At 38.7% G+C, this 288,358-nt stretch overlaps 3 protein-coding genes across 12 annotated transcripts; 1 reads left to right on the forward strand and 2 right to left on the reverse strand.

The window, feature by feature from the left end:
- The first annotated feature begins 26,233 nt into the window (after positions 1–26,233).
- Positions 26,234–160,360, forward strand: LRCH1 (leucine rich repeats and calponin homology domain containing 1). 7 transcript variants are annotated; one of them, XM_074912873.1, is made up of 21 exons: positions 26,234–26,624; positions 92,394–92,538; positions 95,580–95,706; positions 101,862–101,967; positions 102,463–102,599; positions 103,601–103,728; positions 105,746–105,830; positions 110,353–110,458; positions 111,926–112,035; positions 115,752–115,819; positions 116,861–116,947; positions 119,808–119,844; positions 120,544–120,657; positions 122,669–122,716; positions 123,444–123,516; positions 129,270–129,377; positions 134,830–134,939; positions 138,466–138,603; positions 139,779–139,856; positions 147,640–147,897; positions 157,656–157,762. In XM_074912873.1, exons 1-20 carry the CDS (start codon positions 26,381–26,383, stop codon positions 147,844–147,846), a joined length of 2,256 nt encoding a protein of 751 aa, XP_074768974.1. In that variant the 5' UTR covers positions 26,234–26,380; the 3' UTR covers positions 147,847–147,897; positions 157,656–157,762. The 7 variants fall into 7 exon arrangements, with proteins under 7 accessions (XP_074768974.1, XP_074768994.1, XP_074768983.1 ...); XM_074912893.1 differs by having other exon boundaries at positions 120,544–120,615; XM_074912882.1 differs by having other exon boundaries at positions 119,811–119,844.
- Positions 160,361–163,571: 3,211 nt separating this feature from the next.
- ESD (esterase D) lies at positions 163,572–176,262 on the reverse strand. Of its 3 annotated transcripts, none has more exons than XM_074931563.1 (9): positions 176,170–176,262; positions 175,097–175,172; positions 174,052–174,140; positions 172,174–172,272; positions 169,418–169,542; positions 168,308–168,427; positions 166,541–166,639; positions 164,895–165,062; positions 163,572–163,798 (listed from the first exon to the last, which is right to left on the reverse strand). In XM_074931563.1, the coding sequence occupies exons 2-9, from the start codon at positions 175,162–175,164 to the stop codon at positions 163,718–163,720; spliced, it is 849 nt and encodes a 282-aa protein (XP_074787664.1). In that variant the 5' UTR covers positions 175,165–175,172; positions 176,170–176,262; the 3' UTR covers positions 163,572–163,717. The 3 variants fall into 3 exon arrangements, with proteins under 3 accessions (XP_074787664.1, XP_074787681.1, XP_074787672.1); XM_074931580.1 differs by lacking the exon at positions 176,170–176,262 and adding an exon at positions 175,958–176,065; XM_074931571.1 differs by lacking the exon at positions 176,170–176,262 and adding an exon at positions 175,727–175,943.
- An 11,719-nt stretch (positions 176,263–187,981) lies between these two features.
- HTR2A (5-hydroxytryptamine receptor 2A) lies at positions 187,982–214,802 on the reverse strand. Of its 2 annotated transcripts, XM_074931592.1 has the most exons (3): positions 213,938–214,802; positions 208,981–209,181; positions 187,982–189,233 (listed from the first exon to the last, which is right to left on the reverse strand). In XM_074931592.1, the coding sequence occupies exons 1-3, from the start codon at positions 214,350–214,352 to the stop codon at positions 188,434–188,436; spliced, it is 1,416 nt and encodes a 471-aa protein (XP_074787693.1). In that variant the 5' UTR covers positions 214,353–214,802; the 3' UTR covers positions 187,982–188,433. The 2 variants fall into 2 exon arrangements, with proteins under 2 accessions (XP_074787693.1, XP_074787703.1); XM_074931602.1 differs by lacking the exon at positions 208,981–209,181.
- Positions 214,803–288,358: the final 73,556 nt, after the last annotated feature.

Genomic DNA, 288,358 nt, shown 5'->3' on the forward strand with positions numbered 1-288,358 from the left:
GCTGTGAGTGGGAGCAGGCATGAAAAGCCCCAAATTACTTCCTGAAATGAGGTTTGAGGACAAAACCAGATCTGACTACTCCTTATGGTGGAGCTGGCTTCTTAGTACAAGATTTCCACCACGAAGCATAAGCCAAATATGCTTTGTAAGGCCAAGGTGAAAGATAGTCTTAAGGCAATACTGCTTAAAAGCACATCCCCACTGCTCCAGACAAAGTCCAGTTCAATTAAATTGCATTAACACAGCAGTCAGCAGTAAGAGAGGTTGGAAATGCGTGTTCATCTTCTATTAGGATAGAAGTCCACTGCTATTTCCATTTCAGCACTTGAAAAACATCTGAATTACTCCCTAGTATAGGGACACCGGAGGTCTAAAAAAAGACATTTGATAAATGCTTCCGTGATCATTGACCATAATGGCAAAAAGCATTTTATTTTCTCTACAGAACTCTACCTGAGATGAACTGTTGTACTCTGCTCCTGTGCCCTCAAGTTAGTCCCCCACTCTCACTCTGCTCGGGAGTGCTGGCTCTGAGCAATCCTACCTGTTTCATCCAGACATGGAAGATATTCTATAATATATTTGGGTAAGACTCTAGCTCAGCTGTATTGCATTAAGTTTTCTTTCCAGTGTCCTTTCCTGAAAGGCAGGTTGTTGTTTAGCTACTGATCACTGCACCAGGAGGAGCCTCACTTCAGTGGTGGGAAGTTTTCTGCCTGGCTGTTGAGCAGAGTACTTTGAAATCTCTGGAAGTTAAAGGCACCAACCAACTACAGTGTTATTTTCTAACTAAAATGCATGAAAGGAACTAAAATATCATCCCTCTCTGCACTGCAGATCTATTTAATATTCCTCCCTTATCTGAAAGCAGAACTTCTACTGACATTAATTGGAGCTTTATATGCAAAATACAGTAAATATCAGAGTCTTCAATGCAAGCAGAAGAAAGAAACAAAGAAATACCAAACACAAGAGGGAAAACTTGTATGGTAGACACCCAAGATCAGGGGTCATCACTGAAAACTTTGGATGCGATCTTTCTATGCATTGTTTTCTTTCTGTGACTAGGGTTTGCAGTACCATATGGATAAATTAATTTAAATTAATTTGAATGTCTGGTTCATCCAGATATAATAGAGTTTCATATAATGGCTTGTGATACTTATCCTAATAGAAGGTCCCAATAGATGGGAGTTTTGGATGCACACCTAACACTCAGAAGAGTATCCCATGTGATTTTGCTTGCATTGACTCATGCTCTAGTCAAGTATGCACATATATGGGGAAAGATATCAGGTCATGATAATGTGCATCATGCACCCTGCCACACAACCGGAATGACTGTTGTGTGTAAAAATAGCAGGAAAACATGAATCTGCTTGTGAGCAAGTGAAGCAGGAGCTGTGTGCGAGGGGGGCAGGGAAGTGGCCGTGCTGGCGTGCCATGTAGGGACTGCTCTGGGGACCCCTGAGCTGCACTGGAGGAGGGCCTTCAAATCACCGATGAGTTCCTGGAGGCAACTCTGCAATCACCAGCTGTTGAATACCTCTGACGTATCGAAGCAAACTCCTCTGCATGAAATGCAAATATGCTCTATGTCTGTCTTAGAAAAAGATGATAAGAGGTGTTCTGGTAGGTGCATTAGCAGGGAGCACCAAAGACCCTCCCTTAAATGGCAGTCCTGGCCTCCTCTCCTGTCCTGAGCTGGAAAGAGCAAAGTTGTTACTCCTGAGCCCTAGGCAGTGTGTGTGCTGGGTAGGGGGAGGAGAAATTAATGTTTATTCTTGTAGCAGGTTACCACAGGGTCATTTTCCCTCTCTGTGCATCACCAACACTCACTTTGCCCTTGAAATCTAGCAGCCCTTCCTGGTGAGCCCCTGCCTGTCAACTGTATGGTGAGCCGCTATGAGGGTGGGCATCTTCTGTCCTTATTGCCCCATCTCTCCCACATGGTGGTTTCTGCCAGGCACCTGTGAAGGGGAAGATGGGCTCCAGTTGGGCTAACAGGCTGAACCATGGCAGGTCTGCAGGCTACACCATGGAGAACTGCCACCCCATGGTTCAGATGCAGCCTTGATATACTGGAGCTATTTTTGAGATGTAATGTCGTTCCCTGAAATGAAGGAGTCATAGTAGTGCAGCTACAGACATTTTCAATGCATGTTTTGCTCTGGTTGTTTAAGTAGCCCATTTTACTGTCAACCCTTTTCGTGGAGGACCTACACCATGACTGCTGTGGGATGACACCTGCAGAGCTGATCCTTTCTGACAAATGAGCAGTGCCACAGTCACGGTGGCCTATTTCCAAGAAAACTGCCTGGAAGCTTTCCAGTATCTCCTAATCCTGCCCTCCATCCCAGCAGCCAGCACAGTCTTAATATGATCAGAGCAGCAGGTTCTGCAACTATGGGTCAGAGAGAAAATGCTTGGAGTGCTTGTGTTCTTGTCCAAGAAACCCCATGACTGCTAATGAGTCCATCTTTCTTTATTTTGGAAAACAAAACAAAAAACAACCCACCAAAAGAGAGAGAGAGAAAGACAACTTTTTTTTTTTTTTTTTTTTTTTTTCTGTTAGTTTCATAAGAAGGTAGGCAGGAACGTTCTTTAGATGGAATAATTCAGGAGGATGTTGGGGTTGGACTAAATGACCTATAAAGATCCCTTCTGACACAAAACACTCAATGATTCAGTCAGGATTTCCCTAAGCAGACCATTCTTGTTCAGCCTGGGCTAGATAAATGTTTGCTTTGAAATGGGTTGGAAAGCTATGGAAAAATCCCACTTTCTACAGGGAAAACTGTCATTGGCTTCAGATGGAATTTTGCTTAAATGCAAGCACAAGGATATGGTCCAAAGAAGATGAAAACTGCAGGCAAATGAATTGTGTAGCAGCCATGAGACCCAGAGAGGCTTTCTCCTACCCTGTGACAGACACAGTAGCTGCCCAGCAGGACTTGAAGACCCACAGTTTGCTGACCTATGCGACAGATCATGCTAAAACGCCTGCTGCGATTATTGTACTTCTAATGGGAATGTGAAAAAACTGGAAGATCCAGATCAAAATCTGCCAGCACCAGGGAGCTGTGAGTCTCTGGGATCGTACAGCACAGGGAGAAGCAGCTTGGAAGGAAATGTAGCGCTGATGAAGGATAAAGGCAGAGGGAGTGAAAAAGTGCCCGGATTTCAGTGCCTACTCTGAGGGCAAACCTGGCCCCTGTGATGCTCAACATGCCAGCTCCAAGCTGCATGAGCTCAGGACAGATGTGTAGAGCTGTTTGTTGTGACAAAGGACTGGTGGGGTGCTCTAGCCTTTGGCATCACCCCACTGAAGTCAGTACCCTTACAGTACAGGATGGGGCATTGCTGAAGGGCTGGCTCTGAAAGGTCTCTGGGAAGTGCCACACCCCTCCACCCCTTGCCATAGAGCATCTGTGGTGTCCAAGTACATACAAGCCCCACACCACGGGCTCAGTGAAGACCACAGCTCTTCCCATTGATTCACAGTCATTTCTGTAAAGGCACCTTTTCTACTTGATTCAAGACCACATGGTGCCAGTGCTCAATGGAGGGGAAGATGAAATCTTTAAATAGCTCTGAGGATCACTTAGTGACAAACACATTTTTGGCCCTGTTGGAGGAAAGACCCTTCCCACAGCTTTCCACCACCATACTCTCCTCCTGGGGTCTCTGTGGTGGGGAGTGAGCATTGACCCCCAAGCGGTGTCATGGGGAGGGAGAGCAGAGACCCACCAGAAACCCAAAGCAATCTTCCTCCCTGTCCTGTCACAGGTGGTCCTCACTACTCCCCTTCTCATTTACCACCTCATTTGGGAACTGAGAACGCCTCTTAGATGCTTTCTTCATCTTAGAAGGGGGAGCTGCTGGCTGTGACACTGTGATTGCCCTCTTCTCCCTTCACCAACCCTGGGGTGGAGTGTGCAGAGCCCCAGGAGCCTTGAAGATGAGCTGGGTGATGCAGGCTCAACAAGATGTAGAGTTCATGTTGGGTCAAAAACATTGCATGGAGTTTCTGGCTGTGTGGAAGTCACAGCAGGGGCTGGGGTTTATGAAGTGGATGCACAGCACAGGGTGATGGGAGGGCAGATTTGGGAGGGTTCAGAGTGCAGGCCAGATATTGGGGCAAGCGTATTAGGTGATGGGGAAAACAGGCTGCTTTTGGGCTTTGTGTCAATTCCTTACTTGGGTCTTAAAATTAATTACACAGTGGGAGAGTGAGCCAATGTAGGGACAGCAGCATGCCAAGTCCTTCATACATGTGCACACATGCATTTTTTCCAGGCCACTTTAGGAACAGCCTGGCAGTACCTTGGTCTTCAGAGAGCACCAAACCCCCCTCATCTCTCAATTCTCATTTACAAGTGACCCTCAATAGATATGATGGGCTTAACAGGTAAAGGCAAGAGCTTTTCTTGCAATTTCATTCAATACACTGCTGAAGGTAGCAATATAAATGTAAGGTGGGGATGGATAATCTGGGAAGGGAGTGACAAAAAGACACCCTCACAAGTTGAAAACCAGGTTGTCAGCAACTGCTCAAAACACAACTGGCTCTCACTAAATATTGACAGCTGCAGAAGGGCCAAATCCAGCAAGATAAAAAAAAACTTCAAAGGGTGAAGGGATGTAGGATGACAAGAATGATTAGGTGGGATAGGTGACATTTGAAACCATCAATAAACACTTGGACCTTTCTAATGGGCAGCGGGTATAAGAAGGTTGTTTCAGGATGTATTTCATGTTCTTACCATGATCAATATTGGGCACAATATGCAAGCAGGAAAACCTTGGAGCTCTTGCTACCCTGCTAGGCAGAGCTAAAGGGATGGTGATAGAGAATTGGGATGAAGCAGATGGCAGCATATAAAATTAGATCATCTGTGTCTTAGAAGTGCGTTATTTTCTCCTTTGCTTATAGAGATGCCACTTCAGATACAGACATCTCTCCATAAATATGTCAAGTCAGATGCCATTGATTTGTCCCCAGTCTCTCACACACTCCCAGACACAGAGGTAGATGTGGCCCTGCTCTTGCAACAAGACCCATCAAAAGCCTCTGCCTTGCTTTTGGCATAGACAGAGACTTCTGGCTGCTGCTGTGTCCCTGCCATGTCCCTGCTATTGCTGGACAGATGGTTTGGTTGCTTGTGCATTCACTCCCAATCACCTTTCAGGTGAAGTGTGTCAGGCTTTAACAGGAAAAGCCTGTTTATGATATTTGTTAAGCTAAAGCAGCTAATTTTGGCTGAATTATGTTAGGGAAAAATCTCATGGGCAGTTCATCCATCTGGCATATGCACCAGGCAGAGAAAGTGGGGAGCAAATGCAATGAGGAGAGTGGTCACTTGGCATCCAGTTCAGTAAAGGACCTGAAATACTTGGCCAGGTTTTAAAGAAATCAGTATCTCCATTAAGTTTAGCATGGAAGGCCACTCCACAAGCTCATACCAGCAACAGTGCAAGGAGGACTTCCAGCCCTAGCTGCTCACAAGACCTGGGGGAAGTCCCTGCTCCAGGGTGGAGGTGTTCTCCAGCTCGTGTTTGGCATGGCCAAAATGCACTGTTGCTTCTCACATATAGATGTAACACTTCAGTCAGCCAAGGAAGTTTTGAAATTGTGGATAGCCTCTATAGGCTGGGATTCTCCCCAGATGAGTGGGAACCGGCCAGTTATTTCCAGTATTGCTGCTCTGGGTTTGGGTGGCAAAAGCCAGTTTTAGACATCTGTGTCTCCTCTGGATCTGTCATTTGGTGGATACCTATGATGCAAAATGAGGGACCCCAACCTTTATATTCTCCTCCTATTCTCCAGCAATGGCCCAGTTTTCCCTTTCTGTGTGATTGCCAAGTAGATGAGAATATGTTTCTGAAGTAGCTTGCAAAATTTAGGGGTTTTCAAGAAGCAAATCTTAATTTGTACTGAGCTAAGATTAGATAAGATTAGATCTGTACTGGTTTGCCACTTAAGAAATGTAAATAAAGACCCAGATTCTTGAGCTTTAACCCCTAAGTAGCTAACAGTAGGAAAAAAGGGGAGTTCTTGAGTCAACTTCAGGAATATTTTAGTACAAAATAAGCCAGTCTCTAAGTAAAACAGCCAAAATCACTATGATTTAAAAGAAGGGGTTGGACAATAAATAGTTTTATCCTTTATGTTCTAGCATTTCTTTATATCATTTTTCACTGTATCTCATAGACTGAAGTGTGTTTTCAGTGGCCTCTGAACTTGTATGCCTCAGTGGTGGAACTTCTGAGGGTGAAGAAACAATGATGAGAAATGTAGGCTATCAGAAAGGTGGCTTTCAGTGGATTAGCTGGGACATGACCTGTTGTAACCAATAGACCCCTCTGCTAAGATGATTATAGATCCAGCTTAATTTATATCTATAGTAGTGTAAATTCGTGGAGTTCAGTGGAGTTTGGTTAGTGGAAGCGAAGGAAGAACTGAGCCCTTTAAGTATCCTACATTTAGACAGTCCTTTTATCTGGCAGAGGCATAATAATATCATGGCACATTCTCACTTTTTATGTGTTTGTTGAGCAGATGATAATACGTTCCCATAGCAGCCTGCAAAATTTAGGTATGAAGCCTTGATTCATCTTCAACTGCGACTGAAGTTGTTTCGACATGGGCATATAATGATTTAATAAGCTGATCGCTACATCTCAGCTTGTTGAATTAACTTGTGGTTAGCTTTAGAGAGGCGGGACAAAGGGCAAGGAAAAGGCAAAATTATCTGTTATACCACATCATTCTTCACTGAACCACTGCTTTGAACCAATATCTAGATATGAGTTTTTAGTCCTGGTTTCAGTTCTGGTTCAGAAAAGACAATAAATAAAGAATAAATCAGATTCAAATGCAGCTTGAGAAAAGCTCAAGCCATTTGTTTTGATCAACCTACAGCTCAAGTTTCTCAGTTCTGAGATTTTATTGCTATGCACTATATAAATTATATATATAAAATACTATAATATAGAAATTTATATTTATGTATGCCAAACACACAGTGCAAGAAGTATCCTCATTTTTGCAGTGCCAACACATCACAAGGAACCATCTCTGATTTCCCAGAAAACTCATTGCCTACAAGGGACAACTTGCTGGTGGAAGTGGTCTTGGTGCTTGGAGCTGGAAACATCCTGGAGCCTGGCAAGAAATCTTCTGGTGAAAGATCCCAGGGATTGAAGTATAGCCCAGCCTTCATGCATCACTGCTCACCCCCTCCAGCCCCACTAAGCGCTGTGTCATGAGGCCCTGGGGTAAAGCTAGAGCTGCCGGCTGGCAGTAGCTCCCACATTGTAAACCTCCCAGAGTTCAGAAATGTTTCAATAAAACAAAGCAACTGGTTCTCTTTTGTTACTTTCTGCATGTTTTTTAAAAAAACACAAAGGGTGAACAAGGCTCAGAAAGCCTTTCATGTCTGTTCTGGGCATCCTTACTGCAGGGGAGGTGATGCTTCCTCCTGTCTGCTAGCAAATATCTACAGGGCAGTGTTCAGCCAGAGGCAGACCTTAGCCAAAATTCAGCCATCTGAAGCTATTCTAAACAGAGTCATTTTAATTTGAGCATAAAAGCTGAAAATTGCTTGGAAAACTGAAGCCAAGCAGAAAACTAAGAACTAGGTATATTTGAGGCGATGATCAGGAATAAAAATGGGTACCAAGGGTTAAAATGAAACACAGAAATAAGTTCCTTATGGCACAAGTGTACACAGCAAACCAAGAAAATTCAGAGTAAAGAATCAATTTACCAGAAAACAATCTAAACAAAACATGGTACTGTATGGAAATTTAACAGTTAAGGCACCTAATCAATCTTACCTCCGTCCTCGTAGTGGGACTTGGCACTCCCTGTGCTTATGAATTATAAATGCAGCAATGTTTACTACAGAACAATGCCTTTGGTCCAAGAAACATTAGACTAGCTGTTAATCAAAACAGACTGTTCCTCTCTTTCTTTGTGTCCTGTATATATAAATGCTAAGCCAAGGCAGTTTTAAGTACTCATTTGGAGATTTTAATGTGTTATAAAAACCCAGATTTAAAAAAATCCTGAATTCTGCTGATAAACTGCATCTGTTATGGTGGGCTACAAAGTATTCCAGCCAGCAATATTGGTCTCTTGCATGGCATCGGTGCATGTAGAGGTGCTAAAGTTTTCTCACCCAGCCTGCTAGCTCTTTGTTCTTTCCTAAACGATTTTCTCTATCTTCTCCAGTCCAAACATCCAGCCTGAGTTCCTCACTTCAAAAATGAAAGGAGAAAAAAAAAAAAAAAAAAGGATTACTGTAAATTTCAATCCATTTCTTTGTGTGGCTTACTGGATGGCTGCACAGATAACTCTGGGGGGAAGGCAGAATAAATGGGACTGAGTAAGCTGTCACTGATACTGGAAGGAGCTGCTCTTCAAGTCACTCTGTCACTGTAATAGTTCTTTTCAGCGCTGCAGCTAAGAGCAACCATTACAGGCTTTAAAGCTGGAAAGTAACTGGAATTCTCCTGTCCCTTGGTGATGCTTGCTGTGCCTTGCATCAAATGCAGATCACACTGCATGGCTGCAGCCTTGCTGTATGTCTACCTGAGGGTTGAACTTTGCTGCTCTTCCTCAGATGAGCTATCAGATGAGCCTTGAGAGACTGTGGGTGAATAGTATCTGGGGGAATGATTTGGGAAAACATAATTTAAACTTCAGCCACCCCTAATACTGCTAGAGCCCTACAATAGTTGTTCTAAAGCTGAGGATGGACAGGACCCTTCCTCACAAGAACATCTTATTTGCTTCTCAGTCCTACAGCTCCTGCCTTGACAGCTGCCCTGAGGACTCTAATTCCCAGAAGTTAAGAGATACACCATGGCTCAGGCTCAGCTCCATGGAGGGCAAAGTGTCCTGCTTTTCTTACAGCTGACTTGCATTACAACATGCAAAAGGTAATAAAACACCAATGTGTTGCCACACAGCGGAGTCATGCAAGGTTGGCATATGGTACCGGTGTAAGAAAGATAAACAGTTAGAGAACTGCATGCAACAGCAAGATGTAGGGAGGCAGAAAGACCTGAAGCTGCTCTGCTCCTTTCTGACAGTGCTTGATTCATGTGGTGTGTGGCAAATTTTCCACAGATGCATTGTATTGTAGTGGAATCTCACCAAAATCTCTACTTCATGACTAAGCCCTTTAGTTCTCTTTAAATTTATAATTTCTTTCCTTAAAGTTCTTTACTGCTTGCATCTGATCCTAGTGGGGAGGTATTTTATGTGCCTTACATATTTGCTACACTTAAGGTTTTGAAGATCCATGAACTACTGAAACTATTTCTTCCGGAATGCCTTTAGGTTAAATTTCAAGCTAATCTTTTTGTGCAATATGGAGCTCATCACAAAAAGCAAGTTTATGGCTGTCTTGGACCTTAAAAAATGTACAATATTTGTACTTGAACAATAATAAAAATAACCCTTCAATGGCCTTCTCCCATCCTACAAGCTGCTGCACAAAAAAATAAAGGAATTACATTCTTTATTAGTGAGGGTTATTGAACCACTGTTATATTTTGTATAGACAGGAATATGGAAATTATGTTCTAGGTCTCACAGCTGTTGGTTCTGGTCAACAAAAGCATCAGTGTTATTTTCTCTGTCTACTTCTTGCTTGTGTCTACACCACATTCCCACTGGAGGCAAAGAAAAATTGGATATTTTTCTCAAAGCAACTGACAGCTAGTACTTTAAGGAAATTTTTATCAGTAGTAATGTGTAAAGAAGAGCCTAATTAGTTACACCTCATAACTTTGCAATCACAACGCTAATCAAAAATATATTGATCCAAGCATCCAAAGGATGATAGAAATGATGGCTTTTAAATTGCCAAATTTATGCCATAATTTCCAAATTCTAATGCATTCAGCTATAACCAAGCATGTTCATAATCCATTTTTTATAAACTGCTGAGCATTGGAACATCTATTTCTATTACATCTTTTAAACTGCTTCATCGGAAACAAATGGGTTCTGAGTCATTTTCATTGAGGAATTAAATGCTACGCTGCTGTCTCTGTTAAAAATTAACAAGAGATTATCAGTATCCAGGCTCACATTTCTATTGTTCTGAATCTAGTCTGTATGCATAATCTACATTACTGATAAAAGGCCCAGATATTGGGATTAAATATTATGGAAATACAAATGTTAAACATTGTTTCCATGTGTTTTGGCAGTAATGAGTCAGATCTAAACTGCTGTCTCTGGACGTCTCCCTGCTTGTGTGCTGTCCCTGCAGTTCTGCTATGTTAAAAGTCCTGCTCTCCAACCTCTCTCTTCTGCAGAAGGTGTTCAGCTCATGGACATCCACACCACTGGGACAGGCAGGACGTCACCTGCCTCGGGACCTCCAGGGGCAGAAATGTAATGAGAAGGGAGTTGTAACTGCAAGGAAGGATGCTACAGACTATCACATCCTTGTGTTGCTGGGATAGCCAAGTAGTGAAAGAGCACCACCTGATACCAGGGGTTCTCTTGCAGTCCTGGTAAGCAGCAGCTCTGCAAGTGTGTTGTAGAGACATATTTGGTAAAACAAGGTATTGCTACAGACTTGTCCCCAGTTTTTTGTTTTTTTTTTTTTTTTTCAAACTAGACACTTGCTCTTTGTTAATAGCTGCAGATTGGATGTTTTCCTAAAGTTTTATCTAAAAATCATTGCTCTGGGACTACATAAAGCACAAATCTCTTTGAACTACTATTGCACAGTCTTTGCTATTATACTTGAATTCCTCCTATTTCTGCTTAAAACCTCTCATTTTAAGTGTCAAAGTGCACTGAGACTCTTAGTGCAACAGATTAGATCTTGAGCATAATTGCTATATTATTTAGCTTTCATCATCTTGCTGTGACCCACCTTTGGAGCATATGCCTACACTGCATTCAGAGCCATAAGTGCAATGCAGATGCACCAAACTGACCTTGAATAGAAGTGCTGAAAGTGCTAAGAATAGCTTAGGTGCCTGCAATCACCCAGCTACAGCAGCAGCAAGCCTAAACCAAATGACTTTGATCCTTGAGAGGGATTTGCTGATCCTGCTGAGTGGTGGCAGTAGAGTTGGGCAGGGAAGAGCTTTCTTCTTCCATGAAGGAGAGAATTTACTTTCTAACATATCTACATCAATGTAAGATATCAACACAGGGCATCTTCTCACTGGTGGTGTGAGAGATAGGGCTCAGTCTTTTGCTTCTGACTCAAGCACAGCAGAGTCTTGACTGTTGTTCTAAGATTACTTATTCAACCACTTTGATCCAGCTATTCTGAAGCAGTCTGAATTGCAAATTTCTTTCTTGCTGCACTCTTTTTTTTTTTTTTTTTATTTCCTGAGGAAAAGATTTTGGTTTTGACAAATCAACACTCTTTCACAAGAAGTTTCTTCCCAAACATTCCCGAAGCTGAGCACTCTCAAACACAGTCAGTCCACACAGAAATGCAGTGTCAGGATGCCGCCAACTGCATATGCTTTAAGGGAAGCTGGTCACTACAACATTAGGGTGGGACATCCCAGAGCTGGGTTCTGCCACTTAGTCTGTGTCTTTGGGCAAGTCATTCCAGGACAGAGGGAACCAAATACAGAAATGATTGCCTAATTCCTGCTTAAGGTCTCCTACTGCAGTATACTGGTCTTGTTCTTCCAGATTCCTGTCTATAAAATGAGACTTCCCATCCTCACTGGTTTGCTATCAAGAACTGAAATATTATGGTGTGGGGTGAAAGAAAGAAAGGTAGCTGAATTCATAAGGTAGGTAAATATAGTAAGTAAAATTAGGACAGAAGTAACCTGGTAAGCATTCTTGAGATTCTGGCTGCCAGAGAAGATGCTTCAACTCTAGCCTTGGATTTGTATTTCATTTAGGAAGTAATTTTACAAGGGAAGCACAATAACATGCACAGAATCTGAGACTTTTGAATAGCCAGTCTATGTTCAGACTATGGGAAGAAACACAAAGACCCGTTGGGTACGGTGTGAGAAAACAACAACAACCCCAAACAGTGGAAGAAACCTTTACACCAATCCCCCATAAAACATAGTGGAAATACTACTGAGCACACTGGCAGATATCTCTGTAACCTTTACAATTCCTTGCTTAGGAGACCAGGGTGCTTTGGACATGCAACAACAAGTCTGAATCAGGGGGCTCACTGTTTGCTGCTGATATCTGATGAGCAGAGAGACCCTTGCTGCAAGGTTGTTGTTTAGTGATAGATTCTTAATGTCCAGATCTTATCAGAACATAAGACTGACTTTACTAGATAAGACCTCAGGTCCATCTAGGTCACTGTCCCATCTCCACCAGTGTCTACCAGTAGGTGCCTGGGAGAGAATGTAAGAATATTTTTTGTCAATAATCTTCTGGCTATTTCCAACTCAGAGACTTCCTGAAAGGTTTTATACATTACAAACACATTTACCTTTTAAAAATAAATATGTATATCCTAACTATTGGTGGATTTCTATTCCACAAGTTTATCCAGCCATTTTTAAACAAAAATACAAAAGAGAGCTTGATAAATAGCCTACTTTCAGATTTTCATACTGGAAGAACTTTCTAAAAGTACCTCTGCTCTTCTGGAAGAGTAACTGAGCTTCTAAGAGGAAAAATGTTTAAAAAGATGCAAAAAGTGTTTCCAAAGAGACAGACAGAAGAATCAGTGACATTGTGTAAATTTTTTTACTGCTGTTTTTTAGGATTTGGGAAAGAGGAGATCTGCAACTGAAAGAAAAAAAAAAAAAAAAAGCCACTTGCACAAAATGGCGCCAGGGCTGCACTTGGCCATGACTGGTACAATTCTCAGTTGGCTGAAGAAGCCCAACTCCGATGCACTTGAGCACATAAGAGAACTGTATTGGTGCACATCTGCTCCGACTTAATGCTCTTATTATTTAGTGATTACTGGAACATAGAAAATGAACTTCCCATCCTTTTTTACTTCTCACTGCTGGATTTCTGTCCATCTGTGTAATTACTTTAGGGTACAATGCTTTGTCCCAGGTTGATAGTTTCTACAACTTTCTCTTATTTCTATTCCCTGGTTACTCTTTTTGTTCATAACTTTATAGTATTCTCATTTTTAATAATTTTCTTATATGCATTAAAAATAGATTCTTGGTTACCATAGTGGGGTGTGATATATAAACTCAACTAAAAGGTATTGAGGTTTCACTTCCCTCAGCTTTCTGGTGCATTTTATCTTTAAGTACTTTTTAATCAGTAAGTGTCATTTCATAACATCCTATCTGTTATTATAAAGCTGCCTCCAAAAGCTCCTCAGCTTGTATTCATCTTGATAGTTGGTTTGCACTTCATTGGTACTATTAACTCTCATAGATTCCCCAGAGCTTTCAGTCAAATGTCCATGTAAATGCAGTGGAAAGTAGAAGTAAACAAATCCTTTGCATACTTAATAACTATTTTATAGGAAATCTAAAAATAAAAGGATTTGTATTAATAGTGGCACTGTCTATTGTTGTTTGTCCGATGCTTTCCATGATGAGCTCCTGTTCCCTGTTGCTTATAACTTTGCCAAATGGTAACAATTGGGAATGAAAATTTCCCTGCTGGGCATCTGCTCATTTAGCTGAAATTTAAGTGCATAAATAATACAATTCAGTCATTTCCAAGAATGTGGCTAGAAAATATGTATTGTTTTGAAGATGTTAATTTCTGTCTTTCATTTGGGAACTGTAGCTGGCCCCCATGCTTTATAGGAGGGACATGAAACTAACTGTAGATGACTTTTGTATATTTTTTATCTCCAGAAAAATGGACCCAAATATGGCCAAGTTATAGACCTTTTAGGGAAAAAAAATGCAGTTAGCACATACTTTGTAAATCTCTGCTGCAGCTGCGAGCTAAATACCTTGGAGAATCTGTCTGAGCTGGACACCATTCCTTCTGGACAGTGTAATTGCAACTCTGGGCTACCATGGCCTTGGGTTCTGTTTTTCCTGGCCTCACAATGTCCCTTTTTTTTCTGGCAGGTGGTAGTGAGGAGAAAGACGTTGTTTGGTTTAAATTTACGAAAGATCAGAGCCACAGTTTGAAGACGTGTGAGCAATTTTAGAAGAATAGAGGAGGGGAAGAATGGGGAAATGAGGGGCGATTTGGGTTGGGCAAGAAAATGTAGGAGGCTGGGACTGGACAAGGAGCCAAGAATGGGAAGAGATGAGGCTGTGAGGGAGAGGAGCAGAAGAGGTCAAACTTGAGAAGGGTTTTGGAGGAAAATGTGTGGCTGCTCACATGCAGTTGGCTGCAAAGCCCAGGGGAAATCCATGACAGGGGCCACAGACTTCATATAGTCCATGGTAGTTCTGACTCTCACCTGTCCTCTCTAGGACAGGGCCACTGAGAAAACAACCACCTGTCAAACACTCTGCAGTGTCCTACAGACCTCTGCCACTTGGTGAGCTAGTCATCCAGCTCCAGTCAGCTCCAGATTCCTGGTGAAGGCATAATCAGGGGGCAGGGAATCTCTATTTTCAGGGTTTTTTAGAAAAGGAAAAATAGAGAAACAATTTCTCTGCTCTCCTACCTCTTCCCCTAAGCATTATTTTAGAAGAACATGGTTTTTGTTGCAAAATCATATATTCAAAAAGTAGGAACTTCTGGAGTTAATATAATCTCTGTGACTTTAATTTAGCTGTTGGCTCTGGCTTAATGTTACGGTCTCTGATCATAAAAAAGAATTAATGGCTACACTGGAAAGCTTCAGTTGCCTCAGGGCCAATGATCATGATCTGATTACATTCAATATAGGCAAGCATTGCACACTGACTACCAATAGTGTATGTGTATTGGTTATCCTGAAAATCAAATTTCTGAAGCAGGGGTAAATTATGAGAAAAGTGTATGGGAGGCAAAATATACGTAGAAAATGAAAACAAATATTGGAATTTATTTCAGAGAAGTTTATTTAGATGGAAAAATGTCAGATTTCCCCCTTTGTCGAGGAGGGACTAAACATCAGTCACGATTCAGTAGTAGAAGGAAATCATCTGTTGAAAAAACTTAATTTCTATAGTGAACAAAAAAGAACAATCCATCTAAGTAAGAAATTTTTAAGTGTTGAAAACAAGTAAAGATTTCAGAAAAATATCAGCAAATGGCAGCCAAGGATAATATGAAAGCATTCAATTATTAGGAACAATTACAATATTTTAGGCCCATCACTAGAAGTAGCAGACAAAACTGATATCAGTGATGCAGAACAGGCAGAAATATTTAAAAAAAATATTCAGAACAGAGCAGGATTTGTTCTTGCATCCTAGCAGAATCATACACAACTTTCAACACATCAGCAATTAAAGATGTTCTGAAAACACCTTGGAATCAGAAATAAATTTCAGGTGACTGGGAAAATACTGAGTCTGCACCAGAATTCAGAGGGTGTGATGAGCCATTAATTATAGGCTTGTCAGCCTGACATCAGTTGTAGGCAAAATGACAGAAAAATGACATGGACTTTCAAAGGAACTGACATCTACAAATTTAATTATTAACCAACAATATAGATTAATGAAAATGACTTATTGTAAAGCAAGTCTGATTCCACACTTGAGGAATTTATATAGTTGGCTGATATAAGTTGGCTGATATATTTAGATTTATTAAGACTTTTGACATAATACTGGATGGTGTTCTGTTAAAAACATGAGTGCTAGCTAATTTTCAGAGTTTTTATTGCAGATATGTTGCAAATGTGAGATGCACCTGGTAATTAGCCTTTAAATATATGTCTGTCTTGAAGTCAGTCTTCTTCACTTACCTGGTTAAATATCCATGGCCTGACCAAAGTCAGTATTTATGTGAGGCACTAGGTAATTTGGAGATGGTGTGAGTGAAAGATGCAGTGTTGCAGTGAATAAGTGTTTAGCATATGTGGATAAGTACCTCCAACAGAGCTTGGGAAAGGCATTTTATAAATTTTTTGTATATTTTTTCCCCTCTCTGAAACCCAGTTTTAACAAAATGTGGTGACTGAAATCAGGGACATTTGGTATAATCATCCACACAAAGACAGTCTGAGGAGGTCCTACAGGCAGGTAGAAGTTTGCCCTATATACAAGCCAAACCCATGTGAGGGCTAGACCAAAAGCTCCTCATGCTCTAGCATTGATGAGCAGTGCTTGCTGAGAGAGATGTGGAGCTATGTGGCTTGTCACATGGGAGATGCTGCTGCACTAGGACTTATTGGTCTGAGGCACAACTAAGTGGCCATAGATGGAAGGTGTGAGGAGCTTGTTGCTGGTTTTTGTGAGCTTGAGCTGTGCTGTATATACACAGAGAAAGGTGATTTATGGCTTCAGAACAAAAATTCTGAAATGGTTTATGAAACACGCCTCAGTGATGTGGACTGTAATTAGAGAGGGTAATCTCATCAGGCAGAAGGTATTTGCATTACCGTTGCAATCATCCTAACAATTTCCCAGCTTAATATGTTGGAAAAATCAATTGCTTCTTTGCAAGCACAGAGAATGTTTTGGGGAAAAAATATCAGTAAGGTCCTGGTCACAATCTCTAATTTCTATTTCCACTTTTTTTTTTAAGAAATAATCTCCTATCCCCTGCCTATCTGTCATGCAAGGGTTTGAATGCTTTCCCTGATCAGCACTTTCCTTCTTACTTTTTTCTTTTTTTCTTAAGAGTACTAAGAATGTATTTTTCACTTTGTTTGCTAGCTTTTTTTATCCTTTCTAAACATCTCTCTAGGCTCCCATGAAACAGATAAAAGATGTACCCTTGCCATCTATATGCCCAAATGAATTCAGGAGAAGGTAGCAACATCCCTGAAAGGTTTTTTTTTTTTCAGAGACTTCTGCTGTTTCTCTTTCATTTATTAGAACCACGGAGGGCTAGTAATCTGCATCATTGCTTGGGTGTTTCAGTAATAGCGTTTTCAGTGCTATAGGCAACACATGGAAAAAACATCCCTATTCTAACTGCTACATGCTAGGCTCTACAGGCTGCTCTGTGTTTTACATATTAACAGAGATGTACAGATCACAGATGGGGGGATGGGTGGAAAATTGCTTTTCCTTCCCCTTCTCTCCACGTATGCTTCACTTGGCTCTGCCATTTCAGTGTTCTGCTCCTATTGTTAAAAATAGAGTACGAGGCATTAATTCTAAGACAGCACTTGAAGGAATGGGGTGAGGGAGATGGCACAAACAAGACTGGTGGGGGAACAGAAAAGGACATTCAGGTAGGTGCCCTTAAATGGATGCACATTGAGAATATAAGGGGGTGTGCCCTCACTGAGGGATTCTGTGTAAAGGTGAGCACCCTCCACTCCCACCAGCTTCTGCAGCAAGGGAGGAGCTCCAGGCATCTCCCAGGAGCCAAACTGCTGTGACAAATTGGTTAGAGGACCACTCATCTCTGGGCACCTTCCTGGCTTACACTAGATACAGGTTATGAAACCCTGCAGTTAAGTGGATCACCTTTAGTTTGCCATGCCTAAGACCAGGCTGTAACCTCACCTGCCAGCAGGAAGGAAAGCTAGCCTGCTGGGTGTGCATTGCCCAGTCTGACAGTGTTTATCTGAAGGAAAATGAGGAGATAAAGAGAGGAGTCCTGCCAGCCCAGCACTGCAAGAACCTGGACTTACCCCACGTCAACAATTTTTGAGCTGTCTTTTGCAGTCAGTCTTACTAGGAACACTGCATACTGTTTCTTTTCAAAAGGAATCTATTCTTTCCAGTGTGCTCCTTGATATTATGCATCTTACTTCACTGTATGCACTCAGTCACCAAACATAAACCTGTGTGTATGAAATATGATTTGATACATATAATGCAAGGGATTCTGGCCAGTAGCTGCCTTCTTGCACAGTGTAGGGCAATGCGGGCTTCATTTGATGGGGATTTCCATCATTTTTTGCTTTAACAAAAATAAGAGGAACTTACCCTAAACAACAATCAGTTACTTTGGTTTTTATAATTATCTTCTTCAGCAAAGACAGAGATGCTCTCATATAATGGTGTGGTTTGGAAAGGGACAGGGACAAGGGACAAGTTGCATTATGGTGTTTGGGGAGAGGCTGCTGTGTGAGAATCCTGTTCACCTCCCTGTCGACAGATAAAGCCCGGGTATCAAGAATAACACCAATATGGTTTGCCAGCTTGATCCAATTTTATTAAATACAGAGCATCTTATATACTATTAAGGCGTGATTGCGTACAGCTAAACAAGCTGTGATTGATTCTAAGCCACTGTCCACACAATATAACTCATATTTCATTGGTACAAAGCGAGAAGCACACGCAAGAAGCACGAGCCTATGGACCTCCTACTCAATGTTTCAACTTCACTCCATATCTCTAGTTAAGGAATTTGCTAAACAATAGCTCTCTATGCAGTGGCAAGCCAGAGAAGAACATTGAACAGTGAGTTCTTTACACAGAGGCAGCTAGCAGAGAGTTACTCATGTCGGTATCAAGGACCAGGTGGCCGTTAGCTTCCAAAAACTTCTCCACAACTCCCCCTTTTTCTTTCTGAACAATCAGGACTTGGCTTGTCACCTTAGTGATGAATCGCTTGATACACGAAACGCTAATACCTATTATAAACATTGCAATCATAAAGGCAAAATCGAATCAATTCCTGCAACAAGCTACCTAACCAAAGGGGAAAATTCAATTTTCCGAAAAGAGTCTGAAGCCAACTATCAAATCCGGAGCGATGTTGCTGAATGTACTGTATATTCTGTTTCATCAGGCTAAGTGCCTTGTGAATGGATTCCGAATTATCAGACAGATTCATACAACACATTCCATCAAAATCTTCACAACCATGTCCTTGTGCCAACAGTAAGAGATCAATTCCTCCCAGATGCTACAAGCCTGTGATGCACTGCTGGGAAGTGCTTTCTGTGCAAGTGGAGTAGCACAGCCATACCTGGAGCACCAGTTCTCATCTCCTCTTCTCAGGTCCCTCTCTCAGCATACTCTCTGCACCCCAGCCCACACCGTGCTGGTCTCCAATGATCCATTTCACAAGCTGGGAACTAATGTTAAGCGACTGTTCACAAGATGGAGGCTTTATTAGGTACTGGAAGAAGATGACAGCTCTAAAACAAGTGATGTATTCTGTAGCTAACTGGGAGTAAAATGACTCTAAAATATTGCTCATAAGCTTAATTAGTATAGAGTTATTATAGTTAATGTAGATGTGTTAGTGGCTTATGGTGAAACATGCTGAGTCTTTGTTTTTCTCTCAAATAAACCAGCAAGTGTTATGTTTCTTGGTAGTTATGTCAAAATTATTGTTGTTGGAATGTTTAATATGAATTGTTGAATGCCTTGAAGTTTATGAAAGGGGTGAGGACACTTAAATCGTAAACTTTGATCTTGACTTCTTGCTGCTCTTTTCAAGAGCTGTCCCATAGTACTTGAAGCATAGCAAAGAACAAGTGTGGATTTAAGTCAATTTTGAGCACCCCAGGACCTGAAAGACTCTATCAGCTGGTCTAGCATCATGATGAAATAGAAAAGAATTGAAGGCTCCTCTTAGACATTCATTGCACACTCAAGTGCACACTCATTGCTCCTCTTAGGCATTCATCTGCACACTCAAGTGAAGCAGCCCATATTTCTTGACATAGAGGGTATACTGGGCATCCCCTTCCTAGTCCAGCACTTCCCTGCGCTGTGTATCAAGGCAACATTCCCCCATGGGCCAAAACTTGTGTCTCTGTAACACATACAGTCTGACCACCATGAAAAGGGTTTGAAACAAGGTGATTAATACTGAGGGTCCATGTGACTTTCTCTTCAACAAAATGTGGTATATTGGCATCCTTGCTGATTTTTGGGGGCTGTTAGGACTTCCAAGGAGAAGGTTACTCTTTGCTAGTGAAAGCCTTATTCTGCTGATGCTGTTATTGCAAATAACACTTGCTTCGGTGGGCCTGGATGCCTGGTGAAAAGCAAAGATATCCCTTAGGGGTGAAATACCTTCTCTGTGAAGAAGTGCTGGTGGTTGCAGGGATCCATATTTGTGTGTGTTATATCTGGCTGTTTTCATGTTCTTGGATACAACTCCCCATTCAGGAATCTCCTGCATGCTTTTTCTTCCAGTGGCAGGCATCTGAATATCTTCTTTGCAATTTTACCTTCACACTTATTGCTGCCAGCCAATTGGTATCAGCAACATGGTCAGACTGAGTGGAGAAGAGGCATAAACACAGCACTGGTCAACTAAAATTAGTTACCTGACTCAAGTCAGGTGAGTGGTTTGAAGCCACCAGGCTGGTGCTGGTTCATGGCTCTTATTCAGTTCCCATGTGTCTCAAGAACTTGTTTATACCAGAGAGTTGGTTTGTGTGGTTTGCAGAGAAAATATTTGAGCTTGCATACAGGTAAAGCTGTTCTTCCTTTTGCACTGAAGCTTTTGGGTTTTAGGCCTTCACTTTCTCTGTATATATCACAAATGCTTACCAGGCAGTATTCTTTTTGGTCCCAGTGTTTTTGCTGTTCATAACAGGGATATGAGCATTTTACCTTCTGTCTTTCCCATAATCATGAACATGGGTCTTTTACAAAACCTTTGCCTTGTGTGCTCCACCTAGAAACTGGAGTTCAACTGCTTGGCTGACGTCTTCTATCTTCTTGCCTTTTCTGGATTTTGCAATAGACCAAGGACTCAGTATTTCTGTTTCAGTATTTCTGTTTCAGTTCCATGTCTCCGTGCTAATAGTCTGCTGCAGGTAGGAAATCAGGTTTGCATAGTTTTTGTGCAAGTGGCATATAAACTGTAGTATTTCAAGTGCACACACTGGAGGCATTGTAGGACTGCCAACAGAGTCTGTAAATGCTGTCTCATTGCTAGTGACAATAACTGATTGTCTTCTCTATTTTTATTAGAAGACGGGTTATTTCTTCCTCTACTAGATGCTGTTTCAAATGTTCACAAAGGCAAACTCCTGAAAGACATTCCTTCCCTAACTTAGGTATGTCTTTGTTCTATTGACCTGTGCTGCAAAAACATACCGTCTTCCCGTTTCAAGCACAAGGCTCTCACCCCAGTTACAGTCCCCTGAAAGTCCACTGAATCTCTGTTGAAGTAGTATTTCAACAGTAGACTCAAGGTAAGCCTGGGTGTAGTTGCCAGTCTATCACTTCAAATGTTTCAAAGAAACTCTGCCAGTTTACAACTGCTAATAGACTTTGACCTAAATTAGTATTTCAGGTATGGACATGTTACTATGTTGCCTTTAAATGCTTAGTCAGGTCAAGTGTTTCAGGGATACTAAGATTCATTTTGGTTTTAGTTTACCCTTAGGCCTATTTTCATGACCTCTAAACTGAGAGCTGAGCTTTTGGTCATGATCTCTCACAGCTTCTCTCCTGTTGCATCTGTGTCTATACAGCAGCATTGCTACCACGACAATGAACCTTGCCAACACATCTAGTGTATGTGGTGCCGTTTGGGATTGATCTTGCAGCAGTTGACCCCTGCCAACTATCACTCTCTGTGTTTTGAGCCTGCCCACCCACTGGGTCTCAGGACACAGCAAGGGAGGTGTTTTCCTGAGCTCCCAGTGCTTGCCATGATCAGTCACTGGGACCAAGAAGTGCTTCTTTGTCTGTAGCAACTAAATAATTTTGCCCCCTTATGTAGTAAACTTGCTTGGATCTATGTGAGGATGAACCTTGTCTGTCTTCTGAGCAATGACCGTGCTGCTTACCTACCTTCTGAGCTCCTGCTTTATACATACGCTTCCCCTCATCTCCTGCCTCCTATCAATTAATTGCTCTTTTCTTTTTCCCCTTTTTTATTCCTGAGTGTTCTGGGAAGCAGGTGCTGTATAGATAGATTTTTATGAGCTATTTCCTGATATAGCTTCCCCGCCCTTCAAACTTTCCTCACTAGCTTTGCTGCAAAGGAAGCTGCAGTGTATTGCCTGCTCCGCGTAGGCTACTCATTCTACTAGTGTGTCTGGCAGGAACCTCTTGTCTTTTAGGCATGCTGTGAGCAGGTTCAGGAGTCTGTGATTTAACTGAAAGGAGCATCTTTTGATCTGTGCCACCTGAAGCTTCAGTCTGCATGCTTTTTCTCTCAGAATTCGTCTAATAATTTTCCTTATCCCGGTGCTGTTACGGTCATGCTACCATGTATAGGATGCATAATGTGGCCTGAGTTGACTGCTGTTTTGTGTAGCACTGTACAGAGGTAGCCTTGCAAGTTGATGCCCACATTCTGTTTGGCATTTGACTGTTTTGTGTTGCTTCTGCTCCATACCAGACAGCTTGTTCACCTGGGATATTCATGTGAAGAAAGCCTTGGTGTACCCTAACTGTGTATGAGCTACTCCATGTTATTGCTTCTTCAGGATTGTTTTAAAGCACATGGAACATGAGGTAAATGTCTGTATGTTGAAGTAAAGTGAGGGTCTCCCACTCCATGCTGTGTAAGTCCCATGTTTAATACAGGACAGGTACTCACACTGAGGTCATGTGCTACCCTGTGAGGCACCAGTTCCTTGCACCTAATCCCTCACCCAACTCTGATCTTCACAAGCCATGTGTGCCTTGTTATTTGCCTCTCTTTTTTTTCCAATTTAGAGTAATAGAAATTCACTCTGGGACTCGAAGGCTCATGGTCTCCCTCAGCTATGATACTTTCCAAACATCTCTGATAGGATTTTTCTTGTCACAGCCATTATGTGTGACCCATTTTGCAGAATAGTCACCTTTGCAATCTTTTCCTTCTGCTACACCCATAAGTCTTCCTTCTGAATTCCCTCTCTCCCCTGCTACACTGAAGAGCATGCACTGTTTTCTTTTCCTTCTAGAGTTAATTTTTAAGCTGCTCTAGGTCTCACTGAAGAGTCAGACAAATGCAAATACCATCCCATAGGAACTGGGGAGATCACATAGCTGAGGGCAAGGAATGGAAAGGGCTGTTTGCAGTGACAGCTTGCCACTAGCCCAGCTTAGCTGCTGTGCTAGGCTGTACCCCCTCTGTGATCTGACCCAAGTCAATATATTGAGCATGACATTCTCTATACATATGCATAGATAAGAAACCGATGCAGCTGTGACTGATCTTTTCTTTTTCTGTAGTGTTTCCAATTTTTAATCCTTTGTATCTATAGGAACAGAGTTAGATCTGGCACAGCACTCAGGCAGAGACGAGAGAAAGTCAAGGCAACACAGCTTCAGTGGTATATTTTATTTTTCCTTCACAATCTTGATAATGTTAGCAACCTTCAAAGTGCTTCTTCCAGGAGTTTCGACACAGTATCTGATAAGCAGAGATCATGCCCTCATTGCACCTCAGCTGCTCAGATCAAAAAGCAGTTTAAAACAAAGTTGCTCCCTGATTATTGGTGTGTGCCCTCCCGTTGCTATAAGGAGGGACCTACATCTTTAACCCCTGCTAGACCATGTACTAGGATAGTCCTAGCCTCTCTGCATTGTAGCTGTCCTGATGTTGGGTGTCTTAAGGAGGAACATTGTCCTGACTTGTCTGCCTCTGCTAGCCAACAGGCCCTTCATGCAAGCCCGGTGGGGCAGCCAAGGTGGACATACTGTGCCTGCCTGTGAGCAGGGGAGCCTGATGGCTCCTTGGCACCTTGGGTGCCTCCTGCAAAGGAGGATGAGTTGTCCTTCAAATGAAGCTGAGAAAGGTATTGCTGCTAGTCCTCCTTCTGTGAAATGCTGTGAATCCAATCCCAGAACTAGTGGTACAGTATGAAGACAATGAAGAGCAAAAGAGCCTTCTTGTTTTTACCAAAATCAGCACTAGAAATCATTTTGTCTTACCGGAAGCAGGGGAAGAAGGAACATGCTGTCCCACTGGTGAGAAAACTTACCAAACCTCACTAAAAACAGGCCTGATACTGACTTAAAGAGCTGATGCTGGAAGATGAATTCTGCAGATATGCTGTCTGAATGTTTAGTTCTATATTACTAGTTTCAAAATAAAGTTCCATGATGTTGGGCAATTTAATACACAGATAATCTCCTGTGCAAAGTAATTTACTGAGTTATAAAACCTATGGTACTTCAGACTTCTCTAAGTGTAAATGAATATAGTATCTAGTTCACTGAACTTGCATTAAAAAAATTTCATTATAGGGGAAGCCTAGCGGTTGCTCTTATTCACAGTTTACTCAACTTGAACTATTGTTCATCGTCACTTTTCTTTAAATCACTGAGAAGATGTAGCTATTCATCCGTTTCTTTATGTTTTCCAGGAGTAATGCAAAGATTGCATGCAAACTGGAATTAAGCCTTTTAGCAAATTTAAAACATGCTGTGACTAGCAGAAATTTGTGGGAAAAACTATCTTAAAAACTCACCAACAAGCTTTGTCAAAAAATGTGGTATCTGGGCACAACTGTTGATGTGGTAACTGCTGATTTCCTCTTTGGCTAGGGGCAGTTCCAAGGAATGGTGTCAAGAATTGCTCTCTGGTGCACCCAAAATTTTCTTAGACTGATAGGACACTGAATTTGTCATGCTGAAACCCAAGATCTCCTCATCCGACATGAAGAACTGGCAGTTGTAGGTGTGAAGGGAGTTTGGACTGGAGTTTAAGCTCAGGACCTATATTTTAGGTGCAGCATAAATGTACTTACAGTAAAATAATCCCCCTCTTACCCATCTAATATTACAACTCTTTCCTTAATGTAAGGCAGCCTCTTCAAAAATGCTGCTGTGCTGCCTGCAACACTTCTGCAGTGATGCAATATATATAAAACTACCATGAAAAATGCTGGTACTGAGAGCGTAATTGTAAAGAACAGGTTTTTAATGAATATTATGATGTTGTCATGTAAAAGATCTAACACCCTTTCTCCATTTTGACCAGTGTCGTTACCTGTTGTGACTGCTAAACTTGCTATAATCTCTCCTGCTTTTCAGAAACTGAGAGTTGTTTCCTTGCGACAATTCGGTCTTTTTTGTCTCTGTAGCGCTCAGTGGTTGAACTTTCTGGAACCAGGAAAGCTTTGCTTCAATGTCAGCCATTGATCACAACACACAGGGTAATGGAGTGAAACGGAATGGCCTGTAAAATACAGGTCATGGGTGATGATGTACAAGTCCTTTTTTAGCTTTGGACTCTGTAAACCCTGTAGAAACCTGAAACCTCACTCCTCTCCCACTCCCGGCCTCAGCTTTGCAAGGCTGCAGAAGGGGAGGGGGAAATAAACCAAAACCAACACCCTCACCCTCTCAGAAAGGTTATTCCACCAAAACCCAAACTGATCATGGTTCCCGTGCATGGTTTGTCACTCCAAATCACACCTTCAAGGGTCTCTCTTCATCAGACTGTCCCCGAGGGCCATGCAAGTCACAGAAAAGCCTTCTGCAGGGCAGATGCTCCCCAGGGCCAAATTCAGCAGCACCAGCCACTGCAGCTTTTAATTTTCAAATGAGGCCTGCCGCCTGAGCACATGCATGCTTGCCTGCATGCGTGCGTGGTGGTTTCACGCCACCCGGCCACAAATTGCTGCACATCCAGCCCCTGAGCCTGCCAGCACGGTTAGCATGGTGAGCAGCTTCGGTGGATGCTGGGAGAAGGGGCCAAAGTAGGTGCTTTGCCAACCTTGCAGGCTAGCCTTTTCAAGGGAAGGCGGTGGGGAATGTTGTGACAAAGGCACAGGAGGCTGAGGGGAGACCTCATCGCCCTCTACAACTCCCTGAAAGGAGGGTGCAGAGAGCTGGGGATGAGTCTCTTTAACCAAGTAACAAGCGACAGGACAAGAGGGAATGGCCTTAAGTTGCACCAGGGAAGGTTTAGGCAGGATATTAGGAAGCATTTCTTTACAGAACGGGTTGTTAGGTGTTGGAATGTGCTGCCCAGGGAGGTGGTGGAGTCTCCATCCCTGGCGGTGTGTAAGAGTCGGGCTGACATAGCGCTGAGGGATATGGTGTAGTTGGGAACGGCCAGTGTGAGGTTAATGGTTGGACTGGATGATCTTCAAGGTCTTTTCCAAGCTCGATGATCCGCGGCGCTGCGGCTGCGCCCTCCCTCCGCGCTCCCTCCGCGCTCCCTCCGCGCAGGGGCAGCTGCCGGCGGCAGGAGCCGCTCCGGGCCCGGGACGCGCCGCCGCTAGGGGGCGCCGCAGTGCCCCCCCCGCGCCGCCCGAGGGCGCGGTGTCGGGGGGAGCGGCGGTGGGCCGCGCATGCGCAGTGGGTCGCGCCTCGCCCGCTTCGCTCGCCTCCGCCTCCTGCCTGCGCTGCCGCTCCCCCTCCCCCTCACGGCGGCGGCGCCGCCACCACAGCGAGCGGGAGGAGGAGGAGGAGAAGGGTGTGAGGGAGGCAGGTCCGGCGGCCCTCTCGGCTACCCCCAGCGGCGAGGCGGGCGAGGGGAAAGATGGCGACGCTGGGAGGCGAGTCGCAGCCCTTCCCCGCCGCGGCTCTGGCGGCGGCAACGGCCGGGGTGGGCGGCGGCGGCGGCGGGTCGCTGGGTTTGCAGGCGCCGCTGAACCGCGGGCTGGAGCGGGCGTTGGAGGAGGCGGCGCACTCCGGGGGGCTCAACCTGAGCGGCAGAAAGCTGAAGGAGTTCCCGCGCAGCGCCGCCGCCCTCAGCCACGACCTCTCCGATACGGTGCGGGCAGGTGAGGCCAAGCGAGGAGCCGGGGGCGCGGAGGGAGGGGGCGGTCGGCGCCGGTATCCGCCTGACGGGGCGGGGAGGGGGAAGGAAGGTGGGTCCCCCGGCGATTTAGTTGCGATATAATGGCTGGGAGACCTCCCTTCCATCTCTCTCTCCGCATCCTAGTGTCTCCCAACCTCCTTGCGAGGAGGACACCCACTCCCTACCTTTTCACTCAACCTCCGTGGCATAAGGCATTCACCCTCCCCTGGGCCTGTCCCCCCACGGAAACCGAGCCTGCTCCCAGCTCTCCGTGGACCCTGTGCTTTCTCCATTGCCCCCTGCCTTGGTGTAGGAGGTAGGTGTTTGCTCCCATATGGCTGGATCGCTGCACACCCGCCTCCCCCCCGCCCCGCCCGAGTTTGGTGAGGCAGAGCTGCCTCTCCCGTGGCACACTGGGGGAGTGTGTGTGTGTGTATTCTTGTGCGCACCTGTCTTCTTCCCCCTCTGGGGACTGTGTATCTCTTTGCCACCTGACCGCAGGGTTTTGAGGTGGCGACCAGCCCACCCTTGAATCGGTTTCGTGAGGAATGCATACACTTGCCAGGTTGGAATACCTGCTGCTTCCATCCTGCTGCATGTAGGTGGACCCACCTAGCATGGATAGGATGCATGTCCACATTAGAACACTCATGTGCCTCTGAACATCTCACTTATCTGCACGCCACAGATGGCGACATGTCCGTATGAACACTCTTGGTCTGTGGCTACCCAGAGAGCATGCAGCCTTACACAAATGCCTCTTATCTGACACTGGAGTTGACATCCACCCTTGTATCCTTACAGTCATGTAGCCATGGTTCTAGCTCTGTGTGCAATGCAGCCTTCCAAGCCATGTGGAGAGAAATCCCTGTTTTCACAGGCACTGTGCATATTTTACAGTGGGGGGGGGGAATACCATCATTACATAAATCTGCAGAGGGGCAGGCCTGACAACCCTGCAGGCAGGAGGGGTGAGGGAGGTGTGTCTAGTCTGCTTTTACTTTGCCCTCTACTACCTAAGGAGGCTGACCCCCACAAGGGTCATGTCCATTTAGCTGCGGCTGTTTGTGCCTACAGAGCATCACTAGGTAGAACAGTGCAAACCCTCACTAGAAGAAGATATTAGTGTATTCTGAAGATGATCTTTAGTGTACTGCCTCCACAGGCACTTTTGTGTCCCCATTTGCCTGCTGAAGATAGTTGTGTTGTAACAGCAGAGGAACAGACAAGTAGACGCTTGTTCTTGTCCCACAAAACAGCAGGTGCTATACTTTCATGCAAACATGTGATAACACGAACCTAAATCCTCTACTACTCCTGCACATGAGGGTATTTATGCCTTCCTGTATGTGGAAACATACGTGCTGACTGCATACTTTTATCTGCCCCAGCTGTAAGGAACAGAGTAATGTCTGAGATGTGTGGTAGACATCATATGTAATTGTTATTTAGCTCTGTCACTTGTTTGCTGTTGCTGAATGGACTTCACAGCAGTCTGTATGAACACCTGTATCATCATATCAATAAAAGAGAAATATGAAGGAAACTTGATGAATGAAGCTGCTGTGAATTGGTAGCATGAATTGCCATGCTAACCATTATCTGACCTGGTGACAGATGTGATAGTGAAAGGGCTAAGGCATGATAGCAGAACTGTATACAGTGAGAAGAATGACTGAGCTCATCTCCACAAGAAAAATATTTTCTCTTTTCTAAAGTTGTACTCTAACAAAGACATGCTGTGATAGAAGTAGTCTGGAAGTCCAGAAAATTAGCTTGTTTGGTTTGACATCATGATCTAAACTGTTGGAAAACAAAATTTTGTACTGGAAAAAAATTGATTGGCCATGGTTAAACGTTAGTATTTGTATATTATGTAAATATGTTCTGTACAAGCATGAGTTTTGTGTTGTATGTATGGATAGTACATGCTTGTTACATGCTTACTTGTTCTAATAAATTTTCTATTCAGAGAATACATCAGGAGAAAAGTAGTCTTTACCTTCAAGTGTTAGTGTTCATTTGTCAGAGTCTACCTAGAAGACGGTCAATATGAAATTAAATGTAGAATGGGATTTTCATTCTCTTTTTGTTTGGTGTAAACAGAAGTGTAGAGCAGCCCATGTCTCAATCTTGCAACAACACCAGCCCTTTTTTCTTTTTTTTGGTCTCCTTTTAGGAGAACGATGTATTAATCTATAGTTACTTTATATTTTTTGTTTGTAACAGCATGTTGTAACTGTTTAATGGGAATTGTTTGCCTTATGAGTTAAGTCCTATGTTGTTGTATTTCAGAAAAATATGTGTTCCTTTTCACTTGTTACATTACATAAGTAGAATATATAAACAGAAGAGACACTTGGCTTAAGCCCAGATTTATGAAGCTCTTGGGGCAAACTCTTGATGGGAATTTTCTCTCTCGCTTCCTCTCCATAAATGTGCATAGTATAAAAACAGTACTTTGTACAACTTGGAATATGTTCTTGCAATGAGTGACTTTTACTTTTGGATTTGATGTGCAGACATGTATCTGAAGGCCTGAAACTTTGGTATTTGGGGTAGGGCTAGCCTTTCACTGTTAAAGCTTTTTTGCTAAAGAGGGCTAATCTCACTAAAAAACGCAGACAGTCCTTGGTTTAGAGAAGACTAGTCTGGGGATTTGAGTTGAGATCTGAGGAGCAGGGGCTTTCCAGAAAACCGAACTGTGTCTGCATCTTAACAGCATTTTAGCATTAGATACTGACAGTATTTTTGGATTCAGAAAATGATGGTCTGCAGCTACTTTCAAATAAAATATTGTCAAGGCTGTTTTCTAGAAAAGTTCTTAGTGCTTTAGGTAGGTCTGAGGAAGGCAGAAGTGTTAAACTTTAAATTCTCTGTTCACACATTTATTTTTTTCCTGTAGTTAGAAGTCGTATTTTATATAGCAATTCATACACTTATGAAAGGGATGTAGCTTGATTGCTTTTAATAGCTGAGACTGAATGGTTTGACTTTTCTCGTTCTTACTGCAGTTACATTCCATAGTAACTGTAGAGGCTTAACTATACTTGTCACTTTCTATTTGTGCAGCTTCTTGGTATGCTTTTTCTTCTGTGACTTTTGACTGTACTGAATACATCTTGCTTATAGAGAGATGTTAGCACATTTCTTCCTCAGTCTTTGAAAGTTTTGCTTAGGAGCTGAGTGACCTGATCAGATGAACTTTCAGACACAGAAGGGAATTTGCATGGGGTGTAGTACTGTTAGAAGAAAATAAAACCTCAATGTAAAGTATCTTGAGTTTAGTCAGATGTTTTAAACCACATCAGTGTGGATGCATTGCGAAAAATGTTTCAAAAATAATAAATGCTATTCTTATCACTTTTATTACAGGCTGGGTTATACAGAAGACAGTCGCACAGTAATCACAGTTCTTAAGTAATAGTATGCAATTATATTCCTCAAAACCACTGGGAATGCTGCAAGCATGTTAGTTTATAAAAGAGGAATAAAAAGCCCCAAAGCTGTTACTTAAATCTGTAACCATGGCTGCCTGTATCACTTCAACCTCTTTCTGTAGCTTTGGCTGTATTTCTGAAGACAGATCCTCTGAACCTTTTCTGGTGAATACCTTTTTCATCCATTTCTGTTGCGTGAGCTAGGCACATGAGGAAGGATTACTTGCTTGCTGCTTGTGTTGACGTGGGAGAGAAGCAAGGTTTTTTTTTTTTTAATCAGGTATTAGATTGCTTCAATTTGTATTTCTTTTCAAACATTTGATTGCTGGTTTGGATGGTATGAAATTCTGGAAGGAATATGTATTTATTTTTTAGAATGCTTGCTAGACAGAAGAACTCCTACCTGCTGTTTTTTAAAATGTTTACAAATGGACAGTGCTTGCCAGACAATGCTGTGTTGAAGATACCTTAGCCTGGCAGCATCTTTGAAATAGTTGTTTGGACTGTAAAATTACAGATTTGTTTTCAAGATGATCCAAAAATCACACTGTCACCTGAACAACTATCTGAGAACCTGTAGAGTTTTATTTTTAGCTTTTGGGGCAGCTTAGCTTGAGTTTTGACATCTAAGTGCTTCCTGTGGGATCATGTAAAGGAACAAAAAATTGATGAAGTTACAACTTGTTTTCCATCACAGTTAAGTCCAGGAATGCATTTGTTTGTACCCAACAGTTGGAAGTTCTTTCTACTTATCTTTCTGAAAAAATAATTTCTTGTTTTGGGGACTGGTACTGGTTCAAGTAAAATTTGTTTGTTTCAGTCCTCTTTGCTAATGATAATAATAATAATAATAATAATTAAAAAGCCTTATTTCCCTTTAAAAAAAAATAATTAAACAACTACGTGGATGGGGCTCTGAGCAATGTGATCTAGTTGAAGATGTCCCTGCTTATTGCAGGGGAATTGGTCTAGACGACCTTTAAAAGGTCCCTTCTAACCAAGGTATTCTATGTCTATTAGATTGCCGTAATTTATTCTCACTGATTTTCTCCAGCTCCTTTATTAATTTAATTCACTTCTGAGAATTCTCCTAATTATAGCAGTAGATGTGCATTTGGTTCCACTTATTATAAATGCAGATTGTACTGGGAAGGCCATCACAGATACAGAATACTTTGTGCTACTGTACACTTCCATGAACCAAAAATGACTGCCAAACAGACTTTTGTTTAGAATTTGCTTATTATTTGGTCACTAGGGAAAAAAGAGATTTGATATGCCCCTCTCCTTTTAAGAATTTTCTCTGATAATTGCTGCTTTGAATCATTCATCATCTTGAGTTCACATTTTGATTGCATTGTGGGTTTTTTGGATGAGGCTTCTTGAGAACCTTTCATTTTGCTCATTTTATCCAAACCCAAATCAATAAAAATAACTTCTTTAATTATAAAGCTAAAAAAAAGAATAAAACTCTGTTTCTTCTTTATGTTCAATAGTCAGTCCCTTCCTACAACCTTCCTGTGTTTATTTGAAGGTTTCTAACCTTACTTATTCTTTCTCTTACACAAGTAATATTCTAAGTGTATCAGGACAGGGAGAGATGAGGAAATATGTTTATTCTCACAAATGAACTGAATATTACCCTGCAGCCAAAACTCTTTTGTTTTGGGATGTAACTCTTTTTTGTGATTACTATATAAGATGTCTTTATATCAAGGCTAAAAAAAGAAGATAAATCCATCATTATTATTTATCCAGCAGTATAAGTAACATTGTTATGTATCCAAGAGTGTCCAACACCACTTCATAATGTGTTCTGTTTGAATATCTCTGTGTTAACTTACTCTGGTTTCTTTATTTTTTTTTTCTGATAAGCAATGCTTCATGAAAGAGCTTTATCAAGCTAAATGAATTTTTTAGAAGCATAGACATGTTTAGCAACTTATAACTGCAGAATACCCTTTAAACCCCTTTGGTCCATTTTTTCTTTTTCTTTCCGGAGTCTGAGTATGTCATTGCTTGTACATCATATAAACATTAAGACTATTGACTCCTGTTGAAAAGAGTCTATTAGTTGCTTTGCTACGTAAGAGTCTAGTCAGTTGTGCTTTTGAAAGTTACCTCTTTTGTCTGGAGATTTATGCCCCCTTAGCTGAAATGCAGTCAGTGACCTTGCAGGTGCTGTTAGGCTCTTCTGAGCACAAATAAAGTGAATTGGCTCAGAGTGCCTTTTGTTACATGAAACAAATTAGGAGTACTCAATTGCCTGGCTACTGCCTCAGAATGTGGCTTGAGCAGATTAATGACTTTCTACCATGGACTCTGTGTATATGAGTATGCATGTGTGTCCATCTCCTTCCCCAGTGTGGGTTTAGTTTATTTGTTTCTTTTTTGGCTGGCTTGCTTTGTTTGTAAAGAAACCTCAGAACTAGTGCAAGGGCTAAGAGGTAGGAGAAATGACAGCTTAGAAATCACATGATAGGAGGGAGGGTGAAACCTTCCCATTTCAGCAGGAGTAAGTGCAGCTGTTCATTGAACCTTTACCCTTAAAGTTAACTTCCAATTTAGGGTGGCTGTTTAAAAAACAGCTCTATCTAGAATTGCCAAAACCATGTTTGGCCATGTTGTGCATGTAAATGGTTGAAAACCAATTGCTTTTGTACAAATGTTGTCACTTTGTTTGCCCTTGGCCCATCTACCTTGGTGTATTGGGTGTGTGTGGCAAGGTTTTGATAGTGGGAGCTCTACAGAGGTGACTTCTGTGAGGAGCTGCTGGAGACTTCCCCCATGTCCGATAGAGCCAATGCCAGATGGCTACAAGATGGACCCACTGCTGGCCAAGGCCGAGCCCATCAGTGGTGGTGGTAGTGCCTCTGGGATAATGTATTTAAGAAGGGGGAAAAAAAACACATGCACAATAGAAACTGCAGCTGAGAGAGAGGAGTGAGAACATGTGAGAGCAATAACTCTGTAGACACCAAGGTCAGTGAAGAAGGAGGGACAGAGGTGCTCCAAGCACTGGAGCAGATTCCCCTGCAGCCCACGGCGAGGCAGCTGTGCCCCTGCAGCCCACGGCGGGTAACGGGGGAGCAGATCTCCACCTGCAGCCTGGGGAGGAGCCCACGCAGGAGCAGGTGGATGCAGCTGAAGAAGGCTGTGACCCTGTGGGAAGCCCACACGCTGGAGCAGCTCCTGGCAGGAGCTCTGGCCCCGTGAAGAGAGGAGCCCACGATGGAGCAGGTTTGCTGGCAGGACTTGTGACCCCGTGGGGGACTCATGCTGGAGCAGCCTGTTCCTGAAGGACTGAACCCTGTGGGGGACCCACGCTGGAGCGAGCAGTTCATGAGGAACTGCAGCCCGTGGGAAGGACTCATGTTGGAGAAGTTCATGGAGGACTGTCTCCTGTGAGAAGGACCCCATGCTGGGGCAGGGCAAGAGTGTGAGAAGTCCTCCCCCTGAGGAGGAAGGAGCGGAAGAGACAACCTGTGATAAACTGACTGGAACTCCCATTCCCTATCCCCCTGCACTGCTTGGGAGGGTGAGGTAGAGAAAATCAGGAGTAAAGTTGAGCTTGGGAAGAAGGAAAGGATGGGGGAAGGTGTTTTTAAGATTTGGTTTTATTTCCCATTATTCTTCTCTGATTTGATTGGCAGTAGATTAAATTAATTTCCTCAGGTCAAGTCTGTTTTGTCCATGCCAGTAATTAGTGAATGATCTCTCCCTGTCCTTATCTCAACCCATGAGCCTTTTGTTATATTTTTGCCCCTTGTCCAGCTGAGGAGGAGAGTGATAGAGTGGGCATCTGGTGTCCAGCCAGGGTCAACCCACCATGGTTGGAAAAGACTGAAGCTCCAGAAGTGCTTTTATAGTAGTAGAGGTGCTACAGGTTCCTTTTCAAATGCTTCTAGTTGAACAACGTTGTTTTTGAAGATCCACTCACATGTGATCACAGGACTTATGGGGAGGTAGAAGCCAAATATCCCTGCGTGGTTTGTGAGCCTCCTTTTCTTCCTTCCCCTGGTCTGTTTCTTTTGTGTCTTTGTCACAAAAGTTATCTTTGCTTAGACATCTGTAAATCAAGAGAGACAGTGTGAATCTTAATACAGTTACTATACGTAGAGTTTTATAAGGGGAAGAGACCAGGGTAGAATCTGCTATGACAAAGTAGAATGACTGTTTGCCCAGTAGAACCATGACTTAGAAGAGGGAAGGGGCAAATGCCAGTGTAATGTAGGTTTGAATAAGAAAATGGATAGAAAGAAGATAGTATTGAAAGGCAGAAGTGTCATACGGAGTGAGTGAAAATTTATGAAGTACTGAGTGAAAATATGTGAAGTGGTGGAAGAACAGAAAGGATTATAAGCAGGGGGGTGAGTTCTGTGTTCTTGGTTGAGTGTAATGGCTTGGGATGCTTTTCTGATACTTGTAAAACCGAGAAAAAATGGTTTTCTCGAGCAGTTGCATTTTAATGATGATGATTTGAATTTTTGTGAACAGAGAATGATAAACATGGAGAAAATTTTTTGACTCTAATATGACATTGACAGCCTTTATGCTACAAATAGTAGTTTAAAATTCATACTTTAAAAGATCGACTCTTGAATGTAAGTTTGGGAAGCTTAGCAACCATTTGCCTGCAGAAGGAAAAGCCAGTGACATTTTTGCTGCTTACAGAGTTGCAAGAGCAACGAAGACAGAGGGACTGATGTTTTGCATATCAGAATGAGCATTCAAGGAAGGATGAGTAACTTTCCCAGTCCAGTGACTGTTCATTCTGTCTGCCCTGTTCTTGCTGGCTCTGTTAGTAAACATCTACTAGATTTGTGAGCGTTCCCATGCTGGTTAGATCCCTAACTCACAATTAAAATCAATATTATTTTAATGGCACTTCTGAAACCAGAGAGTTATCCTTAATGTGTTCTATTGAGAACAGAATTACGAAAATAGTATACCCATTTATTGTTCTCCTATGTGTAACACTGAAAGATCCAGTAATGTTATCACCATATTCTGTGTGCAGATCTCTGTCAAAAATGGAAATAGATGTTATGTCTTCTGACTGCTCTCTGCTGACCATATTTTGCAAGGCATAATATACACATCAGAGTAGTTATTTGGAAAGGTGCTGAGGAGTTAAGCTTCTGGAGGAATAATTACTTTCTGCTAAATTTGTGGGTAGATGCATCCTCATGAGAAGAGTTCAGCTCTAAAATTCTAACACTTCTCCCCAGGCTATTTTCCCTAAGGGTGTCTTGCTGGCCAGCTTGCCTTTTTATCCGTTTCTTTCCTTGTATGGTGCAGAACACCATAATATCTGTAAACCTCCTAACCATTTAAAAATAGAAATAACAATAACAGTCTTACATCCTTCTATCCCAGTCCGTAGGAGAAATATTTTTGAAGAAAAAAATAAGTCAAAACTTGAGACGATCTTTGCAAAGCCAAATGAGAGTTAGTTTTGCATTTAATTTGGAGCCTGAGGTTAGCACTTACTTTTCAAGCTGCATGAAATGTTTCATGTTCAGCTGAGCTTGTGGGAAATCTGACTTCTTTAGTTAAAAGCTAGCTGATAATTTTATGAAGCCAGTGTGAGGTAGCTCTTCTAGGTATGGTTAGAGAAGTTACTGGAAATAGCTAGAAGTTTTGAATATCAGAATAGAGTTCTTGAAGTGATCTTTATGAGAAGCAGAACAAGAGCAAAACAGCTGAGCACCATGTTAACAATGACCTGTGCTGCTGAATGGATAAAGCTTTTATGTTGGTTTTCTGTAGCTGTGTGATTTTATTCCTTGGGGTGAGTTGCAGTAATTGTAATACTGAGTCTGGAGGATGTGAATTTGTACAGGTGGCTTGCTTTCTTTTTCTTGGTTTGGAAATACTGTTTGTGGAATGGAGAGAATTACTTGTACTGAAAAAATAGGAGACTATGTCAGAAGATATTTGTTACCTTTTCAGTTTTGCAATAGATTAATTTGATGAAATACACCAAATGCTTTCATGTATAAATTGCAGATGTTGTAAAGATTATATGTGTTTTGTGTCTCTACAATTGTTTCTACACTCTTCTTGATAATCCTTCCTTTTTGAAGTGGATGTTGCCAATATCAGTGTAGACTTGAAACACCTGCTTTAAAACCAGAACTTTATTTCTTTCTAAAACTGCAGTGCTGTGAAGTGCAAGATTGGTAACAGATTGAATTTCTCATTTTTGGATTTAACTGTATATAGTAGTTAGGTGGTTTTTACTAATGCAGCCCTATAGATACTACTTTCTGGTAGAAGGAGACATTGCTGGGACAGCTGACATTAACATGTAGGTGGAGGATTTAAGGTAAATTATTTTTTGAATTAAAGAAACTAAATTCAGCAAAAAACCATCTTGGAAATATATTTAAAGATGGCATCTGCCTTTATACTGTAGATTATAAAGTAGTATGTTTCAAAAGTAGCAAAGTAAATACAAATGACAATTTCACTTTGAATTATTGTGTGTATACAGATGTCAGGGTTTCTTAACATCTGAAGTCTGCATCTTTGGTTGCATTATTTGCAGAGACATCACTCCTTTGTAGCACTAGACAGTCAAAATGTAAAAATCAAAAATCAAATGAGAAATAAAAAAGCCTCCACACTTAAATGTGAAGACAAAAGCATGAATGACAAGTTGGATCTATTGTTTGGTGAACAGAAGGAAACAGGTTCATAAAATGGGTAGAGAGATAAATAGGTCATCACTGAAACTGATACAGAAGTTTTGGAAAATGGGCAAGAAATAGGGTGGGAAAAGAAAATTGAATCGGAGATTAATCAGAGGAAAGATGTGGAGCAGATTACACACTTGGATGAGTCTTACAGGAAGTAAGGCACGATACCAAAAATACAAATACAGCAGTTCATGTATAGTAAGAACCTCGTGTCAGAAATTAAAGATAGTGAAATAGCTATCATGGTAAGTGAATTTATTATTAAAATGGCTTTTTTTTTACTGTGTTAGCTTTTAACTGTTTATAAATTTAGTGAGAGGAGAAATAGGTGGTAAATCTATTGATTACTTGATAGGCTGTACCATTGCCATTGTTATATTACTATATTTTGAGACTAGTGAGGCCTAGTGGAATTTATTCAATTCAGTCTTTTTAAGACATGGCAAGTGTAGTAACAACAAAACTGTCTGTTTATTCAATAAGGAAAGAGGAAGAACTAGTGTCTTTCATATGTTATATAATTAAAAAACACAGACAGTGATGAAGATTCCTGGTCAAAGATGAAAGGAGCCTTCTCAGCAGTCAGGAGCAGAGGGAAGATGCTCTGCTTATTAAACAGCAGCTGTGATCAGTTAAGGGGAGAAATTTAAACCCAGGTTTCCCGTGCTTGTTGTATGTTGTGTTGCTAGGGTTTATTTTTTAGTATTTTTTTGAGTTCATCTCAGTTCAAGAAAACTGTCTTCCACTATGTACAATGTCATTTCCCTACTCGGTAAGTTTTGCCTGTGATCCCTGTTCCAAGATTTGAATTTCAGTCTGGCTGAATGCCTGTTCTTTGCCTGTGTTTCATTTACCAGCCAGTTCAGATTGATTTGTGTTAGTGACTTGTTTTTTCTCCTCACTCATACATGTCCCATCACTTGCAAGTTTTACCAGACATGGTATTTTCCCCTGCTTAATAGTGTTTTTGAAGGAAGATATATGACCAAGAATTTGTTTGTGGGGTCCATCTAAAATATTTTATGTTTCCATACTTCAGTACAGGTACCTAGTTTGTATACAACATCAATGTACTTTGTCGTTGTGTGTAGTTTATTATTATGTTTTCAATCTCTCATGAGCAGATGATGTAGTTTCTTAGTCAAGATGTGCAGAAACTAATAGAGTGCTTTACCAAATTATTGCTGTATTATAATGGATGTTTCCATTAATTATCTGAACTCCCAAATTTGATGGAAAACTATCCTATTAGTTTGACAAGATGTAGTTTCATCCCTTATTTTTCTGAGGTATTTTGGGGGGGATAAAGGAGACTTGCTTTTCTTTAAAAAAACACCACATTTCTTCCCTGTCTTTGTAACTGCCCTCTTTTTTTCCATGTGCTTGCTCAAATTCAGCATGAAAAATGAAGATGATCTATGGCACATTCTTCAATGAAAATCTTGGATGGAAGTGGTATGGATCTTATGATTTGAATGAAAATATGAGCCAATATAAAATATTCTGTAACTTCAATTTGCTAATATTTTTGTCAGGAAATTTAGAGATAAGACAGCCACTCTGGAATCATGGAATCTTTGTATCATGGTATTGCAGCTATTACTGTTATATTAAAGTGTGCTGTGTAATCAGGAACTTCTAAGGGTAGAGAAAGTAGTCTTTTGAATTCCTTGGGTTTTGATTAATTTTAAAAGCCTTTTATGTAATTATGTGGAGTGTTATATAACGACTTGAAGAGCGGATTTCTAGTTTTAGTTGTAGCTGGTCCTATCGTATATGTTGTTCTATGTTTCCGATAAAAATTATCTTGCAAACTTTGCTCTTCTCAGTGAGTTATCTCATTGTTTTGTAATCATGCAGGTTATCCCTGGTTTTACAGATTGGGAAAACTGAGGAACAAAAATTTAGAATGATTTAATCCAGATCTGAGATCAGATCAAGGACAAAACTGTGAAAGGAATCCACCTTTGGTTCTCTGGCTTTTATTTTTACATCACAATCAAGACAGTGTAAGGTATCTTGAAGAATGAATGTTGAGGCATTTGAATCGAAGCTTTGTTCTGGAAGATCATGGGATAGTAGTAAAGATGTAAACTTTGAAGTTTTCATTATGGTTTTAAGTCCTGGGAGTGATTTAAAATATACTAACACAATGCAGAAACGAACAACTCCCTTCATAGTATCATCTTACACAGAAGCATGATAGTATGATTCAGAAGTATTCAGTCTCTCAAAAAATATCACTGTAGATTTGCAATCGGTTAAGAATCAGGTAATATGAAAGAGTATTAACGTTACCAAAAAAAAAAAAAACCAAAACCCCAACAAAAAACCCCAGTATTTTAGCAAGAAGTACTATATTCTTTCTGTCAGTTTTCATATCTTTATACATTTGGCTTCCTGAAGGACTGAAAAGGTTATTTTTGGTCTAGTGCCCAAGGCTAAAAATGGCTTCTGGAATCTTATAGCTCAGTTTGGTGTTGAACAGTTCTGTGTGGTAGTAGCATAACTGCAGTAATTGGTAGTCTCACTGAAGCATTTTAGTTATGCACTTAAATGTTAAGCTGTGGGAGATGGGGCCATGTGATCCTTCCAACATCTAGTTTATCAGAAAAATTTAAGCCATGTTTATCTATGAAGCAATCGTAGCCTTAAAAAAAAAAAAAGAGGCTTTTCTACAAGTACTTGTTAAAGGGGAGTAAGAATGAATGTAGATTTGGACTCTACAGGGAAGGGCTCTAAAATGAATAAATAAATCATGGTATTGCTATGAGAACAGTGAGGCATGAGCACTGCGGTTAAGATTGGGGAATGGAACAAGTCTGTGAAGTCTTATGTTTCTATCCAGTATAGTATGATTTACCTTTAAAAGTGGAAAAAAAACCCCAAAACCCAAACACTACCTCTCCACCAAGTACACATTACTGTATATGAATGTATGCTTATAATAAATGTAGGCTTCTTCAGAATAATTTCTGAATAGTTTGGAGTAGTCAGGAGAATCACGAGAGGCTAACTATTTAAATCTGAAAAATCTTACACCAGTAAAAGGGTCTGAAAAGGAGAAGGCATGAAAAGGCTGGGTATTTCTTCCCCTTACATCCTTCCCAAATCTGTTAGCTTTTTCCCCAAATTTTGGAACAAGTGGGAATAATGCACAGTGCTGCAGGAAAAGTAAAGCTTTCCTGACTAGAATTTGTATAAAAATACATATATTCATTTTTTTGTGGGTGAAGTCAGCATGGACAAATTCGGCATGAAAATCAGTCTTGCTCTAGACATAGCTCATAAACATCCATAAAACCCGCATTCTGAAATCTTCTGAGAAATCAGTATTGATTTTTTTGTGTTCTAAATTTGCGGTGTAAGGCTTTGCTAACACAGCAGTCTAGAAATATGGCCAAAATGAGTTCTGATCAGCTTTGTGATCACACAAATTTGAGATGGCCACACTAGTGAATGACTCTGCAAAGACTGTTAATTCTGTCAGTGCTAATGTTTGAGAGTTACAAATACCTTTGTTCTCAAACATTTATGTAAAAGAATTATTCCAGATCAGCTTCTGTAAGATACCTGTGTGCAGCTTGCAGAGAGGTTAAATTTTGTTTTCCTGGACTAATCAGAAACCTTGTCAGTTGTCTGGAATACAGCTGTTCCTCTAAAACAGAATCTTTTGTTTCATGTTTTGATGGCTAAATAGTCTAAGCTGTTCACATTTCTTGCTTACAATCTCTAGACGAATAGTTTTATAGAATGTTTGCTATTTTTTAAAATTATTTTTGATATGGTACTTACTGAAGATAAATCACCTTCTCAGTTAATAGTATTTGAAGGAATTAGACTCCAAAAATTTTCCTTCCTTGTCTCTTAACAAAATAATCTTATTTTTCGATGTTGTTGTCACAGAAGAATAAAAATATTTGCAGTTAGAAGGTATTCTTTTGCTTATAATTGATTCAGCTTGAAAATCGAAATATCTTTTGTTCTCAGTCTTTGTGCATTTACATTATGTCTTTGTGTATTAAATGTATTAGATGCATTATATAATTTAAAAAAAGTTTCACCTGCTCTACTTTATGCATGCTACAGTTCTACTTTTTCAGATGTTTCTAAATCCTTCCCTGATGCATGAAATGGGTGTAGCCTGATGCTAGGCCAGTCAAGATGTGTGAAAGAAGTCGGGATGTAGTGAGAAATATATTACTTTATTGATAATTACTATGATTACATTATTAAGGTTATATTAGCATAACTATTATATGTCTTTCCTGTGGAACAGTATAATTAAATCCATGGGAAGCAGTGTTACAGAAAAGATAGTAGAGAGCAATAAACTGTTAAGGTTTTTTGCTTTATTAAGAGAAGCTGCTTGCTTTTCGAGTAATTTCTCTAAATCAAGAACATTTAGTCACTTCTGTCGTTTTTTACCAGATGTATCTCTTACTTCATGCTGCTGTTTTCATTCTGTGACTAGTGGACTATACTTGCCGAAACGTGGAATTATTGATATCTCTTAATACTAAGAGAGACTTCTATGTTGATACAGCTTGACCCTCTGCCTTATACTGGCCATAAATATCCCTGAGTCTTTGTATCTAGACCAGAAATTTATGGCTCATATGTACTGTCTCGAATTTAAAGTATGCCAGTGATAATAGTATGATTAATTAGTTATTTCCTTTGGAAATAAATAAAAGAAATTACAGACATTATTTTGTATTTTAGCTTTAACTTCTGGTCATTTGTTCTTTTTTCTAACTAGTAGATCAGCTGATTCACTATATCGGATGTTCACTCTTCTGCAGTTGTTTATAAATTAGTTTTTACTTTTGTCCTTAATAAACTAGGAGCTTTGATTAATGAGGCGTAATTCCTATTAATCTAATTTAAGATGCTACTGCGGTTGTCCATCTAGCTTCCTGCTGAAAGGTACTGCCCATTGAATTAGGGTGACAAGACTAAATGGTGATGAAGGATTTAAACTAACAGGACAGGCTCTGAATTGTGATACTGAGGAGTTGGCACATGATTCCACTTGGTGCCCCTGTTCTAGGGAAAGTAAGTGCCAACAGAGGGGTAAAGGGCAGAGTTGAGGCTGCTAATACCTTACATTGCTTTAGTGAATGTTGCAAGGGCTTGTGAATCAGCCCTAAACAGACAAACCTTTGGTGTTCTGCCATTAAATGATTTCAGATCCCAAATCTTGTGATTTCAGGAAACCTTGTAGGTTTTTGGGTGCTTTAATCTTTTTATTGCCTTTTACTTAATTATTAACTGAACAATTGGACACAGCAGTTTGTGAGGTGCTTTGCAAAGACTGTCAGTGGGGTAATGTGTGTTCAGCTTATTTATCAGTAGTTGCTGTTAATGCACCTAACTTTCATGATAGTCATTTGCACCTTAGAGTTGGCAGGAGCTTGTGATTGTCATCACTCCAAGCTTATGCTGTCACTTCCCAAGACTATGGTTGCATTCTTCCATGTTGTATTTTTAAGTTTTCATATGACAGGGTTAAGTATGAGTGTGATTGTGTCTAACCTACCATGTGCTCCAGGCCCTCATGCATCTGTAACTTGGCCTTGCTGTTATTTTTAACACCATTAACATCAATCACTTGCAGATTTTATCAGCAATGGCTTTGTATTCTAGGGGGGAAAGTCAAAAATATTGACTAATGTTGGGTTTTGGAGAAATACATATAAAAATTTTTCCATATGAGCTGCTTAATGACTTCCTTGAGGATATTGTTCAGTTTCTCTGAGTAGATGTTGGATTAACACTTTACACCAAATCAAAATTACTGATGTTCTGGTATGAACAAATCAAAGAGGCTCTTCTGGTAGACGGTGTGTTCATATGAGATTATAGAATATGATTTGTTTCAGTAGTGTACAAGTTCTAGTTTCTGATGGTGTTTTTTTAAGATATCAAAGTAATTTTGTTTCCTTGCAATAATTTTACACTTGTGTCTCCTTAGATGTTTTGCTATATGAATTAGGGATATAAAAATGAAGGTTATTTCTAATGGTGAAGAAAGTTTTAAATACAGGAAAACTTGCTTTTTAATTAAGAATGGCTCTGTGAGCATCCATTCTAGAGTGAATTGCTTGACGATTCTGTTTATAGAAACAGGATGTTTTGGTTTTATGAAATGTGGATTTCTTTGGAACTCATTTTGAGAAAGTGTTTGTGTGCCTCCACCCTGGGTGGAATGCAGATGACATAAGGTTTTTTTTATGTACTGGTGCTTCAGTCTGTACATAAAGGCCAGCTTTAGAAGTGTCAGTGACATAAAAGGGATTGCATGTTAAGCAGCCTTACTATTTAAGATGAATTGGTAGTATTGATGTCCAGGTGATCATATCTAAGGCAATAAAAATAGAGTAGTAGGTGGTTTGGCATTTTTTCTATACCATTTAAAATATTCTAAATGATTGCCGTATAGGTTCCACCTTAAATAATTTTGTGATCTTTCTAAAGCATACCCCTTCAGTTGTCTTTCTTGGATGGCAAAGCTGTGTTGTTCACTTCTTTTGGATCTCTTATCTGTGGTTTTCTTTCACTTGTGATAATTTTGGTCCAACTGACATTTGATTTTAGTGGTAACTTTTCCCTTTGGAAACTTTTGGTTAAGATTTAATTACAACTTCACAAAAACCGCTTCTTTAAACAGAATATTTGTTTGTAAATAAAAAGGCAAGTATCAGGTAAAATATGCAGTTAATAAAAGCTTTATTCTTACTTTGTATCTAAATTTTACAGGATCGTAGGATAATTCAGAGTGGAAGGAACCCCTGAAGGGCATCTGGTCCAACCATCTGTGCGAAGTTGGGTCAAGTATGAACCTGTTCAGTCTGTTCTTGCCTGAGCTGAGGTGTATTTCATTTAGCTGAGCGTATTTCATTTAGCAGAGGCATTCCCAAGTATCTTGAATTCCCAGTTATTCCCCCTGTTGTGAATTCCCAACATTTTCTTGGTGAAAGAAGACCCAAGGTGATTAAATTTGTGTACAACCTTGCTTTGCATCTATGCAAAATATACTACCCAGACACCTTTTGTCTGCTGACATGTTTACCCATAAACCTACTTGTAGAGTTTTGCTCCAGTTGTGTATTGACATAAATTCTGACATGCTTTGCATCTATTACTGAACGCAGACTCTCACTGTTCGTCTGTCTAGGGAATACTGAGGACAGGACTTAGGTTACCACATTTTGGAATTGCTTTTACAACATTTTAAAAGAGAACAGGGTGGTCTTCGTTATCATTTTAAACCCTATTCTGGGTACATTGGTGTTTCTTCATTTGGAAGATGTTCATGAGGAACGTGTAGCACTCGAGACTGAAATGCTTAAGGAGACATGGATTTGTTTAAGTTGAGATAGTGGCTTGGGGTTTGTTGTAGGTTGTTTGTTTGTTTGGGTTTTTTTTTAAGTTCTGGTGGCAACTGTGGAATGCCTGTGTTTAAAATTACTGAACTGTTTAAGTGGTATGGTGGTAAATTTTACTTATTTGTTCTGGGTTAACCCCAGGAGGCAGCTAAGCCCAACACAGCTACTCACCCACTCCTCCCCAGTGAGATGGAGAAGAGAATTGGAAGGCTAAAAGTGAGAAAACTTGTGGATTGAGATAAAGACTGTTTAATAGATAAAGAAAAAGGTGCATGTGCAAACAAAGCAAAAGAAGTTGTGGTGTGGGGTTGGGGGTTTTTTTGACAATTTGGTGTGCAAATACAGGTAGGGTGAAAGCTAGACATAATTGAAGTTATTGTCAAAATCCCTTCTGACTGTTGTATGTGGGATTTTCCCTGTTCTGAATTTCTAAAATAAATTATAGGACTAGGTTATAGCACCATAAAGTAGCTTACCGTCTTTTGTCTGCCTAAACCTCAGCACAGGTTTATTCAACCTATTTTCTTGTCAAGATCTTCTGTCATGCTGCTAGTTGTATCCTGCTGTCAGCATCTGAGTTTAGTTAGTTCCGAAGGAGTTTCAGTATGTCTGTGTTACTGACTACAGTAGTGTAGATGTCTGTATACAGTGTGACTTTGCAGTTATAGCTGTTGAAAGTTACTTTTGCTCACTAGCTAGTATGTATGCTCTGGCATGTTATGCCTTGGTTTTAGTTCTTACTTTCAGACTGTCTTGGGGAAACTGTAGCACTGTATCAGCAGTAATGTAAATAATAAAATATTAGGATAATTTGTTCTTATATTCCAGTATCAATGTTAGAAAATTATCTTCTGATATTTATATTAACTGCAATATATTTTCATTGTATACAGTGTCACTACTATATAACTTCATTAAATATGGTTTTAAAATGTGAAAGTTCTCCTCACTTCCTCCCCAGTAAGAGGAACAGAGTATATGATAGAGGACAAATACTCGTTTTCTTTACGTTTCTTCTCTTTGTTTTCTTCTCTTTAGATTCTTTAGCAAAACACCAAAACCTGCAGCTGTTAAAAGCAAGACAGTTAAAACCTGTTTTCTGAATTTAATCAGATTAAAATATGCAGGAGAACTCATCTGTGACAAGATGATACCAGACTACTTTTATGATTCAGCCATATATTAGTATAAAATGGTTTAGGTAATGAAATGCACTGGAGGCCGTTCTATTCAGCATCTCTATTGTTCAGTGGGATTTTGTTGGGTTTTTTTGTATGATATTATTAGCTTGAGGAGCAGTAACATATTTAATCAAATGATGTCTTAGAATAGAATTTAATTATCACAAAACTCTTCCATTAATTGAATTTTCCATTCTCATATGTGGTTACCAATATCATAATACCTCATAAAATATTAATGCAACATTTAATATTTCTAATTTTTAAATTTATTTCCATAATACCTATCAAGAGCTATAAACTTTCTGAATGGTAAATTTCAACTAGTAAGAACCTTCACGTTAAAACTGGAGAAGTTAATGAGGAATGGAACAGGTAGCAGGTATGTTGGGAGGTGACAAATTTCTAAATAATGTTTAAATAATATTAGCCCTCCAAATGCAAATTTTTCGTGCATTCTGTTAGCCTTTATGGTTAAGAGATTAGAAAGAAGGAATAACTATGGTATGTTAGGCCACTGGCAAAATAGTAACAAACAGAGTTATGGTTTTGATATCTTAGCTTCATTGAGTAGTTTTGAACATGGGTATGATTAAATCTCCTTTAACTGTGTCTTGTAGTGTCCTTATAAATATAGTAAGTTGTAATTTTTAAAGAAAAAGGAAGTACAGTGAGGATAGTAATTCAGTTTATATCCTACTATACTGCATTTTTATATAGTTTGGTAATGTGTTTTCTTGGGGCATTGCTCTATGTTCCTTGATTTTCATTTAAAATGTTTGTAAGCGTACCTGGCACTAATTAACTAGTGGAAGTTGGTGTTTAAATATCACTTGACTGTATCATCTGTAATGGTTTCAGGGACTTTCCATTGGATTTCCACTGTGGTAATAGGTAGTTTTTTAGACAGCTTTTTTTTTTTAAAAAAAGGAACTTTGGCTCTTGGTCTCTCATAAAACTACTATGTAAACACTGAACTGCAGATACAACTTTAGCCATTTTTACTGCATTTTACTAATTTGGAGCAAAATTTATAAGTTACATAGTATGAATCTATTGTTTTGCAGTGTTGTAGTAGTTAGCTTGGAATTGCACAATGAATACATCTGTATGGTACTTAAGAGTAAGATGGCAAGGCGTATACATTTTAGGATACCTGTTGGAAGTTTGTTCCTCCCCTCTTTTGCTTTGATAACCTCAGTTTTACAGTAACAAAACTAGTTAATTCACAGAAGAGTTGAGTCTTGGGGCAAATACTGGCCTCCCTCTGGCACTGAGGAAAAAAGAAGGGAATGGAGATTGAGTCTACCTTCTTTTTTTGTAGAAAAACAAATTTTGAGGTATAATCCCTTGAAAAGGGGGTTCTCTGAGAACTTTGCTTTCTTTAGTTGTGCAAAAAAAGTGAATCTGTAATTCAAAATGGTTATTTAATAAAGGAAAGTTTATGAAAATGAGTGTATGATTACCTTGTTTTCATCAATTTTTTTTTGATGGCCTATGTTACTTTGAAGTGAAACTTGAAAAAACAGTTTTTAATACCAAACAGTAACTTTCAGCTCCTAATAGAAGGATGTTGACCTGCACACTTAAATACCTTCTTACTTGTGACTGAATCTATTAATTTATGGAAAAATCTTTTGCTATTTTTATGTACCTTTTTTCTATGGAGAGAGCCAAATGATCTGTAATGGCCTACCTAGTATCTTGCTTCAAGTGAATGAGATAAATATGAAAATTGAAAATGAACTAATTCAAGTTAAATAAATACAAATAGGCTTACATGGGATACCATAGCCCCAATATCGCTCTGACCAATAATTTACAATATTATGTACTTTTAGCAAATGGCAGAAGTAATTGTCTAATCGTATTTCCCAGAATGCTGATTTTCATTTCAGAATAAATTAATTGTCCTGTTTGTGCTTGGGTGTTTTTTTTGGTTTGTTTTTTTTGTTTTTTTTTTTTTATATTGAAAGTTTACTTTGTGAGGGCTAGTTGAGTCAGATTTTCTGAAGGTTGCCAGATCAGTATTCCTTGTTTTGGTGAGATTATCCACCCAATATATATGTTTCATATTTGCTTGTGAGTCTTGAAGGAAAATTTTATTTATAGATCAGTGTTACTTTTTATCCTTGTTTGTGTGTGTGTATATATATCTCTATATCTCAAAGTTAGGTCTCTCTAAGCCTTTGTAGGGGAGGTAGGGTACTTACTTGCCAGATTATCCCCAGATAAAGCCACAGTTAAGCCATGAGAATGTATTTCCTTAAGACTATTCCTGGGGTAACTATTCACATAAAACCACATTTGTTTTTAGGTTCATAATTATATGCAGGCAAAATATTTCAGATTATACTGACTATTGAAATTACTGCTTACCGGAGTTTTGTATAAAGCAGTTTCTCAAACAAGGATGTACTTGAACAAAGAACTGCTTCAGTCATTGTTCATTGTATTCTTTCATTTGCAGGGGTGTGCAAGCGCATGTGCATAGACATGTGAGAGAACTATATATGCACATACACACACTTCAGATATATGGTCTTAAAATTTGGATTTTCTTGTAGCTAGGAGAAAAAAAGGCACGTTTTCATGTCCATGATTTGAAAATTAAAGGTTGTTCTAGTGTTGTTATGGGAGCTTTTCAAGATCAGTTTTAAGAACAAAGTTTGTGATTTACACAGAATTTATTTAAAGAAGTTGTGTATATTTTTCATTCTGAACTTGGTTGCTACTCAGAGTACATACTTACGGAATTATGTTATTTTTACAGTAATTTCTGCATGGTCACACTTTTATTTGCTTAGGTAGAAATGTAGCATTAGCTATTTTGTTATCTACTTATGTATGTTATATAGTAATCTTATGTAAAGTATGCAGCTGACTACTGATTTAAAATTCCTATTCTGTTACAGAAAAAGTGAATACCAGCAGAGTATGAGTACCTCAAAATTCGAACCTAATTTTTTAAAATTTTGTTTGCATCCTTGTGCAATTATTTTTCTAAATATGTCTGGCCACAGTCTAGCAAAAAAAAAAAAAGTTTTGCTTTTCACTCATGGCTTTGATCTCTGTAGATACTTCCATGTAAGTTTTAATGTGGTCTGTATCATTACTTCCAAGCTTGCTTAGGGTCTGAGAGGAGTGACCCATCTTAAACATATGGGCTAAGATATTTATGGCTGTCTTGTTATTTGCTTTCTGATTTCTTTTTGATATTAATATAATATTCTGCCTTCCTTAGGCAAAGGAAATGTCTTTGTATTTCAGATACTTGATTGCATTCTGTTCCTCTGTGTGATGAGGAATAATAAAAGACAGCATTTTAAGTGGATTTAATACAGATGAGTGTTTTTAACACATATAAACACTAATGAAAAAAGTTTTGTGCCTTCTCTGGGCCATTTTTATATCATAACTGTATTCCTTAAAAATCAGTCTGCAGCTACTAATTCTTCCTCTTAGATGTCAGCGGATTAGTGTCACTATGTTACTTGAAGCAAGATGTGTTAAACCCTTATTCAAGGGTTAGATCTATGAATCCTATAGAAAAACTGCTTAGAAGATGAAGCAAGTTTTGTCATCTGTTAATTTCAGGTCTACAGAGGAAGTTTTTACTGTGGGATTTTTTTGGTGGATTTTCTTGGGTTTTTTAAGCATTAAACCCTGAGGGCAGGTGTAATGGATGAAATTACTGGTGAAAGTTGTGTTAGTTATGCAGTTACTGATTTTTCATTTGAATAGAACTGTATCAGTCAAAAGAGATTTGTCTATGTATACACTGGCAATCAGCAGAATTTGCAAGAGTGGATCTTGAAAGCAAAATAGTTGTTACTGGGGCCTCAGTCACCCAACTGTAACAAATTTAAAGGGATTTTATTTTTGACTTGTTCTGATCTCATATACTGACTGTCCTTTTTGGAGTGTATTTTCAAGTTTTGTTGCCTCTACAAGTTGATGTGCTCTCTCCTGTGCATTATAGAATGGTAAATGGTGATGGCAAGGAGATGATCTTTGAAAGATGCTATGTTCAAAGTATCATGTCAAGCATACCAAAAAAAATATCACTTACTATTCTGCTGAAACAAGAAATTATCTCTGTCATTGCTTTGAAGGACAGAAGTCCTAGAATAATTCTGATCATATATTGTGATTTGAAAGATGACTGGATCTAATGATTTCAGAGTTGCACTTCAGTGGCTTACATTTGGCCATTGTCCAAATTTTGTTTTAATAACTGGTACTGTTTGGCATGACTTTCTCTCCTTATATGTGATTTCATAAAGAGGTAATAAAATCAGGTTTTTCTAGTTTTGAAGACTTTAAATAAGACTGACCTTGTTTTGAAAGTTAAGTTGACAGGGTAAGATAAATTAACATTTGATTATTTAATATGATTCCCTAAATAGTACATTAGATACATCAGTGACTTAGATTTTTAAAAAATATTTGTTAATAAATTGGGCATAGGCAAAAAGCTAATTTACATTAGCAAAATTATAATGCAAAATTAATCTATAATAGTCACCTTTTTAAAGGTAATATTTGGAGCATAGCTGTTGCTTTTAAAAGATAAATATAATTCCTGTAATTTTGGAGGGTTGAATTTTTGGTCTGATGCTATGTAGTAATCTGTGTTACGAGTTAGTTGATATGTTGCAAGGACATTTTAATTGCCATCTCCTTTTAGCATAGCTGTGCCTCCTTCCCCAGCTACTACAGGGTTATCCAGGAGCCATCAGCCCATCAGAGGCTCATCTCCACAAGCCCAGAGGAGCACAGAGGCACACAGGCAGGCAAGGAACACAGATGAAATATTTGGAGGAAGAGATACTCTCCCAGTAAGCCTCAGCCATAGGATGAATGAAGGCTGGAACACCTTTTAGACTGAGAGGGGTTCTGCCTTGGAGTATGGGGTGCACTGGGGGCTGCAGGAGAAGAGCATTTTTGGATTGCACAGGATTTCACAGAATTATCTAGGTTGTAAAAGACCTTGCAGATCATCTAGTCCAACCATTAACCTAATGCTGGCCATTCCCAACTACACCATATTCCTCAGCGCTATGTCAGCCCGACTCCTAAACACCTCCCGGGATGGGGACTCCACCACCTCCCTGGGCAGCACATTCCAACGCCTAACAACCCGTTCTGTAAAGAAATACTTCCTGACATCTAGTCTAAACCTCCCCTGGTGCAACTTGAGGCCCTTACCCCTTATCCTGTCGCTTGTTACTTCATTAAAGAGACTCATCCCATCTCTCTGCAACCTCCATATTATGGCATGCTTTGGAGATGAGCCAAAACTTGGGAAAGTGATTTAAGTGATTGGGGATGAACATGTATTGGAAAATAGGGGTATTTAGGGGATAAAAGAGGCCAGTCACTTGTAAATAATTTTCTGGTCAGTATGCTTGTCTGATCATGCCTTGCCCCTCAGCAGTCCAGTCTGTTTTATCTTATTAAATTCCTTCTTAACTCATTTCCTGGGGGAGGGACTCCTTATTCTGTGCACGTGTGTGTGTGTGGACCTGAGTGCCAGCAACTGGAGTTGGACCTTGAGTTGGAAGGTCTTTCTGTCTGTGGTGTGAGCAAAGAGAGAGAATGGACTGCCAGCAAGCGGAGTGGGATTGCAGGTTACAGGGTCTACAGTGCCAGTGACTGGAGAGACGAGTGATTGAAATGAAATGCTGGTCACTGGAGCGGGACCAGGGTTCAGAGGCCTGTGTGTCTGTTCTGCCAGTGCCTGGAGAGAGTGTGGGGTGTGCAGGTGTATGAGTGCTGGCAAAGATCAACCCAGACTAGCCAGTGAGTAGGTGAAGTGGTGAGGGAGCCGGGGAAGTAGGTGTGCATGTCTCTGAAGGGCAAGTCCGTGGGAGTAGCTGGCCGTTGAAGGATCAGGAAAGTCCTGGCCAGCTGCTGAAGAGACTGTAGGGTGTGAGTGTCTTTAGGGGTGAGACCTGTGTGTGTGTGCGCCTCTCTGAGGGTGTCTGAGAGTGAGACCACAGCGAGGTTGGCTGTTGGGGGACCAGGGGAGTCCTGGCCAGCTCTGTGTGTGTGTGCATGCATGCAGCCTCAGGGCCTCTTACGTCCAAATGTCAGCAACTGAGGAGAATGTGTGTCTGAACTCTGCTGCTGGAGGGATCCACATCATGCATATCTCTGTGTGTGTATATATATTATATATTCTCACTAGCAGCTTTCCATCCTGTTTAGTCAAAATGGGAGCAGGACAAGGCTGTTAGTTCTGCCTGTGGTTCTGTGAGTGCTCTGTGTGTATGTCATCACTATCTCCATGGCCAGTTGTGTATATATGCATATATCATGCATATATCTGCATCTGCCTACTGGGAGTACATCCTGGCTACTGGTTGGACCTGGGGGCATGGGGCTGCAGTAGCTTGTTTTTCCCCAGGTTGTCTGATCTGACCTCATAGTTTCCCCTAATATGGTGTACTAGTTTTGATATTTCAGTATCCACGTTTTTTAAGGTATTTAAATATGGAAATTGGAGAATATTTGTCATTACAGATACAAAGTATTAGATGGATCCACTTCTATATTAACATTTATTTAAATAAGGAAGTCTTCTGCAGGAATTGAGTGTAAACAGTGTCTTGCATAGATACCCAACACTTGTAATATAAAAGTTCAGGTATAGGTGAATGTCTTGACATGGGAAATTACCCACTGCGAAGAGACTGATTTTTCTAACTCTGTTACCTGTTCACTTTGAAGTGATTCATTTTATTAAAAAATCATGACAGTCTTCAGTAGTACAGTGCTGTTTTCATTTCAGTAAGCAAGAAGCATGAGCCTGAATTCATGGTTGTGTTTTAAAGCAGGAGAAAATATCACTTGAGTATGTGACATGCTTTTCACCATCACTACAGTGTTTTAAAACTGGATCATATATTTGGGACAGGATATATCAGAAAAATTCTGCCTTTCTGGTGCTGTCCCTTAGCTGTGTAACTTTCAATTTCTGTTTTTTAAATATCTTTTAAGGAAGTATAACAATGGTTACTGAAAATCAGGGTAACATAAAGCTGATACAGGTGTGTGTCTCACTATGGTGGCTGTATATGCTTAAAGTCTTTTTAGATGGTCCTGACATTTTGGAGCTGCGGGGATGGGGACCACTGCAATAGCCAGGGTATCCCCATGGCTTTGTAAAATCAAGATGTATGTAGGCTATGCAATTTGAAATGGAAGCCTTTGGTGTAGATTAAAGTAGGCAAAACATTAAACAGTCTTACTGGATATGTAGCATTCAAGTGTGTGGAAAAGTTCCCCCGGGTATTCCTTATAAATTCTTACTGAAACAAAGGCATGTAAAACCTTTCTCTCTGAACTTGTGTTGCTGAACCTTCCGAGTCAGACTTTTTGTAAGTCTTTTGTATCTGTTGGAATCGGAGGTGGAAGAGATCTTGCATGAGTTTTTTGCTTTGGACAGTTTCTCTATAAGAGCAGCTTCCAATGTAAAAAAATACTAATTACATAACGCTATTCCAATCAAACTGTTTACAGATCCTTGACATGAAACCTGAGGATTTCCTGAAAGAACATCCTTTTGTTTATGACTACTAAAAATACAAGCAATAACCAGAAACAAAACCAAACTGAGTGCTAAGCAGTTTTCCAAAGGAGAACTAGACTGCCTAATCCAGAGATTCTAGAATGAAATTTTTAAAGAAAATAATTTTTCATGTTTCTCAGTCTTGCAGAGTTGTAGAAGAATGAAGTTTTTATGAAAGTTACATGAACAAATAGAAGATGTCAACTTTTGGTTTTTAAAGAAGAGTTAGACTTGATAAGAGCTCTGCAGACCACTACTTAAAATGTAAACTTTGTTCAGAAAATTTGTGCTCTCTTTAGAGGGGCTGAAAAACTTTGAGCACCTTGACTGTATATACCTTTATTTCCTGTATTTGCTTTAAAGCAGCTGAGTAGGAGTGCTTCTCTGTACTCATCTAGAATTGTAGTTTTCCCTTCTTACTGTACAAGGGCAATTATTTTTGTAGGGTTTTGCAAAGCTTGCTTCTTGCAAATTGCAGCTGAACATGCAGTGAGATAAGCTTGTGGAAAGCATGTGCAGGAGAAAGGTAGTAAGCAAGCAAATAATTTCTAGAAGTGAGAGACATCTGTCAATTTAAAGGTGAGAGGTGGTGATTTGGGTTCACTGCGGTCCATGGATGAGCAACAAAACACAGCTAACTATTTTTCATAACTGATGAAAGAAGTCTCTCTCACAAAAAGAGAATTCCTCTGAAAGATTGGTTCTGAGAACGATTGTCTCTGCAGTGGTGTTTTGCCAATTATCAGGCCTAGCATAAAGGACACAGCCAGCATAAAGATGAACCAATAACCAAATTGTATTTGATACAAAAGGGTCAGTACATGGGTGAGCACTGGGCGTACAAACAAGTCAGTCAGATTATACATAATCAACATCAATCCCACTGACCCCAACAATGACACCACACGACCAACAATGGGTGGAATAAATGGTGAAATGCAGTCTCCCATAGAAGGGACAGGAGACAACAGAGTCAACAAGCCAAACACATAAGACCAAGGAAGCCACATACTGAATCTCTACACAGCCTGTGTTTACAAAGGCCAGACCTGACTGGAGCCCAGTCCCAGGGAGGCAGGAGGCCCTTCCCCAACAGGGAACTCTGCACAGGGCATCCATCTCACAGACAGACACTGCCCCTGCCTGCAAGTGGTCCCAGCTTTTATCCCCAAGTGTGACACCTGACCTTGGGTTACTTAATGCAGACACCTGGGGCTCCTTTACCCAATGGCTCTGTCTGCAAGGCCAGACCCACCCTGGAGGGAAGCTTAAAGGGAAACTCACCCCCCCTTTGTGAAGGGCTGTGGGAATCGCCCATATGTCAACCTTAATTTGGGGCTTGGGGTTGAAACCCCAGCATTTCAAGTGGAGGTTGTCTCAAGCCCCTGGTAGTGTCAGCTTTAAAAAAAATCTGAAACTTTCTTGCTGCAGTGACCATTTTTGCAGTCTGTTACTCTACCAATAACTGAATGTAATTCATACATAAATGATGAAGTTACATGAATTTTATCTGGAATACTAGTGTTAGTGTTTGTCCCTGCTAGAATGTTATTGCTTTCTTTAAGTTCCTAATTAATAGCTAAGAATCAGTAAATATATTTGACTTCTGTATATGTTGAGAATTCAAAAATTACAGTTGTATCTTAGCTGGACTTGAGAGTTAAGAGAACTTTTCATTAACCTTAAAACTCATGTCACTTGTTTATATTATTATTCGTAATAACAGGAGATGATAATTTCAGCAGTAATTTTCTCAGAATTGTTTATATAGCAGTAAGCAAGCTTGAGGGAGGCACATGGCTTTTGTGAGAAAAGCAGGAGGAATTGAGGCATAAGGTAACCAGATTAATTTAATCAAGGATGGTTTTTTTTTAATAGGGGTAAATACATTATGTTTTCAAAGTGGAGTTAAGTGAATGAAACAGATTGGTCTGACTCTTCTGTGTTAGAAGATACTTAAGAAACTTGCTATCCAGGACTGTTAGAAGGATTACTGAGTTTTGGCTAGCACTGGAAGCAGTTTCCTCTTACACTGTAAAGCACTATTGTTTCTTAAGAAAAGAGCAACATGTTTTTCTTTGGTGATTCTGAGTATTTTCTTTTCGCAGCTCATAAGCATTTTTATTAGTGTGATTAAATGTTATATGTTTGGGGATTTTTTTGTGTCATGGAGTCTTGTCTGCTCAAATTATCTGCACATGTGTAAAAGCAACCAGTTGTTATAAATCTTACACTGTTTAAATGTGTCTTCAGATCATTAATTTCAGTTTGTTTTATCGCTTTGGACAAAACTCAGAATATTTGTTGAGGTGTTTGTCTGGAGTAATATCCTACAGGATCCTCTCACGGTTAAACAAAATGGTAAGCCATTTTACTGTTAGTTTGACTTTCTGTGATATAATCATATTAAAATATCCCTGGCATGTCCTCAGTTAATTTAAGTTTTGAAGTGGTTTTAAAAATCCATTCATCCTGTTGTCACCAGGGAATTTGTCATTAATGTTCCATAAATTTAGTAGTGAACAGTGGTATTTTTTAAAATACCTTTATTTTTGAGGTGGCAAAGCTTAGATGAATATGCTTGATTTCAAAACTGTACAAGACATTTTATGGCTGGTGATAATAACTGAAGCATATTGAGCAGAGTAGATGTTCACCTGAAAGGTTTAGTTAGTTTCTGTACTAGAGATCTTTCATTTATAGTGAAAATTATTTGACTGTAGAAAGAAAGGAGTGTCATGGTACCACTTTGTTGTTAATGTAACAGCTTTATGTGGGTAATTTTTTTACTCTTTATATAAATATTCTAGACTCTCAAAAAAGATACTTGGTTAAAATATTTGCTTTATATTAAAGTTCAGAATTACTGTTAATTTAGAGATAGAGTATGTTTTTACAGTACATTTTTTTTTTTGATTGTGAGTTATCAGGACTTCTTCTGTGCCTTGATAGTTAAAATACTTACTTTGCAAGGTTTTCAAGAAAAGAAACGTAAGAAAGAAGGAAGGTTCTTAAGGTTATGCTGAGGTCCCTGACTGGCAGTGCTTGTGGTTTCCTTGTGGATTTTTCTGAAATTAATGTGAATGAAGATGGGACCACTGGGGAAAGAAAAAAGTAAATAAAAGATGTACATTAAAAAAGACAATGAAACCTTCAAATAACATAGCAAATTAGTATCCTGTGGCTGGCCATAATGAATAGACTAACCACAGTATAGAAACTGTTTCTGGATGATGTTGGTAGCCAAGGCTAAAATAAACCCCTTTTTTGGATATGTGATTATTTTGTGTGATATCTAAATTCTCAGGAGAAATGAGACTTTTTTTTATTTATTATTGAATATAGTTGCTATTTAAGAGCACCCCAGAAAAGCAGAGAAAAAAGCATTTTCAGTAAATTGATATCTAGCATTTGCTTATATATATAAAGCAATGCAAATCCCTTTTTAATTCTGAAAGGAATAGCTAATAAAATATAATTGCCTTAACTTTTTGGCTTTATTTAAAAATTGGATGAAAATTCTCTGTTGAAACTAATAGTGAAAGCTAAGCAATATAGTGCTGTTTATTCCCTAACTTTGTATATGGTTAGACATAGCAAAAGTATCTATATTGGCACTAGTTTATGGTCTACACTGTTATTGTTATTAATCCACCTGCCCTAGTACAAATCAGGAATCTGAATTTTGCCAATGAAGGCATATTTTCTGAATCTTAAAGTTTATATTTATTAAATGCTGGGCAATGTAACTCTTCAGCCTGCTGTAACAACAAAAGTAAACTTAAAATGTCTTGGATTCTTCAGGCAAAAACTGGCTTCCTAGCCTGGTGTTTAAAAAAGTGTGTGTGGTAAAGACAGGGAGATTCTCTTGTCCTTTTTCACCCCATCCCTGCCACTTTCAGCAGTATTACTCTGTGCTTCTTTCCTCCTCTGAATCCTTTTACAGCCTCTCTGCCTGATAATTTTCCCTGAGGAAAATGTCATCTTAGAACATATATCTGGGGGAAGACAGGCAGATCTAGCTTTCCCCATTAGTCTGGCTTTGCTAGCTTGTGTTATTTATTAAATATGAATAATACAATTCCCCTTGTACTTGAAGCAAATAATGTGTTGCATCTTTGAAAAACTAATTTCAAGACAGTTTGCTGTGTCTGCAATCTCTGTCTTGTAAAGTAGATGTAACAGTCATTTCTGCCTGGTAGAGGCATGGTAAGAACAAGTGTGATAAAGGAGGATAGACTGGTATCTCAGGACTCATGAAAATGCGTTGGCAAGGTGCAAGAATAAGTGCTGGAATGAATAGGGAAAGATGGAAGAAAGGTTGAAACTAAGAGTGGGGGAAAGATGGGTTGTATTATAGTAGGAAAGCATTTTTGAGCATGGAGTTGAGCACTGCCCATCACCACCAGCTGTTTTAACAGTTTGATATAATTTGCAGCTACATTAAGCTGCCATTAAAGTTTTTCTTTGCAACTCGATTGTTATTTTTTAATTACTACAGTATACTGAGAGTGTATCTATTTAATCATGATTAAGTGCTTTTAAATAAAAAATATAACTAAATAATACAATAAAAATGCTGAAATATTGGTGTAATAACAACTAAGCCATCTCAAAAGCTTGTTGCTTTTAGAGATCATATGTGTAAGGATATCTGGCTAATGACTATTCAGAAAGGCAGATAATGACCAGAGGAATAGTGACAGCATGGAGACCTGAGCCAACTTAATCTGATTTGTATGCTCCTAAACCAGCAAAGGTGACTGATGAAGATATTATCCCTGTTGCAAAACCTGCTGATGTGATTCACTGGAAGAAACTCTCTGGGATGCCAGGCAAACTGAGGAGGGGGAGCTGTTGACTCATAGGAATGCTGAAGGGGTGGATTTGGGGTCTGAACAAAAGAATTTTGGGGCTGTACAAATCTGTTATGGCATGTTTAAGGCAAGGACTAGAGGTGGAGAAGGATCGAAGTGAAATGGGGAGGAACAAGTATGGGGAAAAAGGAGGGAAGGAAGGGATAAAAGGGTCCAGTTGCATTCAAGAAGGCAGCTGGTTAGTATATTTGCCTGGCGAAGCCCTGTTTGATCACCACAGCTTAGCCTATCCTAGTGAACACTTATTTTTTTTACAGACTCCTGTGACTGTCTTTGTAGGCTGTGTGTGTGATCTGCTAGCAGACTTCAAAGCTGGACTAGCCAGCAAGCAGGATGAGGTCTGAGATAGACAGCAGAGGGACTGAAGTTCTGGGAGGTAGCTATTAGAGGCAGTAGTGACGACTTCTTTATCTGAGCATTGATCCTTAGGAACAGGATAGACCTATCCGTGCTGTCTGTGTTTGTGTGGGTGTTCAATGCACTACTGTCCCCTTTTATTCATATCTGTGTTTGTGATGAGCCGTAAATGTGTGTTTCTGTCCCTTTGGAACTACTGCTCCACCTTGCTACTTGGAAAGGTGTTAGGGAGCAGCAGCTCTTATTGACCAGGGTAGAAGAGAAGGGAATCCATGAGTCCCTCAGTGTACTGTATTTGGCCACCTCTAAGAAGTAAGCTTTTTGCAGAAGTAAACTTTCTGCAGTTGTTAGTTATCTGTGAGGGATACTTTGCAGTGTTTGCTGCACTCAAGGCTAGTTTCTGTATCAGGATTGTACCCAACAGCACAGAACAAAATTTTCCATGTTGGAGGCCTGGTATTCAAAAAAATAGTTAACAATTTGATATGCCCTTTGGGTGATTATCACTTCTGAACGTTAGAGTGCTTTCACTTTTGGATTTTAATGCTGCAGAGCCCTGACAACTTTCTTTACACAAGCATGAATAAACACTGTTACTGATTTAAATGTACACTGTATCTTTTAGCACAACAGGAAGTATTCCAAGTTGGTGTGTGGGTTTTTTTTATTAGTCCTCTGTTACTGCCATAAAATGACTTAATAGAAACAAATAGAAAGTGATAATGAGGAAGAGAGAGGTTGAGTGTTTTTTAGGCATGAGCATATGAGAAACTACTGAGAAACTGCTGTAAAACACACACTGGTAAATATGTAAGTATAAGTAGGTAAGTGGTTTTTAGGGTTACTCCCCTTTCTAGGCCTTATTTCCAAACTGATTCCAGCAGTGCTGTTAATCTAAAATTTGTTTTCAGATGAAAACCACGGAAAGCAAGTTTTCTGTCAGGTATGTGTATCCTTGCAATCCCAGTTCAGTTGTCCCTTTACCATAAGGAGGCCAGCTGATGAACTCAGCCATCCAAAGGGACTAACCTGCTGTGCAGAGGATTTATGAAGCACCATGTATGTCGGGGAAAGAAAATCTGCAAGATGTAATTGGATATGAAGTTTTTTTATGGTTTTCATGGTTTTATGGTTGGATTCTTCAGGGGCAACTCTGAAAATCAGTTTTGTCTGAAAAGGAAACAATCGTGATCACTTCATATTCATATATTTATTCCATCGTGAGTTCTGAAAACAGGAGGAATTCTTCATGTGAGAAAAGCCTGCCTCCAAACTACTGGATGTGATTATAAGTAGTGTAGTATGAATTTCATAAGGCATTGCTGCTTGTTATGTTCTGGTTTTATTTTAACAAAAGATATATGGTCATGATTCGTTTTATTAATAAACACAATGACTGAAGTAGAGAGCTTCTATAACATGATTTTTATCTCATAAGTTTGGACAGTTTGTTTTCTACCAGCTTTCTGCAAACCAGTATTCTTAGAAAGCTGGTTCTGAATTCTTAGAATCACTTAGTTCTTAGTCATCTGCTCCTTCTCTAGCTGAAAATGTAGTGTTCTTCTGCACCATTTTACTATTTACTTTCTCTTTGTTGACTGAGTGTTGGGTTATCATGCAATAATGAAGAGAGGTTAACTCAATTGTCATCTCCAGATTCATTAAGTAATATTTTTATTGTATACTGTGACTGGATATGGCACCAGGTTGCTTCCTCTGGTTTTAGATGCTCCTTAACAAAGTGATGCAACTTTGCCAAATACTATTGCAAGACACGAGTTTTACCAGCTCTAAGTTTTAAGACATAAAACATCATTTGTTATGGATTTGACAGAGAGAGTAAACATGATCTATAAACATTGTTGATATATCTGACTGCCAAGATACATCACCTCTTTCTTGCACCTTGCTGATATAAGACAAGTCCTTCTAACAGGGATGACGTATTTTACAGTGGTTTGCCACTTGCAGCTTGAACAAAGATTTTCAAAGGACTTGTTTGGAACTGCTCTTGATGGATTTTAAGAGATTTGTGAAAATAAGAAAAGGCAGTAAAAATCTGTGTTAGAATCAAGTTGGTTGAAATTATAAGTGTTCCTACAGTTCTGTATGAGATGTAGCTTCATTATTTGGGTACATTTTACTAACAATAACCATGATCATTTACTTAGACTTGTATCGCATACTGTCCTGATTCCTGCATGCTGAAGGAAAGGATGCATTGCTCAGTTCTAGTAATGATTTTGAAAGACTGTGTGTGACTGCAGATTAAAAAAAAAAAAAGCTGTGGGGATCGTGTAGCCTACTATTTCTACAGTTGTTAAAATATTTCTGTTATGTGACAGCTGCACCACTTGAAGTTGAGAAGTTCAATCACTTTCTTTTAACTTGCTTTATAAAGAGTGTGAAAATTTACTAGATACAAAATCTTTGGTCTTAAAAAGACCATTTTATAAGCCATAGGATCAGCAATAAAGCAGTAGATGCAGCAGTTTTTATAGGGATGTTAAACATAATCCTTATGTTAGGAAACAGATGATGGAAGACAAACTGTGGTGGTTCAGTTATCCTGGAAGTGACTGCTATCCGGGCAGCTGGCTGAAAAAAAAAAAAGAGGGCCCAAAAGACAATGAGGAAAAAAGAAAATTTAAGTCAAGCTGACACTTGTTGCTTTATTTAGTTAAAACCTCTTAACAAAAATGAACTTGACTTTTGACGGGGTTTTCACACAGCTGTGTTATTTGTTGGCACTGTCAGCAATGGACTGATTCTAGCTGATCCTTTTCTCTTCCTGAAGGATGCACTCATCCAAGCATGCTTTTACCTGAAACTGCAGTTTAGCCTTCCTGTAGTTCATGCGGTTACACTGCACTTTGTGAACTTCACTTCATGAGCATGTGCTTCATGAATTTCAGCCTTGCCTTAGGTTTTTCCCTCTGGAATTTCTCATCTTCTAGCAGGTACATAAGCCCAAAGTTTGATCTCATTTCTGACTAGTACTAGCTACCCTTTTTGAAGTATTTCCTAGGTACAAAGTAGCTCTTAGTCTTCATTCTGTAACAGTAAAATGCAGCTGGTTTATTCAAAAGACAGTGTTTTCAGTTCAGCCAGATGAGATGAATCCTTATCAGATGAAGGAATGTATTTCTGGGACTCCTTTCCTCTTCTTGATAAGTTTAAAATACAAATTTTGTTTACGAAAATTAGAAAAAGATAAGCAGATCCTCTTCTAGTTTTTACTGCACATGTGTGCTGTTTGGACAAGTGTGTAAACATTTTATGGATTGATGGGTCTTTTGTTTAGCCAAGAACAGTAAAGGTCACATAGTATTCAATCTTTAGTAGTTACTTTCTTGATAATGTCAAAGGACAAGCTTTTAGAAGGGTTGAAATAGTGACTGTGCTGTTGTAGCTGTATCTAAGCTATTTTTGATAAAAAGAATTGGAGATTCATAGAAGGGAAATCATATGGGAACATAAATCCAACCCTTGATTTGTGATAATTGCACCTACCTGAACTGTCTTGAATATGGTGTGCTTTGAATGAAGTGGCTGTTATTGAAGTATTAAACTATTTTATTAACAACAGAACTATTATTAATAAACAACTGTAAAAAAGTTAAATGTTAAGCATACTGCACAAACTTGTATTTGATCATTTGCTTTAAACCGTTATTTACTATAGGGCTGTTACATCTCTAATAATATTTCTTATCAAAGAAGCCTAAATATAGCTTTTGGATGGATGCTTTGAGTAGATAGTATTTAATGGGCAAACCAGATCACTAAATCTGTGGCCTATGAAAACACGTGTGGTAACTAGCTGTTTTAAATCTATATTAATTTTTTTTTGATCCTGGACTTTTTAGAGGCAAGGGTTTTACTTTCCAGTCTGATCAACAGATTGTCTCTCTTAATACCATAATCTCCTGCAAGAGCACTGGAAGGGTCTTTTCTGAATCCAGTTCAAAGACCACTATTATTTCCATTGTGGATGTTGTTGTGCTGTGTTTCTGTTCTTAGCTTCTCCCTATGGTATCCCAGTTTTTCTGAGCTGTAGTTGTGGGGCATTTGTAGATTTAGTGTAAACAAGGAAATGTACAAAATATTCCACCCCTTAGCTTGAAAATGAGTTGAGACTCCAATTTATGAATTTGTTTAAAGGAAATGAATTATAGTAGCTCATAATAAAATTACTTTTTCATAATACTTTTACATGTTCTGCATGTTCTTTGGTGGTTTCAGAACAGTAGATCTTAAGCCTAAGGTGTTTCTTTGGTTATACTTTTCCAGATATTGGGTAATCTTGATTTTCAGTCATTTGTTGGAATTGCAGCCAACAAAAATAAAATAATGTAGGCACATCAGAAGCATGACATGTGCTGTTGCTTCAAAGAAAGACACTGTTTTTATTCATTATGTTATGCCACTTAAAACGCAAAAGCTGGAAGTTTTCCAAAACTTAAGTTTCCTACCATCAATGCCCTATTTTGAGATGGAGAAAGAAATGCTACCATCATGTACTATGGGTAAATAGGGAAACTCAAATTATGTTTGTGTGTTCATAAGCAAACATGTTTGAGAATAATAGGTTATTTTTTAAATGTGCTGTCAGGTTTTATTTGAATTTTTTGGAAATCCACATTATTGCAATACCAGCATTGCCTTAAAGCCCTGTCAAATATTCTGAAGTTTTTCATAATTGTAAAACAGAAGAAAAAAGTGCACCTGTTTCTAAAGTGTACTCTGAAGTTCTATCAGATGGAAGAAATTTAGGGGTCCATAGAAAGTGAACATGGGATATAAAATTTGTGTATCCTCTGAGTTAAGTACGTTACTTGTATTATAAGATTACTGAACAGCTTAATGCAACTCAATTATGGATGTAGTGAGTATGAACTAGTATAGAGAAGCAAGCCTGTTAGTGTAACTCAGGGAGTGTGATTGATGGGTTTACTTACCTGAGTGACTTAATATTATGTTTGCAGAGATACTTGCAAAATATAAAAAATTAGGGAATTCTTTTCCCACTGGTATTCCCATGGGTATGTTGCATATATTGCATTTTATTGCCTACATTATATATTTAATGTCTTAAACATATTTTCGTTACTGAATTGTTATCGAAGATGATCAGTAATAGAAGTGTCCCTACTGACATCTTAAAAATTGATTTTGTGAAAGTATTCTAGCTTGTTCAGTTGTACTCTAAAAATACTTAAAATCCTGATGAATGACTCTGGTTTTGCTGCCACAGTGATCCTTTGTGTCATATTTCCCATGTTTTTGGAAGAGTCATATTATCTTTTTTACTTAGCAGAATTTCATAGTCAGAATTTACTGGCATAAAAATCTAAATTTTATTTTGCTAGAATATAGTTTATTTTACTTTTGTATGTCCCAGAATTTTAGGAGTATACTTTAATTTGATCAAATCAAAGGCATAACCACTTTTTCGTTAGAAATAAAGAAAAAAACCCACCATCCACAGCCCACAGGGCACCTAGAAACTACATGCTTCATCATTTTGTGCTATGTAAATAGTACATTTCTATGGCATGCCAGATTCTTTGTGTTTTTTCTCTCTAATGGGGAGATTAAACATATAATTTCTAAATAATTGCAAAAAATGGTTTTCAGAGTAATCTACAGATCATCTCAGATTTTTATGAAACTAATTTTAAAGAAGTTTGTTCATAATAAAAGTCTAAAAGTCTCAGTCTGCGGGACTTTTGCAATGTATAATGATTGTTTAAGAGCTCCTTGTACAGTAAATCTTAGGGTTTTTGTTTCTGCTTTTCAGTGTTTACTTTTTCCCTATGGAAGCTCCAGGATACTGTATCTTCTGCAACTGGCAAGAGCAATTTGTCTCTAACCTCGGGGACTGAAAAGGGAAGTCACTACTGAATTTGATTTCTATTTAGTATTTGGTATGCAGCTATTTTTAACGTAGTTTCAAAAATGCTTGTGAATCTTTGCAGTACTATAAATTTTTTTAAAAAGAATATATTTAGTTTTGTTTATAGTTCTGTTAACTCTAGCCATTCTGTTGTGGTCTAAGAATTCCACAACTTAATTACATTCCTCAGGAAATGAGAATCTTATACTTGCAATGAGGTCAAACAAAAAGAACTAAATCATCACATTCATCAACAACTTCTTTTACCTCACACAAATCATAGAATTCCAAAACCTGAAGTAAGTTTGTTGTACAACTACATTTGAGCTTGAAGGAATGGTTTTAGTTTGGTTGAGTTTTTTTAAATAGCACTGACAGAGGCTGTTTGGTTTAAGTTCAGACAAAGTTTGTAGGGAGCTGGTGACAGCAGTTGGAAAGAGTTGAAGGAAAAAGTCATGATTGTTAGATGTGCAAGTCATACCCCAACTGTAAAACATAAAATACTGCATATATATTTTAATGGATTATACACCTACACTTTATGTGGTTCTTAGAGGTTTGGAAAGTGGTTATATGTTGTCAGCTACTTTCTGTGTTTCTCTCAACTAATTGCTCACTCTAGTAATTATTTCAAAATCCACATTTGTAAACTGCTAATAGCTTACAGTGGCTGCTCACTTTCTGTTTCTTTAGTTTAACCAATCTAATGTAAAACTTGGAAATACCTCCTTACTTTTGCCTTGAATGATTTCATCCCACTGCCCTTCAGTCTTCACATTAGAAATTCGGGTATAGCCTTTTCTGAAAGGATTTTGAAACAGCTGAGCTTGTAGGATTCTAGTATTAGAAGTACTAAGAGGGAATTCTCATGCATTTAAAATTCTTGCATCAGGGAAATTACTAGAGAGCTTCTTGTTAATGGTGTATGGATTTTGACTCTGAAATTAGAAAAAGTTGTATGTATTGAAGAAACTGCCTTGATGGGATATGAGGTGAGGTTGAGCATTGTACTTGAACCAAAAGATACAAAGCCAGTAATAAACCTGGGCTTATTTATTCTTCTGCTGCTTTAGTTTTGTTTGCAAGATGGACCACACAGTACAAAGTGCAGAGAGTATGGATGACTTCTTGTAGTAACATGGCTACCTACCAACTCCTTCTTTAGATGGGGATTTGTTCCTGTGTGTGAGTCATGATGGCTTTTTTGCATATACTTTTGGTATTATTTTGAATTCTGTGTTCCTGCCAGATGCTTCTGGGGCAGGTGACTGTGAGAAACAAAACCCTGTGTGATCTGGGAGGTGTGGATTGTGCAACAGTCTGCCTTGCTTGCATCGTGAAGTTTCCATTTATGAAGGTGATAGTTGGGTAAAGGTGATGTTAAGGATCATATATCACTTTTTTCTACATAATTGAAATTTTTTCATGCTTAATTCTCTTCTGATATTATGTGTGTAATGAAGTAATTCTTCAGAGGAGAGACATTTTGATTTAGGAGACCTGAAGGCATCTGGTCAGACTGAGGCTTTATTTTCACAATTAAAAGAGAAAAATAGTAGTGGGAGTGGCATGGGTTTGGATTTTTTTAACCATGGTAACTGCGTGGGTAGCGCTGGCAAAACAGTGAAGACAAGGTATTTTTGTTTTGCGCTGAGGTAAACTTGCTGAGGCAAGACCCGGATCTCTGAGGCTGACCTTGTGTTTAGTTTCCCTAGAGGTAAAAATTTTTCTACCTTACTCAGCAGTGACAAACAAACTTGGAAACTTGAGGCTGTAAAACCAGCTTGGAACTAATCTAAAATACAATATTATTAACCTTGCCTGTGTCTTCATTTCTGTTTATGAGCTGTTATTTTGCAGTGTGAAACAAAGTTACATGGGTGTTGTCTAGTAATTTTTAATCTATTTTTGCCTTTCTTTTAGATCTGTTTTTAATTAAAGTGCATACATGTGGGATTTTTGATTATGCTGGATATAATGTCATCTCTGAAAGCAGGCTAGCATAAGATTTTACAAGACTTAACTGATGGAGAGGCCTGCTTTGAATTTGACTTTGATCAGAGGTGAAGGAATTTGGAGAGTTCATAAAGGTACTGAATGCGTCTTTCGTATTCCTCAGTCTAAGTCTTGTTAACATATGGGGTTTCCTTGAGTTAAATGGACGCAGCTGAATAATCAGTCTTCTCCAAGGAAATGTTTTTGTTTGTTTTTTTTTCCCCTACAAAAAAGCATGTTTGCTCTGTAATATCTCTGCATAGCTGCTAAGGAACATTAGAAATGAATGTAAAGATCGATATATTCAAAGACTCATATTGTTGAGTATCAGGGAAGAACTACCCAGATTGTGTCATGTAAAAATGCACAAAAAGCAATTTATTGATTTATTAATGTGAAGTAATTGGCAATCAGGGAACTGTATGCTTAGGGCTGATATCAGGAATAGAACAGATTAACCAGAATATTGGACCATTAAGAAGTGTACGAAACATCTACAAATAGCTAAATATTTTTCACAACTAATCATGAAAAGTTCCAATCCTCCTCTTCCCTCACACAGTTATTGGCACACAAGCTCCATGGACAGTGTGGGTTACAAGCAATGCTTGCTCTTCCACGACTGTGAGTTCACCTAACTGCACACACCTCTTCCTGGAAATATGGATGTTCCAGTTTTTATACCTGCTCCCTACATGCTCCAAATCTGCAGGCTAGGGGTAAAGTTCCCCCCCGCTAAGTCGCATAGCCTACCTGAGCCATGGATCCCCTCCCAACTGTCACTGTGCTGGTTGAAGTGGGGCTGCCTCTGTCTTCGCTGGGGAGGCTGCTTCTCAAGGCATGGAGGAGGTGGTGATGCTGGTGGGGTGATTTCTCCATTGTTCAGTCAGGCTTTGGTGATTGCTCTGGTTGCCATGATGAGGTTCCTTCCTCCATTATAAATGGAGCATGAATGTTTGTCTTTCTATTCAAGCTGACTCTTCCTTTGTTTCAAAAGACTCTTTGTAATTTCCCAGTTATTGTTCAATCATTTTCAGAGTTGTCTTTTTAGCATTACCACTTTTTTGACAGAATACTCTCTCACTTTTGGGTGTTCCAGTTGCATGCTGTTTTACCCTTATGTTTCTGGTTTTTCAAGTGTTGTCATCCAGGCCATTTGCTAAGGATGGCCATATGGGTACCCTCCCATTGATATTAACCTTAACATAGTTTTATCTGTGTGGAACATTAAGTTATTATATTATCAATTTATAAGATAATTAGTATTGCATCTTATTTAGCTTTCTGTGCTTAAGTGATTATTTTGTTTTAAATAGTACATTTTTGGTGCATGCTTAGTAGTTCCTTGTGTACATCTAACAATTTAACTCTGTCGAAAGCGTTATGTACAGGGGAAAAAGGCTATTTTGTAATTTTACCTGTCTGAAGCCAGTTATAGCTGTGGTAATTGAACCACACTCAGTTTTCTAGCTGCAGTTAGGAGTAACATCTTCATTTGCAGTTCTGTTGTGAGACCTTATTTTTTAGCATGTTAAGTATGTTGTCCTCTGAGGTACAGTATTTCAGGTTGTTAGTGGATAGCGAGGGTCTCTCTTCCTGCGGTTATTTTATACCCAGTTTTTTCAATGATGTAAAATATGGGGCATGGCTCTGGCTCTTTTAAAATGTTTTAGTCCACTTTACATCTCCATAAATGCTTTTATAGCAGACTGATTTGAGAACCTCTTAATTAACCACACAGCTTTTGTGTCCTCCTTTTGACGTTGTAGTTTGGGAATGAATTACCAAAGTAATCCACTGGGGTTTTTCTTCCCCTATGCTTTAATATGCAAAGTGTTCATACACGCTGAGTTAAAGACAGATTGCTGTGATTTGAAAGCCTCTTGGACAGCAATTTATATTGTAATTGCTTATACCTGTAGGCAGACTTTTTTTCAAAGCACCATATATCCTTTTTTAGTGATCTTAAGCTTTGAAATCACTGAAAGTAGAGTTTGGTCTGCTAAACTACCTAGGCCCAGATCTTCAACTGTTTTGGCATTGATTAAAATCAGTAACCTAAGTGCCTATCTGTTTAATAAATTTTCAGGACTTAACAAATTTTCACAAACTTTTGAATCTGCTTTGTTGTCATGATAATTGAATAAATAAAACTTAAAAAAAGTAAAAAAAAATTATATCTTTAATAGATTTTTTTCTATCCTTCAGAGACAGTGTGTTTGTAGCCTGTTAGTTTGCTTGGGTTTGACCACTGTATATATTGTTTTGTGCTGTTGTGCCCAGAGATGAGGGTATTTTGCGTTGGTTGAGGAAAGTGTTTGTATTTGGCACCTAGGTTGCTTCTTGACTACTGTGTTGATTTATGATTAGTGTAAGAGAAATACTGCTGGACTCTTGAGGGCTAGTAGCTTAAGTCCATTATGTATGAGGAGAAGGTGGGAGAGCACGTTTTCTACAGGCTTCACAAGGGAAGGCTGTGGTGTGGGATCTTACTGCTGTCCACATCTACTTAAAGGTGGGAAACAGAGACAGGCACTCTCTTCTCAGAGGTTTACAGTGAGGGGTCAAGAGGCGCATGAACACAAGTTGTAAGGAGAAATTCCGGTGGCTGTGAGGGTAGTCAGTCATTGGAGCAGGTAGCCCAGCAATGCTACAATACCTGTGTCCTTGGAGATGCTCATAATGCTTTAGCTCAGGACCCTGTACAATATGATGTAGTTGGCCTTACTTTAACCTGGAGGTTGGACCAGGTGACTCAAGAGGTTCTTTACAATCTAAATCAGTCACTGATTTTATGCAACATATGTATGTGATAGATATGAAATCCTGTCTTTGTTTAATGTTATGAAATGTTTGTAAGTGGGTTTGAAACAGTTGCATTTCACCTAAATGCATAATTTATTTCTATAAAACATTTTATTCATACTGTCTTTATATGTGATATACTTTCTTTTTACGTCTCTTAGGCAACACTAAATGTTTTGTGAGTAAAAAGACAATTGACATCTGGTTTGGAGTTATTTTTTCCAGATTGATCAAGTTGCATGCCAGATAGGCTTAGTTTTACTTTGTTAAGCATTTTCCTCTGCTGATCTGCAATAAAGTCATTATGTATAAAAATAAGTATTTTAGATACATGCTAGGTAGCGTTTTACCTGAAAATAGATTTGGCAACAATTGAATTTAAATTATTTCAGACCTTGTTAGCATATGACCTTTTGAAAATTGTTCCTGATTTTAATGCTTTAGATTTTTACCAACCATTTCTCTTGAAAAGCTTTACAAAAATTCATCATCCTTCGTAGGGCTGTTGTGAGGTTTACATTTTTGTCACTTGTTGCTGAAAAAATTTCTGCAGAGGATTGATTGACTTTGCCCAGAATTACCAGGCAAGTAGTCTTCTGTCAAACCAATTTCCTCTATCTAGGTTATGATTCCCTCGGAGAGAAGAGCATCGTATGACTAAATTATCATAACGTTTGAGCCAAAGGAGGAAGAAAATGGCAATAGTTATGCTTGAGTGCTCTCGTGTTTGCAGAATGGTGAATATATGTACTAATGTGGTCGCAGTGAAATACAGTCAGTGAGAGTCAAAGCTCAGATGTAGTGAAATCAAAGCACCTTTACTTCTTCGTGGGAGCTCAGATTTCATCTGTTAAATTCTCTACCAGCATTGTGCTTGAAAACCATTGGCCCCTTAAGTTAGAGCCAGGTTCATCATCTTCATAGATGCAGTTGGTGGATTAATTGAATAAAATGTGTTTTGCTTTATCACATGTAATTTAAGGAGAATTTTGGAGAAAGCACCTCAACAGCTCAACTAGAGATTCAAGCGATATAAGTGCTTTTTTTTGGCTCAACTGCAGTCCTGTGCTGGAATCCCACAAATCTGGGAATTTTAGCATATGACTTCATGTATTGTCAGATGTTTTGAAAAGACATCCTGTCAGGAAGGTGTCTTATTTAGTACTTTCTGTAACCTGCCCTTCATTATCTGGTGGAAACAATAATTCTAACTGGGATCTGCCAGCTTTGTGAAGAAAGGCAGGTGGGTCACATTTTGTTCTTTTGGTATGGTTTTAGTTGTCTGCTTGTAAATCCAGTACTGTGTAACTTCATGACATTCTGAATGAAACACTGGATGATGATGATGATGATTATTACTGTAGAACATCGTTCATGTAGAATTTAGTAAGGTGTACTAGAGAACTGTGCCTGTGAACTTCTGTATGTTACACATCTGCTCTGTGTAGTGGTCTACCTTTAGATTTAAGAACTTTTCAGAGAAGAGCTAATTTGGTCTGTGTAACATGTTAGTTATTCATATAAAGTTAACAATTCTTCTGTATGTGGATGTATTTTTTTTAAAATACTGATGTGCCCCTAAAACAATACTGTTTATTATCTTATTAAATGAGTATATTGCAGGGATATGAAGAAACTGGTTTTCCAATCTATTTTAGGAGGCTGCATATATGTTACCTTCAAACCAAAAGCTATTGTTATATTGACAGCTTGGCTGTAGCCATTTTCCATTAGAAGTCCTATCTCTTTCCATTTATCTGTCATCTTAAAATATCAAGCTGTCACACATATAAAACTTACTGTGTTAAAAGTCTTGAAGTATATTAAGGCATATTAAATGTCTACTTTAGCCTTAAAATAATTTTGACATTGAATTTTAGAATTCTGTATACCAGGTTTGCTGTGCAGATGGCATGGTGAAATGGCAAAAATATGATTTGTGCACTGAAATGGCAGGTAGTAGCTTTTTGCTTTCTGTTGTTGTGTGACTAAGGGACTATGGTAAATCAGTGAACTTTAGTCAGTAATCATAATGTATTACTGTCAATTGACAGTTTTAACAAAGCCATTGCCCTGAATTTTTGCAGACTTTAACTTCATATGAGCTTTTTATATCACGATGAAGGAGAAGAGCTTGTAGCAGTAGCTGTTGCTTAGCCCAGTAACCTGTCTCAGTAGCCCACAGTATGTGCTTAGGGAAGAGTACCACCTAGTCTAATGTGTGTTCTTACTTCCCCAGAACACATGGCCCGTTTTCAAAATTTTGCACCTGAGGGACTTCATGAGGCAGAAGTGTTTACTTTGTTTTTAAATCCTCAGTGGATATTTCTTTCAGAAAGCTTGTGTAGTTCCTTTTTGAATCCCAGTGAAGAGATCCATATTTTGTTTTGTTTTTAATTTGTATTAGAGACAGTTGAATTATCATTCTCAACTGCCTATACTTGTTCCAGCCCTGATTTTGGCTCTCATATCCCTTCCACTAGGTTATCTCCAGCCTGAAGAATCTGAAACAATTCAATCTTGCTCTTTATGAAAATTGTTCCAAAGCTTTTATTATTATTTCTTACTCTTCTTTGGCTTTCTTAGTTCTGGCCATATTCTTTCGGTAAAGGGGCTGACAGAACCACATGCAGTCTTCAAAATGGAACGTTCTATGGATTTACATGGTGGCATAGTTGTTTTCTATTTAATCTGTTCATGCTTCCTTTCTTGCTTGCTTTTCTGAATGTTTCAATTACTTTTACAATTGATACTGAGCACTGTGCTGTGTGCTGCTCCTTCATAAACTTCTTATAGCTCAAACCCTCTATACTCTGAAGGAACATACAGTTCAGAAAAAGGAGGGGAAAGTGTCATCCAACTTTTCTTACTGAATGCCTCTTTAGTGTATGGAAAAACGTTAAGCATACTGCAAACAGTGCAAATGTTGTAACAGTACTTTCCATTTTTCTGGAACCTTTATATTCCACTCTTATTCTGCATTGTTGGATGAAGATTTTATATTCCCATGCCTTAAAACCCATTATTTGATATGTTAAATTAGATACCCGCCATATGCATTATTTTAATACTTCATTCATCTTCCTGTGTAGTACTGGCTGTGCAGTGTCACAATGTCATTTGACAACACTTAATTTGGCCTTTGTCTTTATAGCTATGAGAAGTATTATCAACTGTGTAGTTGTAATGCTTAACTAGGTCATGAGCTAGCAGGCCACTATTTGACTTAAAGAATGCAAACAGAATTACTGACTTACCAAGAATATACATATATATATATACTGTTGAACAGCTGTTCTTCAGTTCTCCCTTTGATCAGGACAGAATTACTTTACAGCTTGCAAAACAAACATAAATAGCTGAGCTCATTTAGAAAGATAAAAGCTTCGAAAACCTCTTAGATCTGACCCCGATAACTTTATCATACCACCTTCTTATTCAACTAATGCCCTTTTTTCATCTTGTAGTTCTGGAGGAATAAAGTTGAAGGCCTAGGGATCTCCTCTTTTACTGAATTGCGTGCGCACACAAAATCCCCTTATTGATTTGAATGATTTCAAATAAGGGGAATGTTGAGGCAGTCCTAACTTTTCTCTGCTCTGGAACTAAATTTATGGAGGATAAACAAATTCTTTTTCATCTGGTGGTAAAAGACATTGCTGAAAACAATGTAGGTGGAAACTTTTCAATTGTAAGATTAGACTGAGCTGGAATGACAAGAAAAATCGCTATTATGTGCAGTTTCTTCTCATAAAGTTTTTAAAGTTTATTTCTTAATTTAGATTCCTAAACTTGTGTAGAACAATTTGTATTGGATTTCTGTGATAGTATTTTTAATTTAAGTACTGTATAAGTAAAGTTTCAGTTTTACGTAGACAATAGAGTAACTCAAACATTCTATTTGGGACTCCCAAGTTAAAGCACCTTAGATGTTTGGGCACATTTGATGCCAATATAGTTTGAATTTATTCTGCTGCATTCAATTGTAATAGGTACTTTGTCTAAACAACTTCACACCTCCTGCAGCAACGGTAGGGACACTAAAGTTTGTTTTCTATAGGGACTAAATGGTACATTACAGGTTTTATTTATGAAGCTCCTTGTTTGGTGGAGAGTAAAAAGCAGTATGTTTTGGATATACATAGTACACTTCAATAGATGAACTTTTAGTACTGTGGAAATAAAGCTAAACTTCTGTTGCATATTATTAAGTTCCAGATGTCTTTTTTTGTTGTTGTTGTTATTACTTTGCTTGTACTGAATTTAAGCAGTATCAGGAACTTCTATCTTCTTTACTTGAATTGTTGGTTTGCCTTAAGTGTTTGCTATAGAATATATGCTTAAGCATTGAAAGCAACAGCTGAGACAGTTCAATTGTCTGTGAATAAATGTATTTACAGTATTACTAATAATAGCACAGTTAACATTTTTCCCATATAAACTCAGTCTTTGAATAGACTTGCACAAGAAGTTCAAAAGTTTTAGAGTTGGAAACTATGTATCTTAACAGTCTTGTTTTCATTCTTGTATATCAGATACTGATTGTAATCTGAAGGCATTTAAAAGAGGCTGAAATAAATTTTTAATTTTATTTTTTAATTTTAGGCAACTTCCCTGGTTTTCAGACTTAGGTTAGTTTGCAGTGTTCTAGGAAAATATTAATGGACTATGCTGCTCTATTGAAAATGTTTGGGTAATTGGTGGTGAGTTAAAAAACTGTCCTGAAGAGGAATCAGTCATTACAGTGCTGGTATGAAGTAAAAAACAAGAGTGCTGTGATATGTAGTTATGTATATATCAAAATGCAGCTTTTTTTAGACCAAGAGTGGAATGAAAATCTCTTGACCTCTTGCCCTGGTATGTATGTCCTTGAATGATATATCAGAGTTCCAGACCAAATTACAAACTAAGTATGAAAAGTAAATTCTGTAAGCCCCACACATTGGGGCTTTACATCTTTACAATTCCTTGGCCTTTCCAAACTACTTCAGTTATTTGCATTTTTTTGTTGTTTTTTAGTTAATGTACCTGTATAAAAGCCCTGCTAAGAAATTGAAAAATGGATAATTATTCTAACTCTTCAATAAAACAAAACTTAAAAATATTATATTCATTACTGGTAAGATGAATAATTCTCTCTTGGTAGAAAATAAACCAAAAGTTGACCAGGAATTCACATTGAGTTAATTAATTGTATTAGTAACAGTTCAGGTGGCTGGTAGGAAAACGTGGAGAACCAAAGTCTCTGGCTTGACATATTTGGGAAGTTGCTATGGTGTGGATAATACTAGGTGTCACATAAACTTGGTCAGGAGGGTGCAGCCAAGGAATCTAGCCAAAGCAAACTGGAGAGGATTTGTGTAGAAATTTGGGTAAGCAGATGCTGTGGATAGTATAAGTGAATTAGAGAAGAAACATTTTTAATTCTGAAAGACAGTGTGAAGTCACAGAACTTTCTTTGACTTGTGAAAAGTATTCTAGATTCTTAATTAGAATTTTTTTTACCTCATCCGTGTCTTGGAAAGAGGATAACCACTACTTTATCCATATCATGCAAACAGGGTGGTAATTTAGAGCCCAGTCTAAAATCAGGAGTATTTTTCCCTTGTTTCATGAGGTTTTTTTACTGAACTCTTAATCTGAGTATAGTATGGATTACTTGTCAATCTGTGTTATCCTTTTCATGTTCATATTACCCAGAGAGTGATTTGGTTAACTTGTTAGTGAACTTTACAGTTCACTGAGCATTGCAGTGGAGTTAGGGAAATTTATAGTTCACTGAATTTAGGACAATGAAAATTGTTATTATGATTTATAATCAGTATATCAGTTCCTTGAACACTATTTTCACAATTCAGTGCAAGATTAGTCGTGTTGTAAGGTCAATACTGGAAACCCATGTGAAAGCAAAGGGTATAGTTCCTTATTCAGCTGGATTTTCTTGGAAGTACTTAAGACCAGAAAGCTTCTAAAACACCTAAAAAGTTTATATTAAAGTCTGGAAATACATTTTGAAGTGATCTGCTGAACTTTTGCCAGCTGCCTTGGTAGTGCAGAGTCTTATGCATAGAAACTGTAGGCATTGGAGTTCATTTATCTTTTACAAGTTTTTGTTTATAATACTTTTTAAAATTAATATATGACTTGCTTAAATATTTGAAGGACTTGAAGAAATCCTGAAAGGCACTTTAAAGTGCTGCTTAATTATTTTTAAGTGAATTTAAAGACTTAAAATATTTCTAGTCTGTCAGAATTAGGCTGTGAAAGCTGCTGAAGAACAATGAATGAAAGCTACTGAATTGTTTGCTTTGTTGGCTGTCAAAGAAAGGCTATATTTCTTATCTGTTATACCTTTTAATAATCATGAGAGAGATTTTGTGGGGTTAGTTGTGAGTTTGGAAGATACTGTTGCTTAGTGACCAAGTTTCAATAAGCTGTACTGGAAGTTGTATGCTGGTGCAGAACAGTAAGGACTAAAGAGCAGCTGGAAATGACAAGAGTTTACCACATGCAAGTAATTTGACAATCTGTATACAAAGAATGCAGAAACGATTTAAAAAATGTAGACTGCTCCTGATGGTAATAAATTCCCTTGTCTACAACTAGAAGCAGCTTGCGGCAATTCAATGATATGCTTTTTATCAGTTGCTTTATGTTCATATGTCAAAGGAAAAGAAATAAAGTATATATTAACAGAGATTTCAAGAAAGTATTTCTGTGCTTGAGGAGATGTTTTTCTGCATTCACTTACATATATTATATCTGTAATAATGATACTTAGAATATTATAGTATAAAGAGTTAATATGTTCGTGAGACTGGTGCTTTTGAGAGTGGGTTTTTTTAACCCATGTTTGTTTTTAAGTGTAGCATATGCGAGGATGGAGATTTCCTCCCCCTTATTTTCTTCTTCCAGTCAGTGAAGAACTGTTGTAACAGTTATTTAATCTGAATTGAAATTAATTTTCTTTTAAAGAAAACCAAAGCAGTTTGGGTGCATTTACACTATGGTAATATTTACTGAAGCAAAAGTATAATACTTAAAATGACTAAAAAAAGTCCCACCTTCAACCAGCCTTTTAATAGCTACTTAAAATAATGCAGTCTTATTTGTAGAAGGAGTTCTGTTTCTTCTAAAACATACCTGTATGTTGTAATCTTTATTTGTTCAGGTTTCCCCTGAAACAGATGCAGTTAACACTGAGTTCTAGGCCACCATATTACTAATCCAGGAGAAGATGATAATACTTTCAGCTTTAAGACATTGTCTTCTAGCATTCAAAACCTGAAAAATGGATGGTGGTGACTTTGCGTTTTTTCCCTTTACTGTCAGTAGCATGGAATAATATAGGAGGATAAACTCTTAAAAAAACCTACTGAAATGGAAAAAAGTTATCTGTATGCATTACAGATCTGAAGTAGAACTGAATTCAGTGGACAAAACGCTCCTGTTCTGTTACTGTCTCTGAGGCTTTTTGTAATTTTTTTCAAATGAAAAAGTTAAACTGTTTTTATGTCCTTGGAAAAATAAAGATTTGTGAGTTGGTGAGTACTGGCTGCATTGAACGTTCTCCTTCTGAAGGAAAAGCAGCAGAACCCTGACTCTGCCTTCCCTTCCTGTCAAAGGCAGTGATCTCACAGATCTTATAACAACTCCAATTGAGTAATTTCTTGATCCATGGCCCTGAAATCTTTTTAAGTGTTGTGTCTTACATGCTGCTGAAGATCATTTTTTCACTGAAGCTAAGCAAATAGAGGTTTTTACACCTCTGAGTGCTGTTATTCCCTCTTCCTACTTTGTGTCTTTAACATATGCAAATGTGGATTACAGCAGGACTTCACTGTATTTTTTGCTATAATGTGCAGTGTTCTGCAAGAAGTTCTGCAGTTGCATGATGAAGGGGATGCTAGTCCAGGTCTGTGTCAATCTCTTTCTCCTCTTACCAATGTCCTCTTTGATAGCCAGTATGTTCAGTGAATTGATAGCGTGCCCATGTTACCTAGTTTCTGTGCCGCAGTCTCTAAAGAGGCTACACTCCTCATGTCTGAAGGAGTTCCCTCCTTCCTCTGTGCATGCTAGAATTTGTTCCCCTTTTTAAAAAAATATTTACATATAAATCCAGTCTATATAGGTAATTAATAAATAATGTTCTTGGAACTTGACTACAATGTTTAGACTCATAACTTACTTTGCCTCTTTGCAGTGTTTTTTCTTGTTTTTTCAGTAAGAAATTAGTAGTGAGATAACAAATTAGTCTGACGGAAGTTGTTGAGGTTGTTTGTGTGGGTTCTATTGCATTGGGAAAGATGCAACATGAAATGGGACGGCTAGTGCATACCTCTGAGTCACTGGCATTGACTGGGAGTTGTTGACAAATGACTGATATAATTTCACGTCAGATTATCCCACAAGTGTAGTGCCCACATTCTTTAATAAAGTAAGTTTAATCAAGCCATACTTGGTTCAAGAATTTTTATGGTGTCAAAGTTTAAATAAACCTCTTTCTAGAGGTTTAAACCTTAAAATAAGCCTTAATAACTTTTTTTTTATTTTTAAAAGAGGTTTATTTAACCTCTAAAAAGAGCTTTGCTAGTGGAAAATGTAAAGAACTGTATTTTGTGTTCATGACTAAGGTATGACTGATGTATTAGTGGGAAGGAAGGATGTGGGCAAGATTGTCTTCCGATGCTTGACAAAAGCAGACCTAGGAAAACTTGGTAACAGATGGTAGTAAGCATATGTTTCCAAATAATTCATTGGTAAAGGTGGCCTGGTTATTGTCTTAATTTACTTAAGTGTCATAACTTTTATCTTTGGAATTACAATTGAGAGTTGTAATGACAGATATGCTTAAGCTTGCGTAACACTTTTCTGTTACAAACCTGTTATAGAAATTGATGTTGCTTACAGTTTTCTTGTGAGCAAAAACTTATTCGGGTTTTTTTTGGTGGTTGTTGTTTCTCTGATTTCTTCTTTAATTTCAACGGAGGTAAGTAACTTATTTCTGAGACAGGAAATTTTCTTATAGAAACAGTATTTTCTAGTGTCAGGGTTGTTTGTTTTCTCAGTGTCATGTTTTTAAGCACTCTTTATTTCTTTGAGGTGAGAACGTGGACTTGTGACAGCACTCAGGGTATATTTAGTGTTGGAAACATTTATTGATCTGTGAAGAATGGTCCAAAAGAAAGGCAGATGAATATTTACAGAGTAAGTGAAGTGTCTGCTCTAAGTTACGAGTTCATCACTTGTAATTAGTAAAGGGAGAAAACTTGCCTGTGACACGTAAAGATGGTCACAAGATGACAGTATGACAAATCTTAAACATCTGATTTTGTCCTGAGGCTGTATCAGAAGATGTATTTAAACAGGGACTAGAAATTCTTAATGATGCTATGCATGGCAATGGTGTAACATAATCCTTTTAGGAGTGTTATGTCCCATTCATGTTCAAGGGAGATGACTTGAGACTGAAACAGGTGCAGAAAAGGTCTCCTTGAATGGTCAGGAAAACTGTAACAGAAGGAAACTAGAAGAATCTGTCTTGTTTATTAGTCTTGCAGAAGAATGACTGTGAGAAGATATTGTTCTCATGAATATATCACATGAAAAAATGGGGGAGGACAATCTTTGTCCTTAGCCTTACATATTCATGTGGATGGTTATACAAGTGGGCTGTAGAATAAGAAAAAAGCCTCCTGCATGTAAGTTATTGGAGAGATCTATGGGAGAATTTGTTATCTACAAATATTTCTGGGAAAAGACTTCAGATAATAAAGCAGACCTTGACAGAATATATCTTAAGCTTGCTGGTATTTAAAAATCTTGAGATGCTTGATTTAAAAGCATAAACTAACGTTTTAGCAAAGGTTTAATAAATAAGCTTTTAACATTTTCCATTTGCTAGAAGAGGATAGTATATAATAGATACGTCTGTTCTTGGCCAACTGTTAAAAATAACTTTTTGTGAAATCAAATACTGTTGTATATAGAAATCAGATCAACAGATACTTTATAGCACAACAGTTTAGTATATCTTGCACAGTGTATATAACTTTGTGATAATGTAGTCTTTTGAGTAACACCTTCAGTATATCTGCAGGTGTGCTGGCAGAGGGCTCAGCAAGAGCCACATTAGAAGCTTTTTTGTTAGGGTTGATTTTCTGTTATCTGTGTCAATCTTGAATAAACAAACTTCAGAGATGAGACTTTCATTAAGTAAGCATAGGAAACACATGGGGGTATGTGGTAATGCTATCTCCAGAGAAGGAATTGCTTGCTGAAATGATTCATCATTTCTGGATAATCAGAGCCTTTTTTTTTTCATTCTTCCCCTAGAAGTAGAATATATTTATAATTGTATATTTGCTAGTGAATCTCTTTAGAGTTCTTAAAAGAATGAGTTGCCTATCCAAATTTCTGAAGAGCTGGGGGAGAGAGAAAAGGGATGAGAGCTGAGAAGTATATGCATTAGTCACAAAGAGTTTTGGAAGAAGTCCAACTGAAAATTTTAGAGGTTCTTGTGAACTCCTGTGCATTTTTTTTTTTTTTTTTTTGAGTAAAGAGACTGAATTGGGAGTGAGTCATATAAAAATGCAAGACTGTTGCTTTTCTTATGCAGAAAAAACCCCATGTAACTTGATCAGAATACCATGCAATTTTCTGATTAAAACCACAGTTCTCTCATTAAGTATAACCTCTTCTTACTGGGCGCAACTAAAGTACTTGATAGTCAGATACTGAATCATGAACATGAACTTGGTAAGAGTCAAAGACCTGATAGAATTAGTTTTAATATTGTCTGAAAGTTGACAAAATTGGCTAAATCACCAGTGGATCACTTTAACTATCTGTATATTAATGAACTTGTTGAGGGTACAATTAAAAAATATCAGTCAGGATGTTTTGGGAATATAGTTAAAAGTATCCATTATTGAATCAGTTTTGCAGTGCATTAATGACTTCAAAATGGTATTAAATCAAAATTGCTGATTTAGAGTTCATGGTACCAGCGGAAGTTTAGCCACTGAGTAGTAGCAGTGGTAGTATAAGGTTAGCAGGTTCAGCATCCCCACTGGTGGAAAACTGTTGAAAATGAACAGTTCATTTTATAGTAAAGATTTTTAAATGTTTACACTAGATAAACAAACCAAGCCAAGAAGTACTTCATAAAAATCTTATGCACTTTCTACTGCTACAGTTGGAAGTGTACTCCCGTAATCTCCGAGTTCTAGTCCCGAGGCTTTTACTTTGATTCCTCCTTCCACAAAACCTGATCTGTATTTCAGCAGCATGTGTATCGAACTGTTATTTGTCACTGATCTGAGCAGGTTCATAGTTTGTACAGCAAAGACTTTTTTTCTTCTGACAAAGGTAATTTAACCCCAACTAACTCATTAAGGCATTGTTGAATTTTATCAGCCTGAAGAAAGCTGATTGAGTAAACTTTTTTTTTTTTTTTTTTCCAAATACCAGTAGCATACACTGCAGTTACTGGACTTCTTAAATCTAAGATCTAATAGGTCTGGTTTACACTTTCCTTCTACTCATCAGGCTACGATAACTAAAGGGAAATAATGCTGTCTGCTCTTCACAGGACTCCTTATTACTACCTGTTAAGGGTCTCACTTGGGCCTGAGTAAACTAGACATTGAAGCCTCTTCAGGATTAGACCTCAGAGTAGGTAGTTCTTTACATTTTGTTCTAATTATTGATGGGGAGGGCATAGTGAATTAACACTTCCCTGTCCCTTTCCCACTTTATATGCAACCTGTTCTGTGTCTGTGCTAACCCATTGTTGCCACATTGAGAACACATTAGCCATCAAGCAAAAAGGAAGATGCAAGGTAAGATACACATAAAAGCAGAACAGAATTCCTTCAGAATGAAAACTCAGTCCAAAGTGATTCTTACAGAAAAGTATCACTGTAATACTTAACATGTAAGATGGAAATTAGTCCTCCTGAAAGGTAGTTTGAAAAGAATATTAATAAGGAAGTAGAAATGAATCTGCACTAGAACCAAGAATTGTAGGCTGGGCTTTGTAGGCTGTATAGATGACCATTAGTCATTTTGTGCATTTCAGAAGACTGAAGCATGTGTTGTCATTGTGCCCCGTCTGTCCCATGTCATGTGTGTCATCTGTTCCCCACCCCCCCTGTAAAACAAAATGACCAAAATTAAACCAGAAGGAAGCATTCCTTTTTCCCTTCAAAATGCACATTGCTACGCAGTTGTTGCATACCAACAGCACTGATGTTTACCTGTGGCTGCAGACTGACCCACAAGTGCCATTGATTCCTGTTGGCTTATTCCCACCTGTGTTCCCCAGCAAGTATTATGGCCAGTGTAAGGTAGTTTCTGCCTGCCCAGTCACAGGCACTGGATTGTTTATAAGTAGAGGGTGTGTGCGTGTTTTACTTCTCCCCACATTCTTTTTTGCAATCTCGGTATCTGATATCTCTCATCTTAGATGTTAGATTAAAATCCTGATGTAAACCATGACTTGTTAAAACAAGTGAAAAAACACAAAGTTGCATGTGTTATCCATCAAACCCAGCCCCTCCCTTGACTGAAAAGCATCATACTGGATGAGATATCTGTTTTGGTTTTGTTTTCCCCAAAGATGGCAAGTTTCTTTGATTCTGAGGGAAAGAAAAATGTGAAGGTTGAGAAACATTATTTACACTTAAGAAAAAGTCATGGGAACAGTTACATAGGAGAGGGATTTACAGGTCTATAGTTGCATCTAGGTGGTTTTTAGTTTGTTTGGGGTTTTTAGTGTTAGAGACACTAGGTACTGTGCTTATTTTTCTTTCAGTTCAAGGAAGTTCTATTTATTTATTTATTCACATACACCACCACCACCATCCCCTCCCTACCCCTTAACTCCCATCTAGGAATAGCCATCCAATTTTTGGTTATTTACTACAATTTCATTCGTTTATTCCAGGATTTTCTTTCTTGGCACCTCAGTCTCTGGTAATGTTTTCAGAGACTCATGTTTTGTTTAGAAGTTTGAAGTGGTTTTTAGCCCTTTCTTTCAAATGTTGTACCTCCTGTGTAATAACCATATAATTAGTTCATTGTTTAAGGATGTGCTCAATAGTTTAAGTCAGCTTTTATGGTACAAAACAGATTTGTGTTGATAAACTGTCACAATTATGTTGTGCTAACTTCAAGAACTATTACTGGATAAGTACATGAATAATGTAAATAAGGTAGATTAACCCTGGCATCTGTGGGAGATGGGCAGACAGAAAGGGAAGTCATTAGATGAGTAATACTCTGCTTTCTGTGTCACTGTAAATTAGCATCAGGTAGCTTTTTCGTGTCTTTGCCCACATGCCTTTGCTATATCCAAAGATCAAATAACTTCCGTTCTTAGCAAATTTTTCTACAGAATGTGAGACAGTTCATGTATAAAAATGAATTAAAGATAAACAGATCTAGGATTTTAGTCTGTCAGGTGTGAAAAATACTCATCTTCAGAGTGCAGGCAAGTGAGCTACTTCACAGAAACTGCTTTATGTGCTACTTCTACCAGATGGTAAATGTGAGGTAACTCCTCTTTGAGCAGGTCACTGAGGCAAATAATATATAGCATAAATAGTGTCCTCTCTTTACAGCCTGAAGAATATTAATAATAATAGCCATTAAAATAGAGAAAGAAGTGAAAAACAAACTTTGAGATTGCATTCAGTTTTTTCCTTCTAGTAGTTATGTCTGTGGGCTGGAAAAGGTTGTAGACCACTAGATTACATCCTGCTGGTGTTGAGTGCATCATGTGGAATTCCTCCATGGAAGCAGAAGCTATTATTTCCAAAGTAGACAGCTTTAAGAAATGAGATCTCTGTGGCTGAAGCAAGAGATTTGTAATAGAAGACTCTAGAGTATGTCAGTGTAGGGATCCCCCAGCATCTTTGGGATAGAATGTAATTCATGTTTTTGTTTCACATCTTTCCATGTTCTCCAATAGGTGGAACTAAGTTGCTTGACTGAAATAAAGTTGTGTGCCTGTGTGTTTATATACACACATATGCAGTTTACACCTTTTTGAACTATTGTTTTGAATTTGGTAAAAGATGTGGTCACTATTCTTTCACAAAAGAATTTCATAATCCAAGTCTTAGTCCTGTGAGAAGTCTCTAATACACCTGTCCCTTTATAGCCCACAGTTTACCTGATCTCACAGCATTCCATGCTAATAATTAAAGCATATCTGGCTGAAGCTAATCTTGAGGACTTTTCAGTATCAAGCTATACTTCTAGGTTTTGTTTCCACAGAGGAGCCAGGGAAGGTCCTGCTTTCATATGAGTGGGTGTTCACTGTTTTCTTTCATGTGCCAGTATGAACAGCTTTAAGCAGACAAAGTGAAATATAGTTTGATACAGTAAAGGTGTTCAGCTGGATAGTGTATGATGTGAACACTACAGGTTTTGTTCCTCTATCAATCTATTATAAAGGCAGAAAATGATGAACAGTTTTTAAAGTTTTTATTTGGGTGAACTTTTCTTCTTACTGCTACTGTGTCTGAGAAAACACCTGAAATACTTAAATCCTGCTGAGGCTGACTAGTACAATACTGAAATGATACAATCCGTTGATCCTTCTTAGGGCTGGTTGTTTATTAAGGAGTGAAAATTAATGACTTGTATCCTTCCTCTTGTGCGGAAGGCATAGGAGAAGGAGGAATGCTTCATGGCCCATGAACTGGGTTTCATACCACATGTTATTAAAGGTCATGCTCTTGATTTTGCTGTCTGATATTCTTTTCCATCTCATGACACAAGTGTTTGGGTGCCTGTATTGAGTTTATGTGGCAGGATTTTGGTAGCAGGGGGGCTGTGGGTGTGGCTTCTGTGAGAAGACACCAGAAGCTGCCTCCATGTCAGAGCCAGTTACAGCTGGCTCTGAGATGGACCCACTGCTGGTCAAAGCTGAGCCCATCAGCAATGCTGGTCATGCCTCTGTGCTAACTGTTAAGCAAAGGTAAAAAATGCTTTCTCACATGACAGTTGTGTGAGAAAGGAGTGTGAAAAATGTGAAACAGTCCTGTAGACACAAGGGTTGGTGAAGGACGAGAGAGGGAGGAGGTGCTGAAGCAGAGATTCCCTGCAACCCGTGGAGAAGACCATGGTGAAGCAGGCTGTCCCTCTGCAGCCCGTGGAGGACCCCACAATACAGCAGGTGGACATGCACAGAAGGAGGCTGCAGCCCCTGGAGAGCCCACACTACAGACCAGCCTCCTGGCAGGAGCTGTGGCCTGTGGAGAAGAGCCCACATTGGATCGGTCTGCTTCTGCAGGACTGTACCCTGTGGAGAGGACCCATGCTGGAGCCAGGGAAGAGGAAGAAGTGGCAGAGACAAAGTGTTTATGGACTCTCCACAACTTCCATTCACTGTTCTGAGCCACTGGGGGAGGTGCGGATCAGGGGAGGAAGTAGGAGAGCAATAAGTGAAGTTGAGTCTTGTAAAAGGGGTGTGGAGGAAAGGTAGTTTTAGTTTTGTTATTATTTCTCACTGTCCTGGTCTGTTATAAATTGGCATTAAATCAGTTTCCCTGAGTCTGTGTTGCTTGTGACAGGAATTGGTGAGTGATCTCCCTGCCCTTACCTTGACCCATGAGCTTTTACATTGTTTTCTCCCCCTGTCCTGCTGAGGAGGGGGAGTGATAGAGCAGCTGGCTGAGCACGTGGTGGCCAGCCAAGATCAACCTACCACAGTTCCAAATGTGTTTGGACCTACATGGAGATGGGCGGGAAGAACCCATTTGTTTTATAGTATGCTTTCAGCGAGTCTCATGCACTTCCACACCAGGTTCATCTTCATGTAAACAGACCCCCCCCTCAGGAACCATTTTTTCTGCCAATCTTAACCCTGAAATGTTACTGTCCTAAAATGGAAGAAATAGAAGATAAGGGAGAAATTTAAATGAGGCAGACTGCTCTATTAACCTTCTGTTTATTCTTCCAGAGTTATGATACTTTTTCCAGCATGTTTCTTGCAGAGAAATTTCCTTTTGTGGTCTTGGTATTGGAATGTGCCATGGAGCTAATCATGAGAATATGTTATGCTTTTGCTCCCTTCTTTCCCCACTGTATTTCACACAGAGGAAGCAGAAGACCCTGAAGTGACATTTGCTCAAAGTTTTGGTGTCTGGGAGAGCTAGCTTATGCTGTTTGATTGCTTCAGGCTAGTTGGTATACTACCTGAGAAATGTAGGATGCACATTTCTTACACCTGGCTGTGCTTTATTGGGAGGTTACTGTGGTGGGGGCCCCAGAGCTGGACACAGTACTCCAGGTGGGGTCTTATGAGGGTGGAGTAGAGGGGGAGAATCACCTCCCTCAACCTGCTGGCCACACTAATCTTGATGAAGTACAGGACCTAACTTTTAATTCTACTTTTGCTGTACTACAGACAGCTCAAGGATACCTCACATTCTTACATCATCTGAAGGAAGACTGGGGAAAAATACTTCAATGTGACTATTTTAGAATAGACTTTTTTTATTATTGTAAGGGATTGACCCCATTAGAAACCAATGTATATATTCCTGCAGTAATGGTTGCAACTGAGTAGCCTCACTTGTCATATTTGAAAACTGTGGGCAATAGGTTCATAAGAGCGCCAGGTAGATTATAAAGTGTACCTTCCTATTTCTGTCCTTTCCACACGCTGTGGATGGTCTCTAAAAGAAGGAAACCGTTACAGAAACACCATTACAGGGTGTTGACCAAGTCTGTGAGATCAGGCCCCCCTCTAGTGGTAACACCTCTGCCAGATTCTACAAGATGCTGTTCTCAGCCTGTTGATTTCCTTCAGTTCTGTGTTATTATTTGTCTCCCTCTAAACTCCACATTTAGGTCCCCTCTGATAACTGTGGTGAATATGTATGATAACTATTACAAGTGTTACTTTGACAAGTAATAAATTGGATTCATTCTGACCATCAGTGATCCTGAGAAGACAGTGTTGTGTTGTATATCACTACTGTTAGCTCTTTAACTTGCCCGTGTGTTATAATGCTCTGTCAATACATGGAACAGGGAAGAATCAGAGAATTTACATACAAAGTGGTAAAGGAGAAACTATTAATATGTTAAATCATAGTAATGATAAGAAAAGTGGATACTAAAGTACATGTATGATCACTTTGAAATTTGCTACACCTGTAGTGTAATCTTAGTTTGTGACTCTGAGGTGAAGATTTTTAATGTTAATGTTAAATTAACAATGGAAGACAGATGGAAAGGGAGAATATGCTGACTGCTTCAAAAAGTAGTGCTTAGCAAGTGTGTGAAACAGCAGAGTTGCTTCGTAGTATGTTCAAATATTTTTCTTGCAACGTCTCTACATTTTTATGTCCAGCTGTCTGGGATAGATGCACTTTCTACATGTTTTGAGTCAGCAGTTGTACATCTAGACTGGATAGTGTTGATCAGTGTCTAAATGTTGTAATTGAATCCGTAATGATGACTTTCTTGGGATTCGGCATTGTAGCTACTTTTTTCTCAATCTGTTACAAGTTGTAGTTTCAGATTGAAAAATCTTGAGTCCATGCACTACTGTGTTACATGTTTTCTTATATGGAAGCAGAATTGTTTTTATTTTATTTTGTGTTCTTTGTCTTCTGTTACTTGTTCTTCTGTCTGCTAAATAGCTTAAATAGAAATGTCTCTTAGTGAAGAAATGCCGTGCATTCCTGTGGCATAATTGTCATGAACAAACCAGAATGCATTTGATGCCAGAATTAGTAGAGGTCTTTGCTGCCTCTTTTTTTGTTCGTGTAGTATCACTGTCAGTAGAAGTTGCTGGGTACAGTAAAAGCTGGCTGTACATCCATGACATCATTTGTTGATATTGGCAGATAGAGAGGGCAGGTAGTTGAGACCAAGTATGCCACTGTAAGAGATATTGACAAGGGGTAGGGCATGTCTTAAGAGTATATAGCACTTTATAATTGCATTACAGTGTTTTAATGACTAGTATATAGTCTACAGAATGATGCATTTTACTACCGTTTAGGGGGAAAAATTAGGTAAAGGCTAGAATGAAGTAATTGCTTCCTTAGAGAGCACTGTCTATTTGATTCTGATAAGTGGGATTACATTGATAATAGATCACTTGCCCTCTTTGCCAAGGCAAGTATGGGTGGGATACAGTGTTGCCAAACGTCTGAAGTGCACTTAAGTAGATATTTCAAAATTTGTCCGAGATAGTGCCATCAATTTGTTGTTTCAATTATTAAGATGTACCTAGGTAATGTGGAAATACAGGTTTCCTAAAAGCCTAATAAAAATATGGGTAGCTTATAGTAAAAAAGTTAAAGCTCCATACAGTTGTGTCATGTCACATATAGACTTTTTATGTATTTCCTACCATTCTTATTTGCATAATTAGTGTTGAACTTGCTATTTTGGGGGGCTTTTACAGTGAATTGCTTTAATTCTTTGTCAAATCCAATTCAGACATCTAATTTAAATACATTGAATGGTATCTTAGTACAAATGCAGAGAGCTTCTTCAAAATAATTCCTGTCTTTTATTCAGTAAGTGCTGAAGGCTACAAAAATAGGAACTTGGTGGGCTGGAGTAAGGTTGTTTGGGTGACTTTTTTACCTTGCAATTTCCTGTTTTCAGAACTCCATATCAAATACAGATATTTCTTTTATATATATATATAAAAAATTCCCTGCTTAATGGTGGATAGATGCTTACTTGCATAATTCCAACTTTTGTCTATTGTAGGTTTGTATGTTAGAAGTATAAATTTATAGTGAATTTTTCTATAATGTGAAAATTGTAAATCACTGCTTTTTAATGAACTGTTTTATTAAAGGATTTGTGATGTACTAGTGCATATGCATATTTTTTAATGATTTACTTTCTGATTTAAAGGCTTAAATTGTTTAGCTCTTCTGTGAATAGTCTGCAATTTTTAATGTGTTAATAACTGGTATTTAATAATGTATTAATAACTGTAAGGTAGGAAAGTTGGAGCACTTTGGTAACTTTACAGTAAGAAATGTAACTTATATGACTTCTAGTGTTATTGTGATTAACTTGACAATGCTATTTTGGTTTCTGCAGTGGCAGTGTTTTATACTGTATCTATGTGTAGTGGTAGTTAGTATTCTGCCTGCAAAACATGTTAGAAAGGTCCTAGTCAGTGGTGGTACTTCATTGTGGTAGACACATTTAGAGCTGTAGGAATTGAAAGGTTTTGCCCTGAGGATGGGGTCAGTTACCACTGGTGTGATGGCAGCGTGGACCCTGACCGTGCAGTGTGCCAGTCACCAAACAAGGCTTGGAGTCTTCTGTTAAATGCTTATTTACCAGTCTGAACCTTTTGCTTTTTATTGTTTGCTCTCAGCTAAGGAAGTGCTTATTTTATGTAGTTCCTGTCTAGCTTCCAACATAGTAACTTTTCTCATACAAATCCATATCTTTGTGACAGAACTGTGCTGATTCTTTTAAAGATCAAGATTCCATCTAATATTTTTCTAAACAGTCTTGCTTATTTTTTTTGTGTTCTATTACTTTATTTTTGAGTTTTAACAAACTTGTTCTTGGCAGGAAAAGGTGAAGTGAAGCCAGATGTAGTTTGAAAGTGTCTTGATGTCACAAATACTGAATGGTTTATTTCATTGAAAACAAAAAGCTCATTCCAGTGCATGGCCTTCCCCCTTCCACCCCATATTTGTTGATATTTGTGTCGCCTCTTTCATAACAGAAGTTACAGAAAATAGTCACCTGAGGTGAAATCTGCCTGTACGGTCTTGGCAACCATGAAATGTACTTCAACTATCAGAGAGATGCATTAATTTGTTAGATCTCATTTGTGTTAGATAGTATCCTAGCAAATTAATCAAAATTCCTTTAAACACCAGCAAATTCCATCCCTCTGATTTCCATTTCTATAGCAAATCTGTACCATAACTTCATTAGTAATACCCTGAAGTGTTATTCTTCAAATTAATGAAGCAAGGGGAGATGTGTAGCTTAGTGATTTGGGAAGTTGGTAGTTAAAAATTACAGTAAGGAAGTAAAGATTTGATTTATATCTGTATTTTAAAAATATTTTCAGAATTAGTTTAAAATTTTAGTTTCTGTATTCTTCTTTTTCCCTAAATAATGAACCCAAGAAAGCCTTTACAAAATATTTTTCAGAAAGTTTATGACTTGTGACAGTAACAAGATACATGTCTGCTGTTTTTTTCAGTACATTCAAAAGGTTCTGCAGTTTTGTTAAGGCTTATCCCTTGTATTTTATTCTAGAACTATCAGAGTAAACCTGTAATACATACAGACTAATTGCAAGATACAGTAATTTGAGGCAGAAGTACCTTCATATAAAGTAATATCAAAACAGTTATGTAATCTTTAGAGGTTCTGTACATGTTTATATATGCTTTTAAGGTACAGTATAAAATTGTTATGCAGGCTGTTTTCATTTCTGAAGACGTGCTTTTCTGTATGGAACTTTCAGAGACATCTGAAAGCTGCTAGGCTTTCTTTGCAGCTGCATCATGTTCAGAAGCTCGCATTCATTCTGGGATTGAGTAAAAACAATCTCTTGTTGTAGACCAGGACACTCTTCTCTTCTTTTGCTCTCATTTGATCAGAGAAGTCTGTTTTTTGGCAAAAATTATTGCCATTAGTTAAAAAATGTGGTGAGCATTCTGTATGTCAGATTCTATTCCAATACTGTTTCTGAAAGACATTCAGATTTGGTATTAATGAAACCCCTTATCAGTAAGTTATAGTACCAAACTTCTGCTTTTTCTATTAAGTTATGTTACGATGGTATTAAATAAAATGTACAGTTTTTATTACTCTGCCTTATGTTGTGAAACTTCTTTATTATTTAGGAAGCAACAATAGATTCAGGTGTTGAAACAATCTTAAACTGTGATAACTAGACAGTAACAAATAATTTACTTCCTTTGTTGTAAATGAATTCTTGAATTCAACTGTTGTGTACGTAGCATGTCCTGTAACCCACGGTCCTGAGAATGACAGGAAGGAATTTATCTGTTATCATCTGGAGGTTTTTGCTTTCTCCATCAGATTAACAGAGTTAGGCCCTTGAGAACAAAGGATAGTAATAACATTTTAAAAAGCATTTTACTGTCATAGTAATGTCTGTTATAGGAGCAGGGTCAATCTAGTTGCTGTTCCACTTTTTTGAGGCACTAGAATTTTTCAAGGGCGAGTCAAATTTTGTGGCAAAAGTCCCTTTTATTCAATGTGAAGGTAAATGAAACAGTCATGAAGATGAGAGTTAAGGTGGCAGGCTGCAGTTCTAGTAGCTTGAGAAGAAGTAACATTTTTGTATTTTCAGTTTTTGATCTGTGTATCACTTGAGAAAGCTCAGATGAGGAATGAGGCGTCACTCTCCGTGTACCATCCAGTGCCATGGAGGTCATCTTCAGCCTAGGCCTAAAGTTCAGTTTGCTTTTCTGGATCTTGCTGCTCCTTTCCTTTTAAAGAAGGAAACGAGCAGTATGTGTATGGCAATGCCACTGCAGAAAAGTGCAGTTTAAAAAAAGGGAAGATTTGCTTTGCAATCAAATTGTAAAATATGACGATGCATGATTCAAAAAGTGACATCATGGCAGTCCTCTGTTAATATCTGATAATAAGCATAGCTAGGAAGGCATCAGGCTGGGGAACCGGTGGTAATTTTTTTGAAATACCACATTGGTAAACAAGTGCTCTCATAATAAATAGAACACAGTGGAGGATTAAAGCACTAAAACAGGGTAACATTGAAGACCTTTCTCCCCCTTTGAAACACTAATAACATTCATTCAGACAGGGAATGCTTTAATTTGATGGTAGAAGTGAAGGAAAGGAGAAGCTGAGGTAATGCTGCATCTAACTGCCATCAAAGTCTGGTAAGAGAAAGCAGAGCAGTAAGCATGGCTGTTGTATAGTAAATTGAAAGTGAATAATTTTGGTTGAGGTGCTCAGTTCAACTGTATTGCCATTTGGGTCAGCACGGCTGCTGTTACTGCACTCATAGGCCATTGCTGTTCTCTTGGTAGAGGATGCAATAATGAAACCAACTTTTTGTTGGAAGCAATGAGGTGAAGCAAAGTGGAAGCTGGCAAGGGAAATAGAGTGCACGTAATTTCAGCATGCATTACAGGAGATAGGAACAAAAATTAAAATGGTAAGACCTTCCTCCTGACAATAGGTTTGAACACAAGCTGTACCTGTGTGCAGCAAACTGACAAGTCTGGAACTGCAAAGGAAGTTAAAAAGATTTTCAGACTTCTGCCTGTTTGTTCACAAAAGCAAAAAATTGCTTTATGGCTCTAAAGAGAGGAGTCAGATCATTGGCACTCTGAAAATGTATCTGCTATACTTTGGCTGCTTTTTTCTTTATGTAGTTTAAGAAAGTATGCTTTGAAATAAGCTTTGAAGGATCATGGAGTAGACTTAGACTTCACAGCAGTGAAGAAGTGAGAAGATCACTAACTTCCATTTCTTCCTTGTATCCTTCCCATTAGACATCTCACTTTTTGCCCAGATACATTCCTCTTCCTTCCACACCAAACAGGTGACCATTCTTCAGGTCAGGTTATCCATCTGGTGGTATGAGTAGGTGGCATTTGTGTGATTTCTGATGATGAGATGTCTGTTTTGCAACCCTGTTTAAACATTTCTTTGAACCCAGTTAATTCAGTTGAACACTGGCAGGCATTATTATTTTATGACTTGAGCTCACATCAGTATTACGATACTTCGTTTTTTGTAATGTGATAGTTAAGGAACAAAACTCAGTAACACTTCATCCTACTGATTTTCCTTTGTGTCTGTGTGCTTAAAATGAGAAAATAAGAATTAATAACTGGTCAGAAATCAAAAGTTTTTGTTCTGTTGGTACAAGCACTCACTTGGGGAATTGGAATCCATCATTATCAACAATATATGTACCAGAATTGTACATACATATCCAACATTGTATGTACTTATATCAAATCCCATCCTGAAGGTCTTTACCATTTTTATAGGTAACATTCTTTTATGAGTGACTGAGATCTAGAAAATACAGGTCAGTTTGAAGAGTTACCCGAAGAACTTTTTTTTTTTTTTTTTTAATTTAAAGAAATCAAAGATATAATCCTTGTTGTTTGTTTTCTCTAAATGCTGTCATTATTTGCAGATGTCTAGCTGTGCATCAGCTAGATCTCTGGGTATATTGAATGAGCTTTGGAATCTATACTTGGTTCTGTTTGCAAGTATTTCCTCAGCATATTGAGTTCTGCAAATGATTACTTTTTATTAGACCAAATAAATATTAACTTGAATGTTTGCTCTTTTATATGCAGTCTGTTCCATTTCAAGATTGTAAAGGTTAGCACTAGTTTTATTATGCATACTCAAAACACTGGCGGAATTTGCTGTCTCACTGTAGGGTTACATTTATTCATTTATTTTAATAAAGTAGTGTAGCTTTTCAAAGTATATCTTTCTCATGGTTGAAAAAAATGTACTTCTCTCTTTCTCTTCTCAGATTTATCCAAGAATAGATTAACTGAGGTTCCTACGGAGTTGTGCCATTTTGTGTCACTGGAAACACTAAATCTATACCACAATTGTATTAAAATTATACCAGATGCCATAGTAAACTTGCAAATGCTAACTTACTTAAATTTGAGGTAAGTTTAATTTTGTCACATTTTTTGTTTATTTGCAAATGTGTAAAGCTTTTTTCTGTCTGCACTTCATGTGTTTCTGGAACAACTGACTTCATTTTTCATTTTATTGGAAGCGGTAATGCAAAACCTCATTGGCTGTAGATGCAGGTCTGTATAAAGGAATTGTAAAGGCCAAAATGTAAAACTAATTATTTAAAGAAAGACCAAGTAATATTTATCCCTTTATTTCCCTTATTCTTCTAGCAAATTTAAAATGCTAATCACATCAGCACAGCTGGATTCTTTTAATTCCCTTCTGATTTTAAATTTTGTGAAACTTGACACACTTTTTGTAGTTAAAAAGATAGAGGGACAGAGACAGGATTAATGTTTTTTTCCATGAGGAATGTAGAGAAAAAGCATGATATTGTATTGTATCCTCTTATTATGCAAGGAGTTACAGCCTTTTTTAGGAGGAAGGGGCAAAGAATTAGGCACCTTTGTCTCTTTTTAATGATAAGTATACGTGAATACTTTTTGGTATAGAGAATTGCTACTGGTTAAAGTGCAGGTGAATAGATCTTTGCTTTTGAGAGAGGGCATGTCAGCACCTTTTCAATTGGGACAAGTTGTGGATGTTTCTTTGCAGTTGTGTATGTAAAAACTGTAATAGTGAAGATACAATAATCTGGTCTTTGCGAGAATGAGGTTTGAGCCGAGGCAAAGTGGCTCTTGGGCTTCTAAATTCAAGATATGAAGGCGTGATCATCAATTTTGTAAATGCTGAGGATGTTTCTCAAGCCTTCCTGTGTTGTTACTGTACTGCAGTTTTGTCCAGTGTGGAACACTAATTTTGCCTCTAAAAATTGAAACAGAGTGTGTCCTGAATATCTGCACACATATAAGGAATAGGACTTAAAATTTTGAAGTAGTGTTTGTTAGATATATGTAAAATAATTAAGACTGGATTAAATTGTTTGCATAAAACATCTTAGTAAATTTAGGAATTAAAGTGAACTCAATTAGAACTCAGTGTAGTGAACTAGTGAATTAGTATTCAATGCAGTGATGGAATGTGTGACTTGTCACAAACCCAGAATTGTTATAGAGCTAATAACCACATATCACAGTATATTAGACAAAATGAAAGGAAGCGTTTCAAGTTTTACTAAGTAAGGTCACTTCCCTCAGTTTAAAATCTCTAGATGTGCCCTTCCCCCATGTTAGCTAAACACAGTAAGTCTGTAGAAGAAGAAAGAACATCCTTGGCAAGAAAAATACCATAGATTTAAAATGCATATTTTTCTGCCTGGTACCAGCAGAGCCTGTATGTTAAATAGCTTTAGAATGTGATGCCAAGAGATATACATAGTCTTTGGGCCTTGGTGGATACTCTTCATGTTTTATTTGAAGAAATGCCTTTTAAACTAATATGATTTATTACTCGCTTGCCTGGGTTATGGGCTTTTCATTACCTCTTAGTGGGTTGCTTCTGTGTTCTGTAAAACTTAAAAATTATTTTTACCTATTTGGGTTTTTTTTTTGTTTGTCTGTGTTTGATCTGCTGCATAGGGTAACTCTTAGATTCTAGACTTCCTCAATTTAAGTTATTTGGAACTTAAGAAAATATTTCTACTTATTCTAAAAAATAAGTTGTGTCTTGGTCTTCTGTAAAGACACCAGAATTGAGAATCCTGACTCCACAATAAGCATTGATTGTTTTCTTCAGCTACTGCTGGTTAGTAGTTCGATTTTTAAATATCCTTGGGTTTGTTATTTGATACCTGTCTGTCTCTGAGCCTGTGCAAGAGATACGATGATAATTTGCTTTGTAAAACATTTTGAGACTGTTTTGTGGAACATGAATACACATCTTTATATGGAGCTTTGGATTGGCAGTTAAGAAATGTTTTGAGACTTGTGGAATTTTGATTTTTGTTTCCCTTTATTTCAATTCAATGTTGCAACTCTTACTGAAATTACACAGAACAATTTTTGCCGTCTGTTTTCAGAGTTCAGTCATGCATATTTGTTCTTTGGAGCCTTAAGAGCTATGCAAATGATAACTAAAATGATTCTTACTGGGGTGCTGCTTTAAGTTACTGTTCGTTGTTTTTCTACAGGTTAATACCCATAAAAAAGACAAAGTTTTATTTTAAGAAAACCTTCAAATATTCCGTTAAAGATAGTAGTTAGTATGATATTCTGTTGAACTTAAATTTTCTTCTGAGAACTGATCCATAAATAACAAGAAATTAATCTTTTTAATCATCTGGAGATCACAAAGGGTCATGGCATTTGTCATCTTCAGGTTCTAGCTTGTTGACTAATTGTTACTAGAACAAGAGCCTAAATCTCTTGAAAGTTTTCTACCAAATTTTGCCTTTCCTTGCAACTCCTCTTCATGAAGATCTTTTTTTTTTTTTTCCCCCCAGAAATGTGGTATGAAGAATAAAATGGCACATGTCAGTCACTTAAAAAAATTGTTTTAGCAATTTTAGGAAAAAGTAATATAGAGACATAAAATGGCTCAATATGGGTCTTAAAGACATGTATTTTTGATGGCTCTAGAATTTTTTGCTGTATTTACAAGCACCAAGTAATCTTCAACTGTAAGTGTGCTTTAAAGGAATTGAGAAGATAATTTTATCTCTAATTTATTTATTTGTCTTTCAGTTGAAGCAAAAGACATCCACTATACTGCCACATAAACTATGGGAATATTTAAATACCTGCAAAATACTCTCTCAGTTGACTTTCCTGTATTCATTAGAAAGGGAAACAGTTGTTCTAGATGACAGCCAGGCTTGTTACAATATTGTGAAACTGATACAATGCATTTTTTCCAGATGGGTAAATTCCACAATACTGTTTAATCAGTAACACAGATATTTTTGATATGCAAGTGTTTTCTTAGTGATTGCCATTTGAAAATTTAAAATTTGCCTGCATAAGATCTGACCCATGAAAACGAAGAAATTTTGCAACTCTGTCTTTTATGTGAGTATTCAGTAGAACGTCACTGGTGGTTTTAATGGTTGTCCTTTCTTGTTTTGTTGCAGTCGAAATCAGCTTTCTTCTTTGCCAGCTTGCCTGTGTGGTCTTCCTCTAAAAGTCTTAATTGCAAGTAACAATAAGCTAGGTTCCCTTCCAGAAGAGATAGGTCAGCTAAAACAGTTAATGGAACTGGTATGTTACTGATCTTTTTTTAACTTTGACTTTATTTGTATTTAACTAGAAAGAGTAAAATTCACTTTGCAAATGTAACTGTAATGCTATAATGCAGGTTAAAAAATTAACTTTTGAACATCTCAACTGTGTTGGGTAGTAACACAATAATAGTTTCCTTTGTGTTCTTCAAGACCCTTCTAAACAACATCACTGCCCTTGGTTCATTCAGAACTCAGCTTTGAGGTTCATCGTCTTTACCAGTTTTACTCACTACCTGCACTGGCTCTCTGTCTTGCTGTATCGGATTCATAGTTCTGGCATCAGGCTCTGCAAAGGTGTATTCCCCTCTGTAGCTCCTTCCCCTTCTGTTTCCTTTCTCTCTGTTATTACTATCTGCTTACCACATGGCATTCCACTAGTGATAGTGATCTTATCATGGTTTATTTTCATTTTATTTCGCTGTTTCTGTCATGCAACCTTCCTTGCCTGAACACCAATCTGATTTACAGAATTATTATATTCCTCTAGTCTTTAAAGCTGTCCATGCAACTACTGTTTCTGCAAGCAGTAGATAATCTATAATAAATTGCCTAGTAAATGAGAATTTGAAAAGGCAAAAATTATTTGGTACCTTAAAATTAATTTAATTGTACATGTGTTTTTAAAGTTTGTATGTGGAAAATGTATATAAGAGAATGCTTCCCTTTTATCCTTTTATCTTCCTCTTTTGTATATTGTAGGTTGAGACTGAATTCTCTGCGGTGTAGGCATGATATCTTCAGGTTATTTCTTTTCACCTTGATCTCTTAAGATACAAATTGACAAACTACATTTTGACACTGCTAATTTATTCATAGTAAAACAATGATATTTGAACTTTCTTCCAGCTGCTGATATCTCCATTGACAGCAGTTATCTTGCACGTTTTCAGTATCTGAAAGTGCCTGCTTATCATGTTATTATTTTTATGACAGTAGTTTCTCTATTAAATTATGTTACAGGAATTGAGCTGACCTTGCTTTACACCCCAGTCCTGCTACTGATTCTTCATATGTGGAATGAAGTGGCAACTGTGGGGCTTTTTTCCTTCTAGTATTCTTTTTGTACAGTATCCTGTGTTGTCAGGCTTCTATTATTTATTACAACTGATCTGGTTGTTGATGAGTATTGGGCGGGGGGGGGGGGGGGGGGGGGGGGGTAGTTACCTTTTCCTTTCTGGTTTATGCCTGAGCTAAAGACTACCAAGTTTGGATTGTTTTGGTGAGCATTATTAATTTATCTTATCAAATATTTTTTGTATGTGTGTATTTTGTGTGTATGATGGGTTTAATAAGGTTACTGAAATGGTTTTGATTTAATTAACCTTCAGAAAACCACATTAGGCTGTAGCATTGTTTCCAGTGTGCTTAAAATATGATTCAGTAAAAGATTATGGTTCCAGTTTTGTATATAATTGAAGTTGAACAGTATTAAATACATCCTAATTTCAGGGATAGGAAGACTGAATAGATAATAAACAACAATTGGAACCCTGTTAGGTCTTGATTGCTTCTAGTTTAAATGTAGCCTAGCCTAGTGGCAGCAGGCTCGTGAAATAATTGAAAGACTTAGCTTGATTCTGCCTAGTCAAAATAATCCGTTTTATTTCTATTAACCGAGGTCTGTGACAATATTTTCAGTAAAGACTTGCTGAAGTTTTTTCATATCTAATTAACCCTCTCAGTGAGGTGAACTAGCATTGCTGATGCTGGAAGTGTTTCATTTGTTGGTAAGAGTTTGTATATAGCTTAAGAGTAGCCCTTATCCTTATTTTAGAATTTTGAAAAGTTAAAAACTAAAAGCTTGAAAAACAATACAGATTATAGGGTTTGTTTGGGGTTTTTTTTTAAACAAATCATGTGTTTAAATTAACTTTGGTATACTGGATTTTCATATTGCTTTCCAGTTACAGTATAATTTCAGTGTTACTCTGTCATGAAGAACACAACAATTCCCGCTCTAAAAATATTTCAAATGAGAGGCTGTAGCAACACGTCCCTTTGGTAGCCTAGAATAATTACAAAAGCTCAAGGTCTGATGCTAGTTCTTTGTGATTAGAAGGGGGTGGTGGGAGGGAAGTTTTTGTTAAATTGGGGATGGTTCATGGTTCTGTTCAGAAGATCTGACTTAGTTTGATGCCACCATGAGAGTTTGGTACGTTTCCAGTGAAATGAGTTGCATTATTTAGCTGGAAATTACTGAACTGTGAAGTACTGAGAGAAGCAAATAGTGGTAGGATTGAAAGCCAGGATCTGTGCTGGCATATATAATACAATGCAGTTTAGATAATAAGTGATTATTGTTCTGAAATGAGTAAAAAGAGGAAAAAAAAAAAAGATTAAGTCATACTGCAGTTGTTGCACAAAACATTCAGCTGTGTGAGAGCAATGCCAGCCTGAATAGCTTGTGGCCTCCAAGCAATGCAATCAGCCAGGCCCCTGGCAGGGCGTGCTGTTGTTTTGGTACACATGCAGTGCTGGGGCTGAGCTGGCCCAGGGAATTGATCCTGAGAGGTGACGGACACCTCCTGGCTGCATGCAGTTTTTGTATTACTAGGACTTTGCCAAGCACTCTCAGGTTCCCAAAATGTTTCACAAGCTGCATCCAGTAAAATCTGTGTGTACATAGCAAATGGATTTTTTTTTTTTGTTATTTAACTTCTTGAAACAAATTTTACCTCTGTAGTTACTCTAGCATGATATAAGTATAGTTTGCTGCAAATGAGATCAGATCTTTCCAACTAACTCTGCTTTTTTCTTCTCTCTTCCAAAATGGGCTAGGCAGTTTTTACATGTATATATTTGAATAAATTTCATACTTGGGGCATAGCATGACATATATTGCATACAATAAATTTTCAGGTATTCTTTTAAATTTTAGGATTCTGGGTTATATAGATCTAACAGCTATCTTACAAACATCAGAATAACATATAAATTATTCTCCCTTCAGGATATGTATTTGCAAAATTTGGTTGGGAAACTTACTTTTATTTGCAGCTGTGTAACTCAGTCATCCTCTACTATCAACCAGGAGGATGAGTGCAAAACTGATGTGAAGATAATCTGAAATTTATTTTCCGTCAGAGAAATATAGTTGGGTAGAGATGACTCAGTAATTGTACCCAAAACTCATCAGATGTACAGTAAAATTCCATTCTCCATCCTATCAGGCAGTATTGCACTTCTACCTTCTTCAGGTAACAGCTGCTTTCATCACTGGGATGCTCCTGTTTCACATTGGAAGCGTTTAAATCTCTCAGCTGGGTTTTAGGTCCTTCACCTCATTCATCTAATCTGGGCCAGCAGCCTGACCAAGTGGAACCTGCTGCCTTCTGTTGCCTAAAAAGGTCCATGTGCTAACACACCGTGTGACTTTCATTTACCATACTGTATGGCTATTATATCAAGCTCTGACAGAATCCACACTTTTTGGGAATAACAGCTCAGTCAGGAGTCCCAAGTTTTAAGATGGATGTAATGAGGAGGTTTACCTCAATTTCAGTGTTTTGGATAAATTTTTCTGTGTGTGTGAATAAACACGTTAATATGGAGCCAGAGTACCATATTTGTTTTTCTGTTTGTATTATGCTGATTTTTATTGGTTTAAGACCATTTAAACTTTACCATAAGCAAGAGAAAAATGTTGATTATTTTGATTTGTTTTCATGCCATTGAGCTTCATGCCACAGAAATGAATGTTCAATTTAAATATTCCTTACATTTCTCTAATATTGAGAAATTGTGTTGTCATGGCAAGACTTGGCATAACTGATGAGAACAAAATAGAATTAATGCAGAAGTCTGATCTCCAGCTAACACACCTTTGGAACTTGTGTAGGTGTTTGCGCTTTGGTTGGTTGCAGATGTCCATGAAGTAAAGTTCCAAACTGCTGATTGCGTAGTTCCTTTAAAAAATTATTAGCTTGAAAACCATAGACGTTTGACTTTGATAGTGTTGCTTCCATTAGTGCCAAAGTAATGGGAAAGATAAGCACTGTCTCTGTCACATACACACTCATGAAGTCTGATAATAGAGCATAAGTATAACAAGAAGTAATGTTCTAAGTCTTTGTTTTCCACAGCTATTCAAACAAAGGAATAAAAGAAGTTGGACAGCAGTGTTTAGTAGCATAAAGGATACTCTGTCTATAGAGATCTTGCGAATGCTGACATGCTGTCATAACAAATCAGTCTTACTGAGGATGTTCTAAAAGTTTATAAGTGGACTTTGGTTTTGAGGCAACACACTGCTAGGCTTTTTCAGGGTGGTTTGTGGGTTTTTTCCACTTCCTTTAAAATTCTCTATCTCTTTCCCTGACTTATTCTGATGTGTGTGTGCATAAGTGCATTGGTCTAGAGTTTCTCTGCCACAAGGTGACTTTAAATTTTAATTCTGTGCCCTAAAAATTGAGTATCTAATTATGAAGTTGTTTAAAGTCTGTAAAGTGAAAATAGGACAGTAAAGCTTTAAAAATAAATTATCTGGGAACAGTGCAATTAACCATACTTTGTGACAACTTGGGCAAAAGATTCACACATTAACTGGGATTTTTAATTTCCTTGTCTAAAAGCTAAAATAATTTCCTGACTCTGTTTTGACAAGGGAAGGAAACTTTGGCAACAGATTCTGTTACAAGAGGAAACTTGTCTGATGCAGCAAGCAGCACTGCCAGATCACATTTTGGTTTTGCTATCATTATTTGTTAACTAGATTTTAGGCTTGAGGGTAACAAGTTAATATAACATTTCTGACTAGTATTAAAGCAACTGTCTTCAAAGACAGGACTTGGAAATCTGACCGATTTACAGAAATTTGTAATCTAGGAGCTCCCAGATACTGTATAAATACATTTGAAAAAGTCAAGAGGGTAGGAGTGAATGTCCTAAAAGTATTCCAGCGGCTGTTCAGGAAAATTTGGCATTACCTCACTTTGGTCTCATACTGTGAAATACTGTTTCCTTTTTTTTTAATGAAGAAATGGAAGCGTGATTGGGACATTACTCAAATTTACAGGTTGCATGGCATGTAAGCAGAGGTTTCGATGTCCTTTTGATTTCACATTGAGTGTAGACTGTTTGGCAGCAAAAATGATAGCTAGTATCTGAAAACTGTCTTGTTTTAGACTGATTTAATCCAAGAAGTTGATCTTCAGTACACATTCATAGTGGTTTCTTGTTAGCAATAGTGTTAAAGTATAATATTTATTACAGTAATACTGCTGTATATAAACTTGCTTGAAATTCGTAGAATCATAGAATGGTTTGAGTTGGAAGGGACCCTAAAGATCACAGATCACCCAGTTCCAATCTCCCTGTCATGGGCAGGGACACCTTCCACTAGTCCAGGTTGCTCAGAGCAATTGTGCTCACTATAACCAGACCCCATACTTTCAACTTTACGGCAGTTAGTCCTTTAGGAATGCTGAAATGAGGATGGGTTCCAGTTTCATCCGGGTCATTAAACAGGTTGTTATCCTAGTCATCAAAATCAGACCTACTTAGAACTTGTGTAGGCAGTTAAGCACCTTTTACAATAGGATGTTGAATATCTGTATAATGCTGAACAAAATCTGTCCTATTTTATTACAGCCTGTGTGATGTGATAATCAAATATATGCTTTTCCTGAGCATCATTACAGAGTGCTATTGCTGTTTTCTCTCGTGTGTGTGTGGCTTTGTTGTTTTTTGTTTTTTAATTGTGCTTAAATATTCCCTCCAGAAGAACAAGAATCTTTCAAAAAAATCAGATGCACACACTGGCAGTTTTATATTTCATCCGAACATATTTGGTTATATAATCATGGTACGGAGTTCTTCATATGGATAAAACTTGAGAAAACAAAGGTGGAACTTCTTAAGCAAATGGTTTTGAATGTTTCTATAGAAATTAAATTAACTTTCAAAATTAACTTGCTCCCCAAATAAGAATTCACTATGGGTTTTAAGTAATGTGTAAACATTTTCTCATTTATCTAGTTTTGCATTGTGAAGACAGGACATAGAGGGTTGCATGTTTTCAGGTTAATAAAATGTTGAAACAGTAATACCAAATTAGCTACAATTTCACATCAGTATTATTTAACAGTTAGGAGCCAAAAGTTCATTGTTTCTATTATTACTATTTTGCTGTAGGATGTCAGCTGTAATGAAATCACAGCTTTGCCACAGCAGATAGGCCAGCTGAAATCTTTAAAAGAACTGAATGTCAGAAGAAATTACCTCGAAGTTTTACCCCAAGGTAAAAACAAACAAAAATCCCAATAACTTTATGGTAGCTCTTTTTAGTAGCATATTGAAAGTATTTTTCAGTCATGCAAGTAAATATGATTAAAAAGTAGTAATTACTTTGTATTCAAATTTACTACGTTTGAGTTTGCAGAATACAAATTTCAGTGGTACTCACTAACTGTGTCAGGCTTTCTTCATTGAATTATTTTGCGATTCTAGGCATCTTTTAAGTTGCACAAGTGCTTAGTTGTGAATGTAGTATGGGAGCTGTCAGCTGAGCTTCAGGGAAAAAAAATATTTCAAAGTATTTATTTTAAAATTTGTCACTTGTATAACAATAACACTCTTTTCATTTCCCAGTATAGAATTGAGTAAATGTTGACCATATCCCTGCTCGAGTTAGTATTTTTCCTGAATGCACAAGATTTATTCAGAAATATTTTATGATTTTATGGTGAAAATAAATACAGCTATAACATCACCTCTCTTTTTTTGTTACTTTTAGAACTAGTACAGCTTCCCTTGGTAAAGTTCGACTTTTCCTGCAATAAAGTGCTTGTGATTCCAATTTGTTTTAGAAAGATGGTGCAGTTACAAGTATTACTACTTGAGAATAATCCTTTGCAGTCTCCCCCAGCACAAGTAAGTAACATCTGCAATTCACATTGTGCCTTAATATTGGGTGAACGATAACAAATTATAGTCTATAAATATCACCTTCTGCAACTGCAGGCTTCTGAACTTCAGCCATCACAGACGTTAGTTGTTGGTATGTAAATAAGACATAGAAAATATCCTATGTTCTATGTATGGATCTGTGTACCACTTGAAGCAACATGAGTATAGATGATTTCCATTCCATTAGCTGCCTGTTTTTTTGTCATTCCTATCTGCATATGAAAATGTTGGAATATATATATAGTTTTGAAAAAGAAGCGAGAAACTTCCTGGATAAATCTTTTCTCTCTTAATAAGTTCTAGAAGGTTCTACTGCAGTGTTTTAACTTAAAAAATATGCAGACTGTAATGTAATCGATGTAAAATTTATTTTACTTTATAATGTAAGTTTATAGATTGTAATACACGACAAAATCAGACTCCTGTTCTGAACTGTACGCCATGCTGAGAAATGATGATAAATGAATGCAACCTGTGCTTGCTGCTTAAGGACAACATTGTTGTTGACTTACTGGGCAGTAGATTCAAACTATATCGCTGAGAACTACAATTGTTCTAGATCAACAGCTGTTGAAATACTTGATAGTTTTTATGGCATTGGAGAAATACTTTTCATAACCAATGGTGATGCTGCTCCTAAACTCCAAAAATACAGAGCAAGTTTCACGAAGTACTTGAGCTACAAGTGTGCAGTTAAAGAAAATAAAATGCAGGTAAAATGCAGGTGAAATGCATCATAAAGATGCTTGGACATTATTAAAAAAAAAAAAGGCTTAAAAAAATGGCTAAGAGTATAAAGGACATGCTGATTAATTAAATGTCATTATTAACTAATTTTGGAAAATAATTTTTCAATTTACAGTTAGTAGCAGGCCATACCATCTATTTTATCATAACTCTTTTTGAGTGAAAAGCTCATTCTTTCATTCTATTTATAAACCTACTTTTCTTTCTTGTCTTAACAGATTTGTACAAAGGGTAAGGTGCATATATTCAAATATCTGACTGTACAAGCCTGTCAGATTAAAACAGCAGACTCGCTGTATCTTAATGCCATAGAACAACAGCATTTGCCGCAACCTGTGGAAGAGAGGTATGTATGAAAATCTCACTTACTTTTTTCATGTAACCCTTACAAACAAAGTGAAATAAATGTATTTATATCTTTAGCTAACAGTTTCATCTGTTCAGATGCTGTTTAGAGGGTACTTTTTTGAACAGACATTTATTTTGCTTTAATATATTGTATTGTAGTGAAATGCCTGTAAGAGTTTAGAAAAAATATTTTTAACAATTAGTTCTGATTAAAGTTAGCAGCACATTAAGAAATAATTTCGACGTGAGTCTTACTTTACATCTAATCTCTTACTAGTAGACTACTGAAATATGTTGAAAATAATTCAGGTGGTAGTGTCATTAAGTGTTGGAACTTTCTTGTAAAGCTATTAAATAGTTCTTATTTCTTGTATTGTTTTGTGATTTATATGTTGTTATACATTTGTCACATAGTTGTTTCAAGCTTTTTTATTCATTCGGAGGCTTATCCATCCAGCAAAGCAAACTGCATGGATTCTGAGATCTTTTTAAAGTGAAACGTGCTTATTTGTTAGCAAAATGAAGGAAAAAATCTTTAATGTCTTGCATCAAAGATCTAGGTAATGTCATCTTGTATTGTGGTTTAAGGACAGGAACGAGATACAAAGCAACTCCTTTCTCTAAGAATCTCCGTAGCTAATTGGAAACCAGTTTTTAGCTAGCTCTTTCTTTGATAATATGGGAAGTATGATATAACCAATCAGAGAAAGTAGGATGATACCTTGTTTTTTGAGAGAAGTACTCATTAAAAACAAAGTGCTGATGTAAATAAAAATAAAGATGTTGCTGCTAACACCCTGAAAAAACCACCCCTGTTATGGAATCTCCCTTTCAGTCATGTAGATAAGGTTTCAAACAAATTGTTTACCTCCATGTATGTTTGGAGACACCTTTGTGAATTTCTGTCAGATAAATGCCAAAGGTGGGAAGAATTCTGGATGAAGAGTAAGTTTTCCATTTGGGAAACACCTACAGATTTTTTGGTTTTTTTTTTTTCTTTTAGCATATAAGAAGATTGATAGGAATGTCATGTCCTGTATGACATTTTGGTCATATAGGAGCATACATGTTAGGGTAAGGGGATAGTACAGGGTAGGTGCCAATTGGTAACTAACAGCCTAATACTCTATCACATCATAATTACCAAATTTTTATTTTAGAGAATAATTTCACACTTCTAAAGAAAAAACATAACCTGGTTAGGATTTCCATAGGCAGTTCCTACACAAAATCCTTAAATGTTTACTGATAAGAGATAATTTAAGATTAGGATTAATCAGGTACTTTATTCATGTGAAGACTGATTAAATTATTTCTTAAATTGCTGTGTCAATCTGAACTCAAGATTACAGCTTTCAGGATTGCGTATGAGGGGATAGTAAAGCATATTTACAAAAAGAAGTTAAGTGATGATAGTATTGCATCTAACAGTGTGCTTTAAAATGAGCAGAAGTCATATTAGGTAATGAAACCAGAAGAGAGAGCAGTGGCCATTACTATAGTAATTTTCTTAAAAACCTAAATTTCATAGTCTATTTTAAAGCACTAAAAGGAGGTTTCTGTGTTAATAATTACTTCAAGCCACAGGGAGCTAAAAGCTCACTTTTAATGCATCAATGTTTACAGTTAAATCCGTTGACTCCAGTTTGAGTTCAACTAATTTAGTTGCTTATCCCATGGCTAGATGACTTCAGTCAGACTCCTGTGTTCTACTTAGCGAGTAAATAAATATTTTTACTTAGTGTATAGACAAAAGTAAGCATTATAGAAGATTATTTCTGTTCGTTTCGTTAATCCTTAGGCTAACCAGCCATTCCATCTGATCTATTTCACTATCGCCAGACTGCAAATTTGTAGTTCTTAACCGTACTAGGCTATTTCACCCTCTACCATTAAGACTGGTTGGAATTTGCTTTAATTTAAGCAAAACTAAGACAGAATTCTAATGGTAAATGCTATGATAGCTTTTTATTGAATTTTTTTTTTTTTTTTTTTTTTTTTAAATTCACATCTAGCATTGATGACATCTACCCAAGTAAAAAGGACTCAGATTCCGGTGTTGGTAGTGATAATGGTGATAAACGTTTGTCAGCAACAGAGGTAAGTTGCCTGAATTTTGTGTCCAGCTCCCCTTCCTGCACCTGTATTTTTACTATGTTTTAAGTTTGTTAACAATGTGAATACATTTTTAGCCATCAAAAGTGTGCAACCACATTCTTGGCCTGAATTTCTTGCTAAGAAATGGTTAAACAAAGGTAAAAGGAGACTGGGGGTTTTCTTTTTTTTTTTTTTTCTTGTCTGTACAATTTCTGAATAGGGCAGTGAGATACTTGCTTACAAATGGTCAACGACCTACCAATATTGAAAATTAACTGCAGCAGTTTACATAAACGAAGACGAAATCAGAATCCATGTCTGCTGTTTTCAACAAAATAAATGTCCTAACAGGTTACATGCCTGGCTACTTCTCACCTGTTTTCTCTGACTGATGAGTCTCCTGTTGGGAATTAACAGGAGTTCAGTGTGCTGAGTCTCGGTATGTTCTGTGACGTTCTGGTTATGGCAGTTCACTGTAGTGTAGGAACTTCAGAAACTTTGCAGATCTTAATGCGTTTACATGTTCTGGCAATTACCTAGTGCTGGAAATCAGCCTTCAGAAATTTTATGAACTATGTTGTCTGACTGTGTAAAGAGAAAGGATGGTTTTCTGAGACTGGTGTTATCCTAAGCAGTTAGAACTCACTTCCCTAGACCTTTATTCTGAGGCACTGTTCAGCTGAATAGGGCACGAAGTCTATTTGGAGTTGAACTGAATAAATAATGATAAATAAGTAAATAATTTGCAATATAATTCAGTGATGATCTTTCAGAAATATGCAAATAACGGGATTTCTAGTCTGACCTAATAGGAAATATACAGGTCACAATAAAAGAATGAGCTTCTTGCTACTTCAAATTATTTTACACTGATTCTTTAGTGTTTCTTTCCTCCTTTGAGGAAAAAAGATTCTGTTGCTTTTGAAAAAAATATATAAACAATCAAGTGTAGGTGCTGAATTTGTAGTTACTAAAAAGCAGATTGAAAATCAATCCACTTAGACACTGATTGGTCTTTTAAATACAAAACCACTTGGAAATCCCTGTGGGGCTTTTTTTTAAGTATTTGGGCAAGTTTCTTGCTAGATAGAAATGAAGCAGAGTTACGGACATTTCTAGCCAGACTTCTAATGGTTTCTTCTAGTTGTAAGAGCATGCAGGCTATAAGACACTTATGAACTGTTTTGCCATTCTTACACTTCCTGAAGCTGAGTTAGCATGTTAATGAAACTATTACTCCAGAATTTCCTCTTTAGCTACAAGTAACACCTTTAGAAAATAGATCATCTTTCCTGTAATCAAAACATAGCCATTGAAATGCTGCAAAAAATATTTTAAAGACCATCAACAGTGAACCAATATATTTTTATTAACACAGAGGCTTCTTATATGTGATCTGATTTACTCATTCCATCCCCACCTGACTACTGCTCTACTATTAAGGAGAAAATAGATGCCGAGATCACTAGTCCCAAATGTATTTGGTAGTAAATTCACCACTCACTTTTCCTTCTGATGCAACCTTTAATACCTGTATTACAGTTGAGAGTTGTACAAGAAATATTAGCATGCTGCAAATACAGATTCACATATGTTGTTAATTACAATCAGAAATGTACATATCAAATATTAGATAAACATTAAATGATCAGTCATAAAGTGATCATTAAAACACATTTTTAGAGGGTTTTTATAAATACATCAGCCGTAAAAACAAACTGCATTTTTTAGTCTGAAGGCTAGTAGCTTTTGAGTTTCATCTCTTTTACAGAAAATACTACCATGTCATTTCTGTAACTTGAAAATGGTACCTTAATGATACCTTAAATTAATGACTTGTTTGAATACTAATGTATTTTTTAGGAAGCTTGCTAATTAGTTTTGGATCCATACACACAGGAGAGATTACTTATTGAAATGAATGATTTACGTATTTCTGTCTGATTTGTTGGTAGGGTCATTTCAGGGTCAATTCTTCAGAGGTATAGTAATCTTGAGCATTTCAAGTGAAAGATATCTTGTAGTGTTGCTGTAAAATTGATCACAGCAGCTTGAAGACAAATTCCGCTTTAAGGTAGTGCACTCATGTACCTCATCGTTTAGGAACAGTGCAGCATTTTGATCCATTTTCCACCTCCCTTTAGCCTTATTTTTTCCTTAGTTAAACTTCATTAGGACAAAAGGGTACTTGTTAAGATCCAGATGTTGTCCCTGCTTTATTACCCATAAGAGTGATGCATTAGTACCAGCAAGAATGTATATGAAGAGTCTTTCAAAATGCATCATCTGAACTCAGTGTTGGCATAGCATTAGGTATTTTTAATTGTTCCATGTCTATTGTCTTCTGTTGCTAGTTGAATAAAAATAAAACTCTGGATGAAGGAAGTGAGATGCAGTATTTCACCTGTGAAGGAGCAATACTTTTGTATTATTGCAGGCTGCAGGATAGTTTCTATTTCATGCTATACTGGCAGGAAACACCTGGAAAACAAATTGCAGAATTCTGTAGGCCCTGAAAGTGAGACATAGCCTGTTAAAGGAATGATTTTCTGTTTCTGGATTGAATGGCCCATGGCTTTTTTGACACCAACACTCCAAAATATTTTCTTAAAAGCAGTATGTGTGACTCTGCTGAGAAAAAATCATGCCTGTTTTAGTATTCAGAACTTGTAATAAGTGTATAAGAATATTTTAATGTAATATTTTCAAATGATAGTTGTGAAATTAACAAAACATGAATCTTTGATTTAGAATAACTAAATTTAATGCTTAAATGTCACATGAGATATAAACTGAAAGAAAGAGAAGGAACTTCACTGTAACCTTGGTTGTCTGAATGAATTTATAGTGTGCACATCTTTTTTTTTTTTTTAAAGCTGTTGGGTTGTCATTGCTTCAGGTCTAAAAAAAACAGTGACTTTTTTGCTTAGAATACTTGGAGTGTGGTTTGTTTATTTTCTGTTTGAGATACTATATTGTTTAATTTTAAAATAAAATTTATTTTAAAATTTGTTTTAAAACTTGACAAATAGGAGCAGTACCGCAATGCTAGTTCACTTCATTACAAAGCTTCATCATTATGAAAAGGCTTTATCAAGTCCCTGAACATCCTTTTGAATTTTTTTCTCTTTAGGCAGAACAATACAGCCAGTGAAATGATAGAGTTAATAATATGCAGTTTATTCATAGAAAACATTTGTGGTGGTCCACTTTTACAAAATGCATTAAGTCCAGGGTATTCTTGGCAAATGGGAATAACCACATGTAAGTTTGATACGCTTTTTTAGGAGCAAGGTAAATTTGCTCCATCCCTTACCACAAACATTACCTTCAGGATTTAAAAAAATATTTTCTGCATAGAATAGGAACATATAAAGGTTGCAAGAATGGCATAACTCTACTAGAAGCTAGTGACTGTGAAACTGGGTAACTGATTGTATGTGACAACATCCCATTCCATTGCAGATCTTGTGTTACAGTGGGCTGAACTGATAAACAGGGAAATACCATTTCCTTAAACATATATATTCTTAAAGGATATGGAACAAACTGCTATATATGTGTTATAGCAGTTACAATTACAAAGCACTTGTCTAGAATATGTATGTACAGAGTAGCAAGTTACAGAAACAGAGCATCCAAAGAATGAGCAATGCCAGTGGTTTTGTTGGGAAATACATTTGCAAAATTCTCAAAGACTGTTGTAGTGGTAAGCTCTCTATCTCAGGAAAGCAAGGATAAAAACTTGGCCTCTTCTGCAAACTGTGTTTTTGCCATAGTTCACCTCGGGAGAATGTGAACAGGTCCCACTGTGAGCAGGTCAGTGCTGGTCCTGTAGAACAGCAGAGCCCTGGTGGCATGGGACAGAAGTGAAGGCTAGTGTGTCAGTGCTTCTTTGTGTAGCCACTGTCTATAAAGTTATAGACAGGATAAGCTTGTAGATAGAAGTAATGTGTTTTAGTGTACCAGCTAATACAGCTGAAAAACATGGATGAGGTTTTAAGTCATTGAAGAGAAGCCAGTGTACTTGAGTGTTTATGCTTTTTTTTCAGGTCTACCAGTTAATCTAATAACTGTCTCAGCCTACAAAGTTCATCTTGCTTGCTTTAGATATTTAATTAATAAGCTACATGGTAAACCAGGGGGGAAAAATCTTGAAGGGAAAGAAAAAAGGACTGGGATACAAGACTTAGACTTCAGTGGCTACAAGGAGCCTGTATTTTCAGCTATCCCAGGAAAGTGCACAGAGAGCAGCACAGTGCAGTGGTGTCACTGCAAGGAGAGGACTAGTTGCAGTGAGGAAGATAAGAAAAGAGGACATATGAATTGTTCTGCTTGGCAAATGTCCTGTGAGGATGTATTCAGCATGACTACAGCTTCCTTCAACAGGACTTGGTTATGTTAGATGCTCTGGTATCCTCTCTCTTACTAGTTTGCCCCTCTTTAGTGAGCACTCTTCTTAATATGTCCACTTTTATCACTCTTGGTTTGAGCTGAAACCAGTGTTTATCTTATTTCTCCTTAGCCATCTGATGAAGATACTATCAGTTTTAATGTTCCAATGTCAGACATTGTGGAAGAAGATCAGGTTGTAAAGGAAGATTCAGGTCACCATGCTAACTCAAGAAAAGGTTGGAATATAAAAAAAGTGGGAATTAAATACAGGGAAATTCTGTCAATAATTCCATGTATAAAACTGTAAATAAATAACAGCTCAACAAGCATCAATCTTTCAGGAGTCTAAGAATATCATCTTTAAATGAGATCTGTTTTATTAACTGCTATTTTGTCTTGGAATTTTCAGTGTTTAATTTCGCACTGGATCAATGCCTTATTAATTTGAATTTTTCTTGCTGATATTCTAGTTGAACAACATGCATTTTGGGGTTTTTTTGTAATAAAAGTCTACCTACCCAGAAGGCTTTGGGCATGCATATGAAGTCACGTAAAAAAGGAAAAAGTATGTTACTTAGAATGTTTTTAACTGAGCTGAATTGAGGTCCTTATATTCATTTTCTGTAGCAATTCCAATGAACTTGTTGCACCTTGCCTCAAGAGTTAATAAGTTCTGGTTCTGACTTGGGGAAGAAAAGTAAGAGTTGGCTTAAACCATGCTTCCCAACCAGTAATATCAATGTGTAATAACTTATCAAAACTCTACAAAAACAGAGTCCATTTCTGTAGTTGGACTTAATGTGTATATAAAGCTTTATTAATCAAAGTCAGCATTACCTCTGGAAACAAGCAAATCTCTTCAGATTTTGTGAGAACGTATCACTTTATCTAAATATGACTGAAATAACTTTAATTTTTTAAATTATATCTACATACTGATAAACAATGCTTCTTCAAGGTCTGCACATACAGGATGAAGTCAGTGAGTTGCATATGGAAACCACATAGGTAGTGTTACATACCAGATTAAATGAGCTTCAGTAGAGGTACTCATCAGAATTTAGTAAAATACTAAATATTAGTAAGAACATTACATCCTACAGTGAGATAGTAAGAGCATTACAGCCTGCAGTGTTTATTAGCAAACTGGAGAGGGTAAGTTACAGGATCAGACCACTTCAAACAGAGGAGAAAATTATTACTGCCTCATATCCCTGGAAATAATATATGTAAGCAAGAGATTGGCATAGGCTCTGAAGGCTCTGAATCATTTTGTTTGAGTTGTGTTAAGAGTTTGAGTGTTTGTTACAGCATAATAACTCTGAAGTTGCATTAAACTGCAAGTCACTGGCTGAGGCATCCGAATGCCTTAAAATACTCTGCAGCTGTCCAGCTGTCGTCTTGTTATTGGTACCAGCAAGACATACTTAGTGTAGTTGAAAACTGACTCCATCGATGCCTGTTGTGGTGCATCTGATATACAACTTTATGAGCTCATGGTATTGATTTATTACAACTTTAAAATGAATTGACATCACTTGTTAAAATGCAAAGGTCTTAAACTGCTTGCAGTTTTTAATATGCTCCAAATTTAAACTTTGTTTCATTTTGAGCTCTGTAATTTAATACACTTAACTTATGTTGAGTAACAAATGTTGAGCTGAACCAGAAATAATTTTTTTTTTTTAAATTGTTGTTATTAGTGGAATTCCATCAAGGTTCTTCTTGCTTGATTGTCAATAAGTCAAGAGAAACAGGAAGCCAGTTTGATGAATCGGATACTCTTACTACTGAATTTATGAGTTACATTAAGGTAAGTTTGTGATAATTTTAAGTGTGGGGAAATATCTTCAGAGAAAACAGGAATTATAAACTGAAGACATTTTAATGAATAATAAACCACAACTGATACTCAGTTTTATAAAAGATACAGAAGGCAAAAATAAGCAGGTAGGTTTAAAGTGACTATAATTAATCTAGGAGATCAATTTACCCATAACTCTCTTCCTAGTATATCTGAGAGTTATCCTTTAACTATGTTTAAGGCTTAAAGAAAAAGTGACAGGTATATTCTGTACTATTTGATTTGTATTTTGAATATAGCAATCTTAGCATTTACTTGCATTAGTAAAATGCAAGAAGACTTTCAGTGTTAGCTGTGGTGGCTGAAGTTATGAAATAATGTTATGGTATTAAAATACATTTTCTTAAATGTTTTAAAATTGTAGAAATTGAGAGACGTATAAAGACAAATTATATCAAATCTAAAATAAAATCTGTTATTCTAGGAACCTACCTCTTACAAGATTTGGCAACTTCCTTTCTTGATGGCTTTAGGGAGAAAACACTGATTCTGTTATGAACCTTGTAGATGCTATAGGTGATAGGAAAGTGCCTTTGAATAATCATGTGTATGTTTGTGTGCATAACAAAACATATATGTGCATGTGTACTTAATAATGTCTGTAAAAAACCACAAGTTATCCACAATAAGAAACTTTGAGTTTATACCTCTCAGTCTTTTTTGTATGTAAAGGTGTGGGTGCCACTTCAGTTTCCTTAAGATGTTCATAACTGAACACTGTGCTCTGGATTGCTTGTAAACAAGTCATAGATAGTTGCTTAATCCTTTTGAAATTATTAACTCTTGTCTTTCTGTCATGGTTAATAAGTACTTACTTATCAGTCATGTGGCATCTCCCTGGCATATCGCTTCTTGTCAGGGAACTATCAGATGTGGTTTCTTTTTGAACTGTTTTTCAAAACGAATGACTTTTTAGAAAGTGTTCTGTTATGCCTTTTTGCCTATTTTAAGTTATATTTTCTCCATTCATATTGTCATTTACTTGTTTTTTTTCTATTTGTGGCATTAGGTTTAGTGTAATATGTCTAGAATACATGTCTGAGAAGGCCGTAATAGAATCCATAGAAATGTACTACAAATCATTATTGAAAGCTGTTGTGTGGTAACTCATGAAAGTCACTTGCATTATTATATAGCAAGAACTGCCTGATGAGTGTATAAATTAAATGTAGTTAGGTAGACTGAGGAGTTTTTGAAAGATTCTAGAGAAAAGTAAGTGGGTTTTTTTTCTGTGAAAATTTATTTGCTGGATAGTTTTGGAAGATCCTTTGTAATGCAGAGATATTTGTAGCATTCCTCTGGATGGGGTGTCTCCTCTTGTTTTATATGTAGGCCCTAAGGGATTATCTAGTATGGATATTGAAAAACTTATTTTCTCCTTCTGTAGAGATCTTTAAGGGTTGCAAAGAGGCATTGTATCACTTCTGTCTTCAATTCCTTATAGGAAAAAACATGCTAGAAAGTAACAGTGGCAAGAGAAAGGATGTGGCCTTTCAGCTCCGTGGAAACTGAGATTTGTGGTTCTGCAAAAGATCTTTCTATTTGAGCGGTCTTTTGTTTTTTTTCTAGCAACAAAACTCTTGCAGATCTTCAGTTAGTTGCAGAGTCTCTGAGGTGGCAGCCACAGAGGACTAGCATTTAAAAACAAAGGGAAAAAACCCAACAAATTTTTTTCCCTGTCATAGTTACTGAATACGTGTAGTTATCAGAAAACTTTATTTACATAGCAAATACGTGTTGCTTATTACTTTTTGTTATTTACAGATAAAAATGTGAATTCAATAGTGTTAATTATTAGGAAGAGTTATTATTGCTGGATGTTTAGGACACTACACTTTATATTGGCTTGTTCTTTCGTGACTTTTATACTAAAAAAAGTTTGAGGTTTTTTTTTTTTTAGATAGTTGAAATGTTATTATTAGTAGTATTTTTGATGGTCAAAATGTTAATGAATGTTTGTAAGTTTCCTGCATACAAATTTTCAGCAAGTGTGCACATTTGAGGTGAATGAACTGGGTACTTTCCTCCGAAGCTGACTGTACATTATATTATGTATATACTTTGTATTTCCTTTCCTTGTTCTTCTCACTTCATCCTCTTGATTTTTAGTAGTATGCCATTTGAAGACTATTCCCTTGGGTCCTCTGTCACAATAAGATAATATCCAAAATAATGTGTTGCAGACACTGATTCAGTAAACTACTACGTTACTGTATTGAATTTCAGTATAAGGATATTGCCAGAGTGATCAGTTTATTTTAATTTTGATATCATCTTGACGTTATGGCAGTTCACATCAGCAGTTGGTGACTTGAACAGGTAGTAAATCCATTTCATTCAGAAGATTTTGAACTCAGGGCATTTTCTGCCTTGTATGGATTTCTGAGTATTGTGTTCTTTGGTTTATATCGTCATGTAATAAAATGCCTTTTGGGACAGCAGGGGTCTTCTAAAATTGAAATTCTGTTTAACCAAACCGTACATGAAATCCGTACAGCTTGCAGTGCAAAAGAGGAGTTTAGGCTTGGAGGATTCTGTAATTTTTCAAATGTTAGCCCTAATTTCTATGGCTTTATTTATCTTACCTATATAGTTATGTACAGAGGTTGAGGATTACCTTCTAGAAGTAGTACTTCATTTTTGTCATCTAAGGATATGTGCCCTTCTTACGGGAAAAATCATGTTCTTTATTCCTGTAAGGAGACGAAAAAGAAAAAAGAATGGGCTTAATCATTCTACTGGGGATTGTTATTTGGAAATGGGCCATCTGGAGAATGTTGGAGAAGCTGGTACACTCCCCAGTGACACATCTGGCAGAGTTGGATAGCATTTATTGGTACAGGGTGATGCAACTGATGTGCCAAACACATGACACAAGAGGATAAGCCTCTCTGTTTTCTGCTGTTCATTATCTACTAGTACAAATGTATATCCATTCAGAGAGCTGCTATCTTTACTGGTTGCTGAACTACTTCAGTGTTCCTGCCTATCTGAGATGAGAGAGAAAAGAAAATTGCAAACCACTATATGGAACCGTACAAGAAAGGGTCAAGTTTTCTAACAAGTAGCACTTCATTGTTAGAGGTAGGACAGTGGGAGCTCTAATTTATGCCTAGATTGAACCCAAAATATAACTGGCTGACTGATATGAATTCTTACGCTCAGTTTTTGCTCTGATTTGTTTTAAAATGTATTCATGGCTGTTAAAATTGTCAAGTAGGGATCATGTTAATAATTATGAAGTACATAATTGCTACTGTTTTCAGATTTGGAATTTCCTTTCTCTGTAAACAAATCTGGCTGTGATAGGAGATCAAGTAAGAGGAGAATTAGGGTCGTGCTTAATTGAAGCATTCTTTGCATATACCAGCAAGGGACAAATGAAATCTGGGTCACAGAATAAAGAATTCTCATGCTGCTTGACTTTCTTTTTACCGTTAAAGGAAGGTAAGGGCTGTTGACCTCAATAAAGTCTGAATGGTGGCTAGAAGATCTTGTAATCAGTATCTTAAAAGGGGGTAGAGTGAGGAGTGGAGCAGAACTGTTAGTTTGCTCCAAGTAGCCCCCCTAAATGTTACATAAATTAGGTTAGTGCTGAGTCTGAAGCAGACTTTATTTGCCTACTTAATTGCAAAGTTCAGTTCTCAATATCACTTTGCTTACAGAGCAGAGCAGCAGAGTGTGATGAATTACTGAGAATAGAAGAGGACACACAATGGCAAACAGACGAAATGTAAGTATTTTTTATGTATCTATAAGCAATTAGCTGTGTCATTTCATTAGATTGACGAGAACTAGCATTTCCTTATCAGTTAATTTTGTAGACTTGAAGGCACGACAGAAGCACAGCCTTGTACTTTGTGTGTGCTCAATGTTTTACACATTATTGCTGAACAGAGTGGATGATGTATTACAACTAATTAATATGTATGCACCGATAACATTGAAATAATTTTTACCTATGTAGAATACAAGCATTTAATTAGGTATTTTGATATTTAGTCTGTAACTGACATTGATAAAAAAGGATTTTTTCAAAACTTGTAAAATCTAGATTTAATGTATGTTTAAAATATTTAATTTAATTGGAAAAAATCCCACAATTTTTCTTATTTTTGTCATAATTTTAACCCTAAAGCAATCATTAATTCATAGACATTAATTCAAGAGCAGAGCAAGTGACCCATCAGTTGAGGCAAATGCATAAGAAAAGGAGATTTAATATGACAGTGTGCTGTAATGTTGTCACTCATCAGAACATTGGAGTCCTGTATGATTTAAAAACAAAAACTGAAGGAAGGGAAGAATAAGTACTTTCTGAAAGAGCCTTATTGGCAGGATATAGTGTTTCTAAACCTTGAAAACAATTACAAATGTTGAAAAGAAAGCATGGTGGTCCATTAAAAGAATTGTTGTATTTAGTACTTATGTTAAAATACTTGTGATGACTGTGGTTAAGGAACCAAATATTGGTAAATAAATCTTCAATTTTAGAAGTCAGTCTGTTTAATTGAATTCTAGAAGTTTTAGTTCATCACACTTGTTTCTGGTATGCATGTATTAGGTTTTGGAGCTTTAAGGACAAGGTGCTGGAGAATTTTTTCAGAATAAACTGTTTCTATGAATTCAGCATATACTAGTGTGCACAGAAGCTGTTTTTTCCTCTCTATTGTTAGCATGCCAGTTGAAAAACACAGCTCAAATTGAAATTCAGACTACCCTTGTTGATTGCTGTTATACGTCTTTTTTTGAATGTTTTTGTTTTCTGTTATAGAATAAATTTATCAGAAGAACAAGCTATTGATATAGCGATGATAGAACAACTAAGAGAAGCAGTAGATTTATTACAGGATCCCAACAGGTATGCTTACAATAGCTGATGTGATAATGTATTTAAAATTTTTGTGAATGACTTTAGAGGGTTTTTTTAACTGATAATTGAATGTTCTCTGGAGTTATGAAATTCTTTGTTAGCATACTGATGTTTTTCAGGTGACAGATAGTTAAGAAGGAAACTTGCATTCTCTCTCTGAGTATCTAGCCAAGATTCCCAGTAAATTAAGAAGGATGTCAGGTATAAAAGAAACCTAAAGCTAGAGGTGAACATACCCCTTAACCATTCATCTTGTGTACACTACTGTGATTTTCTGAAGTTTTGTCTAGGATTGTCACATTTCTTGTAGGGACTATGAACTCTCCTCCACTTATTCATGCTTGGTGTATTTTGTGGGAAAGGAGAAGTTTTTCTGGTCTGGCTTCATCCCAACTCAGTGGAGCTCATAAAGGAGGTGCCTGAATTATGGAGTTTCTGTAGTCTCCCTCTGAAATCAAAAGGAGAAAGTTATTTGGATTTACCCTGACTACAGAAGGCAAGATTTTACAATTTAGCTGCTTATTTTAAGCGGTGAAGTCAGGTGGAATGACTCTGGATCTGTGAATAAAAAAAAGGAATAAGAAAATGGATGCTTATCCTGCTGAAAAGGACTGATAAGTGGTGTAGGTCATTCTGTCCATATGCTTGCTATTGCTTTTTGTTGCGTAATCACCTTCAGAAATTGATTTCAAAACTAGGTAACTCATTTTTCTTCATTACTTCTCTGAGGTAGCAAGTTTACAGCTTCATTTCTCTGAAGACTAGAAACATTCTTGTCACTTCCAGCTTTAAGTATCCTTGTTTCTCCTTCCTCCCTTGGCCAGTTTACTGTAGCCATTTGTTGTTGCAACTACACTGTTCTTTTAAATAGTTTAAATGTGGTTTTTGACACTGATTTTTCACGTAGTGGACCTTTGTATTGGACAGAAATTCACTTCTAGAGACAATTATCTGTCTTTATTTAGAATCATATAAAGAATACTGGAATTCTTGAATCATATACTAAATACCTCAGTCGCTAGTATTTTTGCTTAATAAAAAGTCATGTAAATTAGGAAAGCTTTTTAGCTTCTGTGGTTTCTGTGAAATAGTATACCATTGCTTCTGCACCTCATGTGAGGTCTGTGGGATGAGAAGTGTTGTAATTAAAAAAGGAGAGAGTCTGGTCTGAAAAAAGTGACATAAAAAGAAGTATAGTTGTCAGCCTTATAAATTTTGTAATTTTATTTTTTGTCAAATATTGCCCCAATATTTCCTACATATTTATTTTTTCTTATTAAATTAAAAAGGGCAATAAAATACAGAGAATTAATCTGTTTCTACATGCACGTGCTTTAATTGGTAACACTGGTGTTACTAATGTACTAGTTACTAATGAAATGTGTCTTAAAAATGGCTAATCATGTCATGCCTGTCTATTTTTCTTCTTGCTTTTTGCAGTGTTTTGTGTGTGTCTGTGCTTCCTTTTTCTAACCTTAAAATACAAATATTTTTAATTTACTGAGCACTATGTAGGCTTTTCAGTGTACATCTCCTGTATGTTAACATCCAGACTCATCCAGGAAGATATACCCGGGTGTGTAACACTTGCTAAATGATGCTGTAGACTTTCAGTTCTATGAGCCATGGGTTCTTCGTAATTACTTTTGTAATTACTGGATTACATGGCAGTTTGTTATATACTTGCATTACATAAAGCGTGTGAGGAGAATTTTGCTTTTCATACTGAATAGTCTTTGAATCTTTATCCAGATCCACAAAGTAATTTAAATGCTTCCATTGCTCCTTAGTTTAAGGTGCACAAAAGCTTTCTTAAACCTAGAGCATGTAAAAAATTATAACTTTCCCCAAAGAGGTTTCCTTTATGCATCAGTATAACTCTAATCACCTAGTCATGATAATCTAGTTGAAATAACTTAACTTTAGCCAGAATTATCCTTATCACACACTGAGGGCCATTTAAGAGTTAAAACCATTGGGGGGGCTGAAACAATAGGTGATGCTGAGACACCTAATGTGCACTGACTAGAGTTTAGTGTAGACCATATCAATTGGAGCACATATCAGATATGACTATTAAACTTGTAAAATGCTTGTTTAGATACTGTTGTCTTAGTGTTCTGCAGCATTTCAAATCTGCATGTCCTATGTGCACATAAGAAGTTTTTTCAGTATCTTCAGATGTTTGCTTCAGATTCCCATATTCCCTTTCCTACATTCACTGCTTTCTTTCAGATCATTGACTGTTGTGAATTTATCGTTGCACAGCTTTATTTTCATCTACTGTAAATTAAATTGAATATCTAACCAGGGCTGTGGCTTCTATTTGAACACAGGATGCTAGAGGTTGGATATAGAAATCTACAGACTTCTAGATAATGTCATGGTTTTTGGTAGTAAACAGGTTCTTCCGCTTTGATACAACCTATTGCTCAGGGTGACATTTTGCAGATAAAAGCATTAAGATGCTTCTACCAAACTGATGACAGTGAAACAACAGGAGGCATTTCAAAAAGTTAAAAGATAACACTGAGCAGGTTAAAACCATGACTATAAAAGTATTTTGTATATCCATCTGTTTGAAATTAAATACAGAATGGTTACGAAAGCTATACCCCAGTGCAATGTTTTTATTTCAAACCTTGCAGATTAAGCATGGATATTTCAGAAAGCAATGGTGTTAACCTGTATGCCATGGAACCAGCAAGAGCTTTAGAATTTCAGGAGTCTACAGTAAAGTGTGTTTATCTACCTTTTTTAGAAAAAAATAATGCATTTGTTAGATTCATCATATTCACATTTCTACACAATGAATCACATATTTGCATTTGTTTATCTTTATACATAGCAGTCAAATGCAGATGGAGATGTCTTCCCTTGGTCAGGTATGTTAATGAGTGTATTATTATAAAAATATTGGGGGGGGGGGGGGGGGGGAAGACAGGAAATGAGACAACAATTTCATCAATTATTAATCTACCAAGTAGGGCAGGGAAAAATTTAGTAGACTGGAGGACAAAACTAATTCTTCTTTTACGTTTTTATGAAACATTTTATATGTATATATACAAAATTCTGGGTTTATCAGTTACTTTTTCATCTTAGATATTTTTCCCCACGTGCACCTTTCATGTATGCCAGTTCATATATCAGCTATACATACTTGTCTACCATCCCACCCCACTATGTCCTTGTTCTGGTGTAGGAAAACAGTATGTGCCTTCATTAATGATAACCCCAAAATTGTTTGTAAACTAAAATCAGTGTTTTCCTAGAGCACTGTCACTGTAGTTACAGAGAGTATATAAAGTGTGACTTGGAGTTTTATAGTATGATACATGCTGCTTATTAGTCGATCTGTATCCTGAGTGGTCAACTGGTATTCTTTATGAAGTACTTTGTTAGGTTTACATTATCTACCTCTTAGCACTGGAACTGCAAGTATATAGTATCTGCTTACCTCTTTGTTCACATTTCATCACAGTATTTGTAAGAAATACTTCTGAGGTCATGTTATGCAAAAAAAGATACTTCTATTCATTATTTCCAGTGATACACAGTCTAAAGAGTTATTTATCTTACAGAGGGAACGTGCTGAAGAGGAACTGGAGTTTCAGAGAAGGAGGGAGTTGATTATGGAGAAATCAAAGCCTGAAGTAAGAACTTGTGAACAGGGTGAAAAATGGTCATTGAGTCAGGTATGGAGATGTCTAGATGCAGTAAATGTGGAAACACTTGGGATGGATCATTTCATTCTGTCAATTTGTGTGTGGAGATTATAGTGGCTTTAGGCCCCATTGAGGTTGGTTTTTTTTTTGCCTTAGCATGAATCTCTGTAAATGGGAAGCTGATTAAGACCTATCTCTCAGGGAAAAAATGATGTAATGAAGTTTAATAAAAGTCTTTTTTTCCCAATAAAAACTATAGTAGTTTCAGTGATTGCATTCCATGGCAAAAAATGTCACCTCAAAGTTCGATCTTCAATAAAATGAAACACCTGATTCCTCTTTCCACTCACCCCAAACACTCCTGTAGTTATATAAGCTGCTGTGTTTAACAGCAGTATTTTTAATATGATTAATATTGCAAACAGAGTGTATATAGGTTGAGATGCTAGTTTTAAAGTTTAAAATATGTTTTATGTAGATTGTAATGATCCAGAAATAACTATGAAAAAAAATCTAATTTAAATATTTGACGCCTTTGTTCTTACTTCAGAACTTGTTTCTGTAGGGATTTTTGTGACTCTTGCAAGAAGATTCTGAGAACAAAATTATATAATGTTTGGTCTGGTAGTACCTTCCTATGGTCTATCTTATCCAGGCATAGATTGAATCTGGTTTATCTTGATGCTTTTCAAATATTCTTATGTATAACCATCCTTACCGTCAAATATTCCTATGATATCCTTGTGACTTTGTGAGTCTATTTTTGTCTTTGTTTTTTCTTTAAAATATCAAATTCAAAAAAACTGAGTTGCTCCATCTCTTTTGTTACATTGTTGTACATTGGAGTTACCACACTTCATTTGGAACAGTTCCTATTGTATTGCCGAGATTAACAGATAAGGCTAATTCAGTGTCAAAATGCGTGTTCTTTGTGTTTTGATGAACTGTTTAACAAGAACACTGCTGATTCACTTTTAAGAACCTTTTAAAAATAAGAAATAAATCTTCCTAAACACTTATGGAGGGCCTGATCTGGATGCAGGTGAAAGCACTAGGCTACAGTGCTACTACTTGTGTTACTATATTAATTCAATTTAGCATAAATACAAAATTCTGACCAGTGACTTGCATGCTGTGAGGAAGATTAGACCTGTAACGTAGGCATAACTGGGAGGCCTGTCACAAGAACATAGTCTGAGCACAGGAGTGCTCAAGCGTGCAAGTCCCCAGGTAGAGGTGGCTGGATCAGATGAGTAAGATTTCTTTCTGTTTATTCTAGGTAATATAGTGGTTGAGGTAATATTATGAAAGATGTCTAAAGCTGAAGAATTTTTTCAAGCTTGAAAAGTAGCCAAGAAAGGTCGTGAAGCAAAATGGGTGTGTAATCTTCCTTCCCATCTTGCTAACTTTTGGAAAGCTCTGTGACCAAGTGTTCCAAGTGCTGTCTTTTATTTTTGTTGTCATTTTTTTCCTGATTAAAAAAAGAAAAAATTGGCCCTAAGGAAATTATTTTGAATTGAATTATAATTCATTTTTACTTATGCCAGCTGTATTTCTGCTGATCAAGTATAATTGATGCAAAATTAATGATTGTGTTTCATATTTATTAACATGATTTACATGTTTCCAATTTAGCAGAACTGGTAACAAAAGGTATGTTATATTGCAATTATAAAATGAATTGGTTGCGGAATATTTCTCCCTTCAAATCTGTATTAAAAATCTGTATATTAAACTCTTGGTGATAGTTTAATTACAAAATCTGTGAAACAAAATTGGATCCTGCATTTGAGCCAACAAACATTAAAATCTTATGCCGTTGTAATCACTTAGGATTGTAACTAAAAAATGAATGACAAATCTGTTGGAATAATTTCCACAAGGTTTTTAAAAATGCTGTTCAACTAGCAATAAAAGTATTATTATTTATGAAAATTAATTGATCCAGTGAAAAGTATCATGAGTACAATATCCTATTGTCATGTATCACTAATACAGTTGCTGAAATAGTTTTGTTTTTTTTTCTTTTCCAAACACACAGAATGATCTAATTGTTTGGAATACAAGTGGTCAGACCTCTCACGGTGAGGTAAGATGGTAGTGCCGTTTGTTTGTCTCTTATATGTTTTATATGAATAGTTCATATAGTAAGTGAAACATATAATTGAATATCACAGAAAATATGACAGCTCGTCAGTAGTGGACGTGTAGTTTATTTGGCCTGTGGTTTATTCGTCCTGTAGTTTATTCTTGTCACATGAAGGATTTACTAGGGTATAAAAGTGTACTTTCTGACAAGTAGTTTCTGAGTTATGTAGTTTAGTATAAAACATTTATTTTTTTACATTTTGTTTGTTCTGCCATTTTCTTTTTCTTGACTCTTCCTTGCTTCACAAGAGCTTCTGTTGATTTCAGTGCCATTTCTTTTTGCACAGTTGTGTCATGTCCTTGACAAGTTTTCAGAGAGGAATCTGATTTTATTGATCCTATTGCTTTCACAGTGTGAATCTCAGCAGAGGTCAAAAGGGAAACTGTAGGGAGCACCTTACAGAGATTTTTCCCTTCGTATTTTCTATGGGAGAAAACTGAGAAATAATTGAGCTTACGCTAGGGGGAGTATCTTGCAGTCTTTGGTTAGAAACTCATCTTTTCAAGCAAAAGAATAGATGCAATAAAAAAAGGAGATAATAGGTTTGAGGCTATATTGTAGTGGAATAGTTGTAGCATATAGTTGACTATTACAGTTTATATAGCCAGTTGGACTGAGATATTCTGGATGTCACTCTTACTTAGATTTATGTTCTTGAATTACACAGAACAAGGATAAAATTCCAACAATGTCTCCTACTACAAACACCACAATTCCTTTTGGCCTGAAGCCACGATCAGGTAACGTGGGAAACAAACTTCACCAATTTGTGTGTACTTTTTATTTGGTTTTAGTCTGCGTTATTAATAAATATCTTTTTTTTCCACTTAAAAAAGCAGTGATGAAACATTTTCTGTTCAACAGTTGAAAATTAGAACATTTAGGTTACAGGTTTGAATCAAGATTGAATTTGTAACAAGTATGTATTTGGCACATTATATATGGATCAATTTTCATCCCTTACTAATAAAGTAAGTGCTTCATAAAATCATATGTATGTATGTTCAAAAAATGTGTGTATGTATATAAATATACATATTTTATACATGTATACATATGTCATCTGTGCTGATACACTAATGGAAATACAATTTTTGCTTAATTGGTACGTAGTAACATAGTTTAGATTTTGTTGAATAATATATGTGAATAACTAGGCTTGTTTGGAAAATGCTTATGCATTGCTCTGAAAATTGCTCATTGCAATGCATCTTTCAGTAATTATGCTTGTGTAAGGATCAAGCATTATAGGAAGATTAGATGTTTGCTTCAGCCAGCAGCTGAGTTTAATGTATTTGCAATGCACTAAATCTGCATAACCATCAATCTTTTAACAAGCAGCAGTTTATTTATTAAAAAATCACAACCTCCGCCAAAAAAAACCCTGTTAATGTATTTGAGGCCTTCCTTTAAAAATAGGATTAGCTACAGGATTAAACTCAGTTTTTATATTCTCCATGCTGAGGTAGTCAGTATTGTTAAGTCATATCATATCACCTCTAAAGAATAACCATAGGTTTTTCGGTATGTTTCAGAGTCCTAAGACTAATTCTGGTTTCTTGCATTCACCACAAATGCTTTAATCTTACATTCAGCCTAAATGCTGGTAAACCACTACAAGTTTGTACTTTCCATACCAAAGTATCTTGGCAATAATGGCAGCAATTTCACCTTTGAATGTTTAAGAAATTGTACCCATAGATTTCTGTTTGTTTTTTTTTAAAAAAAAGATGTAAAAACCCGAGAAAATTATGTTGAACCAACCTTGTTTCTTGTAGAGGATATTTTAAATTTCTCATGTAGTTATGAGATACAGTTTGACAGATCTGTTCAGTTGCATTTCTTGGTTTGTTGGACTATTAAACTCTGGCTCTATTCCTGACGCTCTAGAGACTGTTATATACTTTATATACTTGAAATATATAGAGTTATATATTTAAATGATGAGCAAAGGGGTCCTTTCAAGATTTGGAAAATATAAAGCATTGAATAATGCCACAGTTCAGCGGCACCATTATGATAACACTGTTAGGAGAAAGATGTGTGAAGGCAAATGGGCCTGTGCTGTGTTGCTGCTTTCAAGGGATGTAGCCTGTGTTCTGGTGAACTGCCAGTGAAATACGCAGCCAGGGACTACAAGTAGTTATGGGAGAGAATGCCAGACAGTGACTCCTTATTCAAGTGTTAGCTTAACATGCCCTTCTGAATCTTGGTATATCAGTGCACCAAGATGTCCTGTACTTGATGACTGTAATAGGTTGGGGCTAAGTAGAAAGGTGAATCTTTTTTTAGAGGATTTCTAGGAAGACAGGGCAGTTCTTCCCCGATTATATTGCACCTATGTATAACCTCATTAAATACCAAATTCAGTTGGTTATAATCTGTTGATTTTTCTGTACTGTACCAATTCAAATTCACATATTTGAATCTCTGTGTATGCTAATACTGTAGTGTTGTTTGGTCACAGCTGTGGGTTGCAGAAACCTTGATAATCTGAATTTATTTTCCTTCCCATATTGTACACTACAGAGTTTACCAAGCCAGAGCCATTACTGCACAATTTTTCACCTCATCACATTCAGTTTCAGTTGTATTACTTTAAATTTTTACCATGGTAAGACAGAGGAATTTGGCAATAGTAAAACTGAAGGTCCAACTTCAGATAAAAAGGCAGCATATTAGCTGTGTAGCATAATGTAACAAAATGAAACCTTACAAAGGAGTAGTGAAGCTGCATATTGTTTCTTCTCCTGCTCTCACTCTAGAATTACTCTAAAAGTAGTATTATAGTTTGTTTTGCTAACAGAAGAATAATTTACAGATAGTACGTGACTGAAAACACTGCCGTGTTTGTGAATCCTGCATGTTTTTCCCATTAAAGCTGGTTAGGTTGCCATGTCTCTAGTTTCTTCACTGTATTTGCTTCAAAAATTTGTGCAAATTCTGTGTGAGTTTGAACCATCCTGTCACTGTTTGAATTTGTACCTGTTAATTATAGACTGCTTTATTGCCCTAGAGCTCAGGTAGTCTAGGGATCCAGCAATTCTGTGATCCAGGAAAGTTTTCTCAGTTCTGTTTGTAGTTTCTTTTAATAGCTTTTTTCATTTAAGTTGTTCATGGCCCTTGGGGGAAACCTTAAAACTCAGTGGAAATTATTTTAGCTATTCAGCTATTTAAGACCATTAGATCTTCCGTTTGAATTGCTTGCTTCTATAAATCTTTTAAATTTAAGTGCAATATTAAAAGAACATTAAAGTATTCTAAATAAAATGTATATGTCATGCTCTGTGGAAAAAATAGTGGCAAACTTACAATGAAAATATATGCAACCATACTTTTCAGAAAAGTATGAGAGTTTATTTGCAGTGTGTTTATTTACATCTACTTTAAATGAATGTTGCTTTCTATTTGACTCACGCACGCCCACCCACCACCCATCGTTTCATGGTGATTTATGTCTCTTGGAAAGGTGAAAGTAAACTGTTCTAGACTTCTGGTAAGGACTCCAGGTTTTTCTGAAGTATGCGCACAAATGGAAGTGCTTCCAGAGGATAAACCACAGTGACTTACACTTCTGTGTTACTACATACCGATATGTGTTCAGGACTGAAGGTCCTTTTATTCTTTCATTTTAAAATGAGGCAAAACACTGGGAAAATTTATTTCTGATGGCTGACATCATACCCAAAGAAAATGTTTTAAAGTTTTGAAGTGTAATTAATGTGTTTTGCCTTCTTGACAGATTCTTTGCAAGGGTCAGGTGTTTACATAGAAAGTAAAGAGATGGGATTTTTTTAATTTTTCAGAATATTTCCTCCTGTATTTTAAATATTTTCATAGAGTTCTAAAATTCACACTGATTTTGAAAACCTTGAAAAATTACTATTGAAAAGAACCAGTAATTACAAGTTTTCTTAGTACCATGGTTTTGCTTTTGGGAAGTGCTTTTGCTCTCTGAAAAGGAATCACTCAAAATACTTAATAAATTTAAACTGTTTGTGTTTATTCATGAGTTGATTAAAACATTCAGAGGTGTGCTAATTGCCAAAACTGAGTGTTGCAAAGTTCTTGCCACAGTATCTGTACTATGCCATACCTTGAAGCCTGAACATGTACTAATACATCTTGCAGTGCTCAAGAATGTTTTTTACTTTTGCTACGTGCAATTTTGATGTCACTGTGTTTCATAGTTTCTGCTGAACAAGGTGACAGCAACACAAACCAAAAAATTTTAGCTTCAGAGGCTAAAAGAAGCACTGAAAAAATCACAAATTAGTTTGCGAATCTAGTGTCTTTATTTTTGATAACTTGTAGAAGATTTGTAGCACAACATTAGTATTTGTGGGCATGCTTGCCTCACTGTCTTTCAAGTTTGTTGGAACACAAACAAAAATCATTAGAACTTGGCAATATTTTTCCCTCTTTTGAGTGCACGTTACTGTTTTTCTGGATATTTGTTCCTTCCATTTGTTTTGTTCCCTAACTGTGTTATCTGTGTACTTTGGACAATAATGAGAATCCTAATTGCCAGCACCATTAAAGACTGTTTTTTACTATTTGCCATAAATCTGTATTCTGTTACCCAGTGTTGACTCTGCTCAAGAGTTTAAGTTGTGCTGACTCTCAGATTCAGCTGATCTGGTGTCCCAATATCCAAAAAGCAGTGAACTGCCTTTGGAAAAAGGCATGGCTAAAGAGAGAGAGCTCTTGAACAGTTGAGTGAAGAAGTTTAAGGTGAAGTTTTATACAACACTGTCTGAATTGTCATCATGTTAATACAGATTCTAGAATTGTGGGAAGGAGAAAGTATGTGATTAAGTTTCTTATGATTATTAACTTGGTATGCTATAAAATAGGCACTTTCAGTGCTTACTGAAACTTTACTTTGGACTTTCTTCTAATATTATATGGTTTTAGCTGCTTTTTGATCTACACAGTAATCTTAAATTGATTTAGGGTTATGATTTAGCATTTAGAGTAGAGGTAGTTTATAATCTCCAGTTTAGTTTGAGGAGCGTGAATATTGTTTCTGTGTGGGATTCAGTAGGTAAAACATGGAAATATATGTAGGAAACCAATATATGAGTGAGTTTATAATATTGTGGCAGAAATGATAAGGTATATTGTGATCGGATACAGGAAAAGCTCATTAAAGAGTGATATTTTTGTGAAAGACAGAGAATGAGAGACTTAAATTCTCGGAAAATAGGAAACCAGTGGTAAGCTTTGAAAGGATGGATGATGTGCTGAAGATAAGCAGGGATGAGGTATTTTAAGGATGTCAGTGTCCGGCTGTGAAACACTGTAAAATGGAAGTTTGGGTGGAAATCCTTGCCACAATCAAGACAGGAGACAGAAGTGCAGAGTAGATGTGGTGGGGAAGGAATAAAAATGCCTGCTGAAGGATTTGAGGAACAAATAAGAGGTGTTGTCAGGACTAGATGAAGGAAAGAAGGCAGAATGGATGGAAAATAGGGACTGTATTGCTGTGCAAGTTTAGCTCCATAATGAATTGATGGGTGGTCATGAACTGTGGTCATGACATGCTTTTTATAGTCATCTGGTGAATATTCTTAAGATTCTGTTTTAGCGTCTGTGGAAATGTGTAATTTTTCATACTTTATGGTGTCCAATTGGATCATTACCAAATTTGTGTTTGCTACTTCGACAAGTGTGGGTTTGCCAAGGCTTGTGGTGCAAAGTCAGGATCACCACTTGGAGGTACTGCATGTCTGTTCTTGTCCCTGCAAAGTCTGTAAAAGGTGCAGAGGACCAGAACTTTCCTAGGGTGGTGGGCCCACTGTAGGTTTGCACTTACTGCTGGGGGAGTCACCAAGAAATAAAAGTAGTACTGCATGTACTACTAAGTGTATTAAAACAAAAGGAAAACCCCTGTAGTATATTGTTTATAGAACATATTTCAACAGAATGAGAATCCAAAGGATAATATAGTTGCTACTTGTCAAAATCAGCTACGAAGTTGTAATGTAGTAATATTTTCATATGGATGTGTAAATTGTCTTTGGGGGAGGAAGTGTTCTTATTACATAGTTACAGAAAATTGCCAAAACTCTTATTCTTTGAACTTTTCGTTGCTGAAACTTCACAGCTGGTGTATTTACCCTCTGATTCACAGAGTGAAGGCTTTTATTAGGCTATAATGTAAAATCTATGGGTACTTTTTCTTAAAACTTGGTTTTAAACAAGTTGTGTGAAGTGCTACGGTTAACAATGATCTTGCTAAGCTTGACAGCCTTAACTGCACATATAATGTATGATTTGCAAGTACTAACATGTAACTTTTCATTCTTTTTATTCTACACCATCTTTCATTCTTCTCTCAAAAATTATGCATTTTTTATTAATCACCTTTGAATTACATCTTTGTCATTGCCATACAATCTTAATGCCATATATGAAATGCTGTGCCCCCTTTTATTCCCCCTCTGGTCCTTATACCACCATGGTTGGACTGGCTGTCACTCCCCTCCAGCAGACCCATCCCTCAGTCTTCCTCCTATCTCCTTCAACACACTTACACAGGCACAAACATGGGACAACTTTAGCTACAGTATCCCATCTGAAGGAGACAGTGACAATGGTAGGTGTATATAATTTACTTAATTTTGTGTTTTCAGAAACCTGAATATATGGCAAATGCCCCATGTGGCTAAAGATGAAAGACAGTACTCTTGAGGGGTGTTTATAAGACTAAACACCTCAGACCATGCACATTAATTTACTGTGGAATATGTAATATCAACAGTAAATGAGTGTCACTGTTTTCAAGTCTGGCAAAACAATTTTTTCCATGATATCCAATCCAAGAACTATTTCCAGTATAGATTTATTTACTTGCTTTACTTTCAAGGGTTTACAGAAGTTGCACTCAAACAGCAATTAATTTTGCTACCGTCTTTTCTGCTTTGTTTATTTATTTTGGATAGATACTGACTGTTAATGAAAATATCCTGCTTCCATCTGCAGTTATTGATGCAGGTGCATAACTAGCTTAATTAGAAGAAGAATCCTTGAAGAAGCAAAGCTGAAACAATCAGCTAAGCAAATACAGTGATTTCTGTCCAACAGAAACTGTTAGCAAGCTGTCAAACTTTTCTGTGCGTAATGAAGGCCAGGTACCTTAGTGGACTTTGTTACTGCTGCTTTTGTTTTGTTTTTTTTACAGGGTGTTATTGTCATAGTAGATTGAGTTATGGCACTAATATGCGAAGTTGGCCATGTTTGGGCTATCAGGGTCTTATACTGCAGTAATAGTTAAATGTCAGATGGAAGAAACAGAACCTAGACAATTAAAATGTTTATAAATATTTGATAAGCAGATGTACTTTTTAAAAGTAGGACTGTTCTTCCAGTTGTCCTAAATTAAAAGGATGGTTAGGTATTATAATGCCATGAAACCGTGAAAAGCATCAGATTGAAATCAGGACCGCAAATATTGAATGATAAATACTTTTAGTTTAGAATGCCTACATTCTTTGTTCAGTTCATTACTTGATAAAATTGCCACTGTGTTCTTGATTATAAAGCTAAAAGACAGCATATGTAAGGAATCAGCTCCATAAAGGAAATGAATATGGAATATAAGAATTGTGATAATGGTAAGTTGAAAAACTGAATTTAGTTCATGATGGTATGAAACTAACTGACATATCGCTGATGAATATTCTAACAGAGAAAGCTAGAGGTACTTCTATCAGTGCAAAATTTGATTTATGTTAATCTAGATTTGTTACTGTCTCATTCTTCTAAATGAAACAAGCAGTACAGACTAGCGAGTGCTTGCGCATTTGGAACAGCCATTCAAACCTCAAGTCAAATGCAAATATTAGTGTTTATTAGGTTCTTACAACAGAAAACTGCTTTAATACCTCTTTTTGTGTGTGTGTGTGTGTTTTGGTTTTGTTTTGTTTGTTTGTAGGGTTTGTTTTTGTTTTGGTTTGGTTTGGTTTTTTTAATCAGGACTGTTGCCTTTCTGTTTTATCTGGGGCTAAGTTTGTTATCTAAGGTGTATCTTCCTATGGTAGGAGGTAAAATGGACCAGAGACCATTCTCTGGCATTGAAATTAGTTGGCACAGCACATTTCAAATCCATACCTAAGCACTCTTATTTTCCAGAACAGGATGGCTGCATGTAAGCTGCCTTTGGGGAATGTCTGTTGCCTGTGCTATTGCTTGAGCTATACGTAGACATTATGTAGAAGAGAGGTGGATTTGCACCAGCCAAAACTGTACCAAGAAGCATAACCTTAACAGTATCAATGTGTGCAGTCCAGTGCTGAGGATCCATGCACCAGTCCTGTGTAGCTTGCTAGTATAGGCGTAGCCTTTGGTATAGAAATACTGTGCATCAGTGTAGCATCTTAATGCTTCGTATCATCTTTAATGTAACTGTCTGTCAACAGCTCTGTAATAGAGGAGGCTAAGTCCAGAGTTTCCTGGAGGTTATAAGGCTTGGAACAGACATGTGTCCCTAGAACTATGTCCATAACATTGTGGAGACTTTGGTTTAGCAAATGACTCTGTATAACTTCATTGTTACTTAACTTTGGACTGAATAAATGGATCAAAGAGAAATCTAACTTTAAACATCTAGCCTGACTTAATCTCTGCCTTTCATTAGTCCAACCTTCATTTTGTCTATTATTTTTAGAGTCAGGTTAAATAATTTTGTTGTTTAGTTGACAGATAATAAGTACTCAGGACACTAAATTCCTTGATGTGTTATAAATAGCGCACCTTTGTGCATTGTAATTCAATACAAAAATTAAAAATTTCACAAGAAAGTTTGTCCTTGACTGTGGTATGTCAAATACATAGTGTGTTATTAACTATTACCCATTTAACATATTGAGACTTGTACAAAATACTTTTCTAAAAAGTTATTGCCATGGGCATTATATAACCTTGTTTGACCATGGGTTCAGAAAGCAGAAACTTGCTCTTGGAAAGAGTAAAAAATAGACTTTCAGGTGTGTGTGAGATACGGGCTCTTCTTGCTGGAAAAGGTGCATAATGCAGGGAAGCATTTGTAAAGGCCTAAACAAAGATAGCTGTGGCCAAATGGAATCAAGTCCATGATAATACTGTGCCAAAATTGAACATAAATACGAACTAATGCTTTTGAAGGGAATATTTTGAAATGTTGCTGCTGCTAATAAAGTTGCAGTGGCATCTAAATACCACTTAAATATGGTATTACTCTTCAGACATATTTTTATCTGGGTATTTCATCTATGAGATGCAGCAAATTCAGTTATTAGAATTGTACAATGAACTATTTCTAAGAAGAAAATCTTAGAAATTGCAATACAGTTTTTAATAAATGTGCTAAGAGGTTTTTATTTCACCTCTTAAAAATTTAGGAGCAGTCTCCAATAAATTGTTACAGAGTTATTAATGCAGAAATTTTGGTTCAGTAAAATTCTGGAATTCAATAGAAGTCTTCGGTAAGAGTTTCTACACTTTGAAAACTTGGAGTTGATTTTTTCTCTGTGTGTTGTAGCTATCTTAAACCATATGCTTTCTTAAATAACATTTTAGAAATTTCTGATTGTTTAGTTTTTACCATATATAAGTGCTTTCATCAGAAATTTACCACTGTAAAATTTACCAATTAATAGAATTTAAAGTTATCTAAATTGATAGGTAATGCTTCTGAAATGGCTTAGTTAAATCAGGTATATGAATTATGGATATACTTCATAACAACAGTAGTTACAGCCATTAACAGCCTTTATATGTTTGAGTATGTGCATATGTAGAAGTCACAGTTATACATATGCCTCTCTACACTATGTTAAGAAGCACATACCTGCTGATATGCTGTGCTTTGGAAATTAGTGTTCTATTCCCAGCTTGCCTTCTACAAAGGCAAAAACTAAAGTCAATGCAACTCTGGACCTATTGTATCTGAAGGCATGGCTCTGCTACTCTCCTGTTATGTGTGGGAGGTCATCTTAATGAAGGTTTTTATGATGTGTGCACCTGGGTGTAGATCCTTCTGAATGGTGACACTGATGGAGCTATCCACCTGGAGAAGGGAATTAAGCTGCAGTCTGTATCTGTAGTTCTCAGTTCTGCACATTCTCTACAGAACACTCTCCCGCTCTGCCAGTGGGATTTCTGATGACATTAAAAAGGCTAGAATTTACTAACATAAACTGTAATATTTAGATGTTCTGTTAAAAATTAGTTTTGTTTAGAGAATAGGCTTTAATATGCCATCTCCTGAAATTACAGATTAACAGCTGTGTGGCAAATTTCAGTTGCCTGGGAAAAGTTAAAACTATGACTGTGTTAAGTAGTGGAAGGAAGCAAGTCTGGTAACTGGCCATAGTTTTTTCTATCTTGATACCTCAGATAAGTAGCCTAAGGATATGTAAGGAGTTTGTTGCCTTAAACTCCTCTTAGTAAATAAGGGAAAGAACTATTGCATGTTGCTGAACTGCCATAGGTGGTGTCTGCCTGCTCCTTTGGTTAGAGAAGTATCTTAGATTATTAATTTTGTTACATAACCAACCTGTGTACAGTTAGATGAGATTCCTGGTGACTAGACTTGTCGGAGATTTTGAAGTATTTCTGATGCGGAAATTTTGACTCGTTTCTCTGACATCTAGGGCTTAGATAGTACAGTTTTCTATGTTGACCCTGAACTGATTTAGGGGTTTCATTAACAGTTTACTTTTGGTTAGAATATAGATTAAATTTCCCTCTACCAAGGGTTCAATGTTTTGGTTTTTTAGATATTTTGAGGATTCATCTTTAAAATTCAGCCTATTACCCAAATCGTAGCCTAAACCAAATGACTGACATGGCACAATTTTTAATGCCACGTCAGAATTACTGTGATTACACCCATGTGTACCTTTCTTACAGATAAGAGAATATTATTATGAATATCTTATTTTTTTACTCCTCTAGTAGGTGGGTAGGTGCTATTGTCAAGTCATACACTTCCAATTTTCTCGTGTGCCTTTTAGGAAACAAAAGGCTTCTCTCTTCTGTCCTGTTACTTATTGACCCAGAAATTATTATCTATTTAATGACTTTAAATTACCAAAATTGAGACTTGAGCAGTAGCTCTATGTGAAAACATCGGTTTCTAGGCTTTGTACATTCCACTGCATTAATCCCTACTTAGGGTTTCATGTTGCATTCAGGAGAGAGGCGGGGAAAGTAATAATACAAAACGCTTAGTTCTTTTAAGCAATATAATTTTCCACAAAAATCAAGTTGGCCTATAATTTGAGTGCAAACAGGTGAGGGTTCCGTTTAGTGAAACAGTGGTAAACAAAGTAGCAAAGAGGTGACAGTTGCATTTTGAGCGTACTGTTCTTCCTAACCATTCAAAACAGTCATTGATCACAAAAATACGGAAGTGTAGAGTTGCATATATGCAGAGATTTCATGTAATTATTTCAGTGAACTATACGTGGGCAAAATGATACAGTTGACAGGATTGGTGGGAGGGAGTACTGCGAAGAGTTTGTGCAATGCTATGTTTGCAATACAACTTTTTAATGTAGGCAGACTTACTGAATGGCTGTCTGCCTGCATCAGTCCTTGGTGGGTGGGCTTTTTTTTAGTATAACCTTATCTAGTAAGCAGTTTGTCCTGTGTAGGAAGATGCTTGTCACAGCTTGTTACACAATTCAGCATCTTTCAAGTAGAACCCTCTCCTACAAGAATAAGAGGTTTTTCCTGCCATATTAGATAACAGTTTTGTAGAGATCAGAATCTCTGAGGGGCAGTGCTGGTGTTTAATCATTTGACAAAATTTGCCTGTTGAGATTAGGATTTGATTGAAAAATTAGCCACTCCAGTGATGGCACAGGATGCTGTTCAGAGTCATATGCAAAAAAATATACATTGATGATTGTAATCCAAGACCAGATTTTTCTGTCCTTCTGAGGACAGAGAAATTTTCTAACAGTTTTTGCTGAAGGCAGTGCTTAAGGATTTTACTTCATTTAGAAATTAATAAATCAAGGTGTGTGTTTTTAATCTGAAATCTGTCTTTTTTAAAATCATAGTATTCTTAAGACCACAAAGAAATTTGGAATCAATAGACCCACAATTTACAATTCGAAGGAAAATGGAGCAGATGAGAGAAGAGAGAGAGCTTGTGGAACAGCTACGTGAGGTATGTGAGTGCTCGTAGAATTAATTTGTGCTAATGGATTGTATTTTTTCATTTTATTTTTGGGAAAGTTGTCCAAGTAGGATAATATTAAAAAGGTTAAATGAGGCAATATTACTTCTGCAAATCACATTGATGAGACTGTTCCTGAAGTGCTTTATCACGATCAGATGTCTGTACTTCAGGAAAGGTTTTGTAAAAATTGGAATAATAATGGGAGTTACCTGAATGACATACAGTAAAATAGCATGCCTTGCACTGGTGGAATTAACAATTTATTTAATTTCATCAAGAAGGATGAAGTGATCACTTAAGAGATACTCTAGAAACTATTTCCTAACAGCTGGAGAAGTCTCTGTCTAGCAGGTAAAAACCATAATGTTAAAGCTGAAGTTATAAACTGTTTTTTAAAGTAGATCTCTAATGCTTCACACAGCTTTCTTAGAAATGAATTTAGTATTTCATCACTTGAAGGTCTGAATATACAAGATCATTTCCTGTTATAATGTCTTGAATACAGAAGCTAGAGCCTGATGCAAAAATTGCTGCTTGTGGTTGGATAGGGTCTGTGTTACACAGCTAGTACCTAGGTAGCACTGATTGTATGACACCTATTTGTATAAAAAAAAAAAAAAAAGGCAGCCTTTGGTGCAAGGCATGTTGTGAACCTAAACCTGTCAAGGTTTCCAGTTGTCATGTTACTGACAAAAGAAATGGCATCATTTTACTCCTAAACCCAGTAATAAACTGGACTAGGATGTAGTTCTTGTGAGCATAGTCTAGACAGCAGCATCAGCGCAGCTTTGTACATTTCTTTTAAGAGTTACCACAAGTATGCAGCAAGTCCTCAAATAATTGTTCCTAAAAATAATGTCCTCAAGGTTCTTGCTTTGTGCATTGGTTCAGGTAATCCTCACAGTGAAAAGTAGAACAAGGTTATTCATCATATCATGGAGACTTAATAAGGATCTCTCTACACTGTATTAGATATTACTGGTAATACTGATTTAATCTGTTGTTAACCTTCAGCAATACGCACTATTGTTCTTTGCACTTACCCTGGAGCATTGTGTCCCAAAACAAAAGTTCTGTTGTCTCTTGTGAGAAGTTTGATTACAAGTCAAGGAGTGGTGACAGAAACTAGAAGATTGGCCCTGCTTGGAAGCACATAGTGAGATTTTTCAAATTAATAAAGTTTATTACTGGTATACTGGGTCCTTTAGTGAGAGAAGTAACCTCCAGACCATCTCATTATGTACTGTACAAGAAAATAACCCAGAACATCTTAGTCATTAAGTTTATACTTATTCAATAAACATATCTGATAGTATATTTTGATTTTGAATGGTTTTGTGGTACATTAGAATTTAGTGAGATTCCACAGAACCTCCAGCCTAAGCCATGTTGGGCACTAAACAAGAAAGAACAACTATTACATTACTCAAGTTCCTTATTTAGAAATCTAAATGCACAGTTACCTTTAGCTCAACCGCTTCACCTGAGCTGCATATTGTGAGAACACTGGTGTTTCTTCCATACATTCCTCTCTTTTCTTTGAAATGGTGTGCTTTTACAGAAATTGTTCCATTTCATAAAATTTTTTGCTTCGGAGATGTACTTATTTTTCTGCTTTGATTTTGTATATGTCCATGGTCACTTCAGACAGGTGTCAACTCAAGAGTGATTTGCTGGTTACACTTGAGCAATAAAGTCTAGCAAGAAATACTGGTTGATTTTTGTCACGCAAAAGGGTAAACATTCAATAGTTTTGACACGCTAAGTGGAACAAACTGTCTACTCCTGCAGTGTGGAAGATTTTTGAAAAAGAGAGCAGTTCTTTGGTGGTGACTAAGATCCACTTCTGGAGACCTTCAATTTTAATTAAATCTAGTCTCAAACCATGAACTCCAACAGGAAATACCATTGTACTAGTGTTGTAGGTGAGCTGTGTTCATAAAAAAAAATTCACCCTGATCTATACTGAATTTGTCTCCCAACAGGTAAATCAGCATTTTAACAGAAGTATTTCTAATTCATTAATTTATATAAACCTGTTTGTAACAGATTTGGAAAAAAGTCTCCAAATATATTCTTTCTGTACATATCTCATATACCAAAAATATTTTCTAATTTATGAATTAATCCAAGGTGAAAACAAAACATATTAGTGCATGTTATGCACTCCCCCATTTGGCAGTTGTGAGTGCTTGAGGAGTATGTCTAACAAAAGAAAAACTGCACAAATTTAATGAACCTTTAGAGACTTCAGTGGGGACTGCTTCATGGTGAGGGTGCCCAAACAAAGGATGTGTGATGAAGGGCGAAGAGCTGGATTTCTTCAGCTTGGAGAAGAGGGTGCTGAAAATACCGTACAACTGTCCTCAACTGCCTGAAGGGTAGTAATAGAGAACATAAAGCCAGGCTTTTCAGAGATGCCTAGGGAAAGAATGACAGGCATTGGCCCAAATTGCAGAGAAAGAAATTTCAGGTAGCTATAAGGAGAAGATTCTTTACAATAAGGGTGGTGAAACAGTAAACAAGGTTGCCTGAAGATGTGGTGAGATCTCCTTCCTTGCAGATATCCTGAACTTAACTAACCAAGGCTCTGATCTCACTTCAGTTTTGTTAGTCCTGGTGACCTTCAGAAATTCCTTCCACCTTACACTCTCCTTTGATTCTAAAGAGAATAATCTGTTTTCATCTAAAATACCCAGCATAGATTGAGGTAATGTATTAATAGACAGTAATGACATTAAGGAGGTTCACCTAGGAATAAGTAGTACCTATTTTAAGATAGAAGTAATCATCTCTGACAGTTAATCTAAGAGTTATCTCTAAGTATAGTGTTAGAATGTTTTCAGGATCAGAGCACAATCTAGGAAACTTATCATATATAACAGTGTTATTGTAGGGGTTTTTGTGGAAAATTCTAAAATGTTTTCAAAGTATTTTATTTCACAATATCAAATTCTTTTCAGTGAGACTTCAGTTTTACTTAACAAGTATCCAGAAGTTCTCTTTTAAACCTGAATGTTTTTCCTTGCTTTACCTGTCTTGCTGGTCACTCTGCTTCCAAAGCAATTTTTTAGGTTACTAGGGAAATATTGCCTGTTATTCTCTGCTTTTACTGTGATTAACACAATGTAGTTCTCATTCAAAGTGCAGATGATAAAGAAAATTTGAGATAGATAAGTTGGGGGAATGGTGAAAGGAAGGAGCCACATGTACTGCAGTCACATAGCTAATTGCATGCATATGTTTTTATATGTGTATATAAATAAGTGTATATTATGATAGCAACATTTGAAGTGTTGAGGTTTTTTAAATAAGTTCATATAATTCAGTGACCAACATAAGGTAGAGGAGGTTGGGTTTTAATTTTTAAAGAATTATTTGTATAAAGGAAGTGTATTTCTTGGTAAACCAAAAATGGCTATGTGTCTATAGCATAGAAGATGAGGATATATATACCTTTTTATCCCTTTCATCCATTTCTGTATTAAAGTGTGCATGTGTTCTTCATTTGCAGAACATTGAAACAAGACTAAAGATTTGTTTACCTGAAGACTTAGGGTCTGCTCTGATGGATGGTGTAGTTCTCTGCCATTTAGTAAATCATGTTCGTCCTCGATCTGTAGGAAGTATTCATGTACCTTCACCAGCTGTAGTAAGTTGGATGTTTCTTGTTGCATTGCAGTGGGGAGGGAGGAATATTTAAAAAATTACTTTTATTGCCAAATGATATCTGGCAATATATTGCTGTTCAATGAATGTTCTTTGCAATTAGGGCCATTTACATTATTACAAATTCAAATATTCATTAATTTTGATATATCTAACATATATAGTGTGTGTGTATATATAAACAAACATCTATAAGTGAATAAAATTATGCTGTCTTTGATCTAGCAACAGATAAGATTTTTTTCATAATGGCCTTTTTGATCAGCACAGTATGAAATTCTCTGATTACAGGATTTTATTCTAGGAGACCGCTTTTAAAAGAAAATTAGCCCCTTGTTTGTTGATTGAAAAAATATGAAGTTAACTTTAGCAATGTCTGGCTTAGCAGATGTCAAGTTACTAAAGCACTTACAGCACTTCTTAACATATTTTTCCTGTTGGGTTAAATATAGAACTTACTCCTTTTACCTGAAGACAGAATGGAACAGAAACATGTGCTGTAGTGATTTAATATTGGCTTGCCAAACCTAAGGACCTGAAGATTTCAGGACATGATGCAATCTGTGTGTGTGCATTTCCTGAAACTTAATTTTCTTAGTGTTTTCTCTGTTTATTGATGCCCACATTTCTGATACCAGTCTGGTTCTGAAGATGTTTTTAGACTATCTCACTTTTTTTGAATGTACTTGTTGGTAAAAGTTTGGCTTGTGAAGCCTGATACTCAATTCTGAGAACAGCATGTGGATTTCAGAGGCAGTTTATAAGAATTTCCAAGAAGACAAATATTAAGAAAAAGACATTTTCTCAGATAGTCTAGTGGAATTTCTTTTGCTGTTGCTTGATTTTAAATTATGTCTGTCTTTGGTAAAAATATGACATTGCCAAAATATGTAAACTTGAATTTCTGGAGCAAAATCTTAAGTTTTAATGCAGTTTTTTTTTTTTTTTTAATTAAGATAAAAGTCTTGTAGTGTTCTCTATAACAAAATGCAAGTATTTTAAATCTGTTTTCATTTTGTTTCAATTTCATATTGATGATGTTATTTTGCTTGAAACAGCCCTCAAAACTACTTTAGCAATATCAGCGCAATAGGTGAATCGACTGAATTAATGTTTTTGACTTCTTTTGCCATGAGCTATTTTTTCTTGTTTTTACAGCCTAAACTTAGCATGGCCAAATGCAGGAGAAACGTGGAAAACTTTCTGGATGCATGTAGAAAACTAGGGATACCAGAGGTAATTTAATTAAGTCTGTTATTTCTAGATGATCAAAAATGCAAAACACATTAATTACTACTTTAAAGCTGAAGGATAACTTTTTCAGCAATAAAGTTATATACTTTAAAAAAAATTGATCTAAATTATGTGATTTAATACTACTTTAGTGCATTTAAATGGCTTATGTCATAGCACTTAAAAATTGCAACTTTTGTCTTAAATTAGTAATTCAGTATTATCCCCAATACCTCCTTATCTTTGCCATGGAAAATAAATAAGGACTATGATAATTAGATGATATGCAATATGTAATTAGGCAAAAGTTTGTTAACTTTTTGTATTTTATAACGTAACTGCATTTTTACCTAGTGCTTTCAGAATATGGACTTAATTATTTTTAATTATTGATTTTCCCTTTTTTACAATATTAAATACTCTTTTGTATACATTGTAAAAGTGACTTGTACTGAAACACCTCTGCAGTGATGTGAAGAAAACAGTTGTCTGTGTGTTAGTATGGAAAGTGCGTATGAGTGAGGTTCTATAATGTAGATAAGTGTTTCAGAAGGTGGAGATAAGGAGATTGCAGTGCTTGATGTTTTGCCTTTCATTTAACAACAGCAGCATTCATCATGTAATTTATTGACAAATCAATAAGGAAAAATATCTTTGTAACTAATGTAATGAATTCTGAAGTTGCACTGGGAATATTTCAAATACTCCCTTGTGGTCTAAAAGTACCTATTAAGAAAAAGTTAATTTCAATTAAGTGACCATCAAAAAAAGGTAAAAGTGGTTATACAAGGTCTTTTTAATCTGAATACATGAAAACTGCATGATGTATTTTCACTGTTGCCTACATATGACAGTATAATGAAGACTGAGTTCTTTTTAGTCTGTGTCTCAAGAATGATGAAACAAGAGGATATTTTGTGTGTATCTCCCCCACCACCCCCTTGAGGAGCAGATGGTAATGCAAAGATTTCACATTGGAAAGAATTCCAGTTTGAATGCTTTATATTTTATCTATATTTTAGCACTTGGTTTAGAGGACAACAAAATAACAGATCATTTTTGCTCTTTGTAGGAATTTTGAGGGGGAGACTTTGTCTTACAACTCTAATGAATGGTTCATCATAAATTTAATTTGAGAATTCAGTGTAATGGGATGGGTCTCTAGGTTGTAATAGTTGATTTAAGTGTTGTAATTATGTAATTTATTATGTTAGAATGATTTCATAGTAGAGGTAAAATTTCACTTCAAAGATGATCAAAATCTCAATGCTGTGGGCTTGTAGACATGGAGTATGTGTTAAGATGCCCCAAAATTTATTGTCTTCTGATGCATCATAAATTATTTGGTGAATTAGAATGCAAGTAAGGTTTTTCTGGATATAGCCTATTAGGAAAGAAAAGGCCAAGACCCATTTTCATTGTCATCAAGAGAACTTTCAGAAATGGAGATAGAACAGAAATATTTACAAAGATCCTTGTAGTGCCATATTACAGATGGGTAAGCTAAGCCTTTACTCAGAGGCTTTTTTTATTTTGGATTTCTATAAGTAAGCTTTCTGGAAAAATACCTTTATGTTTTCTGTAATATTTTATATATTTATTATCCCTCCTTTTTAATGCTTCCATTTAAATTAGTGTAGAATTTTTAACATTATTACAGTACATTTGTTGCAGTTGCATAGAGCCTTAAGCACAAGGCAAGATCTTACCAATCTGATTCATAAACTAACTGTCCTTATGAATCTAAATAAACATTCTCTTGAGGGGAGAAACAATTCACTTAAACTTTAAATGAACATCTTGCAGTTGTAAATTTATGATGAGTTTTAAGTACTCTGAGGATATCCGTTTTGATTACCTGTTGGTAATTTGCGAATGTATATGTTTGCTATATATTGTGAAAATCCATAGTGTTGCAGAACTATCTGGTAGTTGATAGAACTTTGCTGTGTGTTGGAGGGATGTGTATTAGGAATACAAAGTTGTATGATACCAAATATGACAGTCAACTGTCAAAGCTTTTAAAGAACTACAGATGGTGTGTTTAATGCTGCTTCAGGTTGGTGAGTTGTACTTTGCCTAACTGTCTTGACAAACCAATAAACCAAATACAATTAATTATTTGCTTTTTTAGAAACAAGCATCTTAAGGGAAAGTGATAGGTTCCACTTATACCCACAGGTATTAGGCTTTTCTGTGATACCTATGTCCATGTTTACTTCCTGAGAATTGTAATACTGCTACACAGGATTTTTTTAAGGATTTAAAATTATCCTAGTTCCTGTTGGTTCGTTTTCAGTTATTATGGAATGGAATAAAGTACATGCTATTTCCTGAACTCCACAGGTTTAGAATAATATCCTGTGAAATCATGTGAAATGAAAGCAAGAAAATAGCTAAGTAATTACCGTGTTGTGCTGATGTGCATGGTCTCTTACTTCTGTGGCTTTCAGCATTCAATTCTTGGGTCAAAATTCCTTTCCCCAGAATGATCCTGGGAGACTTCATCCAAGTGTAGAAAATGCAATTGGCATCTGTATCCAAATGTGTCGTAGTATGTATTGGAAGTTGGCATCTTGACCAAAGAATCATAAATACAAAATTCAGGAACACAAGCATCTCTTTATAATGACCTGATATGCAGATGGTTCTGAAAGTCATTACCTGCCAGATGAGAATTTCAGTACAATGGGCAGCATGTTGAAATCACTTTGTAATGGCCATATGATGCTCCTTATCACATGCAGAAGGGACATACTGGATCATATGCAAGAGTGATGTTGTAAACATATGATTCTGACCCTTTAATAAGAAACTAAATAACAGGGTACTTACTGCACTGGTAGGCTATCAGTAGTGTGAGAATTGTAGGACGGTCAACCTGTGTCCGGTTTTGCCACTAACTTTTCCTATAGCACCTTATCAGAGATCCTCATAAATGATCATTTTCTGAGACAAAACAAAATTTTTGTTTGATGTGAGAAAGGGATGATGGCAGGTAAGCATCTGAAAGCCTGAACATTCAGAAAATGTCTATCGTGCCCCTTGGGAGGTGACAGAAAAAGTACGATCTTTGTCACTTAGAAAAGTACAAAAGACTTCATTTTATTCTATTAACTAAAAACTGTCAAATTGCCTAATCTACTCTGTAATAGCAATAGAATGGCAAGCAGTCCTACTTTTTGGCTAATACAGATTCAATAAGCAAGTGGCAGTAGATGTGTGCTAAGTAGGGGGTGCCTGTCTTGCTGCATTTTGCAGTACTCAGATGGTGCCATTCACTCGAGTAGGTTGTTAATGTCATATGAACCCACTCCTGACACTACCTTTAATGCTTACCCAGTCCACCTATATTGCACCCACCCCCTCACACTTTCTGGGTTTAAAAAATAAAGCTGTTTTTTGGGGGGTGTTTTGGGGTCTGTAAGTATGGCCTCCGAAATGTCAAAGCTACCAGTTCTGATGCAGTCTTATGCTTCTTAGTGACATCTCATCCCAGAGGTATTAACAATGATCAGGAGAGTCTGAATTATCTTCACACGAGTATATATGTAAAGTTACGGAAGTATTTTGGTTTCAACTGCTCTTTTATAAAGCCAATAACAATATATGTAAATAAAAACAAAAATATTCATATACATTTCTTCAACTTGTCAGTTGCCATATTAGAATCAGTATTCATAGTAGTAGCAAAGAAGTAGACTTTCCCACTTTAAACTGCAAATCAATAACTTAGTTCAGGTTTAGCTTTTATTCTTGGTAGCTGTTTTTCTTGGTAATCCATATTATAGAGCATTTTTTCTTATGCACTTTCAGTAATGTTAACAAATATTTTTGTCAAAAGGAAAAAATAACTCATTTGTGGTGGGCTGAATGATACTTTGTTTTGGTCTAAATCTCACTTATAATAAAGCTGTAAATGCAGTATGTTACTTGAAAGGCCAAGTTACAAGTTTTGTCTGAATTTCTTCTAGTTCTTAATTATGAACAACTATGGCATATCAGAAGTGGGACTTTCTAAATGTTTTGTCAAAAAAGAAATCAAAGTATTTTCAATATTTGTGAGCTAAAATGCAGAAGTTATCTTTTTACGAAGACAAATTAATTTTTATAATCTACAATTTACACTAATGTAATATTTTAACAGTTTAGGCACTTGAGCATTTTTGGCCCTTTATGGGACCTCTTCAGGTCAGAGAAATTAGGTAGTTATTTTTTAAAAAAATAGGAAAGGAAGACTTTCCCCACATACACTAGACACACCTTGTCAATCTTCATATAGCTTGAAAAAAAGATAGACTTAAGTTATCATGATTAATACTAGAATGGTAATTTCTGTAGATAAAAAATAGTGGTAAAATGAAATCTTTCACATCCAGTTGTTACAGCAAGTTCGCTGAGCTTCTGTGTTCCAGCATGTCAGGAGTGGTGCAGCATGACTTTGTGGGACAAGTTACATGGGTGAGAATGAGACACTTCTGCCATGTCAGCTACTTGGTGTACACATATTGAACAGAAAGGAGTGTGATGGTAAGGAATGGCTTTTTGTCATCATATGAAGATTCAGATTACAAAAGGCTTAACTGTGCCCCTCCATTTGCAGGACTTAAAAGTCACAGGGAGCTAATTACTGTGTCTCACCTCCTCCACTGAAAACTAGGTCCACTATGTTGCAGTGTGAGCCAGACTTATTCTAAAAATCAATATGATTTGTGTTAGGTTAGGAATTGTGAATTAAGTAAAACAGAGACCTTTGTATGCCAGAACTGTCAGAACAAAGTAAAAGAAGCAACCAAGCAGAGTGTGTCAAGTGTTTTATCTTCTATCCACTTAGTTGTTCATCTGGTAATCATGTTTCTCAGTTTAATGCAAGGTATATTTTCATTACCACTTATGCTTGTTTTCTGATTGATTTGTGTAATCAGTTACTTCTCCATAGTTTCATCATGAGATATCTATGAAGTTGCAGTAAATTTTATCAGGTATGACTCCTTTCCTCCACCCTTTTGTTCTGGGCTCAATAACATACACTATTTGGCCTACAGTATGGAATTAAGTGGTTCAGTATGCTGTCGATTAGAGTACTGAAAGCATAATTCTGAGGTTCCTTTCATATGTGTTTTGAGTATAGTGAATATGCACTGCAGACTTCATCCTTTAATGCACTTCTGCAAACTTACTCTTGACTTTTTTTACCAGAGTTAAAACTTGAGGAGGTTGGTTTTGGATTGCTATCTGTTTTCACAGTCACTGCAGGAGCATGTAGAATGAGGGTGGTTTGTGCACACAAACAGCTGGTTATTTTTTGCTGTTCACATTCTGTCTTACTGTGTTTATTCTGCGCGCATGATTTCAGCAGCTGTGTGATTTAATCATGTAACTTCATAGACATAAAAAGCCAGTCCCTTAAATGTAATGATTAAATATATGTATCCTTTTAGTTCTTTTTAGTAATAATTTCAGTCTCCTAAATGAGAAGGGTAGTGCTTGCAACGGATAGGTGGTTGGTTGGTTGTCTTTGGGACTTGTGGTGGGGTTGTGTACTTTTTCACTATTTCATGATGTCATGTTTTAGCTTGGTATTTTAATTTCACAGCATCTATAAAATTCTGGTAACTTAAGTGGAAATACATTAATTATTACTGAAAAACTATATTATTTTATTTAGAGTTACATTACAGAATTACATTTAAAATATATATTTAAACATTACATTACATTTAAAATATATAGAATATGAACATTTTACTTAAGGTGTGAATGTAATACCAAATTATCAATTGTCACAGAACACAAAAATAAGCAAAAATGATAAGATATTTCTTGGGCTTTACTGAATTTCACTGAAGCACAGCATGGCGGTTCCCATAGGAAATTTCTTCTGCATGTGTTGGCTGGTTTTATACACTTTGACTTCTTCTGTATGCTGCTTGGTATGTTAATCTCTGGTTAGCAAGTTCTTTAGTTTCTCTGTAAAAATTCAACCTATTACCGGCTCTTATTCTTTAACTGTGAAATGACTTCCTTCTCCATTTGACTGCAGTATGTACTATTGGAGGGGTTTTTGGGACAACAAATAAAAAAGAAAGTCCTTGTTTTAAAGTTCTGACATTTTATTTATATAGATTTAAGGTCAACATCTTAAATATTTATTTTTGGGATATATTTGTAACAGGTAGGAATTGAGTCCTGTGTACTATTTTAAAATTAATCCAGCGTTTGCTGGGTTTATTGGTGTCTTTGGTAAAAGTGCAGTATGTTAAACAGTTAATACTTGTGAGTGGTTCATTTGCCCAAAAACTAGTTTCTCTGGTAAAGAGCCTTGTGGATGTAGATGTTCTCAAATACAGTACTAGACCTATCCCATTTTTAAACAAGATCAGCATGGTTTGTTCTGTCTGTGAGTTTTCATCCTTTAGAAAAAGCCAAATATGATTGCATTGAAGTATATTATCGCACTAGAATTTTGAGTTGAAAAAATTCTGAAAAATTACTGTAAAAATAGTAGTGTTGTTGCTAGCAGGGTGGTTTTCCCGCTCTGTATCTGCTGATCTAAGTAACAAAATGAAAATTTTGCAGCTTTTAACTCCTGTTAAAGATAAACCAGTCATGGAAAGCAAAAAAGAAAACAAACAAAATATCACCACCTGTCACTTTTTTCTTTGTGTATGAATGACAGTTCTGACTTCCTGTTTCACTAGTCACTTTTTGGGATAGAAGGGCCTTTTAAATATTTTAATATTTAATTTATTGACAACTAGACCTTGAAACTTTGCACTAACAGAAAACATATCTGAGCTTCCATGTCTTCATTTGTTGGGCGTACTGTCATTTCATTAAGCAAGTGAGACTAAAAAGCTACTAAAGAAACATAGTGTTCCTCTGAAACAGAGGATCTCTTCATATAGTATTACTCAGTAAGTATGCACCATCTTTGTTGGTAGTAAGGCCTCATTTGCAGTGTAAAATGGTTTATATTAGATTGTGTTTTGAAAATACTAGTTGTTGCTTGGTTTGATTTTAATGTTAAATATTGTCATATGCATATCAATATTATTATTACGTATTACACTTCATTTTGTATAGCTAGTCTGGAGTAAATTGCTCCATGAAGTCATTGATACTTCCCCAAAAAAGTATGAGTCTAACTTGCTAATAATTAAAAACGTTGCCTAAGGAATTGTCAAATTCTTCAGTTAAGAGACTTTATTAAAATGAAGTATAGTTGGTGGTACATTGACTTTTTCAATTCCCATCTCAGGGTGTCATTTAAGATGATATTTAAATGCCAAGTTTTAGATTATTATGTTAGAGAAATTTGCATACTTCTAACAATTTCTTTACGTACTTTTTTTTGAGACATATTGCTGCTGCTTGTCCTTTTTAACAGCTTTCTAACCCACTGCTATTATATAAGTTAGATTTTACAACTGGTTCCATTTAAGCATTTAAATAAGGCCCAGATGGACAAAGGCATGCAGATCTCATTGGAATAAGTGGATCACATGCACATCCTCACCCTTGTGAATCTGGGCATAATTTTGGAAGGATTTGAAGGCCTGAGCTCTTCTGTCTTAACATTCTGATATTATATGATAGCTTCAGTATTTAGAGGAAATAGAAGAATGCTGGGATATCTAGTGACTAAGGCAATACTAGGAAGAAACTATTCCTACATGTTTATGCTAGAATATTGTGATAATTTATTTATCAATATCTTTCTATTTTTGTATTTTTAATTTTATGCACTGTTTTTTTCTGTTCTAATGGCTGCCCTTCGGGATAGGCTGACCTCTGCTCTCCGTATGACATCCTGCAGTCGGATATTCGTCACATTCGAAAGACTGTTGACACTCTGCTCGCCCTCGGGGAGAAAACCCCACAATCAACTTCTACCTTTCGCTCCTGGGATCTAATAGGCTTTTGTCTTTTCCACATACTTTTTATAGTCTTGATGTATATAACTTATCACTGGAATGTGCTAACAGCATAACCTGTTCGCATGTGCACACAAACTTTCTGCTTTGTCTCTGACAAATTACAGGTACTTAATTTCCTTCCTTTGTCTTACAAACTTCTCCCTTTTCCTCGCTTCCCTTCCTTGTAATATCTTTATTAATCTCTTGATATAGAGGAGAGAGGGAATAGCATCTTGAAGGCAAATCCCATCTCTTCTCTCCCTTCCAGCTCTAGTTTAAGAACTTATGTACCTCTTTATTTATAGTTTGTTTTCTTTTATGTTGCCTAGACTGCACACTAAACGTGTTAAAGCAGTGAAGCTACTCTTTTCCCACTTTTGGGTGTAGGCCAGTATATCACAAGCTAAACAGAACCGAGCATCTTTCTTTTTGTGAAAATCCAAGAATGCTGCAGATATTGAAGCAACTGAGGTGGCACTTCAACAGATGATAGTATTTTCTGTGTTGGTGCCAAGTATCTCAACATTCATTGTGTTAAGAGCACTTAGAGAACTATCTTTCAAATTGCTGTTATTTTTTTAATCCTTTAGATTAACAAGAGTACTGTAACTTTAAAGATTGTTGGTCATCTCTACTGTTCCGATTAAATTCCATACTGGAGTAGTTATGTTTTCCTACTTACATTTTGTTTTCCTCCAGATTCCATAGAATAATCTTTTTCTTCTGTTGCACAAAACAACGTTGAACTCCTTTTAAAGACCTGCTATGTTACACCCCAAAGATGACTGTAAATTAGTAGTGGGTATGAGCAACCCATAATATGCAAGGGACTTTAGAATGTTTCAGGATGAAGATCGTGGAGTTCAGTGTGATAAAATAGGATAGTTTGAGAGTCAGCTGTTAGACTTCTGTATCTGTCATTCTTACGTATGACATCAAGCAAGTCATGTCACTATCTTGTCTCCGTTTTATCACCTGTGAAAATGCAGGTAATGTTTGTTTGTGTAATGAATGTAACAAAGACAATGTAGTTAGGAAAATAGATCATCTGGGAAGACTCTAGATTATCCATCCTAGGAAGTTTTAAAGAATAGGTTAGACAAATACTAGCCAGGAGGTGTTTCAGTATGTTTAAGCTCTGCCTATAGTTAAAGTGCTGGACTGATGACCTCCATTTCCCTTCCAGTGCGGTGTTCTGCTCATCTGTTGTAAAACCTGAATGAGACAAATGTTTTTGTTTCACTCCTTATCAAGATGAAATATACAAATGAAAATTGATTGAAAAATATAAAACCTCGAATATTAAACCTATATTGACATTGCAATATTGGCCTAGATGCTGTTGACTAAATTTTGTAATTCAGTCTCAGGCTAGCTAACCAAATGACCTCAGCTTCATGTCTGTGAAATAAATACATTAATTTCTCACTGCCTAGTATATAAAAAAATTACCTACAGACTTTAAGAGGATACCTAGCATAAGAACTTGTATGTTACTGATTATTCTGGCCATATGGTTATTGATTTAGTGCTACCCTGTAAATATTCCCATTCCATAGATACTTGTAAAATTTTGTTTAAAAACTTCCAAATGAAGTTCTATTCCTCGTTTCCATGACTCAGATATTTACATTCATATATAAAAAGGATGAAATGTATAATCAGATAGGTATTTTAAGATGGAAAAATTAATTTCAGGTGATGGATACATCAGATTTTTTAAAGCGTTTAGTGTCTAGCAGCTTCCGGTTGATGCATATAACAGCTCTGTTGTAAAGAGTGTATTCTGTGACCAGGCATGAGTTCAGTGAGTGCTTCTAGGTTCTTTACACTTGAGGAAAAGGCACTAGTTATTTGGATGCGTAGGTATAGGCTTGTGCCCTCAACCTGCACAGGCCTGTCTTTTAACTCGGTGCCTGGTTTCCAACACCAGACATTTGCTTACTCAGAATCAGCTTGACATTTAAGCTTCCGCTTTCAGCAGATCATTGTCTTGGTTTTGGTTGTCTTGTTTTAATAATGTTGCTTTTCCAGTGAATCTGAGAAAGTGACATAAAGCTTGAATTAGTTCAGAAACCATTCATTGTATGTTTCTTTATAATCCAGTGTGGTATTTAAGATAAAAGCGATATCTTCTCTAGGACTGGGATGTTACTTCTACTCCTGTAAGTGGTAAACAGGTCTCCTGTCAATGCTTTATGTTGTGCACTCCTTACATATACCAATCCACATGTATGAGTATATTTTAACATTTTTTGAAATTAGAAAATCAGGTGGTGAAAGTTGTTGCTACCATCCTATGGTACACATCTGTCTCATTGTTGAATATTATGTCTGATTATCCACTGTGTCCAGAGGCTTTGGAAGGGAGGTAGAAGTAGTGGTAGATCAGTGTGTTTCAGAAATGGAAGTTCAAGTCTTCAGTGGTTTTGAGTGTTTTATCAGACCTAGACACTGGATGAAAAACTGAACTACTGCTGTGCCAGTGTAGACCAACTGAAGATACCCCGGTCATAATGACACGTAACTCTCAAACTTGTCCAAAGATTTGACTTTACATCTGCTTACAATGCAGACAGAGTTGTCTTTTAGTTACTTAGTTACTTAAGAGTACATTTTCTCACTATTCTCAACTATGACAGGGTTCAGTATTTAAAGTGTAACATTGCAAGTACTTCCTTGTAGTTACAGAATTGAAACCATCCTGAACCAGACTGTGAAAAATGAACATACTTGCTCCATGACATGCACAGCCTTACTGCCATACATGAAGCTTATCCAGTTTTGTATTTTTTTGGATGTTATTGATAACACTTCCAAATATACATAAATCTCACAGGGAAAGGAACAGTAAAATATATCCTTATATTTCTCTAAGTGTGACTAGTAATGTTTCTCAAAATATATTTCAGACATCATGCAAATGTGAAAAATACCTGTCTGCCCATCACAGAAGCCAGTAATTCTCACACTAAATGGGGAGGGGGAAACTAAATCATATACGTAAGCTCATTAATCTACTCTGATGGGTTCTTTGCTGAATTCAGAGTCTTGTTTCTATGCTGCTGTTCCTGTGGCTTTAGTATTTGGGAAACAAGCAGTTCATCTGACTGGTGGTTCTTCACCTTTGAGGAGATACCAATATTGAGATATTCAGTTATATAAAATTGGTACTTACTGCTCACAGTCAGTCACATGATTAAATTGATGACCTGGGTGTAAAAACAATGTACATTGTAGTTCACCCACATATTCAGAACATGAATTATATTTGCTCCCCCATTTCTTTCCCCATTCACATTTTTTCCATTGCAGTGGTCATCAGAGATTTTCAAACTGATTTCTTCATAAATTGCTGTACTCCAATCTGTACTGTGCCCATCATAATGATTTCTCTTTTATCCTGTGGAGGTCATCTCATCCATACTGCAATAAAGTAATAAATAAGACTAATAATAAAAATTGTAGTGGATATACATGCAGGTAAAATATGATTTATATCTGGATTACAAGTGGCATTTTGATGTGAAGATTTGGTTTTCTTTTTCCTTAAGCCAGAAAACAGATCAATATTTTCAAATGCAGTGTAATGCAATATAGTAGTCCTTCAGATGCCTCTTTCTTCTATATTAACAAGCTTTTACAGCTGAAAGCTATATATGGATCCCATTGTGTTCCTAATAAGTTTTCTGAAAGATACGCTTAATGTGAATGGGGATTGAATTAGACCTGAACAAACATTCCATCCAGTTTTCTACTCCATATACATTAATAAATTTCCAAATTACTGACACGTAATTGTTTTTGCAAAAATAAATATTCCTGTTACAAAATTAAAGCAGTCATATATACAGGTTTAATAAAAACAGTAGAGCAGGATTTGTGAACTGTTGTAATTTCCTTCATTTCTAGCACATAAGCTGCATTATGCAGAAAGAGCAGTATAAAAATACTTCAAGGTAATGACCCATTCTACTTTGATGATACAAAAGACACTTATTCCTTCACTTGATCTCTCACAATTTAATGTATAAGGTTATGGTATAATTGATATTTCCCCTGTAAGTATACATTTTCTCTTACTGTTTCATGTGTGTCTGTCTTAAGTTTTTTGTTCCTGGCAGTTTCATGTCACACTTTTCTTAGCATGTTAGAATGAAACTGTGAGGCATTTTGGCAAAATACATGGTCTAATTTTAAAATTTTATGGCTCAAGGCCAAAATTTCTAGACGCATCCAAGGCCCACCATGTGCAAATACAGTTCTGTAAGTATTTGCAATTTATTACATGTTCAAAAGATGCACATATTTAGATATCTAGCTGGATATGACTCCAAATACAGAATTGCAGCTGCAGTATTGAAACTCTGGGGTTTTATTTTGCTTTGTCAAATCTGGTCATAAGTGTATATTTTACAAAGCATACTAATTTTTCCATTGGAAATTAAAAGCAAAAATGATTAAATATACCTATAGTCTGAATTACTGTGCTTTTTTATCTTACTACTCTTTTGCACTTCAAATGGTAACTTCAGGGCATTTGGACATGTACAGACATTAACAGTAATAGTGAATAAGGAAAAAATATATAAAAAGACATAATTTCAAATTGCCTTAGAAATGTGGAAAAGTAAACATGTGCTATAGGGCTTTTTAACTCTTTAGAAAGAAAACTTGGCCTTAACCTAACAAAATTTCAAGGTTTTGTATATTTGACATGTTTGCTTTAATGTGAGGCCATGATGTTTCTTTTAGTGACTTGCCATTTCAGACTAGTTGGCTCCAAACATTAAATGATGGGCATTACATGGACTTACTCTTCTAATTTGTCCTTGAAGAAACAATAAAGTCCACTATTTCATTGTCTTATGAATATTTTAATTTTTCCCTGTAGATCTGAAGTCTCATATTCTGCAGATACAAAGAAGAAAGACTCTTGCAAAATTGTAGAATTCCATTTCTCTGTATTTTTGCTAACAAATACAGTTGGGCCCTGGTGTTGTTATGTTGCAGTCATTTCACTGTGTGCTGTTATGGTAAATGGCATCAATTATTTTTCTGAGAAATACTTACTGTATCTGAATTGCTTGCCCTAGCATAAACTGATTCAAATAGTTGTCTTGACTTTGAAGTCATCTGATGTCAGAGAAAATAGATATGTACGTGTAGCGTGTCATGTATCGTTGTGTGTTGTGGGATTAGTGTCCTTGTGTATTCCTGATTGTCTTCTACACCGTCTAACTCAGATATTTTGTTGCAGGATTAGAAACTTGCTCTGGCAGGCATATGTATGTGTGTATGTTTGTGGGTATGCCTGTTGTACTGTCTTCTTTGTGTTGCTTTGTGACACAGCCTCCTGGCTCTTGCCTCTTTTTTGTGCACTTTATTTTTATTTTTCCCGTCAAAAGTAGTTTATTCTTTTGCTTCATGAGAAGTTTGAAAATGTCTTTATCCATATCCAATGGCTATGTGTCCGCAGAAAGCGTTTTGCTTGAAACAAGCAGTTAAGTTCCTCTGTGTTCTTAGGGAGAAAAAATACATTAAAAATTTAGATCTTCATTTTTGTAGTACATAGAGAAGAGAAATATTCATGCTGCTTTGAGTGGAGTGGCAGCCCTTCCTTCCACATTGTTTTGTAAAGGTTTTGAGACTGGTCTTGAGAACTAGTAGTCAGTTCTCCTGTCTGTATTTCTGGGTTTTGTTCAGTGATGATTTCAACAGGGGTATCTTTAGAGGTGATTCATACTACTATATTGAAGTGTTATGGGTTTGATGCTAGTGCAAAAGGGACAGAAATCTTACCCAAGGTGGGGAGAGGTGGGTGAGGTTGAGTCTCCTCAGAGTCATGGGTGAGTTCTTTTTTTGATTGGTCAGGCATGTTGTCTCAAAATGCCAGAATTTAAGAAAAGTTTTGAAATTTTCATGGCTTGCAGCTTCACATCTCTGCTGTCAGTAGTTTCCAGATAGCAGCTGTAGTGGGTTAGAGGGTGAGGCAGAGCATGGAAATGGACTGTGCTGCAGGGACAGCGACTGAACATAAGGACTGAGACACCTGGGATCTTGCCCCAAGGTAACTGCTGTTATGCAGAAAGCTGAGTTGATTATCAGTGTGCTCTGGATTCCATCCTTGGCAGGATTTGATTCTTCTTATTATAAGAAGAATTAAATATATTACTATAAAGCTGTGATTTGGAAAGCATGTGAGGCAGGGTTGTCAAAAGCCATTTACAAAGCCTTGAAGGTAATGGTTAGGGCTTAAATAGGAGAATTGATTCATGACACATAAAGATGAAGCTTGTCGTTTTTAAGAGATGGCATAGGACTCATTGTCAGTTTTGGAAGGTTAATCACAGCCACATGCTTAACTGCAGAATTATAAAATACTAACCTGCTTAATAAGAGAAGGATGTCAGTTGTATATGTTTCAAGCACTAATGGAGAATGATGTATAATATAAAAAAGTACCATGCTGTGAAACTTCTCTCTCCTAGAACACAGTTGTAACAGTCCTATTTTTTCATAGACCTCCTCAAATAGATTTCCTTTTATGCATCTTGTAAATACTGTAGGAGGAGAGAGGTTGATTTATACAAACTGGATTACTATACTGTATTTAAAAGAGTTAGATAATGCATTGTTTTTGAAAGGAGCAAAATTATATTGGATGAGGTTTTCATATGAAATGGGACATGCACTCCTTTATGCTTTTAGTGAAAATGTGCTTTATAAACAATTGCAAAATTCCTAGCAAGAAAGCATGACAGGATAGTTATTAGATTGCTGTTATGTGTCACAAAATTTTTAAGTTTAGAATTTAAGTTTTTCTGAAGGAAACAACCTTAACTGTGGCTTTTTCAGAAAATTTGGCTTCCATAGAAAAATTTAGAATGTTCTCAAATATAAATATCTAGCAAGGTAGGTTGTTTTGGGGCTGGGTTTTGGATTCAATCCCTACCTTCCAGCCTTGTAACACTAAATTACTTAATTTTCAGACACTGGATTCAGCAGGCTTTATTATTTAATGCTTTTTGTCTAGCATGGAAGACTAATAGTATATTGGCATGTTGTGGGCCACCAAATCTGTGAAACACCACTGCTGTGCAAGGGCACTGGAAAGAAATAGAGAGAGTGGAGAGAATAGCATTTCACTTCAGATGTCTGATTTGCATTCTCAATAAATAAGATTAATATAATTTTTTTAAGTTATCAGAATTGGAATGTTGTTGATTTTTATATGAACTGTGACCCCAAGACATTAGATTGGCAAAATATATATTGTTAGTAAAAAAAAAAAAATCATACATTTGAAGTAGAAATATTTTTTCCCTTTATTTTATAGCATTATCTCTACCTTCCTTTGTAGCTACTCCAGTGCTCATCAGGTATCAGTTTAGGAGTTTGCATCCTAAAATATGTTTATATATTTCTCTGGAAAAGACACTTTCTTCCAGAGGAATATCATAAAAGTTGGGGAGAACTGTCTCTGACAGCTTGCAGGTCGGTATCTCAGTCAGAAGAACAAAGAAGAACCCAGAGTCTTGTCATAAATGACCAATTTAGGGTAGGTTTGGAATCGAAATCTGGATGACAAATTGAATGGCTGCAAGATGTGCATATTCCTTTGTGCTGACTGGGCAAATAGCTGCAGCAGGAAGGGGGTATGATAGCAGGCAGGAATGGGAAGCAGTTGTCACAGCTGTTTGGTCAATGTGAACCAGAGGCCACAAACTCAGTGGAAGAGGAAACCCAGTGTTAGCAGACTGCCAGAATGTTGAAGCATTTTCCATGTGGAGCAATGTATGTTGTCCATCTCTTACTCAGCCAAGCTCCTCGAAAATTACCGGTTAGAAATTGTTTCTTGGGTCTGTGCGTGCAGAAGGAATCCACAGTATTTGGTGTTCTGGGCTATAACCACAAACCTTTAAAAACATTATTACAAACTAAGTTTAAAAAAATATTTTAAACATAATAAATATAAGAACATCTTCAGCATTAAATGCAAAATGTAAACATAAAATATAGACAAATTACAGTTCTCGGTATCAAGTGCCATGATTGTGATTTAGTTTGGTTCTCATTGTTTAGGTTCAGTTGTTAAGTTTAGGTTCTGTAAGTTTTGCAGGTTTTCTCACATTAAGGCTGGAGTGGGGGGGTGAGGAACTTTACAAAAATTTAAGCAATCTAAGGTTGGTTGTGCATAAAGTAAATACACATTAACAAAAGTAAGTCATAAACATCAGAAGCAGCAGAGCAGCTGTTTAATGCTGGTGCTGTTCTGATGGAGCTGTGGCCTACTGAAGGAGATTTCCTGAGCAAAGACTGGACAACAGTGGAAGAATATAAAAGCAATTAAACATAAGTGCATAACATGATAAAGACTGTATTAATTGTTCTTGTATGTACCAGTTCCAGTTTCATCGTCCTGAATATTCTCTTTATTGTTAAGGGTTCATAGGGGTCAGGGAAGGGACTAGAGCTGAACAAGTGAGTCATGAAAAGAGAGGTTTGAGGAGATTGATGTTTAAATCAGAATTGTAATCAATATGAATATGAGGAAGTGTGACAAAGGACTGTGAATTGCATAAAGATAAAATAAGAGATGCTTAGTTGACATTACAGAAGCAAGAATAATATTCAGTAGCAGACAATTAATTAAAACGTAATCTCAAATGCATCAGTTTTAGAAGCTAAAAGGTTATTGAACAGCTAAGAGATTACATATTGATAATAACAACACTCTCTTTCTGAAAAATCAGTATCCTGTGTCCGCTGAAGGTCATGTGCAGATGCTTAGGGGAATAACAGAAGGTTGGATCACATAGGTGGTGCCTTTTCAAACTTAAAGCAGTCTGACATGCACAGTTTAAGGACTTCACGAGCCAGACACTGTATTCATGTGTTTGTGTTTAATAGTGTTGTTTGGGGTTTTTTTCTATCTGTGTATTTTTGTCATCGCACTTACACTTTTGGCTTTCATGTTGTGGCAATAAGTCTCACAGTTGTAATTATGGTTTATGTGATGTAGTCTAGCCTATTTATTTTTTATAAACCTGCTGCCTGAGTTCATAATTTCATAGATTTCAGTATCAGGAATACTCAGCTACATTAATAAAATCTTCTTGTTAAAAAGAGAGTCAATCATGACAGAAGGCGCCCTCGCTAAGCAAGGCTTTCTGTAATTATTCACTGGGGGTGGTGGGGGGGGGGTGTTCTTGTTACCTGTAGGAGATTGAGTATTTACGGTTTGACTGTCTTCTGGTGTAACAGCTTCTGTGGACAGGTAGTAGGTTTCATCTTGGCCACGGTTGCTGTGTCCTTATGGTGAACAAATTGATTCCTGGATATTTCAAAATAAGCTGCTAATTACTCAGAACGAAATGCTTCACCCGTTGAAGGCACAACATGGCACACACTTTTCTGTAAATGCTAATGGGTGGCTTTCAAGGTGCGTATCCTGGGACCCAAGAGCTACCTGTCTAGAGCTCAGTGGTAGAACTTTTTTTGACTGATAAAACCAGCCTTCTGCCCCCAGACTCACTCATGCGTAGTAACGGGCAAATGGCATGTTATCTCACTTTGTAGGTTAAAGTTCAGTGTGTACTCATGGGCCCTCACTCTTAGCTGAGAAGTTTATATAATGTAATGACCACAGAACAGGCTGGTTTCTGAGGCCCAGAATATTAACAGATCTCTCACTACTTCATAGGTAATGAGAGCAAAATCAGAGACTTACAGTCAAAATCACAGAAAGTGTTTTTTAATTAAAAATAGCTAATGGTTCCTGCTTGTTGGGCTTTGCTTTCCAACTGGGATTATGTAAAGCAAGGTTTTGCAGTGAGTATTGAATATCCTAATCTTTATTCCTTTGTTTGTCTTTTTCTAGGAGAAGCTCTGCCTACCACATCACATCCTAGAAGAAAAGGGCTTGGTAAAAGTGAGCATAACAGTACAAGCATTGCTAGATGTAACCACAGTGAAACAAGCTTTATTCACATGAAACTACTATCTCTGCTGTTACCAGCTCCACTGTGCCATCAAAGAAAAAAAGTACTGCCCATCTTTTCAAACTGCATTGGAAAAAGAAAAAAGTGCTCCAAGAGTATTCTTACACTTCTGATTTTAAAATCATCTTTCAGACTGTACATGTACATCGAACTACAAACCAGAAACTAAACATTTTCTAGAGCAGATTGGCACTTCACTGCTTTTATAGCTCACTTTGTACAGTACTTACTAAAACAGCCACCTCTCTGCCACTTAAAAATGTGTGGAGTACACAGCTGTCTTGCAGCAAGATACCTTTGCATTATTAAACTAAGAATCGGTGTAATCATTTGGGGGGGGAGCAGGGAGAGTAAATCAGACTTCTACCATGTTAGGTTTTTCTGCAGTCGCTTCAGGCTATTGCCTTTTAAAAATATCCAGACATAAAATATTTATATAAATATTATTTATTAGTGAGTTGTTATTCATCCTTTGGATGCAAACTGTAAATTAGGAAACTGTATTTTATTACTGCTTTTTTGTGGTTAAACACTTTATTTTAATATAAATATTTAGTTATTTTTTATTCTACTTGGTGTGCAGTAGCTCTAGATCTCCGTAAATTGTATTTTCTAATATGTAAGATAAAAAGCAAACAACATAGGTGCTTTTATTAAAAGGACAGCTAGCTGGAATGGCATTCTTTATTTCTTGAATTTGTGGAACATTGATAAAAATTTGTCTGCATTCCATTGAGTTTCCTACATTCCAGTAGCACTTTTCCCCCCACTAGACTAAATTGGCTGAAACTGAGAGCACACCCATTTTATTTGTATATAGATGTTTAAAAAAAAAGGAAAGATGTAAACTTGAAAAATAAATGTGAACACATATTTTTGATTGCTTATTTTACTATGCACAAGACATTTAACTTTTGCCACAACAAAATGAGTGATGTGCATTAGGATCATGTGTCTTGAAATATAATTTTGCACTGCAACTTGATTTCTTTTAAAGACTACAGCACTACAGAACAAATAATAAAAAATAGCACAAGAACGTTAAGAAGAAAATTTACCAGGTAGCCAAAAAATTCAATGATTCCTTCGAGAGGAGACAAAATTATTAAAATTGCCAAAGGCAGTCTCAAAGACCTGATCTTCCAGATCCAACCTGCTGGGTACAGTGCTTCTCCTAGTCTCCATCATTTTCCCACAGAATTAAGCACAATGTTCTGTGGTGAACATTTGCAGGATCAGACCTCTAATCCCACATCAGCAATAGTAAATAAAGTTCGTTTTCTTATCACTAAATTTTTTGAAGAGATTTTTTTTAAAAGCGTAATTTATTATTAAACCATCACATGTTTTAGATCCAAAAGCTCCAGCACAGCAATTCTCACAATATCTGGAACGTCCATTTTTCTTTCAGAGGAGAAGCTAGTGATGTAACTTCAGCAAGCAGGAGAGGAAAGCTGCAGGTGGTGAAGAGGCTAGCTGCTAGGGGTCCGTGGTCACACAAGCAGGTAGTTGGAAATGTGGAATGACAAAAAAGAGGCAATGTGGCGGGAGGACTAAATATTTAAGTACGAGAATGTGGAGAGAACTATTGCATAAAGACTTTTTGGAAGAATAATGCATACTTGCAACTACGATGTATCTGGGCAAAGCTACATGCATGTTCACACAGACACTGCATTTAAAACCACCAGTAATCCAATAGCAGGTTTTTAATGATTAATATAGTATTTGAATTCAGGCTACACTTTTTAATACCACAAATTGCCAATGTGCTGGCATGACAGCACTGTGTTAGGAGGATGACAGTGGACTCGCAGACAATGGGACGTACAGTAAGCATGGAATATCTAGTTACTTCAACCAAAGCAAAAGCATTTATTTTACAGAGGGAACATTGACTTAAATTGTAATTTTGATTGGCAGCTAGCATATTGTTTCCTATAACATGTACTGTGCACTTTAACACTAAATTAAAATGTATTTTAATATTTTACAGAGCTGCACAAATATCTGTTTTGTCAAAAAGCACGAACAATGTAAAGAAAATAAGTTTTCAAGTCAGAGTTTATCAAATTTTAAAAGCATTCAAAGATCAAGTATAAAAATAGGAATATTGATTTCTGCATCTTGAGGGATAAAATGCAGGTTTCCTGAGTATTTTTTTACAATGTATATATGGCAACATGAAGCTTTGTAATTATTATTTTGACAAATCTTGTTTTTTCATAATTAAAATCTTGGTTTTCTCCTGATAGTGTCTTTCAGTATTTGCTTGAAGTTGGCTGTAAATAAATAGCTCTAAATATTTTGTAATACAGTTTTTTTATGCAGTCTTAACCTGTACGTCTAAAATGAGAATCTTCACCAATCTTTGTACACTATTTATATGTGCAATAAAACATGCATGGCAAATCTATAATACCCTCAGCAGTGAACAGAATGTATCTAGAAAATCACTGTAGTTACAATTAAACTACATTATTTGTAGAAACCCTTTAATGACTACCCCTATGACTGACAGTTTCTTGTCAAAGAGATGGTGTTTGGAGAGCCCAACGCTGGGAACAATGCATCAGGGTTTGGGGAAGAGGAAGATGATGATGTGACACAAATAAAGGAATTTTGCAGCTAAACTAGGAAAAGGATGCAGCTGGTAACTGGTTCGGTGTCAGTTCCTGCAAATGAACTTCCTGCAGCTTTGCTGCCTCTGTTGCTTTAGATCTGCTGCTGGTCATGTAGTGAACAGCAGCAGCGGTGGAATTAACTGTGCTCCACTCCCAGGGCCAGGTGACCCTGCGGGCTCAGCTCGGGGAGAAGGGAGGCTCCACTTCAGTTTGCTCCTGCTCACAGCCCCCCTGGGACAGTCAGTTGGTTTCCTGCTTCCCACTTCTCTGCACAGTGCAACATTTTCCCTCCAGGTTCCCAGAGATTGTTCTGTAGGCTTTTGCTTTAGCCAACAAAACCTGATGATTTCTTTATTCTAGTGAATCCAAGTAATAATGCAGTAACACTTTGTGACCTGGGGATAACGCGGTGTGACTGGGCTGTGCCGAGCTGCTTTGCCCTTCTTCTGTCCCTGCTGATACAGGTAGTAGGGACCACTGCTTGCGGGTCATAGTATACAGCCTTCTCTTTCCCATGGGGGTTTCTAAAATCATCTAAGTACAGATTCTGCTCCTTTCTCTAATGAAGCGTCTTTACCTTAACCAGCTGATTTTATGGCTGTATTTGTTCACTTCTGGTAGGGGATTTTGGAAGGAGAGGACCTTGCTGCAATAATCTCCTGAGGAGATCCTGCTTTGGATTGCCGAGGGAGCATGGGCGCCCTTGTAGCTGTTGTGATCCGAAGCCGGGATGGACTCACTACTGCGTTAGAATCAGCGTCATTTAGTCAGGAGTCCTGCAGCAGTTCTGTGGTGCTGCTCCTCCGCGAGAGTAGAGCCCATTTAACAGCGGGCAGCGCTGAGGGCCACCTCCAGCTGAGGTGTGAGCATTGCCAACAGTAGAGCTCTGACAGCCTCACGCAATTCTTACCGAGTTGGTGCAGAGATGCTCGGGGGCTGTAGCCATCTGCACAACCGATTCCAGCACCCCAAGTCTGCTCAGCGGTCTGTGCTGTCCTGCATTTGCAGCCTGTGGACAAGGGTAGTTCAAGGGCCGCCTTAACCCTCTAGCACCAGTTTTGGAAGAACTCAGGGCAGTTTTTATAAAGCCTTGAGGTCCAAAGCAAGTTTGTGGGCTCACGAGGGCCCGTCGGACGCTTACCTGAGCCTGCTCCTGTTCACAAATGAGCAACTAGGAAGTCCTTCCCAAGGAGGAAGGCAGCAGAGCTTGTAAGTGCTCAGTTTTATCGAGAAAGCAAACAGTGTGGGAGGGCAGTCAGTTCTCAGGAGTACCAAGTGGACAGTATTTTCACCTTCGAAATTGTACCTGGGCAGTTGTTTGGGGAACCTGATAATGGTAATTGATGTCCTGCTGGACTATAAATTAACGATACAGGAAATAAAGCTCCCTACAACCATTCACAGTATAATGGGAAACTTAGAATTACGTCATATAAATTTATTAATTATAAAAGAGGGTGTTTCCCCCCTACACACAGGGAAAGCTGTTTCTTACCTGTCTTCTGGTGGTTTAAAAGCCCCTACAGTAAATTACAAGGTTAAACCTGCTTTTTAATCTCCTCTAATCTAATGTGTAGGTGCATACATTCCTGATAGAGAATGAAAAAAATGGGATGCCCCTTTCACTTAAACACAATCTTAAGAATGCATCAGGAAAAAAAATCCTAACTTTGACAAGACATCACATGAAAATGTTTATCATTAGATTTACCTGCACCAAGCTGAACATCCCGATTCCACTGCTACTCTGTCTGTAGTAGGGGGCACAAGACTGCAGTGCAAACACAGTGCACTTTGTTCTAACCCAGTAATTCATTTTCCCCCTGCTTACTGGGGGGGGGGGCAGGGGAGAACAACCAGAAGAAGCTGCGAGACATTAAACAAGCCTTTGAGCCAATTTTGCTGTTGTGGGAGTGGAAAAATTAAACATTTCGCAATTGTGTCTGAAAATTTTTATGTCAGTGCCCTGCTTTATAAGAAAGGAGGAGTCAGTGTCTATTGTAAATCCACACAGTGTGGAAAACTTGCATTCAGCATTTCGGAGAACTCACTCTTGCACCATGCAGTCATATCTTCCCAGCCTGCTAAGCTTACTTCACAAACAGGCAGATGCAAGATTGATAGAAATCGGTACGTAATTTAAGCCAGTCACCAGCAACAGAAATGTAAGTTCCCAGCATCAGTCTCCCTGCAGTCTGGAATCTGGCAGGGGCCAGAGAAACAGGAGAACGTTCAGCATTGCTTAGGAAAGCAAACCAATCCTACATCTACCCTAATATTTCCTCTGGCAAGAGTGAGTCAAGGTTTGAGCAATGATGCAGGTTCAGCTGAACCAAGGGAAAGCACATTTTTACAAGTGATCACATGAATGCAAGAGAAACAACTCCCTAGAACAACCCGTGTTCTTGCCCCGCACAAAGTAGCTGGCAGAATTATACCACTGGGAACTATTTTAGATCTACAATTGTCAGGCCTAAATACTGCCGTCTTCTGAAAAATAAGCATGCTCGTTTTCAACAATGAGGTATCAGATCATCTATAGAAAGGGATTGCTTCTTTCAAATCTATTTATCAGTTTCCTCTCAGTCCTCTTAAGTCTAAGAAACCCAGAAACACTGCACAAGCCTTTCACACTCAGCAACAATCAAAGGCAAGTGGAGGAAAAGAACCCCACCCCTTTACTACAGACTGCTTTCCTCACATGTTTTTTAAGAGGTCTTTAAGTATCACCCACAAAATACTCTCCAGATTACTTGTTTGTTGTTAATAATGCACCAGACAGAAAACTACTCTGCACAGCAAGCTTCTGTCTGTATTCTCCACCAGACTTTGTCCTTGGAATGTATTTAGCCAGGCCAAGGAAAAAACCCACCGACCACCACAGATTAATTATCTTGGTTGTGCCACTAATGACTTCCTTCAATGTTAGGTGATGAAATGAACCCTGGTATTTAATTAGCTGAACAAGCATGCTGTTGTTATTCATAGTCTCTGCATAGTTGCAATACAAACCATCTTGAGGTCCCAAGTACATACCCATGTTCACAGTCTGAAATGAACTCATCTGCTAATTTTCACGTTGACCTGGAGTACAGCATGCACCTTCCTGGTGCTGAAAGTGTTTTCAAAGCATGCAAGCACATTCACAATACTTACTCGAAAGCACACACATCAAATTAAGTGGGACTTTTATTTTTCTTAGCAGTACAGTCAGAAGATCTCCCATTTTACAGACACTACTTCAGAACATTATTTTTGTTTAGTTCACCTATATCCCTTGATTCATATTGGACAGACGATGCTCACATCCAAATGGTTCAAGCATTGAGGTATTTTGCATGGTGTTTGATGTGGTCATTAATAAATGTAGCAATGAAAAAATAGCTGTGATCGTAACCCTAGAAAAGAATGGCAACAAATCAGGAAATACACATAGTTCATGATAAAGCAATCATGCTAAGGTCTCCTCTAGGAAAGGTAATGAATCGCCTGGTTTGATCTGTTTTAAGAAATCAAAAATACCTGTATTATATATAAGAACTGTGAAGGATACCTAACTAACAGATTAAGTATATATGAACCCTAGGAAGCTAACCAAACCGAAAGTACCTTAACCTGCCCTAATCTGGGCATGTAAATTAGAGACGGGTAACGGTGTCAGCTGCAGAGCGCAATGTGATGTGAGGGGAACGGTTCCCCTCACTGGCACTGCCCTACTGGTAGAACACAGGGTATAAGGAGAACACAGCCCAGGTCTGAATTACTGCTCCAGCACTATGCTAAAACGACATGTAAACCTCCGAACTACACCACTTTGTCAGCACTAACTGTATCTTTTTGTGCAGGGTTTATGATAAATCAGAGGACAATCCCTCATTCTCCACAGCCGAGCCCCTCACTGAGTCTGGCTGGAAGTTGTCAGTTGCTTACAAAGACTCCAGTGCTCTCAGGACAGCACTGCTCTGGGCCACTGCACTATGGGAAAGCGCAACCCTTCCACCTGGGCCTTTAAATGAATCTAAGATTTGAGGCAGTTACAAACCTTTCCTGATTTACACAAACACATGCAAACTAAATCACGAAGTTTTATGCTAAACACAATACCCACAGTACAGATAAAGAATCCAGCAAAAGTACACCTGTCGCTTTGCCTGGACAATGACTGTGATACTTATTAAAAATCATTAATGCTGCTGCTTCGGCCGACCACTGGTGGCTTGAGTTACCATCACAGATCAGTTTGTTGAAACGAAAATCATAACCCCACCTAGTGGTGAAAAGCAGCTGAATCTGATGGATATTGCACTCCTTGATGGCTGCTATTAAGGAAAATGTCCTTCTCACCCTCTTCCTCACTTGGCCAGGGACAGACTCACAGGTAAGTAAGGGAGAGCACGTCCCATGAAGAAGAGAAACCCTCTTAACTACCTGCCACACAGACCCAAAAATCACAAAGCAACAACCCAACAACCATGGATTGCAGAAGCAACTTGCCTGCTGCAGTCTAAAGACGACTGGGATTTTCTGCTCTGTGCAGGCAGCAATGAAGTTATCAGGCAGTAACTGGCCCGCTGAGAGAAACTGGTCATCTTTGCCTTGATCAATCAAGATATCCAGGTGAGAGTCTGGATAGGACTTCACAAGTTGTGTAGCATCGTATGCCTGCAGGAATAAAAGAGAAATGACCTTCAGTTACATGTGTTAACCTGGGTCAGATTTGCTGAGTGCAAGAATGTCATGGATGGAGTGCTGAGTGATACTGATCAGGTGACCAAACTGCACTTTGGAAAAGCAAAAAATGGGAGAATTCCAGACAACTGAAAAGTAATACCCATGTTTTGAAAACGGCAAATGGGATGATCTAAGTAATTACCAAATTGGCAGATTGAGGTCAATTCTGGACCAAACAAAACGTCCAGCCCAGGGCAAAATTCATACAGAATCAAACAGCAATAAAATCTAGTACCAATTCACATGCTTGTACAGAAACTAGATCCTGCTAAAATAACTTGGTATGTTGGTGTAACTATTTTGTCAGCTAAAGGTTAAAACACCAGTGTAACAGATGTCAATTTGAAGCAGAAATAACGGAAATCAGAGGTTGTGTATCTGTGAAAAGGCAGGTCTAAGTTGATCTACTGGACTGGGTTTCGAGAAGAGCTTCAAAGCAAGTTAAGGGGCCAGAAAACTTTTTCTTTTTTCTTTTTCAAAATAAAATAATTATGTGAATGTAAGCAAGTTTAACTGGTGATTTTTAAATATGCAAACTATTAATAACTGTGGAAGCAGCTAGTGCTCACCATTCCTGTAATGTTTTAATCAGACTTGGATGTCTTCCTAAGAGATACTTTCATTCAATTTATGAGGGATTTAACTGCAGCTTGTGTTTATTTACAAGAAAATCAGAGTACCTGGTCACAATGATCCCTTCTGACTTAATTCTAGGGATACTGTGCAACATTTATGCTGACATTAAAAATACTGAAGGGCTGCCCAAGTAATGCAGCAACAGGCATACAGACATTTTTATATATTAAGCCATGCATATACAGCTACTTATATTTCAAAATTAGGGCCCTGGAGTTAAAAATCTAACTTTGCCTGGTTTAATCCTGTTCCTACAGGATACCAATTTCCCAGTATCCAATGGGGTCCTCTGCTACCTGCCTCCAACAGGCTGCCCCTGCAAATGCCATGAGGCTCATCAGTCTCTGAGCAGTTTGTAGCAGTCTCTTTTTAGGCTACTATAAAAACCGGCTGGTTTGTGTATTGAGAACTGAGTTTTTGAGACAGACCATAGCCTAACTCTGTTAAACTGCTCACTGCTTCCATCCAGTTCAGAAAGTCTCAGACTGCTCATAATTCTTCTTAGTGCAGATCTTAAGGTCTTCATAGAACAGGGAGGAATTTAGTCAATTTGATGAGATCCTTCTATCTCATTACACGTGCTACAAGCGACATCAGGCAACAGAAAGTCATAGCCACCAGGAACATACAAGGCTTACCCATGCTTAGGGGTGCAGTCAGATAACATTACGAGAGCAGGAGCACCCCAAAGCTTTGTTCCAGACTCCTGCTGCGATACCTCTACAGATCACTCACTCCTGTGCGATTAAAGGACTGCGAGTTGGAACACATACCTCCCATTTGCTTACATCTGATCCCAGATATCCACCAAGCGCTTTCTTCCCCCACTGACACTGCATAGGGTTGCAGATAGGAGCAAATGCCGATACAGACTGTTCAGCAAGAAAGCATGAAAAAAAGGTATTTATTAAGAAAAGTGATTTCTGCTAACTAACAAGCAAATGAAAAGCATTTTTGAAAATTGTTTTGAAGTTACTGTCAAAACCCAGGACACACACCCCCCCCCACCCTCTGAGTGCCTCAACCATTACCCTACTTCCCTCTTAGGTGTTCTTTCTAGCCCCGCAGTTTTGCTTTCCTTTTTGCACATCAGCCAAGCTTCAAAAGGCAAGGCTAGACAGCCAGTTCCCTTCCTTGTTGGAGATGTTGGCTTGAATTCCCTTAAGCAGCAGAGAAGGATCTCAAGTCTACTGCTGGGTCAGCATGGTCAGAACGTGGGACCACTTCACCTCCAGTTGGATTTTGGCAGAGCACAACAAAGCCTGAGATGTGAGGCTGCTCAGTCAGCCTAAATATGCAACACTGACTCACAAATTTAGGTACCTCCAGGGTTAGGGGTCAAGAAAAGCACATTTTAGATCACAGCTCCGGGTACTGGTGTCTGAAGTCCTAGCCCTATTCTTACGTTCCTCTTTTGGATTTGGCCACGGGACATCAATATTTCCATTCTCATGTCTTGCAAGAAATAGCAACAAACCACTTAATACTAAAATCCAGAAGAACAGAGTGTGTCTTTCCAATGTATTGTTTAATTCTTTTTGATGACACAATTCACAGTTAAGTGCCAACAGTGAAAATGGAAATTTTTGAACTACTGGCTCCAAAAGATAAAAAGGAGAGATAAAAATAAAGCTTTATCTTACACTCAGCTCTCCTATAATGCCAAGCTAAGGACACTGAACAAATGTTATGCTATTTTCAAAAAGGCTGTTCCCTTTTTGCAGAAGCTGACTACAAAGTGCAGGTTCAGGACAGCCCATGAAAGGACTGATCCACAAAGGCAGAGCCCTTCACCTCTCAAACACCAATGCCCAGTTCTCCCTCAGAAATGCATTTTATGCAAGCGTATCTCCAAAGAGGACAAAAAAATTCCTCTCAGCCCTCATGAGTATAAAGGAAAGGCAAATCAGTTCCAGCATGTTTGATTTAGATTCAAGTAGAATACAAATGAACACAACTTCAGATACCTCGACTACTCCAAAAATCAATCTTTAGGAAAGCTGACATGCAAACCTCAGGGGTGGAAAAGAAAGCGGGGGAAGTCCTTCGGATACTATTCTGTGTGCAGTTCAGGTGCTTACAGTTACACTTGCTATCAGCTGGAGTTAATAGACTCTGTAGTAAATTCTAAGCAAGCACACATATAATGGTGGTGAAAAAAATTGCTGGTAATAAAAGCTCCAAAATGAACAAGACAGGATTTGAAAAGATACATCAAATCACACAATCAGACTTCTAGACAATACTGGCAGCATGAATTAACTCCAGAGCTAGAAGGAGCCTGTTTACATTTAAATGTAACAATTGGTTTGGAAGAGCTGTAGCATCATCTACAAGAAAGTGGACTTTCCCTAACTTTTAAAATTTGAAGATTTTTAAAAAATTTCACTGATACTCACATTCCAGAGTACGTACTGCTACAACTATGACTAGTTATACATTTAATGCTAAAACAGAACTTGGTGCTATGTTTTCTTTCTTCACTTCTACAGAAATCTGTATAAGCCTTAGTATATCTCATAAGCTGTATTATATCTTACTTTGTACTTTCCAGGATTCTTCAGAGCAAGAATAAGAGCTCCATGACCTCCCATGGAATGCCCAAAAATAGACATCCGTTCAGGGTCAGTTGGAAAATTGGCATTTATTAGTTTAGGCAGCTGTAAAGGAACAACAGTGTAATAAAAATGTTAAAGCAACTTCAGTATGTTTATGGAAAAAAGCACACAAATAACTAATGTGTTTTAATGCCAGAAAGCCACTGAAACCAAAGGCACATCTTTGGTTCTAGCCTGACATTTGTGATAATGGCCTGAAAGCAACTTGAATGGGACTGTAAAATCAAAAGGAAACAATTCATCTGATAATAAGTAACTCAAACTATCTCTACAGAAATCTATCGTAAACCTATAACAAAAGATGTGGGAATTTCATAATAAATATAGCCTTATTTTAATAGATACATAAGTATGATGTACTCCAATAAGTGACCAGAATGGCAAATCATCCTTGGGAGATTACTTGCTCTCCATATTCCCATCAATTTTAGTTTTAATCCAGACCACAAAAACCACATGCAGAGTAAACCGGACACTCACCTTTCTAATATGTATCTCAAGGATCTACTATTATATCCAGTTAAGGGAATCAAAAACAAACCCACCACCCCACCCTCTCCAGACAGGCAGTGAAAACAGTCTAAACGAGCAATCCAAAGTACTGGTGCACTGAAACACAGTGGGTTGTTTCAGAAGCAGCAGAGCAGAGATTTTACAAGAGCAGAGATTGCAGAACTAATGAATCAAGATTAGAAGTGTAGGCCAACCCTGTGGCACCTCTGGCAGAAAAGCAGACTCAAGAAGCTCCTGCTCAATCCTTGCCAGGTCTTATCACCTCTGTGCTGCAATTCACTCCCTCCTGTTTGGTAAGGAAAGGCCTAACAACTGGGTAAATCCAATCACTGAAATAATAAAGATTAAAAAAGAAGTAACAAATCCTTTTAATAAAAGGGGAAAGCAAGAAAGCGACAAACCATCCACGGGCTATCAAGATCACTTTAAGCAAGCTTTGGATCTAGGAACGAAGAGCATGACTGAACCACACCCCTTCTCTTACCCAACAGCACCAGGACAACCCAGCAGCAAAGTTACCTCATCCTTTATGTAGGAATACATCCTATAGTTTGTTTTCCAAGGATCTTCAGTGGCATCCACATAAAAACCAGCACCAGTGCCAAAATCCCAGCTTTCATCTTCCCCTTCGATATTGCAGCCACCTACCATGAAAAATCTTTCTATAGTTACTGTCTTCCCTTTACTAGATGTTCAGAACTGGACAACCTGCCATACAAATCAGAGACTTGGGAAACGAGTTTCTCAATCAACATGTCTCTACCCCTCCAGCTATAAGACAATTCAGATTTTCATTCATTAATAGTGTTTTCAAGTGTTAGTTCAACAACAGTTTCAAAACGCCACTTACATATTATCTACAGATGTATCCAACTTCTAACTTGTTCAGTATCTCTTCATAAATAAACACAACATACAGATCTCTCCCAAAACAATTCTGTAAAGCTTCATCCTATTCACCCAGGGACTTACTCAAAAGTTGGCACTTGTTAATTGGTGCTATCAGCTTAATTCAGTTATTAGACCTCATCCTATCAGATACAAGAAACTATGTGAGAAACAGAAACTGTACAAAATTTTCTTTCCCCCAGAAGGACTGAAACATATATCACCAGATGTCCAGACTAGTTTATGTGCTTCAAATAATGTCTGCTACACCTCCCTCTTTCAGATTCAACAGCATAATAACACTTACTGTTCCCATCATTTTTAAGTTTATAACTCTACCTTTTCTGCAATTCATTTCATTGCTCCCACCTATAACTCCCAATAAAACTTCAGTAATTTCTTCTTTGAGTAACTGCAGGACTGCATCCTCTTTTCCAAGGCTACACCTTCAGACTAAATTTGCAGATGTTTTCCTTGAAAATCAATACATCACATCCAGTCCTCTCTTACTCTCCCTTTGATGAGCTTGTGATTTACCAGCCTGGTTTGCAGAACAGAATGTAATATTTCAAGGTATATGTTACAGGAAATAATGGCCTCCTTTTCTCCAAAATTTCCTAGTTTCTGCAATCTGAAATTACATGGCCTTTCACCACTGTCAGATCACACTGCAAACCCATGTGTAATTTGACAGTCCCTGACAATTTGTGCAGAGATACCTGCCACCCTGTCACAGTGTGAAATCAGATTTTTACAGGGATCAAAGTTGAGTTTGCTCCACTGACATGCCCTTGAACAATGAGTGATTTTGTAACTTAACAGTCTGGCAGTCACAAGGACTGGAGTTGCTTACACAACCAGTTGAATACAAAAAGTCTAACTTCGGTCCCTCGGAGATAAGGCACAAACTCAGAAAGTTCTGCCAGGCAATGAAGGCAGAGCTGATACTGCTAAAAGAAATTTAACAGAGGCCTTAAAAAAAGAAATTTGAAAAGGAACCTGCAAAATACTGCTCAGCACACCTGTCTGGAAAAGCAAAGCCCTACGAGGAAGGAAAAGTAAAGTCTATCAAGGCCTGACAGAGGGTCTGTTATGACAGGTATTTCATGTTTTCATGCAGTATTTTTCCCCATACGGATACATCTCCTATGCTCAGATCTCTTAATTTGTGATTACATTTGAACTGCTCTTTACTTGTTTCTTCAGACAGCTCAAAGACTTTTAAGAACATTTGGGGTCTCTGAGCTAAAATCTAAGAGTATAAGATGAAACACATACTGAAATTCATCTAAACAGCAGAGCAATCCTGATCAAGTAGACTAAAAGTCAAGAGAGAAGTTGCAGAGGGTTTTAAAAGAAAATGGACAAAACCATGAACTATGCAAATGCAGTCACACAACGAGAGAGACAACTTAGCACTGAAAACAAGTCCCAGTATAATTACCCCATGTGAATAATGCAAAGGCCGGTTGCCCATCTCTAGTCTGCAGCAAACAGCAACAATGAAGCGCAAAGTTCATTAATACACAAGTTTTGCTCTTCTGTCCCTCTTCATTAGAAACGTGCATTTCTGTTCTTTGACCTGACATGACTGCAAAACCTAGATGTGTGAAATATTTTCTGGAAAGAATGTCACTTCATTCCCATATTACCTGTGTTCACATCTGGCTCACTAAAGCTTGCGAAATACTAGAAGACTGCCACCCTTGTATACAGCACTCACAAGACTTTAGCAGAATCCAGCAAATGCTAAACATTTAATACACTGAATCACCAAAAGACTGTATTTCCTGTAACTGCAGACCCACCATTTTCAGGTTTCCTGTACCACACACAAGCTCATCCTTATACAAATAACAGAACATCATTTTAAAAAAGCCATTCATCGGTAGTCTATTGCAGCTGCAGGGGGGAAGGGTTTCTTCTGCTTTTCTAAGTACTGGAATCCTCTGGAGACATGTATTTAATTGGCTTTAGAAGACAGAATACAATAAAGAGTAAACATTCATCATTGTGTGACAACACAGCTCTACAGATTTTTTAAAGTCTCAGCAAGCCACAAAGTACAGGGAAGTGTCTCTGATATCTCTGATAACACATGCCTAGTTTTCCTTTTCTTCCCTCTCCTTCATGCTGAACTCAACGGCCCCCCTTTGTTCTAGTTTTAGTGCCATCACAATAAGAGTTTCAAATGTCAAGCCTTCACTACCATGTTATTAAGAACATAGACAATATAATCTAGCAAACAATCCAAAGTAGAGGTGAGGTCATATCCTGACTCAGGTGGGTAACACACTTTGTAGCAAACTGCAGCACTCCATTCTTTGAGGATAAAGACAGTGTACTTCAGCGTAACAACTGTTATCATGTCTCTTGTTATAACTTACGTGGGCTTGTGTCTGGTGCGACTACAATAAGGCCATGTTCAGCTGCAGCTTGATGAAAACCAGATTTCGTTATAAAATTCTGTTCTGTGCAAGTTAACCCTAGAGAAATAAAAATATCATTGGTTACACATGGCTCACAGCATACCAGTTTCAAAAACCTTCTTGACAGAAAAGGTTTTGAATAAACAAGAGGGATTCCTATCTCCATAAACACAGAAAAGTCTTTTCACTAGGTTCAGCAATACTTAGCAATCCACAGAAACAGACACAGTTGCACTTTCACATCTAGTCACACTAACATTTGATGAGAAACAGGTCAATGTGTGCTCTGTAACCCCTTGAGCACCTACTCATGTGTCATATACAGTTTCCCCAAGTACTGTGTATTTAAATCCACTGACTACAGACACTGTTGCTACAGTTAACATTGTTAACTTCTGACATTAACCCTGCAACTGTATTTTTCTCTTTACCACCATTTCAACTGTATGCATCACAGAATTCTACTGTGGTCTGACAAATCCTACATCCTTCAGACAGGATAAAGGCCCATAAGCACTCTGGTTCGAAAACCCACAGCAATCCATGTCTTTTGTACTGCAGCAGGCCCAGATGAAGACCAATTGCAAGCAAATAATACTGCACACCAGTATTTCAACTTCTCTTCACTGTGCCATTTGAGAGGGGTTAATGATTCTAGTTTTCTCTGAGGACAAGTTGCAAATAACCTAATTTGACTGACATACAAGCCAAGACAGTATGGTTTAGATTCAAATAATAAATGTGCTCCATGACTTGGAGCTCTTCAGACAATTTTGATGCTTCCAACTTCAAGGGCAAATATTTTTACCCGGTCCACAGTCATTGGCCAAATTAGATCTACAAGCTATTTTGTGAAATGAATGCATACAAGGAATATAGTCTCCACACTACCAGTCAGTTCTCCAACTTTCTAAACACAAGTCTCAATATAGCAACTCCTAAAATTACAAAACAGACAGAGCTTCTGCTTTTCATTTTGAGTAAGAGAAAAGAAAAAAAGTTGTAATTAATTAATCCTGGAGCCACAACCAACATAAATCTGACCATTTTGAAAGCAATGCCTTAACATTATTTATGCACTTCTGGTGCAAGACCCAGCTCTGTTGGGAGATGACAGAAATAGGGTAGAAGAACAAAGCCAGGATGACTGGGAGCACATGTTTGTCCATACAGTCTCATCCCAGATTGCCTTACATCCAACAAGACAGCAGCCGGATGGGACACTGCAGGAGCTGGAGAGATGAAGAAATGATGCTGTGGATGAGACAACTAACTCCTGCCACACAACCCTCCTCAGTCCAGGCCCTTTCTGGTCCCACAGGGTTACCTTGCTCTAGATGTGTTTGTGCAACACAGCTAACAGCACCTCCCCTTCCAAGTTCACCAGTTGCTCCCTGCAAAACAGCACTCAAAATAAGGTGGAGTCCAGAGGACAAATTTGCTGGCTCTCATGGGCTAGATTTTGCCCCCTATCCTGTCAGTTGAAGCAGTCTGTCATGGACAAGGGGAAGCAGAAGGTGTCCCAATGGGATGACCTTTCAGGGGAACTTTTAAATATGTAAAAAGTAAGTACATTTTAGAAAAAAAAAGGTAGACCATACTGAACACTGAGCATTTTATAACACAGTCTGGTAGGCTAACCCCGGAGGCCATCTGCATCCAACTTCTTAATCACAATACACTCAAGAGTAAATGCATGTTCTAGAAGACAATATTTTGAGAATGCAAGAGCTGCCACTGTAGTATCTCTACATCAGATTTTCAGTAACTGTAGCGCAGTAACTTAAACATGCTTAACATTATATTTTTTATGTTACTAAAATTCATGTTACTTACCTGAGAGCCAATACAGCACAGGACACTTTCCAGTTTCTGCTTTTGGAGGCAAGTAGATTCCAAATTTCATTTTGCATTTTAGCTCTGCACTGTATTAATAAAATACTTGTTATCACCACTACTAAATTAACAAGGTCACAAACATTAAAAAAAGAAAGCTGAATGAAAGCATTTCATTCAAAGGGAGATTTGGTCAGTGAATTATAACAAATAAGTTAAGAAATAAAGTGAAAAGCAATTCTAAAACAGCCTTAGCCTCCTGAATTGACAACAGCTAACCTTCCTACCTTGTTCTGGATATATTTAAAACAGAGACTTACAATAAGACACATTTTTGCAGTGCTTCTAACTGGGAACAGTCTGAAAATTGAATTTTGAACCCCGGCAATATTTAACTTGAGCTCTATTAAATTGGACAGTAATTTTTACTGAAGAACACATCCACATCACTCCACATCACTTGCAGAATATACCCTGCACAGCATGCCCCAGCAAGAGAGGTTTTCAGTCTGCTAACTCTACAGAGTAACCAATTGTCCAGTTAACACTAAAGCCTAAAATTGTCAATAAAAGCTTATCTAAGCATAACTGATGATTTTTTTTCTTTGGACCAGAAATGAAAAAAACCAAATGTTTTCTTCTGTCCACCTTCGTCAAACAAGAATCTATCTACTGGATCTGTCTGCTCACGGCATTTTTTAAGAGCGCACAGAAGTGAAACGTTTGGTAGAGTGAACGGAACTTTGTATACACGGAGGTTGTTTGTGCTGCAAAGAGGAAAACCCAGACTAATGGAGCTCCATTTTCAAAGCTAAAAGTACTGACTCCCCATCTCAGATCTGCAGCATTAAGTGTACCAGACATGTTAAACATTAACACAGAAATGCAAGAACACAGCCAAAGCCGCAGGAGACAGCACTCCTTAGTGAAATATGGGTATTAGTGAGAACATGCTATTTTTCTGCAGACTGAGAATGCTGACAGCAATGATAGTATGGATTCACTGCCCCATGCTAAACATCTGTGTTGTTTTTGTGGCGTTTACCTGTCATGTTCAAACACCTTCTGGAAACCCTCAAAGCATTTGTTGATGGAAACCTGCTTCAGTGCCATGGCTTTAACTGTAAAAAAAGGAGCAAGTTAAATTAAAAAATAAAACATTCCTGGACTCATAGTGAGTTATGAGAACAGAAAAGTTGAATACAATTTAAAGCATCTTTGTTTAATATAACATTTTTTCTGAAGAATGAACCTCCTGCCAACATTCTGATCTTTTGTTAACTTTCTATTTCCCCATAGAAATGGAGAGGAGGGGGAGCTGAACTCTTGCAAGCGGAACTGACAAACTGACCTTCCTGCTTTCCCAGAGACCCACATCTCCAATCACCTTTCCCTCTGCAGTAACTGTAGCTCCCTCTTTGTCTGTCACAAAGTCATGGAGTCATGGGAGTGTTAAAACAGCTGGGAGTGCGCTGGTACCAAAGTGGCTAAGGAAACCCGGGAAGGCTGACACAAAGGGAGATGCTGTCAGTTTGCACGGACAGTAAGGCCAAACAAGCAGCCGAAGGGGGAAGAGGCCTGAAGGGTCAGCCCACAAGAAAATCGTGAGGAGAAACCTGGTAACATCAGACCAGGTAACAAATATCAACATGAAATGCCAAAATGTCCCTTATACCTGCGCACTGCTCCGGTGTCCCATCGGGCAAGAAAAGCCACGCACCACGGACAGCCCTCGGGGCCCGTTCACGGCCCTCTACCGCCCCGTGTCACACGCACCCCGAGGCAGCCCCTGCCCAGAGGCCGCGGGAGCAGCACGAGGGCCCGGGCCCGGCTGGGCTGGGCACCCCATTTGCGTTTCCACACCACCAGCCGTGCCCGCCGCGCCGCGTCGCTCGCTCCCCCGTACCTCCCGCGGGCCCTCCCGCCCTCGGGCACCCCCACGGGCAGCGAGAGCCCGGCCTCGGCCGCCCGTCCGCTGCCTGGGCCTGAAGGCCCGCCCGGGCCTGCCGCCGCCGCGCCGCTCTCCCCGCAGCGAGGCCCCGGCCCGCCCGCGGGCCTCCCCGCCCCGAGCTGCCCGCCCCGGCGCCGGCTCGGCGCCCCCCTCCCCCGGTCCCTTACCGCGGCGGAGCGGCGGGGCCGAGCGGCGGGCGGCGCGGGCGGGCGGGCGGTCCCTGTGCGGGCGCGGCCTCTCGCCGCCCCGCCCGCGGCCCCGGCCCCGGCCCGCCCCCGGCTCGCCGCCCGCTGCTTCCCGCCCGGCATGGGGCCTGCTGCGCTGCGGCCTCCGCCGAGCGAAAATGGACGTCCCCCGGGAGAGCTGGAGGGGGGGGCGCAGTGTCTGCGGGGGCTGCGCTCTTCCTCCTCCTCCTTCTCCTCCTCCTCCTCCTCCTCCTTCTCCTCCTCCTCCTCCTCAGGCGCTTCTCCAGCTCTTCGCCCGGGGCCGGAGGGGAGCGGCTGCGTGCGGCCTTGGCCCTTCGTGCCCCGCTGCTGCAGAGGTCGCCTTCCTAAATCTGAAGAAGAAAATCTTGAACTCTGAAATGAAGACAGAAACAAAAAAATAATCCGGATAGTCTGATAATAGTGAACTATTCAAAGCAGCAAGGGTTTCTGTTAACGTTATTCTCCCTCGACCATCAAGACCTCAAGGGGAAAAAAAAGCTGCTGAAGCAGCCTGAACTTGGACTGCCACATCATTAAATTTTAACTGTTTTACCTCTCGTCAGTATTTTAGCATTCTGCATAGCAGCTGCCATCTGACAGACTCCTGATTTTTTAATAAGACCAAATTCTAGTTCAGGTAGTTTTTCTCACGACAGCTAACTTGGAAGATCACAAAGGAAAGGTAGTTGTCAGTGGTTTGATCTTACTCATAACCCAAGTTCTTCCCACTTTCTGCTGTTAGAGGGTCTCTTAAAAAAAAAAAAAAAAAAAAAAAAAAAAAAAAGAAGCAGTTAAACATAGCCATCGGTTGCCAAAAAAACTCAGCAAAGCACTCTCTTTTTAGTCTCATACCATGTACTGCATTAGCAGCAACTATTTTTGCCCAATACATTTTGCAGTCTGATCATCTGTTACTTTGACGATGTGACAATACTTCGTTTCTATTTTTAATTCCTAATTCTAGCAAGATGCAATACTGGCCACTTTGTCCCCTTGCTGCTTTCTACTCTTCCCCAGATGATTGATTTGGACTGCAGCTGCTGGACCCTGGACCTGGGCCACCCATCCTGCCTTCCAGGGCAGCATTCCGATCCTGTCTTTCTACTTGGATGTAGCTGGTACAAGTAGTCTGTTTCTGAGTCGTTTAAACTTTCTTCTCTCCGTTTTTCTTTTCAAACCAGGTTTAATTTGCCATTAATCAAATTAAAATGTGTTTCTTCACTAGTATTTCTCAAGAACTCTTCAGGTTGTTCCTTCCATCTCTGTGTGCATCTTGTAGCTCTCTTAATGTCCTACTCTCACTAGCAAGATACTGCCCAGTTAGTTATTTGATCTAAACTTTAGCCAGTCTGTTTTCTGTGATGTATATATATACAGCTGTCATTATGCACATCTCATTTTTCATGATATCTGCAATTGTTTGAATTCCATTTCAGCCAATAAATAATTTAGTAGAACATTAGGGCTTGCCTTATTAATAGGACCCCCAAGGAGAGGTGGAAATATAAATGCTATCTGTTTATGCTTATGGTTGTCTTTCCCCAGGAGACAGGCATTTCTTTAGGTCTGAGGGAATAAGTGAAGATCAGCAACACTAGCTAGCATTCCTAGGATTTCTTGATTGCTGTGTGAACCTTAAAGTAATACAAGTATTGTGGACTATCTTTCTTAGTCTTGGGGTGCAATTAGGCCACAGACTTGAAGTTATTTGTCAAATATAGGATCAAAACAGCAGAAAGAAGCTTTAAGTTGTGTATCATAAACTCTTCTTGTGAGGACTATTTAAATCTGTTATCTATACTTATATAAGATGAAGAGTCACGCAAAATTACAATACATGAGTTTGCATCTGTTCTTTACTTAAAAGATTATTTTAAAGAGCACAGCTTTTAAAAGTGCTGAAGAAAAGGCAGTATTTTATTGCTGTCCAAGTGTGAGTATGGTAACATGCCTAGATGACTTTTGGAACAATTGATGAGATCCTCGGTGGGAAGAACATTTATTTCAATAATATGTGTAGTTCCTAGGGGAAGTACAGGCAATGAAAGAGTTAGAAAATTCCAAACATCATTTAAGATGAAAAGTAAAAGTAAGTGCTCACATTGTCCCAAGAGAGATAACAAAAAACTTGATTGATCTGAATTTTAACAAAAGATAGTGGTCTTCTGAATATCCTTGTTTAATTTGATTCAGTCTGAGTAACTGAAATCACAGAAGAGAATAAACCTTGAAGGGAACAAGTTTCACTCGCTAATATGTGAGGTCATTCAGTTATAATTAGCGTCTAAAAGTGACCAAAACTGAACTTCAGGAGAGCAAATAGTGGTTACTGGCAGGATCCAATGGGAGACTGCCCTGGCAGGTGAAGGAGAGCTTGTAGATCTTCAAGGACAACCTCCTTAAAGCACAAGAAGAGTCCATTCACTTTGCAGAAAATGGAGCATGGGCCATCATGGATGAAGAAAAGACTCCTGAGCATGCCACATGCCAAAAGAAAGCCTATGGAAAGTGGAAGCAGGGATGTGCTACCTGGGGAGAATATAGAAACATCTCTAAAGCATGCAAGCATAGAGTCGGAAGAGCCAAAATCAGCGGGGACTGAAACTGGAAGTGCAACAGGAAAGTTTTTTTTTCTGGGAAAGTAATGCAGCAAATCCTTCAAGCCATTTCCAGGCACACAAAGAACAAGAAGGTGTTTGAGAACAGCCAAGATGGATTTACCAAGAGCACAGCACACCTGACCAGTCTAATTGCCTTCTGATGAGAAGTCTGCCTCAATGGACGAAGCAAGAGCAGTGGAAGTTGTGTACCTTGGCTTTAGCAAGGGCTTTGCAACAACTTCTCCTAGTCTCCTTGTCTCCTTTTAGCGAGATGGGCAAAATATGAGCTCAATAAAGTGGGTAGAAATTTGGCTGGATTGCTGGGCTCAAAGAGTGTGGATCAGCAGTACAGAGTCCAGCTGGCAGAGTGACACCTCTCAGGGCTTGATGTGAGGGACAAGACTGTTTAGTGTCTCTGTTAATGACCTGCATGATGAGATGGAGTGAAACCTGAGATACATAGCTAAGGAAAAAAAGATTATCGTATTCCCTGCAGTAACAGAGATAGAGAGAGTGATAATAGATCTTTCTGAAAAGAAGAGGCTTCAGTTCAGAAATATTTTTTGGAATTTAAAAGAAATCTTAAGTTGCAATAAGGGAAGGAGATGCTATTCTCCACTATTGATACTATATGTCATTGGAGAAAAAGGAAGGAACTTATTGGCACTGACAGTGACCAGGTCCACAGTGCAAAGCACTGTACAACAAACTTATTGAAGCTAATCTTCTGACTTGAAGAGTTCACTGTCTACAAGACAAAAAGGAGAAAAAAATTGTTTTCTACACTTCACATGTGGAGAACAGAGATACAGATTTCCCTAGTCCAGCCACAATGAGTATTGGTCATGTGGAAACTTCATCCATGACTTTACACATAGTTATATGCAGCAATTCAAAATATAATACTTTGGTGGAGTATCTCTTGGACTACTCTGTTCCTAAATCCTGAGATTTACCACATTCATTTGGCCCTGAATAGTTGCATCTCTTTCACAAGACAATTTCTCAATAAGATATCCTGCCCTGAATTAATTTTCAGTCCCCTGTGTGCTGCTTCCCAAATAATTACCATTTCTTTCTCATGGGAGGTATCAAAAAGGAACTTTGGGATAATCTGTCTTTCTTTAGGTCATTCAGGGTCTCATGAGTGCTGTAATTCACCTCAAAGTGAAGCTTTCACTTTGCTTTCACTGCTTTGCTTCCTACTTTTTCTAGTTTCTCAAAGTAAGTAGACCTGACTCATTTCAAACATGCAAATCTCAACTTCATTGCTAGGAATTTTTTTTTTTTTTTCATGTGTCAAGAAGAACTGCAGATTCCCAGATGTCCTCTGGAAATCTCTGTTCCCTCAGCACTGGGAAGTAGAGGCTTACAGGGAGGAGACCCTCACCCATGCCTTTTAAGTTCTGGATTCTTCTCCTGGCTCCCTGAGTGTCTTCTTTTGCTGATTTTATTTCACTGTACCTCAGTTACCCATCAGCAAATAGGTCCCAGCAGTAGTTCCCTTTTCCTCAAAAGAATTGTAAGGATAAATATGAATGTAGTCTGACAGTGACTGCAGTAATATGTTTAACATGTTTCTCTTTCTCCCTTTTTTCCTTGGATCTAAGTCTGTAAGGTGAAAACTCACTTAAAATGGCACAGTGTGCTCCTCTTTCATCAGCCACCTGTTTCTTGGTCAGATCAGAAGATGGTACAGTTCAATGTGTCGTCACAGTTTCACCTTCTGACAGGTGATTGTTGCTTGAAAGACCCATTCAGCAAATAGTCTGTGTTCTCCCTCAAGGACCCCAAATGTGACTGTTAGTAGTCTTCTTACAGCAGGAAATTCATCCCCTATACCACATCTCTAGGCTTAGCTGTAGCCCCATGAGCCCCAAGTATTTAGTTTTGAAAAACAATATTATGTGTCTACATTATAGCTGCTGTTACTTGTGAATGAAACTATTTTATACTTGTGAGATTTGAAGGCTGGGATTTTCTCTGGTAGGCAATTCCAAAGGGTGATTCTTTCCACTTGCCTTAAATACGTGTTTTAGGCTGCTTCTCTTTCTCCATTACCTTTAGAAGCTGAGTCAACTGACTTAGACATGGACACTTTAGAAGCTGAGTCAACTGACTTAGACATGGACACTTCACTAGCAGTTCCCAGCCTAAATGACTCAATGAAAAATGAGTTTTTCAACTCGCACCCCTTTTTCTTTTTCTGCAAAGAGAGATCACCCAGACATCTTTGTCATTTCAAATTATTCAGCGACAGAGACTTTACAGAGCAAGTGTGCTGTAAATTTGCTTGGAAACTCAGCAACCATAATTTTAACTGCTGTTTTCTTTGCTTCCATTTTCTGCCACAGTTATGTGGTTGCATGAACATAATTTTTATTACTGGGTTCCTGAGAGCAGTGAAGAAGTGTTTAAGGATTTTCAGACTAGCAATCTTTTCTGTTGCTACAGAACACATCATATAACAGGAAGAATAACTGTGAACTCACAAAATACTAGTATTTGTATTGTCAGTGAATTGTGACCTAAGAATTTACAAATTAACTCCTTGAGCTTTTTTAGGTCAATTGCAAATGCACTTGCAGAAATAATTTATGGAAGAGCAGGAACAGAAGAATGGAGAATTGCTTAATTAATTCATATACAGATAACTTTTGTGTCTGAAATCTAACAGAAGAGCAGCTGTAGTTGTGCAGATTAAAGGTCCATTCAATCCAACACTCCATTTTGAAGATGAGCTGTCGCACAAACTGGTAGAAAGAAAAGCACAAGCATTTGGCAAGCAGCTCCAGAGAGCACCCACTAGCATCTAGCAATCTGAGGTACCTCTAGTTCTCTGGCTAGAAATGTCTATAATCTCTATGTTAAAGAGCTCTCTTTGGCTTCATGAATTTGCCCAATCTTTTAAGAGTCCTAATCTATTTAGATGTTTTGATGTATGAAAGCCAACCTATAATTTTGATTGACCTTGTTGCCCTTCTCTGTACCCTTTACAGTTATCCTCAAATGCTTTTTAAACTATTGCTGATCATTTTTTTCACAGTACAAAAATTCAATTATAATTCCCATGTAGTAACAGTCAGTTTAGAGCATATTATTCTGTATGTAATGGTAAAGTTGATTTTTTTTCCCAAAAAAATGCATCACCTTACTTTTTCTACTTTGAATTTCACCTGCCATTTCCAGAACTATCACAGGGTATGATGTGGTCTTTGCAATCAGTTCTTCACTCTGCATGCTGTCACTTTTGATGTATTTTTTCTAGAGGCCCCCGTAGGACACACTGGTGTTCTGCCTCCATAGTGAAGACTGATTATTCTGTCTGGCCTGTTTCTTGTTCTTTCACTATGCAGGAACCTTCTGTCTTCACTTGTTGGTTTCTTTTCAGCCTTTGATGTGGAACCATGTTGATGTACATACATGCTGACTTCTTTCAGAGAATACATCGATAGGTTGGTTTATGTCCTTTGCATAATCTCTGTATGGTTCTCTCTTTTGTTTCATTATCTTTTTACTGATAATTTCATTTGAGGCAAATCTTCTGACACATGACTGCAAGGAAGTCTGCTGACATACGACCATTCTCAAGCATTCCCAGTGTGGACACAGATTTAAAAAAATAAAGGGAAGAAAAAAAATAAAAAGAAAGTTTTTCTGCTTATATATTAAGATCTCCTAAGGAAAGATCCCAGGTCTGATTCTCTGCACACTCTGTTCACACCCAGGGTGACAAAGTAGTCATATTTAAAATATATTGCCTTGCACATTTTAGACAAAACCCAAACAAGTCCAGATCTTGAAAAATTACAGTGCCTGGCCATGATGAACTCTACTTTTTCTCCACAACTACCTAAATTTTTTTGTTTGCATTGGTTTTTAATTTTCTATTCTGATAGAAATTTGGCAGTTAATATTTTAACACAACTGTAACTATTGCCTATTTTGCATGGCTTTGTACTGGTTATACTGTGATATAACCCAAGCAATTTAGATGCAGTTACACCCAGTTGATGTCCTGCAAACACTAAGAATATGAGTAACTTTACACATGTAAACTGACACATTGAATGTAATCAAAACTATTGGGTTTGTCAGCTTTTCTTTATCCTAAAATGAAGATTTCAGTCAGACTGAAAAAGTTAAGCTTTTGTGTAGTCGAATAACTTTGGACATAATTAATTATGGTGTGCAGAACTAGTGTTAGAACTATTTTCAGGGTCAGATAGCATGGTATGTCTGTGATTAAATTACATCAAACATAATAAGATTCAATCAAGGAGGCTTTTGAATTGCTGTGCCTATTTGCCAGGTCTCACATGTCAAAGCTGCAAGTATATCAAAGAACTTTACTGTGCTGTATAAAATTTCCAAAGACCCTTTTGCCATATTTCAAGGACAGTCCTCAGAAGATTATACTATAAATCTGAAGACTAAATATCTCTTTTTCCAGATATCTTTGCCTTTATGTCTTGGAGTGCCAGGTGGATAAGCTAAGCATATCCTTTGTCAACGGTTAGTGCAAAGTATGTCAAAACCCTCAGACTACATACAGTAGTCTAGTACTACAGAGGTAAAACTGAGTGGATGTTCAATTCAGGGATCTCATCGGACACATTTCACCCTATGGTGTCTCACAGGTTTGTAGCTAAAACAATCTATTTCCCTTAATTTGATAACTTCTGAAAAATATGCCTTTGTATGCTTTTCTCTAGACATTACAAAGCTTGATGAAACCTTAAGATTACAGCAAGATTTTGAGGGGACTTCTTATTAACAGCCATATTATTTGAATATGCATTGCAATTGTAAACAAGTGCATGTATGCTCTAAGATCAGTTGGAGGAATACATTTTTTTTTTTTTTTTAAGATGGAGAAAACAAAAAGGTAACAAAATCCATTTTGGTTTCTTATTTTAATAATCTTTGTGAGAGGAAATACTAACAATAGGTGGCACTGTGGTTCTGTGATTCAGGTGTTACTGATGTCTGTGCAGCAGTGTAATGCTATTTATTTATGCTGCTTATTAATTTTAGTCTTATAGTGCTACTTCTTAGTGAAATTCATTTAATTGGCTTATTACTACTGCAAGTACGTTGTTTCTAAGACTGAAATGTTTTAAGCTATATGTACTCACCAAAAGTATACATTTTCAGCAGAACAGCTGTCCTTAGAAAATGAAAATTATTGCAATGGCTCATTTTGGACCAGTTTACTGAGATAGTTAAATTCTGCAACATACTCTTTCTCTTTGTCCAGCAAGATATTTAAAATAACTTTAGCCTTCAGCAGACATTGTACTGTGAATATGTATGGGAGAAATTAAACCAAACCAAAATAACTACTTAAGACAAACCTCCAATTTATAAAACAACCGATGGCATTTATATATTTTAATCTGCTTTAATAGCAGTGGGATCTGACAAAACAATAAAGCATTGGAGCACAATTTTACATTAACATTACAAAATACAACAAACGTTTTTCTCTATGTATTTACATAAGCAAACATACAGGTATTCAAAATAGAATGCATCTCACCATCTGGCAATAATTACATAAATACAGTGCATGGTTGGCTGGATGGGATAGATACATAGGATTTTTTTACCCTGAAGTGTATAAAGGATGCACACCACCTTAGGAGATACATGGTGAGCTTCATGTCTTTGGACATTTTTCAGCTGCAGTCTTAACAGTAATAAAATGTCAATCTACTTGAAAAATTGTTGATTAAAACATTTTTTCAGACAAAGCGGTTTTTTTGAATGCAGATATGACAGACTGACTCAGCATGCTTTTCCTGTAAGGTAGGGGAAGGCCCTAACCTCTGAGCAAGTCTGTGTGAATGTCTTTTTTTTTTTTTTTCTTCCTGGAAAATTACAAAATTTCCATTCCAGTCTGATGCATAATGAAAACACATTTTTTCTGCAAGATGGAAGTGTTGCTCTGAAGCTGGTCATACTAAACTATAGTGTTCATCCCAAGCATGGGCCCAGTGCTATAAATTCTGGTTTAAAACAGCTGAACTTTGTCATCTCTCTGCAGTATAATGTTTCTGTTAATTGCTATCTGCTGATGAACAACCTCCTGCCGATCTGGCATGGTGGGTAGAACAAATTCAGACCCTGACTGTCATCCTCACGAAGACAAACCACACAAAAATCTATTAACATTTTGGTGCAAGGTGACCAAATCAGGCCTCACTAAACTGTCAAAGATGTCCATGAATAGCTGGAAATATTGGTCTTTATCTGCTGTTCATTCCTGGCTTTCAGAGGCTTCTTAGGCAAAAGCTGCTGATCACTCAATAAAACCACCTATCGAGTGCTCACAGAATTAAAATGTCAGGCATCAGATATCCCTGCTTCTAAGCAAAAAATTTGTTATGTTACCTCCAGCTGTCAATTAAAGAAATGCTGTCAAGTCTCTTAGGTCCAAAACATAGATTTGGTTTTAATAAGCTGGAAAATATTGTTCAGTCATCTTCTAATGGAACATGAAGAAAGTAATTGAAACCCTCTCTGTTTGTAGTGAGACATTCACCATCAGTATTTGCAACCTGAGCGATTTGACATTGCGAAAGCGGAACAGAAGGTGACATGAAAGAGAAAGAGGGGGTGACTGATTTGCTCTGCCATGTGGGAAAAATGCAGATAGTAAGTGGAGAGCGTACGCAGTGTATGTTAGATGCTCAGTAACAGTTTATCAAGTACAACTGGTGAAGGAGACTGCACAGACCAGCAACCAGACCATCAGGAGTTTTCGGAGGAATTGAGCTTTGGAGAAGTGCAGGGTGCCATATACATCGTACAGTGTGCAGGCAGACTCTCCTCCCTGGCACAAATTGGCAACAGGACCTGAGCTGTCTGGCCCGTCTGCTTCTTTCTCTTGCAAGGCCAGAGACACTTGCATCAAGATGGGCACAAATTGCACAAAACCTGGCAATTCCCTCCACTGGTAGAAGCATCTGTGGTCCCTTTCTGCTCACAGAGTTAGAGACCTTCAATCCTATGTCAGTATTTATCATATGCAGGCAGTCTGGTTGGTGGCAGATCCTGAGCCTCAGACCTCTACTCAAGAAATACCTTTGGTTTTATTACTGCCTACTTCTACTCTGGAGTGCCCATTCCTAGGGGTGAATTCTCAAAACCATCACTCCAGTTATGGAGTGATCTGAACGCCAGGAGGTACCTGAACACCCTGTTTTGTGGGATGCCCTGGACCACTTCTGTTCCAACAGTGCTCCATCCCTTACCTGGCTGGCCTGGGTGGTACAAGCTGGCTGTTGTACTTAGCTCAAACCCCCTGATTTAGGTTCTATGTCAAACTTGTCAGGGAACAGTGGAAAGTCACAGCTCCCACCTAATACTATGGTGGTCCTCATGCTCAGCTGCATTTAGCAGATTCCCCCTGAAATCTCTTCTGTGCCTGTGTGGCACCCTTCACGTGGTGCTGTGTGGGAGCAGGGTGTGCATAGGGAGGCAGGAACAGCAAGTTTGTTTTTTCTTCTGCTAAAGATGTTCAATTCGATTGTGGTGATCGAGTGTACCCAGAACCGGAGAATCCATATAAACCACCTTGGTGATCATAGCAGTTATACTACTTGATTTATCAGGTGATCCTAAATTCCCACTTTTGGGGGAAAACCATTAAGAGCCATGAGCCCATGGATGACATGCATGGCACCACTGCAACGGGGCTACAGCACAATGCTTTGACCCAGGCATGGAGGCTGAGGGCTGTGGAGTGAGTCAGTGTCACCATGTGCACACAGAACTCCCATGTGACCTGTACACAGTGGGTCTGACCTATCCCACGTTGGAGGATATGGCTCATAAAACTGGAAGATTTAGTTATACTGGCAAGAGAACAATAAAAGCAGTTTATTGGAGATCAGCCAGATACCCAGCCAAGTTTTAAGTCCTCTTCTACCACAGATCAGTATTTTAAACTAAAGGTCTTCCTCTTCCAAAGACCCCCAGTTGGTAGGCTAGAATCAGATTCAGTTTCTGTCTCTCTCTTTCTTAGTGGAAATGTAATTGGTCTGGGAAAACTGAGCAACTTCAAGAGAAGGACTGATGAAGGCATTGGAGTTTGGCTTCTGGGTAGGTAGTGGTTTTTTCAGAGTGAACAGGATCTGAAACTGGAATACATCCTGCTTCTAATGATTATGGCTGCAAAACTCATAGGTATGAATCAAATCCTTAGATTTAGGTTTTGTGGATGGATACAACATTTATATTTATGCTCTCCAGCAGAGTCCCACTGGCTTCAGTGAAATTATCTGAGATGCTCGAAAGAAAGCATGACCAGGCATTTCTGTCAAGCAATATATTTGATGTTCTTGATGTAATGCATTCTGCCCTTGGAGCTATGCAGGTGAAATACAGTGCTGCTTATAAGTCCTGTTATTTTTCAGTTGGGCCCCATTTGCCCATACGTATTTCATTAAGGCTAAGTCCTAATAGTGCAAGCTATCTACCATTCCTGAGCAATCTACCATAACAGCAAAACAGCAAAACCAGGGAAAACAATGTTGAGCAACTAACAGTTTTCTAATAATTCTGGCTCTACGAGCCCTTAAACAAAACCAGAAGGACATTCTTTATAATGGCCTTTTTAACCAAAGAGAAATGATGAGAGAGGATCTGCTGTGACCTTCTACTGAAGGCTTCACTCATGAAAAGCTTCCGCTGACATTACTTAGATCAGACTGCTGGAATCAGACAGAGGCATGGACATGGAATTGTTTAGCAATGTGCCTGATTTTCCGCCCTTCTCTCACTTCACTTCCCTGTCAACACCAGTGGGAAGGAGCAGAGAGTCAAGCCCAATAATTACTTTTGAAAAAATTACTTTCAAGTTTTAAGCTAAACAGATGAAACTTTTTGAATGGAAATGAAGTACAAGACGTGAAATAAAGATTACAAATGGTAGTAGAACTGAAGGATCATTCAAGTATAATTTACCTTTGAAGACTGCTAATTTGAACTATAGAACAAATGGCAGAAAAGCCCAGTAACAGTTCAGAATGGTCACTCAGAAGAAAAAAATAGCCATAAAAACACTTACCAAAATGTCCATATAATTAATCTATACAGGTTTTAATAGATTTATCTTTAATATTTTAAAATTTATTTTAAATATATATTAGCAAATTAAACATCATTTTATTTAAAATTCCATAAAGTGCTCATTCAGTTAATGATAATAAAATTCCATTGTAGCAAGACAAACTAGCTGGAGCCTACTCTGCAAGAACATCAAAGGACAGCTTAGCTTTCATTTGCAAAGAGAAAAGAAATGCGTAGGTTTCTTCACAGCCCATGTTATAATACCAGAAATTGCATTTTTTTTCTTTAAGAAATATATCCTTTAGAATATTAAAAAAATAAGTTTAATAAAGCCTGTGCTTAAAACAGCCAAAGTACTGTATGAAAAAAAATTGCACATTTGATACGATTTCAACCCTGGTTTTCATCCACAGGATAATATGAGGAGTATGTGATGTTATTGGAGGGTCTCTTAAACAGGGCTGATTATCCTAAGCTGTCAGAGCTTCTCACAGCCACATGAAATTTTCAGCATACGCACGGTGGTTGTCATGGCAGCTGCCGACCATCACACACCGCTAACATTTTCGTTTGTTGGGCTGATACTTCCCTTGGAGGTACCATCCAAATGATGTATTCCTATTGTGACCATCGAATAATCCTTAGCCATCATTTTTGCCTCTTTTTTCAAACTCTTCATTTGTGCTAGCTGGAGCTGGCTGGAATTATATGCAAGTGCTGGGATAGTGTTCACTAAAATCAGCTGGAAAGGTTTCTTCTCCTCCTTGTAGCGACACTGAATGTAACGAGAGAAAGCTGAGCGGTAGGTTTTATTGAACAACGTATATACGAGTGGGTTGACAGCCGAAGAAAGGTAGCCAATCCAAACAAATACATTAAGTAGTCCTCCAATGACTTCTTGATTGCATGACTCCTTGCAAATTACAGCCATCACATTGGTGATGAAAAACGGGCACCACATCACAACAAACAGAAAGAATACAATGCCAAGAACCTTGGAAGCCTTCTGCTCATTGCTGATGGTTTGCATGGTTCTCCTCCCAGAAGTCCCCACATCTCTGTTCAAAGAGCGCTGAAAGAGTTTCTCTGAGGACAGGGAGCTCTGAGGGAGGAAGCTAAATGAAGCAAACTTGGTCTTTGGGCCAATGTCATTCACGCATAGCATAGCTTCCTTCTGCAGCGACTTGATAGTTAAAAAGTAGGTGACCACCATGATGGTTAGAGGGATGAAGAATGCCACAAAGGAGCCTACTAGGACAAAATTGTCATCCACGAGTAAGCAGCTGCCTTTCTTAAACACTTTGGAGTCGTCCTGTAGTCCAAAGACAGGTATAGGCATGGAGATACCTGAAGGTGGATTAGAGAAAGAAGAGGTTAAACACAATAATAAAACCACCATTTCCCATCTCCAAGAAAAAATAAACAAAACACTCTTAGCTATACACAGGTCATTTCTCAAAGAATATATGGTTACAGGACACAAATGAACACTAACAAATAGAGTCACAATTGGTAGACACCCCAAAGCAAACTGAATTTACACAGGGGAAGGACAAACATTCCCTCTCATGTTTCAGCAGTAGCACAATGCTAGTCCTGTTCTTGTGACTCCTGGGACTCCCCTAAGAAAAGATGCTGTGTGAAATGTTGGTCTTGCAGATGTTGAATTTCAGGAACTGTGCTGTGGTCTGCCAGGCTCTGGCATTTGTGCTGCCACTATCTTTACAGGGTCCCAGAAAAGAAGGGTAGGGGAAAAGCAGCACTGGTGTTACATGGGATTTTGCAGTTGCTCTAATCTGAATTCCCTCTCTCCTTCAAAGAAACCTCAGCCACAGGTAGAATGCATCCCATGACACCTGGTAGCAATAAAAGCATAACTCCTTGGATCTTGGGCACCCTGTAATGATCTCCAGACTTGCTCCTTGATTTCTGCCACCTTGGCAAAGTCTTTTACCAACTATGATCAAGATGATACCATGTCTTTCTTTTCTGTGTTGGCTTAAGAGTGGTCTTGGGCTGCTTTTCATAAGAGGATTAAAAGTGTTCTGGGTACTGGTTTCTGACTAGGCTGTGAAATACTGAGTTTGGGAGGAGAGATACATTTTTCTCATAGGTCTGAGAGTAATCTTTCATTGGGTCTTTTTCTTTTTTCCATCATCTCCATACAGTTGGCACAGTCTAAATGGTAAAAAAAACATTCCATGGCAACAGTCAGAGGAAAGATGGGGACAAATTAAGCACTGAGAGACACTGAGCAACCTGAGATGTGGTTCACCTTGCAGGACTGCAAAGGTTCCTTCATGATATTCCTAACATCTACTGGCTGCCCTCTCAATGCACAGCCCTGAAGGCAACAGCAGCCCTGCAAACTTTGTCTTCCTCTGGAGCATGTGCTACATCCTTACCCTGTCATAAACAGCAAGGCCAAGTGATGAAGTCCATTCTCCTTGGACTGCTCTGTCTGATTCAAGCCCACTCAGCCATTTCCCCAGGCACTTCTGCAAATGTTGCTAGTGCCTAAGCAAAATCAAACAGCTGCTCTTTCTTTGGTTGGTGGTTTTGGGGTTTTTTCAATATTTGTCTCCTCCCCTCCCCCCAGATGTATGCTGTCTGTCAAAAAGAAACAATGTTCAGACAGTGAAAGGGATGATGTGCTGTGAAGACAGCAAAAGCCGAGTTGTGAAGAAGGGAGTGATAATGCAGCCCTGTTTGGATAAAAGCAGCTAGGAGTCTGACTCCTGTGGAAAGTTAGCATAATCTGAGAGCTCCAGTCCCCTTTGCATCTTTGAAGAGAAATCCCAGATGCTGTATTTGGCTTCTGTGGCAGAAAAAATTAATGAGAGAATAATTTTTTATGATGCCATGCCCTATCTTGTCCCCTGTGTGCCCAAGAATGTCCTTACTGGTTCTCAGATGAGTTCTGAAACTCATCCTCTCAACACCAGCATTTCAGTGGTACCTCCCTCTACCTCCCTTCCTTTCCCTTCTTCCCACTCTGGTGCTTAGACTTGGAGCCCTTTAAAACAGTCTGTCTCTTCATTTCACACATTGCCAGTGCCCAGAATAAAAGCTCCAGTCCTAGAGGGAGGCTGTGGAATCCAGGCACAGTACCAAACAATAATAATAACAGTAATAATAATATTAGAGCATTATTCTCTTCAAATGTTCCATTATTTTGGTGCTGCTACGAAGCTATTATTTTTTTTCTACCACTGCTTTTTATTTTTCTAACAACACTGTAGCTTATTTTATCTTCATTGTTTTGAACTGAGTCATGGCAGTGCCTTGGGACAGTTTACAAAAGTGCTGTTCTTATCTGTCCAGGGCAGAAACCAGTGGAGAGCCTGCGGTATTGTCCTTTCTGTTTCTGCTGCAAAAGCCCTAAATGCTTGAACTTGGGCTGTAAGAACCAGTGGGTGAGGTGCAAACTCATGCAGAGTGTGGCAGCTCCTGGGTCAAGCTGATGGAAACCTCCAGTGACTCCAGGAAAGCTGCTGCCTAAAAAGGTCCAAGTCAGTCCGAATGACGGCACGGAGGGAGAGGTCACCTGCAGGACCCACACTGTCCAGCCACGGCTCAGTAATCTGGGGTGCCGGACACCTCCAGGGAAATGGGGAATGCTTTGAAGTTCCTCTTCTTTTTTTGGGGTAAGTTGAAGGGATCCTGAAGGCACCTAGCGCCTCCCAGCATTATGCTTCAGCTGCATGAAGACACAGCACTAGTCAGAGCAATACCACAAGCTTCCCATCTGGTTCTGCCCTGTACTGATAACAGCAAGCTGTTTTTTCTTTTCATTCAAAGACCTAGTGTGAGCCACAGAGATAAAATAAACAATGGTATTGACAGAGTAAAATGATGCCTTTCATTACTTTCATTACATGTGGTTCAGCTGCATGAGGAGGCATGGGAGGAGGGGCAGCAGCACTAGAAAGAGGAAAATACTAGAGTAATTGCAAGCTTTTTCAAGTAAAAGGCCAAAGTCAGTTACAACTCCTCAGCCAAAATACAAGGACAGAAATTCCCACCTGCTTTGTTTTGCTGTTAGCAGCTTCTGGAGAGAGGCATCTAAATCCATATTTCTGGATTTAAAAAAATGGAAATGAGCTCCAGCTTGTATCTGGAGTTTCCACATTTCCTTGTCATTCCTTTAACAAGTGCAAAAGTGCTGCTCACAGCGGAGCTGTAGCAGGTGCTGCTAGACATGTAAGGTTTTCTGAATGACCGTTTAAGGCATTTTTCCCCTACAGCCACGGGCAACTGGCCTGTATATGGTTTGAAAATACCAGAGGTACCACGGTTTGGTAGCATAGAACATTGACCGCTGTAACCTGCTTTCCGTGTACACCCCGATTCAGTTGATGCAGGGGATCCCACAAATGATACTGTGGCATTCCTGCATGGAATAAATAAACTACAGCCCAATTCTCTCTTTTCATACCTCTACAGGGACTAAACTTACTACTCCCCTGACCAAAGGGAGTTTTTCCCTCTTCAACAGAGAGCTTCTGGCTTCTGTAGCATGAGGACAGCAAATCCCAGTGAGGACACAGGGAACAAATTCAAAGGCACTCATGTATAAACTGTAAGTAAAGGAGCTTCCATGTGCAACCCATGTCCACTATTTTGATGGGATTTTTAGGAAGCATCACACATGGCCAGGAATGTCACCCACACATCACTCGGGTTTTTTCAAGATCAAGTTTGTCCTGTAGTCACATTACAAAAGTCCCTGTCCAAGCTGTATTAGCATTATTGCAGCTGACTGAATTAATTCTTTAAAGATTGAAACTGATCAATCTATTTGTCTTTGATGATTCAGATGTATAATTTCTTCCAGGTTTTATTTGGGGTCCTTGCTTTCCAGCTCCCTGCTCTTGATGACTGTGGATGTTTGACACAGGCTGTGCCTGTGTATTCAAACGTCAAGAGAAGAAAATCAGCTTTAGAAGAAAGGATCATGCAGAGCTACCAGGTAGGGATGAGCAGGCATTTGGGAAATGGACCATGTGCAAAGAGTAGAACTGGAGGAAATGACCTGGCAGGGCTGTAACAGAACAGCTATTCCACACCCTGCCTATTCCATGTTCCTGGCTGCCACTAGCTCAAGGTCAGTTTGGAAAAAGTCATGATATCCCCTGAGTGCTTTTTTACGGTTTATCTTACTCCACTTGCAAATCAAATTAAGCTGAGACAAAGGAAGCACTCCTCACAGAGTGGGAACATCCATTCAAGCACTGGAGGTACACGAGCCACTGCGTTTCCAGCTGACATTCCCACTTACTTATATCAGAACATTTTCTCTTATGGACAAACCCTAAATATTATGTTCCACTAGTAGAAGCTGGTTTATTTATATAGCTTGATTTATACACAGGTGGCTGCTTCAAACACTATGGACTTTCATAAACCACAAAACAGAACCCCAAAAATACAGATGAGTAATAAACCCTGCATTAAACCTCAACCATTTGGGCACAACTTCAGAATGACAAAAGGCTCTTGAAAACACCAAAGGTTAAGAAGTAAAGCAATAGCATTCTTGTTGTTCTCTTGAAAAGCCTGGTAAAACTGACAAAGCTTGATTTAGAGCTACACATTGCTGGCTTGCAACTGAGAGATATACAGCAGCCATAAAACCACTTCAACTGGACAGGTAAACTGGGTTTGCAGCTGCCTTGAGCTGCTGAGACTATTAATGAATCAAAGCCAAAATTTACAATATGCCCTGCACGATGGCACACTTAGGCTACGTAGTATGAAGAGAAGATGGGTGGAGTGAACTGATAAAGGCAAGGTTCCTTCCGTGAATTCTCTTTCAAGCAGAAAATGTCAGTCACATGCTTTCACCTCACATATATCTATTTCAATCAATTTGAATACAAATGAGCATTACTATGTGCCTTAATAAATGTTCAAAGGATAGGAAATAGCTTTTAGAAATGTCATTACAGTTTCTTAAAAAAATTCAACACCTTTGTTCACCTTCACATGAAAAAGAAAAAAGCCTCCTCAGCTCAGGTTTTAACAGTCACATTGATTCAGACATATGGAGATTATGGGCCAGATCAGGAGCCACTGCACAGAGATGTGCTGTGACACTGGAGACCTCTGAAAGCATTGCTGCCTGGAGAAGGCCAGTCTGTCCTTCAAGCAGCTCAGTGTGGCAATACTATCTAATTATTTAGAAAAGCTCATATCTGGTGCTTTTCTTTTCTTGAAGAGTGTCCTCCTTTGGTACAAGCAAACAACAAGCAGCCATCCTTGAACACTCACATGGTACATCCCAGGGCATACAACACATACCCTCAGTTTCATTTTGTATAAAAATTGCCTTGGTGCAACATAGCCATTACATTATTTTCAATATTTTGGACTGAACCAATCACACGAAGTAATATTTATTCCTTTGGGCTACCATGGTGCCCTGTGCGGATGTCTGGGTGGTCTAGGAACACAAACTATAGTGAGCCACTTGTTGGGGGACCATGGACCACATCCTCCTCTGATTATCAATGATGCAAATATGTCTGGAGCTTATATCAGGAGCCAGAGTTTAGCAATAGCAACTTGTGTGTTTTCACTTAAACATCCACAGGAGAGCTGCTCAGTCTGGTGCCATGTATCTGCTTGGATTGTGGCACTCACTGTTACAGGAGTCATCGTTTCCCCAGACCTGCAAACACTTAACTGATTTCTGCATGCACCTGAAAATGTTATTTCCCAGCTGACTCATTTCCAGTCATGACAAACCTTTCACGTTATAATTTTGTTGCTACCCAAATAGAGACAGCCACATTGCCAATAGCAAGGTTGTGCAGTTTGCTGATGGGTAGCAGTGCAGAAGCAGAAATGTTCACCTGGGGACAGGGGATGTCGAAAAGCTCTGGGTTGTTTGGGGCCCACCATCTGAGGCTGCATCTAATTACCATGAATGTTAAAAAACTTTTGCCTTTCCTAGTCACCATGGCAGTGTCCCCAAAGTCTGGGATAGAATTTGTTCTTTTTCCTGTCAGCAGGTGCACATGTTGGTGGGGGTAGGAGTGGGTGAGGAGCTTTCTCTCACAAATCCCCACATAATATTTGCTTTTGGATGGATTTCCTCAGGAGTTAAGTGAGTCACAGTGCCAGTGGAGAATTGTCTCCTTTTTGCATTCCAAGGCTCTACCCTCACAGGACTGGAGTCAGAGAGTGTGTCTCCAGGAATTTTCCTTATTGATGTCTATAGGAAAAATCTAGTTTTTTGTGTGAGGGCACACACAGAGTTCGTTTTCTGTACCTTTCCCTTGGAACATTTTATTTGGTCACACATGTTCTATTTAATACTACTAAAAGGAAGACTACTTTATATTTAACTTCACACAGGGGGTGGCAGGTAATACTTGGATTATTCTATAAATTTTGAAATGGGTTTTTGTTCTTGGCAGCTCAGAAAATCTCTAAGGAAACATATTATTTAGCCTAGCAGGACATATATTCAATTCTTTTTATGTGAGAAAATTAATGTAAATGATCATTTATAATAATATAATGCCATAAATGTTCTCTTTCACTTTAGAAAAACAAAATCAAGAAAATCTCAGTATCTTCCTGATAGATTTCTCATTTATGTTCCCAGTCTTGAAGCCTTTTTCTTACAAGTACAGAGATGTGTTTGTGCAAATTAATTTGTAAGACTGTGAAAATAAATTAAATAGAAACAGAATTAGAGGAGCATTAGAGGGAGGACAGAGCAAGACATGAAGGACAGTTGCCCCTTTTTGACCCAACTGATTGGGTCAACCCAAGGTTCCAGGGTGGGCTGAGTTACGAGAGGAAAGCACTGATGGAGTCGCTTGCTGCTTTGGTATAATCCTGTTCCCTTACAAAACGTGCATGCAACTCCATTTCCTAGAGGCAGCAAGAATCCCACAGCAGGAAGCAGTTACTTTGCTCTTGGCTTTAAGTGCTATTCCTGCCTAAGAAGTCCCCTTTCTTAGGTGTGTTTCAGAACTCGCTTGCAGCAGTTCTGTGTACGTGTCTTGGTTCCTTCTTGGATTTTCCAGTCCTTCTGAGTATCTGAGGAAGGTACAACCTTTTGCATAGCAATTTTCAGTGGAACCTCCCACACTTACAGTGTGTAGAAGGGAGGCCTCCAAGGGGTAAGAAATTGCTGGAGAAAGCTGTGCTACCTGGTCTGCTCTTTCATAAGCAGGGATGATGTGTGATAAACTGACTGCAGTCCCCATTCCCTACCCCCCCTGTGCTGTTGCAGTGGAGGAGGTAGAGAAATTGGGAGCAAAGCTGAGCCTGGGAAGAAGGGAGAGGTGGGGGAAAGGTGTTTTTAAGATGTGGTTGTATTTCTCACTGTCCTACTCTGATTGATAAATTAGTGGTGGTGTTCAAATTAAATTGATGTTCTTTTTCTTCCCCTAATGAGTCTGACTTTTGCCTGTGACCATAATGGGTGAATCATCCTCCCTCCCTATCCTTACCTTGATTCCCAAGCCTTTTGTTTTATGTTCTCCTCCCCATCCTGAAGGGGAAGGAGTGAGAGAGCAGCTGCATGGTGCTCAGTTGTCCTCTGGGCTTAAACCACCACAATGACACATATTTCCAGCTGGGTTGTTTTCTATAACACATATATCTACTGAGACACAGAGCTTTTTCTAAATACGTAAGAAATCCAAACTGCCCAGTAATACATTTTTGCACAATATGGCTAAAGGACAAAATAATGCGTACCACATGCCAGATTCTTCCACAGGACTCCAGTGGATTTGATTAATTTCACTTTTCCTGTGCTTGGTTAGATCTGTTTGACTCTGAATCTGGAGAAAGATGTCAAAAGACCCCAGCCCTAGATTCGGTAAGTGTATAAATGTTCAGATGCAAAGAAAATCTCTTTGCCTTGTGTAGATTACCGTGCAAATACAAGTCATTATAAATGTATCTACAGAGGAGGGAGGCAAGAAGGCATCTGGGCCTCCTTTTGCAGCAGAAGGCCAGACAGAGCTGTTTAGCTCCACAATGTCCAGGAGGTTAAAAGCCCGTAATAGACACAAGCTAAAAATCCTTTTGCTCTTTACTGCTCCAGAGGAACCCACTCAACCTGATCTCCACGAAGGAGCATGCCATCATGCCATGTAGAGCAACCTTGTTTCCCTGAGAAAGCACCATCCCTGTGTTTGCCAGGTGAAAACTTTGACCATCCTTGGAGATGGGACAACAGAATGTTTATGGGACTGTTTCAACAGTGTTTTGACACCACATTGCAACGTCACAGCCAAGATGAAATTGCTCCTCCTTTGCCCTGCTCAGTACCATGGTGCCCAGATTATGCTGAGAGCACATGGACAACTAGTGTCAGAGTGGCAATGCTGAAGGAGCACTGAGAGAAGGGCAAACCCCGCTCTATACAGGCCATCTGTATGGATATCATAACTTTCTTCTGCCAGGAGCTGGGCTAGGTTAGATGTGCATCTGGCAAGAAGCTCTTCTTTCTCATTAACAGGCCAGCTATTCTCACAGGGAAGTGCCTGAAGAAGGGAAGATCAGGAAGATCAGGGACACCTGCCTGGAACCTTAGGTGCATTTTAAAATCTGAGAGCATGGAATATGACAAGAAGTGGAAAGGCATGGGTGTTTTATATCCTACTCAGAGGCATGTGAATACCATAACTTGTCATGTTAAAAGAAGCAGGGCTGAAAATAAGCACTAATTTCACATGGACACATACCCCATCTGCATGGGCCCTCGTACCTGCTTAACTAAGACTGTCAACTTTTCTAAATGACTGAATTTAACTAAATAACCAAAGCTGTGTTTTCGTGATCTAAAGTCATACATTTGGCAATGCATCAATGCTGCCATATCTGTTAGCTCAAAGGAGATGTCCTGCCACCTCTCAAGTGCATAGGATAGAAAGGGTATAGGGTAGCAGTGGAGATTTCTGCAAGTTTTGTAGCCCTATAGCTTGTCAACAGCATTTATATTTTCATCTGGATCTGGGCGAAGACTCCTGGGAGAAGCCCTCTGCCTGTACATCATCCTGGTCTCTATCCCAGCAGTCCCAGCTGGGATGGTGGCGTTGTATTTCAAATGAAGTTGACAGGGTACACAGCTCCACATGCCAGCCCTTCTACATGGGCTCCAGCTTGCTCTGTGCATCTGCCTGCACTTTAGACCCTGCCTCCCACCAAGGAAGATCTGCCAGGAGAGAGAGAAGATGGTGTGTCACACTGCACAGTGCCTAGAGGAAATTGAACTGCAGCTGCCAAAATCTGGCGGTGAGGAAGATTTCTAATGTAACAATACAAGGCTTTTAAGACCTCCCACCCTGTAATTTAATTGCTTTATTATTTACAATACCAATTTATTTGCAGTGTGATCTTCGATGAGATTGAGACTGGTCACTATCCCCGAGTCTGGAAAGAGTGGAAAATAAGGCTGGCTAGGCTAGGAAGTTGAAGCTGCTTGCCTGGGGGATACTGGCTGAGCAGAGCCAAAGTCCGAGGCAGCTCCATAGCAGCTACAGTCCTGCTGTCAACTGAGAGTCATGAGGGAGCTGGGCTTAATGCTCTCCTCCAGGGGCTGTGGGCTGATGATGGCTGTGTACCCACTTCATCCATGGTGATTAGAAGTGATTAGAAGTGACTTTATGATAAAGAGCTGAATATTTAGTGTGAAAAATTGCAAGAGGTGCCACAGATCTCCAGCCTAGCTCATTGCAAAGGGATGAGGTGCTACTCATTTAAAGCTCCTGGATGGACAAACCTACTACTTCTCTGGGTCTCAAAACGCAGCAGAACAAGTCAAACACCTTTTTTCCTTTCTGTGTACTCAGTTAATGCTGTTTAAATTGTGTTGGTGTTTTTAAATGCCCTGTGGCAATGGTTTAATTTCTGCTCAAAAGAAGTTACAAATTTAAGGTTGTCACCGGCTTAGGTAAATATCTTAATCTGAAAATATAAAAAGCCTCTAAGTAGGATCAATTCCAGCCACTTGTGATATCCCTCCTGTTTAGCACAGGAGCTTTTCGTATTTCATGTCAGATGGCTTCACGATGTTCACTGTTCAGGCCCCTAGGAGAATAGATTTGGGGATAATTGTGCTTTGAGAAAGAAAGAAATACCATATGTTTGTAACAGGATCTTCCCAGATCACACATTATCAGTCTGCCTTTTTAGCTATGAAGCTCCTGAAGGCTCCTCAGGGCTAAATTATTATATGCTATACATGCTACAGACACAGTAATGCTTAAAAAAACCCAATATACAGTAGCAATAAGCTAGAAATAATGGAAAGGTCTTAGATATTTCACTATCACAAGCAATTAATGTGATGGCTCCTGGAGCAGTCTAAGTGACAAGACCCTCTACTATCCCAGGTTTTATACTTCTGGGCTTTTAATTATTACTTGGTATGATTTGTTGAATGCTGCTAATTTACTTAACTCTGCCTTAATTCTCCACTGAACTGAACAGAGATTTCTGTTGGTATATCTCTGAGATTTCTCTGGCAGCCCTGCTTGACCTTGTTTTGTAGTTTAAAAGGAGATTTAATGTAGCTATCAAGATAAGCTTTTTAATTATTTTATTAGTAACAATTTTGCACTGAGTCTGAAAGGCATAGATGACCAAAACTATAATTCTTCTAGATTTTCTAGACCTCAGACTAGGTCCCACTTTAATCCACTTTTGTCTTGTCTCTCCATGCCTCCTTTTGTGGTTGCTTGCAGAGGCTGCTGATGAAGCAAATGTTCAGCTTCCTACTAGTTATACAAGGAGACTACACCAATGGCTTGACAATTATTGGTGTCCATATCAGATGTCCTGATGAGATGGATAATTTGGAAGGAAAAACAGGATGAGAAGCAGTTTAACCAGCACTGGTCTAAACATCATGATTCGCAGGATCCTGAGCTCTATGCTTCACTGCCCACCCAGTGGGTAATACCCTTCACCCAGACTGAACCGCTCATTTGTTAAATCAGTTAGTGCCCTGGTCACATTTAGAAGATGACAGGGCTGAAGAGATGAAAAAGTGATAGATAATATCTGCCCATGTTTAGCGGTGCTGTAGCATAATCCCTAGGCTTACCTTTCTGCTAAATGTCACAAACCACCTTGAAAATGAAAAATAAAAAAAATGAACTGCCCTTGCAACAAGCATGGTGGGAGGGACCTCCTCATGTCCTGTAGTGGTATACAAGGCACCGCTGGTTTTACCCTGGAAACATTCAACCTAAAACTTTTGGGCACTTTTATGCTTTTAAGGAGGAAGTTACCCTGCTCGCTCGGTGCACCTGTCACCTAAACCCACACAGTATTTATCTCAGGATGCTCACAGTTCAGCTCATGCTATGATCCTAGCAATAGTGGTCAACCTGACATTTCAGAACTCAGATCAAAATACAAAATCATAACGAGGGTTATGTTCTACCAAAAGGAAACAGGTCTTCCCTGTAGGTGTGATGTACTTGCAGCATAAAAGCAGGACTGAATACTTTGAAATACACAGCTCCAATTTTTATCGGCTAGAAGAGAGAGCCTTTATCGCGATGTCTCAGCCTGCTTTCAGGACTTCATAGGAGTTTGACAGGCTATTTTCCATCAATGACTCTAGAGGACATCATAGGAAAAATCAGCTGACAGGTATTTCTAAATTTGTTGTAGGTAATTAAGAGTATGTTGTCTCAGCTCTGACAAAACCCCTGACTTTTATTATCTGAGCTTCTGCTTAGAAATTATGCCAATGGCATGGGCCAAGAAATACATGGGGAAAGTTAATTACAGGCTGAGTGTGTGATAGTTTGCATTATTCCTTCTAACTGGGGTAAAAGGATTTCATGTTAAAGCAGAATTCTGTGATACATTTTCTTAGCATTGTAAAATGCAAAATCTGTCTTAAATAAAATTTAGTTCTTTAAAATACATAAAATAATCTGTGAAATTACTCTGTATAATTTTAAAATTGATGAAAAAATCTTTGTTGTTGACATTTTCTTTTATGCAGCATAGTGCTACTTTAACAACACTATTTTTAATTTAGAAGGTGATTAAATGCAATTACAGTGTACAGATGATAGATTTTATAAATCCCAACATGATTTCTTATGCACTGCATGTAGCTTCAGTTACGCAGAAATCCCAGTTCCTCTGATTAGAGATGCTGAAGTAATTTCTTGGTCAATATAGGATCCCCTTTTGAGCATGTACTGTTGGAGAGACCTACTGGAAAAAGATCAGAGCAGGCCTCTGAACATGTTCTTTCTGCATTTTGCAGCACTTCACATAACACTTTCTGCAGAAAAGGATATCCTGTGGTAAGACCTAGGATCATCCCTTCCCCTCTGGATGGGGAATCCATTCCGGATTCTCCTATGTATTACATGCTGTGCTGGGTACATGACTGGCTAAAAAATATAGACTTGCAGAGAAGGAGAAAGAACTTATAAGAGGCACTGTGCTGTTACTGCCTTTTTTCTTAAAACATTCAATTTACTCTGACATATCCTACAAAGAGAGACTGGCTGATTATAGGTCATATTGCCAACCACCAACCGTTAACTTACTCATTCAAAGAAACCTGATAATAGGACTAGCCTGGTTCAATTAAATTTATTGCTTTTTTGCCGGTAGCTTCAAGGGGAAGAACAACGTGGTCCTTATAGTCTTCAAAGCAAAGACAAGTTTAAAAAAAAAAAAAGACAATGAACAAATTGTCTCATCAGTATCTTGTCTAACCAGGTTCTTTCCACATAGCTCTGTTATTAAAAATACAGCTCTATCATTTAAAACTAGCCTTTAAATATAAAACCAAAAACAGAAAGAAAAGCCACACATTAATGTTGTGACCACTGCTCATTCCTTTCTTCACCGAAAAGCAGAATGTTTCTTGCAAAAGAGGTGCTCACAAAATGAGTGTGTGTCTTTTTCACAGGCAAACACCTTCCTCTCCTCCTGCTTATCAGGTAATTACACATAGAAAATGGTAGATGTATACATAATAATTATTCTGCATTTGACAATACGTATGTACCAGTATAACGTATTTTTCCCCATCCAGATGTATGCCAGATTGCTTAATGTCTCTGGTTTGGAAATACGGCCCTATGGATTTATGCTGGTTTTTTACCTCTGTGTTTCCAAATTTGGAGAATTTAGAAAGCGGTTCAATCATTACCATTTTGTTGAGCATTTTTTGATAAATAAAATTATAAGGTTAATAACACCTCCTTGTCAGATAATGAAGAAACATATACAAAATCAAAATGCAAGTTTTTTTAATCTTCACAGTTATGAGAGGGAGATGTCTGTGCTAAGCTCTTGGTCTGGTGGGTGAGATGTGTTCACTCTTCTGGGAAGAACAAATCAAGAGAAGGATTCTGTTACTTTAGAAATATGGGAATAATTTACATCAACGAGGAAAGTAAACATGATATTTATGTCTCTTTCTCAGAACCATCTTAAGTAATGTCTCATAACTGGAATACTTATGCTTGCCAACTCAGAAATGTGCATCACAGCATGGGAAGTTAACATCCCTGGGACAACCTATGCATGAAGTGCTTGTTTACTCATTAGTTGTCACTGCTTATGGAGTCATTAGTATGGCAATGAACTTTCTACTGGCATAATTGCTGCTGCTACTATGCCTCATACACTGTCTCTATAAAATAATACAATGAAGATCCTATTTCTGTGACATGGTGATGAAGGGCTAATACTTTGTTTACAAAATTATGTGCCATGGCCCTTCATTACAGTTAATGCAAATTTCACTATATGCTGTGTCACAATTTTTGACAACATCTTTATGGCATTTTATTTTTGTGGTGGCATCTATGTCCACAAATGGAAAAGGTCCCAGGGGACTGCCAAAACACAAACCCTACAATATTTGCCCTTGAGATTCTCCAACTGGAAAGAGCAAACAGTATGTTCACTCTCGGGGAGATGATTTCATGAGTATGATAAGAAAAAGTTAGCTAAGGTAATGATTATAAATACTGCTAAGAATGCAAAGCCAAGTTTTCAAAAGATGAAATGGAAGTGAAGTGAATGACTATATGGTAAAGAGAGTAGTGTAGCAGATATTTCAATTTTAGCTCCAGCACTTCTGAATTTAGGTGCTCAACTTTAAATCTATATTGTCAGTGTACAGTGCTCTATGTAATTACTTGCAATTTTATGTATTTTGGCAATATATTCCATGTTATAACAAGTGGTCTTTTCCTGTGCCAAGCCATCCCTAAATTAGACTTAAATGAACTGGCAAATTATGTCATCTGGAAGAAATGGAGGATGTGGTGGATCTGGAACAAGGATTCCCAACCTGCAGCCCCTTGGCTATTTATGCCTTTTGAAAACAGTAAAGGGACTTTGAAACAAAAGCTGTCCTTGGCAGAAGGAGGAGTGAGCTGAAGGAGGCCAAAACTGTCAACAAACCACAATCCAGGGACAATGGTAGTTTTGCACTCTCCTAATCCCAGCTGCTTCCCTGGCCCTATGTACTCTGTAGGACAGCAAGAAGTCACACAGAGAAATTGCAGGTTGCCTGGGAAGGAGGTGTAAGCCTCTGTCTCAGCATAAAGCTTCACACTGCCAAATTATCAGAGTTCAGTTGCACTGGGCTTGTCTCACATCTGGAGGTAACTTTCTGCACTCTGCACTTTGGAGAATGTTGCTTCACATGCTACAGTATTTCTGTAATTTTGAAGCCTCGGAAGCAGTGGCAAGATTTTAAGAAAGTTATGTGATGGGACATATTTCACCAGCTTTATCCAGCTCCACTTTGGACTTTTTTTCTGCATGAAAGTACTGAATAAATCTAAGTTGTTAGTGACTGGGGAGAGCAGAGACTGCCTGAAGGCAGCGAACAGATGTGTAGGCTGAGTGAGAAATGATAAAAGAAGAGAAAACTTAGCTAAGAGGATTTGGGCTTCATCAAACTTCACACTACTTAGACCATTAACAGAGGAATAGAGAGAAATAAGGGCCAAGGAATGATATATATAAGGGCTTAACATTTATGACTGTAATCCTTTTATGTGGCCCTTTCAAGGATTTTTAAAGGAGAGAATGATGCCTTGTTGGCCTCTTGTAGATCAATATGGTTTTTAGGCCCACTTAGGACTCAAAGGTGCTTTACCTGTATTTTTCAGCATAGTCTCTGTTTACAGTTCTATAGATTCCAGTTAATCACTATTCAAAATTCTACTCTAATTTTTCTAGGAAGGGGAAATGCTTGGGCTTTTTACACCTGTTCTCAGTAATGACCTCTGTGCTTTAAAACAAATGGAATAATTTTCAGGGTTTAATGGGATTTTCCCTTCAACAGCTACAAATAATCTAATTATCTAGCCACTCCGGGTACTGGATGATTTAAGAATTAAAGACATGATTAGAATCTGTTACAGTAATTAGAATCCATTTTAAACCACTTGCCTGTGGCATTACATGGTCTAGTGAAAGAAAGGATGCTGGCTAAATCCTCTTCTTCCACTAAATGCAAACCCAAATGTTAGTACAACTTTTTTTTTAACTAAGAAAGTAAAGATTTCAGAAGTCAAGTAATTCAGATTATCTGTGCTTTTTAATGCTGTTTTAAAATACTTTATATATCACTGAAGCTAATGGAAGGAAGACTACGGATTGACTGGTCTTTGGATCAAATTCACTTAGTGAATTTATAAATTTATGAATTTAGTGAATAAAAGTAAAATTAAAAATTTAGTGAATGAAAGTGCTATTACTTAGGTTAATTACAAGTCATAGTGAAAGAGACATGGGTAGACTGGGAAGTGCTAGGATTTCTGAATAACTCACAAAGCAGCTAGAAGCTGTGCTCCGCAAACCAGCTAGATATATTTCCAGGAGTCAGTGAGCAGGTGGATAAAGGTGATCCAACCGATAAAATATTCCTGGATTTCCAGAAAGCTCTGGCAACACTGTTTCATCAAAGGCTGTTAAAGAAATTAAACTCTAATGGCAGAAGAAGAAAGAGTCTCTTGTAGAAAAAGGACATGTTGAAAGACAGAAAACAAGGGTAGGATTAAATGGTTTGTTTCCACAGTCAGGGCAGTAGAAGGTAGCATCCAACAGCTCTCTGTGTTCATCAGTGCTGTTCAGCTCATCTGTGTGACCTGTTTGCATGGACACTGGAACTGAGTAAATGTGCTGGCAACATGCAGCTGTTGGCTGTAGAGAACTGCAGAAGGTCCTATAAATCTCAGCTAATGGACAGCAAAGTAGCAGACAAAATTCAGTGCTAAGAAGAAGAGTTGTACATTAATTGAGGGGGAACCCTATCTAAATATGCAAAACCATTTGTTATTACTCAGGAAACTGAGGAGGGCCATGAAAATGGTCAGAGGGCTGGAACACCTCTCCCATGAAGAAAGACAGAAGGAGTTGGGATTTAGCCTGAAGGAGAGAAGGCTCCAAGAAGACCTTATTGCAGCCATTCAATGTATAATGGGGGCTTATAAGAAAGATGGAGACTTTCCCAGGGCCAGCAGTGACAGGACAAGGGGCAACAGTTTTAAACTGAAAGAAGGTAGATTTAGGTTGGGCATAAGGAAGAAATTTTTTTATGATGACAGTGGTGAGACACTGGCACAGGTTGCCAAGAGAAGTTGCGGATACCCCACCCCTGGAAGTGTTCAAGGTCAGGTTTGATGGGAATTTAAGCAGCCTGATCTAGTGATAGATATCCTGGCCCATGGCAGGGGGATTGGACTAGATCATCTTTAAAGGTCCCTTCCAACCCAACCATTCTATGATTCCATGATTTTGGAACCACTGAGCTCAGTGTGCAGGGATGGTCCTAAAGACTAAAGGAAAGGTAGGGCTTATTAAGGTGGAAACTGAGAACAAGGCAGAAAACATTACTGCACCACAGGAATTCATGTTGTGTCCATGTATTAAATATTGTGGTCTGGCCACCCATGTCTCCAAGAGGATGTAGAAGCACTAGAAAAGGTTCAGAGAAGGGTATAAAAATGACCTAGGCATGGGATACTGCCACACAAACAGAGTCTACATAGATTTGGACTCAGCCTGGTAAAGCAATCACTGAAGGGGGATATATGAGAGGACAGACTAGGGATTTTAGTGAGGGAGCTGTTGAGGGTCTCTGATCAGCAGGTTCCCCCCCCTTCCCCTGGTAAAACGAGCCTCTACACAGGGGAACATGACATCTTTCATTTCTTTCTCTTGCTTTTAACCCTCCGTTGGGTACATCATGAAAGTTCACAGGGTACCAGCTCAGCTGCGAACTGCAGGAGCAAGGGGAAGCCAAAGGATATTCAACTAAGGCTGGAGGAAGAAACCTTGCCTCTCTGAATTTGTCAGTGAGATGGCAGCCACACTGTGCACTACGCACTCTGCCTGACACTGGCACAGTCCTAGCTGTAGCGATGTGAAAATGCAAAGAGTTAAATGATTTATAGCCCTGCCACTCTAAGTAGCACTGAGAGCCTGGAGACTGGTAAATGATACACAAAGCACTTCTTTGTTCAGAAACCATTTCCTATTAGTAAATGCTATAGAAAGCACCTTGTTCGTCAGAAACCATTTCCTATCTATTCTAAGTTGGATCATGGCAGATCAGGAGGACGGGGTCAATGACCGACTGACAGCAAGTTCCATGGGTGATCTGGGATCTGCCAAGGTTCCTTATAATACTGGCATTTTTCTTTATTCTGTTAGTAGAGTAATATGCCATGGTGCAAACTCAGTCCAGCCTGGCAGTGACTAGCTCAGCAGCTTCTTTATAGCTTGTTGTCTGTTTGCTTCCCTTTCTGTCCTCTGGAGCATATCACATTTGTCAGAGCTCATTCATGACACAGTTGCCAGGCTGGGAATGGACCTGTTTTCCTTTGGCTCATCTCCCCACGGACCTTGCTTCCGCAGGACTAGCAAACCAGCTCAGTATTGCTTCATTCCTGCACACCTCAGTGTCCTTGCCTGAATTCACTAATATCTATTTAACCTACTTGCTGTCTTGATGACATGTGATGTGTGACGGAGCTGGAGCTTACTTATCAACCCACTTATTTTCCTAATACCCACCATTCCCTTACATGTGTCCTTATCCAGCTGCGGTAAAGCAAAATTCTGTCCTCTTCACATGTCCTCATGTCACACTTGAGTGCTTTCAAATAAAATAAGGAGTTGTATTTTTCAGAGTTATATGAATAAGGACAGTATCACTTGCTATCACTTGCCATAGCAATAACAAATAACATCTGTGGCTCATCTGATCACGGTTAAAGAAAAACTCTCTAGAGAGCAGAAGAGGTGTTTTTACAGTGGGTAAGTTGTTATCGGGTATTACTGCAAAGAATAGTCCTAACTTTTGAAATTGAATATTGATATATCAAAGAACTAAACCCTCCTGCTATAGGACATAAACCACGTACTAATTAATAGGGCTCAAATAACATTTTTTCCTGGATTCACTTTAATAGTGAGCTAATTCAGATGCTTTGGCAGTGAGATACTGTCTAAGGAAAGGTGCTGAGCAGTGTGAACCACTAAGTTTGCCCCTTGAATGTTCACTGTGATCATTTTGTGAATTTATTTGTGTTTTAAAAGGATGGTAATTTCACACACACTAAGAACAGGCACCATACACAAATGCAGACAAACACAGAATGTACAAATTTAAGGAATGCTTGACTTTTTTTATGTTATATGGAGAATGCATTGAAAACGTTTGCACAACTGGACAGACTAAGTAATGTTTTCTACTAGATTGATAAAAAAAGTGACTGTAGAGATATAAGGTATGATTCATCTAATCTAAATGAAGACATCTACATCTGAGTTGCTCTAGGCTTCTTTTATAGTTGAGAGCTAGATATTTTTAGGGTGGAGTTCACCTGGCCTGTGTGAGACATCTATATCTCATCAGCTGAATATACCCCAGAGCCATACATGATGCTGTGGAACCTCAGCAGGTCTTGGAGGATAAAGAACTGTCCTCCTGCTGAGAGAGGGCTCCTACTGTTTCTTGCTCCACAGCAGAAGGTACAGGTATTTTAAGTCACAGAAATCCTAGACTGCTTTTTCTCAGACTCTGGTCCAGGATCAAGAGGGAGGCCAGGAGACGATTCAGAGTGTCAGGCAGGCAGCAGTGTTAGGCATCCTCTCCTTTCCTTCCCCTCGGAAGAATGTTAATGGATTACAGTTACCACTTGTAGTAATTTGTACTAGTCAGGGAAGCAGATAATTACCTTTGATTGCTGGCAATACTCATCTCTTCCAGGGCAAGAGAGTGAATTTTTTCTGCTTCTGAATGAGCTGCCAGTGCTCAGAGGGTCTACAAAATGAGATGACCTGAAAGGGAACTGAACTGTGCTTTCAACATGTCTGAGAACCACTGCCCCAGGTGTGTGAGGAACCCCCTGATGGCCTCTGACACCAAGCTCTTTTCACCTTCCTCACCATGAAACTGCTCTGGTCTGAGGGTGCTGCCACCACGGGAATGGAGGAGTGGCGCTCCCATGCCTGGTTTCAAGCCTCTGGATTTTGCCCGTGCAAAGCGAGATTCATCTAGGGAGTCATTCAGGACACCTTGTTTTGGCTGCAACTTTGAACTGTCCTCTGGGGGAACTTCTCTCATTTATGGTGTACACAGAGCACCTAATGCCTCCTAAACAGGATGCATAAATACCCTATCCTATGCATGAGAAAGGCAGAAAAGATCTACCCATAAGAAACATCTTCAAGCAAATTACCCTAATAAGAAGTTGGGAACAACTGGCTTCCATGAAATAGGAAAATTCTTTTTCAGTCGAGGTAATTTTTTCTTTTCAGATGTTAGGGTAATGATGGATAATCAATACAGGAAATAAACCCATCTTTAAAACAGACTTGAACCCAGTAGTCCTATCACTGTTGCATATTCTTTCAGTGCTACTCAGTTCTCCTCCATTTCCCATTGTCATTGTTGATTTCCACTGCATAATTACTACATTACAGCACTTAGACTGTGGCAAGCAAAATATTGCAAGCAGAAAATACAGTTTTAGACTGCAATATATATATCAAATCCTCTCAAAGGCTAGAAATCTGCAATTACATGCTGAAATATTGCCTCACTTACCAACTGATATGGTCCAAACAGCAATTATTTTTGCAAAAGCCTTAGTTCTTGAGTTAAACCGGCTGTGATGGATGGGGTTTCGAATGGCAATATAGCGATCCAGTGAGATGGCACAGAGGTGCATGATAGAGGCAGTGGAAAAAAGCACGTCCAAGTAGATCCAAATGGCACAGAACTTTGTAGGTAGAGGCCATGTGTAGCCTGCACAAGAGAAAGTTGACATCAGCTAAGAATGTGACATATCTTTTCTACTGACATCTGTCTTAGTGTATACGTCCTTCTAGTAGAAGCTGGTAGCGAGTGATGCCTTTAATAGAAGCTGTCTGACACTGTTTTAAGAAACCTTTTTTATCTTCTTGCAACCTTCTAACTCTGTAGCTTTAGGGATTAACTCCGCTCCTTTCCCAGGCTACACAGCCGCTACATACAAGCAGCGCGTGTTTTTTTCTTTTTAATTCTACTCGCATAATACTAATGCTTGATGTTATAATTAAACATTTTTGGCAGCGGATATATGGAAAGAGAAACAATTTTGTCATTGTAAACCTGCAAGTTCTCAATTTTGTTTTAGGACTTTTTATCCGCATAATTACTGTGTTATTAACACCTGCTGATACACAAAGCTGCCTAAACTCTGAAACCAAAACTTTGTATTTAGTGGCAACTGAAGAAAGAAATGTATTTTGTTGCATACCAGTGATATTTAGCTCACTTCTCTTTAGGTATCTACCATATACTTAAATAAGGATATTCCTTGTATCAATTAATATTGATAGGCTCCTTCAGAGAGAGCAATCCAAAGTAAATGCATTAGTGTTTACCAATACCCAACCTACATCATCTTTGCTGCAAATTAAGCCTTTCGTTTTACCTTGTTCTTTCCACTAGCCATGAAGAATAATTGAATGCTCTCCTTTCTGGAAACCAGTGAAAGATGGCTATCGTGTCTTGCCTAGTTTGTTTGCTTTTGTTTTGTTTGTTTTTTGTTTTTTTTTTTTTAATTTCTCTTCCAGACTAAGCAAAGCCAATTCCTTTATCTTTTACTTACAGATGAAGCTTTTAAAACTTTTGTGGTCCTTGATTCTCTGCCCTGGAAGCTATTTAATTTATCCACATCTTGCTTATCGTTCAGTGACCAGAACAGGACATGGTACTCTTGCAAAGGCCTCCTGAATGCTAAGTGAAATACAAGATTGCTTCACAGGTCTTGCAGGGAATGTCCTTACTTACGCAACCTGGAATAATGAGTGCCTTTTGTATAAAAATGCCATACTACTGAGGCATGCTTAGCTTATGATCCATTTTGACAGCCAGATCTTTTTCAGCATTCTTGGTACGGACAAATTTCCCCAGCAGTAGTTGGTTTGCTATCTTATTCCTAAATTAATATCTTTGCATTTATCCTCACTGAATGTTATTTGTTCATTTCAGACTTTCTCTTCGGGGGTCCAGATGATTGTTGATGATCCTGATCCTGTCCCTCTGAGTGTTTGTAACCTCTCCCAGCTTGGTGCTTCTGGAAAGATGTGTAAGCTCACATTCTATACCCTGTCCAAGTTGTTAGGAACAGTACTGAGCAGGCTCAGGCTAAGGAGAGCCCTGCAGGACTCTCATTCAAAGGCCCTTCTAGTACTGCAGGGAACTACTAACTGTCCTTGGAGCAAGTTTTGCAGTTATCCATGTCCTTATCCTGTGGTGGTTTAATTTAGAGCATATTACCCAAGGTGCCCATGACAGTGTGGCATGGGGCAATGGCAAAGCTAATATTGTAAGGACATGTGAGTATTTTGGGGGGTGCCTGTCTCCTTTAGAAACACAGGTACAAGATTTGCAACAGCTGGAACAGAGGGAGCGGCAGATGAGCTAGGTCTGTGCCTAATTAAATTTAGTCTCAGTAAGCACTGAGAGGACCTATTTCTTATTGCTCTTGGGCTGCTGTTATATGAGCTGACCCTGACAAGCTATACAGTGTTTATGGGTATGTTTTATCTTGGTTTCTGGTTGTCCCATGGGGAATCTGGTTTCTGTAGTGTGTTACACGAGGGCTGGCTTTCAGGGGCATGTCCTCTCAGCAGCATCTCTCTGTCAGGCCAGGCTAGTTTACACAGGGAAAAGTGATAAAGTATTTTTACACTTGGCAACATACACCTGTTCTCTTGCTTCAGTGGCCTTTGGGAACACATTTGTCATATCCTTCTAGACTTCTTGTCCTTGCTCTAAACCTGGATGGGCAGAGATAAACCATCATCCATCAGATAAGCTACCTTGGAGGCTACAGGGCCAAGAAAGAGAAAAGTACATGAGAGGAGCCAATTGTATATGCAATAAGAGTTAGGAAGGGTGTAGGTAACAACCTCCAGGCAGGGCTTGGGCCATTTTATGTGGCACATGGTGCAGGGCAGCTTTGTTCTGTACTGTGCTCTGGCCACTGTCCAATTCACCCCTCCACATATCCAAGGGGAAATAAAACAAAACAAAACATGGCTTCAATTTAAAGATTGGGTAGGCAGAGAAAGTTTCACAAGGTCCAGGATTTCATGTGGTCCATGAGAGCTCATGACATCCGGGAGCTTGTATCAGGTAGTCCCATCCAAGCAACATGCAAGTGATGCTTGTGCATCTGTGCAGTTTCAGGTTGAGAGGCTGAGAGGGAAGTCAGGTAGATGAGATGGTAAGATTTTCTTCCTGATGTAGCCAGTTTGTGGTATCCAGGAGATGAGAAATGCTTTCTCACAAGACCTTCCAGGTGAGGAGGCAAACAAGTGAAGCGGGCCTGTATGGCTAGGCTGCTGCTTTTTGGTAACAGGAGGTACAGGGAAACTGTTTTGACTGAAAGGCTAAGGAAATGCTGTAAGAGAAAGAGAGGAGATGGACAGGGAGAGGGGAGTCCATTGGCACAAGCGGTTGCTGAGGAGGCCCTGTACGCCATCCTGCCTTGTCAGAAGCATATCAGTCAAGGCTATGTCTAAGGTCAGAACTCAGCTGCGTGGGCATATCCACCTTGGTGCGTGTCTTTTTTTTCCAGTGGAGACTTGTGCTGTTGGGCAGATGGAAAAGCCTGTCTGGCCCAAAGGGTGCAGGCTGGGCAGACACATGGCTGGTGTGGCCAGCGCACTCAAATGGGAAATGTCCACAGTGGCTGTAAAGCTCTTGAGATGGAAATCTCTCTTTTGAGCAAAACAATCACAATCTCCCTTCAAGGGTTTGTGGGGCGGGTGGTGGAGCAGCCTTGTTCCACAGTTTTGGAGGTATGCTGACAGAGCAAAGTGGATACAAAGTTCCCCAGTTTGGGCTCAGGACTGTCAATATAGATGATGTGGCTGATGCTGGCTGCATCCTGGCCCTTTTTCTGGTCAGCTGAGGCTGAGAAAATGCTCCCGCATAAAGGGAGGTTTCCCTCTTCACCATCACTGGTCATCCTGGAGGCTGACAGTACACCATGCCAAGAAAGCCTATTCTGGTACCTGTGTGCACCACCAGATGATTTTTCACCCCAGGTTACCCTGTAAAGGCCTCCCTTTCTCGACCTTGCAAGGGAAAAAGCAGGGAGAACAGATGCAAAGCCTGCACACTCCCTCCCCTGTGGCTTTTGTGCCCCACTGCTCCTCCATGGCAGCGATCGCATAGAAGGGCAATGCAGCCTTTTTCCCCCACAGCGAGGGTTTTGGCTTCGCTGCGTGAAGGAAATCCTTCATCCCAACCTCTAAATTCTTCCAAGTAGCAGATTTCGGGCTCCTCTTTCCTCGGCAGCAGAGCCTGGCCAGCAGGAGTCCCTGTTGCATGTCTCAGGGAATCACGCAGGATTTAAAAGTGTTTTGCTAGTCTCACGCATCGGACAGTTTTTGCTCCCGCGGCTCTCTTTTATGCTGTCTCTCCCACTAAAGGTAATTGCACTACTAATACAAGAAATCACAACGTTACACCATCACTAATTCCAAATACAGTTTGCAAATACTGCTGAGGGGCCATCTATGTAGAAATACTGAAAATGGGAAATAAACTTCCAGTTTTCTGGATGAAATCTCTCTTAAGTCACAGGCTCATGTTTGGACCTTTAAGTCCGAAAATAGCGAAGCAATAGAAATCTTTGCAAGCAACCTCACTTTCCTCCTGACATTGTCTGGCTTCTCCTTGAACTGTAGCAATTCAGTTGTGGCACCAGAAAACTAATTTCTCAAAGTTTAGGGATTATAACAGCCTGACAATATTGGTACTGAACACATAGGCTGCTGCTTTTTTCTACGTGAGCTGTGCTGCAAGTGATTTTGGTGAAAATGAGAAGAAAGATCTGCTATTAATCACCTACAAGGGTATGAACTGAGTCATTATTCACTTAAATAACTTCTCTTAAGAAATCATAGCTTTTCATTTGTAAATGTTACTAAAAATTAGGCAGAATTAATTCCCATCCATTTTTTAACTCTCATAATATTAATTTCAGTATTTGCTGGTAAGTAGATGTCTAAGCAGGGTATTGGTATTAAGAAAATTATTTACAATTGTCTTACTTCATTTAAAAAAAACGAAGGGGTTGCCTACTTTGAATCTAAAGGTGGACCTTAGTGCTTCTGTGCATATTTGCAGAGCAAAGTAACTGACAGGAGCCTACATTCTCATTAAGACTATTGAAAATTATGAGCCAGGGGAAAAAACTGAAAGAATAGAGAGAACAAAGCAATTTCATATACACTTTGAGACAATTCATCCAGCAACTGAGTAATAAATTAATGTTCTGCACTGTATTTAAATTGCCTGTAACTAGAAATATAAAGTAGGAAAAGGTTCAAGTACTTCACCTATTCTTACATCCATTAACCAATTACATATATTTCAACTTGTATGGAGTGCTTAAATTTTTTTGTAGTAAGAGAATGAAATAATAATAACAACAAAACCATGTGCATGCAATGTTTAAATCTTCTCAACACATGCAGTAGGTTACACAGCTAATACTCACCATACAGTATGGTTAACATGGACACAGGCATGACAAGGAAACCCAGCAGCATATCAGCTATTGCAAGTGACATTAGAAAATAGTTAGTGGCATTCTGTAGTTTCTTCTCCAGTGACACAGCCATGATGACGAGAATATTTCCAGCAATGGTTAAAACTATCACTATCACTGTCAGCAAAGCTGGCCAGTTTTTCTGTGAAAGCTGCAACAGGGAAGAGTAGCACGGTGGACTCATGTTACTTTCACATGAAAGATTGGTTAGGTTTTCAGAGTCCACAGTCAAGTTAAAGAGATGTGATATATTAATCTCTCCAGCTCCATAAACATTTCTGTAGAGTCTTCTCTCATGATTTATTTGTATTAAGGAGTTTGCAGTTGGGTTCACAGAGCTCTCCTCAGCACAAAGAATATCCATTGCTAAGTCCAAAACCAGTGAGATAAATAGTGAAAAATAGGAAATTATCACCCTTTGTCACCATCAGGCTTTGTATTCCTCAGCTGTCCATGCCAGAAGTTGAAGGAGCACAATCTTTTGTCGACTGCATTTTTGCCACTAGCGTGGTGTAGGAAAACATAACAGAATTACTCCAAAAGGTGAAACGTTCCATAGGAAGTCCAGTGTTGGCATACATTGAAAATCCAGCTGAAAAGCAAAACCAAGCTATAGGATAAAGAATGTGGACTTGAGGCTTCAGAGAGCAAAAATGTTGGAGAAATAAGAGAAAAACTTTTGCAACCACTAGGACTCCCCTCTGGAGCTACATCTTATTGCTATTGGTAACTGTAATCACACAATTTTAAACACAGCAGTATTAAAATAGCTTGCCATACAAAACAGCAGAGCTCTCGCTTCCCTATTAAGAAAGTTGATTGAAGATTCCATCCAGCATTTTTCTCTTGAAATAATTAGATATGCTCTTATTTATAGTTCATCTTCCATAATATGTCTGATAGTCTCTGACTTCTGTTGTATTTCAATATCATTTTCAGCCTCATATCAGAGATTACACATTCTGCTCCACGCTGATTTTATAGGTAATTGTACCTTTTGGCCCAGCCTGGCTTCAGAATGGAAATTAAACAACTAGATAATATGATAAAAGAATACAATTTAAGGAAGACTTACATTGTACTTCAGAGCCCACTCCCAAACTGCAATTAGGTGCACTTTGTACCCTGGTTTACCATATTCTTCACTGTGTTTAGCCAGTTTTGTCTCCTTTTTCTTCCGCCTCCTCCAAAATGGTGGTATTTGGAACAGTTTTTTGACTTCTAAACTGCACACTTGAGTGAAGCCAGTTCCTGTGCTGCGAGGCTTGCTCTTTTCTTCTGAGAGATAGGCTGCTTGTCGACTCTTTCCTTGTTCATTTCCCCGCCCCAGGGCAAGCTATATTTAAAGTAATAATAATATCAGAGCCCTTCTCGAAGTCACACAAAAGAAAGCACGCACACACACACACATGAAAAAGCAGCCTGCACGGAGGAATTACTGATTTCAACAGGAATGGAATTTCTTGCTCTCAGCCTTGTTCGGTTTGTCAGACCTCCCACTATCTGGATGTCATAAACTGCAAGGTAGCAACGGCAGAGGAGGGCAGGGGAGTGCAGACCAAGGAGAGTCTTTTTAGTAAAATAGCAGCTTTTGCAGCGTGTATTTCAGAGGTCCTCTGCTTGGGTGCTTTTTCAATGCACGCTTTCCGTTTGCAGAGGATGGCTTGCAAACAGCTGCATGCAATTACAGTGTTTCACAGGCTGCAGGCTTAAAAGAGACAAAATCTAAGGCTCGTGATGGTAGATACTAGTGAAAAATGTAAGTGTGAAGCTTTTCCATGTAGAGGGGAAATTATGCCAGCCTTAAAAGGAAGGAGTAATATTCAGTCCCCTTCAGTTTTAACTCCAGGTCTGTGCTGACATATTAATCAAATTGGAAAGAGATATTTATAAGAAACTGAAGTCACGCTGATGTCACACTCATTTGTCAGGAGGCGGATGTAACAATTACGCCCAGCAGCCTGTCCCAAGCAAAGTGGCCCAAATGAAGCCGTTCAGTAAAGCAAAATGGTATGCAGCAGAGGGGGAAATAAAACAGCCTTCCATCATTTCTGACTTGTACCTCTGCTGCCAGAACAGGGATGAAGAAGTAGCCAACTTTACAATTTGCCACCTAACACAAAACCTACTCCCAGATTTTCTGAGAGTTATGATTGTCAAAATTTCAGCTGAGTGGGTCCACTGCTCCCCTGCCCATCCTGAAATATATTGCAGATTTCCCTCATGTAGAGGACGACAGCTTTATACGGGCAGTTTGCAGTGAGACCTCAGAGCGGTACAAGTGTCAGCAGCCACCAGTGTGTCCCGGCAGGCCCACGGCTGCAGTGTGCTCCCATAGCTCAGCTCTGTGTGCAGCACCAATAGCCCTGCTGTAGGTCCTGGGCAGGGCTGTAAACACATGGAGAGTTACTACAGCTCTGTTAAGATGTGCTAATCTCTTCAGGTGTCAAAACCTTATCAAAGTGAGTCTCAGAGCACCCGCCAAAGTCCATCCAGATGATTGAAGCACTGTTACAGAAAGCGTTTCACAATAAAGGTCCTTTGGAGACAGTTTTGCTCTCAGCTGAGCCCAGACCAACAGCCGTCACAGTGGGACAGAGCAGCCAGACAGTAACTCCTACTGATACCCACTCGGGAGCTGGAAATGAGTCATCCCAGTAACTAAGGTTCCCAATCCCTTAGGTGAGGCTCAAGCAACACAAGCTGGTACAAAAGGCTGATAATGCTGTTTGACAAGTGTTTCGGCCCTGGCACTCCTGTCCAGGAGCCAGAAGAGGGCCTTTCTCTCTCCTTGTAAAAGGCTTGTCAATCCTCATTTCACATCTGCAGCTCCCTGTAGACCTGAAGCAGATGCCTAAAGGACTTGCCTGTTCCTTACAGAGTAGCTTCATCTCACCTTCACTTCAGTGGTGTGACTTTCACTCAGATTCATCCTTCCTCTGCTCCAGTGACTTATTTAAGGCTGCAGCTCTATTCTGGACATCAGGAATATAAAAGGTAAGTGCAAACAGGCTGAATGTTGCCTTTGTCTAACATCTTTGCAAGTACAGTCATAAGCTCTTCAGATAGGAACTGCACCATTTCATTTGGTCTAGCTGTAGACGCATCACCCACATCACCACAAGGTCTGAGTGCCTTCTGAACACTACTCTGTCCCCCCTGAAAACTATTTGACATATGTGAAACTAAGGCACAGGTAGATGAAATGTGGTTTTTAGGTTTGCACATGAAACATGGATGAGTCAGAAACCACTTTTCTGTAGCCCAGTATGTCAGAAATAAATCCATGATCTGATGATGTCTCTGGCAAAGTGTGTTGGATGTGCCACTGAGCATAAGTGTACTGTATTATTTCTCTAGAGATTTAGTTTTGGTTGCAAAATTCAGCCCTCCCACCTCCCCGCAAGAACCTGAAAATTACTTCCCTTCCATATAGTATCATTACAGGGGTCAAGCAACAAAAAAGTATCCAACCTTCCTGTACTGAACCCAGTGAAAGGAGGGTACCAGAGCTTCCACAGGTGCTCTCATCTCCTTGCAGAACTGAGCATGCACTCTGACTTGAGACAACAGTGAGGTACAGCTCCTGGATGATTAGTCATGCTAAAACCAGCCGTGACCATTGCTTTTCCTAAAGGTGAATATCTCTGGAAAACTGTAGGTCCCATGATTTTCCATTTTTAAACAAACAAGCTTGCACTCCAAAAGCAGCAGAGCCTCACACACTATGACCTGCAATCCCAGGCAGTGTCTGCACTAAAAGCAGACAGCTACAGTCTGTCCCAGTCTATGTAAATTAAGTGAAATCTTAGCTTAAAATGGCGATAATGTGGTCTGCATTAGACATAAAGCATTCTTTAGAAATACAGCTGGCATGGGAACAGTCTACGTGTTGCTTTTTAATCTCTGGAAGGCATCAATGTATCACACGCATGAAAGCCCCTCCTCTGTTCCCTAGCTCTGCCTGGAAATGTTGTAGGACACTAATCTGTCCTCTTGGGCATGGTTCTTTTCCTTGGCATGGTGTACATAACTGCTTCCTAGAAATGCTGCTTTTCAACAATTTAATCTGAAAGAGGAGAAATAAAAGCCATCATTTACGTAACTCAGATTTGGTGTTCTCAGGATTATTTCAGGTATAAAAATACCCAGTTTCTGAGTTTGCCATTGCCCTCCTTGATGTTTTGAGTGGATTGTATAATCAGTAAATATATAAACTGCAGAGGTTAATTGCTCACTCTGACATCTAAAAGTGAAGCAAGTGGAATGTGAATAATTTGTGTTGTGGTCCAGAGTACTACTATTTGGTATCCCTGTTTACATTTATCAGGGGCTGTTGGAGCAGTTAATTCTGTGGCGCCTCAAGACGTGAATCAGAGCCTAGTTATTACAAACCAGAACAAATAACTAAACAGTGCTGCACTCTTTTCAATGCAAGCTCTGCAGTCGAGCTCATTCTGGATCTCTTGACCTTCTTGACCCATGCCATTGCAGTGAGGTGAGAACAGGTTGACATGACCTTTCTGAAATCCATGCAGGAGCAGTGTCCCTCAACCTTGTCCACAGGTGATGATCCCAAGCAAGCTGGATGCTGCAGCACCCGCACTCTGTGTCCTCCCACGGGCCATGCGTGCTGACTGAAAACCTATAGTAAGTAACTAACAGGTGTTGTTTTGTGTGGTCTCTGCTCTGAAACTGGCTGGCTGTATTGATTTGGTCTGAACTGTTTTTGAATAAGAAATGACTATTAGAAGTTGAGGCTGAAAGGGAAACTGGAATAACTCAGTTTAGCTATAACTTCTAACTGTAATATATACTAAGCAATTTGCAATAAGCAAATATCTATCTCATATATATATATATATATATATAGGTAAACCCTGAAACTCTCTAAACTTTCATGTCTGTCCCACACGCAAATGCTGGCTTCAGTCTCTGTTCAATCCCAGGTGAAGCTGTGGTTTATCTCTTACTTTTAAAAGCCTGATTGTCTCATTCATCTATGAGTTTTGGAAAGATGTGCAGTATTCCTGGTGATTTGTAGGGTGTCCTCCCTTCTAACCACGTTCTTCTTTCAGGATCTGGAAGTTTCTTTACATGCTTATGGTCCCAACAAGGAGGTAAATGTGAGAGAGAAGCTGGAGCACCTTAAGGCACATCTTTTATCTGCCTAAACCTGTGCACTGAGATCAGTAACACTGCATCTGTGCCCCCTCTTAGGTTGATATGATTCCAGTGATTCAAGTGTGATTCCAGTGGAGCTCAACGGAATTGCTGTGGCATAAAATTGATGTAAGGATTAGTTAGCTGGAAATTAGAGCACTTTTTTTTTTTTTTTCTTATGTGCAGTTTTGACTATTTAAACATTTCTTTGTCCGTATCAAAATTTTTTCATGGGAGGAAAAGCTCTGAAGACTTCCATTTGAAAGTATCCAAACATTTTGCTTCATCTGTTGATCTGAATGTAACATTTTAATATTGTTGAATTTAAAATATTTTCTTATGAGCCAGCTAACTGGCTGAGATGCAAATTGTCTTATTCCCTTATTCTCCTGGACAATTTGTATCTACCATAACAGCAAGCCTGGAGGCAGTTTCAAGTTGGTCAGAGCTGAAATAAAATATTCTTGTTCAGTTAAAAAATAAACTGAAATGTTTGATTTGGGTCAAGCTCATGTAGTGAAGGAAATATTGTGTTTTGATTTTCCCAAAGGAAACCTGAATGCTTTGGGCAAAATTAATTTTTTCTTGCATAAAAAGTTGATTCTGTGGAAACTTAATTTCCCACTAGAGGCAAAACTGCTGAGGAGTGCCCGTTAAGCTTTTGTGCTGAAACAATGAATAGCCTCTGATGCTTTAAGGAGGAACTCTGCAGCCTTATTTAAAAAACCTCTCTAAAAATCTATGCTTTATTTTAGTGAAACCAGAAGGGACAGGTTCTTCTTCATGTCTTTCTCTCAGTTGTAAATATTAACTATTTATATACCTGACAATAGCTTTTATATCACCAGAGGCCCCTGCAGACATTTAATTTACTAAAACATGTTAAGCTTTAGACACTTTAATTTCAGCTCCTCTAGGAAGAAGCTGGCAGGTTGACTTGTTCTAACACAGTATTATGCTGTGTTCTGATCATCTGAGTTACAAACTGGCCAGTTCCTCTGTAGGTAAAATTTTACTTCATCCAGACACACATCAGTGCATATCCCATGACATAAAGCTCTATATTCCAGCATTAGTACCAGAACCTCTTCCACTAATTTCTTCCTCAATTTAAACTGCCAAGCAGTAGTGAGCATTTTCCACTTGATTTGCTGCAATTTACTGCCTAAAGATGCACTTGCTGCCCACAATTAACACTGGTCATCATCCAAAGCCTGTATCACCTCAGCTGTTATCCAGTGAAATAATGTCTTTTTAATGGGGTGATCGAAACCATACACCATATTGCAAAGGTGGCATTGTGGGAACTTTCTGCCAAGAGAGCATCGTCTGTGGGGAGTCTTACATGTCTGCTAAAAGCTGCTTTACCCTTTCATCAGGTGATAGACACTGCAGAAGAAGGTGGGTGTACTTCATCCTTCTTTTCTTTCCTCTCCTCCAATAATTTCCATTGCTTTGTAAAATGTGACAAAGTTTTTATTTTTTCCTGTATTCACTGCTGATGCTTACTTATAATTTTAGATCCTGCAGTATTCAAATTAGACTTTTTTCTCTCTCAAGGTCAGTATGATACTACAAAAGGAAAACAAAAGCTGTTTCAATTTTTTGTGTTCCAGGCACTGATTTGCCTGTATTTCTCTGGGCTTTTTTTCCTCTTGTTTCCCTAGTAGCACATAAGCAGAAAAGCAAGAGTAAGCTGAATCCACGAGGACCTTGCTACATTTCTATGTGGACATTGATAGATGGAGAAACATTTAAAAGAAAAAAAAATCAATATTGAATCCAAAGAGGTGGGTCACCTCTGCTGCCTTAGCAGCATTATGCAGTGGCAAGAAGTAACCCAAATATGTTTGTACTTCCCATGTCCCCAGAAGCTCATGGGTTCACCAGCATATGGCAGACAGTACCAGAGATCTGGGAAATAGGCGGGGACCTGCCAGATCAGCAGGAGTTAAGATTGCAAATATTTTTTATCTGCCTACCTTTCTTGCTCTTTAAATATGGCAGAACCAAACAGCTGCAGCCCTGAAGTGATGATCTTAAAAAAAAAAAAAAAAAAAAAAAGAATATAGCTGCTATTTGTTACAGTTCTCTATTAAAACTGGCAGGTGACTGCTGTTATGTTTTCCCTCTCTCATTCTTGGGATAGCACATTTTCCAACTTGTTAAATTACAGTATGTAATTTATAACCATCAAAGTGGAAAACATTATACAGTGCATGAATTAGCATCAGTATGAATATCTGTTATTGAATTTGTGCTGTATTTCTAGAAATATGCAGTTATTCCTCCTTGGCAAACCGAAGATTTTTGCTATCAGGTTTTGTTTAATTATATTTAACTGATTAGAACAGCTTTAATGGATGCATGCAAGAGTTCTGTAAAGGACAGTCCCCAATAGGCCTAATTTTGTGTGGAATTAAGTGAAGTTGTCTTTAGGCAAATGTAGTCCAGCATTAACTCAAGGTTGTTTGGGCAATCTGGACTGGCAAGAAGCCGCAAATTTATATCACAGACACACTGGCTGATTGAGTCCTTCAAATATTGGTCATGGTATTGTGACTGTGTCTTGTCAACAGTGTTAGTTAGCGTTATAGGCTGGGATCCAGTCTGCCTGTTTGAGATAGATATCCACCTAAATTGTAGGTGCATAGAAAAACAGCTGCCTTAATGGAAAGGCAATTGAGTATCTCCATTAAGAGTCAATGGAAAAGCTTCCATTGATTCTGTGGCAGTAAATTTAGGGGCACTCATTCACTGGACTGGATTTCCCCCTCTAATCATTTCATGTAAGATGATTCACATATCAAGCTACAAATTTTATCTTCATAGCATCTGGTTCTTAAAACAGTGAAAGCTGAGACAGATCTGCAAAATATATTAAAAGACTTGTGTTATCTCCAGATACATAAATAGTTTTTTACATCTAGATGCAGCACCGTCTGAACTAGTTGACTCAGCTTAACTGACTGCTGAGACTTTGCTGTTACTTCCAATGTTTTAAATGCTGTATTTCTTGCAGAATAATTTTACTATGATTTAAGAAGTTCCAGAGGAAATGTAGCATCCTTTTGGCTTAGTGGTGCAACTAATTCCCACCTTCTTTTTTAGATGCAATTTATGAACAGGTACTCTCTACAGAGCCTGTAAAGTTCTGCTGTGAAGGTCCTGGGGACATCACAAAATCTTACATCTTGATTTGTAAAAGAATCTGTTAATACTTATGTAGCTTAATGGACACTGCTTTGTCTGTGCTCTAGTTCCTGAATATCACTGGAATCCAAATGTTTTTCTTTACAACACTTAAGGCAATCAAAACTATTTATTTAGAGCTGAATCACTTAAGGAAACAAGTGGAATACTACCGAAAGCAAAAATATTTTTCCAGTGGGGTTTGATATGTCTGTAAACGTTTGGCTTTCATTTTCTTCCTACTCATTTTTGAGTCCACCAAGGATCCAAATATCAAGTATTCTATCAATTTCCACCAGGGATGCAAGTACTGTAGCTTGGAGTACAAGTGGAGAACCTGATCACTTTATGTAGTACAATTTATACCTTCCCACACTCTAATATATGGCTGAACTCCACTGTATGTTGGAGTCCAATAAAAGACTGACTTATATTATACTCTCTTAGGAAAATCTACATTTATTGGGCATCTCCATATCTTATACATCAGTATTGTATGAATGTGGGTTACATCTGAGCATCAGAGCCATGCAAGGCAGGCACAGGAATCCCTGAGGGCACCTCTGATCTGAATGTTAAATTAACTTTATTGAAATATCTCTTTTAAATTAACTGAGCCTGATGTCTCTCTTGTACTGGTATATGCCTTCTTAATGATGTTTCCTTGAAAGCTGTTGATGAGAGGCAGGAATGAGGGAACGGTCATTACCATTAAGAGTATTAAAATGTTGAATGGTAAAAGTTATTGCCTTTCTTCCAACCACAAGTTTTATAATATTTCTATTTTAGAATGTGTCTATTAAACAATATAGGGCACTGCAGCTTTCTGTGGTACATGCAGAGTCACTGAACTAATGCACAGATCACCGTCTTGCATACCAATAAATCCCAGTTAGCTGCTGGTCTGCCCTGGTCATCTGTGAGAAAGTCCTGAGAGACGTGCTAGTGTGACCCACTGCAAGGCAGATGTATGTGTCTAGGTGTAGGACTAGGACTAGGGCAGAGCAGAGTACTTCCCATAGCATACATATCCCCCATGAGGATGACTGCTAGCATATTATATAGCCTTGGCAGCTATCCCATACATGTCCTAGTGAGATACCGTCAAGGAAAGACTTTATGAAGATTGACAGTGCTACTGCAGCCGGGGCAGGGAGGACACGTGAGCACCCTTGGGCTGCCCACAGGATGGAGGGGAGGCACCCAGGAGAGCCGTCTGGGCTGACAGCATTCCCTGAGATGTGCTGGCAGATACAGGGTGGTGATATCCCCAGCGCACCAGTGACTAGCCGGGACCTGTACCACATCTCTCACATGGCGAGCAAAGGCATGAGCAAAAAGGAAGGCACTTCTAATACAGATGTGAAAGTAAATGTTCAGGGTGATAAGGAGTGATACCAGAAGCAGGGCTGCTGCAAAGCGGCAGGACCTGCAGAACAGAAGGTGAGGGGTGTATAGGAGGATGGAGAAAGATTTGATGTTGGATGGGTGGAGGGAAGAAATGGGAGGGAAGGAGGATCTATCTATGTTATGGTATGCAGATTCATATCAGTTATGCAGTCAGATGAGTCAAAAACTCCCTTCCATCTCCTGTGGCCAGCTAGATTCCTTTGTAAGCCCAAGGAATGACTCTTTTCCACATCCATGGTTTGAAGTTTGTTGCTTCAAATGGAAAAACTCACAAAGTAAAAAAAAAAATATTAAAAAAAAATTATATCTCTTTCCAAAAGAGTCTTTAGAGTCCTGGAGGGCTGTCTTTAAAGTTTTAATCTTTTCTTGGCTTTCATGCACTGTCAACTCCTTATTTTAATGCCCTTTTTATCCTTCAGCATTTCTTAGACTACTTTATCCGCATGTGTTTGTCAGGCATACAGTAGAAAGAAAAAAAATTCTCCAAGTAACTTAGACCCATGTCCCTGTTTGGACTAAGAAAAGGAGAGCTTGGCAGGGGAGTACAATATCTTTCGAACCACTGTACATGGAAAATCTCCTGTTTTCACTCCAGCATGTTTCCAGGTGTGGGAGGGAAACAGCTTGTCTGAGCCAGGTTCTGCAGTGAGGCAGAATCTGGTCCATAGGGATCTTCTTACTGCCATTTCCCAAGGTGCTGTGCCAATATGCTTTCCTGTCTGAGACTGACTTTAATACCTCTCTCACTGGAAATCCAGTGAGAGTCTGAGAGAAAACAGTGGAGAACCTGCCTTTGTAAAGGAAGGCTTGGAGCGGACAGGTGAGCTTTCAGTAGAAACTATGTGTGGGCAAGAAGTCATAATTAATTGCACAGGTTATAATAGGGAGTAAATTCAGAACAGGGATTCATGATCTTTTGTTTGCAGAGGCAGGCTCCTGGTGCCACTGGGAGTCCCACCATGGACTCCTTGGCAGAGGTTAGAGGCTGCCTGTTTATATGTGTCTGGGTTTATTTATAGGGAGCTTTTGGATTGCATAATCCACAGGAGAAAAGGCGGTGGGAAAAGTGCATCTCCTTTCCTGGTTGCCTTGTAGGAAGAGCTATTATGAACACAACTCATTTATCAGCAACATATTGTTTATAACAGTCAGGACTTGTGCGTAGGGCAGTTTGGAAGTGAAAAGCACAGAAGTGCCTACCGCGTGTTGACTTGGAGAGACACTTCTGCTATAAGGAGGTCACTTCTGCCACTTGTGCCTTATACTTTGACCCCAAGAAACACACCAGGAGGGGAACAGAAATCAAACTAGACTGTGGAGCTGGAAAATTTCAAGGCTATAAGACATACCTGGCACATGCTAGATGGAATCAATACATCACACAGGAGAGCTGCAAGCATTGAACCGAATTACTTATTTGATGCTCCATGTGTAGTGTTTAATGTAATGCATGGCATTAAAATGCAAGATTCAAGACAGAAATTTGCCTCTGAAAGTACATCAGGCATCCACCCAAACGCCTGACAGGAGATGAGCCTTGTATTGTTTTCTAATGGCTGAAACCCCTGGGCCCTGCCAGCCTGGCAGAGTCCGTGTCCTGAGTCAAAGGCTGCTCAGTGAATGCCTTTTTCCTGTAAATATGTGCTTAAATACCAGGCCACTGAACTGGTGCATCCGGCTTGAATTATCCTGTTCTGGTAACAGGTAAACAAAGAAAATAGCATGATCCAAGACAAATAAAGGAAGATTGTGTAAACCCAAGAAGTTCTTTTTCCTAACAGTGAATTCTCTGAAACCAGGAGTGTTCCCACTAATGTGAAGTTAATGGAGAATCAAGCTCCCACAAAATGTAAACTGGAGAATGTGGGACAGAAGTTCCTGCATCAAAATGAATGAAACATCTCTGTGACTTTAAGTACTAAAAAGAAGTGATCCAGGCCCATTTTATAGGCTGCACTCTGCAAAGTGCTCTCTGGCGTGGGGACACAATACTTACTGGGACTTGTAGGTGGTTTTCCAAAACAGACAAATCAGTGCTACCCACCTCACTGTCCAAACGATGGAAAATCAATTATTATAGAGTCATAGAAACTAGAAATCAGCCTGGTGCTTTAGGAAGGCCATTCCAGGAGGCCTTGAGCTCCAGGAAAATGCAAACGTGGAGCTGGAGAATGGTGCATCCCTCCTGCCTGCAGCTGTCTGGGATGGCGCTCCCCATTACCCCATCCTGCTGCTGCTGTTTAGATGTTTAGATATGTTGTTCCGAGTTCCTGTAATGTCTCTGGCATCCATGTGTGCTTGAAAGTGAGAGCAGTTAGTTCTGTAATGTCCAAACCAACTATCAAATCACTACCTGAAGTCTCCTTTCGGTGTGTCCCCCCAGTCTCTGGGATGACCTACTGCTCTGGGTTCACATACAGAGTGTAGCCACTGACTTGTACTAGACAAACAGCTCAGTGCTTGCACCCTGTGTCTCTGTTTCACACATGCTACCTGGTAAAGAACAGGAATGAGCCACTACATTCAAAATTTGAAAATTGGAAATGCTCTGGGGTGTATCATCAGCTGGAGAAAAATCCCATCATTACATTGCTACTACAGCATCCACCTTGTCTGTGCCTCCAACTCAAATACATTAAACTTAATTACACAGTAGTACAACTCCAAGACAGATTTAACATATTGGGATAAGAAAAGCTTTTAAAAAAACCACTCCATTAATAATTGAAGTGGCGTTTGTTCTGGCAACAGAGGAAAACAAAGTGATGCCAGCCTGTGGGACACAGCACAGAGAAGCAGTCTTAAACTGTTTTAACAAACACATACAAATCTTGAATTTGTGGTCACTTAATCCAGAACATGGAGGAAAACCCCATTAGGTTATCTATTGTGTGTCCCTGGCAGTGCAGAACTGCTGCAAGGAGTGTGCTTCTGTTGAAACAGTCTAGTTCTCCACACCCCGAGTGATGGGACACCCACTTCCTAGAATATCTTCCTATATAAAGACTTTTTTGTTTTTCCCCCTCCACAATGGGCAGTTTAAATTCACCTTGTGATTTCATCCACCATTCCTAATTGCATCCTTTCTTCTGAAGGAGGTAACTCCCCTTCGTGTTCAGACCCTTCAAATATTGATGAGAAAATCACTGTTTCCTTTTTCTTTTGCAGATATGTTTAACTCCAGTTCTATGCATATTTAGCCTTTTAAATCTTTCTTTCTGCAGCCCCTGCATCATTTTTGCTTCTTTGCTTTTATGATTTCTCACTGGACATATGTCTTAACATTTCAGTTTTGATGGTAATACAGCAGTCAGGACAGGTTTGCCAAACCCTCACACCCAAAATGGAAGGTAATTAATCGTATCGTTCTTCCATTTAAAAATTGGATATAGACAATTTGGGGTTTCTTGGACTCTCTTCCCACCACTGGGCTGGAACAGATTGTCCCCTCCAGCACAATTTCAGCCACAGTCAGTCCTTAAAATTGTGTTTTCAGCTTTTTCCCTTCAAAACAGTGAGGGGGCGGGGGGTAAGAGAAAGTGAATTAGGAGCTTTTGCTCTTCCCATTTCACAGCTGTTTCTTTCTATCATCAATCCCATTAGTGCTAAAAAGGTTTGCTAAAAGTCAGGTATGGGGGGGGGCTGGTGACAGGTGAAGGGGATAAAGCAAGGCAAATGATTTAAAGGACTGGTGAGCATCAATGGGAAAAAGACACTTTTGGGGAGGATAGTTGCAGAGGGTGTAGTGAGGTTTACACTAGGAGGTTGAGCTGGGGAGGCCAAATGGGCAGGAGGAAGAGATATGGCAGTGGTGGCTGATGGGAAAGAGGGAAGTGGTGCAGCACCACTGTCAACTAAATTTATCGCCTGCTGGATGTGTAGGATGAGAAAAGCAGACTTCATGGTGCAGCAGAGAATATGGGAAAGCTGGATTTGTAACCTTGAAAAAAAGCTAATGCTCTGCAAAAACTTCCTGTACTAAGAGTATGTCTTGCTACAGATGATGGTGGCATGGTATGGGAACAGAATGAATAGGCATTAAGGTGGAAAAGTCTTCTACCACCATGGGCTTGACATAGAGCACTGTAACAAAGAAGACTGCCAGAGGTAAGAGCTTTAATGATAAAACTCCCCTCAGGGGAGCAAGAGGACCCCAAACTCTAAGGGGAATCTCTATTCAAGGATTCCTCTTTTAGTTTATAGCACTAGAAGTTTACAGAAACAACCCTCCAGAAGTGAAGCTCAGGGGTGTGCATCTAATGTGTAGCAGCTACAGTATTTGGATAAAGCTGTGAAAACAGCCTCATTTTCAGAGATCCTGCCTGTTCCTCTGGGATAACAGGTATTCTGAAAAATACTCACTGTTGCGATTAGCATAAGGAAGCTTTGTATATCAGTTGGTTTTGGTTTTAGCTCTACGATGCTTAATGATCACAGGAATTTCTCAGGGGGTGACAGCCAGAGAAGCATCAAGCAACCTATTGGGATTTACAGGCAACCCACTGGAACAGATTATAATGTAAAAAAAAATGGTTGTTTTGTTTTGTTTCTGAGTAGTTTTTACACATTTCTTCAGCTGTGGTCTTTTTCATAGGACTTCAGCCACGTTTCTGCTTTTTTCTTCTTTAAAGGTAAAATCCAGATTTTCCTGCTGGAAATAGTCTCCAGCAAACAAATATTTAAGTGTTAAGCAAGCTTGACGCTTCTTATTTTAAGCCTTTGGCACTGACACACCCATAAGCGTCCAGAACAAAAATGACTATAATTTCCCAAAGCAAAATGATAAAATTTCCCAAGCAGTAAGGGAGTTTGAGGTAGGAGGTTCCTTTTTTGATTACTTAATGGCCCACATTCTCTAGTCATGGTGGTGTCACCATCCCTTGTTCCAGCTACATGTGCTTGGGCAGGGTTTTAAACAGTGCAAGCAGTCTAATTTTGCAAGACACTTTGTGTTCACAGTCCAGCTGGAGGTTCGATGGTATATGGATGGGTATTTTCATATGGGTTAACTGCATGCCTGCTTGAGCACAGGAGTGAGGGGTTGGGCAGTTCCTGCACGTGAAGTAATTCAGCAGTCAAAGTTGAGGGTCTTTAAGTGATTGCCATGAACAAGCAAATATCCCCCTTCCTGTTTTGGGCAGGAAAATATTTATACGTGTTTACTCTGTCCTGTACATACAAATAAATGAGCAAAACAAAGCAGGACTGCCCCTGAGTGTAATTCTGACAGCTTGTTTATACCCCAGAGCCCCAAGAAATGTTGAATTTTTCTTGCCTTGTGGGAAGTCTGCAGGGCAGACTTACAGGCCAGGACTTACAGGCCCAGTCAGTGGCATGTTATTATCTATATTTGATGCACCTGCTGATCACAGCCCTATCAGTATGTTTTATAAGTAACTGAATCTGGATTTTTTTCAGATGTCTATGCATTTGGCCACCCTAACTTGGACTCCTTTGTTCATTCACTTGCCATGCTGTTTTGTCTCACTGCATGTACTTACTCCCTGCCACAGAAGGGTCTTGAGAAATTGCTTCTGAAAACTGATCTGAAATTGCAAGGAGTCCCATGTCTCTGTTTCCCAGATTTCTTTACAAAATACTGTATTGGGTCTGGTAATATACAGGCACTTTCACGAGGCACACTGGAACAGCTTAATAGTCTAAGCTTTGTCTTAAATAAGATTTAAAAATCCCCTTTTGGTTTGAAAAAGAATCTATTTTCTCACTTAAGATGAGGAGTAAAACTTCTGTCTGCAGCAGCAACTTACCAAGCTACAGAGCTCATAGTAACAGCAAACACTTCTTTTTTTCCCAAAGTTTTGTTTGGGAGGCAATCACTTTAAGTGGTGTCTGCTTAAGGTTTTAAAATTCCATCTTTTCATTCTAGCATAGCCTGATCTGAAGGATGGCAGATCAGCAGACAGAAGCCAGGCTAGGAAGAGGCAAGACCTTCAGCTGTGACCTGCTTTGGCTGCAGTATTGTTGGAAAGAGAGGTACCACCTCATCCTCTCCCCATAGTGGTGGCAGTGGCCCACCCTGGAAGCCATAAAGTGATGACAGTGCTACTGTTGGAGAAGCATTGAGGAGGACACAAGACAAACAACAGTGATAAAGCACCAAACATGCCCTGAGAGAGGACAGGTTGAGTGGATGCAATCTGAGGAGGACTTACCATGAGAGGAGAGGTGCTGACTAGCTTATCCTTGCTGCCTATTTGATGCAAAGGCACAGTGAGGCATTATATTTGCTAAGCAAATCCAGCACAGAGTGGTTGGGAATGAAGGGCCTAGATAGGACTGCTTTAATTTTCATCTGTGTAAAAGGCTGGTCCTCCAAAGCCTTTTCTTACTGAAAGTGAAAGCAGGGTAGGAATCATACAGATTTGGGGGCTGGTAGAGTTTTTAACTGTGATTTGGTTGAAATTGTTGGTGGGTGCTGTGTTTGGTTTCCATTCCTACCTGGTGAAGTGGTGTAGAGTGAAGATGAGATATCCCTCTGCAGACAGTTACTACTTTGATGTTACTGTACAATGAAAAATTAACATATCAGGACTCCAAGATAGCAACAAGCAAGTGTAGGGGCTTAACTCAACAGGAAAGATACAATTTACTTGATTATTAGTGTAGGTATACAAGAAGGGATGATAGAGACAGAAATTATTTGTAGAATTCTACACAGAAGAAATGTAAATAGCAAAATCAAAGGGAAAAGGCTGGAACAGAAACAGGTTGAAGCCAAGAGACATTTTTTTCTTTCACTGTTTTACCTCCTTCGCTTTCTGGAGAAATCCACCACAGGGAACCTTGTGAATGAGAATTTAGAAAATATATAGATGACAGCAAATGTTTTGCATTGAATTAGACTCTATGTCTGAAGATGTTTTTTTTCTCATTTCTAGTATCCGGCTCAAACTGTGACAGCCTAGATGATGGCAACAAAACCCTGAATCCTGCTGTAATTTTTACTTTGTACAGTCACAGTGAAACTTGTTCAGAACAATACTGGTCTAAAGAAACACAGAGAATATAAATTTCTGACATTTCTTCTATCAAAATCAGATGAAATGCTGAATTCCAAATAAATGAACCTATTACAGTATTAAGGTATGATACATAAAAACTACAGTACGGTCATTGTAATGTCATACTGGTTTGATAGTGGTACATGCCTAAATCAGCTGTATTTTGTACAACTCCATATCCTTATTTTCAGATTAAGTTCTTCACAGTTTGTAGCATTTCCAGCTGAAATATCATTCCCTGGTTTAGAAGATTAGTTTAATCTTCATCTCATAGCAACAGCTCTGGTTGGCATCCTAACACTGCTGTTGCCAAATGATTTTGTGATGTTACATGTTCATATTAAGCTAAATTAGCAGTAGGAGTTATCATCACAGAGTGGGAAATTGTTTGATTGAAACCATTTCCTATTTAGCCACAGTGGGCAGCTCATAAACTGTTCTGGACTGTGCACGTGAGAAACATGCAAAGGAATTTAGGACTGAAAAAGGAATACTCTGACTGTACCCTCACCCAGCATATAATGGCATTGCCAGTGGAGCACACAGCCCTGTGAATGGGGAAGGAGATGTATAAGACTCAATGCATTAATCATTGCAGGTTCACTTGCTGGCATGGATGTTTTGGTGCAGTGGTACAGACTTTACAGTATCTTGGAAAATTTGCTGCCTGGCCATAACTCTTCAGACTTCAGCAGAACGAATCTGAATTACGTAAGATCACATCTTGACCTTAAATGATAATCAGTTACATAATTAGTCATCAACGTATCTACTAGAGCTGTTTGGAAAAGAAAACATCTTTAGAAAAATATTGAAAATTTGTTGGAAAAAAATATATATTTGGTTAAGAAAAATAAAAGGTTTTCCTCAGAATCTGAAGGTGTTTGAAAGAGAGCAAAGCTTTCTGCAGGAAGGTTTTGTTAATAAACCCCCTTATTTTGCCATTATTGCAGTGTGACTGGAAAACTCTAGGTAAGTCTAGTGCTTGGTAGTGGATGGTCTTACCAGAATTCTGTACAAGCAGAACCATGAGCTCCCTTCCCTCCAGGGTCTTCGCTGAGGAAGAGGCAATAAGAAGATTACTGCTGAGGACTTCAGATGCAACAGTGCACACATATTTCCACTCACCAGAGAAGATAGTATTTACCTCCATAAATGTGCTTTTGTGCATGTGGCTTAAAACAGCATTTACTTTTTTTTTTCTTTTTCCAGCCTCTGAAGCCCTTTCATTTGTGCACATTCACATCTAGACTGCTTTTTGTTTTAGAGAGAAAGCTTTGTAATTGTAATTCACAGGGGCTCAGGACCTCACAATAGGTATTAAAAACATTTTTTTGACCTTTTTAATATTATACCAAATGCTGCTAAGCAATTAAGGCAATAAATCTGAATGTATAATTCCTCTTAGGAATATAAACGTGAGAAAATTAAATGTCAACATCTACCTTGGTGTTTACAAGTGCAGCTATAGAGTGTGAATTCATCGCCCTAACTGAATTCCAATTTTGTATATATTGCTCTTAGAGGGAGGTGGGTTTTTTCCATTTTTTCAGTGAATTCAGATACATAATCTCTCTGGTAGCACTGAACGTCCCACTGGTGAGGGACTTCCTCTGACACTGTTTGTTGCTGATCCTGTAGAAGCAGGTGCAAAAATAACTTGCATGGTTTTGAGAAGCACAGTGTCAAAGACAGCATGTGAGAGTTGATGGCAGTTCCCAGCTCTGACAGTGGGTAGCCTAGGCCACATCATTTCACCTTTTTGTGTTGTGGTTCCTTTTACAGTATGTCTTGTCTCATTTGACTTAGTTCTTGCCTCCAGAAGTTTCTGTGTCCTATTCTGCTTTTATACCATCCCTGGTGCCACCAGGGGAGCATGGGCTTAGCCCCAGACTCAGCTGGAGCTCATTCATGATACATAAACACAAACACTAATAATACACACGGCCCACTCCTGTCTGGGAAGGAAAGGGGAGAGGAAGAGGGAGCTTTTTTTTGCATTAAGGCACTATCGACAAGCTCCTAATGTTTGGAGCTGAGATCATGACAGCTATGCGCTTCCTAATGACCCAAGAATTCACTGCAACTAAAAAAGGTAAAGAAAAGTCATTCCCTTGACATATCTTGTTGATGGATTGCTGATTCCATCTCAAGACATGGTGGTTTTAGGCTGAAAGATTTTTATTGACAGTTTTTGATTTGTTTTGTTCCTGGTTTTGTATGTCTCCTCAGCTAGTCCTGCCAGAATACATGATGAGCCTCCTGTTATTTTAGTGTAGACTAGTCTGGTTGTTCTTCACTGTTTTGCTAAATTTGTTTTACTTAACATAACAAAGGGAACTGACAGCACTTCTGCAGACATCACTTCTGTCTCATCTACCAGCCTGCGCTCAGGTGGATATAGTGCCACAGTTGCAAGATAAAGCTGGCAAAAATATTTCCTCACCAAAATGTGAATTATCTCCCCTTTCATTGAATTTTTTTCTTGACAGTTGAAGATACAGCCTGATGATCAAGTTGGCATCAGCCTAATGAACATCTCCATCATTTAATACTGTGCTGAGAAAGGGACGGTTTGATTTTAACATTCAATTTTCTTGCATTTTTATGTTACTAAAATAATAAAACTGCAGTGGATGCCACTGTCTCAGACTGACATCCTCAGAGAGAAATAATCTTGTTTCTGATGCTAGCTGAAATGCAAGCAGGAATAGCATCTGCAAAGCCAAGTCAATAACCCTCCCCTTTCTTGAGTTTCAGAAAAGTTGATTCACTCAAATCCAATTAAAAGAATAATTCTGTGAATTAATTAAGTTGCACTTCCACTAAAGTTGACGCTTAAATAGTTTACTGCATTTGACAGAAAAGTGAAATAAATTTTAATGAATAAATGAACTGAAACAGAGTTTCTGTCTTTGAGGTAAACTGGGAACTGAGTGCTCAGGCTAAATAGTAAACTTGACTGTTTCCATGTAGGTCCCTGATAGGTTCATCTGTACTTGCAAGTACTTGCGTGATTACCTTAGTCATCACCTACAGGGATGAACTGCTGCTGAGCAGATGTACATTGATAATCACCTTGCACGCTTCTGAGAGGAGACAGTCTTTTTCCAGCAGATGTTCAAATGTCAAATCCCCCAAGTCCAGCTGTGCAGTGCTGTGGTGGGTTCACTGTGGTTAAGGGCCAAATACCCGCCCAACTGCTCACTCCCCCTCCTGAACAGGACAGGGAGAAAAAAATGTGTGAAAAAGCTCATGGGTCAGAATAAAGACAGGGGAATTGCTTACTTGTTACCATCACAGGCAAAACAAACACAGCTTGGGGAAAATCAATTTGATTTGTTGCCAATTAAAAATGGAATAGGATGATAAGACACAAAGAGAAGAATGAAAACACCTTCCCTGCAACCTCTTCTTCTTCCCTGGCTCAACTTCATTCCTTCATTCCCAGCTCCTCTACCCACCCGCTCCTGAAAGTGCCACAGGAGAAATGGGGAACAGGGGGCTTACAGTCAGGCTGTAACAGCTCCTCTCTGCTGCTCCTTCTTCCTCACACTTTTCCCCTGATCCAACATTGGTCTTTCCCAAGGGCTGCCATCTTTCAGGGTAAACCCACTCCAGCATGGGGTCCTCCACGAGCTACAGTGTGAATACCTCTGGTGTGGGGTGCTCCATGGGCTGCACTGTGGATATCTGCTCCAGTGTGGTCCTCTCCATGGGAAATACCTGCTCCAGTGCCTGGAGTGCCTCCTCCCCTCCTCTCCCCTCCTTCTTCTGACCTTAGTGACCTTGGTGTTTGGGCTGCTGTTTCTCCTTTTTTTTTTTTCCTTTCCCCTTTCCACCTATCTATGTCTGGCATCTTCTGCCCTTTTTAAACACACTTTTCCTGAGGCGCCACCATCTTGACTGTGGGCTCAGCTGTGTCCTGCAGTGGGGCAGTTGGAGCTGGCTGGAACTGGCTGTTGTCTAGCTGGGGGCAGCCACAGCCTCTGCTCACAGAGGCTGCCCTGCAATCCCTCTGCCAACACTTGGGCACTGACACTGCACAAGTGCTCAGTGAAAACCTGCAATTCCAGCAGTTACTCTAGCAATATTCCTGACTTCACATGGGGTAAAATTCTTTAGGGTCTCTTTCCCAGCTCAATGTCCAAAGCCTATATTATGTTGGTGCCATGTTTTTCCTCACTCACATAACATATCTTGCACACTCTCATGAAACATGGGGAGACCCCATTTTTGGATCTCACTTCACTAAGGTATATTGTTTCTCTTCAGAAATGATTAGTAGTTCTGGGTTTGCTGATGGTAGTCCCTGCTCCCATGCATGAGGTGTCCTTTAAAAGCTATCAGCAGAAAGGTACTATAAGAATTTCACACTGGGATAAAACAGATTATCTCTTAAAGTTTTAATATTCTTCTACTAGAAACTAGGAATCAGTTTATAAGCAGACTGTTGAAACCTCTGTCAAGAGCTGATAACTGATAGAGGTACTCCTGTGCACTGGTAGGTTGTTCCCTGTTCCAAGAACTGTACTATAATTAGCTGCACTCAAGACAATTGTTGTTGTTTAACCCCAGCCAGCAACTAAGCTGCTCACTCACTGCCTCCATGTCAGGATGGGGGAGAGAACAGGAAGGTAAAAGTGAGAAAAACTCATAGGTTGAGATAAAGACAGTTTAACAGGTAAAGAAAAAGCCACGCGCACAAGCAAAGCAAAACAGGGAATTCCTTCACCACTTCCCACCGGCAGGCAGGTGTTCAGCCATCTCCAGGAAAGCAGGGCTCCATCACACGTAACAGGAACTTGGGAAGACAAATGTCATCACTCTGAACATTCTCCCCTTCCTTCTTCTCCTTCCAGCATGATAGCATATGGTCTGGGATATCCCTTTGGTCAGCTGTCCCAGCTGTGTCCCTTCCCAGCTCCTTATATACCCCCAGCCTGCTCACTGGTGGGGTGGTGTGATAAGCAGAAAAGTCCTTGAACCTGTATGAATACTCAGCAATAACTAAACCATCTCTGAATTATCAATGTTGTTTCCAGCACAAATCAAAAACATAGCCCCATACTAGCTACTATGAAGAAAATGCACTCTACCCCAGCCAAAATTTAGACCTTCAAGTGTTGGTGAAAACAAAAATAATTCTTACCTACTTTATGCTGATTCACACTTTGCATAGTGCTGGACAATCGCAATGCCCCTTAAAGTTAAGAGCACACTTACCGTGCATCTAATCCTTCTATACTATTTGCGACATTAACTTCTAACAGTTGTTTACACATCAGTTGGGCTGTTTATGAATCATAGAGTGAGAAAAAAATGTCATAACCAAGGTACTGATATTTTATTAGTGAACTCAAAGAATATAGGGGAGTTTGGGTTGACTTGGGTTTGGTTTTTTAATTAATTTTTTTCCCCAAAAACTCTCTATATATATTACATATCTATCTGTAATAGTATATCTATTACATATAGCGTATTTATGCATACATCATATATATATATGCAAAATATTCCTCAGTGGTTAACTTTAGAATTAGTGGCTCTGGGGAGTTTTTACCTTATCTTTGTAAAGGATTTCTTCTTTTTTCTATGGAATTGAGGTAGTCTTCTGGCTTGAGATATTACCCTAAAAATATAAGACCACAACATAGAGTCTATGAGAAACTTAATTTGAGAATTCATGCAGACAAAAGAAAATTACCAGAGATGCAATATGCAGACACTGGTCAATACCAGGACACTCTGGAAGATGCTATGAAATCTCTATTTCTACGATAGAAGTCTTTATTTTAGGGCTCAGCTAAAAGATGACTTTACCAGCATCTGTTACCTGCTTCCGTAAGGCAGTTGATCAGTTCTGACTCATAAAGAAAAGCCACTCACTGAATCACCAGGTCACAGGTCCAGCTGAGAATCAAAGCTGTGCTGGAGGCAGTTTGAAGAACTGACTGTTAATTGCAGCCAGTTCTCAGACTGACTGTCACCAGGTCCAAGAGGACCTCAGGCCTCCCTACTGCTGCTCCACTCTCAAGAAATGCAACACTAGTGTCTGGTCCAGTGGGTGGCTGTTCCTCTCTGAGCTGCTCAGCCTTAGACCCTAAATCCCTAATACTGGCTATAGTCTTGTACCCTAACATCTGGAAACAGACAGTATTTATTGGTCAGAAGATACTCCTGTTGGCAGTGGTCTAAGGTAGGTTGTTAGAAAAATGGTCAAGAGACTAATAGAGTTGAAAATAAATGTAAAACAAAACTTGACCCTCCAGACATGCGGTCCCACCAGCTCTTGGAAACCACAGCCAACTCTACTGGAGCACAGAAGTTGTGGGACCAAATTGCTTCTTATTAGCTCATCGCAAAAAGTGCTAACAGCAGCTCATGGGAGGTGTAGGTGTTTGCTCTTCTCCTTCCCTGACAACAAAGATTTCAGAATATAGGAAGGAATATATTTCTGAATATATCTCTGGTGCCAGGAGATAGATAGCTGAAATCTGTTGTATCTAGGACAGCAAAAGTTCTTGGAGTGTTATTGTCTTCTCCTATGAGAAATTACTGTTCTTTATTACATGGTAAGCAGAAGCACCTACCTTACATTTTCACTGTAAAAATTTTAGTTTGAGAAGGTTTGGAGCAATATTATAAAAAAGGAAAACCTCTCAGCTTCTGAAAATATTTCTCCCAGTTCTCTTTTCTGTCACAGTTAAAGAAATAACATTAGTTTTCTGTTTTCTATTTTCTTTCCTGAAGTAAGAAGAAAATAGAAACTAAAATCTAACTCTTTAGAGAGCTTGAACCAATTCATGACACTCTTTAGGTTTAGCACTGTAGTAATTTACTGTGACAAAGTCCTCTGCTTGTGTAAGGAGAAATGTAACCATCACCATGCAGTTTGCTGACACTGGCTAATGGAACATATGCTTGTGTTTTGGCAGGGAGATGGCAGATGTCATCCTGTGGGAAGCCCAGGGGAAAAGTGAAGATGTGACCTCAAACTGTACTTCTGCCTTCAACCTGTCAGAGTAAACCTTCCTCTGTCACTACCCACCCTGCTATGTGTTGTGCCTAACACCTGCATCGCCCAGTGCTAGAGATGCTAGAGTCAATGGGGAACGTAAATAGCCAGAGTTCATTGTTCAGTGGTTTCTCTGCTCCCAGTCCTCATTGTATGCTTGTCTGCTATTGTGAGTGGCTGCTGGAGTTGCAGGTTCCATAGGGAAAAGGACAGCAGGGATTGTATGTGGCCCTGTTGACAGGCCATTGCCTGCTTTGCGGTGTGGCCACAAGCAGGCAGCTGTGTTAGCCACCCATCCTGAGATCAGCGGGGTTAAATTTCTGCCCTGCTTTCCTGAAGATGGACTCTCTTTTGACTCTTGCTCTTCCACGGCTTTGGAAGTTTTCATAGTGCAACCACTGAATGCACAGCAAATCCCGACTCACACACAGATGTATCTTCTGATGCAGCAGAGCAGGTGCAATTTCTGTGCATGTAGGGAAGATAAATATCTCTCTGAAATATAGCGGCAAAGTCCTTGGGGAGATGTGTCATGCTGCAAAGAACTGAGGGCAAATTGGATTTGAGAAGAGAGACAGGCAGAGGGTAAAAGCTGCATGAATATGTAACACAGGGGGATTTATGCAGAAGACATTACTGCAGACTCAGCTGTAATTAAAGTGTCCACAGCTGCTGTTTCTCTGTCACCTTTGGAAGTGGAAGATGCTTTAACCAGCAGCAAAGTCAAAGGAAAACGTAAGGTATAACCTAAGATCTTGTGTTGCTCACTGTGACCTAAGGGAAAATAATTGACATCCTGATCAGAATTTAATAAACTGCTTTACTTTGGGAAGACTTTGGAGTAGATTGTCTTGAAAACATGGAAACACCTTCATTTCATACATGCATCTTGGTGGAGAGAGAGGGAAGATTAAAAAGAAAATATTCAGGAGTTTTCAGAGTTTCTTTTACTTTTCATTCTGTATTTTGAAAGTGTGCTCGTGAAAGAGAGAAGAAGGGAGGTGAAGAAAACAGAGAATGAGACTCTTTAGAAGGAGGAAAATTTGGGGAATTCTTCAATTCTTCCTGTTCACTCTGCATCCCTACTTCAGCAGAAGAAAAGAGAAAGGGAGGGAAGGAAAACAACTAAGCGAGGAAGGTGAGGACAAGGAATCCAAACATTACAGATTTTGCTTTTAATAAAGCAACTACATTTGCTATTAACTTTTTGGTCAACATTTCCTAAGGGAAGAATACTTTTAAAACCATCTCTGCTTGTTACACATTGTTATTTGTGTATATGGCGCTCTACACATCTGCAAGAAGACAAAATCTTTCTGAAGTGTTTGCCTCAGTGTGGGCAGATGTGGCAAGAAGTCTAGCTTTAAGATATATTAGTGGAAATAGATGCTGTTCTTGTTGAGACCAGATAGGTCTCTCTTTGAAGTAAGCAGATAGGCAGAGCACTGTAAAGCCACAAAAAATATTTTGGAATATATAGTCAATGAGCGAAGTGAAACTGAAGTTAACTCTCAGGGAAGCTCAAATTCCATTTGCAAGGTAGTGCTCAAAAAGCGTATCTGAGCAACATAGTAAGTCTGCATACATAAAAAAAAAAAAAAAAGAAAAAAAAGGATTAAGATGTGTGGGTTTGCAGGCAGGAAATAAAAAGCAAATTGATAGCCATGCCATGAAGGCTGGTGGTATAAAGGACAAGCCTAGAACAGAAAGGAAGAAAGCACGGAGTATGGCAGACCACTATCTTTAAATGCAAGAACTGCAGAGTGTGAGAAGCAACTGGCTTTTGTGTCTTCCAAGGAAGTGATATAGGAAGACAAACCAATAAACCAAGGGAAAGTGGGCTCCCCAGCTTGCAGACAACATTTCATACCAGCAATGCGGTAAGCCCTTCAGTACTCTTCTGTTACAAACCAGTTAGGGTATAGTTCAGATGCAAGCTCCCAAATTGCTCTATGGAAAATGACACTAGTATAAAATACATTTGTGCTATGAATATTTCTTAAAGACAGTCACAAGAACTGCATTGCTGAATGGCCACTCTCCTCCTGTACGTGTTTTGCTTTTATCTGACCTATTCTTTCTTACTAACTTCCGAATGGGACAACTGGCATTTTCTTAATTAAAGGTATCAGGTCTGAACATGATGCTTGTAGGTTATTAACTTTATATCAGACTGATCTTCAAATGCTGTACTTTTCTTCTTGAGAGATCCTGCAGCAAAGTGAGATACTATGATCTCCTTAATCAAATACTCTAAGGCATCAGAGTTAAAGCTAATTAGGATTTACGAGATTTTGGAGGGGAAATAATTTGTATGCGAACACTATAGGTGATAAGGAATTTCAGAGGATGACTATAGATCTCAGCTGAGTTCAGGTACCACAGACTGACAGAATAAATCATTAGGAATACATTACACGTTATTCTTCCATTTCATCTTATTTTCAGTCAGAAGGCTAAGGCGGGGAATAATATTGTGCATACGACACAATTTTGTGGTTCACCTTTTGTTAAAATCTAGGTTGGGACTGAAACAACAAATCCTGCTTAAAAAGCATTTATTTTCAGTGAAGTCTCAGCTGCTAAAAGATTACCTCCCCATTCAAATGTCCATCCTGCTTTCCTCTTAACACCTGGATCATATGACATCATGAGTACGCATGTGCTTGCTAAGTGTTCACTGGGGACTCTGTCAGAGGAATACAGACCTGCTCCAGTCATTTTAGAGTAAGTGCTCTTGAGGGCTCTTTGAACCATCCCACTAAATCCAAGACAGCTGTTCTGTTGTAAATTCAGCTTAATATATGGTTTACAGTGATCATTTTTTTATATTATATATGGTATAAAATAAAACAAAAGGTGCTTGAATTCTATGAAGACAGCAAATTGCTGTAAGCAGAAATGGAGAAAGAACAGTGATTATATACAATCTGTACTAGACTAGCAGGAAACATTATCGGTAACAGGAGAGGAACCATGAAAGGGAGGACTTCACTACTAGGACAGCTGTCTACTTGGCAGCTGATGCCAACAGATATTTGATGAATGAAATCTCTCTAGTTGCCTCTGGTGATGACAGTAACATTATTTTGCATTTGGCATACTGTTTCCATGTTTGGGCAGCTTGGCGAGAGACTCTGAGAGTTGACTGTGTAGCATTTCTGTTGTGCGCCTTTACGAGTTTTTGAATTACAGAAATTATTAATCCTGGAAGGGACTTGAAGAAGTCATTTTAGCCATTTAAGTTCTCTGGGGAAGAATAAGTATATGTCCTTGGCACTTCTTGGAGCCTTGTTAAAAGTGCCAAATATTCCTAAGACCCATGTTTCCACATATCACTACCTTCAGAAGGGTTTTTTTCTTATGCTTGGATTATTTATCTCTTGTGGCAAAGAACTTTCTGTTCCACACCTGGTGCAAAATGAAACTAACTGATTACAGTCCTTTATGAAAACTCTGTTTATATTGGAAGACATCTGGTGGACATGGAAAACATTTGACCTCTGTTTCTCTTTTAATAGTATTTTCATTAATGAGAGGTATGTTATCATGTCCTTCTTCAAGTCCTTCTATTCTAGATGGAAGAAACAAAATTCTTGACAACTGTTTCTCATCAGTCTGTTTTCTAAAGCTCTCAGCAATAGTGATACTCTCTTCTGGGATTTTCCCATTATATTTATGGTTTTGTACTCCAGACATGTTCTCAACAGTGCTGCGCAGGGCAGAAAAAATAGGGGTTTTGCCACTTAGGAAACTTCAGTTTATACATCCTACAACTGCATTTAAATTTCTTGCCGCAGCAACAGTTCTAGACCCATATGCAGCTTCTAATCTACTATAACCTCCAGATTTTTTTTTTTTCTTCTTCTGTAATGTCCTTCCTTTGTTAGCAGAGACAGTGACAGCTAGCAGAGATACAGACTAGAGGTACCAACAAGTGGTCTGTTTCCAAGTTGCTTCCTAGTCTAGATGGCTGCATATCCTGGTGTAATCTCAAGTCAGCATCTTAAAAGGCAAAGCTTTAACAAAGTCCCTAGTCTGGTAATGGGAATTCATGCCACAGAAAACTCTAAAGGCTGCAAAGTAGCAAACAGGGGGAAATAATTCTGAAGTCAATTTTAAAAATATAAGGCTCACCAAGCGTCCTAATCATACTTCTCATAGAAAAAAAAAAGTTATATGTAAGACACATATGGTCAAAAGTGGCAGTGATGATTTTGGAGACAGGATTTTGGAGCTGTTAATAACATTTCAATCATCTGTAAATTACTTGAGAAATCAAAGTCATCCATTCAATAGTAGTAGCTACCAGCAGTATTCTTGGTTTGTTTCTGCACTATTTTGGGATAGGTGTGGAGAGGAGGCGATATCACACACAGAGTCAACACTAATACACCATCTCCTATATGGAGCTCTATATAATTTCTTCCTAATGATCTTGCATGAACCTCAAAATGACTCCAGAAAATTACAACTGCAACTCATCGGTTTAACTCGGTTTCCTGCCATGACAAGGAACTGAACAGTCATAACCAAAGGAAGAAAATTTTGAGTTATTTTGAGATGAGAACATTCTTTTCTAATGAGAAAGGCATCTTCCAATGAAGGAAACAGACTTTTGTGACAGTGCTGTGGAACTGTTGTTTCTTCTGCAGAGAGTTTCAGGCTGCATTTCTATTTAATTGACATCAAACCTAGCATCAAGCCCACTTTCAGAGTTACACTTTCCTCTGAGCCTTAATTTGCACTTAAAACTACACTCCACTGACTGAACGCTGTCTTACTATCTTCTCGCTTACTTTTTCTTTTACTCTGCCCTCACTTAAGCTGTTGCTCTCCTGGTCCCTCACCACTTTTTCTCTGCTTCACTACCACCACTGTAGCTGAAGGGATAGACCCATGCAGCAAGCAATCGAACAGTTGGCAGTGAAGGTAAAGATGGTACAAGTCTAATGGAGAAACTTGCTGGAAACAAACAAAACCAAGAAGTGATATGTAGTCCTTTTTAATATCCTTTGACCACTCTTTTGTCCAGGGACCAGTGGGTACTTGGGGTACCTGGGGTGCCAAGGAGTACATCGGTACTGAGCTGCACACTGTGCATACATTCAATTGTCTGTTCAGGTGTCAGAGGTTCTTTGTTCTCATCACTTTTATAATTTTTCCAGTTCTTCCTCTGAGGCTGGTCATGCTTATCTCAGCAGCTGCTTTTCATCTGCAACTTTTATATTCCTTTTTTTCTCTTCTTCTGTCTTGTTTAGGGAATGGTAAATCACACTGTGGCAAGTAGTCTTTGTTTTCTTTTTGAGGGGAAGGTCAAGAATGGTTATATATCTGTTGTTGGATAATAACTGGGTTTCTCACACCAGCTACAAGGTGTTAGCCTACACCATCACTCTTGACCATTTGCCATCCTTCATCTTACCTCTTAATTGCTATTCAGATAAGCAGCATTTCCTAGGTTATCATAAAGTAAGCCAGGTACAACTAGCTAGAATCTTTTAAAGGAAATAACTATTTCAGTTCAAATTTATCTCAGGAAGCATACACAGAGAAGGACATTCATCCTAAAGCCCGGGAGATAATGTTTTCCCAAACCATCGCTGCACAAGAAAACGTGTGTTACATAGAACCTGGCCTGAGTTTGAAGTGAAGTCACAGACCTGCTATCTGCCTCTCGCGGTACTTGAGTAAGTCCAAGCTATGATTACTGTCAGATTTTGGAAATGTATTTCTCATTTTCTTCCTGTGGGAAAAAAACCACACAACTGCAAATAGAAAATCCCTCACTCCTTATATGACGTAAGAGAGATCTGAAATCTCAGTTCTTAATGACTTACCTTTATGCATGAACTTGAGTTCTCCTTGGGCAACTTGCTCTGTCAAGGAATTGGAGGACAGTGTTGGTGAATGTCAGGGGTTTCACAAAGTAAAGCCCAGCTACAAGAAGAGGGGTAGTACTGGAACTGTTCCGGTAGGCATGATGGAAAATCTATTGCCATGAGGCTGTCATCAAGTTAAGCCTCTCATAAAGGATGATTACAGGGTGCTACTTGCTTTTCTTGCCACTTTTGCTAGAAACCTGTGACATCTGCAGAAAAGATGGCACAAAAGCTTCCCCACACCATTTTGAGCATGCTGCCCGGGGCTTGACACACAGCACTGGGCTCTGTCTTGAGTAGTCACAGCTGGAGTATTGCTGTTAGATGAAAGGAGTTTGCTAACACTTGCAAAGGAACTAGAATTTGAAGTCCGAGGTCAGGTCCTTTCTGTTATTCATTTTTATTGCTGAGAAATACATATATGTGTCTTTATGTGTATATATACAAGGAGTGTGCTAATGTGTATGAGAGGAAGGAGGAGGAGGGGAAGGGGAGACAGTGAAAATTATCCTATTTGTTGTTTTTATTCTAGTTCCTACAACAGAAGCTGCTCCTTTCTTGTCTCCTTGCTGCAGCTGTGTGGCCATTAGAGCATCTACAGTGATAATATGATAGTGTTACTGGCAAATGTAAAGCTCAAGTGCTGTAAAAAATTATTAAAATATATTGTTGCACAGAAACAGGTGATTTTGTGCCCAGCTAGTTGAAATGAATGTACATTTTCCCCAACCATGTGCTAGCAAAATAAGCACACATGTTTAGGAGCCATTTTCAATTAACATTAGTGTGATGTTATGCCTGTGCATTTAACACTCCATTAACTGTCAGTACCCTGTATGGAATCTGTCAACATTAAAGTTCCTCTTTTTCCCTGTATGCAATGCAAAGCTAATGAGGATGCGTTACAGAGAGAAATAAATAAATAGGTTTTCTTAAAAAAAATGTTGACTTAAAAAAAAATTCTAATTAAGAAACTGGCATCTTAGTGAAAATGTTGCTGATGGTAATAATGGAAAACAGAGCATGATAGATAGTTTTGTAAAGTGAATTTCTAAGAAAGAAACTAGCTCACTGAAAAAAACACCTCAAAATTGGAAGAGCTAGTCTAGGTACAGTTTAAGCTGGGGGTGATCATGAGCAAGCGGTAGGTGGTCAGGAGGTGCAAAACTCATGGTTTCTCAAGAACAGGATCTGTTAGAGCACAATAAATATGACAGCAGCTGTGCTAGCGATGAGATGCTTGGCAGGACCTGCTGGTGTTGCATGCAGCTCAAGAACATAGGTACCTACATTTGGGTGTATAACGTCAACCTGGTCCTAAGCTACTTTTGTGTTCCATCCTTGTAGTTGATATGATCTGAAAAGCTAGTCATGTCTCCCTAAGAGACACACATATTTGGTCAGCTGAATTTCCCTGTAGACTCCATTGACTGTAGTGACCAGGGGCTTGAAATAATTGACACACAGGTCAACTGACAGTAAGGATGCCCTAGGATATCTTGGCTTATCTCCAGCTGAAGATCTAGTGTCATATCTGCCAGTCCTATGTGGATACCCTGGATATACTAGATTATTTTAAGTTACAATACATGGTTGAATTGAGGCAATTAATTGAAGTCCTAGTGGCAACAACGGCAGTTCTGTGCCATTTACTTCTGCTCATACAAGATTTTCATGTTGTCCTAATTTTTTTAGTGCCTTATGAACTTTAGCATAAATATTTTCGGATCCTTTTGAGGTAGGGAACGTTTTCTCTGCTTAGTTCACCAGCTCTTGAGAGCTGCATCTGGAACTTCCCCGTGGGAGTACACTGGTACAGCATGATGACTTACCTAGATGAATTGCACCTAGATCACTTGTCCTGTTTCCTTTGCATTGAGTCAGGAACTTGGGAATGGGAGCAAGGAAACAACAAACATCACCAAAAAGAGAAATGGGTTTGAAGATAGTTATGTTTAAGCTTTAGATTCCTTCAAACCCTGCCTAATTTGGAAAATGCTTGGCCCAGCGGCACATGCAAATGGCCTTGGACATGCACCCACAGATGGCATTCTTTCTCAAAGAGAGCAGATGTACATACCTAGTGGTCAGAGAACTTGCCAGATGAGAGAGACTTATGGGAGTGCTAAAGCCTTTGGTAGGTCTGTCCTATCAGATTCATATTTAAGGACTGCATCTCCTCCTACTTCCATCCCACCTACTGGATGTTTCCACAACTAAGGTGGAAAAACCTACTCTTCTTTTGAATTGGTTCTGGAAGTGTATGAATGTTCATCCCGGTGAACAAGTGAAAGCACTGAGCTAGACAGCAAATGCAGCTCACACATGGTTTCACCAGCAGTTCCTTCTTTTCTGCCTCAGGAACAGGACTGTCCAGCACCAGGGTGGCAGGTCCTCCACTGCACATTTATCAAGGCCTGATGATACCAAATAGTACCATCTTAGCAGGGTACCACTACTACCACATCACCCTCAGTTAATCCTCCTTTTTAGTACATCTAATAAACAATCAGCAGTAATTGTCTGCAAACAAAGGTTCCCTCAGAACATCCTGGAGAGAGAGAGAATGTTATGTACATGAGTAGTCTCGTACAACAGAAATATTCTCTCTATAACAAATAAAGCTGGTTGTATATACAGCAACACGGATCTGTCACATTGCTATCCATCACTTTGGAGTCCTGTCACCAGTTTGCTATTCTGCTCTACTAAACCATTGTCTTTGCTCTGTTTTACTGTCTTTCACCCTTGATTAATTTGTTTGAATCTGATTCATCTGACCAGGGCTGTGAAAGCCATACCGAAAGAGGCACATTGAGAAGTTCCCACTGATAGTTTGGTCTCATGGAGGCAGTGGCTGAGATGTTTCAGTACAGTGATCTGTTCAAAAAAGCCAGCATCTCCACAGTTTGATGACCTTGATAATCCTGCTCCTTTATCTCCACACTCCATATCATATATAGAGTCCCTGTCTACTTAAATTCTACATGTTTAGGACCCTGCACATATATCACTATCTATTGTACTTAGCAGGAATATATCTTTGGTAGATACCTTTATTCAGTTTGACTGCAGACACTTAAATCCCTAAGCAAGGAAATTACTCTTGCTTGCAAAACTTAGATTAACACTTCAGTTTTGGAAAAGAGAGAAAAGAATAAGTAGAACTGGCAGCGATACAGAGAAACCTAGATGATAAGACAATGGGTGGTTCGTGAACCTTTAAGGAAAAAAAAAAAAAAAAAAAAGCAATAGTGTCAAGTTCTGTTTGATATTATGAATACAGAAATTTTATCAGAGGGTTAAACAAATGAAATAGAATTTGAGGCTCTCAGTAAACAGATACAATCAGATACAAACAAACCTGAATAATGGGGTTTGGAGGTTAAGAAATTATACAGAATGGCACAGATGGGGACAGAGTAGAACACGTTTATTTGGTTACCATTTTTGGTGCTCTTGTAGAAAGCTTCAAGTCAACCAGACTGCTCTTGAATATTATCTACTTAGCCCTTGGGGATTTGAGGGCAGGTGTGATAGATAAACACGATTTCTCTACTTTCTGTCCTTTCAGTAAAAATTATGCAGGGCACCAGTATATGCCAGATAACATCTTTCAGGGAAGTAAGGAGAAACGGCATGAAAAACAAAGGCAATTTATTATGTGAAGAAACTTTATGGAAATATAATTTTCCTAAGTTATGTATCTTTCACTCAAGTGCACATTTCTACCATTTTAAAGTATCTGACTAAATTGTTAAAGATTTATTATTAAAATGGTGCTTATTAACAGGTTTAATATGTTTCAATATTTCTTTGCTTTCTGAGATAAGCTTATTAAGGTCTTCATATGAACAATAGAAATTGAATTTAGTTTGAAGCTCTGTCAGAAGATTATCAATATTTAGCAGCATGCTGCAATCTACCCAGCCTTTTTTCATAAAGAGAACTATTTCCAGGGTTCCATGTGAGTCAAGACAGGACATAATAGAGTCATTCTTAATCCATATGGTTTAATAAACTGAAATGACCAAGATTTTAAGGTAGAATATTACCTATTTCTTAATATAAAACTCCTGAAGTGTATAGCTTATTGAATTGCTTAGTACACAAAATTTTATACATATGTATTTTTTTGTGATCTAGCCTTTTGTCAGCTTTCAACCTTTCAGTAATGCTTGTGATTTCATTAAAATGTAATTTTTTTTTTCAAGGGAGATAGATCAAGTTAAATTATTTTTGTTTCTCAATTCAAACAGAAATTCATATGAATTTTATGTTTCTGTCCCACTTCCACTTTTACCTGTTTTGTCATGTCATGCTTTTAAATAAGAATGGCATTCTTGGCCAAAAAAACTATTGTTGTTTCTATTGTATTTTACTTTTCAGTGAGGTCATAAACTTCAGCACATCATGAGTATTCAAATTTTGAGAGAGTTGTAAAAAGTCTTCAGCTTTTAAGAGAAATAAAAGTCACCAAAAGAATGTCTCCATCTTCCCAAATTTTATTATTTTAAAATAACTTTAAAGTTTCAGTTCTCTGGGGAATTCTCAACCCTTCTGTAGGAATTCTCAACAATTCTGTAGGAACTTCTCGTAACAGAAAACCATTTTAAGACTCTTTCAATCACCAGAAATGAAAAAAGCCGTGGTGCAGGGTACCCTACGCCACTGTTTCATATTGACAGAATTTAGGATTTTCAGTAGTTTTGAAGCCTGGAAGATATAGAAAAATTGTCCAAATTATTGCTATACAGCCATCAGGTTTATCTCTTGATTTAGCTTCAGAATACTTTGCTGTATTGTATAGACAAAGACAATTAGCAAGAAGCAGCTATTCATTATCCTCCTTCATTTTTCTGTGGGCAGAAAGGTGTATCCCGAAGTCATCATTAGCCTTACAGTGATATATTGTCACAAATGATGCATTGCCAAATTCAAGCTAGTTGACTGCAGTACATACTTTACATTTGCCAGCATTTCTTACAGTTTTATTAGTCTTTAAAATAATGGATTATTCCCCTTTCAACCATGCAGTAACGAACTGTTCATCAAAACCATTTTTGTATCTCCATGGTCTGAATCATCAGTGGCCATAGAAAAAAAGTTTGTCATTTTCTACATTGGCTTTAAAGTCTTTCTCAACTGAAAGGCAAGTTAATATGTTGTGAATGACGCCTGAAGCTGTTGTCTTAAGAAAACATTTTAGCTATTGGAAATCTTGGAACAACACTATTCATTTTGCTGTCAAATTAGAGTGATCTGCATTAAAAAATTGTGTGTAATATAAGGTAGAGTGCTGTAGCAGCCATTTTATTTTCTTAGAAAGAAATGTTTCAAAGGTTTTCTTTTGTTTCATGTTAGAAATTATTATGATCATTGCTTACAAGCAATTGAGAAAATGGGTCTCTGTAAAATACAGTAAGTCTTATGCGAACTGTTGCTTTCTCTGCTGAACCATGAAAAGTCATTTCTGTATTCATTCCAGGAATGCTCATTCCTCTCTTTCATCTTAAGGACTGTGTCTTGGTTTGTTGATAAAATGCTATTATCACAATGTCTACTATATCATCAGCCACATGAAGAAATATTGTCATCAACAACTTCTAACTCAATAATGCACAGATTCTCACTTGGATATAATCAGTCACTCCAGCCCACAAAGTGTTTGGCTGATAAACACTTTTTGTGATAACAGTCAGTAGTTAGCTCTGCTTTTGATAAACATTTTGGATTAAGTCCTCTTCAGATATGAAAATGTGCCGTGTGTAGTATAATCCCAGCTGCAGTTCTTTCAGTTTTGCATTGCTATTGCAGGAAGAATAATTCTTGTAAACAATTCATAAGGAAATTTTACATCCTTTGATTTTAAGTGTGCTCTGTAGATATAAACTTGTGCCTGAGATCCTGTCCATAGGCCTTGACCTCAGAAACCAGTGTGGCTTGGGGGAAAAAGAGCTGTCTTCAGGAAACAGTAGTTCCACTCAGGTTATAAAAAGTCCCTGTGGTGCAATACTTCCCTCAGCTATTCACAACTCTTTGATGGGTTTCTTGATTTGCCAGCAAGATTCTGAGGCAATTTCCAACTTTTTTCTTTTTCATGGAACCTTCCACCACAGTGGTCTCTGACAGGCTTTGACCTGAGGTTGAATATGAAGGGAGCCCATTTCTTTTCCTAACTCCAAGCTCCTCAACAGACAAGTACAGGCTGACACTCAGCGTACAGAGCCCAAGGGGGCTGGAGTCCTTCTCTCCTCATAATCCAAACAAATCAGATGAAAATATTTGGAGATTTCTGGTAAGACATCTGCCAAGGACCTCTAGTTTCTACAAGTAAGAGGGCTTATTCCCAGGTTCAAAGATCTACCTTGCACACACTGCATACTAAATCTATTGCAATAAAATACACTAGAATCTATGTTGAGGAAGTGTTGCTCTTTATATAAACGTTCATTGACCTTTCTAACTTACATGCTATCTACATGAGCTGTAGGTGAAGGGATGTTATATATGTAAATGACATACAATGTTCTAAAGGTTCTCAAACATGAAGTCTCGTCTATGATTTTTTCATTGCAGTTGAGCATTTCAGAGCAGTATTAGAAAAACACCGATTTCAATTTTGGAGGCTCTGTGGTTATTTTCATTAAAAAGCTACATTTTATGACACTGAAACCAGTATTTAATCAACAGTTACAAGGCTCTGTGTTGGTCTGGCCAGGTTTCATTGATGATTCATTTAATCTTCCTTTCACTCACACAAGAAATGAAAGGGGAAAAAAATCTCATAAAATAAGGGCTCACTAGTCATCTTACAATTGCCTGTAATAATCTTCTATCTGCCTTTACATTTTTAACAGTTGTAGCAGGTTGCAGTGGTACTCAGCTGCAGATGAATTCAGATTTTTGCATTCTCTGAAGCTAAATTATACACAGATTAATTGTTCATTTGAATTCAGCAGTGTCTGAGACCCTGTAACATCACTCTCAGAATGCCTGATATTTGACAGAAAATAGTAGGGGAGCTAAAGGTTTTTAACTTGTCTATGTGCTGACTAACTGCAAACTTTACTTTTGAATATTATAAGCAGTAAAACTGGTGAAGGTGTTTAAAAAAGACATACCTAGTGACAAAGGTATGAAATTATAAGCCAGAAATGTGATGGGTAAATATTTTTTTAAAATAAACTATTTTTGTGAGGCAAAATTTTCCATCAGTAAAATCTGAGAGAGGGGTGTAATCTCACAACATAAATTCTGTTAGCTCATCACTTAAGATAGCTGCAACAATTCTACATCTGCTAGTAGAGAGAAAAATGTAGTAAAAAATAACGTTTTGATGGTGATAGGGCCATTGATTAAATGACACAATAGATTTTCTGACTGTAACGAAGTTTGTAGAAAAAATTATATTAAATAAATAACTCTGTGGCACTATCACAAACAGGAAGTTAGAAAAAAAGGTCAGAAAGTACAAAAGAATGTTCAAATCCAATCAGTTTACCAATATTTCATGTATGTTGTATGTGGGAAAAAACCTGTTCAGCATTACAAGGCCACAGAAATGAAGGCAAAATCATATAATTGTTGCATGTGAAATCACTATTCTCTCCCCTCTGCAAGGAATATCATTACACTGTGTGGGATGAATCGGATCACAACGGGGGAAAAAATAGCATAGAGGAATAGAAGTAGACTGTATCATGATGGATATGGAGAATTAATCAGAGAACCAAGATTATTCAGGCGGCTATAAATTTAACTTTTTTCTTTTAAAGAAAAAGATTGAAAGAAATTTTTGTCTCTCTAACTTTAATAATCTGCTCCTTATGAGCAGGTTATCATGTGGGACTTACAGCCTTGCTGGCCCAGTCGTCCAGTGCTCCAGTTGCTGTATTAGCTGTTGGCCAAAGACTGTCATCCCAGACAGGAGATGGATGGCTGGTGTCTGGTGCCATATCTTTAGAGGGTGGTCGAAGGTGCCTGATCATGTTGATCTAAGCAGGTTTTGCTTTGTGTGCCAGGATCTGATGGGACTATGTACAGGTGTAAGGAAAAGTATGACCAGTTCAACCAGACCTGTCCCAGTCTCCCGTTCTCTAGGATCTTCCAGAACTCCCTGGTGCTGCTTGGCAGTGCAATAAACCAATGCATAAATTCTCTTCCCTCTTGGTTCACTTGCTTTGGCACTTTGCCAGAAATATTTTTTTTCTTGAGGATTTCATGCTTTAGTGGGGAGCTTGTGGTTTTTAACATTTATAACTCAGCCAAAGTTAAATGAAATTTGATGCGACAAAGTATTTATTTAGCCTGAAAGCTTTCTCCCTGCTGAATCTTGCAGGTTTTTCTGCAAACTGAAGGGGTGAATTAGAGCAGCTTTAAAAAGCAACAAGAGTATAGCTAGAATGGGATGGATCTCTTATGGGAGTCACTACCCACTCCCTTGCAAAGGGACCTGTGGTCATTTTAAGGACTTCCTGTGGTCTATGGTCCCATTAAACCTCATATGTTGATTACCAAAGTAAAAAGAACACTTACCAATGATAGGAAAACCTGTGTTCCCAGCCTCTGTATTCACCTCCCAGAAGTTGTGTGCCACACCAGAAAAGGATATCAGCTTTCTGGGCCACAAAGAAAGAGAAAAGATGTTTTTCTGGAGCCTGGTGGTTGGGGAGAGAGGCAAGGAGGGCCTTTCGCCTCATTAAAAAAAAAAAAAAAAAATCATCTTTACTTCATCAAGTGTTAATACCACAATAGATTTGTCCTGTCTAGATGTTAGGTTCTACTAGGTGTGTAGGGTGAGTCATCTCACATGATTAAAATGTCTGAACACTTCAGGTTCTCCTTCCAGTCAATGGAGAGAAGTAAGCACTTTTAGAGACAGTATCTCTTACAATGCATCTGCATACTCTACAATGAGATGAATCACACCACAAGAATTATGTTTCTCTCTTGAATCATGAAAAAGAAAATTGTTTTGAGGTGGTAATCTACAAATTAAACATCAGCATTAGGTCATAGAATTCCCTGCAGGGTGTGAACCTCCGTGAATTAAGGTGAGGTTACTGGGGATGACCCTTTGCTTTAGTCAATATGGCTTATGAAGCCCAAGGCCTGGAGGCAGGAAATCTTTCTGACTCCCATGAAGATGGGAAACCTGAGGGTTTCCAGTTGCCCCAGATCCTTGACAACATGAAGGCCTGGGACCCATCTTCCTCCCCTCCCTGTTGAAACTTCTTCAGGGCTTCTTTGGACTGCCCATCTGCTACCTGCAAGGCTGACTGGGGCCCTGGGAAATATTTTGTAAAGGCAGAAACCCTGACAAAACTTAAGCGTTTCAGGGTATGTGCTTTGGGGGGATATTTAAAAATTTCAGTTATGAGATTTTTCTTCAAGAGACTCATCTAAAGTCTCAGGGTATTCTGCAGAACAGAAATCCTAGCTGTTGGCTGTCTCTGTTAAGTATATTATTGTCATGGAGAAGAGAAGGCTTGATAACTACCCTGATTGTTGGGCTCAGTTGTCAATAAAGTGACACATTTAATTGTCTTTCCTTGCTTTCAGGCAAAGGGCTGTCACACTTGTACAAGGATGAAGCTCATGGCTTTCCAAGAAAGGGCAAGTAAGGCATGATGGATAGACATCTCCTTATGTTGCAGTTGTGTCTACAGAAGTCTGAAGTATGTGCCTCATCTGCCTCTCACCTTTTCCCTGTCCTGTTGCTATCTTATATGTGGTAGCAGCACTGCTGGCATAGATATATAAAAAGAGTCTGATATGCAAATAACAAAATTATAAACCTCTGTTAAATCCGGTAGAATGAGTTGGAGCAGCTCTGTTGGCAGATGTGATACAGCAGAAGGAGAATTGTGAACAGCTGGAAGAAAGATCCTGAGCAGTCTTACATGCCACTGACAGCTGTTTGCTGAATGCACATCTGTCTGTGTCTCACTGACAATAAAATATTGGCAAAATCATATCACTATTATTCCAAGCCAGAGCAGTTTGATTTCAGAGTATACAGTTGGGGATTTATATTAGTATCTTATTTTTATAGAACTAAAATTCTTGTACAGTGAATTAAACATGCCACACATAGACAGGAGTTGGAAGATAACAATTCAAAGTGCATGTAGACATTTATGCCCTATGCTTGATCTTTTTCCTTGGGGAGGACAAGAGCAGCTTGTCCTTTTACGAAGCATGTGACCATCTCTGCTTTGTCATACATTACATATTATTACCATCTGTAATTTCATAACGCTCTCTATTAAATAATTTTTCTTTAGCCACTGTTTCTATTGGCAATTTAACAATTCGTCTTGCAAGGTATCTCTTTCACATAATTATAATGTATCTGACTGTGCTTAATTGAAGGTTTGATAATTTCTCATTTTGTTTACTTAGAGGATATTCATGACACTAGATCTCCAACAATTAATAGGCTTGACTAAGATGATAACCTTCATTTACCTTTGAATGCCCTTTTCTGAACAAGTGTGTATGAAAGGATTTTCAGTATTAAGAGTGTACTATAATGTCTCATGCCTCATGATACTTCAAAGATATGGTTAGTAGCTTCTTTGTGGGACACTGTAGTTACTTAATTCAGCATAATTATGCCCGTTCCACACAGTCATTTCATCTGGCTGCTCTTTTATCTTAGGACAAAAATGAGTGACAGGATTTTATACTTGTAAGCCAAGGCTCCCTCCTAGAGAAATTCCAGGCACTGGTCAGGAATCTCTCTCTCAATTAATCTCTCAATTATCAGTTACTACCAATCTACCTTCTGTTTTAAGCTCCACAATGACATATAATGTTGGAGGGATCTTCATAACCTCTTATTAGGAGGAATCTAACTAGGAATATGACTGACTCTCCCTCAGCTACATCAGTAGACTGCATTGCTTGAAGATGTGAGCTGCCTGCTACTATATAGTGGCTCAGGAAAACTGCATTCAGTGCTAACGTGATTAGTATCTATCTTCCTGTGGTTTACAGTGTTACAAAGTGTACCTCCTTTATCTGGCCAATAATCTGAACCCTTTACTCTTCTGACCTGGTGAAAACCAGTGAAATCTGATGTCTCTTGTCTTTTGATCAAGATTAAAGTGCTGAGTGCATTGACCTACTCGTGGCTAAAATGAAACCCTCTTGACAGTTGTTTCCTTGATTTCTGGTATTTATGGTTGCAGTACATCATGGTCCTTTACTGTAGACAAACACATATTTTTTTCCATAATACAGAAAGATCATGAACTTTAATTGTAAAATCATGCCCTGTGGTCTCAAAAATATTATACATGCTGTTGTGGTTTAACCCCAGCCAGCAGCTGTTGCTTGCTCACTCCCCTGGTGGTGGGATGGGGGGTGAAATTGGAAGGATTAAAAGTGAGAAAACTCGTGGTTTGAGATAAAGACAGTTTAACAGGTAAAGAAAAAAACATGCACTCAAGCAAAGCAAAGTAAGGAGTTCATTCACCACTTCCCACCGGCAGGCAGGTGTTCAGCCATCTCCAGGAAAGCAGGGCTCCATCACACATAACGGTGATTTGGGAAGACAAGTGCCATCACGCCAAAATTCACTCCCTTCCTTCTTCTTCTCCAGCTTTATATGTTGAGCATGATGCCATATGGTCTGTGATATCCCTTCGGTCAGTTGGGGTCAGCTGCCCCAGCTGTGTCCTCTCCTAACTTCTTGTGCACCCCCAACCTACTCTCTTGTGGGGTGGTATGAGAAGCAGAAAAGGTTCTGATGCTGTGTAAGCACTGGCAATAACTAAACCATCCCTGAATCACCAACACTGTTTCCAGCACAAATCCAAAACATAGTCCCATACCAGCTACTATGGAGAAAATTAATTCTATCCTGGCTAAAACCAGCACACACACCAAAAGAGAAACAATATCTAAGGATTTGGGACCAACTATCTCTATGTGCTAGATTGCAGAATACAGAACATTGAATGTTTTGGGAAATACTGTTGGTAACAGGATGTAAATTGTCAGGGACCATCTGCTGTGAAATTGATTGACCATGATTCAGACAAATATCACTTAGAGCTTTGGCAACATCTAGAAATCATGTAAAAGTTTTGCTTTCTTTTTATTCTCTGCTTTCCTCCCCCAGTGGTCATCTTTTGTCCTAAATTTTAAGTGAATTTATATTTAAATTCCTTTTTATGCAAAAGGGAAGGCAATGCAATATTGATCTTTCAGTTTCATGATAATAATATCATGGTATTCAGTATAAGATTTCTTTCTGACATAAATAACTTCAAAGTATGTATTCCAAACATATAGTGTTGCAAAAATAAATTTAATCATGTATAATTACAAATATGGGGTTTAGATGTTTATTAAAATGTCTCCTATTTTTGTAAACTGCAGAGATGTTTTGATGAACCTGACTTTTAAGATGGTTCTGCTACTTTACTAAATAGGTGATCCCCTCTACTCAGCGCTGGTGAGACATGTCTGGAGTGCTGGGTCTGGTCCTGGGCTCCCCAGTGCAAGAAACGCTTGAACATAACAGTTTGAATTCAGTGGAGGGCCACAAATTTGATTAAGGGAATCTTACCCATGTGGATAAATACCTGATGGGAGGGAGTAAAGAAGACAGAGTCAGGCTCTTCTCAGTAGTAACCACAGAGCATGAGGCAGTGGGCACAAACTGAAATACAGAAAATTCAATTTAAACATGTGAAAAAACTTTTCAATCATGAGAGTGGTTGAACATTGGCACAGCTGCCCAGAGAGGCTGTGAAGTCTCCATCCTTGGAGATATTCAAAACACAACTGGACACAGTCGTGAACAACCTGCTCTAGCTCACCCTGCTTTGACCAGAGGGTTGCACTCAGCAATCTCCAGACACGCATTCTAACCTGAGCTGTTCTGTCATTCTGCGATACTTGAATTTCTCTATTTCTTAGATTTTATCTAATTATTGTAATATTATCACCCTTGGAAAGAAATTAACAGAGCAAGCTCCCTGAAAGTTGTCAATTCATTTGTGTAATAATTTGTAGAGAATCTGGGAGAGTATTTTCCAAGTAATTTCTATTCCAGAGCTGTGATAATCTTTGGTAAACTCAGCCACGCTCTGTATTCTGTGTGCATGGTTGAGGCTTTTATTCTATATGTTGATGTGCAGTTGCAGAGGTACCAAAAAGGCACACATAACTTGATAACTTCAGGTTTGCAGCTGATCCTATCTGATGTCTGTGTAAAATTTCTAGGAGGCTCTAGGGAACCTCAGAAGATTTCTCATTCATGAACTTGCACACTCTGTTCAAGGGCCAGCCACATTTGCTAACTGTCCCAGAGACAGCAAGTGGGTCTGAGCTCCAAACAGTACCACCGGTCCAGCTCTGCGTCTGTGTCCTATCTGTACCTTTAGAAAGTTAGGCCCCGGTTCCCTTGACATCTCCAGTAATTACCCACTGAAAACTCAGATCTCACTTGTCTGTGACTTGGTTTCTCCACCTCGAGAACGACACTACCAGCCATGTAAAACACTTGTTTGCAATTAAAATGATGCAAAAACAAATATAGGAAGAACTTTTACCAAATTACAGTTTAATTTCTATGATCATGTCCCAGACTGGTGTGATTTGGCATTGTGGTACTTTCTTTAAATCCTTACTTCCTATTTTTTCAAAATGCAAGAACAGTCATTTGAATTAAAATAATATATAATTTGAGTCATTATTCTTGCTGTGATATTACAAACAGTTTTTAATTTATTTTACCTAATGAGACAAGTACAAGGAATTTGGGTCTAATATTAAGGTGAGTTATTATCACACTGGCAGTGAATAGGTTTCCTATTTGGTTTTCTCTTTGTGCGCTGGACTGCAGCCAAAGTCCTGCTCAGCTTGTCTGAGTGCACAGTTGTGATGAAAAGGCTATTTATGGGGCACAGCACCACTGATGTATGTTGTGTTGAACACAAACTTCGTTCTGTGTTATCTTTGGTACTTTCCTCCTTCAAATATTCACTGATGTAAATTATATGAGAATGTAGTACAATCTGACATGTGTAGGTTGAAGCAAAGTAATCAATTAATCTGTATGAAGTGATAACCTAATTTTCTCAGAAAGATACAGCAGTAGTAAATAAATCTTAATAGTTCCTTGAGCTAATATAGCCAGAGCTGATGAGTAAACCTATTTTCACAACCCTATTTTATGGTCTAAGTCATCTTTGTAAGTTCTTCAGCTTGTAGAAATCTTACTTATAAGCTAGAAACCCATGGGCTTGGGTTTAACACAGAGATTAAGTTTCTGCTACAGAACAGTGGTAGTGCAAAGCATCCTTAGAAAAGTCACTACACTGTAAACAGTAGTGCAGTATATGCCTAATGTCCCAGTTGCAAGAGCTGCCTGAGCCATCCAGGCAAGGAAAAACAAGTCACATTAAGGACTGGATCTTCCCCCTGGTCTCCTCCCATCCTTTTTTCCCCCTCATTATTGGGCATTCAGCCTTCACAAGGGATAAAAGGGGAACTCCTTGCTTGGACAGAAGCCTCTGTCTCTTGTGTACCCACAGTCAATTTAGATGTCCTCTCCTGACCAGCAATCCTATTTGACCAGGGAAGGAGACCCACTCTTCCCTCCTGGGATGAGAATATTATCAGGCTCAGAGACCTGTAGATGGGCTCATAGTCATTGTCATCCATCCAGACTGGTCTCAGATAGTCCATGTACTGAGGACCAGACCGTAGGCCTTCCTTGACTTCCATGCCATCCTCTGGCAGGTGTGTTGAATTTACCTCCCTGTGGTAAGATCTAGCACAAGGAGACTGCCAGCACCCTGTTTCCAACCCCCTCATGGTTTCTCTCTTGTCCAGAAGGAGCGAAAATGCATCTGTGATAAAGCTATATTACAGCTCCACTTTGATAAGGAGTACTGAGTAGATAGCTGCAATGTGGGTAAAAGGTTTGAGATCTACCTGAGACTCCTTGCAGATAACTTCAAAGCTGACCCCGGTAATCAGTGTAGATACATGTCTAATGATCACTCTGTGAGTTGTTGTTTTTTAAAAGTCAAGGAGTAAACAAAAACAGAAGCCAAATTCAGATCACACAATTTTAAGCTGTGTGTATTCCTGCCAGCAAAATTCATATCCGTTGAGATGTGAGCAGGCAGCTAAGTCCAATTTGAATGAAACTGGAATCCATAAGAATTGAAAACATCATTTATATTCCCTATCACAGTGGTACAGCTACCTCTAAATACAAATACTTTAAAGTAAGAATGCAGACAGTTACATAATTTGTCCACAAAATCAAGTTACGCACCTGAGGTTTTTGCAAATATATGTGCTGCTAGCATTTCAATATGGGCTCCTTAAAACAATTTTCTGCTAGTCTCCCTCATCAGCTTCCCCTGTGCGTAGAAAAAACCTTGACCAGACAATTTCATAATAAAAGGTTTATCTAAGAACAATTTTATTAATCTTTTAGAAACAACCATTTTGTGTCTGCATTGAGAGCCATGGCTGGAGTGACAATACTGGACATAGCTGTCTACTCCCAAATCTAAACCTAAGAGACCTATTAAGCCATTTTTCCTGCAAAACTGTGGCGTCTAACACAGGACTGGAGAGAACCTAGCGGTGTTATGCTGAGATCTTTGTTTTGCGTGCCTTGCTTTGGTGCCCCAATAGACATCTCTCACCAACTGTGTGAGGAGATCAGATTCTGGAGAGAAAGAGCTCTGAAGCTTTTTTCCTGGATTAACATGCTGGAGTATGTGGTGTCTGTAAAGTCCTGTGCTACGTGAAAGAGGATGAGGGTCCAGGAACTCACAGACCTAGATCAGGAGCCCTGAGTGCTGTCCTGTGATAGACATACACATTTCTCCGCACCCACCCCACCCCCTGCCGCCATGTGACAGCACTGCGAAACAGCTTTTTCCTTCAGAGATACTAACACTTAAACCAACTTCTGCCAATGATTTAGCACTATTTGGGGATGAAGTGAAGTCAGCTGAATCTAGGGGAAATCAGGTCAACTTTCCATTAGTTTTGGTGATATAATTTGAAGAAAGAACAGCTGAAGACTTTCAGTGAATGCAACTCGGTGTATTCCTCCTTATTATAAGCCCTGCCAGGTGAACTCATTTAAAGCATGGGGAAATACCATTCTGTCTGAACTAGCCTGAACTGTAGGAAGTGATTAGCTTATGCATGAGACCAGTAGGGAGGAAAGTGAGCACTTTTCAGTGAAAGAAGATTTGCTTGATTGAAAGTGTATTACTACCTGTCTGATGGCAAGAAGAGTGGACTTCTCCATGCTGAGATCATGATGCTTCTGATTCACCTTGATGGTGCACTGGGACTAGCCACACTACACTGGAAAAGAGGAAAACCAAGAATAATGTCCTGACAGACAGGGTTATAGTGCTGTTGGGACCAGAATGCATGAATGAGTAAATCAAAAACTGTGCCCATACTAAAGAGTCATGTATTCTTAGACTCCTCTCATCCAGACAGAAGAACTTAGGAATCAAAGACTGTTTTGACAATTTCCTCTATTTTTACAAGCCCTTACTTTGCATCATTGGTGAGACAGTGATTCTGAACAAACAGGCACAAATACTCAATTGTAATAGTTTATTTGCCCAACTATATCAAAACCCCCATGCAGTATAATGAGCTACAGCATCTGCAGGTATGTCACTACAGTCAGAGAAAGAAGCCGAAGTGGGAAGAAAGAAAATCTGCTCTCTACTGATGGAAGTGTGTACTTAACAGTAATGAAATCAGCTATTTGACATCACGCCTAGAGATGTACAAGCTTTCAGTGTGTCATGACCTGTAATTCTGATACAAGTCTCCACTTGAGCCAGATGTAGAGATCCAGGAGGACAGGTCTTTCCAATAAATGAACAGCATTGCTGTGTGCAATGAAATGAGTTGACGGTCTAGTGGATCAGGCTTTTCCACTGTGTTCCCAGGCTAGAATAAGGATGGAACAAGGGGAGGACTGAAGGAGGCCATTTTCCCCATCCCCTTCCCAACAACGATCCTCCCGCCTTTAGGTGCAACAGCCCACGCTACTTTCTGTACTTCAGTCTGAAACATCTTCTTCTGCCCACTGACATGTCTTTGAATGACTGCCACTTGATATCTACATTCTCCCATCTCCCATGTTTGCCTCAGTTTCCTCTCCTCTGCTGCCAATGCCTGCTTTGAAGGTATTGTTATTTAGCTACAGTATTTGAACATATTTCCCAGAGCTGATTGCCTTTTCACACAAAGCCCTTCCTTCCCTCAACTTACATTTCTTCTATTTGTTCCCCTCAAATCCCACCTTGGTGTCCAGTTCTGCAAAAGCTACAGCACATCAAATGATCACATTCATCAGGAGAGTTGTAGCCACTGGAAGGCACAGTAGCCAAGCCATACTCTGTAATCTCATGATGTTTTTCTTCTTACCCTGCTGGCAGTCATAGTTTTCGGATGCACATTAGACAATAAAGAAAGGTGAAAATGATAAGCCTGCTGGTACTGGTAGTAAATGCTGTAGACCTGCATTCAGGCAACTATCTCAACTTAAAGGGTTACTATGACACTGAGTTTGCACGATTTTGTAATATCCAAGGACAAGGAAGCTTTATTTTCTAAATATCTTTATTACAGATTACTGCAAATTATTATTATTAAAACAAGTATATGATTAACAAGGCAAATAGATACAAATAAAGTTATTATAAAAGTATTATCAGAAAATCAGGTGTGTATATATATATCACAAGCAGCAGTAATCAATAGTAGCAGCTAGTATATATTTAAATATTGCAAGTTACTAGGAAATTATAACTAGTAAAGCAGCAAATACAGTTATTATTATTTATATGCATGCCTATATATATTATTCAAAATAGTACAAGTATGTCACTCACCAAACTGCTCCCAGGAGTGGACCTCAGAATTGATGACAATGTCTCACTTCAAAAATAATACACGTCACAGAGTCTGGAGTCAGTCAGGTGTCCCCAGCAAAGGTCCAAGTTGTCCAGGAGATCTTGTAGAAAAGTTCATGCAGGTGGAGTTCTCAGTTTCTACCCATTTTGGGTAGAAAACAAGTCAAATTTATATCGCAGGGATGTAAGGGAGTGTAGGACACCACTACCTGAAGCAGCCAAGAGATGTTAATGTCTGTTTTTCACTTGGGACAGCCAATAGACAATGACGTTTTCTATTCTCACAGACCAACTTTTATTTTTGCAGACTGTTTTCATGTTATTTCAGCTAGAACAGCCAACAGCAGTTGCTGATTCCTACTTCCTGATGGTATTTCCCTCTTTTCCAGACTATTTTTCACCTTTCCAGATGATAAACTGCTGTTATAGTTTCTTGATTTTGCACTTATCAGTAGTATCTCAGGATATCTCTGGTTTTTAGGTACCCGGCTGCACTTCAAAGATGCCAGGTGTGCTTCTCAAGGATATTTGCACAGGCCTAGTTCACAGCCTCGCAGTTTCCAGGTTGGCAAGCATTTTCTCTGTCAATATTTTCCCCCTTATAACCAGGATGCCTTTATGGCTGTTCCCATCAGCAACCCAAGCTCTCTGATCTAGAAAGGCAACAGCACTCAGTAGTTTTCTGGGGTGCATTAATTATTACCTGAAGAAGAAGAGGTAGAAAAGATGTCCTAAAGTTTGTCTCCCTTCATATGCCAGATGAGATCAGCCAGATGAGATCATCCTTATGACAAGTAAAAGTAAGTGCCGAGGACCCTAGTCACTGGTGCTTTTGGAATATCTGTGAACTGATGGACAATCCAGAGAAAATAGCCAAAATAAAGAACATTACTAATCACCAGGGTGCAAACTTGCCAGGGAATCAGTAAAACTCTGATGCCTAAAATTCACCTGAAGAATGAAGAAATGCATTTGGCTTTGTCTTTTTCTGCTGAGAGTATGTCTCTTGGAGTCTTCAGCTTGCATTGAGGAATACTGCCTTTGCAGTGAGAAAATGAACATATAAACAGTGAGCAGAAGGGTTCTGAAATTGGACAGTTGCCTTTTGGTACTTAAAATGTAGTCATATCAAAAAAAAAAAAAAAAAAGCTTGAGAACATTTGAACATTTTTGGCTTCATTATTTGGTACATAATAACATCATTCAGATACTATGTGCAGTCGTCAGCACCCCCAGAGAATGCCCCATGTAAGTACAGAAAAGGTTAAGAAAGAAATTTTACATGGGGTCAGAACTGCACCACACAATGGAAGGAATATTCACTACCAGTAGGCACTGGCAGAGTAGTGCACGCTAGCAGAACATTGGAACATTGCAGCTGGGGAGACTGGCAGTCATTTTCTGAGTTATGTACATTGCTCAGTTTTCCAGCCCAAAGTGCCATCTGCAAAAAGATATGATGCTTTTCTCCCTTATGGGATGAGGCATTTAAAGACAGGTACTGAAAGTATAAAATATAGTAAAAGCTCTGAGTTGCTGAAATACCACAGCAGTGAGGTCTGTGCAAGTATTTAGACTACATCCTTGCTGTAAAAAGCTTTATTTTTCCAGAGGTTTCTCACTCTCTGCGCTACCTTCAAAATTATTGCTGATGAACTAGAACAATGAGATGTACATTTATACAGTCTCAGAGTTGATGGAAGCCATGTTCCCAAGGCTACCATCAATAAAGTCTTATTCAACAGAGTGGAAACCTTTTGATGAGAACATGCCCTTTTTCTGAGGCCACCTTAGTATCTGTAGAAGAATTCTGCAGGAGGGATAGTAGAGAGCACATGTCAAGTGTTGCTTCTGTGAGGGGAAGAGGTTAAACAGTATGAATTAAGCAATTCCCAGAAATAGATCATGTGTCCTGGGGCTGATGCAGAATGTTGGTGTGAGGTGTCAAATGAAGAAGGATTTACATAGAGTCAGTAGTACTGATCTGAGCAGGGCTTTCTGGCAATATTTCTTTGCCCTCTGGCCCTCCGTTTTAATTGCTTCATTCACACTGCTCTCACACAATTATGCACAAAACTGGCTAAGGGATTTCAGAGAGGATTAGCAAGATAACTCCTTAGAACATATTGTGTTTGTGTACGACTCATCGTACTATGGAAGGGTAGAGGAGGGCTCTCTAAAGATATCATGCAGTCCATCCCTCTGCATTGGAAAGGAAACAGATCTTCTTAAACCTTCAGAAGCTGTTTGGTGGAGACATAGCAAACAGTACAGTGAATCATCACCATCCCTACAGTAATCTTTAGCATAATCAAAGATTTCTATTACAAATGCAGTTCTTTCTACCTAAATCATGTTTTTGAAAACTCTTACCCCTCTTGTAAGCTCCAATAATTTTACATTTCTTCAGTGTATAAGGATCACAACTGGACCCACTATTCCAGCTGTGGCTCCCTCCATACCAAATAGAGCAGAATAATTACTTCCTGTGTCTTATGTGTAACTCCCCTGTTAATAAGGATCTAGAGTTGTCTTTTTTACCCTGAAGGTCCACATAGCTGACTTTTATTTTCTTACTGATCCATTATACCCTGTAGTACTGCTACCTGCTACCTCATTTCACATTTTGGACTCATTCCTTTAATGTCTCTGTTAATGGGCCACTTTGCTCTCCTCTTCACAAAATTCTACTTTTTAGATTTCATACATATTTTTGGTTTATCAAGATTAATTTTAATTTTGAACCTGTCTTCCAGAGTGCTTACACACTTTTCTGCTTCATGTCACCTGCAAATTTATATGTACTTTCAGTTCATTAACAGTCCATAAAAGATACATAATCAGTGGGGTCAGGGCAGGTTTCTGCAGCACTGAAACCTTTTCACAGTGTGACAAAAAGACACTGATAACTACTCTTTCAACTCAGTTTAAATGTCTATTCTTCCAGCTTGCTCTTGCAGTTACCTTCTATTTACAACCCTTGGAGTAATTTTTTTTTTTCCATTTTATAGTTTGCTCTGTCTCATAGGCAGGTCTAAAGAACAATGGAAATGGTACTGAATTAACAGTTCAACAGATGTTTTTGCTAAACAAGCAGATCTGCAGCAAGAAAGCAGTTGTACATCCTCACTGAAGTAAAGTCATCACAGTGCTGGGCAAAGAAAAGTTCATCACAGAAATCTAAAAGGACACAGCAGTCTGATGAGAGCACTGTTCATTTCTTGAAATCATTAGCCCAGAGTTGTGAGGTTTGGATGAGCAACATGTGATCTGTACTTGAGTAGCTTCAATTCCATTAAAAATAAGAGGGTGAAAATAGAAGGTGTTGGCTACTTACAGGATGCTTAAGATACCTTTCACAGAATCATAGAAATATTGGAAGGGACCTAAGGAGGTCATACAGCCCTGTCTCCCACTCAAAACAGAACCTACACCAATGCCGAATTAGCACTTTTGGCTTCATCTGGCCAAATCCTGAAAAATTCCAAGGGTGAAGATTGCACAAGTGTTTCAGGGATCTGTTTCAGTGCTGTGACATCTACCTAGTAATAGAGTACTTCCTAAAGTCCAGTTATATTTGCTTGTGCCATGATGTTGATCTCTCCACTTCAAATAGCACAAGGAAACCATGATGGGATGTGGGTGTTGGTGTCTCTGAACAAAACCAGCATATTCACAGATGGTAAAAGCTTGCAGGTTCAAAGATGTAACAGCAGCTGTTACAACAAAGACAAGTTGTTGGAAAGGCTGTGGATGTTGTTTACCTTGACTTTAGCAAGGCCTTTGACACTGTTTCCCACAACATTCCCCTGGCTAAACTGGCTGCTCGAGGCTTGGATGGGCACACGCTTTGCTGGGTAAAAAACTGACTGGATGGCCAGGCCCAGAGAGTTGTGGTGAACGGAGTTAAATCCAGTTGGCAGCCGGTCACGAGTGGTGTCCCCCAGGGCTGGGTTTTGGGGCCACTCCTGTTTAACATCTTTATTGATGATCTAGACGAGGGGATCGAGTGCACCCTCAGTCAGTTTGCAGATGACCCCCAGTTGGGTGGGAGTGTTGATCTGCTCGAGGGTAGGGAGGCTCTGCAGAGAGACCTGGACAGGCTGGAGCCATGGGCTGAGGCCAACTGGAGGAGTTTCCATAAGGCCAAATGCCAGGGGCTGCCCTTGGGCCACAACAACCCCCAGCAGCGCTACAGGCTTGGGGAGGAGTGGCTGGAGAGCTGCCAGTCACAGAGGGACCTGGGGGGGTTGACTGACAGCCGGCTGAACAGGAGCCAGCAGTGTGCCCAGGTGGCCAAGAAGGCCAATGGCATCCTGGCTTGTGTCAGCAATAGCGTGGCCAGCAGGGACAGGGAAGGGATCTGACCCCTGTACTCGGCACTGATGAGGCCGCCCCTCGATTCCTGTGTTCAGTTTTGGGCCCCTCACTACAAAAAGGACATTGAATGACTCGAGCGTGTCCAGAGAAGGGCAACGAAGCTGTTGCAGGGTCTGGAGCACAGGTCGTAGGAGGAGCGGCTGAGGGAACTGGGGGTGTTTAGTCTGGAGGAGGCTGAGGGGAGACCACATCGCCCTCTACAGCTCCCTGAAAGGAGGTTGCAGAGAGCTGGGGATGAGCCTCTTTAACCAAGTGATAGGACAAGAGGGAATGGCCTCAAGTTGTGCCAGGGAAGGTTTAGATTAGATATTAGGAAGTATTTCTTTACAGAACGGGTTGTTGGGCGTTGGACTGGGCTGCCCAGGGAGGTGGTGGAGTCCCCATCCCTGGCGGTGTGTAAGAGTCGGGCTGACATAGCGCTGAGGGATATGGTGTAGTTAGGAACTGTCAGTGTTAGGTTAATGGTTGGACTGGATGATCTTCAAGGTCTTTTCCAACCTAGACGATTCTGAGATTCAGGGAAGTTGCTTCATAAGACTTTGTGATGAAAGGTGGTAATTTAACACAGTTCGATCCTATCTGTCATCTCTACAGCTCCTGAGCTGACTCATCTAGACCTGATATCACAGTTATCTTTGACTTCAGGAAGCTCATGACACTATGAAGATGAGATCTGGTAGTTGTACGATGGGTTGAAACATATGGCAACATCTTATGAGTGAAAGCTGCAGTAAAGGTGACCATAATGTTGTGCTCAGGACAGTGACAACCCTGTTGCCCTAATGATTTGTGCACATCAGTTTTCCAGAAGCAAAATTCTTCTTAAAGACAGAGAGGCTTAAAAGCCAAGACATATCTGTATGTGTGCCCTCCAGCAATATTCAACATTTCTCTACCATATCATACACCGGCATTATTGAGCTCCATGGTATTGACAGTACTGTTGAGGTCTTTACTCTAGAATTCCCATAACCTTTTACTGCAAATTCAACCTGACATTAAATGGTTAGCAATTGAACAGCCTCTTTTATCACCAAAAAAAAAAAAAAAAAAAATAAAAAAAAAATCAGCCCCTTTCATTTAACTTCTTTGCTTTTCTTCCACTAGGCTGAGAAAAACAACAGTGACACTGGAAATAATATGAATAATTCACTCCAAAGGTATGATAATAACAGTAAAATATAAATATTTCATTTTAAAAGTTTCATAAAACTACCAAACAATTCCTGTGGCTTTTAGCTTTTATGTAGTTCATATATAGCAAAAGAGAAGGTATAACTTGATCATACAGAAGAATAAAAAAATTCCATTTTCAAAGCATCCAATATAGATACATATAGAATATACATACCTCTTTTTTTTTTTTCATTTTCTCCAAGAGAAAGAAAATGTTATAAAGAAAATAGACCCAAATATTCAAAGGTGCTGACTTCTTCTTGGGAAGTGTGTATTGCCCTCAAATATGACTTTTGGCAGTAGGTATTCATGGGAGCTTTGTACCTGATGTGAAATTTACTGTTCACTTCTCAGGACTTTCCTAATGTTTACCAGACCGAAAAAGATATTGTTTCTGATGAAGTCTGTAGAGCCTGGTTGAGGCTTGCTTTGCAGAGCTAGAAATGGGCATTCCCCAGCCCCGGGGAGAAGGTAGGGGTAAAAAATCCTGACTGACTAGAAGTTTGCTTTTTCCAACAAAAAAAAAATTCCTATTAAAGCTGGTAATGTTCTAAGACCACTAAATTTAATTCTCTCATGTTTCAGAAGGCAGAAGGAATTATTAAATGCACATATTCAATCAGGAAAAATTATGGCTTTTCTGGGAAATAGACTAACAGTAGCACCAAGCTTGCTTTTTCTCTGCCACTTGCGCTGACAAGACTGGGGATAGCTCTGTCAAAATCCAGAAAATGACAGTCATACCACAGTGCAGGAGGACAGAATGCAAGGGATCTATTCCTTGATTTTAATTTTAAAATGCTCATGCAGTGCAGATCTGTCTTCTTGTTCATCTCCACTAGAAGAGCTAACATTAGGAGTGAAAATTCAGCCCTCACTCTGTTTTTCAGAATACTGTCATTGCAATTAGTGTAAGTATGGTGGGTATTTAAAGTCTGTGAAGAAATGCACTGGTTCTTCTTGTGTATGCTGTTCGTTAACATTTAGAAAATGGGCAAGATTTTTTCTCGGCAAATGCCAAGAAAAAGCATGTATTTGACTTTTCTCCTACAACACACAACTCCCATCCTAGTATTTTGTGCTATAATTACACTTCAAATGAAAGCATAGAACAGGTCACCATATTGAAAACGCCTCCTCAAAAATCAATGAGTGTTTCCTATTCTGGATTGCATTACAGATAAGAATGCTGCAGTAATCTTTTTCATGAGGGAAAAATATAGAGACCTTTATATAGCACTATAAATGATGTCTCTCCAGAGTGAGCAGCAGCATTTCTCAAATAGCTGCTAATAAGACTAAATATGGTAGAGCATCACAGTGAATCACAGTGTTGTACTGGGTTATGCAATTCTCTAAGGTCACTTACATAAAGAAGTGAACAACTGAAATGCAAGCAAGCTCCTCTGTTAATTAATTTGTAAGGCACACAAAGTGGCATTTAAAGAGAAAACTTCTTATGGCTGTCTGTTGCAATGGGATGCAAGATTCTGACAACTAGTGTAATTGTTCTTTGAGTTTCCTGAGCTCATCTGAAAGAACCACTGTCAGGAATAATGCTGGTAGAACACACTCAGCCCTCCCTTGGATCCCCACTGGCCTTGGGCAGAAGGGAGATTGCTGCTATGTCTCTAATTATTTAGCTGATTGTAAAATAAATTGGGGGGGGGGGGGGGGGGGGGGGATGGGGGACGGACGGACAGACAGACAGACGACAACCGGGACAGGACAGAAAAAAAAAAAGGAAGTAAATGCTCCAAGAAATGTCATACTGTGAAAAGTGGGATCAAGAGCCTCTTCCAGTGAGTTTAGAAATTCTTGCCCCTTCCTGTCCCTGAATTTACCAACCTGCTTTCACCTCTAAAAATCATATAGCTACCATTGTGCTGTTTAATAAGAGGAGCCCAACTCTGGGGTGTTCACAGCAATTGAATTGCTTTTCTGTGTTTTCTGTGTTTTAAAGCCATTCAGAATTTTCCACTTCATGAGGAAAAGAGGATCCACAACATTCAATATTAAATATAACTTGAAAATTGGGCTGCAGTAGAAGCATGTCAGAGCTTATGAAAAATGGGAATATCTGTGTGTGCAACATTTAATTTCTGTCCTTTAAGGTATTTATATACATAGGCATTTGTGTAAAATGATTCCGATTCTGTGCAAGAAGGAAATATATCAAAAACTAGCTGATTATTTAACAGGGACAGTTTCATCGTGCATCCATTAGTTGCAGATAAGCTTATTACAAATTAGCCCAGTAAGTTAATTACTGGCATTGTGGATGACAATGCAAACTGGATGTTTGCTTTAAAAACACTGTGGTACTTTCCCACACGATCAAAAGGGAGGAGAACTACTATACAGAGTTTTTTCAGCTTAGGCTCTGTATTCACAATCTATCTGGTCACCATTATATTTCAGAGGCATAACAGATGTCCAGAAGGACTGAGAGAAGATTTTTTATTCTGTGACAAAGATTAGCAGTTTCAGACCTTGTCTGTGCTCTGAGAGGTGTTGGGGAGAATGTAGCTCACTGGAGAAGAGCTAGAAAAACTTTAAATTAAAAAATGTGAATCGCTGAAGTGTTTTAAAGGTGGTGTTTCCATGCTGGATGAGCAAAAAGGATCCTTAGAGCCTATCTCAGCTCTTCAGATGGATGTGGGCAGCTGCTACTATTGATCCAAGCCACGAGTGAAGGGATAACACAGAATATATCATGGGCAACTAGCTCATAGACATCCTTAGGCTAGAGGGAAAAGGCATGAGATGGACTTCTGCTAAGCCTTCTCAAAGGATCAGGATATAAATGGCGTTCATACAGCATGTTCTGTTACATTTTCCTTAGTTTCCAGCTGTGTTATCTTTCACTTGTTTTGCAGAAAGCTTCACATGATTGTGAGTGGAGGGACTTTACCTGCTAAGGGTGCCCAGAGATAGTACATTTCATTTTCTCAGATGAGAGACGGGATGGAGACCCTCTGGGACAGCTGTGCTGTTTGACAGGATTGATCCTGGATACTCATTCCTCAGTCCTTATTTTTGCTGTCAGCCACAGCAGAAGATTTCGGTGTGATTTATTCACTGACTACAATTTAAATTGATCAAAGTTACTGTGAGCACCCTCACAGCACTTTCTCTTCTCTGGTAAGCACTGGGGTGCTTTTTACCTTTGGAAAGAGCTCTCCTTGCTTGGAGAGCTCATGGCTTGCTGTTTTGACTGTGGAGGGTCCATCCCTCTGATTCTTTCAACAGCTCAGGGATTTCCCTGAGAAAGTTTAGCAGGTTTTCACACATTATTTTCACCACCACAGGAAAAGCTAATCACTCAGCAGTTCAGGGAAGCAGTAGGAAAGCCAAATTTCTAGATTTTTTTTCTTGATACCAAATGTGTACAATTTAGAATAGATTTTAATTTTGCATGAGAAAACCCAAAATAATGAGAGCAGATTGCACAGATTTCATCTCATCCAACAGGATCAGCTATTTGTTTATAAGAAGCTGTGTCTTGTCACACCTTTCTGCTTGTTCAAAGGGTTATGTTACAAAGAAGTTAGAGAACAGTGCTGCTGAGGACACAGCCATATGTTGATGTGGTACCTGAAGGTGCTGGGGCAGGATTTACAGCTGAAATATTTAACGTACAATATAATTCTTTCATACACAGACTATAAACACTTTCAGTTTAGAGCCTGGCACCATGTGTCCCTGATGATGATAAAGGCCAGAACTGCAGTATAAATTTAAAAAAAGAAAGAGTTTATAATAAAATGCGTCAGTAGCATGAGGAAACCTAAGAATAGGTTGGAAATATTGCAACATAGCAATGGACTATGACGAACTGCTTATGTCTGTCACAGTTTATCATCACTGTACAATGATTAACCCAATATCGTCATGGCGTAAGAGATGTTTTTTCAGTATTTCTGCCTGCAAGGGTTTGGAGAGTGAAGGTCTTCTGTCTCTGGGGAGGCAATAGCATAAGGAAATCATCTCAAGCAGGATGATAGAGATACTGCTGGAGACACCTTTTTCTAAATTTCTCTTTTACTGGAGTTTACTTAAAAGAGAGGATCTATCTGACTACTTTCTTATAAACATCATGCTGGCTCTTGCCCAGGCCTTGAAATGTGGATTGAATAATTTATATTCTGGAAAGTCTGAAAATAAGTTTATTTTGGCAAAGTGATCCCCATGAACAAGGCCAGCAGTTGGGTAATTTGTCTTCCTAAATTCTACATATAGGGTAGTATAGATAGAACTTCAAGACAGCAAGCTAAAGAGAGAAAGAACCTTCATGAGCAATAAAAAGATAAGAAAAGAAGAAATTTAATTAGTTTACTTAGCTCTTTTTCACTTAAAAAAGATACTTTGTTTTGATTTTCTGTTGTTTTAAAACTGTGCTGAAAGGTGTGAAACAGCATGAATTTATTTTTCACAATTTCATGTTCCCCGAGAAACATTACACCAGCAGGTATGGATGAAGGGTAGAAAGAGAGAAGTAAGTGCAAACAGCAAAAAAAAACCAAGCAGGGTGTGACCCAAAGAGAAAAAATGCCAACAGTTTTGCAGCACAGAAGAAAAGAAGGAAAGGTGAAGAACGGGCAGGACACAAAGATGTGTTCCTTCCTTCTCCCAGGCACCATGACTGGGGTGTAAGAAATTATGATTGTTGCATTTGAGCCATTCATTATTAACCTTAAATCTGTGAAAAAAACTTGTGATGAGGATCACTTGTAGGCATGTATCAACACTAGCAATCAGAATTTCCTTCACTTTTTAACATCCTCAAAGAATGCTATGACTCAAGTGAGAAAAATTCAGTATTATTCTCAGGGTCTGTGAGAAATACAAAGGAAAAGTCTGCTTTTCCCCCTGGAAGGTAAAGGGAAAACTCTAAGGTCAGATTTATCAGAGTCTTGCAAATAATGAATAAAAGATTAAAAAGTGCTTGGCAGAGAGTTTGTGTTAATCAGTGTCTTCTCATGTGGGCATGTTTCCTCCAGCAAGCCTGTAAACTTTGATTTTGTGTAATTGGGAGGTTAAAAGTTCTAATTAGCATCCACTTCTATGGGGAATATAGCACCTAGTTTGTAATCATAAAGGTGAGGGGTTTTTGAAGTGCTGCTAATTATGAAGTAAATTCGCCATTTGAAGCAAAATTCAAGTGTGGAGCCAAATGAAACCTCAGAATCACCATTTTTGTCAATGTGAAAGGGAAGGTCAGATGGGTACATTTTAGAACGTTTTATTTTATGACTATGGAGATAGTAAAATGGAAATGAAGAATGAATTGTCAAATGTGTCTATTTAACAAATCATTTAATGATTGTGATCACATTTTTTCCTGGTGTGGTATTAGTTGCTTTAGATGCCTTACAAAGTCATTAGAGAAACCCTTAAAATCAAATTGCTTGCTTTAAAATGTAGGGGAATAAAGGTGAAATTACGGTAATTTCTGGAAGAACCAGCTAGAATGCTGATAAAATGTGTGATTAAAGATGATTGCCTAAAATACACTTTCTGACTTGTGCTCTGACTCTGGCTCCTAGGGACAGAGAAACAGAGACTCCTCCATGGGATTCTGGAAGATCAACCTGCTAAATAAATAGTCAGTGAGGTTCACTAGTAATAGCCCTCAACAGAGATCTACCACCTTTTATTTCATATATTCAACACATCACTAAAGGCCTCTATATTCTGCACATTAAAATTTATCATACTGGTCTTTTTCCTTTTTACATATTTCTCCCATCTGGACTACAGATGTAGGTGAAGGTGTTATACTTGTAAATCAATGAGAGACACTGTCGGGGTTTGAACTCGTCTGGTAGCAAATCTCCACATGGCCAGTCATTTACTTCTCTGCCCGCCTCGCCCCAGTGAAATAGGGGAGGGACAAAAAAAAAGAAATTCACAGGTTGAATTAAAAAAAAAAAGAATAATAGTAACAAAACAACAGTAACAATATTAAGTCCAAACAGGTAATATACAGCGGTTGCTCACCAACCAATGACTGGTACGGAGCCTGTCCCCAGCTAGTTCTTCAGGATTCTGCACCTGTTCGGGAGTAAAGTTCCAACACATTGGAGGTGCTCACTGTTCTAGACACTTGCCCATGCTACTCTACACTCCCGGCCACTCATAATTCTCCAACCTTGGGGTAGATTTCCAGGTGATACTCTTGAATAGTTGCTTAACTCTCAACAAAATCTGAACCACATGCAGAAACAAACTAGCTCGTAGCAGTAAGACAACCATGTTAATGTCAACATTCCAAGGATATTTGAAATTCCTGAATTTCTCAAACACAATTGTAAATAGACCCAGGACCGATGACCGCATCCTGTCATAGATCAGCATTACATAGTACAGCGAAACCAAAATCTTAACCCAACTCGCATGGGCAGTGAGCAACAGCATAGGAAATACATACAGTGAGGTGACAAAATCTTAAGGATCCAAGCAATAAACATTATGACCAGATCTGTCTTTATCTCAAACTTCAGGCCCCACATTGGGCACCCAAAAACTGTCGTGGTTTGAACTCGGCCGGTAGCCAATCTCCACGTGGCCAGTCGATTACTTCCCTCCGCCCTGGTGAAATAGGAGAGGCACAAAAAAAGAGAAATTCGTAGGTTGAATAATTTAAAAAAATAGTAATAGTAGCAAAACAACAGTAACAATAGTAAGTCCAAACAGGTAATGCACAGCAGTTGTTCACCAACTGGCAACGGGTACACACAGCCTGCCCCCAGCAGCGATCCCAACTACACCAGAAATCCTGCCGCATCAGAAATCCCCCCACGCCAACTGGAAAATGGAAACGGAAATGAGAGAGCACCGTCCCCTTATACACTGAGCATGACGTTACATGATATGGAATACTCCAATGACCAATACAGGCCTGGCCCTCTAGCTGTGCTGAGAGGGAGCACAAGGAAAGTTAACTCTATCCTGGCTGAAACCAGGACAGACATCATTATTTTGCCTTTTATATATTATAGGGTCATCTTCTCTAGAGTCATACATCATAGAGAAGAGCAATTAATTGCAGAGTAACATATACCAATACTGTGGTTTACCTACAGAGTTTCTTGATGGATCTGTGATGGAATTAAAATATAACTTTCAGAGCTGTACAACTGAAATCTGCACACAAAATTATGGTCTAAACTCCACCAATCACTAGTCTTATTGATTCTGAGGGATGCAGGGTTAGACAATTGCAATAACAATTTTTTGTTCAAGACCAAAACAGAAGTTATATTGCCAAAGCATATTTTCCAGAGGCAGAGGGTTTTGGAGAAAGAACTGGAAAGTGGTTCCATCCTGCAGTCCCATGGCCTCATGCTGAAATTTCTTTCATGTGCACGTGACAAATTCAATGTAAATGACCAATCAATCTGCCTGTAAATTAACACTGTTACACCTTGTTTTATGAAAACAGGTAACAGGCTCCGCTTCTCATCTGAGTGATGACAGACAGCCTGCCTTTTATACATGGCAGTACTACATGTGATCCCAATATAGCAACATATTTTGGTGGATCACAAAACCTTCAGCTCTCAATAGCAACAGTTATACTAAATGCAAAAACATGCCTTGCCCACAACATGGGCTATCACATTCCTACCAGACTTATTCTCTGTCCCTCTGTATTCCACATCCTGACCTTCCAGGAGCTCAGTCTCCTGAGCTGAGGGTGACCTAAACACAAAATGCTCCAAAGCAGATACTATGTGACTGGTTATCTACACTCTCATAGCTCAGTGGAGGTGTCTAGAGCAAGATATTCCATCACACAGAAGTCATAACTTGTGCAGGAGTAAAGACAGTGTCAGGGCATTGAGATCAAAATCTACAGGAAGTAAGAGTGACTGCACAGGACACCTCACTCCATTTCAAGTGCAAAGCTCAATTCTTTGTTCTTGTCTTATTAATGGGAACAAACAGCACACAAAAAGGAGGACTAAAAAGAGAAAAAGAAAAAGTGTGCTGCCTAATATGTTATTAGGAGACCATCACATGAGATTGATCCCTGATATAAGAAACTGAAAAGATATTTTCAGCATCAAGAATATCAAATGGAGTTAGATTTAGCCCTTCTCCAGTGCATTATGTTGTTATAGGAGATAGTTTGAAAATTATGGTCTGACGGTTGAAGAATTGTCAAAGACTGTGTTGCAGAAAGCTTCATTAAATCAGTAGCCTTATAGACTGAAGACCATACTTCTCTTTTGATGACAGCTATCTTTTCAAGCTACATTTGCTGCCATGGTACAAAGATGGAACTGAATTTTTAAAGTCACGGGACTTTAAAAAAATCTCTTAAGTGCTACCGCATGACTGCGTATAACTGGAGAAGGGTAAAATTAACACTGCTTTAATCTTGGGGGTAAAAGTAAGTAGCTAAAATGTGCAAAGCACATTTAGAATGAGAGGTTTTATTGAAAACAAAAAACATACCATCACTGTGAGACTGAAGAATTTCAAGGGACTACAGAGAACTGTCAACCAAAGTTTCTAAATCCTGCCTACAGAGTTAAAAAGCATCACTTCTGTCTCAGAGGACTAGCCCATCTTGGCAATTAACTCAATGTGAGAGGACAAGATTCTAAAATAAAAATAAGAAACAAAAAAGCCGCAGTTCCAGGCTGTCATGAAGGAACCAGAAGGGTGGGATTCAGTTCAAAATCAAGAGACTTTAATTTAGCTGTCCATGTCCAAAACACTGTAATTCAGATGTCTATACATAAGTTGATTGTCTAAGTTCCTGTTAGAGTCAGGGAAAAGCTTTAGGGTTGGTGAAACCTAGAGAGTGACTCCTCTCTCTAGGCCAGCTAACTGGGGTGATTCAATTTCCTGAACTACTACCCTTTGCGATGCCCCAGGGTATCCAAGATAATCCTATGGGGCTGGCAGATATCACATGGGACCTATGGGAAACCTTTGAGACTGGTAGATGGATACCAGACAGAACATACAACAGCTTTTCAAATGGCACTAGACACCCCTGTTGAGACACCCGATTCCATCGAGAAGAGATGTCCTACCCTGTAACCTGGGTCTTGTCCTTATCTCTGCTGACAATACTTAACAGAGGTGGCCCACATGCCGTTACCTGAACAGAGGCACCTGCTGCCTTTTGGGATGGCTGGAGTGAACTGGCAGGCTCTGCCTGCTAGTGTGGGAGGACTGAGTCTCCCTGAGGTCCTGTGTCATGTCTGTGGAGGTGTCTCAGCTACTACATGTGAAATTGCACTGGATGTTAATGCATGGGCAGCCCCCATTGTGCTGGGCGCTTTGATGCCTCGCTCACATTCAGGCATTTCCACGTGGATGCGTGCATTGGAGTATCATGCTTGCCAACTGAACCTCTCCCTAGCTGTGAGTTCAGTTCAGGAGCTTGATCAAATTATCATGGTGTAGTGCGTAAGCTAAAAATTCTGTATGGCAGGTTAGCTGAAGTCTCTGTCACAAGCTGGTAAGCTAAGTTAAATACCCAGCCTACGCCGTGGTTCCTTGCACAAAACATAGACAGGTAGCACATTTTAATGCTTGTCTGATAACTTTAGCATCCATTTGAAGTTGGTGTGCCATCATTTATCACCTTGTTGAAAAAACAGGTCCAATCATGAGGTTCTATGGGCTCCTGAAATTTGCTTTCATGTGTGCCACTGATAAACTATGCAAGATGTGGCAAGAATAATCAACCAGTAGAAAGTGGTAGGCACTGGGAAAAGGCTATATGTTAGAGGACAGTATCAACAAACTAATATTTTTGGCACAGAAGAAGCCCTGGCAGTAGTATAGATTATATACTAGACTGGAATTTTAATACTGGTGCTGAAAATGCAAAGATGCTGGAAAAAAGTATACAGGCTCTGTTCAGAAAGAGCAGAGGGAGGTCTTTGAATTATGAAGTGTATGTTGCTGAAGTATGTCGCATTCCCTTACTTAATGGATGATAGATGACAAATATTTCTGTAACTGTCAGTCCTGCACTATTTCTAATCAAGAGATGGTAACTGTATTTTACATTTGTCAGCAGTGTCATTTCCCACCATATCTTGTGATATCAGTTGGAATGTGCAAGATCCTGAGAGTGCTTCTTCTGTGCCAATATTCTAAAGTGCAGCCATTTAAGTACATTTGCTACAGACAAAGTAACAGACCAGCTGACCTAGGAATAAGTACATAGAGAACTAAGATATAGGAATGTAAGTAATTAATCACAGTCAATATATGTTAAATATCTAGCTGTTATCAGACAACTCTGATTAAATTTTTTATGAGATTACAAGTTCTGTTGGCAAAGACTTGGTATTATTAAGACATCTACATAGTGTTTGGTTAATATTGTGATTAACAAAGGAGCTTTCCACGGTATCAATAAAGTACATATTGAAGAACTTAATACCTGGCTGTCTCAAAGATCTCAGAAAAATTGTCATCAAGGATCATTATCAGACAGTGTTACTTCCAGGAGTTTCTGTAGAGTTTGGTGAGAAATTCCATGACGTTCAACAGTGCCACCTGTTAAGGAAGCTAATACAAAATCCCTAGGGATGCAATACTAAATACTGCCAAGAACAACAGGACTGCCAAATCCAGAGAGAGGTTCATCACATGGCATGTTAAGCTAAAACCTAGGCAAACCAAATTATCCATTTAAAAGCAGGCAATGCATACCATTCTTGCAGAAAGGAGTTCTGTACCCTGCAAAGCACTGACTGAAAATAGCATTGGCTTCTAAGGGAAAATGAACTAACATAAGCTCCTGTATGATACAGAGGCAAAGAGTGCTAATTCAATTCCTGTCAGTATAAACAACAGAATAGTGAGTAGGAGGAGGAAATTGACTTTTCTTTCTGTGTGACATTATTGGGACTGATGTGGAATAATGTATACAGTCCTGATGTCAACATTTTTAAAGGCATGTTGAAATACTACGGAGGATATAGAAATAAGCCACAGATATGTTTTGATGGCTGGAAGGAAAAAAAAAAAAAAAAAAAAAAAAAAAAGAGAGAGAACAGTGAGAGCTCAATCTGTTTATCTTATCAAACAGATCAAAAGACAGACAGCTCAATCATAGCATGTAAGAACCTTCATGGGGTGTAAATACCAGTTACTGAATGGCCTTTAATCTAGCAGAGAAAGGCACATCAAGAACTAGTGGCTAGAAGAGAAGCCAAATTCAAATAAGAAATAAAAAACTTCTAACAGGAAGGGTGATTAGCCACTGGGTACAAAGGAGCTGATAAATTTTCCGTCATATCATTTTTTTCAGTCAAGGATAGATGCTTTTCTCAAAGCGTGTGTTTAATCAGAGCCAAGTGTTCCAGCTAAGTATGGAGGTAAAGGTGTTGAAGCTACTGGTTCAGGAAACAGATCACAGTAGAAGACCAGATGGTCTCTTCCAGCTTTGATCACTGTAATTCTCAGGAGTACATCTTCCAGTACTAAGTACAACCAGACTCTTAATTCTGCTATGATTTCTTCTATAAAACATGGTGAGGTTCATTCTAGTATTGTTAGCAGATATTTAGGGTTAACACATCCCCCTAGCAAAACAGCAGAGAGGAGATGCAGAAGGAAGTATAGAAGAACAACCCACCTAGGTGTTCCTACTGGGGAAAGAGGAGAGCAAGTAGACAAGACATGACAGAGGTCTGACCACTTCTCAGTGCTCACCAGTACAACAGTTACACCACAGAAAGGCCTGTAGCAGGTTACTAAATACTGAGCTCAATAAAAAGCGGGAGAAGACGACTGTTGCTACTGCAACTCAAGGATATACAGAGAGGTAGTTTTGACCCAGCAAGGAGGGTTTAATGTCTGTTTATTAATAGTCTGTTCATTTCCCTATGGACACAAGTGTTGCAAGCCCAAAGTAAGGAATGTACATTTGAAAAACTGGCACGAATAAAATGAACATGTTAATTGTGTTGTGAGTTATCTAGCACTTCACTGCAAGAGAATTCCAGAGCTCTTTACATTATTTCATGACCAATATAGAGGAATTAATTCTAGGTCAGGCTCTGACATTTTTACAGACATTTAATGTACTTTTCTCTGTACATAGTTCAACAAAATGGAAGAGAATATTTGTGTAATGTAATAACTTCTATAGTGTTATAGCAACACAGGTTTTAAAATCCATTGCTTCTGCTGTCTTGGGCTATTTCTGTATGCTATATGTGTTGAAGAAGAAAAAATGTTGACAAGAAAGTGACTTCTAGGGTAATTTTCCTAGACCTAAAATCCCCTTCTGCTCAGCATAAAAGTTCTCCACTTAATGTAGTGCCTGAATACCTTGGGTAGAAGAAGAGGAAGCACAGATGAGTGTCTGACATAGTCTGACCCCCTGAAACATATAAAGTTATTCTTCTTCTGAGAAAGAAAACCCTTGTGAATATGGCTGTGTGATAGCCCTCCAAGACATAATCTCAATCCGGAATGTGTATCACCAAAAAAGCAAACTCTTGTGATTTCCTGGGGCAACTTGTAATCTGTTTATTCAGAATAAAAACTTCCTAAATTAACATCTGATGGATGTTACTCTCAAAAATGTTTTATTAAGTCCCAGCACCTCAAAAATATTCCCACTGTGTCTTCCTCACAGCAACACAAGCTTTGACACCTTGTTGGATAAAATGCCTATAGCAGGAGGAAAACAGATGTGCCAAGTCAGCTAAATCTGAATGCGCAAAGGGAAAGGGCAACAGTTGGCAAATATGCAAATATGATATCTGTTAAATATACCCTCTTAGGATTGTAGATGCAAGGTGATGCATCCCCAGGACTGCCTTCATGATTAGAAGCCCTCACCAGCATTGCTTCAGACTACAAAATCTGTTTCTTACACAACATTGAATCTTAATGTAGTGGCTTTGTCGTTTTAAAATCTTTGGATCTTTATTGCTAACATACCTGCAAAAGCAGGTTTACTTACCTCAGGGCACATTTAAAAGATTTCTTGCTAACACGGTCTGAATCAATACCATAGCACAAATTAGCATGAACCTCAAAGTAGTAAAAAAAGCTCACACTTGCACTAATGTAAGGGTTATTTAATGTTAGTGGAGAGAAGCAGGATAAATTGTGATACTTTCTTGGGCTCAATGTTGAATATTCATGGAAACAGATAGTCACATATCCAACACAACCTTTAACGCTATGCTTAATTTACAAGTATTTTACTATACAAGAGTATTGTAGGATTTAGGGATTAAAAGATTTACTAGATTATCATGTTAACACAGTTCCCTTTTCTTCTGAAGTGCCAGGGTAAGGAACTCACAATTATTGTCTGCATTTTTCCAATGTTCTATCTAGGCTATTTCTATATGACCAAACAATAAAACTTACACTACTTTCTCTAGGACATTGTTGCTCAGTCTAATGAACTTCATCATTAAAACATTCTTTCCCCACTTGTCCCAAATTCTTTTATTTTAGTTTCAAGATACCAAGTGCTGAATGCCAACAAAATAATAATGAACACTACATAAAAATTAATAAGGACTAAGTTGCAATACTTCTGCAATGCATGTGGTTCCATTTTAACTACCAGTTGTTAGCAACACCGATGGGAATTATGTAATTATATTTCTGCCCACTTAGTTAAAATTTTCCTCTGCTGCTGTCTAGTTGATGTTCTGATTTATTGATTGGTGAAAAAGAGAATAATCCAACCAGTTCAGCTAGCAGATTCCAGAGGGAGGAGGCCAGCAGAACGTCTGCTTTGCAATTTGCAGTAGTAGTCTACCTATACATGTGCAGAGTTCTGTTGTCCCAGGAGTAGTTCAATCATATAATACGCAGATTTCTAATAAAGGGGGAAAATCTGGTTTTATTGAGTTCTCATAAAGTTATTTTTTGCTTCACTTAAGCTGAGAATTCTTCATTTTCCTCCACAATATGGAAGTGAATTTGTCATGTCAGATTTACTGGAAAGATTCTTGTATGCCTTAAGAATTATCTCCTGTTATTGCATGAGTAAAGATTTTAAATTTTTTTCTGTTTCTTTTCTGTTAACTATTCATTGAAATTAATTGGCTGACAGCTGTTACTCAAGTTGTGGTTATGAATGGGTCTGAATCAAAACCTAGATCAGAGCATCCTTAAATGGCAAGAAATCTTGGATGCATATGTGAGCCTCACAAAGAGCCTTCCTCTGTAGAGTAAGGTCATGCAGCAAACAGCTGCTCATTTTCTCCCAGCTCCAAAGCCTCCAAATGCCTGAGCAAGCCTGCCTTTTCCAGCTCATGACCCTCTGCAGCTTTAATAATAGGATGTAGATATCTATTACAGCTGTAGTAATAGGGCTATACAACATGATATTTGCCATTTTGAATCAGGCAAATCAGCTATCTCATTCTGGATACTGTCTGTGACACTGACAAATACTAGATGCTTGTGTGAAAATAGTGGGGAAAAAGAACAGTGCATCAGAGATAATTCATTTTTTGTTAAATTCTTTTTATGCCCTGGATACTGACAGTTTATTCCCTGACTTTAGTTGTGCTTTATAAAAGTAAATTCAAATTGAACTCCCAGAAGATGCCTGCACAGAACAGCACACTGGTACCTGAGCTCCCAGATGCAGTGACAAGGACTGAGTGTGAGAATGACATCTACATGGAAATGCCTATGCACGTGGCCAACTCTGTGTCTGAGCTCCCTTACAGCCTGGGAAGATGTAAGTGCAATTCTGCTGTTTAGACACCTGAGTGGTATCTCAGATAGCTGAGGTATCTACAACCGTTTGAGTTGCCCTAGGAGATATTTCAGATATCTGAGGTATTCCCGGGGAGCTGGCAGGTATCACACGTGACCTATGGGAGACCTTTGGGACTGGCAGATGCATGTCTGGCAGGACACATAAGGACATTTCAAATGACACTAGAACCCTGTGTTAGGAAAAACAGTCCCTCCAGGAGGGATCTTCTGCTGTGTGAGCTGGATCTCTCCCTTGGCTCTGCTGATGGTACTGAATGGAGGTGGTATGCAGTTGGACAGAGGGTGGCTGAACACTGGCACAGGTTGCACAGAGAGGTTGTCCCATCTTCACCTTTGCCAATAGTCAGAATCTGACTCTCCATAGCCCTGAGCAACCTGCTGTAGCTGGTGCTGCTCTGAGCAGGGTAGTGATCTCCAGAGGTGCCTGCCAGCCTCAGCCGTGCTGTGATTTTGTAATTCTGTCAGCTAGGTGTTCGTGCTCCTATTAGAGTCAATGGAGATCTAGGTAAAAATTCAGTTGCCTAAAACACAGGAGTGTGTAGTGCTTTGACATGCTCTAGGGTACCCTGCCTGGCTTCCAGATGCCTCTTTTGAAGGCTGTGGGATGTCTGAAGGTCTTCTGCCATATCTGCCACAGGGAGGCAGATCCATGTAGGTGTCTCAGATACCTGAGGGTATCTCAAATGGCACTGAAAGTGACTAGGTTTAGGCTCATTAACTGAGCCCATAGTCTATGAATTTGAGAGAATGATTTGACTTAATCAAAGTAGGTCAGCTGCATGGAAACCTTGCTCTTCACTGACCCTTGGATAACTGCCTATCAAAACTACAGCTGAGTACCTTAGTCTTGAAGTGAGTCCCAAGTGAAGTTGCAAATTAAAAACCAAGCAGAACAGGGGAGGCAAACAGCGTCCTATGTGTCTCACAGTATCCAGCAAGTTTTCTTCTGTGAAGAGCTTTTGTCCTCTTGAGCATTTCATGCTTCTCTCCTGATCATATTTACCTCCACAGACACTGAGCAGCTTCTCTGCTGGCGGAAACTGTTGCAGCTCCATTGAGCATGAATCACCAGCACCAGCAGGTGCCTTATATAAAGCCAGCGTGCTGGTTGCCTGGGCTCTCAGATAAAAGGGACTTCTATAGGTCCCCTCTTTCTCTAGGTTTTCTGTGGTTTGAGATCAGCTCATGGCACAGGCAGGGTTAGGGGATCAGATAACAGCACAGCCTGCAGTAGAATGGACTCTGATAACTTGCCTAAAAACAGTCAGATTTTCGTCTATTGGCTCTCTGTGTCATCCTGAACTTGAATTTAATTACAGCTATCTCCTCTGGCTTGCTGCCCATGTATTATTATCCTGTATATCATCCACCATTTGACGTTTAATTGTTGAAAATTAAAATGACCTTTGCTTCTGGAAGATAATAAATTATTTTTAGAATTATAGTACTTCCTTGTCATTTGAAACAATGCTCACCCAGAGAGACATGCTAGCACCAAAGACAGAAGTAAAAGCCAGAGCTTCAGATATGCGAGCAATCAAGACTGATAGATGATGTGTATTGGTGACTTGCCATTATTTATCTTACTGTGCAAATATATTTAATATCTACAATATATTTTAGTTAAAAGTTTCATATTATATATGAAAGCTCTCTTCATGAATCTTCAGCAGAAAAGTAACAGAGGGGCTCATAGTTTTATCCTAACAAAGAGTGTTTGCTAACTTGAAGGACTTTCATGTTAGAGATCCTTGGTCCCTTTCTTTTCTTCCAGCAGCTCTGTAGGTCACTTTTTGAAACTGTGTCTTTGGGCAGAAGATGGGGCCAGGAGGAAACCTTATTTCACTTACATGCTGCATTTGCTGAGGGTGTCTAACATTTCAACACTGAATGCCAGAGCCAGCCTACATAGAAACAGGAGCATTATAGATTTCTTTTCTCCCTGTTTGAGAAGCAAAATTCCCCTAATCCTCCACAAACTTGTCTAATATTCAATATCTGCCCAATTCCCATTGCCATTCTTTTATGAACTATGTCACAGACTGCCATATATAACCTGCAGACCAGCTGGCCAGCTTGCAGAAATTCAGGTGGGCTAAAAAGACTTCCTAAGGCACACAGTCAGGTGCCCTTAACTGTTGTAATTTTATTACAAAGTAAGGCATGTCATTGTAAGTGGGACATTTCATTGTAATGAATGCTCTTCAAACGTGCCTGAGGTGATTAGAAATACGAAAAGTAACCCAAATAGGAGATGGATTCTTAGAGACTCTCATTTCCTATTCATCAATAAGTATCAGCACACAGCCTTTAAAACCATTTTCCTGTGTCTCTGGCTGGGAATCAGACTCTTCATAATGGTCTGGTCTGAGCAGCAAAGTACTTGCATCCCACCGGTTAAAATAGCATAATGCCAGCCCGAAATGTATTTATCACATTGAATCTGAATGTTTAGAAGAACATCCGGATTTTCTTCTCCTGTCTAAGTGAGGAAACCAAGCCTCAAAAATGTTTGATTTTCAGAGCACTGAAAAACTGATAAGGTAGATTCATGATACATCTTCTTTGCATGCTCTAAGGGGTTCCATGATCAATAGTAAATGCTGAAGTCAAGTGGCTCAGCTGTTTCTGAGCTTTTCTGGATCATGCTCAGAGACAAATCATGAAGAAGTGAAGAGGGAAAACCTGCATATAGATACTTTTAAAAAATGCAGGCTTAATATTACATGATGTTGAAGGGGTTTAAGCACAGCTTCCTAAGCACTTACTGCAGGACATATGTAAGGTGAATATTTGGAGATTGTTACTCAGCATATCCTTGGTGTAACAAGGAAAGCTTTTTTCCATGAACATCAAGTTGAACAGTGCTGAGGCCAGCTTTCCACCTGTGCAAAATCTGGAGGGGAATAAGGTCCAGCAACAGCATTAGACAGTTTTAACTTTCTGTTCCAACTTTGGCACAACACAGGTAATTTTGATTTATGTACAAAACAGAGACTGTACAGATTTATAAGACATTATTTTTCTAATGCCAATGCAACAACTATTTTTTCTTTCATCCAGAAGATGTTTCTGACCACTCCCAAGACACTTTGAGCTCTACATCCAGGTGAGAGAGAAATGGAGCACTCCGGATGAACTTTCCTGGTGCTGAGGAGCAGCACAAAGCTTTTATTCCACCAAAGTTCCACTTTAACATGCAAAATAGGATTTGCAGATTGCTCAAAAGCTATCTGAAATTAACTTTTTTTCCTCCTCTCTGTTTCAGTACCAACCAGCTCTTCTTTTTTTTTTCTATTGAGAATAAAGACAATACCTTTAACAAAAAAGGTAGAAAATGAATACCATGGCTCCCACAGAAGCAAGAGCTAGCAGTCTCAATGAGGTTCAGCAGACTAAAATTTTAGCTGATGTCAGGATCACAGGCCCTCGAAGGTCAGATGGGGACAGATCCACGGGCTCAGAGGTAGACAGAACTCCGGAGAATGGCAAAGGCAGACCCTGGTAGAGTGGAGAATTACACAGAAAAGAGCTGAATCTTGAACAAAACCCAGAAGTGTGGCTTTCTTTAGTCTGGTCCCAAATGCAGCATTGTAGGGCTGAGAGCCCTCTGTTTTCTCAGCCTGTTGGGAAAATAGGGATAAGGTCACAGATAACCAAATACTTTCAGAATTGGGGGAGACAATTTGAGGAAGGCAGCTCTGGAGAATTTTTTTCCCAGGCTGAAGGGAACAAGGCATGCCTCAAAACTCCACAAGGGCACTGGAAATAAACATTCCACAGACCCCTGAGAAGTAAAGGGTGTATTTCTTGTGAGCATGTTTCTGTCAAATTTTATTTATTTGAAAAAACTTTGGATGGGAATAATTTGAAGGTCTCACTATAAGCAGCCAGCTCTAGACTGTTGCCTGCTAGCAGGTTCAACCAGCTCATTTTTATACCACTGTGGCAAGGAATCACTTTCTGTGCCTATCCTTTACTTGTGCTCTTTCAGCATGTTTCTATAAGATGTATTTTTGTTCCCGCTATCACCAATGAACAGATTCTCAAACATGAGATCCTGGAAAAATCTAAACTTAAAATTAGATGCCAAAATTATGTGGATCCATGTAAAGAGTTAGTTTGGGAGAGACAAACTTTTACAAGAGTAGTGATTATATTACTAAAAGGGCATACAGAGATCTAATAGTTGGTGTGACAGATTATAGTTAGACTAAATTATTATTTCTGTGTTCTATGTTTGCTCATTATGTTTTTCCAGACACTATCTATTTCTATTAAATCTTTCTAATAATTTTCTGAGGCTTTTTGGTTCAGAACCTTTTCTGGGAAGTTTTTTATTTCTTAAGTCAACAGTATCTAAAAAATCTGACATGCATCTGTTTTTTAAAATGGCACTGTAACCCCATCACTCAGAATACCTTAAAAGCTTCTGATGTGTTACACTGGGAACACTTCATGCTTGCATTAATTTCTAGTTTTATGCAGAGAGCTTCCTTGAAGAATCTCACAAGCAAGGATTAGCCTGGCTGTAATTTTGAATGATAGTTTCACAATATGATCCTTTCTCCTAAAAATATTTCCACTCTTACTTCTTGGTATATTGATTTAACTTAACAATAACCAATAAGTTACTGCTTTATTGACTGGTAAGCACATCATCCAATGAAGCACTGCAATACCAAGATTAGGTAAAAGTCAGCATTCTTGAACCAGCCATGGGAGCTAACTTGAGTATGCTAGACATCTATAGCAGTTGAATCACAGCTTTAAAAAGGAAAGACAACACTTCAGAGAGATTGGTTCTTTAAGAAAGGAAGATTTCAGGATCTCTTCCACACATCCTCAAACTTTGCCTCCTTGAAAGGTAGACTTGAGGGAGAAATCAGATTAGCAGCATGAATAAAGCTTCCAGTATAATTTTATACACGCCCTTCCCCAGCAATGACCTCAGTCTCCCCAAAATCCTTTATCAGACCCAGCACAATAGATCTCGGTTTTCTCATCTTTCCAACTTACAGCCAACCCCTACAATATTTCCATATTCTCACATCTCTTATTGTGCTTTCATCACCTTTTCATTTTTTATTCTCTCTGTGCTGCAGCACTCCCAAACCCACCCGTATTTCTTCCAGTCTCCATTTCATTTGCCCCATATACTTCTTCAATTTTACCTGTTCCTGGATTTATGTAGAGGTGAGTAAAAAGTCAATGACTGCTGTGATGATATTGGAGGTACCATGCACTGGTGGATTGGTTGTCTCAATGCAGAAGAGATGACGTGAATTTTTCATCTTGTACCATGAGAGTAGACATTACTAAATGGTGACCCTCACTTATCCAGGCATCAATATCCATCAAGATCTGAAGGACTTTATAGCTTTGAGATGTCAAACTTGCTGTCAAATTAGGTAGAAATTGGCCAGTGAGTTCACTAAGTGGGAACTGGCAGAAATAGAAGCAGAGAAACAAGGTAAGCAGATACACTTTTAACATTAGGAAGTTGCAGTAAAAGAGATGTAAGAGTCCATCTTTAAGAACACTACTTTCCCCATGGAAATGATCAGCTTCACCAATGTGAAGGAGTGGACATCAGATAGTCTAACTTCCAGAAGTACTATCTTCATACCAGTTACAAAACTGACAGTCATAAAGTGTCCATAAAGTAAATCAGACAACTATTAAGGTGAAAATCACTGCCTACAGAATAAACCTGACTGTTATTAATATAGAAACATTACATCAAAATATATATACATTTTTTACTATCTTCTTGCTCCTTTAGAATATCATTGCTTTAAACAGATGAGAAATTTCAGACCTTTATTAGGAGTGTCAACACTGAGTTCAGTGGCTGCATGTAGTTGCTTGTAAATTTTATTGTTCAGATTCTGTTATTTTTTATGGCTAACTGCTATGTATCAGAAAACACTTCTGAAAATGCAGAGCAAAAAATTTGCTTTTACTTGTGCAAAGTTCCTGTTGAAAGGGAAGTAAGTCACTTCTTCGCATGGCTTCTCTGCCTGAAAAATTGCGTGGAAACCGAGGGAGTAATGCATTGCAGGGAAGAAACCATAAACTGTGGATGTGAGTTAGATTAAGAGGTCAAAGATTACCATTAATCATTTTACATCACATATTCTCCATTAAAGCCAGGGGCATAAGGAGACCTGAGCAGACTCTCCTTTAAAGATATATAATGCCATGACTTCACAAGAATTAAACCCAGCAGGTACATACTGATGGAGAATCAAGTCTCAAGGCAGCAACTTTATTTCATGTATAATGACAGAAAAACACAAAGAAAAGTACTTAGTAGAAAATCTGTGTGGGTCTTCAGCGTCATCCTGGCTTTACTTTGGAAGGGCTGCTTTGTGCCTGAAGGATGAGTCAGGCACCTAGCAGTGACATTTATGGAAATTGTTTATATGTGTTAGGATCAG

The sequence above is a fragment of the Athene noctua genome, chromosome 1, assembly GCF_965140245.1.
Source record: "Athene noctua chromosome 1, bAthNoc1.hap1.1, whole genome shotgun sequence".
Taxonomy (NCBI): domain Eukaryota; kingdom Metazoa; phylum Chordata; class Aves; order Strigiformes; family Strigidae; genus Athene; species Athene noctua.

What these genes read in the sequence shown, in the direction of transcription:
- HTR2A (XM_074931592.1), bottom strand. Translation starts at nt 214,352, where the DNA reads ATGGATATTCTTTGTGCTGAGGAGAGCTCTGTGAACCCAACTGCAAAC. An exon ending in CATGTTAACCATACTGTATG is followed by an intron (nt 209,182 to 213,937) that starts GTGAGTATTAGC and finishes TCTCTTGTGCAG; the next exon opens with GCTACACATGGCCTCTACCT. An exon ending in TGTTTGGACCATATCAGTTG is followed by an intron (nt 189,234 to 208,980) that starts GTAAGTGAGGCA and finishes ATCCACCTTCAG; the next exon opens with GTATCTCCATGCCTATACCT.
- LRCH1 (XM_074912873.1), top strand. Translation starts at nt 26,381, where the DNA reads ATGGCGACGCTGGGAGGCGAGTCGCAGCCCTTCCCCGCCGCGGCTCTG. An exon ending in TAAAACAGTTAATGGAACTG is followed by an intron (nt 95,707 to 101,861) that starts GTATGTTACTGA and finishes ATTTTGCTGTAG; the next exon opens with GATGTCAGCTGTAATGAAAT. An exon ending in TTATTACAGGATCCCAACAG is followed by an intron (nt 116,948 to 119,807) that starts GTATGCTTACAA and finishes CTTTATACATAG; the next exon opens with CAGTCAAATGCAGATGGAGA.
- ESD (XM_074931563.1), bottom strand. Translation starts at nt 175,164, where the DNA reads ATGGCACTGAAGCAGGTTTCCATCAACAAATGCTTTGAGGGTTTCCAG. An exon ending in CGCACCAGACACAAGCCCAC is followed by an intron (nt 169,543 to 172,173) that starts GTAAGTTATAAC and finishes TTTTCATGGTAG; the next exon opens with GTGGCTGCAATATCGAAGGG. An exon ending in CAGATGTAAGCAAATGGGAG is followed by an intron (nt 165,063 to 166,540) that starts GTATGTGTTCCA and finishes TTATTCCTGCAG; the next exon opens with GCATACGATGCTACACAACT.